Genomic DNA, 288358 nt, shown 5'->3' with positions numbered 1-288358 from the left:
AGCCCATCAGTATTTTAACTTAGACCAAAGCTAGGTGGCATAGTAGATAGTGTGCCAAGCTGCAAGTCAGGAAGACTCATTTTCCTGAGTTCCTGAGAATCGAATTGAAATATCCTCAGACATTTACCAGCTGAAGGACTCTCAGCAAGTCACTTAACTCCATTCATCTCAATTTCTTCATCTATAAAATGAGCTGGAGAAGGAAATGACAAACCACTTCAGTATTTTTGCCAAGGAAACCCTCAGAGTTGGACAATTGAAAAATTGCTAAACAAACAACATATAGAAATTATAAAAGTTTTCACCTCCAAAAGATTTTGAGCTCCTTGAAGGAAAAGACTTCCGTTTTTGTCTTTTATCTCTTAACATCTTGTATAGTTCCTATGATATAGTAGGCGCTTAATAAATGGGTGATGATTGGTTAATTAATGGAACATAATCTCATAAAAACATCAGATCAGATGGGAGCCAGAGCAGAAAGAAGAATGCTAGACATTTGTAGTGTTCTATAGTAGGTAGCCATTTAGTGTACAGGAGTTCAATAAGAATGCTTCTAAATCACTTTTAATAGAGGAGTAAATTGGCACAAACATTCTGAAAGGCAATTTTTAACTATGCTAGGAAAGATGATTTTAAAGGACCTAGAAATAGAACTGCTAAGCATATGGATCCAGGAGATGTGCTTAAAAAAACTTTCCCCCCCATTTAAACATTTCTTTTCTTTTCATTATACTTCTGGATCATTCTCCCTTCCCCCTTCATTCCCACCAAAAAGGTTAATGAGAAAGACAAGTACCCACCAAAATACTTCCACTAATGCTTATTTTGTGATGACAAAGATCTGAGGGAAAAGGAGTTGCGCTTCAGGGAATAGCTGAACAGATTATGAACATGGATGTAATGGAATATTAATGAACTACAAGAAACAATGAATGTGAAGAAGCATGGCAAGATATATGAACTGACAGAGTGAAGTAAGCAGAATATATATATATATATATTACATATATATCCATATATATATGTAATATATATATATATATATATATATATCATACATACAATATATCCAATGACTGCCTACAATGGAAACAAAATACAACAAAAACAACAAAATACAATGTTGTATAATTATAATAGCCAAACCTGACCTCAGAGAAGATATGAGAAAAATATTCCTTTTTCACTTTGGAAAGATAGGGAATTATGAAAACGGGAGCACTATTTCTGCAGCCAGGAAGATCTGAATTCAAATTCAACCTCAGACACTTACTAATTGCGTGACCCCATTTAACCTCTGCCTTATTTGCCTGAATTGTAAAATTGGGATAATAATAGCACCTATTTCCCAAGAATAATGCATGAAACAGTATTTGTAAAGCCCTACATAAAGTCTAGCTATTATCATTATGGGTGTATAACATTACACATAATTTTAGTCAGTTAAATTTTTAGTTTATTTTTTTGAATCATTGTTTTTAAAGTTTTTTGTTGCAGAAAATATCCAGCTGGGCAGGGAATAAGGAGGGATGCATTTAGAAATGAAAGTGATGTAAAAACAAGACATAACAATAAAAATATTTTCATAAAGCAATTTCTCCAAGTTTGATACATTCATCAAGACAACTTCCATATAGTTTACTCTTCATCAACAAAAATCTCTCATGGTTAAAAAAATGTTCTACAATTCATAATATCGGTTGGAGATGGATTGTGTCTTAGAAAAAAAGTAATCCTTTACAGCTTTTGTGGGTGTTAGGCACTGTGCAGTGCTGGCAGAGTATATCCCAAATATATGACAACGATTTTCCTGGCAAGATTGATAATAAATTATCACCTTCCTGCTCTCCAGACAGCATGAGCATCCTTGGCAGAGGGCTCTCTTTCCTCCTCCCAGGCAGTTTCTGCATCACCTAACAGTAATTGTTAAACAAATTATACAAGGTCTTCCCAACTTGGGCATCAGCTTGGCATATGTGGATCCATTGGCAACAGTTACCTTGCATGTCGACTAATTCCCTGAGAGTCAGACTAGTTATAGTCTTGGTATCCCTTCCCTGGCAACAACCCTCACCAGGCAGTAGAGACAAATGTCAAGTAGTCATCACAACAAGTACACTTGTAGAGAACTTCTAGGTTTTCAAAGTGTATTTTACACGACAAATCCCAAGAGCCAGGGAATGGTAATCCAATAGATTCAGTGCAGTTTGATTGAGAACCATTTTTCCCTGGGGATGCTAGCAGAGAAGCAGATACAGTCAGCTTGATGTTCTAATCATTGCATTTTAGGTAAAAGGGAGAAAAATAAGTAAATACTTTCTCAATCCAGTTACTTCCTTCCAAAGGAAATCCCCACACATCACTCCCACCCCCGCCTCCACCTCCAAACTTCTTCCTAGTTATTTTGTCAGAACCAGTAGCTATATGAAAAGCTGCTGGTAGTTATTTTCTGCTCCAGCTAGGCTTATTAGGCAGAAAAGTCTGAAAGACTTTTCCAACTTCCTTGCTGGCAGAAATGTAGGACTATAGCTTTCCTTAATCACAGTCCTCTACACTTGATGTACTTTACGGATGTGCTTACTTTGTTTAGTTTTGCTAAAGTGTTTTTTTTTCTCTTTTTAAATCTCTATTATAAGAAATGGCTTTCTAAAAATTAGGGAGGAGGGGGATATATTGGGAAATGTAGATGATGTTAAAACAAAAGATGTATAAACATATATTTAGTATATAAACAGGCTTCCAACCAAGTCTGGATTGTTTTGTGTGCTGTTACTTGTGTGGAGGGAGATGTAACTCCCAATTGGCAGAGAAAATGCTTAGGCTATGCTACATACCTGCATAGAGAATTTCCTGATTTGGAATTAAGACTTTTTTTTTTTTTGGAAGAGAATTAAATAATTCTCAGAGGCTCTGCAGGAGAAACACCATGGAGAGAAAACCTGTAGACATCAATTTTACTTTGCTGGAGACTGTTAGAATTCACTTTCTTAGAAAAATCAGAATAGTCTGTCTTGCTCTCTCCATCTTTAATTCTGACTATGTCTCTGTCTTTCTCTATCTGTTTGACCTGAGATATTATTTTGCTTTAGGCTGAGGAGCTCAGTCAATCTTGGACACATTTTAGATATTAGAATATCTCTAATTTCTGTTGCCTATTTTTTTGTGTTTATAAACCAGAATAAGACCAGAATTCAATGAGAAGTTCTACATATGGTTCTAGTGATATTAAGTTTACAAAATGACATATAAATATTATTTCATCTGATCTTCACAACAATGCTGGGAGGTAGGTATTATTATCCCCATTTTAAAGATGAGAAAATTGAGGCAGATAAAAGTTAAATATCTGCTTAAGTGTCACATAACTAGTAAATATCTGAAATTAGATTTGAACTCGGGTCTTCCTAACTCCAGATGCTGTACTCACATCCAGTATACTACCTAGGTGCTTCTAATATTCATGTGCTCAGATGTTTATAATAAATGCAGAGTATGAGTAATAATAAAATGAATTGGAGATCTTAATACAAGAAGTCAAATTTGACCTAACAGACATTGTTTGTGAACTTGACTCATGTTTAGTATATGTCAACATAAATATAAGTAAAAAAAGATAGATTAGAGAAGATATGTAAAAGAGAATTTTATTGAGAACATTGTGTAAAAATTTATGAACCAGAGAGGGTGAGCTTGATGGAAAAAATCTAAAACAAAGCTCAAAGGAGAGAATATCAGAAACAATATTGTGGTAGAAGTAAATTATAGATCACCTGGGTCACAGGAAGAAGTGGATGATGAATTGTAGGGATCTGCCTATCATGAAGGAAGTATATAAAAATAATAAGAGAATTTGACTATTCAGAGAGCTACTGGGTGTTTTTGATGAATACTCACATGTTTAGATTTTTTTGTTTGCTTTAGTGATAATTTCATTTTTTGGAACATAGAGAAAATAATTGGAGAAATCATGTTCATTGAAATGGAAATTATGGGGAAACTGGAAAAAAATAACAAGCTAAGAGTTTATGGTTGCTATTAAAGGTAATGCTAGGCAGAAACTTAATGTGTATACTCTTGATTTGAAGGAAGTAAATTTCAAAGAGGCAAGAAAAAAATTGAGAATGATTTAAAGGGGAATGCATAACTGGCATACTTAAACTGAAACATATTACCAACAATGATTTGAATGCAAGAAGTGCATACTTCAGAGGACCTGCAATCCCATCAAAGCACATTCTTTCAAAGGTACAGATTGCAAGCCACACACACCTCATTTGTGTGGTTTTCATACAGGTTCTTCAAAGAAATCTCCAAAGAGGACCAATCCAATATCCCAGGACTTTTCTCTAAACTTTAAAACATCCCTCTGGGTACCAGGGCAACACATGGGCTGTTCATATGTTATCCCTGTTTTTTTTTTTTTATTAAACTCTACTCTTTTTCTGATAATCAATTTATCATTCAAGTTATCATTGGTAATATGTCATAGTGTATTAGTACAGTGAGGTAATGCAGTGGATAGAGTGCCAGGCCTAGAGTCAGGAAGACTCATCTTCCTGATTCTAATTCTGGGCTCAGACACTTACTGAACAAATCACTTAACCCTTTTTGACTCAGTTTCTTCATCTATAAAATGAGCTGGAGAAGAAATGTTAAATCATTCCAGTATCTCTGTTAAGAAAATCCCAAGAGAGTTAGTCACAAAAAGCCAGACATAATTGAAAAATGTGTCTATTTTTTTTGTATCACTGTCACATTTGATTCTTTAGCAATTATGGTGTTCCATCATTTTATTGGGAGTAACATATTGCCATTATCAACTACGAATACCTTAGTTCAAATTAGCAACAATACCACTGAGATTCAGTCCCACTGTTTTTATGGATGGAGTTCAAAGAAAAGATAATATGACACTTTATTAAAAATTATAGACTGGAGTGCATCACTGATGTGATCCTGAGCAGATGGGGGAAACCCTGAAGGTCTGGGAGGTTGCCTGAAAAGAATTTTTAATAGAAAGGGGGATAGAAAAATTCCAAAGACAAATTTACCTACCTTCCAAGTCTTGGCTCCATTTTATAATTAAGTGGTCTTTTTTTTTTAGCTTAATAATTACATCTGATTTGCAAAGATTGTTCAATATGGAATAGAAAATCATTTTATTTCTCTGGGATTGAATTGATTTCTATGGTCCTTTCAAGTCCTAAGTTTATGATACTAAGGTCTCTACTACCTATCTCCTAAACACAAAAGGAAAAAAGGAAATCTAACTATTGGAGACATTCATAATTGGAATGAATTGCCTCAGGAAATAGTGCATTCTGCTTCAATGGGAGCTTAAAATAGTGACTGGATGATTACAAAGTAAAGTTGTAGAGATAATTTCTTGACTATGATGGGACTAGATGGCCTCTGAAACCCCTTTCAACTCTGAAATTTTGTGAATTCTGTGTATCTATTTTTGCAAAATAGCACAAAACCAGTGAGAAGCTAAATACTTTTACCAGAGATTCTTAATCTTGGATCTGTGAACTAAAAAAATTCACTATATTTCAATAAAATTTGTTTTCTTGATAATGCTGTATATTATTTTGTGTATTTAAAAAGCATTCTGAGCTAAGGTTCGAAGGCTTCATCTGACTGCTGAAGGGATCTAAGAGATACACAGAGATTAAGAAACTTTGCTTCAGAGACTCTTTTTCTGGCAAGATATTGAATTTATTTGCCCCCAAATTGTGTGAGGGTGTTGAATATGCATAGTTTTATGAAATGATGCTCAGTAGGGGTACATTTTAAGATTTTTTTCAATTTACTGCTCCATCTTCTATTCTCTCTCTCTAGTTCTCTCATTTTGGTCCTTGATTTCTAGGCACCCTGGAGTCAGACATTCAGCTGATGCTTGATACAGACTCATATTGCTGTCTCTCTTTTTAGGCCAAAGTCTCAAGTGTTGAGCTTATTTTGTTAAGCAGAGACTTCCTGGATAAGGGAGGAAATTTTCAATGTTCTTTCCAAAGGTAGTGTTAGTCAGCACTTTACTATTTCTCTCAAATAATAATAGTCGGATACAGTTCATATCAGATAAACATTTATTTATTCTGAGATCCAACAAAATATGTGCTGATAATTAACAGTTGTGTAATAAGGGCACTCAGGAATTCTTCTGAATAGGGCCTTTATGTCTTAGCAAATCTTGTGCCAACACAGAGTAAAATTGTGCTCCTTAGCTGTTTCTTATGATCCTCACCTTTCCATCCCAACCCATACCTGGAAAGTAATTTTTACTTGTGTTCTAAAAAAATGTGTCTTGGCTAGAAGTTGTGGCTTTAGTCAGACTATAATTTTCTCCATGGCTTCCCAGGGGACACAAAGGAAGCAATTAGTTAAAATTCAGTGTTTCTGTCATCTGAGAGATATCCTGAGAGGGATGACTAACTTCCTTCAGTCTGTTAAAAGGAATTATATATTGTGAGTTCTATTCAGAGCTTCCATTAGTTATCTAACTCTCCACTTAGTCTAGAGCATACGTCACTGTCTGTGACCATTTTGTCCCAATGTGTGTCTCTTTGAGCAATGGGATGCCAATTTTTGTGCACATTGGGAATTTTAAAGTCCTGTCAATTGGCTTGTTGGTAAGGCAGATTATTAGGCTTGGAGTTAGGAAATTTGACCTCCACCTCTTTTCCAACTTCACTGGATGTTACTCCTCTCCTACTGCTTTCTGTTCTCTACACGTATTATCATCTCTGTGCTGTAGTACTAGCCATTCCTATTCCTGAAATGTACTCCCTCCTTATCTCCATTTCCCAGAGTTCTTTTCTGCTGTTAAAATGTAGCTCAAACATTATTTTCTGCATGAAACCTTTCCTCATCTTCCCAACTAGTAGTGCCCTTGTATTTAATTCATTTGTTTACATTCATATTTATCAACTTTCTATTTACATTATAGATATTTACTGATTGTATAAGTATCAGGAAAGTCTATTCACTTCTCAGTTCCTCAGGCAACTTTCTAGGACTTTACAAAATCATAGACTGGTGGCAATCTGCCTCTGTGGAGAAAGGAGAGCTCATCCAGGGAGTTCTTATTACTAATTCTTAATAACAATACTAATAATTAATACTTAATAATAACATTAATAATACTTAATAATTACCCAGTCATGTGTATTGGCAAACCCACCAGATTGGAGAGTTTTATTATAAGTGCTACATCAAAACTGTATAGCATATGTGTGTGTATGTGTCTCATCTTGTCATAAGTATGAAGACTTGCTCCAGAAAGAGGAAGAATTGACACTGAAGTATCAAGAAGTTCCAGGTGGTTGACATAATTAGTACTCTGAAATTCTCCTCTGACTCACAATTTAAATTGTCAGGAAGGGCTTACCTGAGTGATTGCCAAGAGTCAATCTTCATATTTGAAGGCATTCACACAGACAGTACAATTTGCAAAGCAAATTTTACTTTCTGGGGAGTAAGCAGCTTCAGAAAACCTCAGTCCTCACTCTGGTCTCTACCATTCTAGCTGCCACATCCATACTTTAGCCTTAGTTGTATCCATATCCCCATGTGGAAATGGGAATATGTGGTTGTAATGACAGACCTAGATGGGAGTGAGAGGCAGCAAAAGACATTTCACTTTGAGTTAGCTCACCTAATATAATCCTATCAGGTAAGCAATGTGGTCTAATGGAAAGGTTATTGAATTTAGAATGACTGGACCTGTCACAGGTCCTCTGACTCAAGGATCAGAATGTTCTTTGCTATGTCACACTGCCCTTCACAATCCCTCCCTCCCCATCAGGAGTTTACAATTTCTGAGAAGTCAATATATAGACAATGGAAACAACGAAAGAACATAAGACATATCATAAAATAGCATATGAGGAATGCTGAGATATTTATAGACAATAAATAAAAATCTCATAATCAAAATTTCCTACTCATATTGTCCAAACTTTATCTGAAAATAAAACTTTACCTGGAATAACAAATGGTACACATACATACCTAATACATATATACACACAAACACACATATGTATGTATGTATTCCTACATGGAAAGTTAGGTAACATAGTAGATAGACTGCTAAACCTGGAAAGAGGAAGACTCATCTTCCTGAACTTAAATCTGGCCCCAGAAACTTACTAGCTGTAGACAAGTCACTTAATCCTGTTTGCCTCAGATTCTCATTTGTCAAAATGAGCAGAAGGATTCTCCTCTAGCATCATTGCTGAGAAAATCCCAAATGGGGCTAAGAGAGTTGGACGTATCTGAAAAATTAAGTAGCAATTACAAGACCTACCCACACACACATATATAAATATGTTTCTATGTATATTAATGTGCATATATTCACACATACACAGTGTTGTTTAAATGTGCATTGAATTTTGGGGAATCATGGAAAGATATCTCTGGAATATGGATTATCTCTTTCCAAGGAAGACTGAAGTTTTTGCCTTGAGGGAAGCCAGAAAAAGGCTTTCCTATTTCCCTTGACTATGTCAAAGATATATATATCTACCTAGAATTATGTCTACCTTCCTCCTTCAAATAAAAGAGGTAAAAAACAAAAACTGCTTCTCAGGTCACTCTAATGGAAGTTGGTAGCTCTAAGCTTATACCTATTAGTTTGGTCCCTTTCCATCAAATGCTAGTTGTACAAAAGACCATCACAAAAAGTGAACAGCATGTAAGACATTTATCCAAACAAAATAGCTACCACAAATCTACAGATTAGAATATGCCAGAAAATACAAAAGAATGAATGGATTCTTTGTTGGGAGCAAGATGAGATCTCAGCTCAAAATAAGAGTCTCAGATCTTATTCAAAAGGAGAATCTCTGAAATCTTTAGGGACATGACCAATGAAACCTTGAAGAGCCAACTTCCTCTACATGTCTGCACTTCCCAATCTTTCTCTCTTTCCAGCCAATCCCAAAGGATATCTAGAACCACACATGTGTCTGTTGGGAAATAACTTCTCTTTAAAAGCTCTCACACTAACATAGATACACAATAAATACTACCTCAGCATTCTCTCCACTGATTAGGAACCTTCTTTTGCATACATATACATAGTAGCACACAAAATGCTCCAGGCTTGTCAATTTATGTTACAAAAATAATGAGTCCCACTGTTTCAGACTTCTAGTTCACTATTTATAAATTTTAGATAGTACAGACTTGAGCTTTGATAAGTGGAGCTACAGTCTTGAGGATTTAGAGTAAGGATTTAGAGTAATCTTGACCTCCTATCACGTGTGCTGCTATTGCAATTCCAAATGGCAGATGAAACCATGTTTACTTGACTTGTCTCAATCTTCAATGTCTGGCTTATTTCTGTCCAAGAATGTTCTAACCTTGAGGAATTCTATTGTCCTGGGGAAATGGTATGGACATTAAGGTCTTCCTTATGAATTGTGCTTCTCTTTGCCCCAGTAACACATGGGACATAGCAATAAGTCCTGAGGAAGAACAGATTAAATGAGGAAATCAAAACAGAAGGGTCAGAAAAGCTGATGGCCAAAGTTTTTTTTTTTTAAAGGAAAAACAATAAAAATATTGTATATGTCAGGAGTTTAGGAGAATTTCACAAATACACTTCTTGCCATAGTTGCAGATTTTCCTTGAACATCCTGTCACTTACATTATGCCCTCTGAGACAGAAATATTTCTGTTAAGAAGGTTAAAATCTCTGATAATGTTGCAGATATGATCTGTTATTTAGAAAATGAGATAACTTCTATACTAGATGAAAAGTGAGTTACAGTGATAAAAGATAGTCTCCTAAGAATGGCCAAATATCATGAATAAAAAAGGTTCTATGTGGAAGGAAGACCTATGATAGACCTAGGTTTGGAAGCTTTATCTGGAAGTTTTTTTTTAAAGGTCATTATAGTGGCTTACAAAGAACTTGGCATGGTGACTAGAGAAGTGTTCTTCAAGCCAGGAAGATATGAGTTCAAATCCTGCCTCTGATTGATACTGATAGTGAGACCCTGGGTAATACACTTCATTTCTTAAGGTTCTAGATAGCTATCTGAGTCTCTAAATTGTTGAAAAGATAACAGACTTCTATTTGTAGAGGGAATTTACTCTCTGGAGAGTACCCTATACCAGTGAAATCCCAGGTCTTGTCTTTATTTCTAAATAGAGTTTTCTAGCAGAGTTTCTTAAACTTTTCTCATTTGTGACCTTTTTGACCCGAAAAATTTTTATTTCAACCCCAGGAATATAAGTATATAAACTAGGTGTACAAAACAAACATTTACTGATAATTATCATAATTTTGTGACACCCCCCACACACACTTCAGTTATGCAACCCTATATGAGGTCACATCCCACAGTTTAAGAAGTTTTGGTCTAGGGCACTAAGAAATTAAGTGACTTATTTTGGATCACACAGATATTCTTTATAGCAAATCTGACTTTTTCTCCACAACCTCAAAATGGTCTTTCATGCAGTAGTGCTATTAGTGTAACTGTCCTCATCTACCAGAGACTTAACATATACACAGAAATTTGGTCCCCCAGCTCCACAACCAACCTTCTTTTTACTATACTATATTGCCTTTCATCTAGAGAAGTAGCATTGGCCACTGGAAACTAACCTTGGAATTAGAAAATCGGAGTAGAATTCCACCTCTGACATGATCTTTGTTAAACCTGGATTAAGCTCTTAACCTCTCCACCCTCATTTGTAAAACAGGGATAGTAATATTTGCCTTGATACCTGACATAATTACTGGGAAGAAAGTACTTCGCTGACTTGAAACCAAAGAATTGTGTACTTGAAGAACACTCTTTTATCGGGGTCAGTATCATTGCTTGTATATCTTCATTCCATGGCTAAGCTTACTGTTGTCCATGGTTAATTATAGACTGATCTCTTTTCCCTTTCTTTTCAGTCTCTTTGGCTCAGTTCCCCCTCTTCCATATATCCTCAGGATGGGCTGACTGGCCATATTGGCTCAAAGATACCACAACTACTTCTTTCAATGGGATACTCTTTGGAGAAAGGACCAGACTTTCCATTTTGCTATCTTCTGTTAATGATACCTATCCATCACTAATTCAGATCATCCATATCCATCTATGGGAAGTACTAGGGTTTTGGATGTACACGTCTTATGGAATAGGACATTTGCATCCATGCTACTTTGCTTTAGCTGCATTTGGAAAGTCAGAATACAGTTTTATGGATTGTTAGTTATACTTTCAGGGTATTCTGTGCATGGGCATACATCTGTAAAGGAGGCAGAGGAAGCTTAGTGATCATGTGTAATGTTCTCTAAAATTTAAGGTTCTCTGGGAGCAGGTTTCTTGGGGGGCTTCTGGGGTCAGCCTTTCTTTCAGTTCGGTGTAATCACCCCGAACGCAGCCAGGTGTTAAAGTCCAAATCCTTTATTGTCTCCTTCAAATTCTTATCTCCTTCACTTGGGGCTCAGCTAGTTTTCTGGGGGCCTTCTGTAGTCTTGCTTCCGAGAGCTTAAGCTGCTTTCTCGGGCTTGTGAATCTGCTCGACTGAATCCTGGCTTTTGAATCTCCCCAAGTGAATCCTGGTTGAGGCTCAGAGCTTCTAGTAGGCTTCTCTTCTTTGGCCCTGAGAGCTCCTCTTTATATAAGCTCTCTTAAAGGTGTGAATCTTGTGGAATTATAGTAAGTACTAAATACATGTAAATTAGAGAATCATTACCTCATCAATTCCACTGACTTGGCACCTTGTAAGAATCCTAACAATCATGGAAGCTTTAACAAAAGCAGGACTCAAAAAAGTGGAATGAAATCTCTTTTTTGATTGTTGTTAGGGGACTACTAAGGGCCACAGGCATCTCTAGGGTATGAAGACAAAAGGAATTGGAAAAAGGAAAGAAAAGGGAACAGGAGAAGAAAGGAGAGGAAGACAGAAAAAAGGGAGGAAAAGGTGCATAACAATCTTGGCCCAGAGAAAAGATGAAACTTGTTTTCTTTCTTGGTGATTACAGGGGCAGAATGTGATAATTGTCAGGTACAGTTACTGTATCAGTCATTTTTTGCCCATTTTAATTTTTTCAAGGAAAAGATTAAATTTTGACTTTGGGGAAGGGAGTAGATAGGGTTTTTTAATGACTGTGATATAAAAACAAAAGATACCAGAAGAATTTTTGAGAGATTGGCTAGAAGTGCTAAGTTAAAAAAGAAGATTTAGAGGGTAAGTTATAGGAGAGGAGAATCATAACATCTAAAATTAAGGATTTGGTGTTCCTGTTTCTTTTCTCTCACTTAGATGTGCTGTTAGGTTGAGGACCATAATCCTTTCTTGACTATTCTAGCCCACATTTCTTTTTCCTTTCTTAAAGTATAGTAAAGAGTTGAAAAAACCCTACATTTAAGTCTTATCTCTTCCACTGTGTGACTTTGGGCAAATCATTTAATCTTGATAAGCCTCAAATATTTTCATGTGTAACACAGATAATGAAATACTTTCTCTTCATAACTCACAGGATTGGCATAAGAATATTAGGTAATGTATATGTTTTATAATAATAAATTATTACTTCTTCAATGGATCCATGAGGTAATGCATGTGGATATTTCCTCCAATGATGTGCCCATCAATCCATAAATTTTTTTTAATAATAGCTTTTTATTTTTCTAAATACATGCAAAGATTTTTTTAGCATTCACCTTTGCAAAACATTGTGTTCCAAAATTCTCTCCAATCTTCCTTCCTTCTCCCTGTCCTAGACAGCAAGCAATCTAATAGGGGTTAAAGATAGGCAAATTCTTCTAAACACATTTCCATATTCATAATGCTGCACAAGAAAAGGGAAAAAAACATCAGAAAGAAAAAAAATCAAGCAAACAAACAACACAATAAAAAGGTGAAAATACTGTGCTTTGATCCACATTAAATCTCCATAGTTCTCCCTCAAGATGGGGATAGCTCTTTCCATCACAAGTCCATCAGAATTGCTTTGAATCACTTCATTGTTGAAAAGAGCCAAGTCCATCTCATAATCTTGTTATTGCTAGTTACAATGTTCTCTTGATTCTACTCCCTTCGTTAGCATCAACATCATTTTTTATAGAACAATAATATCCCATTACATTAGTATACCATAGCTTATTCAGTCATTCAGTCATTTAGCCAACTCATTTTCCATTCCTTGAACTAAAAAAGGGCTGTTGCAAACATTTTTGTACATGTGAATCCTTTCCCCTTTTTTTATGATCTCTTTTGGATACAGACCCAGGAGAAATATTGCTGGTTCAAAGGGTATGTGTAGTATAATAGCCCTTTGGGCATAGTTCCAAATTGCTCCCCAGAATGGTTGGATCAGTCCACAATTCTACCAATAATGTATGTGTCCCAATTTATCTACATCACCTCAAATATTTACCATTATTTTTTCCTGTCATCTTAGCCATTCTGAGAAGTGTGAAATGGTACCCCAGATCAATCCCTAAATCTACACTGCTGTATCTTTCATGATTGTTCTAATCTCCCATAGATCATCCATCTATGTATATAATGAAAAAAAGAAGTCACATTGAACTTTTTTAAGGATAAGCTTGAAGGAGTAAAATATGACAGGGAAAATATATATGTTTCCTATTATGTGGGTTTTCTTATATTTCAGTAGGATGTAATCCCCTTCAGGTCAGGAACTATTTAATAAATGCTTATTGATTGATTTCATCAGTACCACACTTAGGCTATTTAGAAATTACTTCTTGTAATCATAGATATTTCTTACCAACTATGAATGACTTGCAGCTCTATATAAAGAAGAGTTAATAATATCTATCCAACATTAGCACTTCATAGTTCCTCAGTGTTAAAATCTCATCTCTCCAATTAAAACTATAATCTCCTTGAGGACAGAGACTACATTGCATAAATTTTCAATTAATGATTTCGTAGTAGAGTAGAGATTCTTCAGTAATTTCAATCTATAGTTATCCCAGGTGAATAAATAATTCTCACTATTGCTTTTCCTTTGTAGGGTTGTCTTCACTTAGGCCTGTTAATAAATTGCTTTGGAGAATGTAAAGCTATATTTAAAGATATGAGTCTAAGTACATAGTAAGTGTTAAATGATGCCTTTTTTTTTTTTTTTGAAAAAGGCCATTTAAATCAAACTTGAACTTTTATGCATTGGGGAAAGTTACACCCACAAAAATATTTCATAGCATTTGGTGGTAGTACTGAAAAATGAGAACATTAGAAACTAGAATGAATAATAGGATGGAAATGAAAGTAGATACTCAGCAAACACTGCAAATCATTGTGCTATATTTGTTATGGGAAATACAATGATATATAAGGCACAGTCCTTGCTCTCAAAGAATACTGAGAATTTAATCATTTAGCTTCCAAATGGTCATTTTGTGGAGACAAATGAGCCCAGGAAATAATGCTAGAAAGCCTGGAATAAATCAGACACCTCTCTCTCTCTCTCTCCTCTCTCTCTCTCTCTCTCTCTCTGTACGTGTGTTCCTCTACAAAGATAGAAACAGATAAAGGCAAGAAAACTCAGCTTCATAAGTATGTGAAGTGATACTCTGTGAGGCAGGCAGAGAGAGATTCCACTAATTAATGAAAACTACTGAAAGCAGGAGGAGTTTGTCATCTCCATCATTGGCAGTAATACCTACACTGATGAAGTCATGGATCCTTGAGATATAAAAATTAAGTGTGTGTTCCAGAAGCAAGGAATTCAGCTATTTTTCTTTCCTATTTTCCTCTTTTCTTTTTAGCAGCAATAGGATTTGTCACAAAAGTATTTTATCTTTTGTTAAAAACCTCTCTTTTTAAAAATATTGGTTAATCTACTTGTTTTTTTAATTTAACTGTAGAATGCATACATGTATACAGAAGAAGGGAGAAAAACAGAGAGATACAGAGAAATAGAGACAAACTCAGAGGGACCCAGAGAGTGACAGACAGAGTAAATAGCATGCATATTTTCCCTATCATATTTTACTCCTTCAAGCTTATTCTTAGAAAGGTTCAATATGACTTCCTTCTTTCATTACAGAGATAGGGGTGGGGAGGAAGACCAACATAGTTAATGCTTTGTTGATTCTCCTTTTTACCTATTTCTTGTTTGATCTTTGTGACAAGGGACTCATTGTTTAGGAAAGAGTAAGAATACATTCACAAAAAAAGAAAGTGATGTAAAAACAGAAATCATCAATATCAAGAACACACAATTTTAAGTGATAGATTTTACAAATTTGACTCTCTTGTAAATGATTATGACCTGGAGCTATAAAACACTCAAATGTTCTTATGGATCTGGACTCTGGTTGATTTCAGGAGTTTCTACCCAGGGCCTTTGTTCATGTCCTCCTTTGAATTTACTAGAAGGGTCCACTTTCTGGAACTGCCTTCCCTTGCTCCTAACATTGCAAAGATACTTGTGGAGCACTTTGGTTGTCCACCTGTCATTCTTTTGGCAACCATCTCTCTCTGCTTGATAACCAAGTCAAATGTGTGCTGATTGAGTTACTTTTGAGGCTTTTTTGGTCTTCACTTTATGGCAATAGATTTATAAAAGTAACAATTGCATAGAAAGATATTGTAATCACTGTCTCTATCCATTTCCCAGTTTTCATTGTTAATTGTGAATCTTCAAATCACAGAACCACTAATTTTGAGAGTCAGAAAGGACCTCAAGAGATCATGTTTCTGCGAGGACCAGCTCTTCTGGCGTAAGGGCTGCTGAGCCCTTTTCAGGGTTGCTCATTCGTATCTTTGACATCCACTTGATGATGCACCCATGTCTCATCTATGAGTCCAAGAAGCTATAGCATCTGCATTGTACACTCTGGGAAAACTATCTGAGCAGATGGGCTTAGCCAATTTAAATGTAACTGACAGGTCTCAAACTCATTGGTAATTTGGGAGGGTGTCTATTCCAAGCATGTGAAGATTTCCCCCAGCAGAATGAGAGCATGAGAACTATTTGTTCCAGTGGCCTTGATAGTCACTGAAGCAGGCGCTTTGGAGTGCTTAGAGCTTAGTCAGGTGCCAAAGATTCCATGGTCTTGCACTGCATCCTGGGCTATCACCAGGCATCTTGACTTTTGTTTTGACTTGGATGAGAGAATGAGGCTGATGATTTTGTGCAACTCTTCCTCACTTAAATCCAATTCAAGGACAAATTGTTGCCTATGATGCCATTCATTGATCTCTTTTGAAAATTAACCATCTCTCAGCTTATATTGTTAGGCCATTTCTTTTTTCAGATAAGCCTAAATATGCCTGTTTGGAATTTATCCCCATTGCTCCTGTTTCTTTTCTCTGAGACAGCTGATATGTCCATCTTGAGCCTCTCTTCTCTTGGCTAAAAAAGTTCCTTCATCCAATATTCATAGATCATGGATTCAATTTTTTTCTTATTTTGCTTGTCCTCTTCTCTAGATTAGTACTAATAATTAGTAGTTCCTCTAAATAGTCAATATCCGTCTTAAATTGGAGTTTCCTGACTGCAGAAGACCAAAGATATTGGGGAACTCTAAGAAAAGTATATTTGAAGCAAAGATACTTACAGCAGGATGTTAATTCAGTGTGATTGATGAGACGATGGTTCTCTAGTTCACATATATTTAGTACTTAGTATGGTGATGTGATGGTTCTCTAGTTCACACATACTTAGTGTGCTGTAATGATGTAATCATACTGAGGTATGAAAGGACTGAGAGGACTAGAAATAGACATTCCATCTTTGACTATCCTCCTGGTGGCTTTCTTCCCTCTTGCACTCCTCTAGTAAGATCAAAGCTGGTCCCCAGATCCTCCAGAGAGTTAGTCCTGATGTTCACCTGAATTCAGGTGAACACAATATTATAGGTGAGGTCTGATGAGGTCAGAATACAGTGGGATTATCACCTGATTCCTGATAGCTGCTTCTTACTTGGCGTTTTTGGCACTCACATTGTATTGCTGACTCATATTGAACTTGCAACCCACTAAAATCCAAAGATTCTTTTCAGAACAATTTATTAATCTTCATTTTCTTCTTATGAAATTGATTTTTGTATCCTAGAACAAGCTTTTGAATTCATTCCTATCAGATTTCATATTATATGTGACATTGTTCTTAGGCTGGCCAAGATTCTTTTAATTCCTGACTTAGTCATCCAATGTGGCCATTATTTTCTTCAGATTTTTTTCATTTACATATTTAATGAATGTGTCATCTATGCTTTTATTCAAGCCATTGATTGAAAGAGTAAAAATATCTCGTCCCTCAGGAGAAAAACAAACCAAAACAAGAAATAAAGCGCTATAAATATAGCATCCTATTTGGATGCCATTATGCATAATGAATGACTTTTTTTCTGTTTTAATAAAGTGATAGGGAATGGCATTATAGAGACAGAGCTATTGTGTTTGATAATAAGCATATCTATAAAAATGATATACTAGTCTCCAAGACTATTGATGAAAATAAAACAGCTAATAATCAGAATCCAAGAGAGGCAATAGAAAGAATTGCTGAAGTCCAATTCAGGAGTGGGGCTATATTTATACAGCCACCTTTAGGTGGTTTTCATCTCTTCTAGTCTGGGGAATAATAACTCTTTGCAGGTTAGAACAATTAAAACCTGAATCTAAAGTGAAGAGGGACCATCATGTAAACAGTTTATGATGAGAAGCAAAACTGACAGTCAACTGGGAAAGGAACAAAATTTAGACAAAGGTTAGGTGGCTTACATGGGTTAATAAAATGGGAGAGTGAAACCATGCTGTGGGAGACTAATCAAAGCTTTTTGTCTAAGTAAATGGGAGTGTGAGTGGAATAGTTCAGATCGAGCAATCAGACAGATTCTGGCTTAAATGCTGGAGAGTGTGTCAGAAATCAATTGAGCCAACTCCTTAAAGAAAAAAATATAACTAAAATCCAATTACTCTTAAACTTCCTTCATATATGAAACAAAAACTTTACATAAAGAAAAGGAAAGGGAATATGTCTTTATATAGTATCTGCTATGTGCCAAGAACATTAAGCACATTACAAATATTATCTTACTTTATCAACAAATCTGTGAGCTAGGTGTTAATATGATTCTCATTTTACAGTTGGGGAAACTGAGACAAACAGAGGTTAAGAGACTTGGAAAAGATCATACAACTAGAAAATTTCTGAGGTCATATTTGAATTTAAATCTTCCTGACTTCTCAGGCTTGATACACTGCACCACTTAACTGCATCATTCAGTAAAACCTTTGTGATATTTGATCTGATGGAAACAATTTAGCTTGAATTTTGCCTAGAGGAATAGATAGAGCACTGGACTTTGTACTCCGAAATTCTGAATTCAAATCCTTCCTATATACTCACTAGCTATGTAACCCAGGAAAAGTCAGCTATACTCACAATTCAAGTACCTAAAGTGTAAAATGAAAGGAAATTAGTGAGATGCTCCAATATGGAGACATTGGATGCCCCATGCATCTCTTAAACTTCTTTTTAATTTCCCTTTTAGATCTTTGGGTGTGACAAAGGAATTCCTGTCTATCTATCCCTTGAGTTCATAAAAAGGAATAATGGAAGCTCTCAAGATCATGAAGTATAAACAATGGAAGTGAAGGAGTTAGTATTGGAAATTAGTCTCGCTCTCTCCAAGTTTATTAGCCTAATAGGATTCATAATAGCTGACAGTCTCAGTAGCTCAAGATTTTCTCTTCTTGTGATTTCCTGTTTTAAGATTAGGATCTCTTCAGCAGTTCTTATCTTTGATCATCTTACTCACCAACTACCTACATCTCTGGTCAAAACAGTGATAGCTCTGGCTATGTCTTTTCTCTCCAGGGAACCAAAGGAGTTTAAATTAAAAAACAGGAGAAGCAAGTATACCCTAGCATCCCACTCTTCCCATAGAAGGGTTTCCTATTGTAGTATGTATTCAGGAAAGGACAGATTTTACTGTCATAGATTTGTCTTGGAGAGAAAAAAGAAGGTTTTACTTCTGGCAGAGTATCTTACAAATTCTATTCCATCTCTTTTCCTTCTTGGAAACATCTTGGCTTTGTATTTCCTTTCACTCTGATTATTTCCTATTTGACCACTATTGCTGCTATGCCCAAACCTCCAAAAACTATGTCTTAAAGGAATCTTAGAACTCCTGCTCTGGGGTTCAGAGACAATGATAGATGACATAGAAGGTTGAGGAGCTCGACTTTTATTTTGTTTGTTTTCTCTATAAAGAATGATCTTTGAATTAAAAAGAACAAAGAAAAAATCATTAGGGAATGGCTACCCAGGATAAATAAAGAGGGATTAAATGTGTACTGAGCTACTCTGATAAACTTCCCACGTTCAATGAATTACATCCTGTGGTAATGGAAGACTTGGTTGTTGACCACCATCAATGCTCTTTGAAAGGTTTTGGACAATGGCAAAAATATTTTAGAGCTCAATGTTCTGTTAAAAAAGAAAATAAAACAGAATGGAAATGTATAGATGAATGAATTTGACTTAATTCCTGGCCAAAATTTAGAAAGGAATGTACTGAGGGGATGCTTAGAAAATGTTTAGGAAAGGAAGTTGTAACCACAAAGATGAAGCATAGTTTTATTAAGAAAGGTCATGCTAGATAAATCTCATTTCATTTTTCTAATACAGTTAGTAGTATAGTAGAATACAGAAATGCTATGTAATTAACATAAATTTTAGTAAAATATTGGGTCACATCTTGTGATATTTTTGTGAAAAACATACCAACATATCAGCTAGATTTAAGGCTAGTTTGATTTCCAGTGCCAAAGAATTACCATTAATTGGTTAGTATTTTGTTTTAATTTAATTTATCTATTTTTAATATACATTGCTTTATGAATCATGTTATGAAAGAAAAATCAGAACAAGAGAGGAAAACCATGGAAAGAAAAAACAGAAAAAAGAAGTGAACATAGCATGTGTTGATTTAAATTCAATCTCCATTCTTCTTTTTATGGCTGCTGATGGGAGTTTTCTATCCAAAGCTTCTTGGGATTGCCTTGGAAATTGGTTCGTTTTGACTCAGAAAGAGGTGTCTAGTGGAGTAACCCAGTACTCTATGCTTGGCCCACTGCTATTTAACATTTATTTCACTGATCTAGTTAAAGACTTGCTTGCCAAATTTGTAGATAACATGAATCTAGTAGATAACTAAGACATTTTAGATGACAAAAATCAGAATTCAAAAAAAATCTTGACAATCTAGAACATTGAGCCAGATATATAAGATGAAATTTAATTGGAATAAATGTTAAACTTTTAGTTGGGTTAAAAAAATAAAGTCCATAAGTAAAAAAATGGAAGAAGTATCACAAGATGGGGATTCATTTGTTAAAAACAAAAAGAAAACAAAAAAACAGCAACAACCAATAAGACAAACAAATAAAAAACTCCGAGGGTTTCATTGGACTGCAATCTTAATTAATGTGTATTATGGTAACTGATGTAATCTTAAATTTCATTTGAGACATGTAGAGCCTTCAAGATTATATATGTGGTAGTCCTATCATACTTAGTTAATCAGATCACATATGCAGAGCTATTTCTAGTTCTTGAAGCCATATTTTAGTAAGCATATAGATATGCTTGAGAGTTCATAGAGGAGAATGATCAGCATGTTAAAGGGCATTGCAATCATATCATCTGAGGATTGAGTGAAAGATCTGGGTATTTTTAGTCAAGGGAAGAGGAAACTCAGAGAGTACATTAACTGGAATGAAGGAGAGATGATATTTGTCCTTCATATTAAGAGAGAAAAGCAAGAATAATGAGTTGAATTTCCAAAGAAGCAAATTTGAGCTTGATATAAGGACACATTTTTCAATAATTATAGCACTCCTAAAATGGAGTGGATTGACTCAGGACAAGATGGCTCCCTTTTCACTTTTTTTTTTTTTGTTTTGTTTTTGGTTTTGTTTTCTTTTGTAATAACTTTTTATTGACAGAACCCATGCCAGGTAGTCCTCCTTCACTTTAAGAAAAGATTGATTAATACTTTTCTAAGATGGGATTTTTTATGTGTATGGATTGGATCTGGTGGCTCTTGAGAGCCCTTCCAATTCTGAAACTCTATGATTTTATTTTTAAAAAATGTAGCAGCAGAAATCTAGTTTGTACAAGAGAGGAAACTCTCTGTGAGCAAGCATTTAAGGGCTCACAATGTGCCAGGTACTGTGGTAATCAATGGGAAGACAAAGGGGAAAAAAGTGAAATGATCCTTTCCCTCAAGGAGCTTATGTTCTTTTAAAAGTTCCTTCCTCAAAGGTGTCTTTATTTTAAGTAAAGAGTTTATGTTCTAAAAGGGAAACAGAAGTCATCAAAGAGCTTCCTAGCTGTCTCCACCTCTTGCTATCATTTTTTTTTTTGTCATGAAGCTACAAATTGATAGTCAGAAAGGGAAAAAGCCATCTCTTCTCCCTTCTTTCCCAGTAGGGATGGCCCTTCCTGTTGATGTCTCACTTACTGGCAGCCTTGGCCAGTACCATGTAGTTCAGCTCAGCCCCTCCTGTCTTGCAGGAAATATGTCTAGGAGAGGCTTTGACTAAAATAAGCAATAGCAGTCCTGAGGGCAATGAACTAAATGTAGGAAAAGTACAGGTGCAAAGCAAAGATTCTCCAAGAGGAGAAAGGGAACTTAGAAAATAAAAGGTGAGTGCTTCAATGTTGATACATTTCAGTTTTTCCAGAGACTGTCTCCTAACATTACTACTCAATTCCTTCTTTCAAAACATCTCAAACTATAGTGAGCTGCCGTTGCCTTGCTTCATTTCACAGTATTGCCTCCGAAATTTTCTTCTCTGATCACTGTTGCCCAGGATTTGCATCTTTGGTAACTGGGAGGACAGTTCCTAATGTCCTTAATAATGAAAACATAGGTGGACTAGAGCCCAGAGGCAGATAGATTCAGTTGATCTTGACGTTTCCAAGAAAGACTGTCTCTTTTTGATGAAGTCACTGGTTTCCTTTCACCATTTCCAGGAAAAGAATTAGATATGTAGAGGGAAAAACAACTCCTCTTCCATTTCTTTTGAAAAAGAAAGAAAAAATAGAATATTGTACAAAATAAAAACAAAAATAAAAACAAGAACAGACTTGAAATACAATCCTACCATCTGAAACAGAGCTTCTGGGATTATGGGCCATAACTATCACAGAGAAAATCCAATAGAACTAATTGATTGGCCAACTGACTACTTCCTTACTACTAGAAGTCCCTTTAACCTATAAGGAGGCATTTCCCCTGGTTTTTACTTTTTTTTTAGATTGCCTTTATTTCAGATTTTGCAAAACATGTAATATATACATGTATACAATAAATTTTGAGATACTAACTTATAGTGTTTGCAAATTGCCAATTGTCTATTCTAAAACAGGATAAAACCAGGTCATAAAACCAATTCTTATGAATTGTATTCATTAATTATATGTTTAAGAAACTGGATGTCTCAAAAACACAATGAAAGTAATGTTCCAGATCTGTAGACCCAAAATTTCAGGTAAAAACTTAATCAAAATTATATATATATAATATTTATTTCTAACATTGGATAATATATACATATATATAATCCAATGTTAGAAATAAATATTGTTTTCCTTATTGATGTTCTGGGATTTTCTGGGGACTCAGTTGATGTCTTCTTTTTTTAAGGCAAATTCTCTTGAGCAGCTTTGACTAAATAAAATTAGCATAAAGGATCCCAGGATAGCATCTATTTTCACCCCAGCTTCAGGGCAGAACTATAGCTAAGAAAGGTGATCATCTACTGTTTTCTTAAAGATGTTCAGGAATCTCCTTGAGAACAGGGACTTTTCCTCCCATTTCATTTTATACTCAGCACTTAGCACTAGTATCTGGCATGTAATATGTGCTTAATAAATGGTAGTTGACTGACTGATTTTCCTTATCCAGTGTCTAGTAACTCTCTATGTGAAAAGTACAATTCAATTGTGCTTGATTCTCATTAATCTTCCCAGCTCTTTCCTTTTGGCTTCACAGTGTTACTTTGGAAATTGAGGAAGGGAGCAAATTTATTCTCCTCCTGATTTCTCTGTGCTTATTTGGAGCAAATTTAACCTTTGATTCATGAAAAATCATTAATTATAGTTAGTAATACTTTTTTTTAAATTAAAGCTTTTTATTTTAAAAATAAATACACGGATAATTTTCAACATTAATCTTACAAAATGTTGTGTTACAAATTTTCCCTCTCTTCCCCCTAACTTCTCCCCTAGATGACATGTAATGCAATATATGTTAAACAAGTACAATTCTTCTCTACATATTTCCACAAATATCATGAGCAGTACTTTGTATAGCTAACATGCTGTTATACATCTTTGAAATGGATGCCTCTGGGTTTTTTTTCAGGCAGTCTACAATAAGACTGCTTTCTGTGCTGATTGATACTGATAAATCTCAAACTCCTATATCTGATATTAAATGGCATAAACTAATTCAGTGTTTAGTATATCATGGATCCTTCTTTCATGTAGCTTTCCGGGAATCTCAGAGGCAATTGTAATAGCTAACATTTCTAGAGAGAGGTAGTGAAGCTTAGCATAATGGAAAGGGAGCCGTCTCAGTGTAAGAAATACCTCAGTTCAAGTTCTGCCTTTGATGAATACTCACTCTGGGACACCAGGCAAGCCAGTGACTCTTAGTACTCCAGGCAATTCTCTAAATCTAAATTTTAATTCTATATTTTAGCCATTTTCAATCATAAATGCCCCTTCATAAGCTTATTTTGGGTTTTCTTGGCAAAGATAAAGGAAGATGAGTGTTCCTAACTGCAGACCTAGCAATCTATGTGCTGGGCCACGTAATTCACACATGAGAAATTTTAGGGCTGGAATTAAGTGACTTATTTAAGATTATTTAGCTACTAATTAGCAGATGCAGGATTTGAACCAAATTCGACTCAAAAGCCAGTACTTACTGCTCCTCAAATCAAATAAACAAGTTAAAATTATCTCTATCTATCTATCTATCTATCTATCTATCTATCTATCTATCTATCTAAAAGAATCTCTATCTATTCCCTGAAATCATCTATCTATTGGATTCTAGTCTATCTATTCCCTGGGGCTCTTAGTGAAGAACTCTCTCTACCAGGATAGTTGGTCTGAGATTTATAATGTTAGAGCTGACCTTGAACATGAAGAGATTAGGTGACTTCTGCAGAGTCACGTAATTTTTTATTAGAGACAAAACTTGAACTCAGCTCTTCCTAAATGGAAGACTAGCCCTCTGTCCACCATAAATCTCTACTGTTTGAATTGTTAATAATCTAGTAATCCAGGATGATGCTTGGCATATAGTAGGCACTTAATAAATTCTTCCTGGTTGATTGATTATCGAAATAAGCTCTGAAGTCCTTTCTAGTGATAATTCTGAGGGAAAAAAAATGCTTACAGAGGAAAGTCTTTATTATCTGTTGCTGTATAGTGCTTAGCAATGTTGACTGAATCCAGTACTGCTGATTATGAATAAGGAAAGTTGAACTGAGAACAAAAGAATTGTCTAAAAACAACTTTTAAAATTCAACAAGAAGGTTATCAACTTATAAGGCGGACAATTGCCCTGATTGTCAAGACACTGACATGTTGTCAGTAAAATTACAATGACTTTGGAATCTTGATGACCCTCGAAATCTCGAGGAACAAAGGAATCAGGGAGAGTAAGGTGAAGGTGTTAAAGGGGAGTATAAGAAATACAAAAGAAAGATGACAGGGTGACAAGTTAAACATAATCTAGAGAATAAAAAAGTCAGAAGCCTCCTCCACAGTACACCTACAAATACCTGCCCTTTTGTTAAATGCATAAAAGAGAGTCTCTCCCTTTAACACTTTAGCTTCCTGGGTTGAGGAGAATACAGTGATACTACTGATGACTGAGAGGGATTTTGCCCAGTGCCCCTTAAGCAAAGCTGACCCGAGAGATCATATGTTTACTATTACCCAGTTTTTGACTTGTTCCTTCCAAATCTCAGTGACCCACATCTCCTTCTGTGATTTCATCTTGTATACTCATGAACACAAACTTTCTCCTCAACTCAAGAGGAATTAATTGGTTAAAGATCTAGTCACATCACCATAATTAAGAACAATTGTTAGCTTAAATTGGAAGTTTCCTGCATTTATCCAGATTTTTGAAAGGTAAGGGAAATTATCAACTTTTTGATTTTGGCTTTTATATCTGAGGTCAAATTCAACTTTTTCTCTGATTGTCACTGATCTCTGAGAGCTTTTGATGTCTCTGATTAGGGCCAATATAGAAGACTATACACCCCAAAACATGATCGGATCATAGGCTTTGAACTAGGGGCCTTCTTAGAGATTATCTAGTTCAAACCCATTATCCCACAGATGAAGAAGCTGAGGACAGAGAAGTTGAGTACTTTGCCCAATGTCCTGTATATAGTATGAATCACAGCTGGTATTTGAACCATACTCCCCTGACTCCAAAGCCAGAATTCTTTTTGTTATAACTTAACTGACTTTGAAACTTTGCTGCTTCAAAATTTCATCTAAGGTCGACACAACTGTAATGTCACATGTTGCTAATACCTTCTGCACTCTGATGAACAATTCTAATTCTTATATCCCTTCAAAGAAAGCAAACTATTAAATCCTCATTTAATTTTCTATTCTTCAAACTAACCAGTCCTAGTTCCTTTAATCAGTCCTCCTCATAAGGCATGATATCAAAGCCTTTCACCATTTTGATTGTCTGCCATTGAATTACCTCCAGCTTATCAGTGATTTTTCCAAACTGTGTTGTCCAGAACTAAACACTGTGTCTCCAGATGTGGTGTATAGGGCATAGAGAGATTATCATCTTCTTGTTCTTGGAATTATTCTTGTTGGAATTATTTTTAGTGTAGCCTAAGATTGCTTTTTGGATTGCTATATTTCACTGTTGGAACTCATTGAAATCGATACCCACTAAACCCCCCATTTTTAGATTAAATTAAAAGATTTTGTAGGAATAAATTCTATATAGAATTGGAGATATAAGAAGAGAAGACATTCAAAATGTCAAAAAAATTGACATCAAACAAAATATATTATGGGAAATTTTCCAAAACACATAATACCAAGTTTAAGAGAGAAGATTATTTAAAGATACTACATTTTTACAGGGGATCCACAATAAAAATCAGTAAATTTTATTTAAGTATTATTGATAATTTTTATTTTTGCATCACAGTCATTCCTGGATATAGATTCCCTCAACACCCATGTATATTCCATCTCCAATAATTAATTCTCCCTTTATGACCAAAAAAAAGGTTAATAAAAACAGATAGCATGACCTCAAAAGTCAATGGATAAAAAATTCTGGCCCCATAATCCTCTACCTGTTTCCTGAGAGAAGGGAGGTATATATTTTACAATCTTTCCTCAAAACCATAAATGGTAATTATAATTTGTCAGAGTTCAGCTTCCTTTTATATTTAAAAAAATTACAATGTTGTAAAAAAGAATAATTGTTTTTATGTTCTTTTTACTCAGTATCAATTCATATAAGTCTTTCTAGGTTTTGTTGAATTCCTCTGTTGTAATTTCTTAACTACACAATAGCATTCCATCACTTCACATACCTCAGTTTATTCAACCACTTCCTAGTTACTGGGCAACCATCTGGTTTTGAGTCCTTTGCTACTACAAAGAATGCTGGGTATGAATATTTTGGTATATGTTAGATATTTTTTCTCATAGGCCTCCTTGGAGTGAATAGGGAGATTGCTGGGTCCAAAGGAATGAAGAGCTTAATTCTGGAATAATTCCAAATTACTTTCTATATGAGGTAGAGCAATTCACTGTTCAATCAACTCTATAAGTGATCTCTATTTTCCTGTAGCCCATCCAACACTGACTTTTCCCAATTTTTTGTCATCTTTTGACTCTTTGCTAAGTTGGAGATAAAATCTCAAAATTGTTTAAATTTACATTTCTATTATTATTGTTAGGATCATGTTTCTAGTTTGAGATTCTTTTGAAAACAGCTTGTTCAGGGGCAGCTAGGTGGCGCAGTGGATAGAGCACTAGTCCTGAAGTCAGGAGGACCAGAGTTCAAATCCAGCCTCAGACACTTAACACTTCCTAGCTGTGTGACCCTAGGCAAGTCACTTAACCCCAACTGCCTCAGCAAAAAAAAAAAAAAAAAAGAAAACAGCTTGTTCATTTTTTTATTTATTGTGAAATATTGAGTCAATTTCATATTTTAGTATCTTATATTTATCCATAATATTTGATACCAATTTTTTCTTTCAACAGTTTTTTTAGTTTGTTTGTATTGATGTTTTTATTGCCAAAAAAGGCTTTAATTTTATATAACTGAAATAGTTCATCTTGTATTTTATGATTACCTTTATATTTTCTTTGTTTAAAAGTACGTACTCCTCCTCCTATCTCTGCATATAGATGTAGAAGTATTTTCTATGATTCTCCTATAATTATTTTATGATGTTACCATTTACAATCAGGTTACATAGCCATTAGGAGTTTACTGTGGTATTTGCTATAAATACTAGTCTGAATTTAATTTCTGCCAAGTTGCTTTCAAGTTTTCCCAGAAGTTCTTGTTAAATCAAAACCAACTTAGATTTTAAAAAATACATATCTAGTAAATGGGAATAAGAGCAGTTAATAAAGATTTAATACAAAGTAATGAGGTAGTCCTAGAAGAATAGGGTCAAGTGGCAAAGCTCAAGATGATAAGGAAAGTTAAATATAATTTTTATTTTTAGGGATAGACCATAGAAAGGATAAAATTACCACTCAGATTACATAAGATTAATGATCATTGGCAAAAAAAAGAAGATGAAAGTACTTTAAAAAAAGATTTTTGAACAAAAATGGTCTTAAGGGAACCAAAAAATAAGTAAAGGAATGGCAAGTGAGCACCTAGTTGCCTTAGGTGAGTTCAAATCACTTAGTCTACATGAACTTTATTTGAGGGAATTGAAAGAACTTGCAGATGTGTTCACTGAATCCCATTATGAACAACTGACTGGCAAATCCTGTTGTTTCTATCTCATTTTTGATATATTTACTTTCCTGTCTATATACACAGTTATTGCCTCTACTTTAGATCTTTATTATTTTTTGTTTAGACACCTCTATTGTCTTCTTATTTGGTCCCCTTGACTCTTTTCATCTTAATCATATTCCACAGTTACCAAAGTAGCCAAAATGAAGATCTGAACATGTCGCTTCTTTAATTTAACAAAATTCAATGACTCCCTATTGACTCAAGGATCAAATATAAACTCCTCTGTTTGATAAGGTTCTTCACAAATCTGGCTTCATTTCCAGGAATATAACATCTCCTATTTGGCACTGAACTTTTTTTTTTTAACACTCTGTCCCTTACTTAGAATTCTAGCATGTTTCTATCCTTTACTTTCCAACATGCACATCTTTATTAGACAACTTGCTGCTTCTCTCACAGAACACACCATAGCCCAGTTTTTTTTTTTTTTTAATCTATGCACTGGCTCTCCTGTGCCTGAAATGCTTTCCCTTCTTCCTTACTTCTTCTTGCTTCTCTTATTACCTTAAATACGCAATTCAAATCCCATCTTCTGCAGAGACCCTTCCCGTTCTCTTCATAGCTATTGAAAATATTGAGTTATCTGCATATTGTCTTCATCATTAGAATTTGAACTCTTTGAAGGCAGGGAGAAGTTTTTAACCTTTCTATTTATTTTCAGTGGAACTAGATTATACCCTCTTCCCTTCCCTACCTTAATCCCGTAGTGAATCAATCCAGCTCTATACTATACTCCACTCTCAAAATGCTTGCTTCCTTGTCCTATCATCAAGCATATTTTGATAAGCCCCAGCTCTGATAAAATCCAGGCCCACCATTTTCTTCCTTTATTCCTATATACACACTGCTTACTGGTCCTGAAGGAAATCACAATGCTGTGATAACTAAGTCCACTACAAATTTATATTTAGCTAATCTCAAATGGGTCTTATAATCAGACAAGTTGTTTTTTTCCAAATCAACTCCCTATCATACTCAGTGACTGTTTCAAACTTTTTCTTCTCTCCTCCTCCTTTCTCATGCTCCACCTTTTCTGTTGAGAACCTCAATTTATACTTTACACTCCTTCCCAAAAAGAATGCAGCCATTCACCAAGGGCTTTCTCTTCTCTCTTCTTCATCTCAAATCATTCAGATAGCTTTTCCCACTATCTTCTGTGTTAGCCCTATAAATATAAAGTGGTCTTTCTTTATACTAAAGGTCAACCTATATATACCCTTGATCTCATCCCCTCCCATCTTCTCTAACAGATTGTCTTCTTTTTCATCTTTCTCTCTTTAATTTTCAGTCTTTTCTTATCTACTTTCCTGCTGCTAACACATTCAATTCAAAATTAAAATAATAATAATACCAAGATATTTTTTATTTCTAATATGGTAAATATTAGCATATGAAGAAAAGCTCTTTTTGAGGAAGGTTCTCAATAATTTTGGTTGAGGAGTATGAAGGGGTCCTGAGATCAAAATGTTTTACTGATTAGGAAACTGGGAAACTGGTAATTATTTTCCTTAGATCACAGTGACAGAGTTAGGATTCAAACACAGATCTTTACAGATTAAACTATAGGAATAACTTGTGAAATTCTCTCTTTCTCTGAGGTTTCCTGATTAACAGATGATGAAACAGAGCAAAGATGTAAAGTCATTTGCCCAAGGTTCCACAGGCACTTACTTCTGAGGTCAGGACTAGAAGCCAGGATTTTTACCTCTGAGTCTATAGTTTGCCCCAAGACATGGGGACTATCTCATTTAGAGGCTTTTAAGAAAACAACTTTGTCTACTGAACAACAACGGGTTCTAAATTCCTTTAGTGTTTTAATCTTTCAGTCTCAACACTATTTGTCCTGGCACAAAAACAGGCTTCATAAACAAGGATTTAAAAACAGGATATTCACCAAGAGTCCCGTTTTTTCTCTTAACTGGGCAAATTACAGGCAATCTTACATTTTTATATCAGAGTCTTGGAATTTCCATGGCTTCTGCTCTGTGCCAACAAAAACACACATAGTTGTAAAGCAGGGAATTGTTTGTTTTGTTTTGCATTTGTTTTATTTATTTCATGGACACGGTTATTTGTTGCTGTACTGATAAGGGATCTATGACTTGCAAATGGAAATTTGATTCTATGAGCTCATGAGTAGAGATTTTAAAAATAGTTTTCTTTTAATGTTGTCTTATCCCAGGAACTCATAAAACACAAGTCAGCAAAAGTTTTCCTGGACATTGACTGGGAAAAAGACCAAATAAGGTCTTGGAGTAAATTTATTGAGATTATTTTAATGGGGAAAGTAGTATAGTGTCATGGAAACATTCTGAGGTGGGAGATAGGTACCTGGATGCTAGTTTTACTCTGCACTGGTATCCTTGGTGTGCTACTGGCAAGGTATATAGAAAGGAACAGAGGAACCCATTTCCTCATTTGCTGAATTGGGTTAAGAATTACTCCCTGACTACCTCAAGGATTTGTTGAGCATATCAAATTTAATATTATAGATGAAATGACTTGGGAAAAGGATAAAATCTTATATTAGATAACACTTTGGGTTCTTTTTTAAAATGTGTTTATTGTTGAAAATGTAAATAATATTATATTAAAAGAGTGTTGTGTAATGAAAAGAACATTGGAAATCAGGAGCTATTTGGGATCAAATTCTGTTGTTAATGATAGCTGTATGACCATGGGACAAATCACTTCATTTCCTCATCTGTATGAAACTAGATGGCATAGTAGATAGAGTCCCCTGGACTTGAAGTGAGAAAGACATCTTTGTGAGTTCAAATATGGTTTCAGACACTTATTAACGTATTATCTGAGGCATCAATTAATTGAGTTTGCCTCAGTTCCTCATCTTTAAAATGAGCTGTAGTAGAAAATGGTAAACCACTCTAATATCTTTGCCAAGAAAACTCCAAATGAGGTAACAAAGAGTTGAACATGACTGAAGTAAATGAAACAACAACAATAAATTATTGTAAGAAGCAAATGATATCATCTAAGTATAAAGCATATTATAAGTCCCTCCCACTTTATAATGTTCCAGGCTCTGTGCTAAGACCTTTTAAAATACTTCATTCATTTCTTACAACTATTTTGCAAGGGCTTTCAATTGGGACCTTCAAGATTATCTAGTCCAACCTCCTAATGCTGATGAGAAAACTGAGATCCAGAGAACTTGCATGACTTTCTAAGATCATTCAGGTAGCAAATTGCGCAGCAGAAATTTTTAATTATTTGAGAGCTGAGAAATTTAGTTATTCAAATAATGAGGTAGTGTAATACAGCAGAACTCTCTGTGGAGTTAATAAAACTTAGGTTCAAATCTGTAACTTACTCATAGAAAAGCTTCCTTCCTATTTCCTGATGAATCAAACTTGTGAGAAAGGGAATAGGGTGAATCTCATTCTAGAATCTCCTCCTAGGACACCCTAAAAATAAGAGTTCTATTTCAGCTTTCATCCTAAATTTAATTCTAGCTGAACTGGGGAAGATTTAGAAATGTCTATAAGAATAGAATGCTGGATCTAATCAGAAAAAATCATTTTCCTGAGTTCAAATCTGGCCTCAGACATTTATTAGCAATGTGACCCTGTTTGTCTCAGTTTTGTTGTCTACAAAATGAGTTCATGAAGGAAATAGCAAACCACTCTGTTATCTTCACTAGGAAAACTCCAAATGGAGTCACAAAGCCAGCTATGACTGGAAAACAAATGAACAACAAGTTACTAGAACCTTGTGGTTTTAGAATCTAAAAGCAGGTGGGTATCCCAGAAATCATGTAATTTAGCATATTCTTTTTGGAATAGAATTTCCTCTATAAATATATAACAAATGGTTACCCAGCCATCATTTGACGAATTGTAGTGAAGCCTGCCTATCTCTCAAAGCAACTCACTCCACTCTGAGGTAATTCAAATTATGAGAAAGTTTTCTTCGAAAAAATTATTAAACCTTTCTTCAACTTTTAACTATTTGTTCTTAGTTTATTAGTTAGTTCAAAGAAATGAGGATGTTTATCATGGGGAAAAGTAGATATTCTAGTAACTGGGGAATTAAGATTAGCTTTATGTATGAGATATACTGGATTTGTTCCTTGAAGGAAGCTGGAGATTCCATAAATGAAGAAAAAGTGCAGAAATTTGTGCAAAGGTTTGGAGAGGAGAGATGGAATGTCTCATATGATCAGTATCATTAAGGCGAGTTTATGAAACATAAAATGAGTGAAGGAGAGTGCCTTTTGGGAACCAACAGAATAATTTTTATTCTTTCTTTAAAAAAAAATCTCACATTACAAGTCTTCTAATTCTCAAGTCATTTTTTCTCCATGACAAACATCCTCATGTCTTTGAACTGAGTCTAATACAAGGTCTCCAGTCCCATCACCACCCTGGTCCTCCCTCCTCCTCTGGATTGATTCTAGTTTGTAAATGTACTTTAAGAAGGTCTAAAATTCAATCCAAATGCTCTGGGTATGATCCTACATGGTCAGAATACTTGGAGACTGTTTGCAATGTTCTTTTGACAAAATCTCATATAATATTGGCTGCTTTGGGCCATAACATTATACACCTGTTGCACAAGTTGCAATCCACAAAGTATTTTTCACATTAGCAGACTAGAAGGAGAGATCACTTAAGAGGGAGACAGAGATAACCTTCAGTCACTTAAGTTCTGGATGTTAATTCATGAACTGAATCCCAAATGATAGCATATATGATTAAATTCTAAATTGTGTAACAAGTGTTCTCACACTTAGCAATCCACTTTCTATAATATTTCCATGCCATGATTCAGTAATGTACTTGACATTATATCCCCTCCTCCTCCTTCTCCTCCTCCTCCTCCTCCTCCTCCTCCACTTCCTTCTCCTCCTCCTCCTCCTCCTCCTCCTCCTTCTCCTCCTCCTCTTCCTCCTCTTTCTCTTTTTCTTCCCCCTCCTTTTCTTCCTCCTCCTCCTCCTCTTCCTCCTCCTCCTTTTCTTCCTCCTTCCTCCTCCTCTTCGTCCTCCATTTTCCCAAATACAGGTAAAGATAGTTTTCAATATTTGCCTTTCCAGAACCTTGTGTTCCAAATCTTTCTCCCTCTTTCTTTCCTCTAGACAGCAAGCCATCCAATATCGGTTAAGCATGTGTAATTCTTCTAAACATATTTCCATATTCATCATCTGTGCAAGAAAAATCAGATCCAAAGGGAAAAATAAGATATGAGAAAGAAAAAAAAAACAAGAAAAGCAACAGCAATATCAAAAAAACATGAAAATGCTCTGCTTAGATCCACATTCAGTTCTCTCTCTGGATGCTGATAGCTCTTTCCATCACAAGCATATTGGAACGACACAAGAAAGTATTAAGCTAGACAGCTTGCCTTGGAGTCAAGAGAATTTAGGTCCATTCATATTCTATATCTGACTATTATTAGCTCTGGGACTTTTTTTTTTTTTTGCAAATCACTTGATCTATTATGTCCTCAGTAGTTCTCTAATATAAGTTATAAATTAGTTGCTGATGTCTGTCACTGAAAGAAGTTTTCCTACTGGGAGTTGACTATACCATGAAATCACAGGACTGTAATGATTATACAGCTATCTTCACTGCAGTCTTACTTTATTCCTCAATATGACCTGGAGGCTTCTGTGTAACTATACCTAAAGAGAAGGGCACTGAATTTGGTCTCAGAAGACTTGGATTCAAATCCAGGCTCTTATTACTAATACGACTCTGAGAAAGTCACTTAACATTTCCAGGTCTCAGTTTACTCATCTCTAAAATAAGGGGGTTCAAATAAAGCTCTCATTAGTCCCTTCTCATTCTGAAATCATGACACCATGACACTGGGTCGTATCAAATTAGAATAATTTTGAATATGAGCTCAGCTATAATTGGAGTCTGAGAATTGGTCTAGCAAAGGATACTAAGGTTCACTGACAGATGATTGACCACTAGGGTATTCGTTGTTCTAGCCATGTCTTAAGAAACAGAAGTGTGACAATTTACATCATTAGAGGGTTTGCCCAAATGAAGGAATGCAAAGACTCTCAGAGTACTAAGTTATATTTTTCCTTATTCTGTCAGAAAGACCACAGCTAGATTATGGTGAAACAGACTTTGCCAAATAAATAGCCTTTCCTTCCTGTAGTTTTTATTCCCCAAAGTTTTAAATTCCTACCAATTTCCTGAAATGCATCCATATTTCCTGAAGAGAGGAGAAAGTTACATGCCTGGCTGTCCTGAATTGCAAGGTGAATTGTGTGAAAGTTTGTCATGTATATAATTCTTCTTATGATCTTGGGATTTTCAAAGAAACAATTTTTCATAGAATAATTGAATTTCAGCGCTGTTTGGAGATTTGAGTATGGATCTTTTGGTTTGGTATGAGACCAGACAGAATTGTGCAGGTTTGGGACCATTTCTTTGCAATATCAAACCCATTAAATTTATTTGGAAAAAAAGTCAGAGAAAAGAATTAATTGGATCTTTGCATATCATGGAGACAACTGGTAGAGAGATGATATTCCTTTTTTAAAGAGAGTAGTTGTGCTGCTGTGTTAACAACAAGAGCAATAAGAATAAAACATTTCTGGTGTTATTTAGGGCATAAAGTTTTTTTGTATTATCCTCAAAATCACACTAGAAATGAAGTAGAACAAATATTATTGTCTTCATTTAATAAATAAGGAAGCAAAAGTCAAATGACTTGCCTATGATCAATAAGCAAGTATTGTTGATGAAGTTTAATCTCAGGGTTTGTGACACTGTCTAGTTCTTTCAATGATACTTAAGAAGACTGATATGGGATATACTCCTTCCATCTACCTTTAGTCTATAATGTTATGTTTTCTCAAATCAAAGATTTCATTAGTATGGAGATATCTCTCAATTCATGCAGACCACAACCCCTCCATACTCAAGGTTCCCATCTTTTTTTTAGCCCCCAAACACTTCAACTTTCAGTTGTCCTTCCTACACCCTCTAGCAATATGAAAGGAAATAAATCATTGAATTTTCCATGCAGATACATGTAAAAATAGAATGCAATTAATTTTTCACAAAGAAAATTTGATTTCCTACATGACAAATTTTTTAGTAATGTGAAGGTTTTTTTCCCCAATCAATCAACAAACCTTTATTAAATGCCTACAAAGTATCAGGAACTGTGCTAAGCGCTGAGAATATAAAAAAAAAGTGAAGATAGTCTCTACTCGTGTGGAAATTATAATTGAATGAGTTTTCTTTCCAAGTCACTTTTTTTTTTCACTCATACTTCTACTTTGGCAATATTTCAATAGGATAATAGAGTTGTTTTTTTTTTTTTGTTTTTGTTTTTTTTTTTTTACCAAATATTCTTTAACAAACTTCTTGTATCTTGAGAAGTATATAAGCCCAAGGTTAGTAACCTCTCTGTCTTATTATATAGTTTTATGAGTCACCATGGTCAAACTGGTGATTACCAACAGTGGTTAATTTTCTGTTAATTGTATTTTCTGAATTTAGGTTATCTGATTCTTGGGTTACCATTCAGAACTGGGCCATTCATCATTGGTAAGACTTGACAGATGCTGGGTTTTACTAGCATTGTTTTCCAGAATGTAAGATGCAATGCATCAAAGCAGAACTTTACTAAGGAATGTTTTCTGATGATTTTGAAGAATGCTTTCAAACCTATTTCCCAGTTACTGTATTGTGAGAGATGAACTACGGGATTAAAACCCTCAACATCCTAGAGTGAACCAATCTTTTTAGCTCTATTTATTATTACTCTTCTTTGACCTATCTATATTTCAGTTGAACCAGAACTCAAAATATCCTCAAACTATCTCCACTTTCTATACTTTCTATACTTACATTTCCTATGCCTAAAATGCATTTCTGTCTGTCAAAATCCTTTCTTTCTTTCAATGTGGAATTCAAATGTTTCATCTTCTATAAAGTCTTCTCTGATCCTCCTCTCAATTTCTTTACCAAAAGTATTCTCTCCCTTCTCAAATCTTCCTATCTTATTTTCTCTGGACTTTTTCATGTACATCAGAGTCCCTTGTAATCTTTATACATAGAATTTTATTTTTAAGTAAATGTAAGTTTTCTGAAGGCAAAAGCCATGTCATTTTTTTCATATCCATACTCAGGGCGAAGCACATTTATTAATTAGCAATGCTTATCAAATTATCACTGTTCAGATGGTAAAATTCAATCACATATAACCCTCCCCTTCAGTGTTCATCACTGAAAGACCAAATTCATTTCATTCATTCACTGTAAGTGACTACTTTAGGAAAGGTACTGTTTGGTTACAGTAGAGACATACAGATCAGCAGGATATAGTCTGTGCCCTCAGAGGACTTATGATAGAGTAGACAAAAAGATACTATAAAATAAAATATAAGCCAATAAGTGATGGTTATGAGAGTTCTTAAGAAGGAGAGAATTTTTCTGACTGAAGAGTTCAGGAAAACTTCATTAAGGAAGTTCTCTTTAAGGAGAACTAGATCTTGAAAGAGGAAAAGAGTAGAGATAACAGGGGAATGATATGGACAAAGGTGGAAAAGAAAAACGTATTCTACTTTGAGGAAAGGGTTAGTTTCATTTTTGTCCTTGTGTCATCAGGATCTACACATAAGTGCCAGACATATCAGATGCTTAAATACTTGCTAAATTGAATTGGGATAACATATACTATATAAGCTGTCGTCTATCCATCTATCTGTCTCTCCACCCATCCCTCCATCCATCCATCCAAGCATCCATCTTTTCCTTCCTTCCTTCCTTCCTTCCTTCCTTCCTTTCTTCCTTCCTTCCTTCCTTCCTTCCTTCCTTCCTTCCTTCCTTCCTTCCTTCCTTCCTTCTTTCCTTCCTTCTTTCCTTCCTTCTTTCCTTCCTTTCTTATCTATCTATCTATCTATCTATCTATCTATCCATCCATCTACTTATCTATGATATAGAAGTCAATCACCCTATTGAAAAATTTGGGATTTTTTCTTTAAAAAACAAGAAAAACAAAACAAAAAACTCCTTTCATTACTAGCCTAAGGATATGATTGGCCTGTAGTGGCGAACTGCCACATCTCTTTGCTGATCAGCACATTATAATCTTGGGGTCTGTTATACCCCAATTTAGAACAGTTCCTTAACTTAAAACCTCTGTTTACTACAGGAAGGCAAGCTTGGAATGTGCAGATGCCTGTGATTTAGCCACTAGAGCAGTACAAGGGGTTAATACTGAGGAAGTTGGCTCTGGGTCAGCCTCTTTTTTTTTTTTTTTTTTTTCCTTTTCTTGGCTGTGCTCTGGGTTTCCCCGTTAAGGGATTTCCCTCCGCCTCTGCAGCAAGACCCTTTATAAAGAGCAGATTCTTTCTTCTATTGCTTGCCCAGCTGCATTCACTTTGGGAGCTGCAGACAGTCCCTGGGTTTCTTCAGGTAGCACAGAGAGCCGGCAGTTTGGACTTGCTGTTTCCTTTATCACAACATACAAAATGCGAGGGCAAAAACTCAGGACTTTCCTGGCCACGAACTTCCTTTGGATGGTATTTGTTGCATGTGAGTTTCTCCTTTTTATTTCTTTCTTCTGCATTTATTCATCTGAGCTGCTGGGTTGATTTCAGACTTCTTAGCAATCCTGTCAAAAATGGTGCTTGTTTTTTAAAGATAGAGGAAAACTTTGTCAAACTTAGATTTCAAACTGCTGTTGAATTTAACTGTGCATCAGTGGTCCAGCATAGAGAGATCCTTGAAAATAAACCGATGTAGAATCGAATTTCCTATGTAGAATGAATAGTTTTGGGTTTTGCCGTTAGTACTTCTTTGTTAGTTTCCCAAGTTGCCAATATATCAGAGGCCCAGAGAAAGAGTGGCCAAGTCTAAGCCTTAGTCATTGATCTTTTTTTAAGGAAGATGATTGCAAAATCTTCCTTGACAACATTATTCATTGTTTTTTTTGAACACCTAACTAGTAAGTTCAAATTAATGGGGCAGAATGGTTAATGTATTACATTTTGCTCAGGATTTTAGAAAGGATAAAAAATGAGAGAAATACTAAATCAGAAGTTGGTAATAAATTTTCTTTTCTCTTTTCAGCCGAAGATCTGACAATTGAGGTTGGCCCAAGCTTCAGTATCACCGCTCAGATTGGTGGTTCCACCAAGCTGACCTGCAATGTGACTGGCTGTGAGGCCCCTCTTTTCTCCTGGAGAGCCCAGATAGATAAACCTCTTGGGGGAAAGGTACAAAATCAGGGGACCAAGTCCATCCTGATCATGGATCCTGTTGGTTTTGAAAATGACAATTATTATCTATGCATAGCCTCATGTGGAAACAAGAAAGTGGAAAGAGGAATCCAGGTGAAGGTCTATTGTAAGTTAATTACTCTTTGAAAATGAATTACATTTTTTTCAGTGAAATTAGTTGGGGGAAAATTAATGTATGGCTATTCCAAAGGGAGCCAAATGTGAAATGGGGGAATAAATAGAGTACTTGTATTTTTAATGTTTAACCATGTGTTCCTTTTAAATTATTTTATTAAGCCAAAGAAGAAACTATTGATAGGAAGTTTCTTTGTCTTTCTGCAAAATCCTAATTTTTCAAGACTTGGCCAAGCCAAGTCAACCTTCTAAGTAATTCACATATTTATATATATTTTTTTCTCTAAAGTAGAATGTACACCCTTTTAATTCAGGGAATATTGAGATAGATACTGGAACTATGATTGTATTAATATGAAAGCTCCTTCTACCATTGTAGGTCAATGTCTCTACTCTGAAGCTTTTGACTATGAGATGTAATTTAGAGAGTTATTTGGAAGGTTGGCTTGGCTTGGCCATGGTCACATAATTAATATGTGTCAAAGACAAGACTTAAACCAAGGTTTCTTGCATTCATCTCTTATCAAAATCATTTACCAGATAATTCATTTACGGCAATAGTAGAACTGGACCTTCCCATTTACATTCCTTTAATTCACAATTTCTCCCGCTTCTCTTCCCTGCTTCCATGAATGGGTATAAAACTTAATCTAGAGGTTGTCCATACTCTTCCAGTTTCTGCTATTAATACAAAGGTTTTTCAAGATAATCACTTATATCTGGAAAAGTTCTCTTGCTATCAACTTGCTAATCAACTAACTCACCTTGACTCATTTATCTATTCAGTCCTGAAGCTCGGCCCCCTTTGTCTGTCTGTGGGAAATAAAAACTGGCCAGAAAATGGTGAGATGCTCATAAAGAGCAAAATCAGGGAAAATATCAATGTGGGGAGAGAACAATAAGAGATGAAAAATTAGGCTTTTGGAAAGTTTGTAAGCCTGGGTCAAAGTCAAAACTTAGCATGGGTGCCTCCTGGGAGATGATATACACTGCTTCTCCCTTGCAAATCCCTGAGATTGTTGAAACTGGATAGGCCTTTCATAGTCCAATCCTTAATTTCAGAGATGAGTAAACTAAGATCCGGAGAGGGAAAGGGGGGTTTGATTCAATTAAGTATATTCATATGTCACGTGTAGTTCAAGCGAAAGTGAAAGATTGAGCCCAAATGCAGGACAACTAATTACTATGAAAAACACAGCATTTCAATAGTGCTTCCTTTCGACTCCCCAGTGATGACAAGAACTAGAATGAAAGTGACCGCATGATTTTCCTGACTTAGTTTCTCTACCCTGCATGAGAAGAGATCATGTTTGCATCTTTCTGCTTAGTGAGAAACAGACTACAGCATAGTGGCTAGAAGTCTGTATTTAGAGTTAGCAAGTCATGAATTCAAATCCCATCTCACTGTGTAAACATAGATAAATCACTTGTCCAGGACCTGAGTTTTCCCATTTATAAAATGGGCATATTAATGCCAGTTGCACATGCTTCATAGTATTGCTGTGAGGTTCAAGTAGAAGATTAAATGCATGGTGGTTTTGCAAACTTTAAAGCACTTTATGTCAATTATTGTTATAGTTGTTCATCATTATCATTCCTCTGGGATTTTGCTAGTCTCATGCTCATTGTTGTGATTTAATAGCAGATGTCTCAATGTCCTTATTCAGTGAGTATATCCTTTTATTAGATTTATTATTATTAAATTTATTTTTAATGTATTTATTATTAAAATTTTGTTTCCTAGTTGAATGGAATAAATTCCCTTCTCACACTTACCTCAAAAAGTATCTAGCTCTCTTCAAAGCTCCCATAGGAAGCCTTTCTTGACAATTCTTCACTTTCATGGAATTACCTTGTGCTTATATGTATGTATTTTGTACTATGTATACATGCTGTCCCACTTTATGGAATGAAAACTCCTTGACAGTGGGTCTATTATGCTGTTTTTAATATTCCCCGAAATTGACACAAAGAAGGTGCTTCATAATGAAGCACTGATTAACTTGACTTGTTAATTGATTGAACGATCACTAGACTCTTTGATAGACTCTAAGAAAAATAATTGGAGTATCTATTTAAAATTTCTGAAAAATATAATTATTGGAAAAAAAAACAGGGTCTGGATAAAGATATGTGGGATATGTTTTAACTAATTTTATGCTACAATTCCTTTTCTAGAGTCCTAAAATGATGTACTGGGGTGTACTGGGGGCTTAAAGTTTATGTCAATGAGGCATAAGTTCTAGTCAGGTACCAAAAAATTTCCAGTCCTAGTCTGTCAATAGATTGCATATCTATTGTCTAAGGACCAGCCTAGCTAAGCTTGAAATCATCACGTAATCAATAGATAATGTCTTAAGCTCCTACTGTGTTTTAGGCACGGTGCTAAGCAGTATAGATACAAAAAAGAGACAAAAATCTTTGCCCTCAAGGAGCCTACAATATTATTAGCTATGAGGATGTTTTTATTTTGTTTCATTTTAGGACAGCACTTAATAAAACTATTTACTAAGACATAAAAAGGGAGAGGACTTGCATCAATAGGAGTCATCTTAGTGAAATGATTTGCTATTATGGCGTACATTAAAAATGGACATATTTAAATCATCCTATGTAAAAATCAGAAAAAAAACTCATTCATACTTAGGTTTATTTTGGTATTTGAAGCTTTCCTCAGAGATCCAGAGATTGAGATGAGTGGCCCCCTTATCGTTGGAATACCTGTCACTGTCACCTGCAAGATCCCAAAAGTATATCCCTCAGAACAAATGGAGATAACATTCTTGAAGAATGGCTCTGAACAAACTCCAGATGTGGAATCACATGATGCTATGGAGGATAATAAAGGGAATAATCTGGAGACCAAGAGTTTGAAGATGACCTTTACACCAACCATGGAAGACATGGGAAAATCCCTCACTTGTGAAGCCAAGTTAATTTTTCATGATATGGACTTGGAGTATAAAGAAAAGAGAACTACACAGATACTTCAGGTGAACAGTAAGTACATTCCAAAATAAATTTCAGACATGGCCATAGGTTTTATGGGATCTTCTGTCTCTATATTTAATTGGGGTCTATAAAGTCAAAGACAAGTTTGTTTAGTAATTGAAGTCTTTTTGCCAAATAATTTTTGAAGGGGTGCATTAGTCTGGATGAATTGTTGTAGCAATTCTCAACAGCTCACAATCTGTTCCCCATTATGAAGAAAAAGGAAGAGCTTGAAGGGAATTTTAGGGAAAACAATAGGGAAACCACTTCTCATGTGGAAAATGGTGTAGGAATAATGATGATGATGATGATGATGATGATGATGTCTTTTTCTTTTGGAGTAGACCTAAGATTCTATTAATTTAGGAAACTCCTTAGAATTTCTTTTATCAAAGCAGATTGGCAATGTATAGTCATAGAAAATTGCTTGTGATAACTGAGAAATTAGGTAACCTGTACAGAATCATACAGCTGATATGGGTCATAAGTTGTCCAGGAGTCTTCCTGGAAAAGCTCCGTTTTCATTGTTCCATATGATTTCTTCATAGTTATGTAACTCTTTTAAAAACATTGTTTCAGGACAAAGCAAACGGGATGGGAATAAGTATTTACATAAGCCTACTACATAACAGGCACTGTACAAAGTACTTTTTTACAAATATCATCTTGTGACAAAAATCTTATAATAAAATCAATATATACTGATAATAAATCAAATAAGAAACATTTATTAGGTACCTAATGTGTATCAGGCACTATGCTAAGTGTTGATGATACAAAAAAAAAAAAAGCCAAAAATAGTTCCTACTCTCAGGGACTCCAGAGTATAACACAAACAATTATGCACAAATAAGATAATAAAAATATAAGATAAGATAAAATCTTAAAAGGATGATATTAACATTAGAAGGGGAACCAGGAAAAAATTTCTTGTAGAAATTGAGATTTTAGTTAGGTCAGCTGGGAGCGGGGGTTGCAGAGGGAGAGCATTCCAAGAGTGGGAAACAGCTAAAAAAAATTCTGAAGTCTGGGAGATGGTGTTTTATTCAAGGAACAGCAAGAAGGCTAGTAACATTGGATCAGAATTTACACTTCTGGAAAACTTTAAGGTTTCTAAAGCATTTTCTTTATCACAACTCTTTAGTGTAGAGAACCCAAGTATTATCAACACCATTTCACAAATGAGGAAATTGAAATTTTGAAAATTTGATTTGTTCATAAAGTCAGTGAATATATAGCATATAGTATCAGAACCTAATTTTCCTGACTCTGTGATGGTTAGGTGGTGTAGTGACTCTCCGTCTGGAGTCAGGAAGATTGATCTTCCTGAATTCAAATCTGACTTCACATACTCACTAGCTGTCTGACCGTGGACAAGTCACTTAATCTTTTTTGCCTCAGTTTCCTCATCTGTAAAATGAGCTAGAGAAGGAAGTGGCAAATCACTCTAGCATCTCTCCAAAACAAACAAACAAACAAACAAACAAAATAGGATCATGAAGAATAAGATACATAAGAAATGACACTGAACAACTGAATAACACTTATTTTAGGCTTATTGAATGGGTTAAACCAATCAATATATGTACATAAACACAGTTTATATTTTAAAAAGAACGTTTCTAAAACTCTCAACTCACCACATGTTAGAAAAGGGATTTGCCTTTAATCCCCATTGTATTGACAACGATAGCTAATCTAATGGCTTTACCTTTTCCAGCTGTACCCTACAATGCAACCATCCTCATCACTCCTTCCAATTCTGTGCAAGAAAAAAATTCTGTGACAATGACTTGTTTCAGCGAGGGCCTGCCACCCCCACAGATCTTTTGGAGTAAGAAACAGGATGGAGAGGATTTATTGCCCCTTTCTGAGAATGCTACTCTCACCTTGGTGGATGTGAGGAAGGAAGACTCTGGAACTTATGTGTGTGAAGCGAAGAACCAGTTTGGGACAAGTAGAAAAGAGGTGGAAGTAATTGTAGGTGAGTCAAATGAGTTAATTTCCATTATGCAACTGGCTAATAAAGGTTAAACAATCATAGAACACAAACAAGTTTTTTTTTAATTCTAAGATTTACACCACTGCTAAATGAATACACCCCTTTGTATTTCAGGCTACAAAAGATCAGTTCCCAAAGAGCCCTTGCATGTATTGAGCTAATAAAAAGGCTGTGCCTAAATTGCCTGGTGGAATAACTTAGCTTTCTAATAAAACCTGTCCAATGTCAAAATTGAAGAAGAAGGAAGTTACTGGCTTTTAAGAGCTGTATCAACTTCTTCAGGCAATGAGACTAAAACGGAAGACCCCATGCTAGTAATTTATTACTTATCATAACAGTTGTCTGAAAAAAGTATATCCAGAGATTTAGTCTATATTATTACAACTCTAGGATTAAGAAGAGAAGAAAATGTCAATTGTGGGGAAAAAAATCTTTATGTTAGCTAACAATGAAAAGGGTTTTATATCCAAGTTATTGCAGGAAATTAAACAAATATATAGTATGAGCTATTCTTTAATGGATAAGTGGGCAAAGGCTATGAACAGTTATCAAAAGAAATGTAACTCTTAATAACTATAGAAAAGACTGCTACAAATCACTAATAATAAGAGAGAGAAAAAAACTCAGAAAATTGGCAAAAATGGAAATAGTCAATATTGGGAAGGCTACAGAAAATCAGTGGAATCATAAACTGGTCCCCATTTTGGAAAACAATTTGTAATTATGCTTTAAAAAGGTGACTAAAATGTCAATCCAGAGAGCTCACAGCTAGACATATATCACAACATGGTCAGACAGAAAACTCCCATCAACTGACAAAATATTTATTGTTGTGCTTTGTCTTATTACAAAAAAAGTAAATAAAGTAGATGAAGATTGAAGAATGAGTAAACAAATTGTTGTATATGAATATAATAGAATAATACGGTGCTATAAAAATAATAAATACAAATAAATTCAAGAAAACATGGGAAAACATATAAATTGGTACAGAATGTGGTAAGCAAAGAAAAATATACATAATGATTTCAGCAAAGTAAATGGAAAGAAAAATAAAATAAAAAGCTATTGTGTATATATGTATATATATATGTGTATATATACATATACATATTATAGTTGTGTAATTATAATGACCGCCTTTGACTCTGTGGTAGAGGAGAAAATGAATGTCCTTTTATCACAAAGAGGAGATAGAGGGGCAGTGACCTGTAGACATGGAAGATTGTATATATTATCAGACATAGTCAATGTTTTGTTTGGGTTTTGCTGAACAGTTGTGTTTATATATATGTTTGAAAATTTTTAAACCTTTGTTATAAGGAAAGTCTTGCTTTATATGGCAGTGGTAAAGATATATTTTGAAATTAATATGCTATAAATCCATAATTAATTAACTTTTAAAAGGTCATATAATCACAAGTTTCAACTTGAAAGAGACCTTAGAAGTCATCTAGTCCCTAGCTTCTTAAACTATGGTTCACAACCCCTTGTAGGTTCTTATAATTGAAATGGGGGTCATGAAAGATGATTTATTATCAGTAAATAGTTGATAACTATTTACTGATAATAAATCGTTGATTTGTACATCTATTTCACATACCTACATACCCAAGGTCATGTAAAAATTTCTCCAGTGAAAAGGGGTCATGAGTGAGAAAAGTTAAGAAATCCTGGTCTAGACAAACCCCCTCAATTTTACAGATGAGGCAATTAAGACTAATAATGGTTTTGCCAAAGTCACAGAAGCAGGAAGTGGGAGAACCAGGATTAATATATCATTACTTAACTGAATAATCTAAAAAGGCTCACAAGAAAAGAACAGGATCCATTTTTAAAATATCTACCTTTTTAGATCCACGTGTCTAATATCTAATAATTGGATTTCAAAATTGATTTGTAGTCATTATCTTGAAGACTTTTCCTTTTAAAGGTATAATCTAAAAGTACTTTATTGGAAAACAGAATGGTCTGGTGAAGGGAGTACTGGACTTGATTTCAAGAGACTGGCTCAGTTTCCACTTCTGATATTTATTAGATTTATCTTGGACAAATCATTTATCCACTAAGCCTTAGTTTCCTTATTTTTCAAATGTGAATAATAATATTGATACTACCTATCTTGCAGACTGTATGTGGAAAGCAAGTTACAAACCCTAAGGCACTATGGAAATGTGTTATTAACTTTGTGTATTGAGGTTATGTGAGATAAACTTTTTTTGTAAGATATTAGGATGTCCCGGTTAAGCATTTATAGTGTGCACCCTTACAGAAAAATTTGAATATTGAAATCGCCTTTTCTTTTTACAAGATTGAACCCTGGAAAGTGTAGAGTACTCGAACAGCTTATTTAATGAAGTTCTCCTTCTTCATCTGAAACAGTTTCTCAAACATGATGGGTTTTTGGTATCTTTTGTGGCATCTCATCCAATACCTTCAGAGCAGCAAAATTACTCTCAATTTCTTTACAGGCAACAGAAAGCACTGATTTAGAACTCCTTTCCTCCCAGAACACCTGCTATCTAAAGAAAGCCTGTTTACACATCAGGAATGATGCTAATTGCCAAAGTGCTTCCTTTCTGAAATTTGTTACTGGGCATGATCTGCTATGGGGTTGAGCCTTCAATCCTAGATTTAAATGTAAAGCAGATTCATTTGTCCATAAAGGAGCACTAACAGAGATTGATTGTGACTCAAAAGTTCAGCTTTTGATTTTCTTCCAATGTGATTTTTGTTTTAATTTTAATGTATGTGAAACAAATGCTAGAATTCTTAGGTCTGAGGCTCTCAAAAACATCCTTTATGATGTAAAATAAGTTCTTGTTGTCTTTTCAAATATGGCTAAGCTCATAAATTCTTCTCACAGATCTCATTTCATTTCCATATAGGATCAGGATAGGTTTAGTTGCCCCAGCAACCAGGGACAATGCTTTAATCATGTTGCTTTGCATCAAATCTTGGTCCTGGTGAAGATGACATTTCCCCACCCCCAACCCACTATTAAAAAAACAAAACAAAACAAAAACACAATTCTTGTCTCTGCTCATTGACTAGTTTTCTATCCCCTTAAACACTATTGTCCAAGTGAGGGCACTTGGGTCACATTGGGCTATTTTTAAAAAGTGGATCCTTTCCTTTTTGGAAAGTAAATTTTGTAAAAAACAATTTCTTCTTTTCTGGTGAGAAGTTAAAGGGTATATGATAAAATGAATGAAATGGAGTAGAATGGAAAAGCAAGAGAATCTTATCAAGTCTGATACAGGTTTATATATCTCACTTTCCTTCTCTTCTTTCAGAGATACCTCTTACAATGGAAATCTCTCCAGGACCAAAGATTGCTGCTCAGATTGGAGATTCTCTTGTATTGACCTGCACCACAATGGGTTGTGAGGCCCCCCTTTTCTCCTGGAAAACCTTAATAGATAGCCCCCTATTGGGGCAGGTGCACAGTGAAGGAAACCAATCTACCTTGATCATGAATCCCATTGGCCTTGACAATGAAAATTTTTATGTGTGTACAGCATCATGTGGGGACAAGAAAGTCAAAAAAGCTGTCCAAGTGAAACTTTACTGTAAGTAAGCCAGCTTTGTACATGATCTATTCTTCCACTAAGTCATCTAGCTGACATGCTATAGTGTTTCGAGAAAGTACCAGACTCAGAGTCAGAAAGGCATGAATTCAAACCCTAGGTCTGCTACTTACTGCTTTTATGATCTGGAAAAAGTCCATCAAGGAACATTTATTAAGCACCTACTATGTATAAGAATTTTGCTAAGCACTGGGAATATAAAGAAACACAAAGAACAGTCTCTTCTCTAAAGGATCTCTTTGTCTCAAAGGAGAAGATAATATCCAAACAACTATGTAAAATATAGATATGTATGGGATAAATTGAAAAGCCACATGATTTTTCTAGGCTACAGTTTCTTTTACAAAATGAGGCAGTTGGGCTAAATAATTTCAAAGATCCCTTCCAGCTCTAAATCTATTATTCTGAGTCCCATATAATATTTAATGTTGACTGTGACTCTAGGCAAGTTAATTAGCCTGAGTTTCAGTCTCTTCATCTGCAAAATGGGGATAATGCCTATATTGCTTGCCTCATAGAGTTGTTGAGGAAATCAAATGAAATAATGCCATAATACATTAATATGATTGATGATGATGAGAAAATGAACTTTTTGAGAGGAGACTATTTTGTCTTTTCTTTGTATCTCTTAGAGAAAGAGGGCATAGAGAAAAGAGTATGAAGTCAATAAGATCTGAGTTCAAATCCATCTTCAGATGTTGGTTAATTGTGTAGCCCTGAGCAAGTCACTTAACCACTGTTTGCCTCAGTTTCCTCAAGTAAAAATGGTGATAATAATATCTACCTCTTAGCACTGTTGAGAGAATCTAATGAAATAATATTTATAAAGAGCTTAGCACAGTGTCTTGACAAATCTCAAGGCACTGTGTAAAATATTAGTGATCATTATTTAAAAGGGATGTTCCAAAATTGAGAATTTTTCATTTTCAGTGGGATTGGTTGAAAAAAAATAAATCTGACTCCATAACTATGCAATGAGACAGAAGTGTTTGGAAAAGGAAATAAACAGGGCACATGATTCCTTAATGAGGAAACCATATGTGCCTGATGAAACTTTGTATTCAAGCATGTGGTAAAAATTACTGTTTACTGCCATACTGAGGAATTTTTGCTCCAGGCAATTCAGTTGATTTGTACCCAAAAAGCAAGCAGAAAAACCCTTACATAGTCTCCTGGCTTGTCCTAGGGTTAGACTACAGCTTGGCTCATAGAATGGGTGTCCATAGTCGATAGCCTATACTTTGGCACTCTCCTAGTTCCATCAATAATATTGGTTTGAACAGTTATAGCTTTCAGATCCCTTTCCATTTACTTAGCTTGTTGGCTGACCTTGGGAGAAGCTCCGTCAGACCACACTGCCAATGAATCTTGAATCAGTGCTTATCAACTCAAAAGGACAAGAACTACTACCTCAATAATACCTGTGGCTGTCTGTGAACAGCAGGACCTGGACAAAAGAGGAGGGGTTTGGGCTGAGAAATACAACCAAGATGTAGAGCTAAAAGACAGTTGAAAGTAGACAGATACAGAGCTTTTGGCTTGAGGCAGGGAGTCTTCTGTGTTGCTGCAGACAAGACTGGACTAGCATAGGTGTCCTGTGATGAATTCACTTCAGCAGTGAGATTGAGATCTTCCTTGAAATTCTTTACCTTTCTGATAGACCATCTCATTTCCTTGCTAAAGAATAGTATCAAGTAAACTGTTTAGGAACCCAAACCCAGCCAGCTGCAAAGTGAAATGTAGAATAGGCTTTGTTTCAATACCTTGGCTCAAAACGATGGTGGGAAATAATGGGTACAATTACCTACCTTATGATTTTCTTGACATGACTGTCCTGTCATTTTTCATTGAGCAGGACACAAAAGTACATATTGCAGGGACTTTCCATCAGAACTACTGACCAATCATTTCTTACCTCCTTAAGGCTGTATTCAGGAGGGAAGTGGATTATGTCTGGAAAGAATTTGAACTTCTCAAAAGAGGGTTAAGTTATATTGTATCATCATCGTAGAGCCAAGGATTTGCTGATGTCGGCACATTCCTAACCATAAATGAGAACCAGGAAAAGAAGTCTTTATTTCAGTAAGAAAATAGCTGGAAAGAACTCATTTTAGCTTCATTCTGGTTAGTGCAAAATAGACTGAGTTTTGTTCTGGGACAATGATAATAAGCTCCTCACTTTTGCTTTTATAATTGACTTAATGTAGAATCTATCCAAATATTGTTCCGATATTTTTGTCTTCTTTTTTGGTCTGGATATGATTTTTATCTGCATAGGAAACTGCATCTTTTCAGTATATATCTTGTATGCACTTAGTTTTTAACATGTATATTTCTTCTCTCATTAGAAATGAGATTTTTGAGGGAAGGTACTGTTTTGGCTTTTCTTTGTATCTTTGAGAGGTGATAGATGGTGCAGTGCATAGAGAGCTGAATTATGGAGTCAATGAGACCTGAGTACAAATCATCCTCAGATGTTTGCAAGCTTTGTGGCCTTAAGCAAGTCACTTAACTACTGCTTGTATCAATTTCCTCAATGATAAAATGGGAATAATAATTGTACCTACCTCCTGGGCTTGTTGAGAAGATTGAATGAGATAATATTTTTGAACAGTTCACCATAGTAGTGCTTGATAAATGCTTGTTGACTGTTCACCAACTAAAATCAGTGACAGTTCTTATAAGGGTAAATCGTATAAGGATAGTAACAAATGTCTAAGAACCTATGGGATATTAATGTAGCTTGGGGCTAGGAGAGTTTAGATGATTAACCTTGGATCATACAGTTAGTATGTGTCAGAAATGGAATTGGAACAAAAATCATAGTGATTCTGAGACTCAACTTCCCCCACTTCTCTCTCCCTCTCTCCCCCTTTGTCTTGAGTCTCCTCATCTCTCTCTCTTTAACCAATGAATCACTCAAATTGAAAAATCTAATCTAGTAATAACTTCCTTGTCTGAAAGGTCTACATAAAATTTCATTAAGATGTGTTAATTGGAGTGGAAATACTAATAGAAATATTTTAAGAAGTTGATGAATCCATCTTCACAAACTCTCCCTCTCATGGCTTTTCCTGACTTACTAATCACTGTTCATTGAACAGCTTTTCTGACGTTAATCAGGCTGGTCCTCAAACAGTAGAGACATGGTCTATCCAATAAGATGCAAGATAGGATTTGTCCCTGCCTTCCCTGCTGGACTGTCCAAAAGTCTGTATCATCTGTCACTTTATTATAAGAGCAGAGTAAAATTCTTTTAAAAGAAACAAGGGGTAACAAAATCTAAATAGTGAAACACAATATTTGCTTTAACCAATATTAATAATAGGTGTTTTAAAATATATTAACCAAGGCACTATCCATTCTAAAATAGGGTTTTATCATAATAAGATTATATCCTAAGACTAGATAATTAAGATTCATATTCTTGTATATGTATTTGTAATTATAATATATTGATTATAATTTTATAATTACAATGTATGGTAATGTAATTGTCATGTCAATAGGGAACAAAATCGACATTTAAAGGCTATTCTTGCTTAGAAACATTAGCTTGGTTATTCTCTGAAATTCTCCTATATAAACCAACAAAAATGTCACTCAAACCTGGGTTTATTTTGTTATTTGAAGCTTTCCCCAGAAATCCAGAGATTGAGATGAGTGGCCCTGTTGTCGTTGGAAGCCCTGTTACTGTCACGTGCAAGGTCCCAGAGGTATATCCCTCAGAGCGACTGAAGATGGCATTCTGGAAGGAAGACTCTCATCATCATGTGGAATTGCATAATATTAATGAGAATGTTGAAGAGAATAACCTGGAGACCAAGAGTTTGAAGATAACCTTTACGCCAACCATGGAAGACATGGGAAAATCCCTCACTTGTGAAGCCAAGTTACCTATTGATGAAATGGAGTTTGAGCCCAAAGAAAGGAGAACTATACAGATACTTCAAGTGAACAGTAAGTCCATTTCAGACAGGGCCACAGCCCTACTAAATATTACCTGGTGACATTGGACAGATAATAATATTTGACATGTGGCAAGGGGAGCCAGTGGAGAGGGAGCTGAAGTTAGAATGACCTGATTTTAAGTCTTGCCATTGGAAAAATAATGCTCTAGGAAATTCTCTGAAACCATATATTGTAGAGAAGATGCCAACCAGCATTGGTAGAGGGAATTTCCTCATGTAAACCACCAGATAAGATATCAGAAAACAAGGAAGAGTTACTGACTGGTTTGTACATCAGCTTTCTATTTTTATGACCATGGGCAATTAGGTGAAGCTGTCCAACATATAAATATGGGAAAGAGTAAGTTGTTTGGACTCTCCAGGCTCAAGTTCAAATCCTAATTCTAGTACTTAACACTTTTCTGGTGAGACTGTGCTCCCAGACTCATCCCCAGTTCTACTCAAGCTCCATGCAGCTGTCAGATCTCATATTCCTAGTCCCAAATCCCAAATCCCATGGGAAGTAACCTCATCCTCTCTCAGAATAAGAGGAAGATGCCCTGGCTGATCCTGTGGCATTATATTCTGGTCATCCCTGCTATATTTATAGACTTTTGTTAAGTCATTAACTTCTCCAGATTTCAGCTTCATCATTCATAAATTAAAGGGTTTTCTATGATTCTGAACTTTCACCTATATTTCTCCAACAAGGTCAGCTGTGTAATCCTTTGAACTTTAAATTAGCCCCAAAGAGGGGATTTTGGCAGGTTCGGGCTCATTCCTGGAATTTATGAGGGCCCACTGAATTTAGGAACTGGTGCAAAACAAATATAATGATACATTAAATTCGAGAAATATTTGTTGAAAAATCTAAAATATATTCAGAACTTTGCTAGCTGCTATAAGATACAAAACCTAATTAAGAAAGATGTGGACATTTTCCTCAAAGAAACCAGAATCTAGATGAAGATGAAACAAATCCCACTGTAATAAAAATATCTCAGATTACCAGGTATAACAAATGTCTGCATCATTACTTGCCTTGCCTCTAACTATTTAAACAAACAGTGAAAATTAGTATCTTGGCTGCTACTAATTCTTTTGTGCACTTTATTAAACTTATATTGAATTAACTGCTCTCTCATACTTGCTCGTTGTATTCTCTTTGCAGTTCCTCCCAAAGACACACGTCTTACAGCTTTCCCTTCAGACAGTGTCAAAGAAGGAGACTCAGTTACTATTTCCTGCACATCTGGGGATGTTCCAAAGTCTCAAATCATCCTGAGGAAGAAAACAGAGATGGAAGATAAAGAACTTGAGTCTGACACTTATGTCATACATGCCGCCCAGTTAGAGGATGCTGGAGTGTATGAATGTGAATCTAAAAATGAGGGTGGCTCAGAAGTTAAGAGCCTGACACTTGATGTTAAAGGTTAGTTCTTCAACTGTTGGTTTTTTAAAAAAAACATTTCCAGATTTTTCAAAAAGATGTTTTCTGTTAGAAATGAATGTGTGTAGAAGGAGGGGTTAGAATGGAAGCGCAATTCTGTTTCTTTTTGGTTACTTCATAAGATTTCCCAGAATAATAAAGCACATCTGTTATATCATATGGAGGCTTGCCAGAGAGTTGGAATAAATCATTAGTGAATAGGGGATTGCTATCCATTTATTTTTCCACTCTAAAGACTTGTATTGAATGCATACTTGGTCTCCAAGGGTCTTGCACTGGCCAAGTATTTGACCGGGACTAGTGGAGCTGTCAACTGGAAAAGTAAGAGGAGAGAGTTTTGATCCAAAAGACCTGTCTTCCTTGCTTCCAGAAGACAATACCTTTCTCTGAATACATAGTAACTTTTTCCAGAGTTATTGCTTTCATTATAATTATTGTGATCTATTATGGAGAGAATTCATAAACTATAGAAAGAATATCCCAGACTGTCAACATGTTCCTTCAAAGATCTTGGTCCCATCTTGGTCTGTTGATATTGTTCAACATTATTCTGATGGGAAGGAAAGAGACAACATGTGTCTGAAAAATAAGCAGACTACACAGAAAGAGCACTCATTAACCTTTTCATGTTTGAGCATTGTTTTTCCTGTAAGCTGGGGTTGTGGATTTTTCTTACATAGAATCCTAGATTTAGAACTTAAAGGATTGTTTATTTCAACTCCTTCATTTGACAGATGGGGAAACTGAGGTTCAGAAAGTTTAAATGATTTGTATTTGATCACATAGCAAATAGGATTTGACTATTCTTGACTTTAAGACTAGCCTTGTTTCCTCTGTCTCTGTCAGTTTTCTCTCCTACTGGCATCAAAAAAGAGCAAATGAATTATTAAGTCAATCTCTCTTCAGCATGTGGGGTGATACAAAATCCCATTTCATGAAGCGAATGGTATTTTAAATTTACTTAAAGAGGAATCTCATGTAACTTTCTATAGAGCAGGTCACTCGAAGGAAGAATTAGAAGAAATATAGTTCACTGCATTGTAATCTGCTTTCAGAGCCCTAATTAGGATTTATAATAAACAGTGCTTCTATTTACTCTTGCAGCTTGGCCAAAAATTGCCTTTCCTTTTTGCCTAAAAATCTTACCCTTGTATGAGTCATTATAATTCTCTGAGTTTCCTCATAAGCAACACGGGGATAAAAATGTTTTTTTTCCCCCTTGGAGGGATAACTAATTGGTAGAGTGGATAGAGCTCTGACCTTGAGAGTCAGAAAAATGAGTTCAAATCCAATCCTTGTGACCCTGGGCAAATAATCTTAAACTGTTTTTGCCTTAGTTTTCTCATCTGTAAAATGGGGAGAGTAACCTACCTCTCAGAGCTGTGTCTGGAGTATCAAAGGACATAATATTCATTAAATGCTTTGCAAATCTTAAAGTGATTGGTAAATGCTAGCTTTTATTTTAAAAAAAATGCTATTTTACAGATTAGTTGTGAATAAAGCACACAATTAACTATAAAGCATGGTCTAAATATAATCTCATTTCTTTTTAAAATAATTAAAAAAGTTTTTTTAAAATTACAAACATTTCTAAATTACTCTTTTCCCCCTCAGTTCTCTTGTAAAAAAGGAAAAAAAAATACTCCAAATCAACAGTCAGGAGCAGCCAGGTGGTATAGTGAATAGAGTATTAGGCCTGGAGTCAGGAAGATTCATCTTTCTAATTCAAATATGGCCTCAGACACTTACTAGCTGTATGACCCTGAGCAAGTCACTTAATCCTGTTTACTTCAATTTCTTTATCTGTAAAATGAATTGAGAAGGAAATGGCAAATCACTCTAGTGTCACTGCCAGCAAAATCCTGAGAGAAATGGCTTGGGGAGATAGTTTCCCTTTTTTCTGTTGTCCTCATTTAAAAAACTCATTCTCTGAAGATTAAACTGACTTTCTCTTCTACCCAACTTCAGCCACTCTTACAAGAAATCTAGGGTCTAAGGTGAATTCTACTAAGTGAAGCTTGGGTAAGGATAGGTCCTTTGTCTAGAAGCACAAGGTTGGGTTAGTATGGATATGTGAATAGTCTCTCCATCCAAGAGTGACATGATGTCAGTCTCATCCCTTCATTGGAATAATTTCACTTCTCTTTGTAAAATCCATCTCTCATTAATTGTTAGCCAATCAGAGTTGTTTGCTATCTCATGGAACACCTCTCATCCAAAGGCATGTAAACCTCAAGAAATGGTCACACCTCTTTGACCACTGAGAGGATAATGAGTCTTTTTTGTCAATCATTGACTGGATGTGATTGATAAAATTGATTCTAATTTACTTAAAAACTTGGTCTCTCAAAATTATTTTTATTTTCTATAACCTCAAATAGGATTACAAAGAATCAGACAGGACAGAAATGACTGAGCAACAGCATTATAGTTACTGCATCTGAAAATGCCTGCAACATTTTATACCTGTAATCTCCTACTCTAACCATGTTATGTATACATACATACGTACACATGTATGTATGTACTAGATATATACTACTATGTAAATATATATATATTCTACATTCAAATCCTGACTTTACTACTTATTTGGATATGAACAAGTTATTAAATTCCCCATGGTTTTGGCTTACTGTACTAAAATGACTGGTCAGACAAAATGACTTCTAAGACTGTTTCTACCTCTAAGAAAAATTAATTAAAAATAAATGTCAGTCATGATGAAACTTTGGTAGTAGTAGCTGTCTCTAGTATTTGGAAATTATGATTATCAACCTATTTTTTCTAATGAAACAAAATTAAATTTAGGCTCAGAAAAGAGAGAAAAAAATCTAATATAAACTTGACAATTTCTATGGACTTGTAGCCAACCTTACTTCATGTTTTCTGTCTTCACAGTACCTCCTCGAAACACAACAATATCCATCCATCCATCTAGAACTGTTCTTGAAGGGGAAAATGTCACCATTACATGTAAAACTGTTAGTCATCCTCCTGCAGTGATTGTCCTCAAAAAAATTGATGTGGACAATGAAGTGACTATGTGTTCAAAGAATGGAACATTTACCTTATATCATGTCACTCCTGATGACACAGGGGTGTATATAATCAATGTTTCCAATGAAGTCGGAAATGATTCTGGACAGATTGAGATCTCAGTTATGGGTAGGAGGATATTCCTTGATTCCTTACTATGTTTTCTTTTTTCCTCAATGCCCTGGCCATTTTAACTCCATAGAGTCTCCAGTAAATCGAGACTTACAATTTTTCTTTTGCTTTCTATAGTTAATATTTCTCACTTAAAGACGAGACCTAGTACTTACTACTTTTAGGTTATCTTTCTTTCTTATGTTGTCTTCTTTTCTAATTGCTTTATCCAATTAAAATACTTATTAGGTTTGTCATTCTTAAATGAGGTATTCTTGATTAGCTGAGTAATTCAGGCCCCAAACTTAATTTGGCTTAAAATAGTTGAATTTGGATGATGCAAATAGCTTAGGCAAAGTCATTTGTGTCTCTTATATTGCTTGAATCATGTAAATAACTTGCATGTTTGCCAGCTTAATTTAATTGGCTATATGGTCTATGACAGAGGATTGGACATATTAGAAAATGGATATTCATAAGCTTTCAAACTTTCTTTTGCTTGCCAAATTGATAGACCGTGACATTATACAGTCATTCTGGTGCTAGACGTAATTGCTCATTTAGAATATAGTTATGGGATATGGGTCCGTGTCCTTGAGAGGAAAATGAAAAGAGGATAAAAAAATAATGATTAACTTCCCATGTCTGATGAGTATCATGTTGCTTGTCTTCTCAGTGGGTGGGGAAAAGATTGGAGGGAAGGAGAAAATTTGGAACTAAAAATTACAAAAAGAAAAAGGAATTTTTAAAAAGAGATTTTAAAAAGAATGATATTTGGCAAATTCCAAAAAAGCTTAGTGGAAGAAGAAAGTTCTTACCTTTCATGCTGTCAACATTGGTAACAAATCATAGTGAAAGGTGTGATATCGGTATTTGATCTAGACTAGCAAAAAGACAAATGGAGAATCAAGACAGTTTTACAGTGTGATACAGCATGAGATTTTTGCTTCACTTACTTGAATAATTAACTCAGTTCACTTTGCTGGTGTGGCTACTGGTTAGTATGTATATAGCTTTCCTTTTGATGGTTTACCCCATTTGTGAAGAATTTAATCTTAAAAGAATTTGAATTCACACAAGGAAGATAAATCCTATGTGTTGAGGAGCCCCTTGACTAATTTAAGGATAAAAAGTAAATAGGTTCAAATGGACCATAGATGTCTTTAGATATTTTTATAATATTAGCTTATCTATCATCAGTTGATCTTTAAGATTATATGAGAGACCAAGTGATTAATTACAAAAAGTTGGCTAGAGATAGTGTGTATTTAAAAGCAAATTAATCTGGAATATTAAAAACAGCCAATAACTACAATAATGGATTTGAAGTCAAAGGAGAGGAAGCTGAATTTAAATCACAATATTACCTGGATAATTTTAATAAAGAATTATAAAGTTAGAGTTAGAGAAGATCTTTGAGGCCTTAAGTATTGCTCCCTTATTTTATATATGAGTAAACTGAGGCAGGCAAAGATTAAGTGTCTTATCCAGAATTATAGTATCTAAGACAGAATTTGAAAAGTGTTCTATCCACTCTGCCACTACCTTGAACAAATCATTTTACCATTCTGGGTCTCAGTTTACTCATCAGTAAAATGATAGGGCTGTAATAAGAACTAGTACTTTAATGTTTGCAAAGCACTTTACAAAGACTAACTCCTTTTATCCTTGCAACAATCCTGAGAGACAGGCACTATTAATATTTCCATTTTATAGGTGAGGCAGACAGGGATTAAATTACTTTTCCTGAGTCACAAAGCTAATAAGTATCTGGGGGTAAATTTGAACTCAAATATTCTTTACTGCAGATTTTGTGAACTGTCTTCTGCACCATCTAGATACCTCTGTATCTATTATTATACTGTATTATAGGGTATATTAGTATAATACTTTGTATTATACTAAAAGATCACTCACTTCCTTTCTAGTTTTAATTCTATGACAATAAGATTTCTTCATTGAATAGAATTTTTCATATGGAAAACCCATCTTCAGAGGCAGATCAATCATTCATTGGCAAATTAATTGTTTTAGAGGGGTGCCTAGGTAACACAGAAAGTTTATGTGATTTGCTCAGGACCACAAAATAATTATGAGTTAGAAACTTAACCCTAAATCTAGCCCTCTATATCATTTTCCACACCATATTTATTTGCATCTTGTGCTAGAGTAACTTAAAATAGAAGACAAAATATAAAGTAACATAAAGGCAACATGTAGGTGATGGCAAAAGAAAACCAGTTTACTTCTAAAAGAGACAGTATAAATACTGAAATATTGTATATGTCTCAGAGAGAAGGCATAACTCCAAAACACTGCTTTTATAGAGCTCTGCTGAGCTGTGTGGACTGACTTTCTGCATTTCTGATTATATTTCTCAGTTCATGATGATTGAGTCCTAGTGCTTCAGTAAATATGTGGTCTCAAAAATAAAAACAAATACAGAAGACATACTCTGTGTTCCCATCTCACTCCCTCCATTTGTGTTCTAAGAAGATTCCACCATCAATCCCATCATACAATGGAATCTCCTAAGTTCATGAAAGCATACTTATATTGTCCTTGTCCTAACAGTCACCAATGTTACACAAATAGATGCTGCTAAAACCAAGCAGAAATTTCATTCAGTACTCTGAATCCTTCAGTCTATAATGCTGCATTCATATTAATTGTTTGGTGAATTGTGGAAAGTGTGAGATTCAGGGCAAAATGGTCTAGATCAGAGTTCTTTACTTGGGGTCTATGAAAAGATATTCAGTTTGTCCACAAACTGGGTGAGAAAAAAATTGTGTCTTTATTTTAATCAATACCCTGAAACTTAGCATTTCCTTCAATTATGAATTTTTAAAAAAGAAATTATTCAGAGAAGGGTCCATAACACTCTACTAAAAAAAAAAAGTACTCAAAGGAATCTATGATATACAAAAAGAGGTTAAGAACTTTTCCCTTTATTCCATAGTGGGAAACTATCCATGCTTTTACAGTAAATGGCATCCCTATACTACCATGTCTAAAGTTTTTTTAAAAATTATTATTTTTGATACTATCACTTTTACAACCAATGTAAATTTATTTTCTTTCTTTTTCAGGAATCCCTAAATATTTTTCTCCTCAACTTCTTGCACTATACTGCTTATCTTCCTTGATAATCCCAGCTACTGGAATGGTCATCTATTTTGCGAGAAAAGCCAATCACAAAGGTTCTTACAGCCTGGTAGATGCCCTGAAATCAAAAGTGTAGCTGTCTGTTCAACCATAGACATTATTTATCAGGCAACTCTTGATTACTACTCATCATTCTGTCAGGAAAACAACATGCTGTGACTTCAGAATCTCCCTCCTGCACGTGGTGAACACATGAAGAGAACATCTGTCTTTTCTATTTCTTCTCACAGGCAGGAAGCCAAAGGGAAAATTGATACCTGTGAAGTAGTTTTTCACTGGTCTATTGAAGTATAATTATTGGAGTGGTTCTTTGCTATGTATATAGAGTAGCATTTTCTGTACATATGTAAAATAAATATTCCTGTTCAACTGAAAATTAGAATAACATCACCATCTATCAAAATCTCTTCCTAAGAAGATTATAAATTTGAATATATTTTAAGGAATAATTTATACCAGTGTCTCTTGATAGTTTGACAGATATTCTATTTTTTAGAAATTTTTGATACATTTTATTTTGTATTAGCAAGATGCAATCTTAATAAAATCTCCTGAAAACAATTCATCTTTTGTAAAGATGGCAAGGTTTCAGACATGGTATCATGGATCAAGAGCTGGCACTTAAGTCAAAACTTCTTGACTTGGATATATGCTGATATATCTGACTGATAATGCTGGTTTTGTGACCATGGGCACATTACTTTACCTCTCCATGCCCTGGGGAATTTTCTAAGACTATAAGCTCCACATGAATGACTGGACTGAATTTGTGGAGATATTTGCAGCCCAGATGTTCCTCAAACTGATGAAATCACAAGTCTGGACTCCACTCCTCAAAAAAAGAACCTAATAGTGAGTACATTAAGAGGGTTGTAAGTTTTATTTCAGGTACAAATAACTATCATAAAAGTGGCCAATGGTAGCATTTCTCTTCTGTGGTTTCAAGAGTTGCTAGTAAAAAAAATGTATTTCCAGTCCTTTACAAACTAGAGAGAAAACTGCCACCAAAAGACCAATGATATTAAATGTGCCATAGTTAGTGTTCAATTCACTATGGTGGTGAACTGGCCTATTTACTCTATGCGGTACTGGTGTAATTATGGAAAAAATTTATTGAGTGTGACCTTTCTGTCAAGTTCCGAAGACTTTTTCTGTTATCTTCATTTGGCTTCATTCTGTAAAGTTTCTTTGTACAGTAAAAAGATAAATTCTAAAAGTGGTAAATGTGTTATTCTTTCCTACAAATAATTCATGTAGATGTTATGTCTTTAGAGAATGAGTTTAAAGATAAAATTCATAAGGCAAAAGGAAGTTGGATTCATAAGTTAAGAAGAAAAAATGGCTAAAGATGAATAAGTTTCAGTTATTTTTAAGATATACACAATTTGGTAAAGAAGACCTTCACTAGTGACTGGTCATAAAGAAAAAAGGCTTATGCTCTATATTTTGTTGCAGAAAAATCTTTTGCAGATGTGTGCCTATTCCCTTTTCCAAAGGGTACTCTGATGCATAGAAAGTCCATTTTGTTAAAAATTTGTGTCTAGAAGCGGGCACAGTCTTCTACATGTAGTCTGACCAGGGCAAAATATAATGAGACTGTTTCCTCTTTCTCTTTGGTCACAAAGTTTATCTTAATACAGTTTAAATTATATTTGTCATCTTAGTAGCCACATTATAGTTATCCCTTCCTTCCACATCATGACTTTCCTCATTACAGTTTTAATATATTATGGGTTGGTATGACATTAAATGGGAATTTTGGGGAAGTTTTGTAGAAGCTGCAGATGTCATGTGAAGGCCAGCAGATGACACAGAATCTATGACCAAATACTTAAGCCAAATTTTACAATAAAGTACTGTAAACAGCCCATAAAAGTACTGGGGAAAAAAATCAGACTTCTCTTGTAGGAAGAGAAGCCCAAAAAATTGATGAAGATTTTTCAGGTTGTGGGGGCACTGTGCCCCATGTTACCTCTACAACGTCAAAGAGATAACTGTATATTGCTGACTCACATTGAGCGAGATATCAGTGGAAATAAAAAAGGAAAAGGAGAAGGGTGAGAAAAGAGAGAAAAATGAAGAGAAGGAAGTTGAGAGGAATAATACAACAAGAAGGTTAATGAAGGAGAGAAGTGGGAGAGAGGAAAAAGGAGAGATAACAAGAGGGCAAAGGGAGGGAGAGAAGGGTAATGAGAGAGGGAATGGTAATAAATCTAGACAACAGTGGAACATTAGACATATCTTGAGAAATTAAGTTCTTGAGGCAGATAGAATGATGAACTATAAAAGTACATTATTGTCTATGTTCTAAATCTTAGGAAAGCTTAAATGTCTCAGTGAATGAATTTCAATTGGATCTGAAGCTGAATTTTTCCTCCCCTTTACCTGTTCTCTTATGGGCTTGGGAAAGGTTATATACTATCATTGCCTATGTAGATGACCCCCAATTCTATGGGTCTAGCCCTGTTTTTCCACTGAGCTCCAGTCCTGTATCAGCAACCTACTACTCATGGGACATCACTAATTGGATATCCTGGAGGCATCTCTAGCTCAATATATCCAAACTGAAACATTATCTTTCTCTCTTAATTCTCTTAATCCAGAGAATAGCCTCTGGAGGATTTTATTTCTGATAAGAGTACTACCTTCTTTCTAGTTCTAGTTTGCCCCCTTTGAACCAGCTTCAATTCTCCTTCTCATATAATCATTCCAATTTCTACTTCACATTTTTCAAATATGCTCCTCTTTATGTACTGAAATGGCCACCACTCAGCCATCTTATCAGCTTTTCCTAAACCAAAGCTTCTTAAACTGTGGATCACAACCCCAGATGGGGGTTGCATAACTGAATGTGGGGGTCACAAAAAATTTGGCAAATTTTCTGAATTTCTGAATTGATTTCTGACTGCTCTGCATCCTGCAGTATCAAATATTCCATCAAGTTCTAATTCTTTATGTAAAAATGAACAAGCATATCCATCTCATTAGCATGCAAACTTGCTTTTTGCCTTTACTAAATGATAAAATTGTATGCATAGCAAAGAATTGTTTTAAAATAAATTTCTTTGTGAGTCATTATCAGTAAATATTTGGTTTATATACCTATTACATATGTGTGTGTGTGTGTGTGTGTGTGTGTGTGTGTGTATACACACACATACATACCCCCAGGGGTTGTGTAAAAATTTCTGAAAAGCAGTTGTGAGTAGAAAAAGTTTAACATGGCATGGTCTAAACTGTGGTATAAGCCCCCTAACTGATCTCTGTATTTCCAGTCTCTCCTCTCCCGTATCCATCTTTCACATAGTTGCTAAAGCAAGAATTCTGACCATATCTTCCCCCCACTTGAGAAATTTCAGTAGCTCCTTTTAGCGTCTAGAATCAAATGCAAACACTGGTGTGTCATTCAAAGCCCCTCACACACACCCCAGCATGTCTTTCCAGCCTTATTGTATATTACTATCAACCTGCTTGAAGGTGGTGGTGGGGGAACAAAAGGGGAGAAAAGAATAAAGTAAATAAAGTGTGCAGCAGAGAATAAAAGAACAATTCATAAGGATGAAGAAAAGATGGATACTCATGAATATAATTTCTTCTACTTATATATATGTATGTATTTTCTTGAACTGGTAATTTGTTGTTATATATTTCAATCCTCCCTGATGAATGTTCTCTTTTGTTTTATTTTATTTTGTTCTGTATTCCTTTTGTTTTACTTTTTTCTTATTCTGTTTTTAGATAAAATAAAAAAATAAAATGTAATACTTTTAATAGCTATTAAAAATTTTACTACCTTTCCACATATTCAAGGTTCTATTTAAGCTAGCAAACTTATAATTCCTTGAATTTGGCTCATCATCGTCCAAACTTCATGTCTTATCGTGGGCTATCTCTCATGCTTTGAAGACACATGCTCCTCCCTGTCATCTCTCAGAATCTGTAACTTTTTTTCAAGGAACAATTCACGATTCATCTTCCCTGACAAGTCTTTTCTTATTTTCCTTGATTGTTAGCATTTATTCCATCTCCCCTCTACTTAGAATGATCGTACATATACTTAACTGTTTACTTGTGATATATCTTTCCCCACAGTATAGACACATTTTTAAGGTAGAGATGGGGGAAGGCCTCCAACACTTTGGGTATAACATGTGTGGTAAATTTCCAGCCCTGGAGTGAGTATGAATGTACTCAATCTTCTTTGGAGTACTGAAATATGATGTCCCCTGGGCTTAGCACAATGCTATTCTCATATTAAACACTTAATAAATGTTTGTCATGTTGAATTGGATTAGATTAGACTGGATCATATTAGATTGCCTTTGGGGTTATCCTTTAAATTAAATTCATTGCAGTTCCTGAATTGTATCCAGGATCAAATGAGAAGTAGAGCAAAACAAAACAAAACAAAAGGAATATAGATTTGGGATTTGCTGCTAGACTCAATTGTTACTGAAACTTCTTGTCACAACAATGCACCCCATTGGTCTAACGTTACCTTAGAGGATAGAGAATGAATAAAGATCAGCAATTGTCCAATCCAAGGGCAGCTAGGTGGTACAGTGGATAAAGTACCAGTTTTGAGTTCAAATCCAACCTTAGACACTTGACACTCACTAGCTGTGTGACCCTGGGCAGATCATTTAACCCCAATTACTTCACAAAACATTAAAAAATTAAAATTTATTTAAAATAGTCCAATCTATCTGAAGTGTAGAGTATGTGAGAGAGAATAATGTAATATGAATGGAAAGGGAAGTTGGACTTGGATTGCTGAAGGTCTTAAATTTTTAAGATCAAAAGTTTTTCAAATGCTTTATACCATACCATACATTGCCCTCATTAATCAGTTTAGTCACCCTTTTAAAAGAAGGGATTGGGGGTTGTGTTTTAAGTAGGCATTTAAAAACCACTTTTTTTTTTTTTTTTGCTGAGGCAATTGAGGTTAAATGACTTGCGCAGGGTCCCACATTTAGGACATGTTAAGCATGAGGTCAAATTTGAACTCAGGTCCTCCTGACTTCAGGACTGGTACTCTATCCATTGTGCCACCTAACTGTCCCCTAAAAGCCACTTTTGATGAGTACAAATAAATAATAGCCTTAAAAGGGCTTTTTTTTTTTTTTAAAAAACAGTGTTTAGAACAACAAGAATATAGTTTAAAATTTTTTGGACTATTTTTAGTTGAATAAAGACAATGGACAACAGAGAAAAGGCAGAATTGTTTTACTTCCATCATTTTTGCCCAAGTAAGTAATATAGATTGTGAAGAATAGAATAAAAATCATTATCAAGGAGATAACACCCAATACAAGTAAAGAAATGGTAAGAGACAATGTTTTTGGCACAGCTACCCTGGAAGAGTCCAAATTACCACACCAGCACAAACTACATCCCAATGTTCCAAAAGGACCGACAGCTGTGATTACTGCGTTACTTTCAATGATCTTTGAAAAATTAAAGAGATATTTCCTAGGAGAAAAAAATAAACAAATGTCCCAAGTTTTTTTTTTTTTTTTTTTTTTTTTAAAGAAAAAGAATGGAATCCTTCAATTTAATTAGTGACTTTGACTTTCATTTCTAGCAACATAATACTCATATTATCATGGCAATAGTGTATGGCTGTGAGTGATAGAATAACATCAGCTATAAAGAATTGAAGTTGAGAAACAATCAAAGGGTGAGAAAGAGACATATGTTTGTTGGCTATAACCTACAACACTTTATAAACAAGGAATTACAATGGATTAATAGCTTTAAAATGTTATCAAAGAACTGTACATTTGAAAAAGATGAGTTGATCAGGTGATAAGGGAGAGAGAGACAACAATGTTAAAACTAATTAATTGCACCATCAATCTATCAGATGAATTGGGGAAGAACCCAAACACATTGAGTGGAATATTCATGGCAAACATATGGGAGTCCATGGGCAAGATTTTCACAAGATAGAAAAGAATGGATGGTGTTCTATAAGGCTGGCAAATATATACATTGATAAGATTGTAATTCTTGATTTTTGAGTGTCACATTGTCTCACTTTGACAATGCAGTCAACTATGAACTTCAGATCTTTTAAAGGTGAATTATTTTCTAGCAATGTCTAATGAAAAAGCAAAAACAAAACCCCAAACCCTACATATATCCCTCTTGAATTTCAGTCCAACTTCTAGTCTGTCTAAGAAAATTTTAGGGTTTTGATTGTCATACAAGAATGTTGTCTATCACCTCCTAGCTTATTGTCATTTGGCAATTTAATAAATATGCTGTTTCTGCCTTGAATTTCTTTGTAAAGTGAAACATTAAAGAGTCAAGGAAAGATTTCTGTATATCATGAATATGTTAGGATTTTTTGTGGAGTCTTCAAGGCTAAAAACTAGCCATTGAAATCTGGGATTTAGAGCATTAATTCTATCATGTCTAATACACAGATTACTTTTGATAGTGTTTGGCAATTTACAAGTTACTTTAAGGACATAATCTTATTAAATCCTCACATCCATCCTGGGGACAAGCAATGAAGCATTTATTAACAGCCTACTAGATGCAGGCTGCTGTGCTAAGCAATAAGACTACAAAAACAGAAAAAAAAAAAATCCTTGCCTCAAGAAGCTTCCATGTAATTGTTAATCTAAATAATCTCACTTTACAGATTGAGCAAAATGAAGTCCAAAGAGGTTAAATCATTTACTGAGTGTAATCAGCTGTGATATAAGCTAGTCTCAGACTTAAGTCTTTCTGGATCCATAACCAGTGTTGATGGCCACATGTCTGCTAACACCTTTGCAGAAGGAGACAATAGTCAAAAAGCTAAGTTCCAGACACTGTTCACTAAGGGCACAAAGAGAGACAAAAGCTAATCTCTGTTCTCAAAAAACTCACAGTCTAATGGCAACAGGCAAAGAAATATGTACAGATAAGCTATCATCTACAGGAAAAACTGGAAATAATCACTAGCATGAAAGGGAATCAGGAGTCAATATTAAATAATAAGTTTTCTCAGAAAATTCCATGGCTTCTTCTGATCCTTACTTTAAACTTTTGAACAATATTACATTTTATTTTTCAAACCAGAACCACATCTATCTGGGATTACAATGCCACCAGCTGAAATACATCCTGAAGTGGAAATTTGAACTTCTGTCTATGTAAAATACATTGTGTTATCTTTCACAGGACTTAGAATGCAATCCAAACCATCCTTTTTCTTTTACAAATGAGAATATTGAGACTCAGAGACATTAAGTGACTCACTGAAAGACACACAATTTGTGAGAGACAGGACCCAAGTTTCCCAATTCTTAGTCAAGGCTTTTTTCCCCCTAACCTTCATGCTATTATTATATCACTCTACCACGTTTATCAAAACAAAGGCCTGAGTCTGGCATATTTACCCTTTGTTATTAAAGAGTAAGTAAAACTTAAAAGAGAACAAAATCCATCTCTTCAGTGGTAAGTAGTTTCCTTAAGAGACTTTAGGATCCAGAGAGGAGGTCCATATTTGCAATGCTTCCAAAAAAATAATCTTTGGTTGAATTTAGAGAAATATACCACATTCACTTTAAAAAAGATTTCTTTCAAGCATTTCATTTACCAGATTTAAATAAGATTGTCCAAAAAAGAGAGTAATTTTAAAGACTTCCTTGGGAACAAGGATATATAGCAAATTAAATAGAACTGAATACATTTGGAAAATATATTGAAGGACAATACTAGCAGTGATAGCATTCTATTCTTATCCTTTAATCACTGGAAGAGTTGGGGAGGGGGGAGTGAGAAAAGACAGAACTCTTTTTAGTCTTGAATAGAAAAACAATAAGAATAAGAATAAAGCATTAACTCACAGGAGGTTGAGTCATTTTTATATTAAATAGTGTTGTAGAGAATTCCATTTGACTTTCACCAATTAAAGCTATTGCTTGGGAGTGAGGATGGGGAGAAGGGAAACTTTATGACTTATCACAATTTGAAATTTTAAGGGAAAGGACTAATTTTATTGGTAATATCTCTTGCAAAGGGTTAAAAATGGTTCCATTAAAGCTGCCATATCAAAATGTCAATGAAGTGATAAGACTTTCAACTACTGATATAATAAAAAATGTTGGCAATATAATGAGATATGAAGCTATAACCCAGCTTTGAAATTACCTGAGATTCTAATGAAATGATTGAAAAACGTCAACAAGTCCAGAAGGAGACATTTAAAGTTTTGAGTTGCTCTAGACTTGTCTAGAAAATGTGTGGACATTGTTTCTATTATGATGACCATAATTTCACAATCCTTAAAGGACAAATAAAATGAAGTCAATTTATCAGACCTTAATTTTGAGACAATCTTTCCTACTTTCTCAGACCCTATTTTTCTATGTGCTAATATTATTAACTTTGAACTGATCTACAGTGTTGCATATCTGAATTCCTAAAAGTGGTCTTATTTACCTACTTACTTTCATAGACACTGAATAAATATTTGTTGAATGAAAGCTCACTCTGTGAAAGATGTTTTAATGGGCAATCACAAATGCTCAGTATTCATACTGATCTGGTTCCTAAGACCACAGTTGTGTGTGCTAGATGTCTTGGAAAGACCTTCAGAAGCCCATGTTTCTAGGCAATAGCCTCAAGTTTCTATCTTGGCTTTAATAACCATTTCTAAAGTGAATTCTACTTTTTCTGTCCTAATCTTTCTGATGACTCTAATCTTGCATCATCAATTGCCATCAGACATCCCAAACTGGATGTCCAATAGACATCTTAAACTCAAAATATCCCAAACAAAACTCATCATCTTTCCCCTTAAATGCTAGCCTACCCCCTAACTTCCCTATTGGGAACAGCATCCTCCTAATCCTTCAGACTCTGAACCTGTATGATGTCATCCTTGACTCTTCACTATCTCTCTCTCAACATAGTGAATCTGTTGCCAAAGCCTATGGATTTTACCTAACTCTCTCTCTCTCTCTCTCTCTCTCTCTCTCTCTCTCTCTCTCTCTCTCTCTTTCTCTCTCTCTCTCTTTACCAATATCTCTTGAATATGGTCTCTTCTCTACTGTTCCCATCCTCATCACCTCTCATCTGAACTATATTATAATAGCCTGCTGGATAGGTTTGCCTGCCTCAAGTCTCTCCCCACTCCAATCCATTCTCCATTCAGCCACTAAAGAGATTTTTCCTAACGTACAAATTTGACCATGTCATCCCTGTACCAAACTCCAGTGGCATCTTATTGCCTCCAGGATCAAATACAAAATCCTACGTCTAGTATACAAAGTCCTTCATAAACTAATACTTCCCTCTTATTAGCCTTCTTATACCTTTCTCACTGTCATTAGGAAAGGTAGTTTTCTGGCTATTACTCAAATAAGATACTCTATATCTCAATTATGGATATTTTTCTGATTGTTCCTGATTCCTAAAATGTCTCCCTCCTAATCCTTGTCTCTTGGTTTCCTTGTCTTCCTGTAAATCCCAGTGAAAATCCTATCTTCTACAGGAGACCCTACTTAATTTCCCAATCCTACTTAATTCTAATGCCTTCTCTCTTTTCATTATTTCATTTTTATTCTGTATATAATTTATTTTTACATATTTGTTTGTTTCTTGATTGGAGAGGCAAATGATGAGTATGAGAGGACTGTGATATATATATATTACCAAAGAAGAGTTAATTAAATATATACAAAAGAAATTCAGCTATTTTGAAGGTATACCAAGAACAGTTTTCAAGGTATTTCAAAGAAATAAGAGAACTGAAAACATCAAATATAGTGTTACTACCAGGGAAAAAGGAGAATGAAAAGTATCAATAACTATTATCCTATTGTCCATAATTTTTATGAGAATCATCTACATACATATATATGTGCATATATACATGTGTACATATCTATCTACCTCTCTATCTATCTGAATGTAGGGAAGAGATGGTGTTCCAAAAGAATTAACCATAGCAGAAAGATATGTAAATGTGGATCAGTCTAGAAAAGCTTCCAAAGTATGAAAAAACAAGGCAGTTGGACATAGTTATTATGAGTAGAGTAGGAATGCTGAGAGACATAGCTTTTTCTACCTGGGGGTTAATCACAATCAGAAGTATTTAGTTAGAAAGTTCTCTTTATAAACTTGGACACTTTTCAAAGGACTACTGATAAACTCCATCCTGATTGCATCAGAAACAAAACAATGGACTCCCTAATTAGGTCTGGATTTATTTATTTTTCTTGGGTCTCTCCATTTAACCAACAAAAGCATGAAGATGGTCTTATGAACCATAGTTGGCAGTTTTCAAATCAGATAGTCTGAAAAGAGGGAGGGAAATGCATGGACTCCTATCCATGTTGTAACTATAGATAGCAGGAGGAACCAGACTTGGTAGATGAAGTTATTCTTTATAACTTTGTAAACCATGACTATTTTCATTTTTTTCATTGCTTCTCTCTTAGGCACTTGGTTATTCTTCTACTGCTGATCTGATCATCAGTGTAAGTCATCCCCCTCTGGTTAGTCTGGGAGAGATCTTTGTAGTATGGTTGCTATCCATTTGGCAGGAAGAGGTGACATTGAGAACTTTTGACCTGATTTTTAAATCTCTATTAATCATAGATTTTTGGAAGTCTCTTTCTCATTTATCTCCTCAAATGAATTGTTCATTTTATATCTTATGTCAGACTGTTCTTTGTTTTTGTCCCTGAGCAATGCAGAATTATTTACTCAGGTCAGAATTTACTCACTCACTATTATTCTATTTTTACATGCCAGAGGGAGAACAAGAAGTCAATGGAGATGGCCATAATACCACAGGTTCAAGGGAGTGAGGGTAGTTGCTACAGATTGTGCTAGTGAGCGTATGTCTATTCCCATATCTCTGAAGCTCCCCTGAATTGAGAGCTATAGCTTTCTCAGAGAATGAGAACATGAGTCACTTTATTTCCCATATGAAATTCTTAGAGAATTTGATCTGTTCTTGGCTAGGCAAATCAGATTACATTAAGGTTCATTTGGGATTCCTACATAATATAAATTTACTATGAAGTTTAGTTTCATTTTTTAATCCAGAGTAAATGGTAGAGAAGTCTTAAATTTAATAACCAAATTATTCAGCCTTACAATTATTACAACTTAGTTTGTCTCAAATGATTATGGATTTCAGCTGGTGAGTTATGATTTTTACAAAGTTTGTTATAATTCCAATTTCACAAGAAAGCGGGATGCAAAGGAAAAATAACATTTAAAACCAAAGAAGAGAGAAGTGTTTTTCCTGCAGAATAAAATACATGGGGCCACATTTCTGAAATATTCCCCAAAATGTATTTTGTGATTTTTAAAAATAGAAACTCTGGCTAATTAATTTGCATGTTCTAAATGTAAATGACAAAGTCCTTGGTTCCTCATACTCAAGGTAATAATCCTATTGTCCTCTGGTGTTATCTTCTTACCATTCAGTTGTCTGTGTGATTAAGAGTTTGACCTGAGGTACTGTCTAAGGAAGTCCAGCCCATAATGATGTTTAAAGAGACCTTGGTGTAACAAGTGTCACAACAATGGTCAGTGACCTGTTTTAACTCAGATAACAAAGGATGTAGATACTATTAAATTATTTTGTATGTTTGCTATCCTTTTAATCTGTGAGTCTGAATATTAGGTAACATCTCTCTTTGGCAAAGCCCTGATTTATATGAAGTAGGTGTTGAAAAGACTTGCCCCAAAATATCTCCCCAGTGGTCTACTTTAAATCTCTCCCATATTTACCATTAAGTTGCTTCTTTGTCTTAAGCCAATATAATTCAATAAGTATGAATTAAAAATACTGCTTTGTTACGTATTACACTGGATCCAAATATAGCCTTGTTGGGGTTAAGACTGGGGTTCAAATCCCACCTCTGACATGACAGGGCAAATCATCTAACCCTTCAGTGCCTCCAAACAACACCTTACAACAACAATTATAAAATGGCCATAGATCTACTTTAATAGAGAGCATTTCTTCATAAAGAATTGTAAAAAAGTATTCAAGGTACTGTTCTAGGCACAATAGTGTTATAGAGGTGGGGGGAGTGTTTGTGTGTGTGTGTGTGTGTGTGTGTGTGTGTGTGTGTGTGTAAGAGAGAGAGACAGACAGATAGACAGACAGAAAGAGAGAGAGACAGAGAGAGACAGACAGACAGATAAGAGACAGAGAGAGACAAAGACAGAGAGAGAAATAGTTCCTAATCTTTTGAAGCTTAAATTCTACCAAAAATGTTATCTTCCTGAGGTCCCTTATTTAAAGATACAAATTAATTTATTAGTTATCTTTTGAGTTGGGGCATAAAACATATAAGTTCTGATACGGGCAGGGGAAATGTCTAGAGAGTCAAATACCACCTAAGAAAGAGACCCTCTACCTAATCTTCATTTCTCTCCTTTTCATCAGCCTCATTTTACCATCTTTCTGATAGACCTCTCCATTGGGACATCTTATAGATATCTCAAACTCAACTTGTCCCACACAGAAATTAAGCTCTCTCTCTCCCTAAACCCAGTTGTCTTTCTAAGTTGCCTATTTCTGTCAAGGACACGCCCATCCTTCCATTTGCTCAGATTTTCAGCTATCATTAATTCTTCTCTCTCCATCACCATCAATCTCAAGTCAGTTGTCAAATCTCATGGATCCTATCTTTATAAAATCTCTTGTATCTGTACCCTTCTCTCCATTCACATGGTTACCACCCAGTTCAGGGACTCAAGCCCTATGAATTGCTTCCTACTTGGTCTCTTCGGCTCCAGTCTGTGTGTCTTCTCTCCTATCCATCATCCACAAGGCTGCCAAATGGATATTTCTAAGCACAAATCTGACCATGTCATTACCATGCTCAGAAAGTTTCCATTATTTTTATGGTGTCTTGAATAAAATAGAAAATTTTCTGTTTGACATTTAAAGCCCTTAACAACTTGGTTCCAACCTATCTTTCTAAAATTATTTTTTATGCTACTTTCCACCATAAACTCCATATTCTAGCCAAAAAGACCTGCTTAATGTTCCTCACACATAATATTTTATTTTCTGGGTCTTTTCATCAAGGCCATTGTTTCCTTTCTTGGACTGCTATCTTCACTTCTGCCTTTTGAATGTTTAACTCCTTTTGAAAGTCAGCTTATGTCACCTCCTATTTGAGACCTTTATTACTTGCTCCAATAATTAAAGCTTTCCTCTTCACTTGCTTTGTATTTATTTACCTGTGCACATGGTATAGTTAGACTTCCATCAATTCTCCCTTTTTTGGCCCTGCCTCATTGACAGCACTGCCTACACTGCTTGTTGGATTGAACTGAATCTAGTTGAATTGAATTGGATAAAGTTCCCTCAGAATATTTTTAGACAGCCCTAGTAGAAATATAAAAAGAGAAAAATGAGAACATATTATCTACCTTGTGAACTTGCCCAGGAACATTCCTGATTCTTTGTACTTTATGATACATGAACATGTGTCTGGTTCTCATTTTGGAACTACCATTTTGGATGCCAGTCAGTCAATAAGCATATAATAAGTGCCTGCTGTGAGCCAGACATTGTGCTATAAACATGGGGATATGAATAAAGACAAAAGACAGCTCCCACTATTGAGGAGCTCACAATCCAATGGAAGAGACACCATGCAAAGAACTATGTACAAACTATATTCAGGAAAAATTGGAATTAATAGTGAAGTCACTTTGTAGAAGGTGAGATTTTAGATGGGACTTAAAGAAGCAAGAAAAGACAGAGCCTGAAGGTGAGGAAGGAGGGAATTCCAGACTTGAAGAAAGCCATGGAAAAAGTCCAGGGGGTTAAGTGCCTCAGTGTGTCTATACAGACATAGGTTGGTAACTAGATACTGTTTTGATTGGCTTTTATGTGCTATTTTTACTCCAATGATTAGTATGCATAAATATTTGATATGGGAGATAATAAAACAAACAAACAAAAATTATAATCAGGAGACAAGACGACCTAAAATTTACTCATTACAGGCATATAACACCTCATTTCCCAAACTTTACCCATTTATATCCTTATTTCTAAATCCATCCTAAAAGCTATCTTTTCATCTTTTCATATTCTTCCCTCTACTCACTCAGTTAAATTTAAAAGCCATTTATTAGCTTTCTACTAGAAGACACTGAGGGTACAAAAGATAATTCTTGTCCTTAAACTGCTTATATTCAATTTGAATGTAATATTTACTCATAGAAGCAAGCCAAATAAAATCTGAAGAATGGAAAAAAAAGCATTAAAAGTAGGGGGATCAGAAATATTCCTAGGGGAGTTAACACTTGAGAGCTAAATTTTAGAGAGTGCTAAGGATTCTGAAAAGTGGAGGTGAGGAAAAAGTGTATTTCAGATAAACGATATTGTCTGCATACACACATACAAAAAAAAAATAAGTCGCCCAATAAGTATTTTTAAGCATCTACTATGTGCAAGACATTGATTGCACTAAGCATTAAGAATATAAAGAATATTAAGAATATAAAAAACCCATCCTTGCTTTGGTGGAGCTCACTGTTTAAGGAGGGAGACCATCTGTTACTATATACATATAAGTTAGAAAGTGGTTAAATTAGAAATCATCAAAAGAGGAAAGGGACTAGTTGAAATGGATCAGAAGGAGCTTCTTGTAGAAGGTGAGATTTAAAGTGGAACCTGAAGGAAGCCAGGAGGATTTGGTCTTCTGTGGGATAGTGAAAATGCTCAGAGTTTAATGTGAAGAACAGTAAGGAAGTCAGGGTCACTAGAGTACAGAAAATAGATGGGGTACTATAAGGTAGAAAACAATTAGAAAGTCAGGGGGACTCTGAATGCCAAATGGAGCATTTAAAAATTGATTCTAAATGTAACAGGGAACCACTGAAGTTTATTGAGTAAGATCAGAGGATCACATACACAGAACTGTACTTTGGAAAGTAGTACGTTGACAGATGAGGGGAGATCAGACTGGAGAGGGCAGAGACTGATGGCAAGCAGAAGTGAAGTGATATAGGATGATGGTAGTGTCAGAGGAAGGAAAGGGAGGATGTGAGAGCAATATTACAAAGGTAAAATCAAAATGATGGATATGGGAAGTGAGCAAGACAGAAGCTGAGGATCATACTTAGTGAGCCTGGACAACTGTAAGGGTGGCAGTGCCTCAGTATTAAGAAGGAAATTCAGAAAAAAGGAGATTTTTTTTGGAGGGACTTATGTTTTTGGACATGTTGAATTTAAGATGTCTACAGGACATAGAATTCAAAACAGGTAATTAGAGATGCAAGACTGGAGGTCAGCAGAGAGGTTAGGGCTAGATAAGAAAATTTGAGAATCTTCAGCATAGAGATGATAAGTGGATCTGTAGGAGCTGGAGTTTTACCATGCTTAGATAGTATAGAGGAAGAGAGCAGAGAGCTCAGGACAACTTGTATGGGACACTCAGAGTTGGCAGGTGTTACCTGGATGATAATCCAGCAAGGGAGACTGAGCAGTGAGAATGATAGAAGGAGAACCAGGAGAGAAAAGTGTCATGAAAACTTTAGAGAGAGGAGAGTATCCAGAAGAGGATGATTGATGGCGTCAAAAGCTGCAAAGAGGGCATCCAAGTAGGACAAAGAATGCCCAATTTAAGGAACAGCAAATATGCTAGTTTCTTAGGAAAGTAGAGTGCATGAATGAGAAGTAATGCAAAATAAATCTGGAAAGAAAGGTTGGAGCCAGGATGTAAATAGCTTCAAATATTAAATTGCAGATTTTGCATTTTATGCTAGAGGCAATAGGAAGAAATAGAAATTTTTTATTCCTTTCATGATAAGGTATATATGGAGAGAAGAGAGACTGGGAGCAAGGTATTTCCTGCTTTGTCTCTAGAATACCTTCTCTTACTTAGACAATGACAAATTCTATTTACTAATTTTTTTTTATTTTTTTACATTTTGGAGTAACTTCACTAGGATTTCCTTTCAATAATACCAACAACTAATATTTATATGACTTTTAAGTGTTGTAAAATTATTTACATATATTTATATATTATTTCATTTGATCTTCTTAGCCATGAAATTAGATACTATTGTATTATTATCTATTATTAGCATAATACCTGGCACATAGCAAACATTTTATCAATGTTAGCTATTATTATTATCTGCAATGCTACACAACAGCTTAGAGGTTTGGATGAAATCTTTCTATACATGAACTGGAAACAAAGTAAATAGAATTACAAAGTTTAAGAATCTACGGACATTTAATACATTTATCTGGAAGGACAATGGCCTCAACCGTCCTTTTTAGGTTGAGTTTTACCTTCTTTTATACATCACCAAGATTTGTGCTATATGCAAAAAGATATGGCAAAACCTATCAAGCATGGCAAGTAAATATTCAAGAAGCAAGTGAAAAATATATCATAAGTGAACTGAAAAGTTGGTGATTGAAAAGGGCTATAAATACTCAGGGTTCTTAGAGACTGGAGTATTTGTTTTGAAGAGAATGAGTTGTAAAGAACATACTTAAGCAGTCCTTTGCCACTGGCTAAGCTGTTTCTCTGAACTGCTAGATAAGGCTTTGAATGGAGGGAATGTCAAGTGAAGAACCTGCACAGTATCATTCAGAGCCATCATGGGGGCTGGGGAGAAAGAAGGAGAAATCAAGAGCTGGCAGCAATCTCCTAATAGTAAGATGCAAAGTCAAGTTCAAAAATCAAAAATGACCCTTGTTTCCTCATTTCTTACAGCGTAATAGAACTCCATCATGTTTTCCATTCCCCAAAAAGCTTCTCTCCTTCCCTCTCCTTCCCTTCCCTCTTTCCCTCTCTCTCTCTGTCTCTCTTTTTTCTGTTTCTCTCTGTCTCTGTATGTCTCTCTTTCTCTGTGTGTGTATATGTATATATACATGTATGTAAAAATATACAAACATGTATATGTGGACATAACATGTCATTCAGAGAGGTGATAGTTTTTGAGTATGTTATATACACATAATATTTATATATGAACACATTCTTTTGGGGCCTTTTTTAAGGAAATAATTGGCAGGTTCTTTCTTCACTTTACCCTCTTTTTCTAATAGATCTAGGACGTTTTTGTTTATGATTTATTGCAGTATAGTATCCAGACTTTTTTTTTTTAAATCAAGGTTTTCAGGGAATCCAATAATTCTGAAATCAAGTCTCTTTGATCCATTTTCCAGGTTAGTTAAAGAAAATCATCCATCCAAATTAATATATATCTATATGTATCTGCATATTTACATATGTGTTTATATGCACTTATGCATATATGTGTATATATATGTATCCATCATATATAGATGTATATAATTATTGAAGAAATCATTTTATGTTTACTTTATTTATTTGTTTGTTTGTTTACAAAATCTTTTCCCCCCAAAAGGGTGGGAGATGAGAAAATCTATTCCTGTTAATTTTGATAAATAGGGAGGTAGGGAAGTTCTATCCATATAAAATGTTGCATGTACTTTCAGATGAAATTACTGGATTTATTTAACTATTTTATTTTCTTATAAGAGATTTAGGAAGTAGAAATTAAACACAAAGTTCATAATGTAAAGATACAACCCTGTAATACTTTTTTTCAAAAATTAATGACTTTTAAAGCTCTGATGGGGAACATCACTCAGGAAAATTCATAGTTTCATAGTCTCCAAAATTGTTTAGTCATCATTTACTTGACTTTCCTGTTTCAGATCTTACTGATAATAAAATATAGGCAAGAGAAAGTGTATAAGGAATTGATTGAAAGGGGAGAAACAAGAATGTTTATTTTGGATTACAATATCTTGACTGTTAAATTTATTAAATATATGTGGATCACTTTTAAAATGATACCAGTCAGAAGACAATGGGCAAAAAGGCAGCTCATGTTCAGGCAAACAAGTTGATAGCCTAGGATAGACTTCAAGGTTCCATGTTCACAGACAACAAGAGAAAGAGTTCCTCAGAAAACCCATTGTAGGTATATTGAAAGCCACTAGCAATGACAATGACCAGAGTCAGTATAGTAACACTAGGACTAGAACAGCCCAGGGCTCCAAAGTCTCTTAATACTATCCTGAGAGATCATTATACACTTCGACAACGATATTGTATGAGGATGTATTCTGATGGAAGTGGATTTCTTTGACAAAGAGACCTAACTGAGTTTCAATTGATAAATGATGGCCAGAAGCAGCTACACCCAAAGAAAGAACACTGGGAAACGAATGTGAACTATTTGCATTTTTGTTTTTCTTTCCGAGTTGTTTTTACCTTCTGAATCCAATTCTCCCTGTGCAACAAGAGAACTGTTCGGTTCTGCAAACATATATTGTATCTAGGATATACTGCAACATATCTAACATATATAGGACTGCTTGCCATCTAGGGGAGGGGGTGAAGAGAGGGAGGGGAAAAATCGGAACAGAAATGAGTGCAAGGGATAATACTGTAAAAAAATTACCCTGGCATGGATTCTGTCAATGTAAAGTTATTATTAAATAAAATTAAATTAAAAAAAAAAGAAAAAAAGAAATACTATCCTGAAATGCTTTAGAGACCCTGCAGATCCAGGCTTCTGAACCTCAAAGATCCAGAGGCTTACCCACAGGATGTGAAAGTCAGTGAAGGAGCCCAGAACCAACCAGAGCTCATCACACTGCCCAAAGGCAAAATACTAGGTGGATCTTGGCTCTAGAACAAAGCAACTATTTAGGAACTAAAGCTGGAGAAAAAAAAGTAAGTATTTTCTACCAGTTATTTTCCTCATTTCATGATTTTCCAGAAACTCATTTGTCATTGCCAAAATCCTAAGATTCAATATTAAAGAAATAATTTTTTAGTATACAGAAATTAGGAAGTACAAAGGGGACTATGAACAGGATTATATAAGACCTGGCAGCTTTGTCCAAAAAATGAAAGGAGATTTTGAAATACAATGTTCCAAAACATAAAAGATATAGGTTTACAATTTACAGTGAAGAATAATTTGCCCTCAAAAATTGAATGTAACCCTAAGGAGAGAAATGGATTTTTAACAAAATGAAGGCTTTCAAGCATTTCTAATGAAAAGATCAGAATTGAAGAAAAAGGTACACTTATTTGAATAGTTGGAAGGAGCAATAGGATGATGCAATGCTAGTATTCTAATAAGGGGAAAATAAACCCATTTTGCTGTAATGTCTTCAAAGGGTATTGAGGAAATTAAATAACAAAGATAAATGATGTGGGGATGAATTAGTTCTGTTTTGAGACTTTTGAAAAGGGAAAGGGAAGACAAGATAAAAGGAATAAACTAATGAAGAAAAGGGGAAATAACTTGATATTTTGTGTAATTTGTATGCATGAGAAAAAATATACAAACAGGGAAGACAGAGTAAGAGGAATGGACACCAGATGAATTTCACTTTTATCTGAACCAAAGGAGGGACAAACACATACACACAGTTTAGTGTAAAAATACATCAAACTCAACAGGGAAATAAATATCAATGGCAGGTGGGGAAGCAAATGGTGAAAGGAAAGGAAAGCATTAAGATGGGCATAATAAGAGGGAGGAAATAGTCACAAACAGAGCAAACTTCCTGGTACTGAAGGAGGATTAAAGGAAGAAAAATAAATCTTAAGGGATACCTATTACTTGGGGAATAACTGAAAAAAATGTTTTATAAGAATACAATGAGATGTTATTTGGCTGTAAGAAATGATGAAAGATACCATGTCAAAGGATTTTGGGAAGTATGAACTGATATAAAGTGAAGTAAATAGAACCAGAAAACCTTATATAATGCTAATAATGTAAAGAAAAAACAACCCTGAAAAGCTTTTTGTTGTTATTCAATTATTCTATCATATCCAATCTTGCTCCATTTCTCAGTGTCTCCAAGCTCATGTTCATTTTTTCAATGTCACTGTCTTATTTCCTAGTCATTATCTCATCCTTTTGCCTTCAATCTTTTCCAACATTAGTGTCTTTTCCAATGAATCCTATTTTCTTATTATGTGACCAAATTATTTAAACTTCAACTTTAGTATTTGTCTTTTCAGTTAATAATCTGAATAAAATTCTTTAAACCTTGATTGATTTGGTCTCCTTGATGTCCAAAAGATTTTCAAAAGTTTTCTCTAGCACCATATTTCTTTTAATCCAATTCTCATAGCCATACATAACTACTGGAAAAACCAAAACTTTGACTACACAGATTTTTGTCATCAAGGTGATGTCTTTGATCTTTCAAATGCTTTCCAGATTTCCCATAGGTTTCCTTCCAAGGATCAAAGGTCTTTTAATTTCATGACTATAGTACCATCTTGCAATGATCTTTGAATTCAAGAATATAAAATCTGAAACTACTTCCATTTTTTCTCCTCTATTTGGCAGAAAGTGATGGAACTACTTGACATTATCTTTTTGCTTTGTTTTTAATGTTAAGCTTCAAGCCAGCTTTTATATTCTCCTCTTTCAACCTCATCAAGAGACTTCTTAATTCTTTACTTTCTGCCATCAGAGTGGTATTATCTGCATATTTGAAACTATTGGTATTCCTCCCAAGAACTTTAACTCTGGTTTTAATTCTGGCTTTTGATTCATTTAGCCTATTTCATATAATGTACTCTGTATATAAGTTAAATAAATAAGGTGGAAATATACAACCTTGTTGTACTCTTTTGCCAGTCTTAAACCAATCAGTTGTTCCATTTTCAGTTCTAACTATGGCTTCTTAGCCTGTACACAGATTCTTCATGAAACAAGTAAAATGATCTAATACTCCTTTTTGAGGATTTATCACATTTTGTTGTGATTCACACAGTTAAAAACTTTAGTGAAAGAGAAGTAGATCTGAAGCAGGTTGTGGTCCTTTAAGAATCTGTATTTCCTATTGATCTGTGATTCCTTTGAGATTCCCAGCCCCATGGACCCACACTTAACACCATATACCAAGATAAGATCAAAATGGGTCTATGACCTAGGCATAAAGAACGAGATTATAAATAAACTAGAGGAAGATAGGATAGTTTATCTCTCAGACTTGTGGAGGAGAAAGAAATTTGTGACCAAAGATGAACTAGAGACCATTACTGATCACAAAATAGAAAATTTTGATTACATCAAATTTAAAAGCCTTTGTACAAATAAAACTAATGCAAACAAGATTAGAAGGGAAGCAACAAACTGGGAAAACATCTTCACAGTTAAAGGTTCTGATAAAGGCCTCATTTCCAAAATATATAGAGAACTGACTCTAATTTATAAGAAATCAAGCCATTCTCCAATTGATAAATGGTCAAAGGATATGAACAGACAATTTTCAGAGGATGAAATTGAAACTATTACCACTCATATGAAAGTGTGTTCCAAATCATTATTGATCAGAGAAATGCAAATTAAGACAACTCTGAGATACCACTACACACCTGTCAGATTGGCTAAGATGACAGGAAAAAATAATGATGAATGTTGGAGGGGATGCGGGAAAACGGGGACACTGATGCATTGTTGGTGGAGTTGTGAATGAATCCAACCATTCTGGAGAGCAGTCTGGAATTATGCCCAAAAAGTTATCAAATTGTTTGATAACTTTGATCCAGCAGTGTTTCTATTGGGCTTATACTCCAAAGAAATACTAAAGAAGGGAAAGGGACCTGTATGTGCCAAAATGTTTGTAGCAGCCCTGTTTGTAGTGGCTAGAAACTGGAAAATGAATGGATGCCCATCAATTGGAGAATGGCTGGGTAAATTGTGGTATATAAATGTTATGGAATATTATTGTTCTGTAAGAAATGACCAACAGGATGAATACAGAGAGGACTGGCGAGACTTACATGAACTGATGCTAAGTGAAATGAGCAGAACCAGGAGATCATTATACACTTCGACAACGATATTGTATGAGGACATATTTTGATGGAAGTGGATTTCTTTGACAAAGAGACCTAACTGAGTTTCAATTGATAAATGATGGACAGAAACAGCTACACCCAAAGAAAGAACACTGGGAAACGAATGTGAACTATCTGCATTTTTGTTTTTTTTCCCAGGTTATTTATACCTTCTGAATCCAATTTTCCCTGTGCAACAAGAGAACTGTTCGGTTCTGCAAACATATATTGTATCTAGGATATACTGCAACATATCCAACATATATAGGACTGCTTGCCATCTAGGGGAGGGGGTGGAGGGAGGGAGGGGAAAAATCGGAACAGAAACGAGTGCAAGGGATAATGTTGTAAAAAAAATTACCCTGGCATGGATTCTGTCAATATAAAGTAATTATTAAATAAAAATTAAAAAAAAAGAGAGATTCCCAGCCCCTCCTGGCTGAGGCATACCTCCCCAGACAAGTTATCTTTCCAGGATGCCAGAGCCTTTGATTCAATTACAAATCCTGGTCAAAAAGCATCCCTTTGAATTCCAATAGGAGATCTGGGCTTGTCCCAGCCTCCACTGGGTCTGAGCCAACTTGGGCTGTCCCAACCCCCCACTAAGACACCCAATATAATAAGCTTCCATCAACTAAAGTCTTTGCAGATGGACCTTGGCAGCTTCCTTTGCTGCCAAGACCTTCTGTCCACTGAGAACTGCATTTTCAGTGCAAAACTCCATTTTTCATAGATCTGCCCACTGGAATAATATTCTTTTCCAGTGCCATCCTCTCTTTACCCTCACCTATTTCCCTAACCAGACTTTAGGTCTCTCCAATTCCTATAATAAACCTCTTTTATCAATCTAGGTTTTGGGGTCTGTAAATTCCTTTACAGAGAATCTCTGTGCTGCCAGAAGGGAGTTCCTCAAAACTCCCTACCCTTGTGCTGAATCCCAAGGAGGTGCAGGGGAGCCAAACCTCTCCATTTGATTCCCTGAACCCTGAACCTGCCACTAGACCATATCATTTAAGTCCCTGACCACAAGAAACCCTAATCTCATTTTGGTTCCCTAGATCTAGACCTTATCAGACCTTATCTTTTGCTGGAACTCATTTGCTTTCTACATAATCCAGTGAATGTTGGCAATTTGGTTATTAGTTCCTCTGCCTTTTCAAAAATCAATCTGCTCTTTTGAGCAGCTTTGAGGGTGGAAAGGATGCATTAGTGATGACAAAAAAAAAAAAGAAAGTCAATAAGACAATTTTTAAATGCACAAAAGAGAACAGAAGTTCAACATAAAGCACAGTTCTGCAGGGCGATTTTCAAAATAAAATGTGGAATTTTTTGCTTTTAAAAAAAAAGAAAGTAGAATGAAACCCCTACAAAAATGCACTCCAAAGATTCTGGTCAAATACAATAAATAACGCTAATACCAAATTATCAAAATTTTTTGAAAATGCCCTTTCTTCTCCATTAACAAAAAGCAACAAAGTAGAAAATGACATGCTATCAGACATAATCATTCTTTTAGATGGTTTTGTTCAATTCAATTCTATAACCACTTATTAAGCAAGTATACTATACCAGATACTAACATAGCCCTGAGGATATAAAAACAAAATTAAAAAGTCCTTGCCCTCAGGGAAATTGCATTTTACTACATGTTGTAAGCCAACTCTTTCTTTACTTTTGAAGAAAATTATGCTCATAGTTATGTAAATGATATTTCTCCCAAATTCCATGAGTAATGGCTTCTTAGGTTGTCCTGAGTCAGGGGTAAAAAGTCCAGATCACTAAGTAGTATTTACCTGAGGCATGTTATCACAAAACTAAATAATTCCTATATCTAGCTGCATGATATAGCTTTATATAGCTTGCTTTATTTTCAAATATAACTATCTTTATAGAACAGGAGATAAGTGACCCTAAAAAAGGAACAACCTCAGATCTTCAATTTGTAAAAGATTACATTTTATAGAAAAGACCTGTAGGACATATTCCTTACAAGGTCATGCCTGCATTGCTAATGTTAAACATCCAGGCCATTGATTGTGCACACATTTTCTTATTATTGTCATTTAGTAGAAATATATGCCCTAATTTTCCAAAATGACAGCTTTCCAGGATGAAACTACTTGTGAAAATGGCTTTGATTTCAGAATTCTTTTACAATGCATTTACAGAAAAGATTCAGTGTTCATGTAGAATTTGTCTGTTTTGTTGGTTTTTCAGTTTTAAAACTATTTGCTAATCAATTTGAACTTGTTGGTTAACAAAAGTGTCTTATAGGATGACATCACTTTCTGAATGAGAATTCATCGCTATTCATATTTTGGAGGACATGGAAAACTTAAGGTAGGTCCTTAATGTATAAAAAATATTTTCTTTTAATACTTCTACTGACTCTTGACTCACTATAACATTCTCCACGATGGGTAAAGAAATTAATTAATGAGAGGCAATATGGAACAGGAGTATAAGTGCTGGACTAGGCACTAGGAAGATTTGTGTTCAGACCCTTCCTGGTAGGTTGTCTTGTTGACAGCATAACCATACACAAGTCATTTAGCTTCTTTTAGCCTTAGCTTCTTCACCTGTAAAATTGAGACAATAATGGCTTTAGTATTTTTTCTCAGGGTTATAGTGAGCCTGAAATTAGAAAATGTATGTATGATGAATATTATTCCCAAATGCATCCTGTTTTGTTCTTTTTATCCCCTTATCTTCCTCTTTTGAATCAGTGATGGAAAGTAGAATCTGGAAGCATCTCATTTAGCCCAAAGAATAATCTGTATAAATGTCCAGGAACCATATTTATCATAGAGAATGCTTATGTCAAATAACAACTTTCATGAACTTTCTCATTTGGCAATTTGCCCTCCAAATAGAAGAATGAAGGGGTTTTTTGGCTTCCTCAGTTAATACTGTACTTCTTGTTTTCAGAAATGCTGAATTCATCATGAGGACTGTACAATAAGCATTATTAAACTAATTGCATACTCAGGAGAATTTGCCACCAGACTTATTAATTCATTACAATGATTCTCATCTTGCTTTGCAGAGTGAAAACTTTTGATAAGAAGTATTGGTCAACCTCCCCTGAATTGTCAAGTGGCCCTCTATAAAGGATTCAGATCTCTTTTGTTCTCCATAATTTGTATGAAATTTTCTTTTAAAACTCTCTGAACCTAAAGAAATCCCTCTTTATAATTTCTGTTAGTGTATACATAACCTATGACTCAAAACCACAGGCTTGGACTCATCTGGACTGGGCTTGATATTGAGAGCTTCCCAGTAATCATACTTTAAGATACGGTTTGCTGTGGAGACATCAGAATCTTCCTCATACAGAGATCTTCCACCACTGTCATCCTCCCTTAAAAAAGAAAAGGCTTTCAGTTCCCGTTCAAACACCCAAATGATTAAGATACTGAATATAAGACAGATTTTACATAAAAAAAGGATTTGCATGTCAGTCTATAAAACAACTTAGTTTCCCTTTCTGGTGGGTCTCTCCCTTCCTTAGGAACTTATCAGGTTCATTAGATTTATCCAGAGAGGTGTCTATGTAGGGCTGGAAATCTAAAGTTGTTAGACAATCAAACAATCTTCCCTTTAGTATATTCCATCTCTTAGATAAGGAAGGGAGAAAATCCTGGTAAGGATCACATAATCTGTTCAGACTTCTAGAGAACTGGTTGTCAAGATTTAAACTTAGAATTCACCTGACACCAAGTCTAGAATACTTTCTGATATACTATAAATTTTCTTTTCTTTCTCCTCAAGCTAAAAAGGAGGAGTGATTTATTATATCCAACCTGACTATTTATATATGGAAAAATATTTTTCAGGAAAATGATTTTTCAATTGATTTTAAGAATAAATTGTTAAATTTTCAGTGTGAGTATTTATACTTCAGAAATCCCGATTGTTACAAATCAGAGCTTGATTTATTGTTTTGTTAATTGTCTAGACTCCACAAATAATGCAGATTAAAGTTAAAAGTATGCATACACTTTCCCCTCTGAGAGGCTAGTCATTAAATATTTACCAGCATAGCCCTTCATTGATATAATCCTTGCTTGAGATCAACAAAGTATAATAGAAAATTCAGGGAATGTTGCTATCATCAGAGTAGACACCTGATGATTGTAGGCTGCTGCTGCTGCTGCTGCTATCAATGACAAATGGTTCTTTAAGGTTTGCAAATAGTTTTGTATTTATTATCTTAATGGAACTTCACAACACCCTTCTTTTTATGGACATTGGAGTTTTTCCCAAGTTATCTTTCTAAGCATAAGTCAAAGCTAAAGTTAGAATTTAATAGAATTTTATTTTTTTCTAATCATTCATAAAAATAATTTTCAACATTCATTTTTAATAATATTTCTCCTTCCCTTCATCTTCTTCTCCTTCCCCAAGAAAGCAAGCAATATGATATGTTATACATGTACAATCATATTAAACATTTCCACATTAGTCATGTTGTGAAAGAAGAATCAGAGCAAAAGGGAAAAACTGTGGAAAAAAAAGTAAAAATAGTTTGTTTTTGGTCTGCATTCAGATTCCATAATGCTTTATCTGGATGTGGATAGCATTTTCTGTCAGGAGTCTTTTGGAATTATCTTGAATCATTGTATTGCTGAGACTAGCTAAGTCTAACATAATTGATCTTCACATAATGTTGCTGTTACTGTGTACAATGTTTCTGTGGTTCTGCTCACTTCATTAAGCATCAGTTCATGTAAATTTTCCAGGTTTTTCTGAAATCTGCCTATTTGTCATTTCTTATAATATAGTAGTATTCCATTGCTATCATATACAATGTATTCAGCCATTTCCCATTTGATGAGCATTCCCTCAATTCTCAACTGTTTACTATCACAAAGAGCTACTATAGCTATTTTCTGTAATGTAGTTCCATTTCCCTTTTTAAAAATAATCTCCTTGAGATATAGAGCTAATAGTGGTATTGCTGGATCAAAAGGTATGCACAATTTGAATGCTCTTTGAGCATAGTTCCAAATTGCTTTCCAGAATTGTTAGGTCAGTTCACAACTCCTCCGACAATGCGTTAATGTCCCATTTTCCTTACATCTCCATCATTTATCATTTCCCTTTTCTGTTATATTAGTCAATCTGATATGTGTAAGATGTTATCTTAGAGTTGTTTTAATCTGCATTTCTCTAATGAATGGTGAACATTTTTTCACTGTGGTTACTTTGGAAAATAATATGTATAGTATATAACATATTAGTTTACATTTTGATATGTGGTATGTATGTATAATTACAAAATGAATATAAAATAAATATAAGGAAACTTTATACAACAATGTCATAAGTAGGACTGACTAACCTAAGCAGCAAAGGACTCCTTTAAGAGGTTCTTTGGAATGAGGAGGTAAAGAAGCTCATTTGTGTAGTCCCTTTGGGTCTTTCTCCCATCCTAACTGATGAGGTTCTGAGTAACTAGGCAGTTGTTCTCAGTGAAAGCCTGAAGCACTAATAGGATTATAATACTACCTGAGGTAAGTAGGGGAAAGCACTGAAAAAATTCATCTCAGTCTTGAGTCTTTCGTTCAAGTGGATTTTTGATTATAGTCCCATTTCTAGGTGGAGGTCTCTAGAAACTCTACCTTCATATATCAGAAAGTCAAGATATGATGTCAAACCCCCATATATTTCTCCTATAAACTTCTTTTTAGGGTACTCCTACTTTGCAGCATTGTTATAGTTTTTAGGGTACTAAATCCCTTTTAGGGTTGCCCACCAGTCAATAGTATAATTCTCTTCTCCTGCTAAACCCCTTTTGAGGTTAGTCTGCTAAACTTCTCTATGGATTTAGCCTGCCAGTTAATGAATGGAGTACTCCCACCTCATGACATCTTACCTTTAATGGCTTCTTCCTGGTTAATTGTGAGTTCTACTAGAGAATTTGTCTTTCCTCTTATTAATTGTTAAAAACCCCTTTTCTTGGGGTTTTTCTTGCTAACTCCTGTGTGCTTTTCACATAATAAAATAGCAAAACCTCAGTAATCTATGATAGATGTCTAACTTGATTTCTTCAGGTCAAATGAACTGTAAATGAATCTCTATTATGCTATTTTTATAATATTCTTTTACAATTATGTTCTCTCAAGACTATTTATCATTTCTGGTGCCTAATTTTTTTTTTATCACTTTACTAACTCCTTCACTAGCTCAATCAGCCTGGATCAGGAGCCACAGCTCTATCTCCAAATGATTCCATCCAGATTGATCTCCAGATTCTTTCCCAGGTCTTTCCAAGATTACTAGATTTGGAATCAGAGGACCTCAGCTATTTACTTCTTAGGTGACCTTGGGTAATCTCTCTAGGTCCGAATGCCTTGTCTATAAAATGAGAGGATTGGATAAAATGTTCTCTTATAACCTAACTTTAGCCCTATATTAGGGCTGTCTAAGCTAAAATTGGAACAGCTATTCAGATAGAGAGTGCCAGGCTTGCAGAAAAAGAGAGCATTAGGCTTGCAGTCAGGAAGATCTTAGCTGACAAGTCACTTAACTATTATTTGCCTCGGTTCTTCAGTGATAAAATGGGAACACTCTGGAAGGGATACTCCAGCATCCCCTAGTCCAGACATGATTGAGTGACTGAACAACACCAAAATTAAAGTTGGGGTAAAGATCTATTTTGAATGAGGTATATATAGATGAAGTCCTTGCTAGGGTTAATATAATTGTGAAGGCATTGCAGAATCAATTTAGAAAATAATTAAAGAGTAGAAGATATCAAAGGCATGGGGAGGGAAATCTCAGACTTATTGGTTCTTTAAAAAACAAAACAAAACAAAAAACATGTGACCAAGAAAATAACAAGTACCAATAATAATTATTATTCTTGTCTGTGCAAAATCTTAATGATGGTCACTATATAGGAATTGAGGGCATCATAGAGGAGAACATTTGCAGGGAATAAGTAAGCTTTCATAAGTGATATTCAATAATGGATTATTCTTTATATTTCACAATCAATTGATTGAAAGCTATAGTAAATATAAAATTCCATTTTGTTTCTCGTTTGGTTAATTTGCAAAATTCTAGAGGACGTAGCCTTATAAGCTCTTTCCATCCACATATCTATGTATTAAGGTCATTTAAGATTCCCGGAAAGAGCTAACAGCAGAAAAACCCCTGTTCAATGCCCCTTTGACAATAAACATCAGGCAAGGTCTAAAGCAGGAAAATAGTTGTATACTCACTAAAAGTATTTGTTACTATAATGAAAGAGATCCAGCTCAGAATCTGGACCAAGGAGAGATTCCTTAGAGATGGAGAAATCTTCCAAATTCCTTTGTTTGCATACAATATTGTGCTTGTTGCTACAAGCCCAAGATATTGCAGAGCTTCTTAGAAGAAAGCTACAATAAATCAAAAGAGTTTGGTTTATTTATCCACACAGGAAAGACCAAATATATAAAGAAAGTCTCTTGCCCAGATTTCAATCTGCCTCTGAATGGCTATTTTATATATCTTGTCCAAAAATTTATATATTTTAAACAGACAATGCAGATGGGCAAGGAAAAAAAAGAAAGTTACACAGTAACTTTATTATATATTTAAAAGTAGTAGCTTATTGTACATAACAGACTTGCAGTTTTATATATAATCATCTTGTTTCTATTCTACTATACTTTGAAAATGCTTATTTTATTTAAGTTCAGAATAAAATAAATCAGAAAAAAACAATAACATGCAAAAAAAAGAAAAAGGATAGTATTTTGGATGGCAAATTAATTCTGACCCCAAGTTTCACAGAATGGCAAAGGCCCATTTCTTCAACACACATTTTACCAATGTTTCTTTCAAGACTTAAAATACAATGAATCTAAAGAATTAAAGATATGTATCAGTCAGAGAGCAATGGATGGCAAATGATAAGCAAAGACTGCAATAGAGAACCAACAAGGATCTCCAAAGAAGAACAAGAGTAAAGTACGTCAACAAATATTTTATATACAGGACGAAAAGAGAGCTAGTGATGTGGCAAGAGCAAGGTATTATTGATGAAAAGTCAGAGTGTTCTACTGAGTGGACACCCTGTGGCAAACCATTGGGAAGACATGAACAACAGAGTAACATGGGGTAGATGGGCATGGATGGATTGTGACTGGCATCTTTGCTGAGAACTCCAAAACCGATGATACTAAAGATCTATTTTGAGTACTTAAGCATCAGGAGAAGCTTGATCTAAATGATCTTTGAGGTCAAAATTCTATGATGCTATTAATGTTATTTGTCCATACTTCTACCTCTGGTGAAATGGAGTTCTCAAAGCCTGAAAGTTCAGGTAATTAATCCATTTCATAAAAAACATATTCTTACACTTCCAAGTAAAAGAAATTCCTAAGGTGGTTAAAAATAGTCTAGGAGGATAAAAGCCAACAGCAAGGAAATTAAAGGCAAATTTCAGAGTCTCAGGAACTGTTGGCCCAAATCCTACAAGCCCTCTTGTCTTCTTTTCTCCAGGTTATAAAGATCCAATGAAGATTTTTGGACAGAGGAGTAACAGCTGGATGGCACAGCAAGACTAGTAGTTAAGAATATTTGAGTTCAAATCCAGCCTCAGACTTGCTAACTGTGTGCCTCTGGGCTAGTCACTTAACCCCAATTTGCCTCAGTTTCCTCAAATGTAAAATGGGGATAGAAATTATATCTATCTCCCAGGATTGTTATAAACATCAAATAAGACAATGTTTGCAAAGCATTCAGAATAGTGCCTGGCACATAATGAGTGCTAATAATGCAACTCCTCCTCCTCCTCTTATTCTTACTATTATTATTTGCTTTATGTATATGCAAGATTATTCTGGCAACAATGTGATAAAACCAGATGAAAAGACCTAAGGAAGTCATTGCAGTTATCCAAAAAGATAGTAATGAGATACAGACAAGGGTGAGAGAACACAAAAGGAAAAAGAAGGTAAAGGATTTTTGGAAATTAGATCAGCATATTCCTAATCAGAGACTATTGCATTATGGTATAGTCATGAAGTTCTTTGCATATAAATCAGATCTTTCTTGGAAAATTTTCTATTAACTCTCAGTACTATCCTTATAGAACTATATCTCCAAAGTCTCAGGTCCTTAGAGCTGCCTGTGGGCCCCTTGCTTGCCTCCTAGTTATTTATCTGCTGAAGCAGATATCGAAGACGGAGGGAAGCAGTTAAACTCAGACAAGTCAGCATAAGAGCATGAGAAAAACAAGCATGCAGAAACTGTGCATACTGCTGGGTGACCTTGGGTCTCAACAACCATATGTCCTATTGCAAAATTTATGAGACTTCACAAGTCTGAGGTTAAATTTTTTCCTGCTTCTGCTGTCACTCTGACTATCTAGCTTTGTTTACCCTTTATCCTCCTTTCCCATAATCTCTTTTCCATTTTTCTTTCTTTTTTTATCCTCTTTCCTTCACACTCCCACCTTAATTTCTAGCTAGCACTCTTTATTTTCCATTTTTCTTTCCATTCAGCTTCTACTACTCCATCCTATTCTTTAAATTCACAGAAATATAAAATTCTAGTGTCCCAGAAGCCAACTTGCTCAACTCATACTGGAGAAAGAATCTCTATTACAAAATGATATGTACATACAATACAATACAATATAAATGGCTATTTACTCTCTCCTTCAAGTTCTGGGGCTGGGGTGAGTTGAGATGGAATTTGTTACCCACTGAGGAAGCACATTAGACTTTTAGATAAATGTAATTGTTAGGAAATTTCCCCTTATATCAAGCCTAAATTTTGAAACATTTATTCATTGCTCTTAGTTCTGCCTTTCTGGGGTCTAAACAAAACAAATCTAATGTTCTTTCACATGTAAGCCTTTGGAATACCTGAAAACAGTTCTGATGTGTCCCTTGAGTTGTTTCTTTCCCAAGATACATTTTCTTTTCTCTTATTTTAAATGTCTAGTTTTTTATTTTGAATTTTATAAACTACTGTAAAACATAAGCTGCCTTGGTTGTGCTGGTAAGTTGGGAAATCAGAGCAGCTTCTTGGCACCAAACAAAAATTCAGTTGTTGGCTTGGACATTCAGTCCTACGCCCCCACAAACAGAACTGAAATTTCCTTTATTTCACCAGTTCAAGGATATGCAATTTATAGAGCCCCATGAAAACCTTGTGTTGAAAAATGAATCTGGAAACCCAACAAAAATGGCCATTCCAATCTGATTATTGGAACTATAGCTCTGTTTCCATTGCCTGGAAATTGTAATGAATACTTATTGAAAAGACACTGTGTTTATGTGCATAAATCAGTTAGAACCTTTGGATAGAATGCAATGGTCAAGTCACTCAAGTGTATCATCCAAATTAAAAAAAAATAAGAGTACTTTAGGGGAAGACTTCATTGTTTGACAGATTTGATTAATCTCTTCTTCAAAACTGCCAAATGGGGTTATACTCTTAAATACAAACAAATTTATGCTTCTAGACACAGCTGACTTTTCACATATGTCCTGTTTTCCTTTATTTCATTAGTTTGAATTCTCTTTCTTAGATTGCTTCAAATGTTTCTATTTCTATTAAACTGTGCTATTTCATATATAAGACGTTCAAACATTGTTGCACCTTGTATCAGTCCTTCTTAGAGATATTTTGCAGGCAGAAATCATCCTTGGCTCTTATTTTCCTTATATTTAGAATTGTGACAGATTAAAAATGGGGGGAAAGAATGAAACTATCCATATTGGACTGTCATTTTCCTGTCCTATGTCAGCTAAGAAGTAGTGCTTAGAGGAGAACTAGGGAAACAACATATGTTTATTTGCTGAAATACTTTACACAGGAGCCATCTGCTTTCTTTAGAGCTCAGTAAATCTAGGGATTGAAAAACCATAGCCTCTTGGAACCAAAATTGAGCTAAGATAATATCTAGTCCAACTCTTTAGTTTTATAGAGTTAGAAACTAATAGGAAGGTAACTTGTCCAAAGTCCCAAAGGCAGTGAGTGGCAGAGAAGAGACTTAGAATCAGGATCTCTTAACTACCAGTACACCTTTTCATTACATCACACTAAATGTGAAACAGGTTTTTAACAAAGATAAGTCTAATAATCCAGAATAGTACAGAAAAAACTCATTTGAATTTTCAATGGGAAATAGGAATCCATCTCCTCTCTATGTAAAACACTTAAAAGCACAAAATCAAAAAACCCTAACTCATTTCTTCAACCCATAGATTAAGAGCAAGGAAGGACCTCAGAAGCCATTTAGTTCAAACTTCATTTTACACATGTAGAAACTGAGACCCAAGTCACACAGGTGGTAAGTAGTGAGGAACAGAATCAAAACATGGGTAGGAATTTGATGAACTTCTTGACTTAAAATTAAGGATCCTTTCCATTTTGCCTTTTTGAAATTTCCTTCATTTTGTAGAAGGGTGTGCAAGTGTGTGTGTGTGTGTGTGTGTGTGTGTGTGTGTGTGTGTGTGTGTGTGAAGGGGTATGGAATGTCAAATTTTAAAAAGCTGATATAACAAAAAAAGAATTGAACTGAGTAAATCATCTAACAAATCATAGAATATAAGGTCCATGAGACCAGAAATTGTTATGTTTTTTGTCTTTCTATCCCCAACAAATAACACAGGACCTGGCACATTTGTTGTTAAGTTGTTTTTCAGTCATGTATGACTCTGTGATTCCATTTAGGGTTTTCTTGGCAGAGATACTGGAGTTCCATCTCCAGCTCATTTTGCAGATAAGGAAACTGAGGCAAATAGGGTGAAGTGAAGTGCTCAGCTAATAAGTATCTGAGATCAGATTTGAGCTCATGAAGCTGAGTCTTCCTAACTCCAGACTCAGGACTTCATCCACTGTACCACCCAGCTGCCTAGCACATAGTGGGCACTTAATAAATATTTATTTATAGAATCTCAGATTTGAAAGGAAGCTTTGAGGAGCTTAACAGAACTGGAATTTCCTTTAAAATGATCCATCAAAATAGTTAATTAATCTCTACTTGAATACCTCTAGTGTTAGGGAATTTCCACCACATCCTAAAATCCCCCCTCCACTTTTTTTGGAGAGCTTCAATAGTTTTCCTTATTTGTCCCACACACACTTTTAAATTTACAACTGTTACTTCTAGCTTTGTCTTATAACCCATGTAGAATAAAGGATCTTCTAAGTGACCATTCTTTACAGTGCCTCAGGACAGCTATCTTATCTCTGAAGTCTTTTCTTCTCCAGGGTAATATCTCCTGTTCCCTTATATGGCAAATTTCCAATCCTCTCTTCATTCTGGTCACCTTCCTCTGGAAGTCTTCTGTGTTGTCAATGTCCTTTCTAAAATGCGGGGCCAAGAACTGACCAGAACCCCTAATTAAATTTGGCCTACCAAGGAAATGAGTTTAAGGATGAAGGATAAAAAATGTAAAATAAACGATAATTACTGTTTGGCCTATGATAATACTCTGTTTCCAAATATTCTGGCCACATATACAGCGAATGTAATCCAGTTATCTAATTTATAAGTTTAATTAGCTTAGTCAAGGCAAACTGTTGACTCTGAGAGGCAGCAACAGAATGAGTCATTCCATATGCTAGATGTCACTGTACTATGTAGTTCATAATAAGACTTTTAAATCTTCTTTAAAAAATATTCCTCAAACTTCTCTCCTAGCTCTTCTCTCCTAACTTTCTTTCTGTCCCTAGAAAGACAAAGAAAGAGTGGATGATAATTGATAAATAACAATAATAGGAGAAACTGATGAGAGAAGTTAAGAGTTAGGGCTAAGAAAGTTATAGTATGAGTAAGGAAGGTATATTGCAACAGATATTGAGAAGATGAATTCCAAGTACTATGGCTAGTAGGTTTTGGAGATGTCTTTCTGACTCAAAGCCATTCTTCCATTTCACGCTGCTCCTGTTGCCACTACCCCCTTATTCATGTTGGTGGTAGGAACTTAACCCTATTTTGGCAACAGCTGGGAATGATGCTGATACTACCTTTAAAATGTAAACAAGACCATTTTAACATAGATTCTTCCAATTGTAGTCTAAACTTGAAAATGACTGGGTGAGAGAACTCACCTCAAGCAGCAGTTCTTCCAAGAGGCCTTTCTCCATCCCTATCACCTTTTTGTTCCAGTCTATCTGTCAAATTATGAATATGTCATCTTCACTGTAAGAATTTATATTCCTTGAGGGCAGGGAGGTAAAAAACAAAAATTCTCCTTTGTATCCTCATCACTTAGTACAATTCGCACAGTAAGTGCCAATAAGTACTTATTTGTTTGGTCAGTCAATTGGAGAAGAAGCATATGTGTTTATTTTCTAAGTACATGGGGAAGGAAAGCTGAGCTTTGCTATTTTTTTAATTATGCAGATTGCTCTTCTGCTATCAGTGCTCTATAATTATTAATTGTATTAATTAATAAAGGCTAGGAATAAAGATGGATCTTGTGATTTCATTGAGGTGGAGAATTTCTAGGTGAGGAAACTCCCAATATAGGCCAGCAATTTCTTTTTAATTTTGTCTTAACCAGTTGCCTAGAGCAAGTGATTTATCTACAGTTACTTTGTTAATGTGTGTCAAAGCCAAGCTCAGTAAAGGAGTATTTATTGAAAGCTTACAATGTGCCAAGAATTGAATGAACTAAGTGCTAGACATACCCCCAAAAGGGCAAAAACTGGTTTTAAGTTTAAGAAGCTCATTCTAAGGTAGGTAAGATTTGAACCCAAATATTCCTGGTTCTAAGACCATTTCTTTCTCTTTCCATTATACCACACAACCTTTAATAATAATAATTATCACTAATTATTAATAAGACTTTGAGGTCTTCTTACAGGTATTTTGAAACATATTGAATAAATGAGGAAATCAAAGCTCAGATACTTGGCCATATCATTGGTCTTACTTTCCTAAATTGATCTGAATTAGAATTACAACAACCAAGGAACATCCTCATCAGACTTAGGGTGACAAGAAGACAAAGAACAGAGGCAGCTCCCAGAGCTGAAATTCCTAAGCCCTTAGTGGGAGAGATACTCCTTAAATTGTTCAAGGAGGTTATGATAGAGAGCCTAGAATAGCCATGGCGCTTACCTTACTATTTATGACAAAGTCAAACTGGAGGGCTGCCAACATTGCAAGCAATGTACTTTGTTTCAAAGTCTGTATTTACTAAAGGTGCTAAGCAGAGGCACTAAAAATTGTGAGTGGGTCCCAAGACTTCTATCCATTAGAATAAAATTATTTTATTTTGGACTTTTAACTCTCTAGGATGTCAAATGATGGTGATGATGATAATTAATAATAATAATAATAATAATAATTTATGCTGCAGGACAAGTTTTCATTTGAGTAATTAAATCCATTTAACAAACATTTCCAAAGCACCAGCAGCAGGTTGTTATGTTAGATACTAGGAGAAACAATATTTGGACAAGTATCCTTGCTGTTATCAAAGAGCTAACAATCTAGCAGAATACATTGTACATATAGAAAGAACTCAACCTAATTAGGTGGTACGATGAATACAGCACCAGATCTAGTCAGATAGACCTGAGTTTAAATATGATCCCAGATACTTACTAGTTGTGTGACTCTGGGAAAGTCATTTAACCCTATTTGCCTCAGTTTATTCATCTATAAAATAATCTACAGAAGAAAATGGCAAATCACTCCAATATCTTTGCCAAAAAATCCTCAAATGGTGTCACAAAGAGTTGTATGTGACTGAAAAGACTGGGCAACAATATAAATGTGTCAATTGTTTTAACTATATAGAACTTAAATTCAAAAACATTTCAATTGGTTTGAACAGTAGAATGAATCAACAATCTACTCTGTGCAAAGCATTATGCTAAGTCTGGTTTTCCAGATGTATGAATAAATAGTCTCTGTCCTCAAGAAGTAGGTATTCTTTTGGACTGAAGCTAGTTACCAAGTTGAAATTTACTGTGGAGAAATATAAAGTCTTGCCCTTGGGTTCAAACTACCAACTGCATAGAATACAGGATAGAAGAGAATTGTACAATAGAAAATTATACTTATGAAAAATATCCAGGAGTTATAATGAATTATAAACTAAATATGAGTTAACAGCATGATTAACTATTGATCAGAGTATAGTCACAGAAGTTGAATATTCACAGTGAGGAAGGCCATGTCTAGGTAGGAGCACAGGTTCCATGGACAGATCACTTTTGCAAAATTGTGTCCATTCTTGACTGACACATTTCAGAAGAGATACTGATAAATAAAAACATGTTGACAGGAAAGTAACCAAGTTGGTGATGGTGAAGGTACTCAAAACCATTTCCTATCAACATTATTTGGTAAAATTAGGAATGCTTTGATTGAAGAAGAAAAGAACTAGTTATAGAAATGGTATGGGAGGGGAAAGGGAATAAGATAGTAGTCATTTTGTCATAATAGATAATTAAATAAAGAATTTAATAAACACTTTGAAAATTCCAGGTGTGTGGACACTCAAATGGAAATCTGTGAGTAGAAGTTGAGGAACAATCCTGAAAGGATGTTTATTTGTGAATTCTGGCTTCTTTGTATAATTCTGAAAGTTGGCAAAATATTGGTTATGGAATCAGAGCTAAATAAGCAAAAGGAACTAGTGCATGTGTTGCTGGTTAAGTTTTTTTAAAATGCCATAGATATTAAATGCTTTTGTGGTCAATCCAACTATTACTGGGTTCTTGATGTTTTCCTTAAGTATTATCATTAGATTTTGAAAGCTACTATAGGCATATCTCAGAGATATTGCAGGTTTGATTCCAGACTACTACAATAAAGCAAATGACAAAGCAAGTCACAAAAAGGTTTTTTGTTTCCCAATGCATGTAAAAGTTATGTTTATTCCATATTGTAATCTATTAAGTATACAATAGTATTATGTCTAAAAAAGCAATGTACAGATCTTAATTTAAAAAATACTTTATTGCTTAAAAAAATTCTAACCATCACCTGAAAAAAAAAACAGTTCCAGGTATGATAAGCACTTCAAAAAGCTCATATTCCAAAGAGAGAAGACAGCACATTAAAGGGTACTAGAAAGTGGAATGAAGAAGGAACATATTCAGGATGGTTTGGAGATGACTAGGAAATGAAATAAAAGCTTAGACCTAGCAAAATGAGTTGAAGTTCACCTATAAGAGGCCAGAATGGTTCCAGAAGTAAAATTTCAGTTTTTGGTGGTGATAAAGGTTAAGTGGAAGCAGTATCAGAGAGTTTACTTGTTTTGATTAATTCCAGAGGACAGAATTAGGGCTAATATGTGAAAATTGTCAGATCATATTTCTGCCCAGAATAAGGACTATCTCAAAACTTAGAGCTGTTCAAAAGCAGAACAGGTTTTTTATTGAGAGGTGAGGGGAGAGATTACAGAAAATGATCAGAATGTCAAGCTAAGACTGGACAAATACTGCCTGGAATTTTATTTTAAAGTTTTCATGATTTGGATGGGACTTGTACTAGATAATATTTCTACCTCCAGATCTATGATTTTACATTAAGCTCTTCATATCACTTCAAACCCAAGAAGGAGGACTATTGATACTAGCAATGAGCTAACATTATCAGCTATAGAAGCAGCTACACTCATTTACATGTATATATATGTGTGTATATATATATATATATGGTTGACCTTGAAAACATGTATTCTTGCAACTGTATAGATGAGTATACAAAACATTTTTGACCAAAATGTTTGAATCTGTAATTCTTAACTAAATACAGTCTGAAATCTCTAAGTATTACTGGATTCTACTCTAGACTTATTGCTAAGATGTGAGATGTTCATTTGCAGGGTGAGACAAAAGTTATATTGCACAATGAATTTAAAGACTTTCATTCCTATTGCAGTTATTGATTGTGTGGTAATTTATTTAGGAAATGTCCATATAATTTCATATTTTCAATATTAATTTGCATGTAATAGCTCCCAACTCTAATATTATAGACCTATATAGAATTTGAGGGTCTTTCACAAACTCTCTTTAGTTCATGACCTCAACCTAGGAAAATGAGAATAGGGTTTGTTCTCTTCTCCCTAAAAAAGCCCTCCACTTTCTTGAAAGCACAAAGGGTAACAATACATTAAAAGTAGCATGAGTTTATTTAACCTTACTCTTTGTAACAAATATAACTTCTACACAAACAAATCTGAGGTAAATACGATACTGAATAATTAGTAAAAGTGATTATATATGTCATTCAATGAGTCCAATAAATTTGAGCTGAATAAGAAATTTAAAATTGAAAGTAAAGTGTAATATTTGAACACATCAGAATTAATTTCTTTCCTTTTGTCCATGTGAAGTGAACACTTGAAAGTTTTACTTCCCCAAACAAATAGAAACAGAAAAATCAAATTGAAGAACACTAGTTCCTTGGAATATAAAACACTTTTTAAGTTTGGCCACATGTGTGATTCTGATTCTCTAAGGAGTTCACATGTTTTTTCACACATTTTATATTTGTAATGTAAACTGACTTTTGAAAGACTTTGAATGGAGGAAGAGAAAAATGAGACATATTTGAGATGAACAGAAAAATACTTGGTTAGCAAAACTATCCCATTGCTCTGGGAACAATGCACATTACAGAGGATTGACATTTTTTCTCTAGGAAACAAGTTTGACAGAGACAAGCATGGAAATGAAATATCGTCTGCTGTGCTTTCTCGAGGTGTGATTCATAAAGACAAATCTCTCTGCTTATTCTAAATATTTCGATTGTCACCAACACCCACTTGTCAGGAGTTTCCATAGCATTTCATATTCCTAAGTATTAAATATGTGAATAATGACTTTCTTCTAAGTGGAGCCCCACAATACTCCCAACCAAGAGCAATAAAATAAATAGAAAGCATGACAGTCTCAGTGATACAAGCAAATGTGTCAAGTCCTAAGAGGAACTCAGTGTAGGGAGACTGACTAATGTTGTGTCTCTATAACAGCCTTCCCACAAGCTGTTAAAACTGATGGAGGGGGTGGTCTTTATGCTTTCATGAACATAAAGTCAACATAGATTTAAATCTAAAAAGACCCTTTGACTTTATCTAATCTGATCCCTTTATTATACAAATAAGGAAACAGACCCAGAGAAATGAGATTTGCCCAGTCATATACTAAGTAATAAACTACAACTTTAACTAAAGTCTTGTGACTCTAACCTCCAAGTTTTGCCATTTATTATACCATGCTATATTCAGGACAAACTCCCTTTTCTAGAGTACAGCAAAGATCCCACCTCTTGCCTAAGTTCTTGCATGATGCCCTTTCCCTCTCCCATTGTTATATTGTTATTCTCTCTGTCTCTGTTTCTCTATCTTTGTTACTCTCTGTCTCTCTGTTTTTTTCCTCTCTCTCTGTCTCTATCTCTCTGCGTATATCTCTCTCTGTCTCTGTCTCTCTGTCTTTGTCCCTCCCTCTTCCTACTTCTCCTCCTCCTCCTCCTCCTCCTCCTCCTCCACTTCTACTGTAAACTGTCTGTATGACTCTAAGCAAGTAATTTAACTTCTCAGTTCTTTAGGCAACTCTCTAAGACTCCAAGTTACCTTAACGCCATATGTAGAAGGCGGTTCCTTATCCAACATTTCTTTATCAATGAAATCATGGGTCTGATCATTGACTTCACTTTTCTTTGTATCCACAGCACTTAGCACAGTGACTGACTGTGATAGTGAGTGATTAATAAATGTTTATTGATTCACTGAGTGGGTGATTAATAATAGTGAGTGATTAATAAATGTTTATTGACTCACTGATTTTATATACAGAAATATTATTTAGAAAGACAGTTTATTTACTTTCCATATTATCTGGTCCCCAGGAACTCTTGAAGGACAAAAATTTATTTGTGCACAATCTATTTTGCTAGTGCCAGTGAAATGATCTTTGCTTAAAATAAACTCTTCTCCATAGCCCTTCATTGTATACAAAGATTCCATCACGTGCAATGTTGACCAGCAAGTATCATCTGTATGTTGTGTGTGCATTTTTTAGGGTAAATATCACAAAGTTCAAGGCTTGGGAAGTTTAAATGGAAACAAGAACACAAATATAAAGAGACAGCAAGGGGAGATAAAGTGAAAAGAAAAGAAACAGAAGGAAGGAAGTGGTGCTGGAGGAAGCAATTATCCTTTTGGTTCTATTTTTATCATTTATCCAAATCAGGAGTCTTTCTTAGTACTAATGGAATAGGAATAAAAAAGTAGACACAGTAAATATGTGTTAAATCATGTTAAAATACAACTTATAGAAAAAAATTATTCCAAAGCCTATATTAGTAAACGTGTCAAAGATATATTAACTAGCAATGTGAGCTTTGAGACTAGAAAAAATTATTCCAAAGCCTATATTAGTAAATGTGTCAAAGATATATTAACTAGCAATGTGAGCTTTGAGGCTAGAGGCAAGAACTTCAGAGGTTTGAGAGCTGGAAATCTGTGGAGGTTCTTGGTTTTTACCTAGCCTCTGAGATTTACCCAAGTTCAAGTTGGGAGGCATTCTCATATGTATTAACTCATAACTCCTACCTTAGCAGCCTAAGGAATAATATTAATAGAAATAGTCATGGCCACAACAGTCTAAGAGATTTTTTCAAAAAGGGGAGGACTCCGTGTACAAACATGAATTAGAAACAGCATAAGTGATTTATTTCTACTTTTAAAAAAAGGACAATCATAGCACACATTGCATCCTGATTAGAATGGAGTTCAGTAAGTTAACTTATTATTCCATTGGTGTTGTCTAATCAGACAAGCTTGATCTTTCTAGTGAAGTTCTATCTCTTTGAGGTTGACACTTTTCTGGCCAAAAGCTCTATCCTGCTAGTACTGATGTCCCTGAAGTCTTGCCCTCTGGTAGAACACCTTGTTCTGGTATTCTCCAGCATTCTAGTACCTACTAATGTCTATAAGGTTAATTTCTAAAGGAGAAGAAACATAAAAAGGGGAAACAAAGCAACTAGGACCTCCTGGCTAGACTCAACTCTTGTTATCTGGTCATGTACCACCATTATAAGTTGGGGAAGAGATGGGCCATTCTTGTCTTGATTGTAATCTCCTTGATTCAGATGCTGAATACTTTTTGTATATTAATTAATAAAAAAAATCAATTAACAAATTAATTAGTAGAGTTGGTGATTTTAAAAAATTAATTTAACCCTAGTGCTTAGTATAGTGCCTGGCACATAGTAGACACAATAAACATCCAAATATTTGTTGGGTTGGATTGGACAATGGAATTTGGTGCTAAGAAGGTTCTTTACAGATCTTCAGTGGCTATGGCTAATGAAGAAGTGGGAAAGTTCATGGACAGAGTCTCCATAAGGATTATTTCCATGAGTAAAGTTGAGAAGTCTGAAGGTGGGTGTAAGTAAGAAGTACTCCTGGGCATTGTTGTTCTAAGTCAGCACAACCAGGTCTAAAAGGAGGCAGTACTAGTTGTAGTTGTTGTGGCTATGGTGGGTGGTAGTGACTTGACCTGCCATACTCAAGCTGCCTCTCATCTCTTCTTGGGGCATCTGACTACTTTCATCTGATTGGCTTGGCTGCTGCTGGCTGGACTGATGTCATTAGTGACAGCACTGAACCTCCCTAGGACTACTCCCAGCTGTTAGATATTAGTACAAATATCTTAATCTTCACTCTATAGATAAAGAACTGAGGCACAGAGCTCTTCAAGATTTTTCCCAAGTTGACATAATTATTGATGAACAGAGAATGATATTATCTGGTTGCAAGGCCAGAATTCTTTCAATTACACTGTTTCTTAAAATAGAATCTCAATATTGGTATCTTTAGTTATCTCATTAACCAAAAATATTTGCTTTGCATAGAAATATTAGGGGTTTGGATGAATAATGTATTTCATATTTTGCTATCAGTATTCATCTTATTAGTGTTTCATAATATAACATTCTGGAAGTTAGACAGAAAAATTGAGCTCTCCTGGGTAGAAAAATACAGGATAATAATAGTACGTAGATTGGTATAACACATCATATCTTGAGACATCAAAATGCTTTCACATGCATTACTTATTTTTTTACCTTTATCTGTGAAATAACCTTAGTGTGCACTCTATTTTTAGAGAAAGCCCAGGACAACGACAGGTTACATAGGACACACCTTTCAAAACATCAGTCAATGAATCAATTACTCATAAAATATTTATTAAACACTTCCTATGCCAGGCACAGTGCCTAAGTCTAGATGATACCAGTATAAAGAATGAAACACTGTCTACATGCAATGAGGTTACATTCTTTTGGAGTCATAAAACATAGTTCTTCTTTCTTTACCTGTCTACACTGTAAGTCATATTGATTCTCTCCATCTGAACAGGAATGAAAGAAGGAAAGAAGGAAGGAAGGAAGGAAAGAAAGAAAGAAAAAGGAAGGAAGAAAAGAAAGAAAGAAGGAAGGAAGGAAGAAACTAAAGAACAAAGAAAAGAAGGATGGAAATGAGGAAGGAAAAAAGGAAGAAGGAAAGAAGCTAGAAGGGAAGAAAATAAGGAAAGAAGAGAGAAGAAAGGAAGATGGATAGAAATGAAGAGGGAAGGAGAATAGAAATGAGGAAGGAAAGAGGAAGGAAGAAAGGACGGAAATAAGGAAATGAGTGAGAGCTATTATATAAAATTAGAAAAGATATGGTTTCTGTCTTTATGGTATTCTATATAGCAATGTGGCCTTGGTCTAATTAACTATGTGAACCTTGAACAGATTGTCCACCTTTAGTTTCTTAATGGATAGAATAAAAGAGCTAGGCCATAAGGTCACTAAGATTCCTTCTACCTTTAACATTCTATGATTTTGATCTTTTGGATAACAAAGCCATGTCTGTACTGCTAGGATGAGATAGCAGTACAGACATGGCTTTGTCATCCATGTACCTCCCTCAGTACCTCCCTCAGTGCCTGGGGCCTGCTCAAAACGAAACAATTTATCACTTCTGTGGGATGCTCACTGGGGAAATATCTCTCTGAATAAGATGGTACCCCTCCTCTCCTTTTCTCATTGATGAATTCCTCTGGAACCTCCATTTTTTGGAAGGGCTCAGACTGGCCAGCTTTCATTACCTTCCCAATCCTGTCCTGACCTTGTAGACTTCAGAACCTCTCCTAAGTACCTTTATTCCCTTCCCTTACTTTTCAGCTCATTCTATGTATTTTCTTCATTCATTAGAATATAAGCTTATATATGTATCTTTAACACTTAGCGCAGTGCCTGATGCATTTTTTCTTGACAAAGAAATTGGAGTGGTTTGCCATTTTCTTCTCGTTACTTTACAAGTGGAGTAACTGAGGCAAACGTGGTTTGTTGATTTTCCAAGGCTCTCACAGCCAGTAAGTGTCTGAGGCTAAATTTGAACTCGGTAAAATGATGAATCTTCCTGACGTCAGCTGGCACTCTTAAGCACTATACTGCCACCTAGTTGTTATATAGGACCTCCTTTAGGGCTACTTTAATCAGTCCAACTAGCATTTGTCTTTGTGTACACAGCACATAGTAGGTGCTATATAAATATTACTTGAATTTAATTTAATTTAAAGCTCAGAATAAGAGTATTTTGTAAGACCCATGGCTATGTTTTTTTTTCTTTTTAAGATTCAGTGAACAAGATGTGGATGGAATTCAGATACCATTAACAAGTAAAGGAGGGTGAAAAAAAACACCAATTATCCATTTTTTAAAGTTCATTAAATTTTTAGAGAATGAGAATGTGAGGTGGATCTTCTATATTTTCCTTTCACCAATTGCAATATACAAATTACATGAATTTTTAGAACAATGGAAGAAAAAATTTAGATTGAATTAATAAATTTGAATTGAAAATATATCAATCAATAGAACATCTGATATGAAATGTCACATACAGGGTACCCAGATATTTATTATTTGGGTATAAGGCAGCCTTGTCAAGTTAATAAGCATCGTTAAGTGCTTACTGTATGTCAGATACTGGGCTAAGCCCAGAAAGGCAAAAAAACAATGGAGCTCTTCATAGAGTACAGACTACTGGACAAGAGAAAGCACATATATGTATATACATATATATGTACAAATAAGAACAGACTGTATAAATTAGAGATAATATCAGAAGAAGGTATTAAGATTCTAGATGGATGAAAAAGGCTTTGTGAAGAGGGTGAGACATAAACTGAGACTTGAAGGAAGCCAGGAGGCAGAGATCAAGAGAGCATTCCCAGCCTGTGGATCAGCCAGTGAAAATGCCCTAAGATGAGAGATGGAATGTCATGTAAGACAACAGCCAGAAGACCAGCACCCCTAGATTTCAGAGTATATGGAGGTTAAGGATATATGGGGAAAAGGAAGAACATAAGGTGCAAGAACACAGGAAAGGTAGAAGGATTTCATGAATAATATGGAATCTAGCCAGATAACCTCTTTTTCCTTTCCCGGGCAAGGTTGAGTGAACATTCTAAACAAAGGGTTGATTTGGCAGAGTCTAAATATAGTATTAGCATGTACCTATGCACTTCCCATCTGTGCTGACAGTCATATTAAACTCTTATATTCCCTAGTGCCACATACCTCCCTAGGAAATCTGTGCTCATCAGAGGCTTGTCAGAGACATCATTCCTTCGATAAGACATACAACTGAAATGTCTTCCTATCAACTTATTATTCTGAGACATCACCATTGCACACGGCGTGACAGTAGAGAACACAGGTCTTCCAAAGCTTTATCAGAAAAACATTGGGAAATGAAAATTTCTTTTAAAATTATTAAGACTGTGATGAAAAGAATTGGCTTTTGGATTCTATTTCCTGATGGAAAATAATTAAAATATTCTTTCCTTCATTGCTGAGGTGTGAATTATGACTTGCAAATGGGGAAGGAATAACAGTACAATTAGTGAAAAGACTGAGTATCAGAAGAGACTACCAGCTACCATATGGGCAAGCTGACTTTCTTGTCAAATACTTAATAAGGTGAATGTTATAAAGTCAAACATCTGGAGCTTAGCACAGTGTCTTGCATATAGTGGGTATTAACAAAAGTTTATTGAATTTGATTGATTGATTGATTGATGTTCGGGCCCCTTCTTAAGAATAGGAAGCCAGTTCCCTGTGATAATTTTAACTTGGGGGTTCTCAACAGCCATAGAGCAATGTAGCAATGCTGCATGGGTAGAGATAAGGAAAAAAAGTACTGAAAATACTCTGTTACTTCATAATTAGGATAGAGAAAACGTGGAAGAATAAAAAGAGCTTTGGACTGGATGTAGGATGTGTCATTATTTACCACCTATGTTATCTTGGGTAAATCACTTATAACCTCTACAGGTTGGACTACTGATTCATTTCCATGGGACTTTGTCTACTTTGCTGTGGACACCTGTTCACCCTGGGTGCTCATTTCACCCTCACACTGGAAGTATTCTTTTCCTCTGAGGTCTTGTCATTTAATTGGCTGGTTTTTCCCAGAGCCTTTATTTTAAAGAAGATTCCCAGACCAGTCATGTCTTCATTTTCCCCCCATATTCCTGATTATACATATTTTCTCAACTATGTCCCCACTCAGGGTATCTTCATCTCTTTCCCCTTTCCCTCATTATTTTTCAGCTTCAGTTTCATTTTATTTATTGTCTTTCCAATTAGATTATAAGTTTGTTGAGGAAGGGACTATCTTTTTGCTTATATTTATATTCCCAGATTTTGCACCTGCTTGGTACATACAGGCATTTATTGACCTGATTTGACTTGAATCTCAGACTTTGAATTATTGACCTGATTTGACTTGAATCTCAGACTTTGAATTCATAAAAAAGGGTCTGTCAGTCAGTCAACAAGCAGTTACTAAGCACTTGCTATGAGCCAAGCACTGTACTAAATGCTAGTAATACAAATAACAAGCAAAAAGAAAAAAAATCTCTGCTTCTCAAAGAACTTACATTTAAATGGGAGAAGATGACATATAGGTGGGAGTGGGGGAAGGTAGCCAGTGTAGGATCATAATGGAAACATCGAGACTACAGCTTGTTGAGAAAGGAAAAGATGGTAGGCTTGGGCACTCTCCATAAACTGAGGTTCAGAGAGCAGCCATTCAATCAGAGAGAGGGACCAGAGGGTACTTATGGAGGAGACTTCCAAGGTGGGAATTCCAAGACTGAAGAAAACTTCCAAACTAAAATGATTTTTAGGATAATAATACTCTGCCCATCTCATAGAGGTACTGCAAAGATCACATTAAATAACAGTATCTGACATTTACAATGTGCTTTAAAGTCTGTAGAATATTTTACATACATGATTTCATTTGGACCCCATAATATCCCTAGCTGTGAATTGGCCACTGTAGTTGTAACTATTCCTATTTTTATTTTAGGAAACTCAGAATTAAGAGGATTAGATGTTTTGCCCAAGGATACATAGTAAGTAAGAGAGCTGGGATCTGAAGTGCCTGACTCCTAAGCTAAAACTCTTTTCATTGTATTTCTACTCTTCCTTTTGCAGGGAGGGAGAGACCCAGATCACACAGCTAAGAGTCAGAGGTCACAGATCCTCCTGACTCCAGGGCTGATGCTCTATCCTATCCACTTGACCACCTAACTTCCTCTTCCAATTCCCCTTAAAGTTAAGTGTATTTGATGAACTAAAGAACACTACACAACCAGAGAGTAGCTTTGGCAAAAACAGACATCCCCTAAATCTCCTTTGCTTTCCTTAGAAGATAAATTACAGTTTCCTCATTCTCATTAATATCTTGTTCTAACCAAACTGAGTTAACTTTATGGAAGATATTAATTACTGGTGGAATCATTTCTGAATTTTGACAAAGAGTTCTTCTTTGGTGAGCAAAACTACACTAAATTTTGAGTGGTACACTCTGACATACTGAAACTTAATTTCTTGTGTGGGTGAGTAAAGTAAACTACTGTACTACCTGACTGTTAAAATTTAAATCATCATTTCTTAAGAGAAGCCCGGGGTAAAAGTTCAATATGTATGATATTGTGGATAGAGGGAGAGGTTTGGAGTGAGAAAGACTAAAAGTCAATCCTGCCTCTGACATATAAGTCACGTAGCCCAAGCCTAAAATTTTAAGTACCTTTCAGTGCTTAACCAACTTTCTAAGATTATGAGTTACAGAAAAGTTGCTGATTTTTTTATTGCTGAAAGAATTTTTTCCAACTCAATAACTCTCCATCCACACTACTGAAATTACAAGTCTCTGTGTGTGTGTAAGTTCAGCAGAAGAAAAGGTTTCTGAAATAGCAGCTGTAATGTTCCCTGCAGACCTAAACTTCATCTATCTGAAATTGCTTCAGTGAATCCAGTCTGGAGGCAGAAACAAAGTCTTAACCTTAAAACATGATATAAATGTGAATTATTATTCTAATGGTAGTATGGTACAGTGCAGCAGTTAGAGTGCTGGGCTTGGAATCAAGGAAGACCTAAGTCCAAATGCAGCCTCAGTTACTTCCTAGCTATGTGATGGTGGGCAAGTGTAGGATTAACCTAGGTTCAAAGGATTTCACATTCAACAGGTACAGATTTAAAAAAGATGAAATACAGAAGTTTATTACTGCTCAGAATTGTGAATTTAAACATGATATAAGGAAAGAAAAACACAAAGTCACATTCATTTTTCTTACCTAATCTTTTAAAATAGGATTTTGCTTATCATCATTAGGTGTATTTTTTTTTTTTTTTTTTTGCAAAGCAGTTAGGGTTAAGTGACTTGCTCAGAGACACACAGCTAGGAAATATTAAAAGTGTCTGAGACTGGATTTGAATCTCGGTCCTCCTGATTCCACTCTATCCACTGTGCCCTCTATCTCTCCCCAGTCTACAGGTTTTTAAGTGAGAGAGGGGAAGGAATATAAGTATTTAAATATATGTTAAGCACTTCTTACAAATATTAACAAGTTTCATTTTCATAATAACTCTGGAAAGTAGGTGCTATTATTATTCTTATTTTACAGTTGAGAAAACTGAGGTAAACAGACACTGTATGATTTGCCCAGGGTCATTGAGCTGTTAAGTATCTAAAACTGAATTTGAACTCAGGCCTATCTCTCTATCAACTGTACTATCTACCTTCCTTTAAAAGAAAAAGGAATTTTTCTATAAATCAACTCCAAAAAGTCATAGCAGATAAATTAAAAGAATGCTTCTTGTATCCTAATATATTTGAAATTTGATGCAGATGCTTTTTCTAGATTTTTATAGGCATTTTCTTGAACAAGAAATAGTATCTAGGATCACAATTCAGGCCACTTCTGAGGATTTGGTCCGATTTAACACAAAAGCATTTCTTCAAAGGTTAATTTAGGATAAATGTTTAGAGCTAAGGTCCAGAACTTATAGGCAAGATTAATTGAAAAACTTTTTGATGGGTAATCAAGCTGGGGGTCTAGAAATCTGTATGTCCAATGTCTCACTGGGTTTTTCAGAGAACTTGCAAGAGCTGTATTTATTTGATCAATGTCCACATCCCCAATACCTGCTTTTAGTCAAGTTGTGCCTGCAGAAGGCAGAGTTGAGAACCTCTGAAAGCTCCAGAATGGTAGCTGAATCAGTACAAGATTTGAAGAAAGCAGGGAGAGTCAAGGACTTCTTTTTTCCAAAGTCTCCATCTCCTCCTCCTCCAGTATAACTTTATAAATAAATCTGAAGCCTAATATTCAATAAACCCCACCTACAGGACTTGGTATTTGAAAAAAATTATTAGGAAAATGGTAAAGCAGTCTGGAAGAAATTTAGGTTTAGATCAACTCACTATATGCCAAGTTAAACTCCAGATTTATGATTTAGATATAAAATGTCACTTCAAAAAATTAGAGGATCAAGGAAGAAACTGCCTTTCACATCTATGGATAAGGAAAGAAGTAAGAATCAAATAAGTAATGGAAAAGATTAAAAATGAAGATAAAATGTAAAATTTATCTTCTGAAAATAAAATGAACAATTTTGATTATATAAAATTGTTTTTTAATTTTTATATAAATAAAACTAATGTAATTAAAAGGAAACCTATCAGTAGGATGATTTCAGAAAGGCTTGGAGAGACTTACATGAATGAAGGGAGTAGAACCAAGAGAACCTTGCACACAGCAACAGCAAGATTATGCAATGATCAATTATGAATAGACATGGTTCTTTTCAGCAATGAGATGATTCAGGCCAGTTCCCATGGTCTTGTGATGAAGAGAACCATCTGCACCCAGAGAGAGGACTGTGGGAAATGAGAATGGATCACAACATAGTGTTTTCCCTTTTTTTTGCTGTTGTTTGCTTGCATTTTGTTTTGTTTCTCATTTTTTTCCCTTTTTGATCTGATTTTCTTTGTGCAACATGATAATTGTGGAAATTTGTATAGAAGAATTGCAAATGTTTAATATATATTGGTTCACTTGCTATCTAGGGAAGGGGATGGTGGGAAAAGGAGAGAGAAAAACAATTTGGAACAGAAGATTTTGCAAGGGTGAATATTGAAAACCATCTATGCGTGTGTTTTGAAAATAAAAACATTTATATGAAAAGAAAGCAGTTAATTATGAAATTTTTAAAAAAGTTATTATCTTGTCTTGTCTGAGAGATGGCCTCCCTGCCTATCCCAAGGTGGGCAGGGCACATGGATTTGGCTGACAGTAAAGCTAGTTCTTATTTAGAGAATTTGTGCCAAGGGAAAAAAAGAGGAGTTAAAAGTTGAGGTAGGGTTAGCAGAAGCCACTGATTAGGATAAACAAAATTTTTTAGATTAGACTGTTTGAGCAAAAAAAACTAAAATAGAGAGAAAGTAATTTGGGGAAAAACCTAAGAGGAATAGTCTGGCTGAGGTCAGCTTGCGGTGATGGTTTGAGTGTGAAGGAAAAGTATTCAAAATGAATTCAGAATGTTGAGACTAATAGCCAGACTGAAATAAGATATAAGATCAGGATATAAAGGAATTTGAGCAGAGAGGATTCTGGGAATCCTAGGCATAGGAAAATAGATTGAAAGCTAGAAGAGAGTCTAGAAGTTGTCTAAATCACCTTGGTAGAAACATTGAGGTGTTACAATGGATGAATAGCATAATAGGTCTGGACCTAAGAAGATTTAAGTTTAAATCTGAACTCAGAAACTTAACTAGTATGGGACATGGGAAATCACTTAACTTCTATATGCCTCAGTTTCTTCAATTGTAAAGTGAGAAGACAGGGTTCCTGTGAGGATCAAATGAGATGATGTTTGCCAAGTGCTTGGCACAGTGCCTGGCACATAGCAGATGTTTATTAAATTCTTGTTTCTTTCTTCTTTATTTTTAGATATTTTTATTTTACAGATGAGAAAATTGAGACCAAGTAAAATAACTTGACCCATAATATCCAAGTAGTGGGAGGAGAGATGAGTTTTAATCCAGATTCTCATAGTCAAAAGACAACTGTTAGTTTAAGTAGTATAATTACCATTTTACGAATAAGGAAACAGGTTTAGAGAGCTTAAGTAACTTGTGTAGAGTTACAAAGCTAGCAAACATTAGAACAGTGACTTGAAATTGAATTCTTGATCCTCATTACCATACCTAATTGCTTATCTATCACCTAATCCCATGGGCATTGGTCACTTTGATGAGAATTAAAGGGAAATGGAATATTTGTTTCATTATTTAACTGGAATATCCTGTCCAAGTGCAGAATGAATGATGTGAACTGGGAAGCAAGAGCTCATTATAAGGCAAGTATGTGACATATTCAAACTGTCAAGCCAATGTCCTTCTGAAATACTTGCTTCCCTTTCCTGTCTTCCTGATGAGCAATAGCTGAATTCTTGACACTTGTTTTATTTTTCTGCAGGAAGAACTGCCATGTATGAAATAGATTAATTACCAAGTATGATAAAATGGTCAGATGAATTGTGAAAAACCATTTGCTAATTATGAAATACATAAAGCAGAGTTCCATCAATACAGAGAGGGATTGCTATTCTTGAAAACAAATTTCACACAGATCACTTCATGTAAAGTTTATTTCCAAGCGGGGAAGAAATTCTAAAATTTTCAAGTTAACATTATGTGTCATATTTGCCAAATTAGTTAGTTGGAGAAATTGTGAAAATATCTGAACCAGCATGTTTAGGACCAATGACTTTTCCCTCAGACATTATATTCACTCAAAACACATGAATCTAATAATGAATATGAAAGACAGAGACAGACAGATGCAAACTACATATTGACTAACTATGCAACATAGTTTATATAGTGTATATATAATGTAACCATGTACATATATATATGTATACATATAAAGTAAAAAATATATGATGTATATATAAACATATGTGTATATATGTATACACATACATACATGTATATTATATATAGTATAATGTAACCAGTACATATAATGTAACCATGGAATTGATAATTATAAAATGCCATAATCAATGAAACAAAATTGCTGGTAGCTCAAAGGGTAAATGCAGGGAAGAGCTTATTACTTGTGATGATTTAAATATCACCTAAGAAAGGTGTAATCTTTCTTTTTCTTAATTGTGTTCCTAGTGCCTAGTACAATATCTGGCACAGAATAGGAGCTACATAAATGTTTTTTGAAGTGAATTAAAGAAGGTATCTGGAAAGTAAAGTAAGCAGTAACACACAGACAGTCCAAGTGCCACCCTAGTGCCGAAAAAAGGCTAAAGCCCTAGAAGAAAAACTCCATAAAGGTGGGAATTTCCTTTCTGGAAATTTTATGGCAACACATAGACCAGAAATAAACAAGATGAGACAGTAGAGTTAAGTTGTGATCTATGTTCCTGGAAAGAAAGAACACTCATGAGATTACAGATCCATTAAGTGATGAAGGACTGGAGCATAGCCCTGTGCATTGGTCAAAAAATCCTCATGTATGAGTGTTTTTGTACATTTTCAGCTTGAAACTAAGACCAATGATGATTGGACGCCTCAACAAATTCTAGCATGTGGTCTCTTTGGTTGACATTACTATAGAACATGAAAGCAGCCTTAATAAGAGGCTCTAGAAAGATAGTCTGAGATCTGTAAAGTCCTGTCTCTTATTTATATAGCCTGTGTAAGCCTAACCAGGAAAATGTCATTGCCCCAGCTTGCTCTCCAAAACTATAAGGTGCACAGAACATACAGATCTTCATTAGTAGAGTGAGTTTCTTCCTGCAAGAATTTTCTATACCCTTTTATAAATATGTTTACCTATGTTGGATTTAACACATATTTTTTACCATGTTTAACATATATTGAATTACTTGCCCTCTAGGGGAGGAGGTGGGGAAAGAGAGGGAGAATTGGAACACAAGGTTTTTCAAGGGTTAATGTTGAAAAATTATCCTTGCATATATTTTGAAAATAAAAAGCTTTAATAAAAAAAAAGAATTTGTTATACCAGTGTAATCATAAGGACAAACTCCATACCTCTAACAAAATGTCTCCCAAACTCTTTACCCTTCTTCACCCAGAAATTCTTTCCAGTGAAGAACAAGAATAAGTCAGCACTTAGTTCAAGTTTAGTAACATAGCAGTGAATTGTCAATTGTCAATTTATACCTTTATTTCATTTTTTATGTTACCCAGTATTGAGTAGCTACCATTATGCACCACAAAGTAATTTATGTTTTCTTGTCTTCTTTGGCTCCTACAATGCTTGAAAAAATTTAAACCTGCCTGCTGATTTTTGTCCAGTAAATTTTCTCTATACCACCAGAAAAGATGTTTTTAGGGAAAGGAAGCACAGATTAGAATCATTTACCAACCAATGATTTAATCTCAAATCTCTCAATTTGTGATACATTTATTAAATTCTGAGTTGAAAAAAGTACTATATTTTTGCATTAATACAAAATTCAAATTAATAAATTTGTAAAATATGCAATGAATAATAATACTTGTTTTTATAAAAATCTGTCCATGCCAAGGCAAAATCATGAATACAATTACAAAACACTTTCCACATAAATAAAGTCACATCTAATCAACTAGAAAATATGTGAAGTGCTCATGAGTAGGCCAAGCAAATATAATAAAAATGACAATACTAACTAAATTAATCTACCTATTCAGTGCCATACCAAGCAAACTTCTAAGAAATTATTTCACAGAGCTAGAAAAAATAATAACAAAGTTCATCTGGAAGAACAAAAGGTCAAGATTTTCAAGGGAATTAATGAAAAAAGTGCCAATGAAGGTGGCCCAGCTGTGCCAGACTGAAAACTATATTGCAAAGCAGTGGTCATCAAAACCATTTCATACAGCTAAGAAATAGAGTAGCTGATCAGTGGAATAGATAGGTTCACAGGACAAAATAGTCAATAACTATAGCAATCTAGTATTTGACAAACCCAAAGACCCCAGCTTTTGGGATAAGAACTCACTATTTGACAAAACTAATGGGAAAAATGGAAACTAGTAAGGCAGAAACTAGGCATTGACCCACACCTAACAATCTATACCAAGATGAGGTTGAAATGGGTTCATGATTTAGACATAAAAAGTGATATTATAAGCAAATTAGAAGAACAAAGGATAGCTTACCTCTCAGATCTGGAGAGAAGGAAGGAATTTGTGGCCAAAGAAGAACTGGAGTTCATTATTGAACACAAAATAGATAATTTTGATTATAACAAGTTAAAAAGTTTTTGTGCAAACAAAACCAAAGCAAACAAGAATAGAAGGGAAGAAACAAAATGGGAAATCATTTTTGTAATGGGCTGAGGCTTGAGTTGATGCACTGAGGTCCCAAGCACATGAGGCTAAATAGTAATTGGACCATACTCTATTAATATATAAGCTTGGAGAAAGAATGGCCCCCACCCACTCTTTGAGCAAGTCCTGATGTGTTGTATAGGAAATGATGATTTTGGTGGGTGGAGGTAGGGGAGTGGAAAAAGAAGGGGAAGGAGAGACTGCTTGCTTTGCCATTGCAATGTCTTTTCAGCTCAGGTCTCTCTCTGCTAGCTGGCTTCCTGTCGCAGCTGCCCATATTGCTATAGCAATCCTTTTTGCTCATATTGCTATCGCAATCTTTTTTCACCTCTTCACTTCAATAAAGATTGAAGATTTCTCCCTTAACCTGAATTCCTGACTCAGGCTGATTTTAAATACGCGGTCATTACAATTTTTACATTCAAAGGTTCTGATTATATGATGATCAATTCTGATGGACATGGTTCTTTTCAACATGAGATGATTCAGACCAGTTCCAATGATCTTGTGATGAAGAGAGCCATCTACATTCAGAGAGAGGACTTGGGGAACTGAGTATGGATCACAACATAGCATTTTCACTCATTTTGTTGTTGCTTGCTTGCATTTTGTTTTCTTTCTCATTTTTTCTTTTTGATTTGATTTTTCTTGTGCAGCAAAATAATTATATAAATATGTATGCATAAATTGCATTTAACATATGTTTTCACCATGTTTAATATATATTGGATTACTTGCCTTCTAGGGGAGGGGATGGGGGAAGGAGGGGGAAAATTGGAACACAAGGTTTTGCAAGGGTTAATGTTGAAAAATTATACTTGCATTTGTTTTTAAAATAAAAAGCTTTAATAAAAAATAAATTAATTAAAAATAAAAAACCAGGTCCAATTATCAAACTAAGGAGGAACTCCCAAGTTATAATGGTAGCACTTCAAGTAATGATGTAAAAATACATGATTTGAAGAATAAGATCTTCCTTAAGTCAAGTCATTGAGGGGGAAAGAGATTTTCTGGGTCCCTTTCTGCTTCTGAGGACTTTTCTGCTCCTAGCAAGGACCATATGAATGGTATAGAGATTAAGCTTTCTGATTCTATTCTGTTCTATTTTATTCTTTCCTATCTTCTCCCAAGCTAGTCTAATCTATTGCCAATGAAAATTGTTCATCCTTCAGTAAATTCTATTTTTATAATCAATATCACCATCATGAATAGTGCTAGGTCACTGAATTGGAGTCAGAAAGTATTAGATTCAAATCCTTTTTCAGATACTTATTAGATATCTGAACAGTTAATACTGACTTATTAGCTGGGTAAGTCACTTAACTCTTTTTGTCCTTTAATTCCTTTAGCTGTAAAATGAGGAGGTTAGATTTAATGGCCAAAAAAGGTTTTTTTGTTCTCTAAATTGCACAGTGCCTGCACATAGTAGGTGTTTAATAAATTTGTATTGATTATGAAGACCTGAGTTCAAATTCAAATGTGACTCAAGAAAAGCCATTTAACTCTGGTTGCCTCAATTTCCTCATCTGTAAAATGACTTGGAGAAGAAAATAACAAACTACTCCAATATCTCTGCCAAGAAAACCTCAAATGGGATCGGGAAGAGTTAGACACAATTAAAAACAACTAAATTTTTTATTTTTTCAACAGTTTTAAAAAATACATGTAAAGATAGTTTTCAGCATTTTTCTCCAGTCTCTGATAATATTTTAGTTTTTTCAAATAAAGATAGTTTTCAACATTAATTTTTGTAAGACTTCATGTTTGAAATTTTCTTCTCTCTCCTCCTTCCCAAGACCACAAAAATTGATATAAGTTAAATAGGTGCTGTTCTTTTAAACCAATTTCCATATTTGTCATGTTGTACAATAAAAAATTAGACCAAAAGGAAAAAAAAATAACAAACAAAAAAGGTGAAAATACCATACTTTGATTAACATCCAGTCTCCATATTTCTCTCTCTGAAAATGATTAGCATTTTCCATCCCGATTCTCTTGGAATTGTCTTGAATCATGGTATTGCTGAGAAGAACCAAGTCCATCACAGTTGATCATTACATAATCTTATTGTTACTATGTACAATATTTTCTTTGTTCTACTCAATTTACTTAGTATCAGTTCATGTAAGTCTCTCCAGGCTTTTCTGAAATCATCCTGCTGATCATTTCTTATTGAAAAATAATAGTCCATAACATTCATATATCATAACTTATTCATCTATATTCCAATTGATGGACATCCACTCAATTTCCAGTTCCTTGCCATTACAAAAAGAATTGCTATAAACATTTTTGCACATTATGGGTCCCTTTCCCTTTTTTAGTATTTCTTTGGGATATAGACACAGTAGTGAGACTGTTGCATCAAAGTTTTATAGTTTTATATATGCACAGTTTTATAGCCCTTTGGACATAGTTCCAAATTGCTTTCCAGAATAGTTAGATCACTTCACAACTATAATAATGTTCTAAACAACTAATATTTAAAATATTGTCTTTGATCATAATCAACATCACTATTAATACCAAAAGTATCAATCAACAGTAAACTCAAATCATAAAGTTAGCTATGGTGAGCTAATTTGCAATTCTATTGAACAGTATTGACTCAGGACAGTGACCAGCCTATTTAAGCCATAAAATAGTTAATTTGCATATTCCGATGATGTCCCCTAGTTTACTTATAAAAACTTGACCAGTTATCAAATGAGCTATCAAGAGACCCCAAATCACAACACCCTTGAGCAATGATATAAAAACCAAGAGTCAGAATTTGAGATTATCCCTAAATCATAGTCATTAAGAGATAAGGCTTTTTCTTTTCTTTTTTCCCCTGGCTCCTTTTATACTTCATCATTCAATAATAGATTGCTAATTCCATGAGTATTGGATTGAAGATTTCCCACTATTTTAATTCTCTGAAAACTATTCACATTTAATAAGTGACTTTTGAATTGAATTGGTGTGAATTAAGAATTTGTGAATGCTAAGATTTCCTAAAGTGGAAATAGACAAAACCTCAGGCAATGGGCATACCAAATTAGTCTGAAACCAGGCTTGGTCTATGATCATTTCCCCTCCCAAGATGCTCAAGTAATATATCTGGTTTTGCTAACATTCTGGTTCCCTCTGACTGCTCACAGAGAGGTATAAAGGGGAACTGATTCCAAATTCCCTATAGAACACAGAGTTGAGATATGATTCCCAAGTCTGAATCTAAATAAGCAATTGCCAAAGAAACAACACTGGACAAACAAGATAGAAGCTACCCAATTCTTTAAGCACAAAGGTCCCTGGCTTATATGATCCACAGTTGTTCCTCTTGAGAACTCTATTGTGCCCTATAAAAATAACTGGTTCCTCAATGATGAAATAAGCAGTGCTCTTGGTCAAATAACCATTTTCAAGCCTCATATATGATTGTGTTTTATGGACTACTTATTTGAAACAGAAGGAAGTTACCCCTTAATCAAGACTCTTTTGAACTGGGCATTTTTTTGCAGCTTCTTCTCCCCTTATTGCAGCTATGTCCTGGTGCTTTTATTTGGCTCATTACTTGCCAGCTGACATTGCCCTATGCTATTGCAGGAGGAATATATATTTCTCTAGTATGCCTCAATACATCCTCACAGGCTGGGAACATAGCTACACTAAACTCTCTTATTTTAGAGTATGCAGCTCTGAGCTAGTGACTGAGAATGTCCCTTTTGAGATGACATAGAACAATTCTAATTCTTATTCCACCAAGATACAAATATTGGAGTTAAAGGATCTGTCTTAGAATCTCACTTTTGCTATTTGTTTCCTATTTTATCTTGAGTAAACTGCATAATCTTCTGAGTCTAGTTTTCCTGTCTGAAAAATCAATTAGAAAATCCTCCTCTAGAACAGACTGATTTTAGAAAAGTCTGGAAAGATTTCCATGAATTGGTGCTGAGTGAAGTGAGGAGAACCTCGAGAACATTGTATACATTAACAACAAGATTATGTGATGATCCACTGTGATGGACTCATCTCTATTCAATAAGCAGGTGATTCAGGGTAATTCCAATAGCCTTGGGATAGAAAGTGCTATCCACATCCAGAGAGAGGGCTATGAAGACTGAATGTGAATCAAAGCATAATATTTTCACCTTTTTTGCTGTAGTTTGTTTGCTTATTTTTTCTCATTTTCCCCCTTTTGATCTGATTTTTCTGGCATAGCATGACAATTATGGAAATATATTTAAAAGAATTACTGTGTCTAACCTATAATGAATTGTTTGCTGTCTTGAGGAGGAGGGAGGAAGGGAGAGAGGAAGAAAAATTTGGAACACAAGATTTTGCAAAGATGCCTGTTGAAAGCTATCTTTGCGTGTATTTGGAAAATAAAATAACTATTTAAAAAAAAAGAAAATCCCCATCTAGAAGATCAGCTAATTTCTAAAAATCCCTTTCATCTCTAATTTCAATATGAAATTCTTGAAGCTAGCAATCATGTCTCAAGTCAGTTTCAAGACCTTCCTCCAGCAGCAAACTCAGAGAATTATTTATTTAGAGGTGAGAGAAAACAAAAAAATGAAATATCTTCTCCTGAGTTCTTAAACTGAGATTCATGAACATAAAAATTTTTTTGAGGGCTGTATTTCAATATTAATGATCTCCTTTGTAATCTTCTTTATTTTATATTATGTATTTTAAAAATTAGCTTGAGACACAGTCTATGGGTTCATCAGAGAAGTTAAGAACCACTATTCTAATCTAACCCCCACCATTTTGCAGATGAGGAAATTTTTAGATCAGAGAAGTTAAGAAATTTGCCCATGATCACACAGCTTGTAAATGCCAAAGGATATTTTAAACTCTACTCTTCCTGACTCCAAGTTTAGTACTTCAGCTGCTGCTCAGTGGATTTAAGGAGAAATGCCAGCCATGATAATGTCAATCTATATGTAGCCCTTTACAAGGAAATTAGGGAAATAGTCCATTTCTAGAACCCTATATGACCTAAAGTAAAAACATATTATTCATAACTTTTATTTGGATGGGCTTTGTTTTTAAAAGTAGTTTACTAGACTTCCAAGAAAATATTTTAATGATTTAGAAAAAATAACAACAAAATTCATATGGAACAATAAAAACTCGAGAATCTCAAGGGAATTAATGAAAAAAAAATCAAATGAAGGTGGTCTAGCTGTACCTGATCTAAAATTATATTATAAAGCAGCAGTCACCAAAACCATCTGGTATTGGCTTAGAAATAGATTAGTTGATCAGTGGAAAAGGTTAGGTTCACAAGACAGAATAGTCAACTATAGCAATCTAGTGTTTGACAAACCCAAAGATTCTAAATTTTGGGATAAGATTTCATTATTTGATAAAAACTGCTGGGATAACTGGAAATTAGTATGGCAGAAATTAGGCAAGGACCCACACTTAACACCACATACCAAGATAAAATCAAAATGGGTCCATGACCTAGGCATAAAGAACGAGATTATAAATAAATTAGAGGAACATAGGATAGTTTATCTCTCAGACTTGTGGAGGAGAAAGAAATTTGTGACCAAAGATGAACTAGAGACCATTACCAATCACAAAATAGAAAATTTTGATTATATCAAATTAAAAAGCCTTTGTACAAACAGAACGAATGCAAACAAGATTAGTAGGGAAGTAACTAACTGGGAAAACATCTTTACAATTAAAGGTTCTGATAAAGGCCTCATTTCCAAAATATATAGAGAACTGACTCAAATTTATAAAAAATCAAGCCATTCTCCAATTGATAAATGGTCAAAGGATATGAACAGACAATTTTCAGATGAAGAAATTGAAACTATTACCACTCACATGAAAGAGTGTTCCAAATCACTATTGATCAGAGAAATGCAAATTAAGACAACTCTGAGATATCACTACACCCCTGTCAGATTGGCTAAGATGACAGGAAAAAACAATGATGAATGTTGGAGGGGATGCGGGAAAACGGGGACATTGATGCATTGTTGGTGGAGTTGTGAACGAATCCAGCCATTCTGGAGAGCGATCTGGAATTATGCCCAAAAAGTTATCAAACTGTGCATACCCTTTGATCCAACAGTGTTTCTATTGGGCTTATACCCCAAAGAGATACTAAAAAAGGGAAGGGGACCTGTATGTGCCAAAATGTTTGTAGCAGCCCTGTTTGTAGTGGCTAGAAACTGGAAAATGAATGGATGCCCATCAATTGGAGAATGGCTGGGTAAATTGTGGTATATGAATGTTATGGAATATTATTGCTCTGTAAGGAATGACCAGCAGGATGAATACAGAGAGGCTTGGAGAGACCTACATGGACTGATGCTAAGTGAGATGAGCAGAACCAGGAGATCATTATACACTTCGACAACGATATTGTATGAGGATGTATTCTGATGGAAGTGGATTTCTCTGACAAAGAGATTTAACTGAGTTTCATTGGAGAAATGATGGACAGAAACAGCTACACCCAAAGAAGGAATACTGGGAAATAAATGTGAACTATTTGCATTTTTGATTTTCTTCCCGAGTTATTTTTACCTTCTGAATCCAATTCTCCCTGTGCAACAAGAGAACTGTTTGGTTCTGCAAATATGTATTGTATCTAGGATATACTGCAACATGTTTAGCATATATAGGACTGCTTGCCATCCTGGGGGGGGGGAGGAGGGAGGGAGGGGAAAAAACGAAACATAAGTGATTGCAAGGGATAATGTCGTGTAGAAATTATCCTGGCATGGATTCTGTCAATGCGAAGTTATTATTAAATAAAATAAAATTTATTATAAAAAAAAAAAAAAAGTAGTTTACTTATAGTACAACATTTCATTTGATTCCTGGAACATTGTGATGGGGGTCTTATTACTATAACTCCATTTGAATTTTGATCTTCCTGACTTCCTCTGTCTACCCTTAGGCCCTAACAATGTGTTACCTTTCAAAAGCTAGTTTTGAAGTCAGTTCTTTGGAACCTAGAATTGCATTTTCCCATAGAAAGGTTTTGTGACTGAATAAAAGCAAACTGAAAATTCATTTTTTATTTATCCTGAAGCATAGCATTCGAGAGGAATAAGCTTTAATTAAAAGGGTTGGAGAAGTGATAGAGCCACCTGTGGAGAATCTGAAAGGGATTTTTGACACTTTTCTAGGGCTTTCTATAATCGGATAATCCTGGATCTTTATTAAACCTAATTTCCCTTCAACACATAGAACTTTTCCTTCATAAAGTCATATATCTATTCTTATTCGTATTTATCAGTTATAATTAGGTTCTTAGGTAGGGGGAAACAGCCCTCACAAATAAAGCAAATATACTCTTACTAGAAGCGAGCAAATTATTTTCAGCCCAAAAATTAATTAAGTGATACCATTTATCAGGCACTTTGCCAAGCACTGAGGATACAAAGACAAAAGTGAAACAGTCCCTGACTTCAAAGACATTACACCCTACTGTCCATCCACCAGTGAAATGATTAGAAACAAAAATAGTGAGGAAGAAAAAGGAAATAATTGTTGGAAATAGTAACAGGAGAATAAAAGATTTTTTTTAAGTTGAGGTCTTTCCTAGGTCTCAGCTTGCTTGAGACAATGCCCATTCAGTGATTTAGGCTAATTAAGAAATGATGCAAAAATGCCCTCTTTTACTTAGTTTAAAAAAATCAACTTGTAAAGGGAAGACCTTTAGGATTTTTGGCCAAAACAGAAACAATTACTATGTACACTCACTGTGAGTCATTAGAACCCAATGACCAAGTGAGTCTTGGTTTGGGATTTATTGCTGGCCAATCCATGGGAACCAGAATGATTTGAGTTTAAGTATAGTCCTTTAAAAAGAAACCTAGCCTGGAAGCCCTAAGATATCTTGTAAGATTTTGGCAAACAAAATTTATATTCATTTGGGCAGAGTAAGAGTATGATTCTTTATATAGACAGAGGGAGAGAAGAGAGAAGAGGGAGGAAAGAAATAAGGAAGGGATATACTTTGTTTTAAAAAATATGGATATATGGGGATGAATGTGCAAAGATTTTTTATAGATGAGTTCGTGATCAAAAATATTTGGAGGCCATCATGCTAGAAAATGCTTTTTAGTGTGAATGCCTGTGGATATCCCTCAGCCTTTTGTCTCCAGTGATTTACTCTTTCTCTTCTCTTTCCATTATCACCATTTTGTAACAAGATTATATTCTTCCCTGGCCATCAAGTGAAGCATCTGCCTTGATCATGGCAACTCAAAACCATTATTTACCAAGATGACAGGCATTACTATATACCTGAAAGGATCTAGATTTGCCTCAGAGGATCAATTTTCAAATTATAGTTCTTTCTGTGTGACTTTATTGAGGTCATATACTTCTGAGAACTTCAATTTTTACTCCTACTTTTTAATGAGGGAGTTGGTTTATTGACATAACATCCCTTCTAATTTTTACTCCATGCCTCAATAGGAAAGGAAGAGGAATTAAAGTCTACTTTGGTAGTAGAAGAACCTACAATAATGAAATACTATGTAATCCTTGAATTATTTTAAGGACCAGCTAGTAGTCATTCCTTTGTTCCAGAATCATTACCTTACAAAGTCATCATCCAGTCACGAGTCATCAAGAACCCTTTAAATGCAAGGATTCTGTATTTTTAAAATAATAATAATAGATTCTTATTTTCTGAAATACAAGCAAAGATAATTTTCAACATCCATCTTTGCAAAACCTTTTGTTCCAAATTTTTCTTCCTCCCTCCTCACTTCCTTCCTCCCTTAGACAGTAAGTAATCCAATATAGATTACACTTGTATAATTCTTCTAAATATATTTGCACATATATTGCTGCAGAAGAAAAAATAAGATCAAAAGGGGGGGAATGAGAAAGAAAAAAATAAGCAAACAAACAACAACAAAGGTAAAAATATTATGATGTGATCTACATTAAGTCTTTATAGTTCTCTCTCTGGATGCATATGGCTCTTTCCATCACAAGTCTGTTGGAATTAGACCTCAGTCTTTTAATGTAGATTACTTTAATCCATTATCTTTGCCTAAACTAAGATCCCAACATTGACAAAATGTAAATTTTAGAGTTGCATAGGAAGAAAAAAAAACTGATCTCTGTTGTTACTAGCTATATGTGACCTTGAACTAATTTCTTTCGGGCTCTAGGCTTCAGTTTCCTCATGAATAAAATCAGAAGCCTAATTGATATAATAGGTGCCTTTGGGCCTTAGAACCAGTGATTCTAGAAGTCTTTTGAGTGGAGTAAAGAGAGCATTAATGATAATTTACAATCAAGACAGAATGGGATGAGCAGAACTAGATCATTATACACTTCAACAACAATACTATATGAGGATATATTCTGATGGAAGTGGATATCTTTGACAATGAGAAGATCCAATTCAGTTCCAATTGATCAATGATGGATAAATCAGCTACACCCAAAGAAAGAACACTGGGAATGAATGTGGACTACTTGCATTTTTGTTTTTCTCCCCAGGTTATTTTTACCTTCTGAATCTGATTTTTCTTGTGCAGATATACTTTAACATGTTTAACATGTATGAGACTGCCTGCCATCAAAGGGAGGGGGTGGAGAGAGGGAAGGGAAAAGTTGGAACAGAAATGAGCGCAAGAAACAATGTTGCAAAAATTACCCATGCATATGTTCTATCAATTAAAAAAACTATAATTAAAAATTATCAACTTAAAAAAATTGTATGAACAATAATTTCATCCAATAAAATGACAAACAAAGGGACACTCATCTCTTCCAATTATTCTACAAAGGTGATGATTTAGAATGCTCACTGTAAAGCTTTATATGAAAAGTAAATCATATCAGCCTCAGTTATTGTATTTTAATGACTCAGTCTTCTGACTGATTTTTCCCACTCTCACTGGGATAGTAAGCTATTGTGATAAGCAAACAATAAAGAGATTCTTTTGGTCTTATTGTGAGAACATTAGGAGGTAAGAATAAGTCCAGCCTTTTATTTTTCAAGATTGGTTTTCAACTTTGTACTAATTACCCACATTACAAAGGGAAGAGGAATCTATGAACAAAGGTAGAAACTATGCCAGACAACATCAGACCAGCCATAAGGAAGGGAACTTCTGCATTGTACAGAAAGAAATACTAATGCTGTGGTATGACTTCAAACAAATTATTTTTTTAAGATGTAAGAGTCACAAAGGAGAGAAGAATAAAGATTTTAATTAGCAATGGAAGAAGTTTAAGAATATCTGTTCTCAGGGAATAATAATTATAGCTTAGAATTATATAGTGCTTTGTGGTTATAAAATCCTTTAAATATTATCTTATTTAACCAAGTGAGGCAAGTAGTAAAAGGATTATTGTCATCTTTGCTTTACAGATGAGGACTTGAGTCTCAGAAAAGTGAAGCATCCATAATCATAGAATAAGTTTCAGAATTAAGATCTAAATCCAAGTTTCTGGAGTCCAGATTTAAAACTTTTTCCAGTATACTATGTCTATGTCTTATATCTATGTCGTAGTAATAGTAGCAGTAGTAGCAGTTGTTGTAATAGTAGTAGTAGTACTTAGCAATTATGAATAGTTTAAGGGTTGCAAAGAACTTGATGGATGTTATCTATGTATGTTATCTCACTTCATCCTCCCAATAATCTTTCAAGGTAGATACTATTTTCATTTCACAACTGAGAAAAATTAAGTGATTTGTCCGGGGTTACACATATAGTAAGTGTCCAAAGAAGGATTTGAACTCAGATTCTCCTGAATCAAAGTCCAGTATACTTTCCACTCTACCACTAAGCTATCTATATCTCTCTTTCCATCAGTAGTTGTATTATCTATAATTTATGGCTATATATATAAAGAGAGAGTATCATATATGTAACATTAGTTTTCATTGTTCTCATGTATTTATGTTTGAGCAAATATATACATATATATGATATTGAGAGAAATTATCTCTCTTTTGTATTTATTTTTAAGCAAAGTAAATTTTATATTGGCTATGTACCAAAAATGTGTATCTTGTTCTGCATATTAGTCCATCATTTATTTATATTTTTTGGTTGAAAAGGAAATAGCATTTTTCATCAATGATGCATTGGAATTATTGTTTGATTATTATGTCGATCAGAGTTCTTAAGTATTTTTTAAAAAAACAATGTTTTTATATTAATGTTACAAATTGATCTTATAGTTGCTTTTATTTTAATTTGCCATTACTATATTCTATTATATAAAATTAAGAAAGAGATAATATCAGAGAAGACTTGTATGAATTGGCAAACGTGGGAAACCAAGTCTGAGAAATGTTAAATAACATTCTGGTAAATGAAACAAATAAGATTTGAATTCATTTATTCTGACTCCAATCACTGCCTACTGATATTCACTTCTTATATCCTACATGTTCCCTAATCATTACCACCATTAGGTCTTCTATAGTTTTGCTTATGCCATTTTTTTTTTACTTTTTCTTGTTTCTAACTGTCTTTGGGTGATTATTCTTTCAAGTTCAGGTTCAAATATCACCTCCCAGATGAAGTTAATCCTCTTCTCTTTTTTCCCCCTCGATAATGTTTTGTTTTTCCAAATACATGTAAAGATAATTTTCAACATTCATTTTTGTAAAACTTTGTGCTCCAGATTTTTTCCCTTCTCTCCCTCATCTTCTCCCTCTTCAAGATAGCAAGCAATCTGATAAATGTTAAGTATGTGATATTCTGTCTCTTGTATTTAATAACTAATTGTTAAAACTAAGACAAAGGTTTTTATCCTTCTCTACTTCCTCATTCAGAAATCAACCAGTGTAGAGAAATTTTTTTCAGAGACTTACCTAGATCAAGATATAATCAAAATGCAGTAAAAGAAATTCCAAGGTTAGGTTACTGGATTCCTGCTCATTGTGTTTACTTAGATAAATCTAAGAAAATATGGAAATTGATAAGTCTCTTTAACCAAGACTTGTATGATTTCAAGACCTTCATTGTAATATAGCCTAGCTGCTTTTGTAATATTCATTCTCTCATTAATTGTTAACCAATTAGAATTGATTGCTACTCTTAGGAATACTCACTTTTCTAAGGGCATATAAACTGTGAGCCGATCTTTGTGAGGTATCTTTGGTATTCAAGAGTGCCACTGACTTCTTATTAATAAATATGCTAGCCTTATTAATAAAATGATTAAATTTCCTAGAAATTATATCTCTTGAACTTTTCAAACATAATAATATATGTAATCAAGGTCTTAAGTCAGATCAGTAAATAAAAATTACATGGTTAGCAACATTTCTCTTACTTTTTTCTTTCCAATTAGTTCATTAGAGAGCTTGTCTTTTTTTTTTCTTTTTTTTAAGAAGATAAGGAAATTTATTTTTTCCTTCTAAACATATTTCTACATTCATCATGCTTTACAAGAGGAATCAAATCAAAAGGGGAAAAATGAGAAACAAAAAAAAAGTAAGCAAACAACAACAAAGGTGAAGATGCCATGTTGTGATCCACAGTCAGTCCTCATAGTTCTCTTTCTGGAACCATATGGTTCTCTCCATCACAAGTCCATTGGAATTGACCTGAATTATCTCATTATTGAAAAAAGCCAAGTTCATCACAATTGCTCATCACATAATTTTGTTGTTGCCGTGTACAATGTTCTCTTGGTTTTATTCACTTCACTTAGCATCAGTTCATGTAATCTTTCTAAAGTCAACCTGCTGATTATTTCCTATAGAACGATAATATTCCATAACATTCATATACTCCAACTTATTCAGCCATTCTCCAACTGATGGACATCCACTCAGCTTCCAGTTCTTTGCCACTACAAAAAAGGCTGTTGCAAACATTTTTGCACATATGGGTCCTTTTCCCTTTTTTATTTGGGAATAAAGATATTAGACTTTGTAAAGATATTGTTAGATCAAAGGATATGCATAGTTTTATATAGCCCTTTGGACATGAGAACTAGTGTTTCAAATATTGTCTTCCTTGTGTTGTTCTGGGCTCTGACTGGTAGCCAGATACTCAGATCCCCAAATATGGAAAATTTGGCTTGTTGGTATCTGAGAATGGTCACAAATTATCTTTTAAATTTTTGCTTTGAGGAGCTTTTAATTAGTGAAAATATCAGATAAAATAGCTTGTAATATATGCCCCCAGTTAGATAAAGATTTTCTAGCAATATATCAAAGTCTAAGAGTTCTAGTGGTCTAGTATACTATTGTGCTTCTGTGTCATTAAAACTACCAGAGCTGTCATCCTACCACACACAAACTTCAAACAAAGGGACACAATAGAATTGAATTGACTACAGATTAAGAGTAAGACTGTGTCAGTAAAAATATGATATTTTTTAGTAGAATAAATGAGCGAGCTTAGAATCTGTTATTATGCCTACCCAAAAGAAGACAAGCTAGGGATGAGGTAGAGGACAAAAGATTACCAGTTTCTTCACATGCCCCCAAAATATATTTGCTTTGACTGGGCACTAGCCCCACAAATGAGTAGCCCCAATATATTTTTTAATTAAAGCTTTTTATTTTCAAAACATATGCATAGATAATTTTCAGCATTCATTTTCAAAACCTTGTTCCAAATTTTTTCCCTTCTTTCCTTGCAATCTCCTTCCCAGACAGCAAGTAATCCAATATATGTTAAATATCTGCAATTTTCTACACATATTTCTACGATTATCATACTGCACAAGAAAAATCAGATACAAAAGAGAAAAAATGAGAAAAAACAAAATACAAGCAAACATCAACAAAAGAGTGAAAATACTTTTGTGATCCACACTCATTTCCCACAGTCCTCACTGTGAGTGCAGATAGCTCTACCCACCACGAGACCATTGGAACCAGCCGGAATCATCTCATGTCCATCAGAATTGATCATTGTATAATCTTGCTGTTGCTATGCACAATGATCTCCTTGTTCTGCTTCATTTAGCATCAGTTCATATAAGTCTCTTCAGGCCTTTTTGAAATCCTCTTGTTGATCATTTCTTATAGAACAACAATATCCCATTACATTCATATACCATAACTTATTCAGCCATTCCCTAATGGATGGGCAACCCCTCAATTTCCAGCTCCTTGCTACCACATAAAGGGCTATTACAAACATTTTTGCTCACGTGGATACTTTTCCCTTTTTTAATATCTCTTTGGGATATACACTTAATAGAGACGCTGCTAAATCAAAGAGTATGCACAGTTTGATAACTCCTTGGATGTAGTTCCAATTGCTCTCCAGAATGGTTGAATCAATTTACAACTTCACCAACCCATGTATTAGAGTCCCAGTTTTCCCATATTCCTTCCAACATTCATCATTATCTTTTCCTATCATCTTAGTCAATCTAAAAGGTATGTAATAGTACCTCAGAGTTGTCTTAATTTTCATTTCTCTGATCAATAGTGAGTTAGAACACCTTTTCATATGACTAGAAATGTTTTCAATTTCTTCATCTGAAAATAGTCTGTTTATACCCTTTGACCATTTATCAATTGGAGAATGGCTTGAATTTTTATAAATTTGAGTCAGTTCTCTCTATATTTTAGAAATGAGGCCTTTATTAGAACCACTTGAATGTAAAAATTTTCCCAGTTTATTCTTCCCTTATTGTCTGCATTGGTTTTGTTTGTATATTCCAGTAATGTATTCTAGTTCATTTTTGGCCACAAATTCCTTCCTTCTCTATAGATTTGAGAGGTAAACTATCCTTTGTTCTGCTAATTTGCTTGTAATATCACTATGTCTAAATCATAAACCTATTTAGACCTTCTCTTGGTATGCGGTATTAGGTGTGGGTCAATGCCTAGTTTCTGCCATACTAATTTCCAATTTTCCCAGCAATTTTTGTCAAATAGTGAGTTCTTTTTCCCAAAGCTGGGGTCTTTGGGTTTGTCAAACACTAGGTTACAACAGTCATTGACTACTGTGTCTTGTGAATCTAAACTCTTCCACTGATCAAATTACTTTTTTGGTCAGGACCAAATGGTTTTGATGACCACTTTATAATATAATTTTAGGAATGGTACATCTAGGCCATCTTAATTTGCATTTTTTCATTAATTCCCTTGAAATTCTTGACCTTTTGTTCTTCCAGATAAACTTTGTTATTATTTTTTCTAGCTCTGTAAAACAATTTCTTGGAAGTTTGATTGGTATGGCACTGAATAAGTAAGTTAATTTAGATAGTGATGTGATTTTTATTGTATTAGCTCAGCCTACCCATGAGTACTTGATATTTTTCCAATTGATTAGATTTGACTTTATTTGTGTGGAAAGTGTTTTGTAATTGTGTTTATATAGTTCCTGACTTTACCTTGGCAGGTAAACTTTCAAATACTTTATATTATCTATGGTTATTTTATATGGAATTTTTCTTTGTATCTCTTGCTGCTGGACTTTGTTGGTAATATGTAAAAATACTGATGATTTATGTGGATTTATTTTGTATCCTGCAACTTTGCTAAAGTTGTTGATTGTTTCTAATAGTTTTTTAGTTGATTCTCTGGGATTCTCTAAGTATACCATCATATCATCTGCAAAGAGTGATAATTTGGTTTCCTCATTTCCTATTCTAATTCCTTTAATCTCTTTTTCTTCTCTTATTGCCAAAGCTAACATTTCTAATACAATATTGAATAGTAATGGTGATAGTGGGCAACTTGTTTTACCCTTGATCTTATTGGGAATGGTTTTAGTTTTAATCTCCATTACATATGATGATGATTTTAAAAAGCTGCTACAGATCATTTTAAGGAAAAATTAACTTATTCCTATGCTCGCCAGTATTTTTAATAGGAATGGATGTTGGATTTTGTCAAATGCTTTTTCTGCATCTATTGAGATAATCATATGATTTTTGTTAGTTTGTTTATTAATATAGTCAATTGTGCTAATAGTTTTCCTAATATTGAATCAGCCCTGAATTTCTGGTATAAATCCTACTTGGTCATAGTGTATTATTCTGGGGATAATTTGATGTAATCTCTTTGCTAATATTTTATTTGCAATTTTTGCATCAATATTCATTAGAGAAATTGGTCTATAATTTCCTTTCTCTGTTTTGATCCTATCTGATTTAGCTATCAGTACCATATCTGTGTCATAAAAGGAATTGATAGGATTCCTTTCCCTATTTTTCAAAATAGTTTGCATAGTATTGGAATTAATTGTTCTTTAAATGTTTGGTAGAATTCACATCTAAATCCTTCTGGCCCAGGAGATTGTTTCTTAGGGAGCTGATTAATACTTTTTTCAATTTCTTTTTATAAAATGAAACTATTTAAGTAATTTATTTCTTCTTCTGTTAATCTGGTCAATGTATAATTTTATAAGTATTCATCCATTTCATTTACATTATCAGATTTATTGACATGTGTTAGGCAAAATAGCTCCTAATTATTGTTCTAATTTCCTTTTCATTAGTGGAAAGTTGTCTCTTTTCATTTTTGATACTAACAATTTGATTTTCTTCTTTCCTTTTTCAATCAAATTAACTAAACATTTATTTATTTTGTTTTTTTTTAAAAAAACCCAACTCTTAGTTTTGTTTATTAATTCAATAGTTTTCTTATTTTCAATGTAGCCATAATTAAAAAAAACAAACAAAACCAAACATATTTTGCCTTTCAGGTGAGGGAGAGGGAGATTATAGCTCAGCTGCATAGTCACTGCTGTTGCCATTCCTTTTGACTGCTTTTTGTTCATTCCATTGAAGCTGGGGACACTAGGGTAAGGAACCATCTCCTGTCTTTCTCTTTTAAGTTTTTATTCTCCATTTTTATAAGCTCTTTAAGTCCTACTCTCCCCCAATACATTTGACATTTCCTTTCCTCTGAAGATGGGCTAAAATTCTAAATTCCGGAAGATTATGCAAGACCAGGCTATCCCTTGAAGTGATTAAGTATATATATCTATTTACATGTGGTATGGAAGTCTTTATGCAATACTAGGGAGGCAAGAAAAGAGGAAGTGACAATATGTAAATAATTAGATATAAGATAAATACTGAGTAAATAAAAAGTAATTTTAGAAGGAAAGGTATTGGTAGCTGGGTATGATAAGAATAGAGAGATGGAGAGGTTCTGAAGAAAAGAGGGCAGTTGAGCTGTTTTGAAGGAAGCCAGGATTTTAAGATATGGAGGTGAGGAGAAAAAATTAATTAAAGAAAATGATGGGAGGCCTTTCTTGATTCCCAAGATACCTGTTCTCCCTTAATTCTAAAATTACTTTGTATTCACTTATTTGTATAAATTTTGTTTTCTCCCAGTACAAGCTTCTTGAAGAAAGTCCTAACGTATAGCAAAGCTTGGCTCATAGTAAAACTTTGATAAAAGTTTGTTAAATTGAATCAGCTTAAGGTTCTTTATTGTATTTTTTATAATGAACTTGGTAGAGTGTGTGTGTTTTATAATCACTTAGCCACTTAGTTTTGTCATTATAAGAATAATGGATCTAACATAAACAGATGCTAGGACTTGAGTAGAAACAAGTCCATTTATATACTCCATTTTACCTATTTTGGGGGAGCCTCATAGGGGTCACTAAAAAATTTGTAACTTAATTGTAAATGAGCCAATCAGTCCATGAGTTCTTGGCCTTGCAATGCCTTCCTAAATTGTATGGTCTTGATTGTCATTGTGCCATAATAAAAAGACTTGAAGGTCCCTTAGGGGAGAGACCTTTTTGTTTTTCCATCCTCTAGTGAAGTGCCTGTCACATAGCAGTTTAATTTATAATTTTTGTAATTGAATTGAATCAGAGGTTCTGATATCAGTGGTTTTGTGACCTGGATAAATAATAATTCTTGGAGTCTCAATTTACTCATCTTTAAAATTAAGAATGATAATATTTTCACTGCCTACCTCATAAGGTTGGTAGAGGAATGTGTTTTACAAAATTAAAATTCTATAGAAATGTGACATTATTTTCCTCATCAATATGACCTTTTTCTTCTTCAGATTCATTCTACTTATTTCCTCATAATTTTCTATTCAAACATATTTTCCTTGCTTAAAGATTATCATTTCCCCCTCATATTTTTAATATTTTTGCTTTCCTCAATATTTTGTTTAATATTTACTTCTAATTAGTTTTTCCCTCTTACATGTCCTCAAGTCATGAGCCTGTTCCTTCTTAAGGCCTTTGCTGTCCTCCCAACCATTAGGGTTGTATGTTTCTTCTGGTTTCTACTTTGCTATCTTCACTATTTATCTTTAATCATATTTCTCTATCTATATTTATGCATGTCCTATTACTTTACCAATGGATAATAAGACTTTTAAGGACAGGGACTACTTAATTTTTGTCTTTACATTTCTATTGCTTATCAGACAACCTTAAGGATGGTATATCCTTAATAAACATTTGTTGAATTGAGTCCACTTTCCTGTGGGGAAAGCAATTTGGATTAATTTTGAATTAAGCAGTTTGCTTTTCCAAGAACCTAAGATTTATAGGTTCTCCTTGGCATATATACACATTCTTGGTGCATCCTTCTTTTGTATTTAGTTGAGTGAAACAAAAGCATTCCATAGAACATAAATAGAGTTATCCTTAATGTTTCTGTTCAACCTCATGAAGCTTTGGGGCCATCTTCTGACTATGTATGAGTCACCACTGAGGGGCTGACAGTGTGTGAAGAGCATCCTAATTGTTTGCTGAGCCAGAACTGCTAATGACTTAGTGAATATAGAAAAGGGTTTTTAACCTTCTTCTCCATTATATTTTCATTGCCTGGTGAAAATTGTGCAAAATTACCTTTGACATGCATTTTGGGAGTCAAGTAAGGTAGGAGACAGCTGATGCCATTTGTCCAATCTGTCTTCCATCTGGCTACAAGCATATGGCAGCTAAAGTATATATTTTTCCAGGCTTGTGTTTGAGTTGTCTTTTTTGTACAGTATTTCCTTTCTGGAGTAGTTGACTAAGCAGCAACCTCAAGATGGATGTGTCCAGAAGGCAATTGTGGTAATAAAATAAAAAATTCAGAAATGCAGGGATAGCATTGCTCACTGGAACAACAGTGATGTCTGCCAAAGCAGTTGGTTGCGGCAGTAACAGGAGAAGGAACAGTTAATTGTGCAAGTGATTGCACAATTGCTTCAGGTTTGAGGTGGGCTAGTTATGAAGAGATGAGGTGAAATCTCTCAGATGAAGGTGAAAAACATCAAGCCCACAAACTGACTTGTGTTCCAATGAAGTCTTATTATCACTCTCCTCATTATACCAAAAATTATGTCAATTCAAATCTATCCAGTTAAAACATTTTTTGGTTCTTTATTGTTTATAAGCAAATAAGTTTAAGAATAAATGACTGTCTGATATATGACTCTTCTTGTACATTGACTAATGCTTTACTTCCCTCTACTTTAGAGAACTTCTAAAGTTAAGCCATAAGTAAAATCATTTTCAGGTGCATTGGGGAACTTAACAGAGTACAGGTAGGTACCCCCAGAGCTAAATCCAGTTCAAACTCCAGGTCTGGGTACAGAATAGGAGGGGCAATTGTCCTAGTCCCTGTGGACCTAGCTGAGTAATTCATCAATGCTAATTGATGCTAATTTTTATTTGTAATTTTTCTAGTTCTTTTGTAGAGGCATGTGAAATTAATTGATTCACACCTTATTCATTTTGTCAATGAAAATATTTAGAGACATAAAATTTCCCTTAACTACTGCTTTAGTTGCATCTCTAAAATTTTAATATGATATCTTTGGTAAATGTTATTTTATTTTCATGCTTTTGTTGTTCAGTTATGTCCAACTATGTGAGAAAAGTCCATGGGGTTTTCTTGGCAAAGATAATAATTTTTGAAATGTCCTTTCCCTCTCCATTGTGTCTCCATTTTACAGATGAGGAAATCAGGGGTTAAATGACTTGCCCAGGATCACATATCTAGTAAGTGTCTGAAGTGGATTTGAACTCAGATCTTCCTAACCCTAAACCTGTTACTCTATCCATCCACTGCACTACCTATCTGCTATTTTGATTATATTATTTATTATTTCTAACTAACATCTATTCTATGATTTACTTATTCCTAAGGATTAAATTATATATAAATCTAATCTCTTAAAGGATTTTTGTAATAGTCCTACTATATGAATTTGTTTATGAAGTTTAAAAGTTCTACCTTCATTTAAATATGTCCGTTTCTTTCTATTCCCAATTACTAAATATCAGAGATCTGTGATATCCATTTTTTTTCTCCTAAAATTCTATCCAGATTCTTAACTTACTGCTTGTTTATATTTTCATTAGATTTGTCTAGTTTGAAAAGAGGTACATCAAGATCCATAACTATAAGCATTTTGCTAGGTGACACAATGGATAGAGTGCTGGCCCTGGAGTCAAGAAAACACCTTCCTGACTTCAAATTAAATCTGATCTTAGACACTTACTAGCTGTGTGACTTTGAGGGAGAAACTTAATTCTGTTTGCCTCAGTTTCTTCATTTGTAAAATGAGCTGGAAAAGGAAATGGCAAACCACTCTAGTACCTATGCTAAGAAAACCCCAAACAGGGTCATGAAATGTTGGATATGGCTGAAATGACTGAACAACAACAAAGTCGGTTTCTTTCAAGGTCCTAAGTGTTAGGGCTCTCTGGTTGTTGGGTTGTCTTTTGCAAAAGTCTGATACGACTAATGGTCCATGTAGGATCTCTTGGTGCTGGTTCCGTTTCCTCCTGTGGCTTTAACACAAGAACTTAACACAGTTCAAATTAGCAACAGGCTTGTTAGTGGGTTTTATTTTCCAGTCTGATTTACTTCTCTAGATTTCTCTATCATGCCTCAGGAATCTTCATTTTTGAAGATCACTTCAGCACTGGAGCTCATCCTTCATCTGTACCCTCTGTCCCTGGAATCCTTGTGACCCCTCTGCTCTTCCTTTCTCTCCTCCCAAAACTCTACATAAAGAAGCTGCTCAGACCAGTCATCTCTTCATTTTCCCTCTAATTGCATTAGATTCAATTTTTTCGATTGCAAAAGCAAGGAGGTAGCAGGGGAGGGAAGGTACCCAGCCTTGTACCTTCCCGCCCCTGCTACCTTAGTTTTTCAATTTACTTTTGTGTGTTGTTTTCCCTCCTTAGAATGTCATCTCTCTGAAGGCAGGTCATCTTTTGCCTTTCTTTGTGTTGCTAGTGCTTGAGAGAGTAAGCTTTCAATAAATATCTATTGACAGACTTATTGACTAGTGGACTGCCTAATGCACAGGCTGCCTGGATGCTGTGCTAGGGGGCTGGCTCCAGGACCCTTGGAAGGCTTCAGGCAATTCCTGGTTCTTGCTAGCTGTAACTAAGTAACGATGGGCTACGGGACAGATTAGTCCTTCTATGGATCAAGAATGAAATCCTGTGGATTTTAAGCCCCTACTCATGACTTCCTTTTTCTCTGCCTTGTTTCCCCTGAGAATACTTACACTTTTCTGGAATTCTCTTATATTGTCCTGCACTAGATAAAGAAGCTTACAGCCATTTCTTCTCAATTTTCTTTGTTATTCTTCCTTTTGGTGAATTTTTAGGACTTTGTTAGAGTATTTGTGGGGAAATGTGGCTTCTCTAGGACTGATTGTATTATCTTAAACAGAAGTCTCCTATTTCCTTCTTTTCACCTAGAGATGGTTTCCCTTTTAGTAAAAGGTTTACTTATCCCTTTGAACAGGAAAGAAATATATCTTCCCATCAGTTATGTGGGTTTGTATTTATATTAGATAGGCAGTCTTTCATAGAAGAAAGTCTAAGAACTTCCCATATCCTCTTGGCACACCCAATCAGATTTTAAACAGGAAAAAGTAATAACTTTCTCTTTTGAAGATCTTGCTCCAGTAAAATGGTTATACTTTCAGTTACTAAATCTAAGTCCTGAGAATATTTGATTCAATGAATCATGGGAATTTCCCGGGGAAATTCAAACCTTTTCACAGAATGTTATAGGGGAGAGACTCTACAAGCCATTGTCTAAGTTCCTTGGGGTTTTTTAAATTATGTTTTTAAATGTTTTTTTTAATTGGAAAATCTTAAGATTTTCCTGAAAGATAAAGGTAAGTTGCTTAAGGCTTGCCCTAAGCCAGTGGTGAGAGGAATGAGCAGAATCTTAGTTGTTTCATGCCTTAGATCTGTGCCTTTCCACTAAACTGAAAGTGCTATCCCTACATGCTATAAGAATGTTTGTTAGCCATTTTTCATGTACCTTTTTTAAAAAATTGGAATGGAGGAGGGAAGGCAGAAATGACTGATTCTTCCTCAGTTATTATATTACTAAAGTGAAGAGTTTCTGGAGAAGTAAGAAAATGTACCATATGCTACAATGCCAAGCGTACTTGCTGTAGAGTCAGAGAATATGCATTCAGATTCCAGTTATTTTTTTTTTAATTTTAAATTTTAACTTATGGAATAAAACAAACATTTCTGATACTTAATCATGTTTGTAATTTCAAGCTACTTACACTTCATGAGCCTTGCTTTCTTCATCTATAAAATGAGGGAATTGGATCCAATGGCCTCTCAGTTCTCTTCTAGGTCTAGGATTCCTTCTTTATAGAACAAGGATTGGGGAGAACTACGGGCATGGGATATTACTTATATTGTCAGATTCAGTTGATCCATCAGTTAGTTTTGCTCAACTGCTTTTCTTTGTTTCTTTCTTTTCTTTTCTTTTTTTTTGGGGGGGGAGGAAGGGAAGAGAATGAACAAATATATAGTGCCTACTAAGTGCAAGAATTGTGCTAAGTGCTTTGTTTAAATATTATTTCATCTGACCCTCAAAATAACTCTGCAAAATAGGTGTTAATAATTTATAATAACATAATTAAGGAAACTGAGGAAGGTAGAGGTGAAATGACCTCCCTATGGATGCTTAATGAGTAAATATCTGAGGTTGGATTTGCACTCATCTTTCTGAATTCAAGTCCAGAGTTCTGTACACTACAGCACCAGCTACCTCTGTCTTTTTTCAGATTTTGTTAAAAGAGATGGATCCCACACATCTCTCAGATTGACTAAGATGAAAAGGAAAAAATAATGATAAATGTTGGAAGGGATGTGGGAAAACTGGGACACTAATACATTGTTAGTGGAATAATGAACTAATCCAACCATTCTGGAGAGCAATTGCAACTGTGCATAGCCTTTGATCTAGCAGTGTCTCTACTGAGCCTATATCCCAAAGAGATCATAAAAAAGGGAAAAGTACTCCCATGAGCAAAAACGTTTGTAATAGCCCTTTATGTGGTGGCAGGGAACTGAAAACTTAGCGATTGTCCATTGGTTGGGGAATGGCTGAATAAGTTATTGCATATGAATGTAATGGAATATTATTGTTCTATAAGAAATGATCAGCAGGATTTGAGAGAGGATTGGAGAGACTTACATGAACTGAAGCTAAATGAAGTGAGTAGAACCAAAAGAACATTGTACATAGCAACAAGATTATGTGACAATCAACTCTGATGGACATGGCTCTTTTCAGCAATGAGGTGATTCAGGCCAATTCCAACAGACTTGTGATGGAGAGCATCTGCATCTAGAAAGAGGAGTATAAGGACTGAATGTAAATCACAACACAGTATTTTTCACCTTTTTGCTGTTGCTTGCTTGCCTTTTTTCTCATTTTTTTCTTTTTGATCTTATATTTTTATATTTGCAGCATGATAAATGTGGAAATATGTTTAGAAAAATTGTACATATTTAAGATATATTGGATTATTTGCTGTTTAGGGGAAGGGAGAGGCAAGAAGGGAGGGAAAAAATTTGGAACACAAGGTTTTGCAAGGATGAATGTTGAAAATTATCTTTGCATGTATTTTGAAAATAAAAAAGCTATTATTTAATTTTTTTAAAAAGAGATGGCTCCCTGAGTAGGTTTATTTTTTGGAAATAAAGGGGCATTAAAAAGTTATTAATATATAGCATTCATATATGTATATATATGTGTGTGTATATAGCTAGGTGGTGCAGTGGATAGAAATATGTCCAGAGTCAGGAAGACTCATCTTCCTGAATACAAATCAAATCAGATACTTACTAGCAGTTGACCCTGGGCAGGTCATTTAACTCTGTTTGACTCAGTTTTATCATTTGTAAAATGAATTAGAGAAGAGAATGACAAAACTCTCCAGTATCTTTGCCAAGAAAATCCCAAATGGGGTCACAAAGAGTCAAACTAAACAACAACAATAACAACAAAATATATGTGTATATCTTTGGACCTATATCTATGTAATTTTTGTGAAGGTTTTCATTTCCATGAACTTCATGTGGTGGAAATATCTGCAACTTCTATTGAGTGATAGCAATCTAAGAAAAATATTCTCTCAAGTTACTAGAATATGGGTGTTGTTAATTCTTCCTATATTATAAGAATAGGTTGCTTTATTTAAAAAGAACAACAAACATTTTTAGTACCAGCAATTCATGCTGAAGCTTTTGATTTTTAGGCATAATGTTGCCACATTATTATTCCTAACTATATTTCATTTTTGGTTTGTTTTTCTTGTCCCAAGAAATCACACTCCATCAAATTAACATTGTTCCTAAGAAATCAGACTCCATCAAATTATGTCAAAGTAATTATCATGGGGGAGGGCAGATCACAAAGGGGCTTAGGAAGACAAGGTAAGTCATTGGGGCTAATGGAGGGATTTTAGGTAGTTTCCTGGTGTTGGCAGGTATGAGGAAGGATAGTGTTTATGGATTTTGAATAATGGTTTAAATTGCAAAATGCTCAATTTTGGTGCTTTAGGAATGACTCAAGCTAGGTAGATTTTTAGAAATGAGAATTTGAAGTTAAGAAGACCTGAATTCAAATCCAACCTCAGACATTTGCTGGTTGTGTAGCCCTGGGCAAGTACCTTAACCCCATTTGCCTTAGTATCCTTCTCTGTAAAATAGCAACCACTCCAGTATCCTTGCCAAGAAAATCCCAAAATAGGTCACAAAAAAATCTAATGAATGAATAATAGTGATCAGATTGGAAAAAGGATTTGTTTATCCAGTGCAGGGGTTGATGAGTTGCTCATACTTATATGCCCCCTCTCTACCTCATTTGCAACCAGTTGTGTTGGTTGATTTTGATACCAGCATTATCTTCATCCTATCCCTGTATCAGGTATCTTCTGGAACTCCTTTCCTTCATAAGCTGTTCTTTGTGACTTCTTTTTATGTTGTATCTTTTCCCACTAGATTGTAAGTTCCTTGAAGACAAAAACTAACTTTCTTCTCTGTATCCTTGGTGCTTAGTATAATGCCCAGAACATAATAGTTTTTAATAAATATTTTTCATGCTATCATCACCTTTCATCTTATTAATGTTCTTTATTTGTTACCTGTGAGATCATACAAAATCCTCTTTGGCTTTTAAAGTCTTTCATAATTTGGCTTTTTTTTTAACCTTTCCAGACTTTTTTATACCTTACTACCTTTACATATTCTTCAGTTCTGTGACACTTGACCTCTTGCAACACCTTCCCCACGCTCACCCCCCCAGAATTCTCTCCTTTCTCTTCTCTACCAGCTCACTTCCACAGCTTCGTCAAATCTCCTTTATTTTTCAAGGAGTCTTTCCCAATCCTCTTTAATTTTAATATTTTCACTCTGAAAAATGTATATTGTATATATCTTTTTATTCACCATAGCAACTGTATTTTTATTTGTTTATTGGAATTATGGACTCAATGAATGTTTTTTGGCTAGTTCCTCCATTAAAGTGTTACTCAAATATTTCACCGAGTTATGAAAGTAATCCTAGGTTCTCAATGCCAGCAAAAACATGAAAGGAAGATCATTTTGAGATTAAAAAAAAGCCCTCCAGTTGGGCCCAGTGACAAACTGTCTTCGGAAAATCAGATCTGCTAAATTCTAAGACACTCATTTCCAAAATGTTGACGACCAGCTAGGGAAAGTTGTTGGGTTTTCTGTTTGTTTGTGCATAATTTTCATGTTGATTCTGCCATTTTTTTTTGTGAGCTCCATTAGAGCAGGGATTGTTGTGGGGGGTTTTTGTTTGTTTGTTTTTTACTTTGTTTCTCCAAGGTTTACTTAGCATGTTGCCTGACTCATAGTAGGAGTTTAATAAATGTTGACTTGAGTGTAATGTAGTTTTTATTGGTTAGAGAGCTGATTTACAGCCAGTAAGAGATAGATTCATGTTCTGTCTCTCATACAAAGTGGCTTTATGTCCTTTCTGGCCCAATCATTTAATCTCTGAGTGTTCCTGATAAATCTCTAAGACTAGGAATTGAAGAACAGGTGCTGCCCTGAAACAGTGAAGGGAATTTTGTCATCCAGGAGTTCTCTATACGAATGAAATTCTAGTTTCATTATATAGAAATTTCTGGCAACTGTCCACATGTTTTCTACTACCTCTCTATTTTTATAAAAATTGCCATTTTTCTTTCTTAGTTTTGACAAGAAATTTGCAAATGACATGTAGCTATTAACTAGCATTGTCTCCCTCATTAGACTGTGAGTGCTATATGTCCAAGGACTGTCTTGCTTTGCTATTTTTATCACAGGTCCTTAGAGCAATGCTTGGCATAGAATAAGTACTTAATAAGGTGATATAGTGGCTGGAGTGCTGGGCTCTGGAGTCATGAAGACTCATTTTTATGAGTTCAAAAGCTTCCTGACACATTTATAGCTGTATGACTCTGTGCAATTTCCTTAACCTTGTTTGCCTCAGTTTCCTCAACTGTAAAATGAATTGGAATTGGAAATGGCAAATCCCTCCAGTGTCTTTGCTAAAAAAAAACAAATTGGAATCATGAAGAGTCAGACATAACTTAACAACAAAAGTACTTAGTAAATGCTCATTCATTCATTTATATACTTTGCCAGAAGCTCTGTCTCAGAATGTTACCAGGACACAAGATATTTCTCTCTGAAGAAGTGAATCCTGAAGACATCTGAATGGAATACACAGTTTTAACTTGCTGGGAGAATTTGAGCAGGGGTTCTATGGTAGTACTTTGTGAGCACAATGGTTCATTAACCAAACAAAGTAAAAGGATCCTTGGGGATGCTGTGTGGGAACACTTATTTGTCAACAATGTGTTTTACTTTCTGTTTAGTGAGTGGAAATTCCCTGGAAAATTTTCAAAGAATGAAGAATGTCTTGAAGAGGAAGACAAAACTAAAATCAAGGAATAGAATATATGGGAAAAAGTTACTTCAGTGAGGGGGAATTAGAAAAACACTGCTTTCATGAGACTAGCATGACTATGAAAAGCCAAGGAATAGATAGAGAGGGAGAGAGGGAGATCATTCTCCAGAATCAAAGATCCTTGGTATAAAATACTACTTTTTATTATAATTGTTGTTGTTCTGTAACCATCAATCAATCAACATTTATTAACTGCTTATTATATGCTATATAAGCACTGTACTAAGAATTGGAGATACAAAAAAAAGTCAATCCTTGCCCTTAAATAGTTTAAACTCTCATGATGGAAACAACAGACAAAAGATAATACAAAGCAAATTAAGAGGAGGAAGGCATTAAAATTAAGTGACTCAGAGGTAATATAACTGTTTAGTGTCATGCAAACACTGGGAGGACTGCAAAAGTCAGTCCCTGCCTTTAAGGAGTTTATAATCTCATGATGGAGACAACAGATGAACAGTAATACAAAGCAAGTTATGTGGATGAATAGGAAGCAATTAAGAGAGGGAAGGCATTAAATTAAGTGACTCAGGGGATAATATAATTGTTTAGAGTCATGCAAACATTGGGAGGACTGCAGAAGAATATATGACCTAAACTCTCCAGGAGATTATAAACCCTCATGGCTTCTTCTTCATCAACTCCTCCCCTTTAAATCCCTGATTTATTTCAGTGCTCAGCTCATGTGCTTCTTCTTATGAGAAGGGGACAGCTAGGTGACAGTGGATAGAGTGCAGGGTTTCAAGTGAGGAAGACTTGTCTTAAAATGTGGCCTCCAACACTTACAATCTGGGTGACTCCAGGCAAGTCACTTAACTCTGTTTACCTCAGTTCCCTCATCTGTAAAATGAGCTGGAGAAGGAAATAAGCCCAAACTGAAATAAATGAACAACAACAGAGTTAAAGTCTTCCTTTTCTCCCCAAATAAATGCTATTATTATGTCCATTTTATGAATGAAACTGAGGCATAGAGAGTTTAAGTGATTTAGTTCTCATCATATAGGTAACAAGTTTCTGGGACAGAATTCAAACTCAGTCTTCTTGATTCCAAGTCCAGCACTCTGTGCACTATACATCTGGCAGCCCAGATCTATATTTATCTGTGTATATGTGTGAGTGTTTGAATTCCCCAGTAGAATATAAGTTTATTGAAAGCAGAGCTGCTTTTTTGTTTTGATTTTGTCCTGGTATCCTCAGCTTTCTTCCACAGTGCCTTGTATAGTTTAATAAATAGTCATTCACTTGGACTGAATTGTATTCAAATGGACAGGATTGAATAGGATTTAATTATAAAAACAATTTAACACACATCTATTTAGCCATAACCTCTAGCAGGTTCTGCCAACTTAGTGAGGTTTTGAATACTGATGTACTGACTGGCTATTGTCTGAGTGCTATAACTAACTACAGGGATGCTTATTAACAGAGAGTAGGAAATCACAATGAATGCTTCTACCACAGCAACTCACAAAGATAATCTACAGAGACATGGAAAGAATGTGATCCCTATTGGCAGAGACAGCCTGATAGAGTTTTGGAGCCAGATGATCCAAGTTCAAGGTCAATTCTTGACAGAATTTAAATTTTCCTCATCTTAAAATGAGGAGCTTGGATTATATAATACCTTTGAAGACACTTTCAGCTCTGGATCTTTGATTTTATGATAGTAAGGTGAAGAGAATATACATGAATGAAATATATATACTTTTGAATAAATGAAATAGTATTTCACTTACTAGTCAGAGAGTTCAACCATCATGGATAAACACTAGTGATCATTACTTTTTTTTTTTAATAATAACTTTGTATTGACAGAATCCATGCCAGGGTAATTTTTTACAACATTATCCCTTGCACCCGCTTATGTTTCGATTTTTTTTCCCCTCCCTCCCTCCACCCCCCCCAAGACGGCAAGCAGTCCTGTATATGTTAGATATGTTGCAGTATATCCTAGATACAATACATATTTGCAGAACCGAATAGTTCTCCTGTTGCACAGGGAGAATTGGATTCAGAAGGTAAAAATAACTCGGGAAGAAAATCAAAAATGCAAATAGTTCACATTCGTTTCCCAGTGTTCCTTCTTTGGGTGTAGCTGTTTCTGTCCATCATTTATCCATTGAAACTCAGTTAGGTCTCTTTGTCATAGAAATCATCTTCCATCAGAATATATCCTCATACGGTATCGTTGTCGAAGTGTATAATGATCTCCTGGTTCTGCTCATCTCACTTAGCATCAGTCCATGTAGGTCTCTCCAAGCCTTTCTGTATTCATCCTGCTGGTCATTTCTTACAGAGCAATAATATTCCATAACATTCATATACCACAATTTACTCAGCCATTCTCCAATTGATGAGCATCCATTCATTTTCCAGCTTCTAGCCACTACAAACAGGGCTGCCACAAACATTTTGGCACATACAGGTCCCTTTCCCTTTTTTAGTATCTCTTTGGGGTATAAGCCCAATAGAAACACTGCTGGATCAAAGGGTATGCACATTTTGATAACTTTTTGGGCATAATTCAAGATTGCTCTCCAGAATGGTTGGGTTCGTTCACAACTCCACCAACAATGCATCTGTGTCCCTGTTTTCCCGCATTCCCTCCAACATTCATAGTGATCATTACTTATTGGATACTCTGGTTCCCTTGATTAAAGGACACAGAGATCCATCTACAAAAAAGTATAATCAATGGTTAAAAGCTTTGGAAGGTAACTAGGTGGTAAAATGGATAGAGTGCAGAACCTGGAGTAAGAAGTCCTGAATTTGAATTTAGCCTTAAATACTTAGTAAGCCATGTAGCTCTGGGGAAGTCTTAACAAGTCTTCCTCAGTTTCCTCATCTGTAAAATAATAGCACCTATCCCAAAGATTGTTCTTTGCAAATAGCTTTGCAAAACTCAAATCATTATGAAAGTGCTGGCTATTATATGTACATATATATAACAACTATATTATATGAATATGTAACAATAAAACATAATTAGATATTCAAGATGAATAATACATAAAAATAGCCACTTGGAAAATAATGAAGATTTTGTATTAAAAACTGACAATAAACAATAGATAAGAGAATGGAATAATGTTAGTTAGCATTCATGTATCTGCTTTACATTTTGCCAAATGTTTAACAAATATATCATTTGTTCTTCAGAGAAATCCTTTGAAGCAAGTGCTATTATTATCCCCATTTTATAGATGAGGTAATGCTATCATCAGAGGTTAAGGGACTACATTCTATAATTCCCAAATGTTTGAAGTAAGATGCAAGACCAGATCTTCCTGACTCCAAGTTCTATACTCTCTCCATTCTGCTGTTTGATTATTTCTAGAGCTTTCTGTTTGTCTGCTTTGTGTACTAATATATTAAGGGAATTTAGTCATATATTTGCTAATCCATTTAAAATTAGTTTTGAGGAATAACAAAGAACTGGGGGATAAAGGAGATGACAAGAAGCAATTATATTATTTTTTCCAAAAGGGAAAACATATCTCGACTTCTTGCTAATTACAATCCTTTGATAAATGGCACTGGTTTTGGGAAAACATCATTGATGAAACAAATATAAACAGCTACAGGACAATAAAAGCATGAACAACACCTGAGGAGTCATCCTCTTTGAGAATCAGTCAAGCTAGATGAATGATACCACATTGTTAATTATAACGTTCTATACTGAAGTACAAAAGAATGCTGAGGAGGCTGACATCTGAACTGGCAGTGAGCACAGTGTCTCTCAAAAGTTTACTTGCAAATTTAGTTTAAACTTAAAGGTAAATGCCACAATACTATTAATAATGACTATGACAGTATCTAGTTTGCGGTGAGGGACAGGGAGAGAAGATAGTAAGATTTTATTTATCCAGTATCCTTGGATGATGGTTCTGCGTACCATATTTAACACAGGATGTTGGAATAAGTAAGGAGACCATGAGAGCAACAAACCATAAATCCTAGTGTTTGAGCCCTGGTGAAAGAATTGTGGTTGCTTAACCTGAATAACGGAGGCCTTTGCATTTGAAGGGCTATTTTTATTGACTAGATAATAAACTTATTCTGCTTGGTCCCAGAAAGCTGAGCTAGCAATAATGGGTTAAAATTGTATAGACTCATTGCAAGGAAAAACATACTAACAATTCCTCCTGAAGTGGAATGTGCTTCCTTGGAAGGTAATGAATTCCTCAACACTGATAGAAGTGACTTGAAGTAAAAGCTGGGTAAGTGCTTGTTAGGAATTTTGTAGTGATACTGTTTGGATTGAATGGCCTTAAATCCTGCCTTGAACACTTACTACATGACCCTGGACAAGTCAGCCTCAGTTTTATAATCTAAAAAATAGAGATAACAATAGTATGAGGTTTGGTGGAAGGATCAATGAGATGATGGATATAAAGTGTTTTCCAAATCTTAAAGCACTATATAATAGTTAGTTATAATCATTTGTATCTTCAGTGGATTTTCATGCAGCTAAATAAAGCTTCATGATTTGCATATGTTATTGTTTAATCATTTCTATCATACCCAAGTCTTTGTGACCCCATTTGGGGTTTTCTTGGCCAAGATGTTAGAGTAGTTTGTTGTTTCCTTCTCTTACTTTCTACAATTGAGGAAACTAAGGCAAACAGAATGAAATGACTTACTCAGGGTCAGACAGCTAGTATCTGAGGCCAGATTTGAACTCAGGAAGAGGAAGAATCTTCCTGATTCTAAGCCTGGTGCTTATCCACTGCACTATCTAGCTATCCACACCTTGCGTATAGTAGATGCTTAATATTTTTTCTTCTCCATTATAAAAAGAATGATTGTGGCTTGCCTATGAGTGAAGTGCATAGCCTATCCTGATTCAAGACCTTTCCAAACTCCATTTAATGTAGGAAGTTTTGGGGATCAGACTTTCCAGATCTTGCTTCTCTCCAGTTAACTCTTTAGCAATTACCCTTCTAAGAAGATCCACTTCAATTGGATTCAACTTACAAAGAAATTAGAACCAAACAATTCAAAGACAGAAAACAAAGTCCAGTTGCTTTCAATTAATTCTAAAAATGCCTTCAAATTTGGCATTTGTAAAGAGATCTGTGACCAGTTAGCTCGGCTGTTTAGAATATAGAGTCAATGTTTATATGCTCCCCAGTTAAATCAAATTCTCTTGAAGACAACAGCTCTTTTTCATTTTTGTCCTTCTATCCAAACCTCTGAGCACAGAGCTCAGTAGTAATTTCCTAATACTTTCAGGAATTCCTACTTTGGAAATTCCCTACACAGAATGCATATCAGTAATGAATGCAACATAGATCAATGCCCATGTCATACAGCTATGGTTATTTTGGGGGAGAGTGTGTGGAAAGGGATCAGAGGGAAGACTTGAGCCCAAGTTTCTCTAATTTTAACATGGAAACTGCATGCAGTGGAAAATGTTGAATTTGCAGTACTGGGATTTGAGTTCTACAAATCTGTGTGTCATTGATTTAATCACAATTTTTCTGAACCCTAGTTTTCTCACCTATAAAATGAGATGAGTCTAATTGGAGGATCCTTAAGTTTCCTTCCAGGTTTAGATCCATGATCCTCCATCCACTATCCCACATGGCCTCTTGTCTTGTACACAGTAAATACCTAATCAATGTTGAATTGAAATGGAAGAAGCTAAGTTGATCAGCCATTTCTGGTTCTCATAGATTTTGCTTAACTACTTCCCTTGTACCTGCATATGATAGATTACTAGTGATGCAGGGTGCAAGGATGGCTACCTCCATGCTAATGATATAAAGGACATTAAATCACACATTAGGCATGTGATATTTGTTCCCTAATAATATAAATGTAATGGAAGTTAGGTTGTTCAGTGGACAGAGTGCTGGGCCTGGAGTTAGGAAAATCTGAGTTCAAATTTGACCTCAGAAACTTACTAGCTGTGTGACATGCGCAAATCACTTAACTCTGCTTGCCTCAGTTTCCTCACTTATAAAAGGAACTGGAGAAGCAAATAGCAAAACATTTCAGTATCTTTGCCAAAAAAATCCCAAATGAAGCTATAGAGTTGGATATGAATAAAACAATTGAACAACAACAACAAAATTTAGTAAAGGGGAAATTAATTTCATTAATGTCAAGTTGGGGGATAGAGAATAAATCTGGGAGATACCATTTAAAGTTGAATTTTCTATTAGAAATAGAAAAGAATGGGACTATTTACAAATGCATGTGAAAAATATTAGAGTCCGGTGGGTCTTCTTTGTAGAGTTTCCAATTCGCATTCTTTTTCTTCTATTTTATTTGCTAGCCAGAACCAGAAAACTGTGCTATAATTTCTTTGGCTGCCATAATTTGGGAAAGGACCAATTTTAAAGAGATTGTATGAATCCTGCATTTGGGTTTAGCTGCTGTGTTTCTGTCATGAACATGTATATATGAAGCAGCTAAGTATTAAATTCTTTTTGTTTAATTAACACATTTACTATATGGCAAGGTTCAATTGTTCGAGTGGGAAGTCATTGGAAGGTGAAAATTTGATTTTATAAAGCATTAATAAAACATATATAAAAGTGTATGAGGTAAGGAAGAAAAGAAGGAAGGAAGGAAGGAAGGAAATTAAGAAAGAAGGAAGAAAGGAAGGAAGGAAGAAGAAAAAAAAGAAAAGTTTGGAAAGTTTGTGGTAAGATAAATCCTGAGAAGGTTTTGTGATGTCATCAGTTTAGGAGTTCAACTAGTCTGTAACTTAGGATATAAGAACTTGAGAGTAGCCTGAGGCATATGGAAATTATATAACTTTTCCAAGGTCATATAACTAGTAAATGTCCTAAGATAGATTTGAATCCAGGCATTTCTAACTTCAGGCACAGCAGTGCATGCACCACATGGACTGTGTTTGCATTCAGAAGACAAACAGATCTTCTCATACTTTCATCCAGTTTTACTCAGGAGGACTTCTGTGGCCCATCTCTATCTGACACAAAAATATGCTGATATTCATGTTACAATGTTAACTCCCTCTCGTTTTTATTTTACCCTTCATAGTTTTACCAGGACCAATGGCTATTTTTCAATTCAATAAGAGGAAATATGACTTAACCAGTACGTCTGATCCAAAGCAAAATGTACTTTGTGAGCTTTCAATCACTGGAAGAGGAAAATCTGGGAGGAACCTTAGAGCCCAACCTGTTCACTTTATAGATGAGAACAATGAAATAATGTGTGTAGGTCATATGGGTAGAGAGTATGGGAATTGAAATTTTAACCCAAGTCTTCTCTTTCCAGTCAAATTCTCTTCTCAGTATCCTCCCTTTCCTTCCTCATCTCTGTCTGTCTGTCTGTGTGTATCTCTGTGTTGCTGTCTCTTTGTCTCTCTCTCTCTCTCTCTCTCTCTCTCTCTCTCTCTCTCTCTCTCTCTCTCTCACACACACACACACACACACACACACACCCCTACTTCTTTCAATTTATCATCTTAAATGTATTCTTGATCACTTGTTACTTTATCTACTTAGCATCATTTTAGTCAGTGAGTATTGAACCCTGTATGAAGTCCATGTCCTCAAGAGAGGCAGTATTGTGCAATGAACAAAGCAATAGAGCTAGAGTTGGGAAGTTTGGGTTTGAATCCCCACTTTGCTCCTTATGGCTATGTGACTTTGGACAAGAAAGGCTTTTTTTCTAAGGCTTAATTTCTAATCTGTAAAATGGTCATAATTTCATTCTCTTCCTCAATCTCTGATCTGAACTAAGCACTAAATTTGGATCTTAGCACTGACATTTTACCTCGATAACATTGGGCAAGTCTTCTGCCTTCTCTGGGACTCAGTTTCCTCACCTGTTAAAAGGGAGGCAAAGATTTGTTCTCAAATAATGCTGAGGGTTCTTCCAGCTTTAGCTCTAAGATCCCATAAATTGTTGTTGTTTAGTTAATTAGTTGTGTCTGACTCTTCTTGTCCCATTTGGGGTTTTCTTTATAAAGATACCAGAATGATTTGCCATTTCCTTTTCTAATTCATTTTCAGATGAGGAAACTGAGGCAAACAGTTAAGTGACTTGCCCAGGCTAAATGTCTAAGTCTGGATTTGAACTTGTCTTCCTGACTCCAACTCCACAGTGTCCCATCCTACAAACTACAAAGCATTGTAGATGAATTATTAGTGTATGAATTTTTATGCCCTCTCCACATGTCTTACCAGCCTGAAATAATGGCCTTAATTTCATTCAATGGGAAATATGGTCATGAGTCGTGGTAACACATCTCTGACTCATATGCAAGCCTCAGGAAATTGAAATCATATATTTGTCTCCATTTTAGTTCACCTGGTCATATAGAAAAACAAAGTCTTTGTTTAAAGCAATGAAGATAATTGCAATTACAGTTACAAACATTAAAGGAGTGTGTGAAGCCTAAGTAAGATAAGAAGCAAATTAAAAACTGATAAAGAATGATATAAAGTTGTGTAAATTGTGTCAATTCTAAAAGACTCCTTTTGAGGTTTTCTTAGCAAAGATATTTAAAGTGGCTTGCCATTTCCTTCTCATTTTATAGATGAGGAAACTGAGGCTGTGTGACTTGCCTGGGCTGTGACTTGCCCAGAGTCACACAATAGCTAGTAAGTATCTGAGGAAAGATTTAAACTTATAAATTAGATGAGTCTTTATGACTTCAGACCTGGCATCCTATCCACTGAGTCACCTAGCTTCCCTCATAAGCAACAGCTTCCTAACAATGAAAGCTAGCTAATTGATAGAATGTAGCAAAGAGTTCCCCTTCATTGGGCTTTTTAAGTGAAGGCTGAATGGATTCTTTCTGTGCAGATAGTAGAAAAGATAGCTAGAAATCTTAACTAGAAAGAACTTTAAAAAATAGCTAATCCAATATCTTCATTTTGCAGATGAGTGCTCTATAGTCTAGAAAAGTTGAGTGATTGACCATTAGCACTGCTAATAATAGATGTCAAATGATGACTGTAGATTTCACTGACTTTGCACAGTACTTCCAGTTTCCTTTTGAGGTACAAGATAGACTAGATGGCTACTAAACTCTCTTCCAGTCAAAGATGACTGTAGATTTCACTGACTTTGCACAGTACTTCCAATTTCCTTTTGAGGTACAAGATAGACTAAACTCTCTTCCAGAATCCTTCAAGTACGTAACATCATGATTCTAACATCTAATACAAGGAGAAGAATTTCCCCAGACTTGTATACACAAATGCTACTTGTATTAGACCTACCTCAAAATTTAGGAACAGAGAATTTAGACCAAATGTGAAAAGGAGCTTCCTACATTTGAGTATTTACTCAAGGATTTCAATTGTGTTATTACTGTGGATGAAAATATTAGACATATGCTTTAAGAAAAATATTGTGGCATGGAGACTTATTTGCCAATATTTCATACATGAGCGCATGATACTGGTCAAATCGGAAAATGTTTCTCTCTAAAACTCCAACAAAAATGGCAGAAGAAGTAAATCAAATAAGCAAAAGTTTGAGGGGAAAATGTATGTGTTCCTGAAGGCATTACTAAAGGTAAATAGGCAGTTACCTGGGATACAATATGCAGGGCAATGTAACAAGGATACTTTTTGAATGTTATTTTTTTAAATTAAATGCACATATTTCTAATGCCAGGAAACAGTTCCTCTTAGCATATAAGTATTTCATTTGCTACTTGTTGTTTTGTGGGTTATAGGAAAGTCTACATTAGGTATCAATAGCAGTGTAGTACAAAGATAAAAGTTCTGAAGCTGTAGATAGGTAGACTTGAATTCAAATCCTATTCTGTTTCCATAAATATGTCACCTAACCTTTCTGAGACTCAATTTGTTTCTTTGTAAAATGGGAATAATCATACTTGTTATATATACCTCACAGAATTATGAGAATTTAAATAGATAATAAATTAAATTGGTATATCAATTGCCTTCTAATTTAAAATGTTGTAAGAGATAATGAACTAAATCAGTGTATCAATGTCTTCTATTTTACAGTGTTTTACATATGTAGTTTTCCAGTTAAGAAAGATGGCTTCATTTTCAAATCTTATCAGTGTTTCATCTTGATTTTGATTCTCCATATTGTGAGCTAGGTTCTAGCAAGTTGTTTAGGTATGTTTTTCTCCTACACATATGATGAGTGCTTAGGTATGTAAAATATATGTGGATATATGTATATTTATACTGTGTGTTTTGTTTTCAAATCTTTGGGTTAGCAAAAGAAAAAAAAACTGCAGATGATCTAGAACACAAAGATAAGTAATCCAGGTGATCTAAAATGCAAAGATAGGTAATTCTGGTTATTTAGAATGGATGATCTAGAATGCAAAGCCATGTATCATGGGTGTAATCTGGGTGATCTAGAATGCAAAAACATGTAATCTAGGTGTGACCCAAATGTGATCTGGGTGATCTAGAACTAAAAGATATGTAATCTGGGTGTAATCCAGGAGATGAAGCATGCAAAGACATTTAATCTGAGTGATTTATAATGCAAGGAGTAATTTGGGTGTGATCCTGGTGATCTAGAATGCAAAGCCATGTAATACGTGGGGGTTTGTGTGTGTAACCTAGAAGGCAAAAACTTGTAATCTGGGAATAACGCTGGTGATCTAGAATGCTAAGACATGGATTGTCTTTCAAGGCGCAATCCCTTTTTGGATTGCGCAAGCATTACTTTTGTATAAGGCTCTCCTCATGGATAGAGAGAATTAATATTCCATGATTGTGGGAGTGGGTGAACTTGGGAGAAAGTCTGACTTTTGACTTTGAGAAAGGAAACACATAATTTCCAATCTCTCTTCAGAGAGAGGTCCCTGGAGGAAGAGAAAGATGACATGTAGAAAAATCACACAGTAAGCTTTTTCTCAGAGTTTTTGTCTCTTTCCAAGAACCTCTCCTTGAAGAGATCTTGGTACCATAGGTACTATGTGTGTTGTCCCTTGAAAATGGAAGCCAATATAAGAAATGATGAGCAAGTGAATTTCAGGAAAAATTGGAAAGATTTATATGAACTGATGCAGAATGAAGGGAACAGATTCAGGAGAACATTGTACATAATAATAGCAACACTGTGCAATGATCAATTATGATAGACTTAGCTTTTCTCAGAAACACCAAGATCTAAGACAATTCTAAAAGACTCATGATGAAAACTGCTACCTACATCCAAAGAAAGACCTGGTGGAGTCTAAATGCAGATTGAAGAATGCTTTTTTCACTTTTTTTTTTGTAGTTTCTTTTTCCTGTTGTTCTGTTTTTTCTTTCATAACAATATTATTATGGAATTATGTTTTACATGACTGCACACATATAACATATCAAATTGCTTATTTTCTTAGGTAGGATGAAGGAAAAGAAAGGGGATAAAATTTTGGATCTTAAAATATTTTAAAAATGAATGCTAAAAATTATCTTTACATGCAATTGGAAAAAATTAAATAACATTAAAATACTGCATAGTATTTTTAAGAATGTGAAATTTAAGATTTATTTTACACATCAAAAAAAAAAGTAGAATCAGAATGCCAGGATCCCTTTTCTCCCAAGTTCTCTCCAGCTCACATAGGCATAGAGCAGCAAGTAGTTATTCTTTCCAGTAATTAGGAAAATCATGCAAATACCAGGATTATGTCCCAGGTTTTTATATCTAATTTTAAAGAATTTATTAGTAGGGGGGCTAAAATAACATCCTGTGTATTGCTTTTTAGGAAAAAAATTTTTGAAGCACTTAAAAATTTTTTTTCTTTGTATTTGCATTGCATGCAGGCATATGCTGGAGCCAAGTTCTTTGTCAAATTTTCAGTGTGAGCATTTAAACCCTAGGAATCATATAAATTAGTATCTGATTTGTGTTTTGTGGGTACCTTTTAAATACCTCAGAGAGGGGATATTCAGCAAAGGTTGGGCTACTTGACTAATAATGTTTCTTTCACCTCTGAGTTAAAAATTCTAAGATGACCAATATCATGTTGGAGAACTTTTCTTTTCAAAACAGTGTTCAATTTACAGCTCTCTCTCTAGAACAATGATACAAACTGGTGTGGAAATGAATTCATTACTTAAAACACAGTGGTTCCAAATAATAATCCATCAACAAGCTTTCCTCAATGGTCTACCATATGCCTGGCATTCTACTAGGGGCTGGGAACAAAAAGACAAAAAATGACACAATCCTTGACCTCAAGGAGCTTATATCAACCTTGTTCCAGAAAATATACCACCCCCTTCAACACATATTGCTGATGTCTTGGATGTCATTAGCAATTAAAAACATCCCCCAGAGCTATAATGAGGACTGGTGGCTCCTACCCTGTCCCTATGAAACTCCTGTGGGAACACCTCACTGAGAGTTAGCAGTTAATTAGAACCATGTCTTTTTTATGTCACTGTCAGATGTTATTGTCATATAAATTATGATAATAACAATGTATTATAACTTATGTAATGTAATTTACATAGGCTAAATCCCATTTTAACTTGGCAACTTTTGAAGGATGGCTAATTTTTCTATAGCACCACTTAAGAAGCTATCCTTAATCAAAGACATTGGCAGGAGGCTTTTAGCTTTGCTATTTTAAGACTGTTTTCCTTCTATGGAGCTGATTGGCAGGCTCAAACCTGGGATTGGGGGAGTAGCTTGGAAAAAAGGGAGTTGTCAGTTTTTTAGGTTCCACTGACATCTGGTGGTAAGGTAGGGCCATTCTTTTGATTCAGTTTAAGGCTTGAGTGAGGAAGGGAAAAAAGCTTTAATTTTTATAGAATCATAGATTTAGAAGCAGAAGGGATCTTGAAAGACATTATATACCCCCCTCATTTTATAGATGAAGATACTGGCCACTTAAAAAACATGTTATATACACTGTCTTTGTTGCAATAAAATCAAATATCAGTTCATTATAGTACATTAGAATCATCTTGAAAAACTGGGACCAACAAATCTATGCAGTTCAGTCTAGTTTTTTTATTCAGTTCAGTTTAACCCAGTCAGTGGCCACCTCTAATCCATAATACTTCTCCCATCCATCCATCTATCCATCCATCCATCCACCCCCTCATACAATTACCACTCTAGTTCAGGCCCTAATCAACCTTCAACTAGATGATATTGTAGTAGTCTCCTAAATGAGTTACCTATTTCCTATCTCTCCTCTCTCCAATCTTTATCTAGCTGCCAAATTAATATGACCAAAGCACAGGTCTGAGTTATCAGCCAATGCAGCTTTGAATATAGCATTGCCCAAAAGAAAGCACACAATTTCCTTGGCTTGACATCCAAAGCTTTTTTCAATCAGACACCAGATTATTTTTTTCAGGCATACTTTAAAGAAAGGAAATTTCCTCGTCAAGAAGCTCTCTTTTACTAATGAAATCATGGATCGAATCCCTGTCTCCTCACACACCAGACAACACTTAAATATTTGTTGTCTTGACTTAACTTGCATTTACTGTAAATGACGTTCTATCCCATTTTTCCATATTTCTTCTTTCCAAGCTTAGAATATTTTCCCTTCTCGCCTATATGTCAGAGAATTCCTGGCTCCTTTAAAGTCTCAGATCAAGTGCTACTTCCTACAAGAAGGCTACTCTCATCATAGGATAGGTAGTTTGTACAGTAGAAGGAATACTTGGAGCCAAAAAGACCCAAGTTCAAATCCTGACGCAAGTATTTGCTAGTTATGTGATACTAGACAATTCACAACTTCTGTTTGTTTATTTGCTAAAATGGGCCTTATCATTCAGGATTATTAGAAGGATTAAAGGAGAGAATTTTTTTTAAAAAATTTGAAAAACTTGAAGCACTATATTAATTTTGGCTATTATCATTACTATTAACTTCATAATTACTTTCCTTTCCTTTGTATATCTATTCCCAGTAGAATGTTAGCTTCTTGAACACAGGAACTTTATGTTTTCATCTTTGAATTCCCAGTACCTAGCACTGTACCGTGTATATAGCATGCCCTTAATAAATGCTTATTGAATTTAGTTGAATTTTAATCCTTTGTTCAAAATTGTTCTAGATTTTCCTTGGCTCCTGCAATTGTCAAGTGGAAAGCATACAGAATGATGGTAATTTCATGAAATAAAAATAAGCCTTTACATGATAATTCTCTTTCAGGAGACTTTTTTTTTTTTTATTAATTGCATCCTTATTACCATCCATAATCATGATCAATGAACTGGTACTTCATATAGTGGGAAGTAATATGATGCTATGGGAAGAACACTGAGTTTGGAATCAGAAAACTTGGGTTTGCTCTGTTGCCTGATACTCTGGTGACTATGAGCAGCTTACTCAATTTAGCTAGACCTCAGTTCCTTCAGCTATAAAATAAAAGGATCAAACTGGATCAGAAGTGTCAACATGGAAGTCTACAACACTACAATAGCCTGAACTAGATGAATTTGTAAATGGAAAATATTTAACAAAAATAAGTAAAAAATACAACAGAACATAGCTAATATGAATATGTGGTTTTCTAAGTCAGTAACTTAGAAATGTATAGATTTGTGGCTCTCGTTTCTATTTGAATTTGATACCACTGGACCAGAGTATTTTTGAGATCCCTTCCAGAACTCAATCTGTGACATAAAGATTTCACAAGGAAGGAGGAATTTTTGTATTTATTTACAAAGTCCTAGATCACAACATAGTGGAATATTTTTTCAAAACATATTGCTAGGGAGAATTGCGCCGCAATCAACTAAATTTAATTTGAAGAACTCCTAACAGAAGGGGACCAGAGAAGTACATGGCTATTTTCTCTATATAAATACACTTAAATATGTGTAGAGGCATACATCTTCTAACATGAAAGCATCCTGTGTCCCCTATAATTGGTGGATGTAGCTTCCTTAGGTTGCTAGTTGGAACAGGCTACATCTTTAAAACAAGTAAGACTGGTAAGGTTGCTCTCTTTCTTACTCGCTCTTGCTGTGTCCCCCAACAGCTTAAAGGCCATGAAGTGAACCTATAAAAGGAAAAGTACTTCCTATCCCTATTCTCCCTCTCTTTTACTTTGATATTGAGAAATGGGCCTGTAGGGTATTAGTTTCTGTTCTATTGTTTGTCCTCAATTTTAAACTGATGTTCTAACTCATAATAACCTTGGAGCCAGTATTTCAATGATGTATCCAATCAGCCTAATTGAGAAACCTAGAGAATTTAGGGTGTTTGGGACTTGGCCTGAGAAGGTTTTTGGAGTTATAAGTGGAACTGTACTCTATAGCAACCGAACTTTGTTTCTGAATCTAATCCTCCCTCTTTCCTTAGAGATTGAATTGGTACTGGGGAGAGAGATTAAGCCCCATATGTTGGAAAGAAATTTTGTATATTTGTGATCATATCTTTTGAAATAAATATTTCTTTGTAAAAAGTTAATTTAGTGTTAGTTGTTAAATAGAACTAGAGTACGTAAGACCATTCCCTACAATTGAAGAAATATCAGGGGAGAGGGCTAGAATAGCAGCAAGCTATTTAATTGCTGTCAGCAATTAAATCCAGTTTTTGGAATAACAATCATAAAAAGGAAAAGAATCAGAAAGAAAGAAATAGAGGAATATAAAGAGAAAAGACTAAAACTGTTAAAGTCCTTAGAAGGAAGAAAACTAAATTAAAATTTTTGAGAATTAGCAGATAAATCAACAGGGAACATTAAAAAAGAAGGGAAGATGATACCAAAAATATAAACAAATCCAAACATCTCTGAATAAATATTGCAGAAGAAGGGAAATTAAATCAATACCTGATGAATCAAAGGATATTATGGATTCCCAAGAAAGCATGAAATCACAGCAGAATGTTCCTGAATGATTCAAGAGAAAAATAAAAATCACAAAAGCAGAATTTATGCCTTACACAGCAGAAATAATTGGCAGAATAGAAAAGGGTGACTATGTGGTGGCTTTAACCTCTTCAAAGAAATTAAATCAAGAATAACTGATTAGGAATAAAAATATCCAAAAAGACATTCTCAAAGAGTAGAAGCAAATGGTAATAAAAGACTACATAATTTCTATATAGGCAAAACAAGTCAATCTCAAAGAGAGTACATGTGTAGACAATTTAATGGTTATCAATTTCCCAGAAGACAAGTCAAAAAAAATAATAAATCTGAACACCATAATGTAAAAAAGAATAAGAAACCTCTTCAGAATTTCTGAATCTGTAAACAGAGTGCCAATTGAAAAAATCCAAAAATGTCCTTGAGAACAAAATAATAAAAAATTTTTAAAACTCTATGCTGCAAACATAGTAAAAACATAAAAAAGAAACAGATGTTAAATGTAACAATTTTATTACAAATTCTAATTTGTGAGCAGGATACAGATCCTCAAGTATAAAGAAAAGGGAATTAGTAATACAGGGCAATTCTGCATTCACCAGAAACCATAAGAGAGAATGGAATAATGCAATTTAAAAAGCAAAGATCTTAATATGCCACTCAAGATGATATTCCTTATAAATGTTTATACTTGACTCTAATCATCAACAAAAAAAGGTGAATGTTCAATAAAATGAAGCCACTTAAAGTATTCCTACAAAAAAGAAAAAAAATGTGAGTTGATTATTTAGTTTACAAACTTATAGTTACCAAGTAAAATACAAATAATTATAATATAATTACAATACAAATACAAATACAAGTAAATTACTTCAGAAAAAAGAGAGAAAAGCTGGAAAGAGAAAAACACCTATAGCGTTAAAAAAAAAAAAAAAAAAAAAAACCAGTAACAACAGCAAAGTAACAACAGAAGAACCATTAAGAAATTTCTTTATAAAAATACACAAAGAGACAAGGATGAAAGCAGAATTTAAATAGAAATGATGGAGGAACAAGTCTGAACTAAACCTCAGAATACTCTGCCTACAGATAAATCAATTTTTTTTTTTTTTGTGGAATTAAACTTCAGAATGGGAGGTCATATGAAAAAGGAGAGAGGAAAAAGAACATAGGAAAATGTCCCATGTAAAGTGAGATATATTGAGTAATGGAAGACAGAAATCTGGCAATGAGTACAATTTGCAGGTATTGATAATACAGAACACTAGCTCTGAGACAGAATTGTATACAAATGCAGGGAATCAAAGCTTGGGAACCCAGCCAGCAAAACAGCAAGAGGTAGGTAGGAATATAATAGGAGAGTCAACTGACAGAAAAGCTTCAGGTGTCCCGGTTGAAAATACTCTTTCAAGAGAAAGGCTGAAACTCACTGGAATTCTGCTTCTAGCCTTCAAGAGCAGTCTATAGCTAGAAAAAGGTAAAACCTCTAAGAACTTCTGGTTTCTCTCCACTGCCATCTTCTGTTTGATAGAGAAACAGAAGGTAAAAGAAAGGATTTACAGTTTGCTTGCAGAAACAAATTAGATAAACCAAGATCTAGTGGAATAAAGACTTAGCTGAGCTTGTCTACATTGGCTACCAAAGAGCCTGCCAAAAGAGCTCTTATTGAAGGGAACTGTTTATTATAATTACTTAGTTTATTATAATTATCAGGCTAACATTTCCTAGGCATGTTTTTATGGGTGATTGGGAATTAAACAGAGCTTGTCACTTCTTCATCCATCAGACAATAGAAGATAATGTTTTCTTAGCACATGTTGTTCTTTCTCTTACACTCCAATGATAGATTTCTGTCTGTGGCCACTCTCTCCTCAGATATTAACCTCACAGAGGTTAATGGGTTAACTGGGATGTTTTGATTGTTCTTGTTTTTTCCTTATCACTGAGCAAATATTTTATGTTTAAGAGTTAATGATGCCATGTCCTGGGATGACCAGCTATAAACGACTTTGCTATTCTCAGCAGTACAATGATCCACAACTACCCTGAAGGCCTTATTCTATCCAGACCCAGAGAAGAAACTGATTGTGTCTAAATAGAGACTGAAGCATACACACCCTCTCTTTTTTTTAAATTTATTTTTCTTTTTTTTTCCATTTCAAAATTTTATTATATCAAAAATACATACAACCAAACCTAAAACACAAACCAACCCAAAGATACAAGAAGATAATAATCGTTCTTGTCTAACCCAGAAAAAAAATTCAAAAACATTTACAAAAAAGCAAAAGAAATAGAAATGCCAGCTTCAAAAATATTTATTTAAAAAATAAGGCATTGACTCTACAAAACAAACAAACAAACAAACAAAAACCCAGATAATACAAGTAAAAAGGTTTAGGGATGAGAAAGGAAGGTCAAAAGGAAGTGATTGACCTGTCCTGTACCTTGTCTGCTTGCTCTTATCAAAACCTGGGCCTTGATTAATTAGTCATATGAGGCAGGGGGGGGGGGGGTAGAGCTGGGACTCTAACCCAGGTTAGGGATTAAAAGGCAGAAGGGAGGAGAAATGGAGTTATCCCGGAATTCCCTGTCTCTAAAGTGAATTGAGGTACCTGAAGGGAAATGAGGAGAAAAAAAGATTCCCTGGCTCCAGGTCTATGTGGGGATAAATAGTAAGAAACAAAGTCTGGTGAGCAAGGAAGGAATGAACAAATCTCAGAAAGCTTTGGAGGATCCAAATTTCACGGACCCACCATCTCTAACCCTAGAGATATTGTTGTAGAGGTTAAATTAGCTTTATTACAAAAAGGATCAAAGTCATTACTATGACACAAATGGAAAACCATCTACCAGTGGTTCAGTTTATCTGTCCCAAGAGGGACTTAATTTCCATTGCCTGTCAGTTGGAGGCACTCCTTTCTTTCCAAGAGAAGGAGACGAAAAGAGATAAGAGTCATCAGATAGGCTTTTCTAGCTCTCTCTAAGCTGACTTCCATCCTCCCTCATAAAAGTCCTCAGTAGCTCTACATTAGTGGTAAGTCTTATCTTTGGAAATAAGTCCTGAAGAAAGGGAGAGGAAGTAGTTTGGATCTGATTTACAGGAGAAGAAGGGAGTCCTAGAGGATTCCTTGGAGAGAAAGTGGGAGCTAGAGGGTAGGAGGAGATAAGATGGAATTGGCCCTCCCTTTAGGATCTTTCGGAGCTCTACTCTACAGACTGAGTATCTGAGATTGTAGAATGAGATCCCCAGTGAGAAGTGGGTAGCTCCAGTAGGGAGGAAAAGTTGTCCTAAGGGATAAAAATGGGAAAATTTCTAGAGTGGAAGATGACTAAAGAAGCTGGCCCAGCCCTAATTGGAGTCCTGGTTAGTCATCCCCTCCCTAGGGAGACCCTTCCAGGGAAGAGAGAGTGTAATTCCGCAAAAATGGCAGTTAGAGTTGGAGGGGGGAATGTGAGGGGTCTCAGGGTCAGAGAAGGGTAAATACTAGTGATAACTACCAAACATTTTCTTCCTGCTAAGAGCAGCCCAAAGGTGAGAGATGCTGCTTATCCCTGTGGGTAGGAACAGCCACCTGTGGCTTCAGAAAGCTTTGGCACTAAAATGGGGGCTTATAATCTCAGTCTTTCCAAGTCTGTTCCACAGTCTGGGGAGTGTTTGAATGCCGTGGGTGTGTAAGGTGAGGGAGAGGGAGGGGAAGGAGAGACAGTGCTCATCCTTTGGTGGTCCTTAACTGGATATAGAATTTGGCAAGGAGCTACAAGCTCCACAAGCTGTGTGGGAAAACACCTGTCTCCTTGTCCTGAGATGTCCACAACATCCTGCAGAGGCTCATAGCCTCTGGCCATCAACCCCCTTCCTTTGGAGACCTCTGGTTTCTGTCTGAAATGATTTCTCTGTCCCTTTGGCTAAGAAAGGGAAGAGAGAGGGCAGAACCCGCCTTGACATCACTCCAGGGGTTTCCCTAAGGAGAATATCCCTGGGTAGCCCTGGCTCCTGAAGGTCTGGGGTTTGTGCAGGAGGTGGCTGGGACTGCACTTCTTTCCCTGGATCAGCAGCTCCAGTGAATAGTGTTCTTGCCTAGACTCTAGTGGCTGGAGGCTGTTTCTTTGGGTATAAATGATCGTGTCCTTTCCCCATTTCCCTCCCCTACCTCTCTGACTCCCCGAGAGAAGTTCTGGGGTGAGGCGAAGAAGGTGGAGTAAAGCGGGGATGGAAGGGAATCAAAGATCAGAGAAGTTCAGAGAAGAGCTGCTCAGAGTCGGGGAGGGATCCGGGAACTCCAGCCCATCGGGGTCACTGCTTTTGTAGATGGACTCCCTCTGCTCTTTCATGTCATTGGCTCTCCTCCATCTGGGGATACACGACCACCCACAACTTCTGGCTCACCAAGGTCAAGGATGCTACGAAGTCTCTGGAACACCAGGATTTGTGTTGCCAGTACACACCAGGAAAGTAAACAGGGACGCCTGTCATCATGATAGCCAGGCCAAGGCTACAAACCACAGGCTGAAGGCCCAGAATGGGAGGTAAATGACAGGGAGCAGCGAGCTTATCTTGATAGGATGGATGATATCAGGTTGCTTCCAGCGTAGGACAATTTGTCTGGCTACTAGGACACCATAGAATAAGTAATTGAAGAAGCCAACATATTTGATGAGTGTGTATCAGTAAGGAATCAGTAGGACAGAGCAGGCCCAGCATCTGGGCCAGAATCAGACTCACTCAGGCCAGTAGAGCTCTTTTTAGCATTGTTTCGGTGCCGGACTTTTTCTGCCATTGTTTTTGGAAAAGAAAAAAAAAAAAAATCACTGAAATTCTCTACCCCTCTGCCTACTTATCTATAAGTCTGTATTTCTTCCTAAGCCTTTCAAATAAAAAATGTCCTTTTCCTAAATTAATGATTTCTTCTTGGCTTTTAAAAAAAGACACATGCAGATAAAAAGAAAATCTCAAATCTGTATTAATATAATTAAGATACTTTCCTGACGCTCAAGGTTGCCACCAAAGAAAGTGGTTTAAAAAAGAAAAATACACCTGTGTAGAAAAATAGACCTATAGCAGCTACTCCCTGGAGAATTCAAAGTGAAGGGATGCAGATCTCCTGAACTAGAGCTGAGCTCTGCTCAGTTTAGGCAGCTATTTCATTTAAATGCACCAAAACAAACAAACAAACAAACAAAACAGTTTGGATTTCCCTTCAGCTCTCTGAGACAAAAATGTAGAAGACTTTTAGCTCAGCTTGGTTCTTTAATTTCTTTTGCAGTGAAGGAAAAAGTATTTTTTTCCCTCATTGACTGAGTCTTGGGGGAAAAAAAAAGACAATCCTCAGATATAATATTCTTCTCTAAAATATAATATTCTCTTTAAAATGTAATGTTTTCAGTAGCCCCAATGCTTTATAAACTATTTGAAAAGATAGGGAATGAAGGAGTCCTACCAAATTCCTTTTATAACACAGACATGGTACTGATACCTAAACCAGGTAGATTGAAAACAGAGAAAGAAAATTATAGACCAATTTCCCTAATGAATATTGATGCTAAAATCTTAAATAAAATATTAGCAAAAAGACTACAGAAAATCATTCCCAGAATAATACACCACGATCAAGTAGGATTTATACCAGGAATGCAGGGCTGGTTCAATATTAGGAAAACTATCAGTATAATTGGCCATATTAACAACCAAATTAACAAAAACCATACAATCATCTCAATAGATGAAGAAAAAGCATTTGATAAAATCCAACATCCATTCCTACTAAAAACTCTTGAGAGTATAGGAATAAATGGACTTTTCCTTAAAATAATCAGTAGCATCTATTTAAAACCAGCAATAAGTATCATATGTAACGGGGACAAACTGCAATCATTCCCAATAAGATCAGGAGTGAAACGAGGTTGCCCACTATCACTGTTACTATTTAATATTGTATTAGAAATGCTAGCTTTGGCAATAACAGTTGAGAAAGAGATTAAAGGAATAAGAATAAGCAAAGAGGAAACCAAATTATCACTCTTTGCTGATGATATGATGGTATACTTAGAGAACCCCAGAGACGTTACTAAAAAGTTATTTAGAAACAATCCACACCTTTAGCAAAGTTGCAGGATACAAAATAAACCCACATAAGTCATCAGCATTCTTACATATCACTAACAAAACCCAACAGTTAGAGTTACAAAGAGAAATTCCATTTAAAGTAACTACTGATTATATAAAATATTTAGGACTCTATCTGCCAAGGGAAAATGAGAAACTTTATGAGCAAAATACAAAACACTTTCCACACAAATTAAGTCTGATCTAACCAACTGGAAAAATATTAAATGCTCTTGGATTGGGCGAGCAAATATAATAAAGATGACAATACTACCTAACCTAATCTATTTATTTAGCGCTATGCCAATCAGACTCCCAAAAAACTATTTTGATGACCTAGAAAAATAACAACAAAATTTATATGAAAAAACAAAAGATCAAGAATTTCAAGGGAATTAATGAAAAAAAAAAATCAAATGAAGGTGGCCTAGCTGCACCAGATCTAAAATTATATTATAAAGCAGCGGTTACAAAAACCATCTGGTATTGGCTAAGAAATAGATTAGTTGATCAATGGAATAGGTTAGGTTCAAAGGACTAAACAGTCAATAACTTTAATAATCTAGTGTTTGACAAACCCAAAGACCCCAGTTTTTGGGATAAGAACGCATTATTTGACAAAAATTGCTGGGAAAATTGGAAATTAGTAGGGCAGAAACTAGGCATTGACTCACACTTAACACCATGAACATCATGGGTTCATGATCTAAGCATAAAGAATGAAGTTATAAATAAATTGGAAAAGCATAGGATAGTTTACCTCTCAGACCTGTGGAAGAGGAAGGAATTTATGACCAAAGAAGAACTAGAGATTATTGACCACAAAATAGAAAATTTTGATTATATCAAATTGAAAAGTTTTTGTACAAACAAAACTAATGCAGACAAGATTAGAAGGGAAACAGTACATTGGGAAAACATTTTTACAGTCAAAGATTCTGATAAAGGCCTCATTTCCAAAATATATAGAGAATTGACTCTAATTTATAAGAAATCAAGCCATTCTCCAATTGATAAATGGTCAAAGGATATTAAGACAATTCTCAGATGAAGAAATTAAAACTATTTATAGTCATATGAAAATATGCTCCAAATCATTATTAATCAGAGAAATGCAAATTAAGATAACTCTGAGACTACGCATCTGTCAGATTGGCTAGAATGGCAGGGAAAGATAATGTGGAATGTTGGAGGGGATGTGGGAAAACAGGGACACTGACACATTGTTGATGGAATTGTGAACACATCCAGCCATTCTGGAGAGCAATTTGGAACTATGCTTAAAAAGTTATCAAACTGTGCATATCCTTTGATCCAGCAGTGTTACTACTGGGCTTATATCCCAAAGAGATACTAAAGAAAGGAAAGGGACCTATATGTGCCAAAATGTTTATGGCAGCCCTGTTTGTAGTGGCTAGAAGCTGGAAAATGAATGGAAGCCCATCAATTGGGGAATGGTTGAGTAAATTGTGGTATATGAATGTGATGGAATATTATTGTTCTGTAAGGAATGACCAGCAGGATGAATACAGAGAGGACTGGCGAGACTTATATGAACTGATGCTAAGTGAAATGAGCAGAACCAGGAGATCATTATATACCTCAACAACGATACTGTTTGAGGATGTATTCTGATGGAAGTGGATTTCTTCGACAAAGAGAGCTAATTCAACTTCAAGTGATCAAAGATGGACAGAAGCAGCTACACCCAAAGAAAGAACACTGGGAAATGAATATAAACTGCTTGCATTTTTGTTTTTCTTCCCGGGTTATTTTTACCTTCTGAATCCAATTCTCCCTGTGCAACAAGAGAATTGTTAGGTTCTGCAAACATATATTGTATCTAGGAGATACTGTAACCTATTTAACATATATAGGACTGCTTGCCATCTGGGGGAGGGGGTGGAGGGAGGGAGGGGAAAAAGCGGAACAGAAGTGAGTGCAAGGGACAATGCTGTAAAATATTACCCTGGCATGGATTCTGTCAATAAAAAGTTATTTAAAAAAAAAAGTAATGTTCTCTTGTTGGTGTTTTCTTGGGGTCTTTGGAGGCAGTCTTCCTTTCAGTTCAGTAATCACCCCAAATGCAGCCAGGGGTTAAAGTCCAAATTCTTTATTGTCTCCTTCAAAGTCTTGTCTCCTTCACTTGGGGCTCAGTTAGTTTTTCTGGAGGCCTTCTGGATCTTGGTTTCAGTGAAGAAGTGAAGGACAGCCTGCCTTTTCTGGCTTCTGAATCTCCCCAATTGAATCCTGGCTGAGGCTCCAAGAGCTTCTAGTGCGCTTGTCCTTTCTGGCCCTGGGAGCTTCTTGCTTATATGCTGTACACCAATCATTATATCACCAGGAAACCATTATTTGTTGTAGGATTAAATTAATGCTAAACTAGATTAAATCAATTCCACTTAGTATCTTGTTTCAAGTTCTGGCCTATAACATCTCCTTGTAAGATTAAATTGCTCATACTGAACCATGCTAAATTAAATAACTATTGTCTCTATCAATTCTACTGACTTAGCACCTTGTTTCAAATTTTGGCCCATAACATTCAGGTACTTTTTTCTTTCAGAAAAACAGCAGACACAGCCAGTTTGCTCTAGATTTTGTACCACAGGGTGTGGATTTTCCTTTCCCCTCCCCTTTCCTTCTCCAGCTTTCAGATTTCCCCCAGTGTTCACATTTATTCTTATAGGCTAGTCTCTTGTCTCCCTGTCCTTAGTCTTTTCTCCTTCTTTTATCTTTTATAGCTGCTGTGTAGAATATAATGGAAATGGGTATGTGAGTAGCTCTGTCACCACAAGCCTGAGCAAAATAGGGAGGGCTATAGACAAGGAAGGAAGAAAGGAAGGAAGGAAGGAAGAAAGAAAGGAAGGAAGAAAGGAAGGAAGAAAGGAAAGGCGGGAGGAAGAAAGGAAAGATGGGAGGAAAGGAGGAAGGAAGAAAAGAAGAAAGGAGGGAAAGAGGGAAGGAAAGAGCTTCTTCATGTGTGTAACTTTATTTTTCTTGAGGTTTTTTTATTTTTAGGGTGGGGGAGATGTTTCCTTTCATGTTTCATGTTTCATGATGGAAATGTTTTACATAACTTCACATGTGGTTTCTTAATAGGGTCTAGGAATGGGGATAAATGCAGAGAATCTAGAACTCAAAAGTTTTAAAAACAAATGTAAAAAAATTGTTTTAAATGTAACAGGAAATATTAAATACAATTTTTAAAAGAGTTAATAATGCCTTCATTATTATTGACTAATTTTCTATTGTTAGAAATCATAGCAGTATAGATTCAGGAGCTACAGTGGTAAGTAGAAAGAACATATTTCCTATTCGAATGGGCTTATTTCCAGTACCCTGAGAGAATCTGAGTTATAATTGCATCGTAGTGATTCTTTCTTGGGAATACAGCTTTGTCAATATGACAAGTTGGCCCAGAGAGAGGGGGTACATATCTCATATAAAGAATTGTAATGTGGGTTATATAGGTGGGAGATAAGTTGTGGCAAAGGATCATGCTTTCTCACTGGACACTGGGACTCATGATAAAATCTAAAGCCAGTCTACCTTACTCATTGTTGTTTTTGTTTTTAAAAGAGGTGACAAGAAACCAGGAAAATCACTTTCACTGATATTTTAACCCAATTACATAAGTTGGGCTAAACTTAATAACTTATAAACACATTTTTCATTTTTACACTTTAAGAATGTTATAAAAGCACTATTTACTTGAAGCTAGTACAGTGTTAGGAAGTATTCTGAGTAAGGGAGGAAATAGCAGTCTTTAGAAAATGTTACAACAGGCTGGAGCAGTAGCACAAACCACCTGCTTCTCTGGAGGCTGAGGCTTCAACAGGACTAAGGCTATTTATATGTCCAAATTAAGTCCAGAATTAATATAGTAAGTTCCTAGTTGTGGGAGGGCAGGGGAGGGGGGGGGGGGGAACCAGGCTGTGTAAGTGGGAGGTGAATTGGCCCAGGCCAGAAAATAGGGCAGGTCAAAGCTGCTATGCAGAATATAATGGAAATGGGCATGTAAGTAGCCCTGGTACTATAAATTTGGACAAAATAGGGAGGGCTAGATGAAGAAAGGAAGGAAGGAAGGAGGGAAGGAAGGAGGGTAGGAGGGAGGAAGAAAGAAAGAAAGGAAGGAGGGAGGGAGGAAAATGGAAGGAAAGAAGAAAGGAGGGAGGGAAAGAAGGAAAGAGAGAAGGAAGGGAAAGAGGTAAGGAGGGAGAGAGAGAAGGAAGGAGGAAGGAAGGAAGGAAGGAGGGAAAGAGGGAGAGAGGAAAGGAAGTATGGAGGGAGAAAAAGAGAGGAGGAAGGGAAGGGGGGAGAGAGGGAGGAAAGAAGAGAGGGATGGAAGGAAGGAGGGTGGAAGGGAAGGAGAGAGGGAGGGAGAAAGAAAGAAAAAGACAAGAGAAAGATAAATATTTTACTAGTACCCAGGTACAGGTGGATGTACTCAGAGTGCCAACAACCATACATCTCCTATTATCCTCAGGGATAAAAATTAGGTGATCTAGAGGGAAAAAGTACAGATGCTTTTTTCCCCCCCTGCATTTGCTAAGTATATTAAAGCATCATTTTAAAAATCATGACTTCATCATGCTACACAGGGAAGATAAAATCTTTATTTATTTATTTGCCAATAGAACTCCATCCTTCCCACCTCCTTTTTCAGCCTCCAACACTACCATCCCCAAAGGTAAATCACACTTTGTTTTGGCAAATAAATTATTAATTTCACATTTTAAAAATAAGGTTCAGAATCCTATTAGAAATCACACGTGAGAAGCCACAAAAAGACAGAGCACACAGTTGCAGAGATCAGTGTGGCTGGGCCATCAGCCATGAGTATTTTAATATTATTTATCATACGGAGCAATCAAAAAAAATCCATTTATGTCACGCCAGCAAAACAGAAAGTCTTGGACAAAGGTTGTCAATGAACAAGAGTAAAGTACAAGACACCTATGTGGAAGACATTATAATACAGAGAATGAACCAAAAGGGAGCAATCTTGATAATACAAAAGTGAGTTGTTGCAAACTCACTGTACTTATATCCTCTGGATTTATGATTTAGTCCTAATTCTTCTGTGACTATGTTAATTAGATTTTTCTTCAGAAGGAAGACTCTTTTGTTGCCTATAAACAGAAATAAAAATGCTAGGAATATACCAAACAGTCTCAGAATTCAAATCCAATGGACTTTGTGCAACAGATGCAATAGATGAGAACTCATGAGATAATTGATGTGCAGTGAGATAGGGTTTTTTTTTTTAACTTGTTCATTAGAATTCTATAAGGGTACCTCCACCAGACCCTGATAATAATAATAATAATAACTCACATTTACAGAACACTTCAAATTTTACAAAGTGCTTGACATATATTATCTCATCAAATCCCTGTTTTAACATTCTTCTAAAACAGAACTGGTTTGTACGCATTTCTTAAATGACAATGCAAACCTGATGCAAAGTATACAATGAATGAGTGTACATTCTTAAGGTCAGCTTAAATGACAAAACATCCTGAATCTCGATATGCCTTTCGACTTTCAGCTGCATATAAATCATATGCATAGAAGCTGCATTTTCTGTGATCCATGCAATAGATATTCAGAAAAATGAAGTTAGCAACCAGTCATTCTTTAGCTACTAGACAAACACCAAAGTCATGAGAGACCCAGTGGTGAAAATGAAAGCAGGGATGACTGCAGTCATATCCTGGCCTGCAGTATAAGCCCAGACAGAGTGGCTGGGCTGGCCCCCAGTGGACTCAGCAGCTGCCTTCAGTTTCCTTCCCTTTGTATGAAATGTGAGGTTGATATTATGCTTTCCTCCATGCTTTTATCATTCCCAGCCATAGGACTGGACTTCCTTTTCATGAATCCGACTGGCATTTGAGGCTTGAGATGGAGACAAGCGGCTTTAAATTGAGAAAACTGAGAGAAATGGGTTTCAGACATTGGAACCACCTGCTATAGTCCTTAAGGCAAATGCCACGAATCAGAAAAGAAGGAAAACAGTCTCAAAATGTAAACAGTAATGTCACAAACCAAGGACGTTATGCACCTGGATAAAAATCCCTTAACACGAGCCACATCCCTACTTCTGAAGCAAAGAGGGATTTCCTAACCTAGACCTCCTATGTCACAGTAGCAACCATCGCTGGACTTCAGAGGGGATAACAGTCTGTAATGTAGCTATAAAAACTTAACACTGACAAGCTACTCAAATTCCCAAGCAGTTCGAGGATGGTTATTTATTTATTTACTTATTTTACATTTTGCTTTTGTGGTTGGCATAGTATGGGAAACCAAACTGGGAAATCATGATGTTGGAGTATTTTAAGGGCATACTGTCATAGATCTTCACCAGCTTATTTATACAATAAGACCTCTGCAAGAAGTGATCTGCCCGGTGCCACATTCCAGAATAGCCACTGCTGGTCTCTTTTTCTAAATTACCCATTTCCACAGGCTTGACAAATACCCCCGAAGTTTTCCCGATCTGTTTGGCGACCATAAAATTCATGGCAATGTCATCACAATTTTGGGTCTCATCTATCAGCGCGTGGACAGTAGCTGGCTGTTTCTGGAAGTGTTCGAGGTATTTGCGGTTGAAGAATGATGCTCCGATCAGCACCATGGAGTACTGGTCTCCGTTTCCAAATCCTGGTATTTGCAGCTCAAACCCACCATAACTATAAACTCCTGAAGCAGTGGGAACGTGCTTTCTAGGGACAAATCCTACAATCTGATCAGGAAATTGCTGCAAGGAGAAGGGGAAAGGTAACACAGTTAGAGCAGCAGCAATTTAAAACAAACACGCTGAAAAGTCTGTGAGATTTGCCAGAGGGAATTAAGTTGGCATGTCACCTTTGTTCTATTCCTGACATCATTTGTTCTCACTTCCTGTCTAACTCTGGACAAGTCACTTTATTTCTATTTGCTAGGATCACTCTGCAGGTCAAATTGTACTGCAGCACAAAGATCTTGTATAAGAATGCCTCTGCAGATGACCCACTTAATGCAAACATTATCTACGTGCTACCACAAAATCCTGGTTTAAGAGAAAACTGCAGTCATTCCCTTGGAGTTTCCTTAAGAAAAAGAAAAGAAATAAACTGACCCTGTGCCTTTAAAATGAAGTTGTAGATACTTGCTTTCTCTACTTAGGATATAACATTTATATAATGATATAATGATATAATATAAGGATATAATGAAGTTTGATGATGTAACTTTTAAAATGCTTTGAGAGTAAAAGAAATAAATATAAATTTATCAAAACTTTGGTATGATTTTATTGTTTTGCTGCAGTTTTGGTCTCTATATTCTTGGCATTTAGAAATCAATCAAAAAAGTTATTAAGGGTGTACTATGTATCAGAAATTTAGAAATCAATCAATCAAAAAACAGTTATTAAGGGTCTGCTATGTCCCAGAAATTTAGAAATCAATCAAAAAACAGTTATTAAGGGTCTACTATGTACCAGAAATTTAGAAATCAATCAATCAAAAAACAGTTATTAAGGGTCTACTATGTACCAGAAATTTGGAAATCAATCAAAAACAGTTATTAAGGGTCTACTGTATACCAAAAATTATGGTAGGCAATGGAGGATATAAAAACAAAAATGAAATCATTCCTGCCCTCAGGGTGTTTATATTCATTGCAGGTGACTACTTATACATTAAAGATATATATGGAATGGGCACAAGGTGATTTTGTGGATATGACACTAACAACTGGGGTGGGGAATAGTGATCAAAGACCTGATGTAGAAGGTAGCATTTGAATTGAGACTTGAAGATATTAAGTACTCTAAGAGGTGAGGAGGGAGTATATTTCTGGCATGAGGAATATCTAGTGCAAAGGTGTGGAGATAGAAAAAGGAGTGCTATGTATGGGGAAACATAAAAAGAAGTTATACTGGACTAGAAAATATGTGAAGAGAAAAGGTGGACATACTCTTTGACCCAGTGACACTGGGCTCCTGGCTGCTCCATGAAGAAGTCTCTCGCCTTTGGGCCTTTTCTCTGACTGTCCTTCCCCCTCCTCTCTGACTACTGCTGCTCTGGTCAGTAGCTCAACTAAAATTCTAAGTTCTACCAGAAGTTCTGTGTTTTCCCTCTTAATTATTTCCTATTTATCTTATATAATATCTTCCTGTGTGTGTGTATGTGTGTCTGTATATAGTTTTTTCTTTTTTTTTTTTTCACATTCTCTCCCCCAGTAGATTGTAAGCTCCTTGAGGGCAAGGCCTATCTTATCTCCTTTTGAATCCCCAGTGCAGTGCCAGGCACTGCACTCAAATGTTTATTGAAGGAAGGAAGGACTTTAAATGCTTCCTTTTGGACTTTTCTTGTTTTAATATGTTTTTTTTTGTCTAAATATGGGGGTATTCAAAATCTTTATGGAAACCAGAGAGCTGGTAAAGCATTCTAGAACAGGGCTTCTTAAACTTTTTCCACTTATGACCCCCTTTTGCCTAGAAATAGGTATACAGATCAAACATTTACTGATAATAAATCAAAATATTGTGATTCTCACATTCAGTTACATGACCCCGATATGAGGTAGTAACTCATAATTTAAGAAGCTTTATTATAGAACATAAAGATAAACATGACAATTGACATTAAGAAGTAATGTGTTAGAGGGCAAAGAATCCAGGACTTTACCATGAAGAGAGAGAAAGTTTAGAATCCTAATGAGAATGCTTGCTGTGAGACTGTGGATAACTCATATATAACTTCCTTGAGCCTCACTTTTCTCATTTGGAAAATAGGGATAATATTTGCATTTGTTACTTCATAGATTTGTTATGGGAAACAGCTTTTAAATCTGATTCTGATCTATCTATTTACTACTATAACAAATCAAATGTGAGATAGTAAGGAGAGGAGGGTTTACAAACATCAGAAAAGAGAAAAAACAAACACTTGTTAAAGGGCTATGGCGATCTAGGAAGGAATCTTGAAGACTAGATTCTATAATTCCAGGGGATACAAAAAGAGAAAATTTGAAGGGGGAGGATGGGAATGGCAACATCTTTTCCTGAGGATTTGGGGGCAATTTGAATTGAGATACTATTTGATTACCTGAGTTGCCCTAGTCCATGCGCTATTAAGAACTGCAGAACTTGTACTTTATCTTGCTCGTTGGCACTGTGGGCTCACCAGAATGGTGCCCTTTGTTTCAAACAGCAGTGTCTTACCAGGACTTTTGCTTTTGTGTGCTCTGTAAATACAAGCCCTGAAATATTGCTGATGTGGCACCAAGACCTAGCTGTTGATCCAATATAAGCTTTCAGTCCAACCTTCTCTGGACCCTTTCATTAGATGAGATGTCAAAATTGAAGCTGTGAAAAAATGCTGATCATTGCAGAGAACTGCAGCCTCCTACCATGAATATTTGATGAGGTGAAAATGTCTGAAGCAGTGAATTGAAAAGAGTTACTACAGTCAAAGCTATTATGTTTCTTTATTAGAAAACCCAGTGTTTAAATGCCTCGTGCTGCGTCTGAGGGGACTGGGGGTTTAAGGTCAATTTCTATTTCAGATGAATGGTGAATACTAGAAAGACTCAAGTAAAAGTGAGCTATTGTGAAAGCATATTCAATGAGAGATTTTACAGGAGAGCCATCCTCATATGTAACATATATAGATATGTGTATGTATACATACATATAGATTTATACACACATATGCACACACACATAACATTCAAGTTGTTACAACTGGGAAAAAAGAAGCTGACCCCATACTATGGAATATAAAAATTATAATGACAGCACCTGAGATTCTATATAATGCTCTGAAATTTAAAATATTATCTCATTTAAATCTCACAGGAACTTTGTGAGGAAAGTACTTATGGGTTTATGATTAGCCCCATTTTATAGATAAATATACTGAAAGCAAATATTACAAAGAGGCCTTGAATTCAGATCTTTTTGATTTCAAGTCTAGCATACTAACTATCCACTAAGCCACAATGCTTAGCAATCACAGCAGATTTGCCAGTGCTTCTATACTGGAGCATAAACTGTATGGCTATAGGGTCTGTACCTTGTCTTCAGGATTTTATCCCAATAAGTATTTGACGAATATTGTTCAATAGGGAAGTAAAAAGTGAAAGATATAGCAAAAGCTTTTTGTTAGGATTTACTTTTAAGAAAGGGGATTTTATGAGATTCCCCCTTGAAATTTAGCTGAAGTTCTTGGGCAATGGTGACAACTAACACCTCTAGGAAAAGTTCTTCATAATCCTTTGATATCTACTCTCATCAAGCAGTCACCGATATATAAGAGGATATATACTAGTATTTGAGGCTAGATTTGAACTCATATCTTTAAGACTCCAGGCCCGGAGTTTACTTCTCTCTCTGATTCTATCTTATATAGTGGATAGTATTTGATACCACTGATTTAAACTGGCAGATCCCCTAATATACTTTTTTTTTGAGGCAATCACGGTTAAGTGACTTCCCCAGTATCACACAACTAGGATTTGAACTCAGGACCTCTCTAGGACCAATGCTCTATCCACTATACCACCAGTGCTCTATCTAGCTGCTTATCACATAAGAAGCCTTAATTTCCTCATCTATAAATAAATCCACTGGGAATTAATGACTTTCTGCATAAACTGTCTTATTCTCTCATTTCACAAATGTAAGTTTTGTCTTCTCAACAAGAAGCTAAGTGACTGGAAAAGTAAGATCTGAGTTTGACACTTTGGTCTCTTACTTAGTCTGTGCTAAAAATTTTGTGGGTTGATTGATTTCATGCCAGCAGATTCTCTTTGCTTTATGACAGAGATCAAATCTCATTACAACAAACAGCACTGTTTCCAGAATCACTGTATAAGAACAATAAAATTCCATAGACACACACAAGAATCCATTTATTTTGGATGCAACAAAAATCCATGATAGTTAAAAGCTCAGACTATTTTCTTTGAATTTATTGCAATGGAATCTCCCTAAAATGTATAGAAAAATTATTTGTAAAATCCTTTACATTTATAAAGAATTTTTAAAGTTTATAAAGTAGTTTCCTCATGATAATAATTCTTGTTCACTGATTGACTAATGGAGACAATCCAGTTATTATTATTTTTTATAAATGAGGAAACAAAGGTGAGAGAAATTGTCAAAAAAAAATTAAAGAAAAAAGACCTTGGGGAGGGACGAGGAAAGAGCTTTTATTGTTCTTCATTCACTTGTTTTCCAACCTAGATTCCAACTCTAGCTCCAGAAGGCAGCTAGGTACAGTAGACAGAGTTCTGAATTTGGGGATCAAAGGACTTGGTCCCAAAGCTTATGACTTTGACCAAATCATCCATCCTCTCTGAACAGGAGTGTTCTCACTTGTAAAATGAGAGGACTGGGCTACCTGACTTCAAAGGACTTTTCTGACCTTAAATTTTGATGACTTTTAAATTACTCAACTCTACCACTTCCTCATAATCTTCCCAAAGTACTTTCTAGTTCTTCCTTCCTAGAACACAATAATATGGTTATAAATCAAAACAGGTCTGAGATCCAGTTTGATCTAACTACTGTTCAATCTCATTTGAAATCAGACAAGGTGTTCCATTTATCGAACAACTTTTCCCATGGTTTGAACAATCCAATCATAGTCTACTTTTGATCACATGAAACTTTACAAGATACCTTTAAAAAAAAAAGAACCAACATTACCTGCCAAACTGAGAATGCAAAAACAAGGTCATGGGCGCTAATTAGCATGTCATCATCCACCATTAAAACAGCTGAAAAGAAAAGACATGAAACTATTTGAATTCAACAGCTTGAAAATGAAACTCAGCAATTAGTAAAAAGGCAAAGGCATGAGGATTTACTTCTCTATAGCAATCATTTAATTGAAAAAAATTGGCAATAATGACAGGGCCCAATTAGCACATGTTTTCTTCAGAAGAGTTGCCAGTAGGAAAAAAAAGTTGCTAATTGAGCCATAATTGATTTTTGTAATGGTTGAAGGACAAAAGTGATCATTTAGTAAGATAAGGAAATGACAAATAATAAGCACAAATAATTTTAAGAAAACTTCTTTCTCATGAAATGTCCTTAAAACAGAAAGTGCTATCTGGTAAGATTGACATTAGTGACAAAACTAAACACAATAAAAGAGGATCCATAATAATATACTTGTAAATTATATTTCCCTGCCATAATATCGCTTTCTGTGATAGTATTATATAGTTCTTTCCCTAACTCAGAAAAGTTTCTAGACAACAGAGAGGTGAATTCTTATTCTTTATAAAGCACTCCCTGATGAGTCAATTCACCACCTTTAATGACAACTCAGACAGGTGAGAAGGCTGAAACTCCAAGCATTTTTCTATTAGCAGCAGGGATCCCACTGAGAAGACAGATGCTCCTTACCTTTGGTTTCCAGTTCTGGGAAGGTCTGGAGTCTATTTCTCATTCTGTTCACAGTCTGTATTTTGAAAATCACCGGGATAGGATGAGGCCCCAGGGCATTCCATAAGTCCTCTGGCACCTTCTCCCCAATGTTGTTCCAGACGACAATCACTTTGTGTAGATGAGGCACCGCCTGGTAATGATTTAACAGCCTCAGCAACAGATCTGTTCTGTTGTACGTCTGCATGATGAGGGTAAAGGAATCCAGGGCAGACTGGCTCTGGGGTTTTGCTTCTCTGCGGGAAGTGGGCATTTTATCGTCTTTTATGTTAGGAAGCAAGGTAGTCAAAGCACCTGCCACCAGTAGTAACACAAGGATGATGATGGAAGAGAACCGGAGTAATCGGATTCCCATCACCCTCCCGGGAAGCTTGCAGATGTGGCAACACCTGTAATGGAAAGTGAAATGAAAAGAAGGAAAGATATCCATCTTAGTAATTGCTAGATTTTTTTCTATTTCTTGTAGCCAAGGGTCTATTCATTTGATTCCAACTAAAAAAACAAAAACAAAAATAAACAAACCAATTCCTGAAATTGCAGAAAAAGTTGGTGATGATTTTTCCCCCATCTTCTTGAAGCATTCAGATTGGTTGCTTGCTCAGCTCAAACTCCCTAAGCAGTTATTAATTCTTCCCTTCACTGAGTCTGAAATTGAATTAGTCTAGATAAACTTGCAATTTATTATAGGCAGAAGATGCTGGGCAGAGTAGAAAGGAAAAAATTGGGCAATACTTTGCTGTAGGAACTACTGTTAGTTTGCCTCAATTCATTGTTGAAAATATTCTCAGCACTCTGCACATGTGATACAATCTCATTTACTTATCAAAGATTTTGTTCATCTTGTTTTGTTAAAGTCATTTTAATTTTTAGTCCCTTTATCTGCTCATCCCGACTAGGTGATGATTTCCTCTAAATTTTTGTTAAAATCAAAACCTTTCTATGCACATTCCACTTCATACCATGGTATATATAAGACTAGTTTAAGGTCACAGTATTTGTGATATTTTTGCCATAGCATATTTTATATTACTTCTATTACTTTGTTTTGACTTGTCTGTGTAGATGTTGAATTTTCCCTGCTCCTAAAATGTTGATTTCTTGAAAACAAAGTCTATTTCATTTTTGTTTTATTATTACTGGCATTAAGCACAAGATCTTGCTATGTAGTAGGTACTTTGTCAATATATTTTAAATTGAATTTCTACCAGCTTCCCCAAGTTCTCCATTCATTCCTCCATCTTGTGTGTAATTGACACCAAGTGCAACAGTATAAACATAATTAGAAAAGTGTACATTGGGATAAAGTTGATAGACACAATTCCAATACTTCAATAAAAGAGCTATAGGTACTCCCTTAAATAGTGCAGATCATCACAGTGCCTTCTAATCCTCTGTGATTTTAATCCACAATTCCCCATTGATCTTCTATAACTGGTTCATTCAGTATGCTAGAGTTGTTCTCCTTTGTATTTGGACATTATACAGATGCAGTTGCAACACTTGGGCAGTCTGTTTTTTTATTCCTCCTTTTATCTATCGACTCTTTTCCAATCATAAATCTTTTCCAATAAAACTTTCCTTCCCCAATCTCTTTGATACCTTCAACAAAACTTCTGGTGTTCAAGTTACTGTAGAAATATGCTACCCTTCTGTGCTCTCCTCTCTGTCTCTCTGTCTCTTCCTCTCTCTCCAGGCTCACTGCTCTTTGGGGATCACCTGCAATTCTTATTCTCAGGAGTTTGTAATGCTCTATGATTCAAAACCCAAAAGCATCAATACAAGAATACTGATGTTGAAAATTGTGGTTTTGTATCACAGAGCACTTTGTTGAAAGCTTTGTATAGTTTCTTAAATGTGATCCATCCTAGTGTTTTTCCTCTTTGATTATAGGTACTGTCCATCTACAATGTATGCCCATGTGAAGGGGAGTATAATCAAGTTAACAAGGTAATTTTGAGGTCAAAATGTAAAAGCCTTAATCACCAACTAGACAAACAAACAAACAAACAAAAATTTGTATTTGATCTAGATATAAAAGGGAGCCACTGGATGAGGATGGGAGTGCTATGGCTCTAGACTTGTGCTTTTGGAAAAATCCCTTTGAGAGCTAGGCAGACAGAGTACTTCCTCTCCACTGTGGTAAAATCTCAAGGTGAATTTCTCCCTTGAGCTGTTCTGCTCTTTTTCTGGTCATCCCTTGTGGTCTCTCAGGTCCTCTGTCTACATCCCATGGGGGTGGGGAGTGGGATTATCCTACTATCTAAGATTCCTCCCTCTTCTCAACAAGGCTGTTCTCCCCCTAATTAGTTTTTAAAAGTAAACTAGAAGGCATCTCTTATGCTCACTGCAGTGGGCACATTTCATGGTGTTTGATCCAGGTGCCAGAACTGCTAATTATAGGTCGGATTATAACCGAGTCTCTTTAATCTTCACATTATTTTGGGCATATGGAAAAAAACTCACACTTCAACCTGTTTTTATTTAAGCATTTTTAGGTATATTTTATTAACCAAAACAATAACTTTCTCTGAATAACATAACCTCTTAAGTTGGGATTTGTGAATCTTTTTTTTTTTTAAATTTTTACTTAAAAAAAAAACACTAAAAAAAAAAATAAATAAAATAATTTTTTTTAACTGTTTCAACATAATTCTGATAGGCTTCGCTAGATCGCCAAAGGAATTTATCACTACCAAACAAAAGCTTGAGAACCTTTAGCTTAATATTTTAATAAGAAACAAAAGAAGGATCTTTGTGAACTAAAAAATCAAAATTTCAGAGTAGGGAGGGACCACATTGACCAGCTGGTCAATTTAGCATGGAATTTAGAGGACTTGGTTTAAATCCTACCTCTGACACCTATTTCTTATGAGCCACTCCATCTCCCTGGACCTCAGTTTCCTCATTTGTGAAATGGGGGTAGTAGAGTTGGAACAGATAGCCTGTGAGCTCCCTCACTTCTCTTGATCTATAGTCTGTGATCCTAAGGATATATGCAATTATAGGCCATCCAGCCTATGTATTCTTGAAGAAACTCACTAGTTCCCACAGGCAGACCATTCCATCACTGGATAACTCTAATTAAAAAGTTGTTTCTTACACCAAATTTAAACTGGTTTCCTTGTAAACCACCCCGTCCCACCTCCAACCCCCCCCCCCCCCACTGTTTCTAGGAATATCCTATGGATGGAACCAATCTATTTCTTCTTTTACATGACAAGTTATTTGAAGAGATACTACACCAACTATTTGAAGGTTGAAGACAGTTATCATTGTTTACTGTATTCCAGCTTCTCAGTTTTCTCTTCTCCAATCTTAATATTCCCATTTCCTTCAAACAATTTTTATATGAAAGAGAGTGAGAGAGTGAAAGTGAGAGATCCAAAAAGGGTGGGGGATGGAGAGAAGGAGAGAAGAAGGGAGAGAAAGAAAGATATGGAGATTGGAAGGAAGGGAGGGAGGGAGGGAGAGGGAAAGAAGAAAGGGGGGGAGAAAGGAAAGAAGGGGGACAGAGGGAGAGAGAGAGGGAGAAATTGGGAGGAAGGGGGAAGGAGAGAGAGAGAGACACAGAGAAAGAGAGACAGAGAGAAAGAAAGAAAGAGAGAGAGAGAGAGAGAAAAGAGAAAAGAAATTGTTGGGTAAGAAGGTATGCAATTTAGTTAAGTGAAACAAAGAAAAACTGCTTTCCCCTTAATTATGGTTCTTATAAAAAAAGAGAATTAACATTAGTCAAGATGCTGCTTTCTTTTTTCTTTTCAAAATTCAAGTATTATACAGGCAATATGCCTGCAAATTAATCTTTCCAAAGTTAAAGGTTACCTTTTCTGACCTTCTAAGCTTTTTTCAGTTGAATCAAGATTTTTTTTTTTCCATTCCAACCCCTTTTCAATCGGGATCACAAATAATATACTAATTAAATGCTTCATGGAATAACCTTGCCTGAATAATGATTAGTTTTCAAGGGCAGCTCAGCTGAGACGTTAGAATAAAACATTCATCTTTCACACAACTTCTTCTACCTCAGCCCTTCAATTTGTGTCTTTTATGAAAACAATATATATTGTTAACATTCTTAATCAAGAGAAAAACTGCTGCCAGGATTGAGGACCTTGAAAAATTCCTAGTAATGTGGAATCAAAAGCAAGTCCTGTATAAAAAAAATTTTTTTTAGCTCTGGGGAAAAAAAAAGTATGGGGCTATGCTTTCCCAGGAGAGAATCATTTCTGACAATTCCTCCACAAAACATCCTGATTAGGATCTTTATGTCTGTCCTTGGCAACAGAGGAGGAAATAATGTACTGTACACCTTTATGGAGAAACTATCCTTCTTTGAAACAGAAATTGATGCGTTATCCCTTGGCAATTCTGGTAAGAAAAATAATAAAAGTTACTTGATATTGCAATTTCAATATCACAATAGTCTACTGCACACATTAAAAAAATAAACGAGCAAACAAACAAAAAAACCAAAATCCTGTTCCACATACACTTTCCAACAGTGCTGTCTTCACTCTTCTTAGGAATAATCTTTTCTATCCCATCAAAGAAGTTTCCAGATTTGGATAACTATAAATTACCTATTAATATATATCAAAAAGGGATATATTTAAAACAAGACTTTCTAACAAGGGAATCATGCACTTTTAAAAAAATGATTTGATAATTGTATTTAGATATAAATATAATATAAATAATAATTGTATTTAAATATAATTGATTTTCTTTGTAATCCTACTGTCTAATTCTAGTGTTATCTCTATGAAATTGCTTCATCTATTCTGCATTTTATTTTCCCTGTATATGCTATTTCCTCCCAATAGAATGTAAATTCCTTGAAGGTAGGGACTTATTTCTGATTTTATATCTTAAGTCCAGCACAATAATTGTTACATAATAAGTGTTTAACAAATGCCAGTTGAATTGAATAGACTATCACAACATGGCTTCTTACCAAGTTCAGATTTCCCAATTGCACTGTGCTCAATAAAGTCCTCGCTGTGTATAGCTTTTCTATAATTAGCCCTTGGATCTGCAGACTAAAAAGTTTTCTAATTTTTGCTAGTACCATATTATTGAATGAATACTTTGATAGATCCATAATCATTGCAGGGTGGGCATTCCTTCCATCTGTAGAACTCACATCTCCTCCATATCTCATTCTGTATGGTTATTATTCATTTCTTTCCACAAAGAATCTATCCATGGTGCTAGAGATAGCCTCATTGGTAATTTTAGCATTTTGTGAACACTAGTTCAAACCTCAGGCTATCCACTTCTTCTCCCTCACTATTGCTTCATGACTGGCCTGCCTCCCTTTCGTGTCCTTGATATCTTTTAGGCCATTTTTCAGCTACAAATCATCATTGGTAAAATCTGGCAGCTCATTTATAAGAACTATATACATCTCCACTGGATTCTGAGATGGTACTGTTTCATGATTCATACCTACACAGAAACAGTAGGAGATTCTTTCTATTAAGAAGATGGGCTTTGGCAGGAATGAGCAGTCTGGGATTAGTGAAAACTTGGTGCACTTTCCAAAATGCATTTCAGCCTGATATTTTCCTCCTATAAAATCCAAATTATTGTCCATTTGTAGTATCTATGAAATATATGTGTGTTTATATTACATACATAAATAAAATAACTCTAGAAGGCCAAATTAACATTATCTGGTCATTGAATTTAATTTTTTTTATCTGTATGAGTAGAAATGACTATATATTTCATATTAATTTTTTCTACTTCGTATTTTTTAAAATATAAATTATTCACATACAAATAGGATATGATTGTGATTTCATTGATTTGGAGAATTTCCACATTAAGAAACACACTCTATCAAAACAGAATTGGAATCTTCTGTACAATTTACAATTTTAGAGAGTTGTCTATAGCACTATGAGGTAAATTATTTGTCCAAGGTCATAGAGTTAATGTGGATCAGAGTTAGAATAAAAAACCAATTCTCACCTGCCTCTAAGGTTAGTTCTCCAACCAGCATACCACTGGCATTGATATAACTCTTCAATACTTGTGAAACTATTCACATTGGTGTCTCATTTGATCCTTACAACAACCCTGTGAGTTAAATATTATAACAATTGCCATTTTAGAAATGAAGAAATTGAGGGTGACAGAAGTTAAGGGTCACACAGTCTATAAATGTCTGGGGCAGGATTCAAATTCACCTTGTGTCTGTTAAATCAATTTTTTTTGTGTCACGGAGCCCTTTGGCAGGAATAGGAATAGGAAAACTACAGACTTTATGCAAATGTTTTTAAATGCATAAAAAATAATATATATTATATAATATGGCTCTAGTAAATGCAGAGGATCAGAAGAGGTTTCCTATAAGTAGTGGTAGCTGAGAAGTGAGAGAAGGTGGAGATTCTATGTAAGGGTGCAAGGAAGAAGTATATTCCAGGGACAGGAGACAGCCAATACAAAGATTTGGAGATAGGAGATGTAGTAAACAAGCCAGTGAGGCTGGAATATGCATGAAATAATGGATTCCTAAACATAAGTAATGTGTAACAATGCTGGAGAGGTAGGCTAGAGCCAGATTATGAAGCCATCAAAGTCAAATAAAAAAGGGTATATTTTATTTTAGAGGGAAGAAAGAACCATTTGGAATTTCTTGAGTGGGAAACCAACAGAGCCAGACTTGTGCAAAATATATATATATATATTGATTTGGTAACTTTGAGGAGGATGGATTGGAGAGGGGAGAGATAAAAGACAATTCAGGAAGCAATTACTATAGTCCAGACAAGATGTGATGAGGATCTGTAATAAGGTGATGTCTGTGTAAATACAGAAAAAGGAATGGGTACAAGATATATAGTAGAGGAAGAATCTATAGAACTTGGAACTAATTGTATGTGAGGGGCATGGGAGAATAAAGGATTGATGAGACATCACATTTTGTGAATGTGGGTGACCGGAAAACTGGCAGTGTTCTCAATGTAAATAAGGAAATTAGAATGAGTAAAGGGCATTAGGTGCCATCTTCTGTTTTGGACACGTCAAATTTGAGATGGCTAGCAAACATAGTTGGAGAAGTCTATTTGACAATATGTAAACAGAAAAAAAGCCTGAGACAGACCCCTATCCAGTTACAGGATGTGGAACAAGGAACTAAATCAGCAAAAGAGAATGATGAAAAATAATCAGATAGGAAGCAGGTAAAACTAGAGCACTGTCACAAATATCTAGAGAGGAAAGAATATACAGGAGGAGGGGGTGGCCAATAACATCATGTGCTGCAGAGAAGTCAAAAACAAAGACCAAAAAAAGTATTTGATTGTTGGTGACCTTGAAGAAAGCATTTTCAGTTGAGTAACTGTACAGTCATTAGACACTGGGACACTGCAGCTTACAGTGCTCTGCACAACCTGAGCAGTGGAGATCTCGCAATGTCACGGTAGCCTTTTCAACTTTGAAGAAAGAAAAATCCATCTGAGCTTTGATTTGGAAGTACCATACCTGACCTGACCTGACCTACCTCTTATCTGGTCAGTGTTGACTGGGAATAAGTTTGGGAAAGAACCAAAATATGGTACATAATGTGGCGGTCTCTTGCTAGACATTGCCTTCTTCCCCCCCATCCATCAATCTTTATCTTCTTAATCTTCACTCACAGTTGATCTTCCCATTTGCCCTTTACTTATCAGTATTCTCTCCTATCCAGAAGATATTTAATAACATAATGATGAAAAGCATAGTAAAATAGTTAACACTTAGGAAAAACACTTTCCTTAAAACAGGGGCACGTTTGGGATGTTGGACACATCACAATGGGAATTCTTTTCTAAATATAAGTTCTATTAGAGTCATATCCTGCTTAATTCACATTAAACAAATATAAATTTAAATAAAGATAGATAACTGTATTACAACATAACTTTTACTTTGAAATCTTAGGTATTTTATTTTTTGCAGATTAAAAACATTATTTTGAGAGAGAGTCAAAAGGCTTCCCCAAACTTCCAAAGAGGTACATGATACAAAGAAGTTTAAGAACTTCAGGATAAGATGGTTAATGAGATCTTTTTCAACTTTCATTTCAGTATTTCTGTGAGACCAATCATTTGAAAAACAAAAACAAATTCAGCTCTTCATGAATTAAAAAAAAATTATGTTGTCACTGCATTGGATATATGATCTCGGGGGAACAAGCACATGTATTCTTTTGAGTTTATTTTTGTATCCTGCTTACCCAGCACCTTGTCCATTCTAATGCTTAATAAGTATTATTTGATAATTATGATGATTCATGGTATTCAGATAACTTTTGGAAGCCAAGATTATCTAGCTGCATTAAAGCAATGAGAATATTACTCATGACTACAAAAGTATACTTTATATCTCTTCTTTAATAATTCACTATTCCTTACTATGTGGCTTGGATAGATTTCACAGATATGATAAAAAGAAAAATATTAACTGATAATGTCATTGAAGTCCTTAAGCAATGAAAAGCCCACGTTCAGAGTTTTTTGAATAGCTGTGGATTGAAGTTATATGCAGAGAGGCCTGGTATTAGGGATCATTTAGTACTCCCTAAAATGCAGACAAGAGGAAGAAAGATTGGAAATAGTATATATTCTTCCACTTTTGTAAATCATCTCAACCTACAAACCTTTTAATGGGATACATACAACTTTGTATCTCCAAAAAACTAATATCCACTCTAACTGCATTATCAATGTTAAGCTCTACCAGAAGATTAAAATGTGCCACAGGAATAATAATAACAATGATGATAACGATAATGATAGCATTCTTATAAAGGTTTAAAAAGCACTTTACAAAATTATTTCATTTGATCCTCACAATTATCCTAGGAAGTAGGTGAGATTATCATCTCTGTTTTATAAATGAGATAACTGAGGCAGATGGAAGTTGACTGGCCCAGGATCATACAGCTAGTACAGATCTGAACTTAGGCTGCAGTTACAGCACTTTATCCACAAAGGTACCTTAATGCCTAATATTTTAGATGTAAGTAGGACAGAAAGAAAAAGATAGCAAATAAACCAGAACACAGTGTGTTCAGCCTCTAACAGATGAGAAAGAAAAGGCAAAGGGAATTCAATGTCATATAAAGAAAAGTAATCATTTTAATGTTGATGTCTATAGGTGGTGACAGAATGATTACTATTCTGCTATTTCGCCAAGGGATTTGTATCATACTGTCCAGATACAGTTGTCTCTTCTGTCTTCTCCAGTGGATGAATGGATGTACAAAAATACACTGATAACACTTAGAAGTTTGCAAAGCACTGTCCTCAAAATGACCCTTCCAGGTAGGCAGTACAAAAACGACACTTTCATAAAGGGTGATTCTTAAATGTTCAGAAAAGAGAACCCCCAACTACGATGAAGCCCACTTATTCCAATGTCGAATATAGAAATTTGGTTTTAGAACCTGAGCTTTCTTGCTAGGAGGCTGAAATGTAAGCCTGGCAAAAAAGAGAATTAGAGGAGAGCCAGAAAGCTAGTGCAACTAGAGAACATTGTCTCAGAACAGAATTTCAGAGCCTTACCTAATTCTCTCCCACCCCAGCACTGCGTCATCTGTAGACTTGCTAAGTGTGCCATCATGTATGCTATTATCCAAGTCACAGATTGAAAAGTTCAGTAGCAGAAACCCCTGGGGCCCTCCACTGAAACTTTCCTCCCAAACAGAATCATTTTGATTCCTCTTTAGATGTGGCCAATTCTGAAGCCATATCATTTCACAATTAACTAACCCAAGGGTCCTCAAACTTTTTAAACAAGGGGCCAGTTCGCTGTCCCTCAGACTGTTGGAGGGCCGGACTATAGTCAAAACAAAAACTTTGTTTTATGGGCCTTTAAATAAAGAAACTTCATAGCCCTGGGTGAGGGGGATAAATGTCCTCAGCTGCCACATCTGGCCCGTGGGCCGTAGTTTGAGGACCCCTGAAACCCATCTCTCTAACTTTTTCATAAGAGCAGCATGAGAAATCTGGCTTCACTACAATCTGATTTTATTATACGTGTAGTATTTTTCAATCTGTCAATCTTATAATTTTGTAAAAAAAAAAAAAAAAAAACCCATGTAGCAAAAAAAAAATTCATTTTTAATTCCAAGGATATTGGATCTGCAATCAGGATACTTGGATTTGAATTCTGATTCTGCACACAGAAGCTATGTTGGGCAAATTATTTAACTTCTCTGCACCCCAGTTTCCCCATCTGAGATAAATAATGGGAAACAATAATAAAGCATGCACTACCTCATCCCAGGCTTGTTATGAGCAAAGTGATCTGTGGATGCTGAAGCTTTGCATCTATCAGTTGTGACCATTATTTCCTTTACAATAGGAATAGAGAATGCACTGAAATAAGGGATTCTTTATTCAGAAGGTAACAAATCCCCAACAAACCAGCATGCCAAGAGAAGACCAAGACAAACATAAAACCAACTTTATTGCAAAGAGAGGCTCAACTTGAGACCAAACAGTACCCAAAGTGTTTTCTCTAGAGAAAAAAGCTAGTCCATTGTTCCATTACTTGCTTGGGAAGAATTATATATATTTTTTGTAGTTGTTAAGTCATTTCATTGTGTCCAACTCTTTGTGACTCCTTTAGGTTTTTGTTTTTTGTTTTTTTGGGGAAAGATACTGAAGGGGTTTGCCATTCCTTCTCCAGCTCATTTTTCAGATGGGGAAACTGAGGCAAACAGGTTTAAATGATTTTCCCAGGACTCTCACAATTAGTAAGCATGTGAAGCCAGATTTGAGCCCAGCTGAATTCCTGACTCCAGGCCTGGCACTCTTTGCACTGTATCACCTAACTGCCCTATTTAATGAATAATCAAATACCTGGATTTGAGTTGTGATTCTGCCACACAGAAGCTGTTTTAGGCAAATTATTTAACTTCTCTGCACCTGCTGATAGAGGCCACGACTCTCATAATCATATATCAAAGTATAATTTAGCTCAAACTCTTCCAGTAGGCTCTCATCCCTCTTTACCAATCTAAGTTGTGAGCATGCATTTGAATTATTCAGAACCAGGTATTTAAAAAGAAAAAAAAAAAAAAACAACCACTCTCTGATTTCATTGATATTGAGAATTGCTGGTAAAGAAATGCCCTCTACCTATGCAGACTGACATCTGCCTGGAGTACATAAAGAAAGACACATAGCCTGTATTTATTAGAGGCAGGATTCAAACACAGCATTCCTGACTTCAAAACTGGCTCTTTAGCCACAAGATATGCTGGCTCTTATGTTTTCCATAGATATTGTTAATAATAAATAAATAACAAAGTAAGAAAGGCAGAGATAGGGCAATAGTAGACTGAAAACAAGCAAATAACGAAAACCTAGGATGACGGGACCTTTGAGGTTTCTGTCCATGGCACAGGTGATCTCGGGAGCTTAGTTGTGTAAGTTTGTTCCTTTACTGATGTGACTCACCTGTTAAGATGGTTGAAATGATTGGTCCACCTGGATACAGAGTGATTAGTAGTTATACAGATTATAGCCTTTGTGACAGTGACAGACTAATTGGGAATTTTACAACCTTTTCCAAGCTGTGTTGGTTCCAAGGACCCTCTTTCACCTCTGCTTTTGAAAAGAGAATAACTAACTGCTAAAAATTCAAAACAGCAAGGTAAAGTGAGAAGAACCAATTTAGAGTCCAACGACTAGGCTGGAATCTTACATCTATTACTTATAACCTATGTCCCGCAGACAAGTCATATAGTCCCAGTAAGTGACCTAATCTCAAAAATGAAAGCACTGAACTATATGACTTCTAAGGTACTTTCCTAATTAAATATGTTAGCATTCTCTCTCTCTCTCTCTCTCTCTCTCTCTCTCTCTCTCTCTCTCTCTCTTTCTCTTTCTCTCTCTCTCTCTTTGTTGTTGTTATATGTAACTTTTGCTTTTGGAGTTGTTAGAATCTTGAAAAAATACCTTTCCCTGCCTTTACCCTCCCAATACAAAAGAATAGAACCCAATATTAACACAAACTTTCAAATCAAGAAATGGTAGGGGAGGCAGAAAGAGAGATAAACAAACAACAACAATAACAACAAAAAAAACTTGACCATAAAAATTTGTTATGTTGGTAGGGAAGACCAAGACACAAATTCAGAAGATAATAAGGAAGTCAAAACTACTACAAGCAAAGACTCAAATAAATATGTAATTTGGACACAACTCCAACAGGAATTCCTGGAAGAGCTACAAAAAATAATTTTCAAAATCAAATACAAATGGTAGAAGAAAAATTAGTCAAAGAAATGAAACGAAGAAAATTTTTTAAAGAAAAACTAATAGTTTAGTAATAGGACACTAAAAAAATAGTGTCAAAAATAACTCCTTAAAAAATAGAATTAACCAAATTGAAAAGATCCAAAAAATCACTGAAGAAAATGACTTCTCAAAAAGTAGAACAGAGAAAATGGAAGCTAATGATTCTATGAGATATCAAGAAACAATAAAACAAAGTCAAAAGAATGAAAAAGAGAAGAAAATATGAAGTATTTCATTGAAAAAACAATCAAGCTTTAAAATAGATTAAGGAGAGATAATTGAAGAATAAAAGAATAACCTGAAAGCTATGATCAAGAAAAGAGTCTAGACATATTTTAAGAATTTTTCTAATAAAATTGACTAGGTATCCTCAAACCAGAGGATATAAAATAAAACAAAAACAGAAAACAAAATAGAAATTGAGAAAATTTACTAATCACCACCTGAAAGAGATCCCCCTCAGAGCTCCCATGTCAAAGGGAAAAGAAATCAAGAAGCCTGAAAGAAACTTCTCAAATACCATGTAATTAGTCAGGAACATACAAGATTTAGCTGCTACCACATTAAAGGAGTGTGGGGCTTGAAATATGAGATTTTGGAAGTCAAAAGAACTGGGATTACAACCAAGAATAATCTACCCAGCAAATCAGTATAATCTGGCAAAGGAAAAATTAGATTATTTAATGAAATAGAAGACTTCAAGCATTCCTGATGAAAAGACCAAATTTGAATAGAAAATTTGACCTTGAAATAAAAGAAACAAGAAGGGAAAGATGAAAGAGAAATTATAAGCGATTCAATTAGGTTAAATTGCTTATATTTCTATATGGGAAGATGAGACCTGTATCTTCTCAGAATTTTACCATTATTAAGGCAGCAAAAAGTATTCTACATAAATTGACTCATTATGGCAATAAGTCAATTATGTTGGGATAATGTTTAAAAAAAAAAAAAGATGAATAGGTGAGAGAAGTGCCCTTAGGAAAAGAGAGAGAAAGAATGGGAAAAATTATACCCTCTAAAAGAGGCACAAAAGGAAGTTTTTACAGTGTTATGACAGGGCAGGGTAGAGGGGGGAGAGTGGAAGGAGGTGCAATGCTTAAACCTCACCTACATTTCAACTGTTTTAAAAAGGGAAAATATACATACTTAATTGATAATAAAAATATGCTACCCAGCAGGAAAATTGCAGAAGGAGATAACATAGTGATATATTTAGAGAACTCTAAATCAAGTTAAAAATTAGTTGAAACAATCAACAATTTGAGCAGAGTTGCAGGATATAATATAGATTCACACAAATCATCAGTATTTCTTTTACTACTAACAAAACCGAGTAGGACAAGATTGGAAGAGAAATTCCATTTAAAATAACAGCAGATAATATAAAAAACTTGGAAGTCTATCTGCTAAGACCAAACCTAAGGATAATCTACATTTCACACAAATAAAGACATTTAAACAAAAAGAAATATTAATTGTCTGTGGGTAGGCCAGTCAATGTTAATAAAAATGACAATTCTACCCGTTAATTTATTCAGTGCTATCCCAACCAAACTACCAAAGAATTATTTTATAGAACTAGAAAAAAATGATAAAATTCATCTGGAAGAACAAAAGATCAAGAATATCATAGGAATCAATGGGGAAAAAAAGTAAAGGAAGGCACCCTAGCAGTTCCAGATTTTAAAGTAATCATCAATACAATCTAGGATAGGTCAAGAAATAGAATGGTGGATCAATGAATTAGATTAGGTACATAATACACAGTTACATGACCAGTAATTTAATGTTTGTTAAACCCAGAGATTCAAGTTTTTTGAATATAAACTCACCATCTGACAAATATTGGAAGGCAGTTTGGCAGAAACTAGACACAGACCAACATCTCATATTGTATACCCCAATAAAGTCAAAATGGATACATGATTTAGATCAAGTGTAAATGATTTAGTTATTCTGATCAAGACAATGACTTAAGACAATTCAAAAGGACCCATGATGAAAAATGCTATCTATCTCCAGAGAGAGAACTCTGAAGGTAATAAAACATATTTTTTTTCCTCTTTGATTGTTTCATTTTGTTTGTTTCTTTTATAACAGCTACATTTTGCATGATTTCATATGTATAGATATCAGATGGCTTACATTCTCAAAGGGGGGAGGACAGATAATTGTTAAAAATATTTATACATCTAATAGTGAAATATTTAATAAAATAAATAAAAATCCATTGTAGAGTAGAGATAATAATACTTGTCTGTTTAGCAGCTCTGACTCTATATCAATCAACAAGTTTTTTATTCCATTTCTACTATATGCCATGTGTTGCCAATATAAAGGCAAAAGTCCTTGAGGAAGTTATAATTGAGTCCAGGGCAGACAAATATGTCCTTATATAGGAATACACAAAATAAATACAACATCATTTGGAAGAAATGTACCAGCAGATGCAGGGGGTATCTGGAAAGACTTCAGGCAGAAATCTGGGATTGAGTTGAACCTTGATGGAAATATTAAGAGTTTCTGAGAGAGAGGTGAGGAGGGAGCACATTCCAGGGATGGGGGACAACCAATGCAAAAGCATAAAGAGACAGTAAAGGGAGTGCTGCTTATGAAAAAAATCAAGAAGGCAAGTTTGCTTGGCCTGTAGTGCTTATATACTACAAGCAAATTGGAAAGGTAGGTTGGGGTTCGATTGTGACAGACTTTAAATGCCAAACAGAGATCCTAGGAAACAGAGAATCATTGGGGCTTATTTATAGGGGAGTGAAATGGACAGTCTTGAGTTTTCCACACATGAAAGCAATACTAACAATAATAATAACAATTTACATAGCTAAGTGATGCAATGGATAAAGCGCTGAGTTTAGAATCAGAAAGAGTCAACTTTATGAATTCAAATATGGCCTCAGACACTTACAAGCTGTATGATCCTGGGCAAGTCACTTAACCCTGTTTGCCTCAGTTTCCTTATCTGTAAAATGAGTTGGAGAATGAAATAGCAAACCACTCCAGTATCTTTGTCAAGAAAAAAGGGGACATGAGTGAACAACAAAAATATGACCTTAGTTCAATTGCTTAACTTCTTCAATCAGTTTCTTCATCAGTAAAAAGGGTATGATAATAACTATATTATTTCAAATTATTCTAGCAAATTATTATACTGATATATAGGTAGACATAGAGAGACAGGTAGACAGATGAACAGATAGAAGATAATTAGACAGATAGGCACACAGACAGATAAAGCAGTACTTTGATCTGTCTGATGCATATCACCCACTATATCTTCCATGAACCTGTCACTGATTCTCTGAACAATATCTTTCTCCAGTGAGACAAGGCACCATCACCACTTTGTCCATAATCTCCCTTCAGATTCCAAAGGAAACAGTTCTGGACCCTGAATCCCCAGGAATAGGAATAACAATCACACAATCTATTCACACAGCCATCAAAGTAATTGCCTAAATTCTATGTTTGATGATGTCATTCCCCTACTTAACCAACTCTAATAACTCCCTCCTGATTCTAGGATCAAGTATTATTTTATCTGAATTCATCTTTTAAATTTTTTTTCTTTTTATACATTTTATAAAGCATACAATAATTAGCATAGCAGTACATTATAAAAATTTACAAATAACTCATATTGAGGAACATGCAAAAAAACCACTTTTTTACTGTAAGAAATATGTCATAATAAAAAGAAAACATTTAGTGATCGCAGCTCTAGGGCATCGAAAAAAGACCCTGGCTTCATGGAGTGTACACTGGATTCAGTGTGAATTCCAATTTGATTATTGCTGCCTATTAGTCTTAAAGAAAGTTATTTAATTTCTTGGGCCTGGAGTTTCCTCTTTGTAAAAAAAAAAGAGAGATGAAGTAGATGACCTTTGAATGTCCTCTTTCAGCTTCTCTAGATATATGATAATTAGATCAAATGAAGTGGCATAAATTCCAGTTATATTCTTTTGTAGTAATACCATTATAGTATATTGAGGTCTTATTCCATGGGAGCCAATGTCATGGATTCTCTGGTTCACTCTTCCGTACATCTAGTAATAGTTTCTCTCCCATCCCTCAACCTATTCCCTACCCTTGAATGATCTGAGCACACTTTTGGTACCAAATTGACAGAGGGTACCAAAACTGATAGTTGCAGCCCTAAAAATGGTGTGTGAAGGAGAAAAGTATGAACTAAAGCTGCAATGGAAAGTTAGGGGCAGAGCATGGAAGATCTTTAAATAAATGCTTTTTGATAGCAGACAATGGGAGAAAGAGCAGAAAGTAGTACTGAAGATATCTGAGCAGGGGAATGACATTCATTCATTTATTTAATTTTTCCTGAGCAATTTAAAATATTTATTAGGCAAGGCACTGTTTTGGATATTTGTGGACATCAAATTCAGAGGTATCGTAGAAAGATTATTTTTTTGGCAGTGTGTAAAATTCATTGGAAAAGGCTGAGGTAGGCTGAAGAAGCAGAATTGAAGCAGAAGGACTAATTAAGAGATTATTGTTCAAGAGAGAGATAATGAGAGCCTAACCTTAATTCACAGATGGAGGAGCTGAGGCCCGGTGTGAATAAGTGATTTCCCCAGAGTCATACAAGCAGTGAAATGCCAGATTCACAATTTATGACTCCTAAGCTTGTGTGTGGGCTACTACTATCAACTGTAGCCTTCTCACAACTTTAATGCTTTGTTTTAAATTGATTGAGATGTGATTTTATACTATATGTATACACTTACTTTGTTTTATTGTATAAGAATGATTGTACCTGAAAGGATCTTAAGGTACTTTCAGTACAAATCCATGATTTTGAATAGACATTTTTTCCAAGGAAAAACAAAATATTTTTATATAGAAGAATTCAACAGAAGTAACTTCTCAAATAAAAGTCCTGGGACTTACCTCATCATGGCAAGTATTTTTGACTTCTCCCTTCTGTCTTCTATGTTGGAGAGTTAACAGCTTGTCCTGGAACTCTTAAGGGAATGAAAATATTTTTGTTGATCTTTAGGTCAGTCAGCAAGAAAAATGAAATGTTTAGACTTTTCCCCATATGCTAAGTGTTTATTTTTAGGAACTGACTGTGCATTAGAATTTTCTATTTTGTTTCTAAGGCTTACATTTAACAATGAAGTGAGCTCATAATGATAAAGGTAATAACCTTTAAATAATAATTTCTAGTGAAGCTTAAGCTTATAAGATAGGTAGTGCCAATACTATGATTCCCAATTTTTGGAACTAGAAGCAGATAGAAGCTCAGAGATAATAACTTCTCCAGAGTCAAATAACTCACAGGAAGTTTGGCTAGATGGCCAAATATAGAACTATAAAATCCTGTTTCTGACATATGTAGGCTGTGTTAGCTTGGGCAAAGCACTTAATCTCTCTAAGTCTCAGTTTCCTCAACTGTAAAATGTGGATAATACTATCATCTACTTCCCAAGAGTTGTTGTAAGGAGATAACATACATAAAGTTATTTTCATATTTTAAAAATTCTATATACATATTGGCTATTTTTATTATTATCACTCTTTATGAAAAGATTAAAAAAAATCTTTTGGGAAATGCAGAAAAGGAAAAATTATTTTATGATTAGAATTCTTTGAAATATTGACACATGGGGCTAGAATTGGAGTCAGAAGAACTGGATTTAAATCTTAGCTCTTTTACTTATTAGATGTGTGACTCTGGGCAACTCAGTTAATCTCTCTCAACTTCAGTTTTATCATCAGTAAAATACAGGGATTGAACTAGATTACCTTTAAGGTTTCTTCAAATATTTATGATTTCTATGTGATATGAAGCTAAAGCACATTGGCCATTCAGAATACCCTTTGAAATTTACCATTTTGTTATCTATATGTGCATTAAAATCACTATCCACTAATCTTAGACTTTAGCAAACAGGATTCTGGACCTAATAGATTCCATAGCTACTGTTTTGTTGATGTGATTTTAGAGAGTTTAACATTATTGTAAAAGACTATGGGTAGACCAGATACTGTTAACCAAAGGAACTAATGTGTAGGTAAAATTTCTCCACCACTGGAAACCATGTTTTATTCAGAACAATAGGAATATTTATACCATTTGCCATTATCAATTATCTATTAACATTTTTTCTCTTTCTCAAAACATCCCAATAATCTCTTCCCCACCCTTCTCCCATCAGCTGTCAAGATCTGGTGATTCCACTTTGTACACCTACTCTATTTTATCAACTTTGCAGACTTTCATTAACTTCCACCTTAGATACTTTCAACAATTTTAACCAACTAAAAGCTTTGACTTTTTTTTTTCTTTCAAAGCTTATAAAATTGTTAAGGCCACACAGTTAAATGAGAAGCTGTTCCACATTATTCCTCTCTGTGCTGAAAACTTCTCCCCCTTATAGCTATAAGCCATAAAACTATGCCTCACTTAAGCTAGAAATTACTGTGTTTTGAGTTAATTCTTCAATGAATCTTAGCACATTACATATAACACATAGTAAGCTTTCAACAAATGTTGGATTAATGATAAAACGGTTTCAACTAACAGCTATGTAGTAGCTTAATCTGCATCTTGTTACCCATCAAAGGATTATTAGTCTACTAAAATGAAGCAGATATAAAACAGCAGGATTTTAAAACAATCATCTAAAGCAGGCTTGCAGACAAATGTTAATGTTGAGTAGTATCTGATGGTAGGAAACAATGTTTATACTTCCCGTGGGGCAAACATCTTTTATTTTCAAGAAGATGACACTGGCTGCCTCTGCTAGTGCCCCTCAGCTAGAAGACTTGCCCGGGTGGGTCTGTGCAGCCATTCTCTCCCTGACATTATTTCTCCCTCTCTCCCCAGCAGCCTTAGCCTAGGGCAATTAATCAAAAGGAGTTTGGCAAATCTATTCCTTAAAATTTTCTGACAGAAATCTACATATAGAAATCTAGATCTTAACACAATGAATGGCATATAGTAAGTGTTTAATAAATACTTGTTGATCTATTTATCAACAATCTGAATGGTACTTGTTAAAATAAATAAATCAATATTGTTTCGGTAATTTATCAGACACATTTTTAAAGAACTTTAAAGTATAAAAATAGTTAAGTATTCTGACTCATATAAACAACTGATTCCAAAAATTCAAATTCATATACTTGAAAACACAGGTTCTGTATCAATGACATCAGCAATAAAGCCAATAGGTCTTCTTTTACTGTAAAATACACATGGACAATATCCTCTAAGATAAGGATCACTAAAGTGGAAATAAGGAAGGCCCAGAGGGGTCCCCCCCCCAAATTCAACTGGTACTTCTTTTGGTAGCTTTTGGTATGACTTGTAAATAAAATATCATTCTGACTAGAGACTGCTTTTGTTTCCTTTGAATAAATATGTATACATACATATAACTGTTACTTAAGTTAAGAAAAAAGTAAATATGTATTTCCCAATCACAGAATTCTTCCTCTGCATTTCCTCCAAGACAGAAAGATGCATTGCTTTGGGATCCAAGAAGACTCATGAAAATGATATGGCAGAAATTAAGCTTTAATACCTTCAGCTTGTTTCAAATCTGGAATTCAGGTTTGTCCTTAAGCCTACCCTCAGTTTAGGGTTAGTGTGTTCTGGGCAATATAGCTAAAATATGGAGAATTTTATACTCAAAATCTGATTGGACAAACATGAAACTGAAATGCACCTGACCTTGGTAGGATCATGAAAAAAAAGAGGAAAATCAGTTGTTAAAATGTTGTGATTTCAACACATTTTCTAAAACGAGCTCACAACATACTGCCATGAAACAGGTTCAGAGACCAGCTTATTCAGAATATTTGTCTATCACTTGTACAATGTAGTTTCCACCTAGGACTATTTTTCTTGAGCACTGCAGCAGAGTAGAATTCAGTCTCCTATCATTTTATAAAGCTATCTCAACAATCCAAATTTAGATATTTAAAACATTTTTACTCTTTTAAATAATAATGATAATAAGTAAGTAAAAGAAGGTAGAGGAAAGTACTATTTTTGGTACTTTGTCCCAGGAATCTCATTTTCTCTTCAATGCAGTTACCTTTGATAAAGGCATTTGAATTCCTTAACATTAACTACAAAAAATTATTTTTTCCTTTGATTCCAGAACATGCTACTTTTTTTCTCCCTCTCCCCTTATGAATTTCCTAAACAAGAGAAAATATACATGCACATTGCATTTCGACGGGAGGGTATTGTGTTGTTTTCTTACCTAAAGAGTGCAGAGGATTGCAGTGTGGGTTAACTGCTCTATTTTCCTGATGAAAAGCGGTTATTAGATAAGGGAATGAGGCTCCTGCTTCTGCCTTGATCGAATCTGCTCATTTTGGCAAGATTAAACAGCGCGCAGAAATAATGTCTTCTAGCCTAGATTGATATGGCAGGGGGAGGTGTAGCGGCGGGAAAGCGCCTCCCCGCAACGTGAGATATTCCTAAAGGAAACAGTAACAGAACTGCAATCTCTTCCCTTTCCTCGGAATACCACTTCCTGTTAGGCGAGCCAGAAGTACCCAAGAAGCTCTGTTTTGTAGTTTTTAGGTCACCTCAAAAGCTTATCCTTTCCTTAAGCTTTGATCAAGTTGACTCTCACCCAGGAAACAACTTTTAACCATTCACGGGGTTTATCTCATGACCTAGCTGTGTATTCCACATCCCCCCCTCCCCTTCCCCCAGCTGAGGCTACAATAATTGCTGCTGCTTCTTCTTTTTTTTAATTATTATAGCTTTTTATTTACAAGATATATGTATAGGTACTTTTTCAGCTTTGATAGTTGCAAATCCTTCTGTTCCAGTTCTTTTCCTCCTTCCCCCCACTCCTTCTCCTAGATGGCAGGTTGACCCATACAAGTTAAATATGTTAAAGTTAAATACACTATATGTATACATGTCCAAACAGTTATTTTGCTATACAAAAAGAATCGGACTTTGAAATAGTGTACAATTAGCCTGTGAAGGAAATCAAATATGCAGGCAGACAAAAATAGAGGGATTGGGAATTCTATGTAGTGGTTCATTCATCTCCCAAAGTTCTTTTCCTGGATGGAGCTGGTTTAGTTCATTACTGCTCTATTGGAATTGATTTGGTTCATCTCATTGTTGAAGATGGCCACGTCCATCAGAATTGATCATCATATAGTATTGTTGTTGAAGTATATAATGATCTTCTGGTTCTGCTCATTTCACTCAGCATCAGTTCATGTAAGTCTCTCCAAGCCTTTCTGAAATCATCCTGCTGGTCATTTCTTATAGAACAATAACATTCCATAATATTCATATAGCACAATTTATTCAGCCATTCTCCAATTGATGGGCATCTACTCAGTTTCCACTACAAAGTGGCCTAACTACAAAGAGGGCTGACACAAACATTCTTGCACATACAGGTCCCTTTCCCTTCTTTAAAATATCTTTGGGATATAAGCCCAGTAGAAACACTGCTGGGTCAAAGGGTATGCACAGTTTGATAGCTTTTTGAGCATAATTCCAAATTGCTCTCCAGAATGGCTGGATGTATTCACAATTCCACCAACAATGTATCAGTGTCCTAGTTTTTCCACATACCCTCCAACATTCTGCATTATCTTTCCCTGTCATTTTAGCCAATCTGATAGGTGTGTAGGGATATCTCAGAGTTGTCTTAATTTGCATTTCTCTGATTAATAATGACTTGGAGAATCTTTTCATACGGCTAGAAATAGTTTCAATTTCTTCATCTGAGTTGTCTGTTCATATCTTTTGACCATTTATCAATTGGAGAATGGCTTGATTTTTTATAAATTAGAGTCAATTCTCTATATATTTTGGAAAGGAGGCCTTTATCAGAACCTTTGACTGAAAAAATGTTTTCCCAGTTTATTGCTTCCCTTCTAATCTTGTCTGCATTAGTTTTGTTTGTATAAAAACTTTTCAATTTGATGTAATCAAATTTTTCTGTTTTGTGATCTCTAGTTCTTTGGTTATAAATTCCTTCCTCTCCCACAGGTCTGAGAGGGAAACTATCCTATGTTCCTCTGATTTATTTATAATCTCATTCTTTATGCCTAGGTCATAAACCCATTTTGACCTTGTCTTGATGTACGATGTTAAGTGTGGGTCAATGCCTAGTTTCTGCCATACTAATTTCCAATTTCCCAGCAATTTTTGTCAAACAGTGAGTTCTTATCCCCAAAGATGGAACAATGATTGCTTCTAACCAGTATTAAATACTCCCTGGAATGTTTCAATTAATTGAAGGAGACAATGGTGAACACAGAATTGGGCCACAGTAACGATCTCCAGCTATTTATTTAGCTTTTGTAACCCACATTCATGTCTGATTTTACAGAGATGATGTCTCCCAAATGCATAAATCTGCAAGATAATTCCCTCAAAAATTTTTTTTCTCAATACTGATGGCAGAATTACGCAAATGATGATTATTTATCTTTGGTGTCATCGTTTTAAGAGACTGAGCTTCACTTAAATTAAAAATAATGGCAAGGTAGCATGAATATATGTGCATACACACACATATGCATTGATCAGTTCACTCAATAAGCATTTATTAAGTGTCCTCTGCTTACTAAGCACTCTACAAGTGTGGAAGAGACATAAATACAAAAAAAAAAGGAAAACAAAAAACCCAATCCAAGTTCTCCTTCCCTAAAGGACTATATATCATATGGGGAAAGACAACGATTTCCTGTTTAAACTACAAGATAATTTGAGGAGAGAATATTAGTAACTATGGAGGATCAAGACAACTTTCCCTTAGGAGATAACCCCTAATCTTACCTTTGACTAGGTAAAGAAAATCTTTCCTGGCTGGTGTTGGGAAACAGGTAGGTGAGTTTGGATGGAACAGAGAGTGCATAGAAAGAGTGAAGAACTTTCCTTTTTTTGGAGCAGAAGCTGCCCCAAGTTTCTATTGAGGGGTGGTAGTGCAGAATGGAGGAGGAGGGAAAGGGGGGAAAAGAGAGAGAAGGGCAATTTGCTGTTGACCAAATTCTAAATGTTAAAATAGTCCATTCAGTGAACTGAACTAAAAATATTAAATCATCTCAGTGAAGTTACCTGATGGGGGTGTGGCAGATATTTAGCTGGAGACTTTTTTTTTTTTTAATTACAGGTAGCCTAATAAAACTATGACATGCATAACTGATTATTTTGCTACGTGAAAGGGTTGGTGCAAGACTGTCTGAATGCCTATTATATTTAAATAGATAAAAGAAAAGGGGAAGGGAATGGAGCAAGAAAACGAGGTGCAAGAAAATCCAGAAATTCACCAGTCTAATAATAAAGGTCACCCAGCCATTGGAGAGCTGGTCTTCCCATGGCTGTTATTATCTTTAAGAAACAAATCTCAGGCTTGCAAAGGGCAATAATGGATATCTGGTTGAAGGGAAAGTCTCTTAATCCAGAATGCATGGCATTTCATCTAGTGAAGATGACTTGAAGGTGATCAGGAATAAAAACTTTTAGTAAATATTTTTAGGAGAGGGGGGTAGGGGAGAAAATTTTGGTCTAATGGAATAAAAAAAGAATTCTACACTTGAATTTGAGTTCGACTGGTCCCTGACAATGTAATTATTATTGTTGTTTTTACATGCGGGATCTTTGGACTTGCCCCCTAATACTCTTTTGGCCTCACTTTCTTCATTGTAAAAATCCATGTGCAACATATTTCCTCCATTAGAATATAAGTATCTAGAGGGGAGGGATCGTTTCCCTTTTACTTGTTGATTGATGAAATATTTGGAATTGATTGCCTTTGAGGTACCTTCAAAATGATCTTGTTGGTGAGGCACTATAGACTTTCATTTCAAATAAGATAATGTGTAAAATGTTTTAAAAGGGACTAGATAAATATTAGCTATTACCATTTTCTCATCTGTAAAACGCATGAGTTGTACTAGGTGGTTTCCTAGAAAGTCAAATAAAACTATATAGGAAAAGTTTTGTAAACCTTGAAGTGCTATTTAAATGTTAGCTATCAGCATGATCCATAAAGAGCTCCAATTCTAAATCCTGTCAATTCAGTGAACTCCATTTGTATTTGTAGGGCGGGAAGGGGCAACATATTTAATTCCAAGAAGCCAGCTTTAACTAATCTATAATGTACCCTCTACCACCTCTACTCCAAGGCAGTTTGCAACTGCATGATCTTCTTTGGGGCCCCAGGGACTCAATGGATAGTGTGCCAGGCGCGAAGTCGGAAAGTCCTGAGTTCCAATGCAGCCTCTGACCCTAGCTATGTAGCCCTGGGCAATTTTCCCTCTGAATAATGAAAAAAAAAATGATAGTATCTACTTCCCAGGGTTTTGGATAGGATAAAATGATATAATATTTGTAAAGCGCTTGGCAAAACCTTAAAGCGCTACATAAATGCTAGCTATCATTATCATTATTATTTAATCTTCTTGGAGCCTATAAGAATGTATCAGAATGTATCTCCAGCCGGGTCTCTTAGTGCCAGAGCCGTGTCCCCTGCATGCACATATCCCGCTCGAGCGGAGACCTTTGCTTTCTACATTCAGATAGCCGCGCTCTAGCTGGGCCCAAGCCTAGCCCCGCCGCTTACGCCGGCCGAAAGCTTCGCCTCTCCTCCCGGCTCAGGCCCCGCCCCCTACGGCGCAGGGCCGGGGCAGCTCCGGCTCCTCCACCCCCACCCCCTTCTCTTTTCTGTCCCAGGGCGCAGACGCGCGGCGGGCCGGGCCGGAAGTCGCCGTGTCCCGGTGTGTGTGAGTGTGAGAGGGGATCGCGGAGAGGTCCCAGCTGGTGTGGTCAAAGTGGTCGCCGCAGCTTTCGCCGCTGCCTCAGCCGGGGAGGAAGGGAGCGGGGAGCGGGCCCGCCGCCCGGGGAGAAGATGCTGCCCCTCTCCATCAAAGACGATGAATACAAACCCCCCAAGTTCAACCTGGTCCGCAAGATCTCGGGCTGGTTCAGGTGAGGGGGGAGAAGGGAAAGCGGCGGGAGGAGAAAAGGGGTCCGGCTCTCCATCCTCATCGGGCTCGGGTCGGTCTCCCTGGGCTGCACGGGGGCCCTCCTCGAGCGCCAGCTTCCAGTGCCAGCCCCTCTGAGCCGATGTCTGCTCTGTGTCTGTGCCTCCTCCAGGTCCATCCTCTCGGACAAGACCTCCCGGAACCTGTTTCTGTTCCTGTGCCTGAACCTCTCCTTCGCCTTCGTGGAGCTGCTCTACGGCATCTGGAGCAACTGGTAACCGGCCTCGGCAGGGTTGGGCTGGGCTGGGCTGGGAGGGCGGCCGGGGCGGGGCGAGCGCCCACTGTGCCACGTCGCGCCTCGTCTCCGGCCGCCGCCGCCGCGCTCCTTCCCTGCCTGCTTCCCCGTCCCCCCGGCAGGCTCACCGGGTTACGGCCGCTACCTCTGTCACCGAGCGGGGCCCGCCCCCTCCTCTCCAATCGGAGGGACAGTGTCGTCCCTTCCGCCCAGGGCTCTGCCCACTCTCCTCCCTGGGATTGGAAGGGGCCTTTCCCACCCATCCTTGCCAGTTTTCCGAGGGTGGCGGCAGTGGGGGGAGGTTAGGTTGGAGGGGAGGAAGGAAGAGCAATGACTCCTTCCTTAGACTGGACCCCATGCATTTAGAACTCAGTAAGGGATACTACTGAGCTTACGCCTCTGCCTGCTTTTAGGAATGAAAATGTGGAAGGGAGCGTAAAAAGGATGTCTGACAAGTCGTCGTCTTTTTCTCTTGCTTTTTGTATATGTTTTGTTTAGCCAAGCCGGGAAGGGTTGACATGATTGTTCTTCCAGGTGATCAGGGATTAGTTGTGAATTATTTTTCTTCTAAGTCTTCAGAATCAGGCTTGCATTTTTAGTTTGTTTAGCTCAGTTGAGGTTGTGCTTCTGTGTGTGTCTATTTTGGACCCTTGGAAGAAGTCGTGTCTTCACTGGAAGATGCCGATATACAGGGTCTTTCTCCTTCGGGACAAAAGGGTTGAATGACTTCAAGTTCTTTTGAATTGTCAAGACCTAAAACAGACTAGGTGACTGTCAATTGATCTTTATGTTTCATTTTCTCTTCATTAAATACATCTTGGCTGCTGTTACTGAAGCTGTTGTTGATCTCTTTTGAGATTGAGAAATTACTGGTGCTAGCTAATATGAAATGTACTGTTCTTCAGGAAAAAATCAGGACTGACAAGGATCTCTTTCAGTACCTGAAATTATCATTTGAAAGGTCAAAATGTTAACATACTATGTTTTCTATAAGTACTTTTTTGTTTGGACTTATCATTCTACATGCCTTATATTAAAATCATTATGCTTTAGTAATCCTTCATTACAAATGCATTAAGACTTTTTCTTTTTAATATGTCATACCAACATATGCTGTCAGACAACTTTTACAATCTTGTATATACATGTTGGCTATATTGCAAAAGTTTTTAATGTAGCTTTCATAATTATATCATTTCACAAATTTGAATTGAAATGATTTTAAGAGAATGCCTGAGTTGAGCTTGTTATTCAGTTGTGTCCTACTCTTCACAATCCCATTTAAAGTTTTCTTTGCAAAGACACCAGAATGGTTTTCAGTTTTCTTCTTTACTTCATTTTACCAATGAGGAACTGAAGCAAAGTGGGTAAAGTGAGTTGTGCAGTGAGTGCAGTCTACTTTCTCACATAGCTAGAAAGGCTGAATTTAAACTCAGGGAAGTGATTCTTCTTGATTCCAAGCCCAGCCCTCTATCCATTTTGCCATCTAACTGCTTCACTAATTCTGCTGATAGCCTCCAGTCACCTAGGTTTAAATCTTGGAGTCATCCTCAACTTTTCTTTCTTTCTCAACACCCATATCCAATTAGTTGACATGTCTTAGTGATTCTACTCCCTCACTTCTCATATCCATTCTCTTTTCCCCCATAATCTCTACCTTAATTCATATCCTCATTACCCTTTATATGGACTATGAAAATATTTTCCTATTTGAGCTGTTTGTAGTCTACCTCTTTCTAATCCATCCCCTCATTTAACTTTCAAATCAGTATCACTAAAATAGACTCAGAAAATTGCAATGGGCCAGAGCTAGATGGTACAGTGAATAGAGCACCAATCCTGACTTGAGTTCAAATACAGACTCAGACACTTAATACAACACTCCCTAGTTTCGTGATCCAGGGCAAGCCCCATTTGCCTTGCCCTTTCCCCCTTCAAAAAATGAAAGAAAATTATAATAACTCCATATCGTTTTTAGGATAAAATACAAAATCTTCAGCATGTGTTTAAAGTCCTCCACAATCTGGCACTTTCCATTCTCAGTTCATAGAGAACTCTTCCATTACTACATTCCAGTCAAACTGGTCTGCTCAATGTTCCTGGACTGACTGCCCATGTTCCATCCTACCACGTTTGCTTGATTCCTCATGGCTTAAATGCTTTCTCTCTACATCTTATTTCAAAGCACAGCTCAACGGACACTTCTTACTGAAGGATTTCCTGATTTGCTCAGTCTCTAGCAGACTTTTAACACTCTCTCACTATGCTGAAATTACTTTGTATTACTTTGTATATACTTCCTATACAGGTTTATATATTCTTTGCTTTCTCCCTTCTACTCCTCTTCTCTCCCCACCAAGATCTTTGAAAGCAGATACTATTTTGTTGTCTTTCTATCTCTTGTACATGCTAGACTCATAACAGGTTTATTGAATTGACATTCTTATAGAACCTTGGATGTTTTTCTTGATTGTATTGTATTGTTATATGATTTCCTGCTGCAGTATGGTATAGTGGAAAGAACACTAGATTAGCAAAGGACTAGCGCTTGAATTCTACCTTTACTGTTCTTACTTATATTATCCTGAGCAAATCAAAGTCACTTAATCTCTCTATTTCTCAGTTTCCTAATCTGAAAGTTATGGCTAATAATATTTTTGTAGGATGGATAAGATCTGATGTCAGAGGCCAGAAAACTTTGAAGTCCTAGCTACTTCATTGAGATGTAGTGTGGAAAGAAATTTCAAACTTTAAAGTGCTATGTAGAAATGGACTGTTATTACTGTTAGAGAAACACAAAACTCTACATGGCAACAGCTTTTGTGGAGGGGGAAAATATTGAATTTAGAGCAGAAACAAGACTTGGTTGTTAAAGGGCTTGAAGTTCATGCTTTTGGAGGATTTGTTGAAAAAACTGGTACTGTTTAGCCTGGGGAATAGAATGGTCAAGGAGGAAATGATTGCTGCATTTAAACTTTTGAAGAGTTGCCCCATATTAGAAGGATTAAATTTTGTTCAGTTTGACTTCAGAGAATAGAATTAAAAATATTGGGTGGAAGGTTCAAAGAGGACAGTTTAGGCTTGATGTAAATAACAATTTTGCAATAATTACAGTCATGTAATAAGATCAGGAAGTGATGTGTCCCCCTTCTTCCGTGTCTCACTCTCATTAGAAGCCTTCCAGCAAAGGCAGAGTGATAACTTATTAGGTGTATTGTTGGAGGGATATGATTTTAAGATATGAGTTAAGCTAGATTGCTACTGAGGTCAAGCAGTGAACCACTAAATAAACATTGGCCAACTTTCTGCTATGTGCAGGCACACTACTAAGCACTGGAGATATAAAATGAGGCAATTGCTAAGACCCTATCCTTGAGATCACAATCTAATGAGAGAAACAACCAACAAGTAAATGAATACAAATAAGCTCTCTGTAGCCTAAATAGAATAAGAATCAGAGAAGGAAACCATTAGAATTAAGAGGGCTTTGGAAAGGCTTCCTTTAGAATATGGGATTTTAGTTGGCACTTAAAGGGTGCCAGTGAGGTCAGTAAGCAGAGAGGAGGAAGGAGAGCATTCTAGGTATGAGGGACAGCCAATTTTTTGTGGAACAGCCAGGAGGTCAATGTTATTGTGATCAACCCTGAAATTCTGTAATTTTAATTTGAGTTCTGACACCGATGATATTTCTTTGGAAAAGGCTTATTTTCTTTGTCTATAAATTGGGGTTTTTAATCCTTGCCTCATATAGTTTATCAGGTTCTGAGTATTTCATTGAAATAATAAATGAAACAAATAAACAGACAAAAAGTTTATTAAGTACTTGCAGTGTGCCAGATACTGTGATAAGCACTGAGGATAAAAATAGAAAAAATAAAGCCTTTATCCTCAAGGAAGTCATATTCTGATGGGGAAGACAACACATGGGTGTTAGGGGTGACTAGGGAGGGATATTTTAGCTAGGAACTCACATCGTTGTAGATGAAGCTATAGAACATTGGAATGATATGGCTTTTTCTGAAGCTGGCAGGGTTCCCAAGACTAGTGGTAGAAATTGGGGAGGTGATTGGGAATGCTCTGACATTGCATGAAGATGTCCAGAGAAGCAACATGGTAGCCCTGGACTGATCTGTTTTAAAGAGCTCATCCAGATCAGGAAGGGAGCTCAGGAGTCTGGGTAGAGGAAAGAAGGCACAACATAAAAATAGATACAAAGCTTTGTAATCACATGGACTTAATTAATTTATTTTTGTAATGAAGGGCCTATGGAAACAGTGTCAAGTTGTTTTGATGGCAACATGTTTACATCTTCCTCTGATGGCTGTCCATAGTCAGGCTATAAGAGGGGAAAAACCAACTTAATGGTGTGATGTTTTAGAATAGATAAGGAGAAGAGATAGGAGGAGATCAGAACCTGAACTTTTTACAATTTGTTTTTTATAGTATGATCAAACAGTGATAACTCTTTGTCTGCCTTTCAAACATTCCAACTTCTCCTGTTGGAAAAACCCACCTAACTAATAATCTACTTCTATCCATATATACACAGAGTATAGAAAGTGTGAGAATAATATGCTTATAATCACTTTTTCCTTTTCCATTTTTTGGGCTCAAAGGAATTTTTGTTAATTCAGTAAAGAAATTTGGGTATCAGCTTAGTTTCACTGCTATGTAATAGTTATATATTCATTGGAGGAAATAATAATACTTTCAGTGAAACACAATTTATTTCAATTTAAGTATATTAAGACTCAGTTTCCATGCTATTTCAAACTGTAATTACTTCTTGCTGGACAATTGCAATAACTTTAATTAGTCTCTCTGCCTTAAATTTATTCCTATTCCACTTCATTTTTACCATTCAGCTACCCAGATGATTTTTCCTAAAGTATAGTTTTGAAAGACTATGTCATCTTCCACATTCATTAAATTCCAGTAGTAGCCTGTTATTTCCAGGATCAAACATAAAGTCCTTTTTTTTTTTTGGCATTTACAGCTCTTCCTATTCTGGCTCTTCCTACTTTTTTTGTCTTAAACATAACTCCTCTCCATTCATGCTTTAGTTATATTGGTCTAATGACTATTTCTTAAAACATGACACTCCATCTATCATTAGATTTCTTCTATGCGCAGAATGCTCTTTTTCTTTATCCCTACCTTATTTCCTGGGTTTCTTGAAAGATTCATTTCAAAATCCAGCTTCTTCAAAGTCCTGAGCTGCTTAGCTGTGAGTGCCTTTTCCTCTGAGATTGCGTAACATCCATATATTCTATATATATTTTGTATGTACCTGGTTATTTACATGTTGCTTTTTCTAATACAAAGTTAATTCCTGGTGGCAAAGGATTATTTTTATCTTTCTTTGTTTCCCCAGTACTTAGCATAGTACTTGTCACATAGTGAGTGCTTTAATAACTTGAATGTCTGAACAAGGGACATGACTCCCTTAGATAAGACTTAATACAATTGGGAATTAGTTGTGGATGGCCTTAAATATTAGACTAAAAATGTTGAATTTTTTCCTGTGTGTGCAGCAAGGGTAGAGTTACTGATGTTTTTGAATAAGGGAGTGACACAGCCATACTTCTGATATAAGGAATATTATTTTGGAGTTCTGTGGAGTATAAATTAGCTGGGGAAAATGACTCTAGAAATAGGGAAATCGCTTAGGAGATTATTACAGTAGTCTGGGTGAGAAGTGATGAGAACTTGAATTAGCATGATGTGAATAGAGAGAAGGAAATCAATAGGCATGGAGGCATATTAGACAAGAATTGACAGTTTAGTAGATATAGAGAATAAGGGAAAAGGAAGAATTAAAAATGATTCTCAGATTATATCCTTGGGTAACTAATTTAGAAACAAATAATAATATTCTATTCACTTAATTACCTATAAAGCTTAAATGCTCTAAAAACCTTTCTGTGTAGTTTTCCTGTATGCTGAGTTCAGATTTTGAAAATCCTGTCTGTACAAATTTCTGATTTCCTTCCTGAAACTTTCCATAATTAAATGTTTGTAGAGTCTTTTGTCTTTACAGATGCTTTAATGTACTTCATAAAATATTATTAGTTTCAAAATAAAAAATCAAAAAAGTAAAGCTATTTCTAGTTTGTAATATTTAAAATAAATTTGCTCTATTTCTTTGTCATGATTTGTTGAAATCCAATTTAGTTTAGAAAGTAAATAACATTAAATATTCCCTATTTTGCATGACGACTTGTAACATTGTTTCCTTTTAAAAATATTTAATAAATAAAATATTTTAAAAATATTTTAAATTCATTTTATTTTCAATTCCTAATATTCTCCCTTCCACTTGCCCCTTCCTCATCCATTGAGAAGTCAAGAAAAACAAAATCCGCAACAAATATATGTGTGTGTGTGTGTGTGTGTGTTGGATAAATAATTTCTGAAGAAATTATTTGAGCTAAACTATTTGTTAGCAAAATAGTCATAATAAATAAGTTAAGGGACTTCCCCATCAGTCCAAAAATCTTGAATATAGAAAGAGTTTTTATATATTAAAAGCAATCAAATTAGACAAATTAATTAAAAGAAAACAAACAAGAACAGAATTAGATAATTTGATTTCTAATTGATGAAACATTCCTTGCTTATTACAGTATTGATAAATTACAATTCCTTGCATTAGAAAAAGATAGGTTTTATTTCCTATAGATATCTCTATATTTAATCTAATGAACATGAACACAAACAATGATTGACCAAAAGAGAGCCAGTTTTTAGTTAAGATATAGTGTTTGCTTAATATTTGTAATTGGGAAAGAACTTCTTAAATCAGTTTTCAGAACTGATGAGGTTTCTAGTCAGCATAATTTAGGTCCTTAGTTAAGGATCTTTAAAAGTTCCAGATAGAGGTAATCCAGCTGCCCAGTCACACAGGGGTAGGTTCAAACAATGCAATAAAAATTTCTCACAATTCTCATAATTGAATATAGTTTTCTCACAAGACAGAAATTGGACTAGACCCTTAACTGAATAAAAAGATAGCTGAGCTAGCTCCAAAATTAAGTCACAAGATAGAGTCAATGTGGTTTATCCAATTCCCACAGTTTCTTCAATTCTTTGCTTTGATTCATGAGAAAGGAACCAATTTACTCCCCACATGGGTTGCTTACTTATAAGTCAAATGTGTAATATTTTTCATATAATCATAATCAGAATTATGTAAATAACATTGCAGATCAAACATTATAGAAGGTCTACATTACCAAAGCAACCAAGAAAACTTGGCAAACAAAACATCATGGAACAAAAGGCCCAAGTAATACAATAATGATCATTAATATTAAGTAATGTTAAGTCTCCTCATATCCTAGTAATCCATTCCTAAAGTCCATTTAATCATCACATTTTGTATTGAATTCTAGATGTTCCTTTAATTGTATAATCCTTAAGTATCTTCTCTTGCACATTCTGGGATAGACTTCATTTTCAGGGTACCTTTAAAGGGGACTCAGGAGATTCCTAGGTAATTCTACTAAAAATCTACTGCTAGCTAGACTTAATGCAGTTTATTGCAGTCTCTTAAATTTCGTTTTCCAGTAACTAGTTCATGTGAAAACCAACTCCAGTCTTATGGAGCTAATCCGATAAGCAATCAAGTTATAAGAACATCAAATTGGGAACCCATTATTCATCTGAGACTTTTAGAGAATTTCAATTTTTTTTTTATGGTGCCAATTTTAAATAGATTTTATTCTCCAGGACAAGAATTGCATTTCCACTTGCTTATTACAGTATTGATAAATTACAATGTAGTTTACTTCTCTCCTTCTGCACAAATTCAAGTATTCAGAATGCCCAGATTTCCACAATAGCTTAAATGTTACTTTTAAACTGCTACTGCCTTGGCTACAATTTGAGCCCTTTGATTTTTGGAAGGCTGGGTAGCTCTTGGGAAAGCTCTTTCTTTTGCTGTGTTTAGTCAACCTCTTTAGATGGTGGGTCCAGAAGAAGTACCTCCAGATAGGGCTGCTCCATTCCCTGGGAACCCATGAGACATGCCTCCTGACATGTCCCCTCTGATACAGCTTAGTAATGATGGGATTGCAGACCCCATTCTTTCTGCTGATGCTCAAAGAGAATTTCAGTTTTTATATACCACTTACTGTTTTTCTATTTTTATCTGAATCTTGTGCTAGATATGAAAATCATTGGGAAAAAATACTGTAAAATACATTCTTTTCTTTTTACAATTATCAGATACTTTAAAAGATCATTTTGCTTACAATTATCAATATAATTTTGTATGTAAGATTTTTAATCCAATTTTGAGAAATTATTCCCATAACATACTCAAAGCCTGAAGTTCCCTACTAAACATATTTAGAAGTCAATTATATGCATATATAGGTCTTAGAAAAAGCAGTCTAATTCTACTGCTTTCTCAGAATTTACCACTTCATTTAATTAGAAAGCTTTTACATTATATCTTTGTCTTATTACTTTATCTAGTTATTCCTTTAGGAGGACACCATCCCTATATTACAATCTGTACATAAATATAGATTAAAATTGTAAGATTTTTTCATATTGTATCCTATTATAGTAACTCAGAGGCAGTTCTACTGCTTCTGAATTCAAGACCTGTCCCCTCAAGGACATGGACTGACTTGACAAAAAGCATAATAGGGGAAAAATATCCTTAGCTATGTTTGATTCCAAGCATGAGTGATATCTAATATTCAATCATGTAGTCACAGGACATCAAAAGTGAGGCCCAGGATTAATCAGGTGTGGAAACTTCCTCTTCAGAAAGGAATTAGCACAATGAGGAAACTGAGTTGAGACTCTGGCCTTGGGCCATATCAGTCATCCCTTCAATTTTTCCCACTACAAATATCCACTTGTAGCAGTTCTCAGACTGTGACACATGCCATTTTCAGCTATTGGCTTCATGACAATTCAGACAACCATTCCTGTAATCAAAACTATAAAAAAATAGAAAATTATAGTCCCAAGAGGTTTATTTTCTTCCCTACCTCAAATAGCACAATTTCGTTAACCATTGGTTAGAATCAGGATATTATTAATTTTCTCATATTTCCCAAACAAATTTCATTTATCCTTTACTTATAAATTAATACCATATTCTGGGATTTTAGACATAAATCATATACCTAATGATTGACATATTAATGTATTAGAGCTATATCTTTAAGCTACTCTATATATTTTTATAAGATTAATAAGTGATAACTTCATTTTACATCAGTTCATACAAGTTTTTTGAGCTTTTTCTGAAACATCCCCTTCATTATTTCTTACAACACAATGTATTTTATCAAATTCATGTGCTACAATGTATTCAGGTTTATCCCAATTGATGGGTAAATACCTCAGTTTCCAAATCTTTCACACACAAAAAGAGCTGATATAAGGATTTAAAAAATATGGGTTCCTTTCCTTTTTCTTGGATCTTTTTTAGTATATAGATCTAGTAGCAATATTTCTGAGTCAAATAATATACACAATTTAATTATTTTGGGGAAGCATATTTCCAAATTGCTTTCCAGAATTACTGAACCAGTTCATAATTTCACCCACAATATATTAATGTTTCTGTTTTCCCCACATCTCTTCTAGCATTTGTCATTTTCCTTTTTTTTTTGCTATCTTTGCCAGTCTTATAGATGTGATATTTTAATGTACATGTTTCTAATTATTAGTAATTTAAAGCATTAATGTTGCTATTAATGGCTTGAATTTCTTCCTTTGAAATTCTGAAACTTACTACAAAGATTTCTTTGAATTTCCTTCTTCTCTTTTAAATTTAACCATATTGATTTTATGCAAAAACATTTTAATTTTATGTAATCAAATTTGTCCATTTTAGACTTCTGAACTTCTTGTTTGGTTCTGAATTCTTCCCCCCGTCCATGTATCTAACAGATAATTTCTTCCTTGCTCCTTTAATTATCTTATTCCTTCTTTTATGTCTAAATCATGTGCCCATCTGAGCTTGCCTTTTTATATATTATGAGCTGTTATATATCTAGTTTCTGCCAGACTACTTTCCATTTTTTTCAAGTTTTTGAAGAATATTTTATGATTCTGTTCATATGGTTCCTGTATGTATCTTGTCAAGTAAACCCCAAGTATTTTATATAGTCTGTAATTATTTTACATGGAATTTCTCTTTCTCTTTATGCTGGATTTTGTTGGTAATATTCAGAAATGCTATGTAATTTATATGAGTTTATTTTATGACCTGTAACTTTGCTGAAGTTGTTTCATTTATTTTTTAAATTGACTAGATTTTTCTAAGTAAGCACATATCTGCAAAAAGTGCTCATTTTATATGTTCTTAACTTACACTCATTCTTTCAATTTTTTTTATTGTCTTATTGCTATAGCTAGCATTTCTAGCACAATGTTGTATTGTAATAGTAATAATGGATATAACATTGTGTTTCAGAAGGAAATTTATCTAATATTCACATTATGACCATACTAATAAAGGTTAAATGATGATATTGTATCAGTTATATATTAACTTTAGTCTTCTTCAAGAGAAGGGGTTTTAAATAAGATTTTTTAGAAGAAAGGAGGAGAGGATAAATCACAAGTTTTCTCAGCCTTGGGGAATAATCCCCAAACCATGATTTCATACTGATATATTGTGAAATAGTTATGCATCATAAGGTAGAAGAATTCAATACCATTTTATTTCAGAGGAATGTGACCTTCCTTCCTTTTATCCCTTCTCCCTTTCCTTCTTTCCTTTTTTCTTCCTTTCTTTCCTTCTCCTTTCCTTCTTCCCACCATTCTTCATTTCCTCTTTTCCTTTCTTCCTAATTCTTAACACCCATCACAGTCATTCTCTACCCTCCTTTGCACTTCTCTCATCAATAGTAATTTAGAGCATCTTTCATATGACTAAAAATGGTTTCAATTTCTTCATCTGAAAATTGTCTGTTCATATCCTTTGATCATTTGTCAATGGGAGAATGGCTTATATTCTTATACCTTTGAATCAGTTCCCTATATATTTTAGAAATGAGGCCTTTATCAGAAACCTTGAATGTAAAATTTTTCCTCCAGTTTGCTGCTTCCTTTCTAATCTTAGCTGCATTGGTTTTGTTTGTACAAAGGCTTTTTAATTTAATGCAATCAAAATTAGCTAGTTCTTTGGCCATAAATTCCTTCTTTCTCCACAGTTCTGAGATGTAGACTCTGCCTTGTTCTACTAATTTGCTTATACTATCACCTTTTGTGTTTAAATCATATCTAATTTAAAATCTAAATAACCCCATTTTGATCCAGGTAATTTTCAGTATTTTTAGGTTCATAGTGCCTTTCATATTCTTTGATATTCTTTCATATTCTTAGAACTTTGGACCTGTTTCTAGGATTACAAAGCTGATGAAGAGGTACCTTACAGGTTGTAGGAATTCTAGCTCTTTGCAACAAAAAAACATGGATACTTTTTAATACTGGGATTTTTTAGACACATTCCCCTGAGTCACAAGTTGGCAAATATTTGACCTGTCCTGGCACATCAGAATGGTCACTGTTATTTCAGGTATTTTTGGAGTCTTTTAAAAGTGCTCCAACACCTTCTTATGGCAGAATGAGGAGGATTCTTGTGGAAAATTGATAACCAACTCTTAAGTTGAGTAAAGAATGAGGGAAGAAATGCTAAAAATTTGATCAGGAGAAAGAGTGAATTCACTTGTCTCAGATGGCATTTGATGAAATGGTATATTGGTGGCTACTGATTTGAGTATTAATAAAAATCAATTCAGTGCTATTTACTTAAGTTCCATATGTTGATTTATGTAAATCAGAATACTTTCAGATCTCTGATGCCCAGATCCTATCTCTCCTTTGTTGCATATTTTTTTGAAGTTACTGATAATATAATTTTATCCAAGCCAAAAAAAATTTAGTATCTGGGATATAGAAATAGCTTGTTAGAGAACTGGCTGTTATTGAGAGTAATCACTGACTTATTCAGGGAATTATCATCTAGCCTCTGCTTAAAGACCTGCTTGAAGAGATAGCTTATTACTTTGTGAGGCAGCCCAAAACCATTTTTGTTTATCTCTAATTGTGAAGAAATTTTCCTTTATGGATAAAGTAATTTTATAAGTAAAATGTAAAAGATGGGAAGAATTTCAAAAGGTTGCTTCAGCAGGGCAAATACATAGTATAATTTAAAAAAAAAAAAAGAATAATCGTACATGAAATTGCAAATCTATTGTGTACAACTTGCTATTCCTTTTAAATATAAAGTTATCACGTAAATTTCTTTTCTTTTTTTCTCCCTTCCCCCTCCCTATTCTAAAGATGGCTACTATTAGGCATAAATAGGTAAATCTATAAAATTATTCAATTCTTACTTCCGTTTTTCACTTCTTTCTCTGAATGGCAATATTGCCATTTGTCCTTTATTTTTAATTTGTTTATTTATAATAGTCAAAAGCAGTTATTCACTCAAAGTTCTTAAAACAATATCACTATTACTGTTCTTTTGGTTTTATTTTGTTTTTCATTATCTTGTATAAGTCTTTCCATTCTTTTCTTTTTTTTTTCTGTACATTTTCAAATTTATTCACAGAATGGTTCTTCTACCAAGTCAAATCAGCAACAGTTCCTTAGTATACTGATAACCTCTTCAAAATTTATCCTCTTCCTTTTCTTTAATTTTTTTTTTATTTTGAAAAAAATTTCTTTACAACATAATTCCTTGCACTCACTTCTGTTCCGACTTTTTCCCTCCCTTCCTCCATCCCCTCCCCCAGATGGCAAGTAGTCCTAAACATGTTAAATATTTCCATGCTTTTTTAAGATCATTGAGCTCATTTCTTTTACCATAGTAATATTACATCATAATCTTATACTACAACTTGTTCAGCTATTCCCCAATTGATGGGCATTCCTGCAATTTCCAATTCCTTGCCACCACAAAGGACTCTGTTAAAAATGTTCCCTTTATATTTAAAATTATAATTATTAATTGTGAATTTTCCTCCATCTTATTTATTTATTTTATTTGTTTTGCTGTGGCATTTGGGATTAAGTAAGTGATTTGCCTAGGGTCACACAGTTAGGTAGTGTTAAGTGTCTGAGGTCAGATTTAGATCCTCCTGACTTCAGGGCTGGTGCTGTATCCACTCTGCCACCTAGCTACCTTCCCCTCCCTCCATCTTATTTTTACTATTTTCCTTCTAAACCTGTCCTATGCCATTCCTGTTATCGCATCATTTCCCCCATTTTCTTGAAAATAATTTTAGATATGGAAGGTGTTTATGTGGGGTATAAATAGTAGTGAATTGTTTATAGATTTAGAGTAATACTCTAATTTCTCAATTATGTAATCATTTTATATCTTTTAAACCTAAAAAAAAATAAAATTTTGGGTTTTGAGTCATTATGGATATCCTATATAGTCTTTATTGAAAGATCTTCATATTTCACTCATTTTTAGTGGAATAAAATACATTTTCAAAATGAATTATGAGGTGTTTTAGTGCTTTAACTTTATCATGTGCTGTTATGATGGCTGTCCTCTTCTGTGAAATAGCCAGATTCTCAGTGAGAATTAGTTCCAGAATTCAAATAGGTAAATTTGTATGTTATTCTAAAAACTCCAGAGAATTTAATAAATTACTATTGTAGAACACTAGTTATTTACCCTAGTGGCCTGAAAATTAATGTACCTTCAGAGTGCTAAGTTGTCTTCCCCTGAGTATAAATCTCTTTCTGTGACAATTTAATTGAATTAGAATACAGTCAACATTAATTTATTATAATTATCTAGTTTATTGATTGTTTAAGCCTTTTTTCTTTTTCTGTCTTTTGTTCACCATATCATTGTTAGGCATTTTCACCAAAGGAATGAAAGTAGGAGAAGAAAAATAATTGACTTAAGTAGGATTTCTCTGAATTATTATTGTTAATGCACGGAATATTATTGTTGTTCAGTCATTTTCAGTTGTGTTCTTTTCTTTGTGATTACATTTGGATTTTCTTGGCAAAGATACTGAAGTAGTTTGCCATTTCCTTCTCTAACTCATTTTAGATGAAGAATTGAGGCAAACAGGGTAAAATGTGACCCAGGGTCACACAGAAGTAAGCCTCTGAAAATGAATTTGAATTCATCCTACCTAGGAGCTTCGAGAGGAATGTTACACATTACTCTTTTCTTTCACAGAATACATACCAGATGATAACAATAGCACCACTTCCCAGAGTTGTTGTGAGGATCAAATGACATAATACTTGTTTAGCAGTTGACATAATTATGATAAATGCTTTTTCCCATTCTCTTTCTCCATATTGGAATAGGGAGGAGAATGTTGAAGTAGTCTAAGGAAAAGATAATGTAGGCCTGATCTAAGGTGTGGCTGGCTATGTGAAATTCTTTATAGAAAGAAGGGATTAAAATGTAAGAGATGTTGTAAAGATAAAATGGCAACATTTGACCTCTGATTAGATTTGTAGGAAAAGGAAGGGTGGAAAGCTTTAAGATAATGCCTCAATTATAAACCTGATGTCAGACCAGAAAAATGTCCCTTGATAGAAACTGAGAAATTTTGGTCGGATGGATTGGGGAGAAAATGAGTTGGAGATGGATTCTGGGAGTTTAATATATTTAATAGACTGCTGATGATATGGGTTTGGAACTTAGAGGGATCTATGCAAAAACATGGTAATTAAGCCCCTAGAAGCTAAGGAGATAAATGAGAAAGTATATATAGAGAAAAAAACTTGTAACAAAGCTCTGAGGTTCCCCTACAGTTAGGAGAAGTGAACATTGAAAGAGTGACTTTAATGACCTTAGTTCAAGTTCAGTGTTAGGATGAAAGAGACACACAAGTCACTGTAGAGTTCATGTAGGAGTTTTATTTTTTGTAACCTGACAACATTATGCAACAAGTACAAAATGGCATTTAGGGAAGCTCTCTGAAGGGAGCCCCTTTCATTTCCATCTGGAAATGCATCTGATCAGTAAGTCATCAGATATGGCACAGTGAAATGGCACAAAGTATACAGCACTGGGCCTGGAATCTGGAAGATGTTCAAATCCAATCTTAGACATTTAGTAGTTGTGTAGCTCTAAGCAAGGCATTTTAATCTCCTTTTGTCTTACTTTTCTCAATTATAAAATGGGGATAATGACAGCACCTACTATGTGGGATTATAATGAAAATCAAAGAAATAATATTTATAAAAGACACATTGCCAGTGTCTGACACAAACTAGGGACTGTATTAATACTTATTTCCTCCCTCCCTTCCACCATATCAGTCATACATAAATCAGATAGAGGAAAAAACAGAGAGAATCTCCAGAAGGAGAACTAGTCAGCAATATCAGATGCTGCAGAAGGGTCAAGGTGTGAACTGAGCCATCAGGTATACTTTTAAGTAAGTTGATTTTGGAAAAGGAGTGGATCCCTGATTATAAAACAGAGGACCCAATACTCTGGCCTATTCCATGTTTCTGGGTACTTATGCTAAAAGAAATATTTCTGTGACCAATATTGTAACCTTAGCACAATATAAGCACTGCAAAATAAAAATGAAAATGGTCTCAATTCAATTTAATCAGCAAGCGTTTCATAAGAATTTACCATGTAAGGCAGCTAGGTGGCACAGTGGATAGCGCATCATCCCTGAAGTCAGGAGGACCTGAGTTCAAATGTGGTCTCAGACACCCAACATTTTCTAGCTGTGTGACCCTGGGCGAGTCACTTAACCCCAATTGCCTCACCAAAAAAAAAGAAAGAAAAATAATCTACTACGTAACTAGTCCAAATGCCTATCAAACTATACATGCCCTTTGATCCAGCAGTATTTCTACTGGGCTTATATCCCAAAGAAATCTTAAAGAAGAAAAAGGGTCCTGTATGTGCAAGAATGTTTGTGGCAGGTCTCTTTGTAGTGGCCAGAAACTGGAAACTGAGTGGATGCCCTTCAATTGGAGAATGGCTGAATAAATTGTGGTATATGAATATTATGGAATATTATTATTTGGTAAGAAGTGACCAGCAGGATGATTTCAGAAAGGCCTGGAGAAACTTACATGAACTGATGCTGAGTGAAATGAGCAAGACCAGGAGATCATTATACATGGCAACAAGAAGATTATATGATAATCGATTGTGATGGACATCGCTCTTTTCAACAATAAGGTGATACAGGACAATTATAATAGACTTTTGATGGAGAGAGCCATCTGTATCCAGAAAGAGGACTGTGGGCACTGAGTGTAGATCACCACATAGTATTTTCACCTTTTTTATTGTAGTTTGCTTACTTTTTTTCCTTTCTCATTTTTTCCCTTTTTTGTAGAGGGCCTGAACTCTGGAATAATATACTTGGAACAGGGATACTTACAAGGTGTTAACTCAGTCGAATTGATGAGATAATGGTTCTGTAGTACTTAGTATGGTGATGTAATAGTTCTCTAGTTCACACATATTCAGTATGCTGTAGTGATGTAATTGTAATAGGGTATTTAAGGGCTGAGAGGACTGGAAATGAGACATTCCATTTTTGACTATCCTTTTGGTGGCTCTCCTGCCTCCTGCACTCCTCCACTAAGATCAAAACTGGGTCAGACTGTGACAGACACAGATTGTGAAGGAGACAAAGACTCTAGACTCTATTCCTGACCATTCTTGTGGTGCTATCCTGCTGAGACCAAGGCCCATCCAGAGGACCTCCAGAAAGCTAGCCTGAACATTACACTTTTTGTTGTGATTTTTCTTGTGGAGCATGATAAACGTTTAATATATATTGGATTATGTGCTGTCTAGGGGAGGGAAGGGTGCTGTATATGGAGGAGAAGAGAGAGAAAAACGTGGAACACAAGGTTTTGCAAAGATGAATGTTGAAAACTATCTTTGCATATATTTTGAAAATAAAAGGCTATTATTAAAAAAAAGAAAAAATAAAATTAGGGCTAGGTAATAGGTATAAAAATGTAATGGGGGAAAAATTGATCTTGTCCCTTAAGGAGCTTAAATTCTAATGGAAGATACAACAACAAGTTTAACAATTTTAAGCTATTAGTTATTTAAGTTTAAAGCTTAAAACTATAGTAAGGTTCATGGAATGCTCTTATGCATTAAATATAAAGAAAATAAATGGAAGAAGTACATAGAATTATAACTACAAGATACTTTAAAAGGAAAAGCATTAGCACTTGGGGGTATCAGGAAAGACTTCATATGCAAAGTAACAAATGAAATATGTCTTGTAGGAGGAGAAGGATTTTTTTGAATTGGATATCAGGAGCCAGCACAGTGCAAGTACTGAGGACTGAGAGAAGGGAATATGAGTGTTGAGTATGAAAAACACAGAGAAGGCCAATTTTATCACTGAGTATAGGAAGGGAAATAATGCACAATGAAATTGGAAAGATAGATTGAGGCCAAGTTATGAAGAGCTCTACTAAACAGGAGTTTATTAGTTTATTGTAGAGACAATAGGAGAGTGACATGGTCTTATCCGTACTTAAAGAAGATCATTTCAGCAGCCTTGTGAAGGAATAACTGGATTGAGGAGAGACTTGAGATAGAGAGAAAAATTAGGAGGCTCTTGACAGTAACCTAGTTAATAAATGAAAGCCTGAACTAAAGTGGTGGCTGTTTTGATTAGCAATAAAGATCTGATATGGAAGATGTTGTAGCAACTGATTGAATATGTGAGGTGAGGGAGAGTGAAGAGTCTATATTAACACTGAGGTTATGAACTGGAGAGACTAGGGAAAAGTAATGCCTTTGACAAATAATGGGAAGTTTGGAAGACTGATTTTGGGAGGAAAAGAAGAAGAATGTTTTAGTCATGTGAGGTTAAGATGTCCCTACAACTTCAATTTGAAACGTTTATTTTGCAGGATCAAAGCTTGGGAGAGACTAGGGCTAGGTAGATAGATCTGGAAATTATCAGCAAAGAGCTATTAGTTAAACCCGTAAGGACTGTTGAGTTTCCTGAGAGAATGAGTGGGGGGGGAGGAGGGGAAAGGAAAGAGGAGGAGGAGGAGGAGGAGGAGGAGGAGGAGGAGGAGGAGGAGGAGGAGGAGGAGAGAGAGAGAGAGAGAGAGAGAGAGAGAAGAGAGAGAGAAAGAGAGAGAGAGAGAGAGAGGAGAGAGAGAGAAGAGAGAGAGAGAGAGAGAGAGAGCGCGCAAAGGTGTCTAGCACACAGACTAGAGTTACACCTGTTGTTAGGAGTGAAGTGTGTAATGTAACACAAAAAAAAAGAGATGAGGACTAGTTACTGGGAGGAGGACCAGGAGAGAGCAGTGTCTCAAAAAACCAAACCAAAACAGATAAGAGAATCCAGGAGGAGTGAATGATCAGGAGTGTCATAATGCAGCACTTATATTGAGAAAGCTGAAACTTGAGAAAAGACCATCATGTTTTGTAATTAAGAAAGAACAATTTCACTTGAATGATGAGATCAAAAGCTGAATAGCAAAGGGTTGAGGAGTGAGAGGAAGAGGAGGCAGCAAATACAGTTTACTTTTTTTTTATGAATTTGACGGAGAAGGGGAGGAGGGATACTGGATAATAGCTGGGAGCAAATAGGATCTAGTGGAGGATTTTTTTAGGTTTAAGAGAGACTTGGCAGTTTTGAAGGCAGAAAAGAAGAATCCAGTGCATAGGGGGAAAAAGGAGTAGAAGAGGAATTGATAGTGCATTTTGCTGGGGAGGTTAAGAGGGAATGAGATTATGTACGCAGGCAGAAATGTTGGTTTAGGCAAGGAGAAGGGTCATCTCATTGGGGGAAGAAAGAACAAATGTCAAGGAATTTTGAAATGAAGGGAAGGAAAGAAAAAAACAATTTACATTGAATGGCCTCAGTTTTTTAAAACAAAGGGGCAAGGTACTCAGCTGGGAGAGAAAAGAGGAAAAGGAGGCATGTGAGATTTCATGAAAAAAGAGATGTGGAAAAGTTATAGAGAGAGAGAGAATGAGTTAGCAAGGAGTAAAATAAAGTGCTACCCTACTGCAGTGAGGGTCCAATTGAAGTTGGATAACATGAACTAATAATGTACCCAAACCCAAGTGTGAGACTTCTTCCTTCAGTCCCCTATTCCTCTCCATTCCATTTAGAAATATGTGAGTAGGAATGGATGAGTCAGATGATGGTCTATTCCAGAGCTGAGGTAAGAGATGAGTTCTAGCAAGAGGAGAAACAAGGGATTCAAGAATGTAGAGAATGGTTTGGAGCTGAATTGGCTCACTAGACTCAAGATTTAAAAGGTGAGAAGTGAAGTCATAGCAGAAATGTTAGCCTGACAAAGGACAAAAAGATGGAGATCCTTATAAGGAGGGGAGAATGTGTTTAGGAGTGGTAGAGCATAGGGGAACTTGGATTAATAGTGAAGGGAACTCCAAAACTCTAAAATTACTTGGACAGATTCTCCTTGAATCCTGGCCTCTGTAAAAGATCTTGAGACAGGTACCACCCTCATTGGTAACACTCAATACTGATTAAGCTTCCCATTGAATTAAAGAGACTCATTCAATTCTGTTCAAATTCAGCTCAAGCTGTACCCAGCCTCATCAAGAGTAACCTCCAGCTTGTATCCAAGGCTTATAAAAAGAGCCAGTCTTAAACCTTTTCTTTGCAGAGGAGCTAATATGCCATGCCAAGGAAACTCTCTTTCTTCTGGCATAGCAAACTCTGCCTGCTGGGATATTCTCTTTCAGTGTCACCTATTTCCTTAACAAGGCTTTATATCTCTCAGTAGGGACCTTACTTTATATCTTTCTGGCGGGACTTTGCCACTAAAGAATTCAATCTTTCTATTCATGCATAGCAAAGGCTGACTTCCTAATGCCAATAATAAACTTCTTTTTATCAGTCTAGCTTTTTGGGTTTGTAAATTCCTTTATGAAGGATCTTTGTGCCTCCAGAAGGGGGATTCCTAAAACTCCCTACCCATGGGCTGAATCCCAAGGGGATTTAGGGGAACCAAACCTCTTCATTTGGTTCCCTGAAACCAGAACCTGCCACTACCTCATAATCTAACTCCCTGACCACCAGGAACCCTAATCTCATTTGGTTTCCTGAATCTAATCTCATCATTTGGTTCCCTGACCAAAGGGATAGATAGATCTCATCAATAGGAAGTTCTAATCCTATAGAGGAATGTCAGCAAGGAGGACACTTGTAGATGATACTCAGATCCTCATATATAACTGAGAGAAAGGGGATAAGTTGTGGATAAGGAGAATGAGGATCAAGAGGAGAGAGAATTTGAGGGATTATCAATGCGAGTGAAGTGCTGAGCTCCTTGATTTACCATGTATTTATCATATATTTGTTACATGCTCAGCCACTGAAGAGCCAAGAATTTGGATTCATTGAAATTGAGGGAAAACCATGTCTATAGTCTATAGTTAAGTATATATAAAATACATAGTTATCTTCTTTTATTTTTTTTTAATTAAAGCTTTTTATTCACAAAGCATATGCATGGGTAATTTTTCCAACATTAAGCCCTGTCTAACCTACTGCCGCAAATTTTCCCTTTCTTCCCCCCATCCTCTCCTCCGCCTCGCGGACAGTCCAATACATGTCAAATATTCTGAAATACATGCCAGATCCAGTACTTGTATACATATTCACACAGCCATCCAGTTGTGCAAGAAAAATCAGATCAAGAAGGAAGAAAAAGAAAAACAGAGAAAAAAGAAACACAATGCAAGCAAATAACAGAGAGAGTGAGAATGCTATGCTGTAATTCCACCCTCTGTTCCCATGGTTCTCTCTTTAGGTATAGGTGGTTCTCATTATCACTAAACAAGTGGAACTAGTCCGAATCATCTCAATGCTGAAGAGAACCATGTCTATCAGAATTGATCATCATATAATCTTGTTGTTGTTGTGTATATTGATCTCCTGGTTCTGCTCATTTCACTTTGCATCAGTTCATGTAAGTCTCTCCAGACCTCTCTGAAATCATTCTGCTGGTTGTTTCTTACAGAACAATAGTATTCCATAACATTCATATACCATAATTTATTAAGCCATTCTCCCAATTGATGGGCATCCATTCAGTTTCCAGTTTCTTGCTATTACGAAAAGGGCTACCACAAACATTTTTGCACATGTGGGTCTCTTTCCCTCTTTTAAGATCTCTTTGGGATATAGTCCCAATAGAAATACTGCAGGATCAAAGTGTATGCACTGTTTGATAACTTTTTGAGCATTGTTCCAAACTGCTCTCCAGAATGGTTGGATCCGTTCACAACTCCACCAATAATGTGTCAGTGTCCCAGTTTTTCCACATCCCCTCCAACATTCATCGTTATCTTTTCCTATCATCTTAGTCAATCTGACGGTGTGTAGTGATATCTCAGAGTTGTCTTGATTTGCATTTCTGATGAATAGTGGTTTGGAGCACCTTTTCATTTGGCTACAAATAGTTTCAATTTTTTCATCTGAAAATTATTTGTTCATATCCTTTGACCATTTATCAATTGGAGAATGGCTTGAACTATTACAAATTTGATTCAATTCCCTATATATTTTAGACATGAGACCTTTATCAGATCCTTTGGATGTAAAAATGTTTTCCCAGTTTATTGCTGCCCTTCTAATCTTGTATGCATTAATTTTGTTTACAAAAACTTTTTAACTTAATATAATCAAAATTATCTATTTTTGATCAATAATGATCTCTAGTTCTTCTTTGGTCACAAATTCCTTTCTCCTCCACAAATCTGAGAGGTAAAGAAAGTATCCTATGTTGTTCTAATTTATTTATAGTATCATTCTCTATGTCTAGATCATGAACCCATTTCAACCTTATCTTGGTATACTGGTATGTAGATGTGAGTCTATGCCTACTTTCTGCCATACTAGTTTCGAATTTTCCTAGCATTTTTGTCAAATAATGAATTCTTATCCCAAAAGATGGCACTTTTTGGTTTGTCAAATATTAGATTGTGATAGTCATTGGCTATTTTATTCTGTGAGCCTAACCTAGTCCACTGATCAACTAATCTATTTCTTAGCCAGTACCAAATAGTTTTGATGACTGCTGCTTTATAATATAGTTTTAGATCTGGTACAGCTAAGCCATCTTCATTTGCTTTTATCTTCATTAATTCCTTTGAAATTCTTGACTTTTTGTTCTTCCAGATGAATTTTGTTATTATTTTTTCTAGTTCAGTAAAATAGTTTCTTGGGAGTATAGATTAGTTTAGGGAGTATTGTCATTTTATTATATTTGCTTGACCTATCCATGAGCATTTGATATTTTTCCAATTGGTTAGATCTGACTTTATTTATGTGGAAAGTGTTTTGTAGTTTTGGTTATATAATTCTGTCTTTCCCTTGGCAGATAAATTCCCAAGTATTTTGTATTATCAAGTTATTTTAAATGGGATTTCTCTTTGTATATCTTGTTGTTGGATTTTGTTAGTTATGTATAAGAATGCTGATGATTTATGTGGATTTATTTTGTATCCTGTAACTTTGCTAAAGTTGTAGATTATTTCTAATAGCTTTTTAGTTGATTCTCTGGGGTTCTCTAAGTATACCACCATATAAGCTGCAAAGAGTGATAATTTGGTTTCCTCATTACCTACTCTAATTTCTTTAATCACTTTCTCAACTCTTATTGCCAAAGCTAGCATTTCTAATACAGTGTTAAATAGCAATGGTGATAGTGGGCAACTTATTTCACTCCTAATCTTATTTGGAATGGTTCTGGTTTATCCTCATTACATATGATGCTTGCTTATGGTTTTAAATAGATGCTACTGACTGTTTTAAGGAAAAGTCCATTTATTCCTATACTCTCTGGTGTTTTTAATAGGAATGGGTGTTGGATTTTATCAAATGCTTTTTCTGCATCTATTGAGATAATCATATGATTTTTGTTAATTTGGTTATTGATGTAGTCAATTATGTTAATAGTTTTCCTAATATTGAACCAGCCCTGCATTCCTGGTATAAATCCTACTTGGTCATGATATATTATCCTGAGGATGATTATATTCTCTTTGCTAATATTTTATTCAAGATTTTTGTATCAATATTCATTAGGGAGATTGGTCTATAATTTTCTTTCTCTGTTTTCTTACTACCTGGTTTAGTTATCAGTACCATGTCTGTATCATAAAAGGAGTTTGGTAGGAGTCCTTCATTCCCTATTTTTTCAAATAGTTTATATGGTATTAGAGTTAATTGTTCTTTAAATGTTTGGTAGAATGCACATGTAAATCCATCTGGTCCTGGGGATTTTTTTTTAGGGAGTTGATTAATAGCTTGTTTTATTTCTTTTTCTAAAATGGAACTATTTAAGTAATTGATTTCCCCTTCTGTTAATCTGGGCAATCTATATTTTTGTAGATATTCCTCCATTTCACATAGGTTGTTAAATTTATTGGCATAAAGTTGGGCGAAGTAACTCCTGATAATTGCTCTATTTTCTTCTTCATTGGTGGATAGTTCTCCCTTTTCATTTTTGAGACGAACAATTTGATTTTCCTCTTTACTTTTTCGTATCATATTAACTTAAAGTTTATCTGTTTTGTTGGTTTTTTCATAAAAACAATTCTTAGTTTTATTTATTAATCCAATAGTTTTTAAGTTTCAATTTTATTGATCTCTCCTTTTATTTTTAGAATTTCAAGTTTGGTACTTGATTGGGGGTTTTTAATTTGTTCTTTTTCTAGCTTTTTTAGTTGCAAGCTCAATTTATTGATCTTTTCTTTCTCTATTTTATGCAAGTAAGCCTCTAGAGATATAAAATTTCCCCTTATTACGGCTTTAGCTGTATCCCACAAATTTTGATATGTTGTCTCATTATTGTCATTCTCTTGGATGAAATTATTGATTGTGTCTATGATTTGCTGTTTCACCCATTCATTCTTTAGGATGAGATTATTTAGTTTCCAATTTCTTTTTTGGTCCATTTTCCCCTGGCCCTTTATTGAATGTAATTTTTATTGCATTGTGATCTGAAAAAAATGCATTTACTATTTCTGCCTTTCTGCATTTGATTTTGAGGTCTTTATGTCCTAATATATAGTCAATTTTTGTATAGGTTCCATGAACTGCCGAGAAGAAAGTGTACTACTTTTTGTCTCCATTCAATTTTCTCCAAAGAGCTATCATATCTAGTTTATCTAGTATTCTATTTACCTCTTTAACTTCTTTCTTATTTATGTTATGGTTTGATTTATTTAGTTCTGAGAGAGCAAGATTGAGATCTCCCACTATTATAGTTTTACTGTCTATTTCTTTTTGCAAGATGCTACACCACTTGGTGCATATATGTTTAATAGTGATATTGCTTCATTACCTATGGTACCCTTTAGCAAGATATAATTTCCTTCCTTATAGCAAGATATAATTTCCTTCCTTATCTCTTTTAATCAGATCAGTTTTTGCTTTTGTTTGATCTGACATGAGGATGGCTACCCCTGCTTTTTTTTACTTCATCTGAAGCATGATAGATTCTACTCCAGCCTTTTACCTTTACTCTGTATGTATCAATTTACTTTAAATGTGTTTCTTGTAAACAACATATTGTAGGATTCTGGCTTTTGATCCAGGCTGCTATCTGCCTCCACTTTATGGGAGAGTTTACCCCATTCATATTTACAGTTAAAACTACTAATTCTGTATTTTCTGCCCTCTTATTATCCTTAAATTATACTTTTCTCTTTCCTTTTCCCCTTTCCCTCCTCCTCAGTATTTTACTTATGAGCACTACTTGTCACAAACAGTCCTTCCCCTTTAGACACCCTACCCCTTTCTTATACCTTTCCCCTACTTTTTCCTCTTTTCCCTTCTATTTAGGCTAACTCTTCCTTTTCCCCTTTCTCCTCCCACTTTTCTATAAGATGAGAGATGTTTCTTGGTGAAACCAAATATATCTAATATTCTTTCCTTGAGCCAAATCTGATGAGAGTAAGATTCACACAATATCTTCTTTCCCTCAATTATAATATGTTTTCTTTGCCTCTTCCTGACATGTAATTTTTCTCATTTTACCTCCACTTTCCCCTTTTTTTCTGTTACAATCTCCTTTCCATCTCTAGTTTCTTTTTTATATAACACTAAAATCAGATTTTACATGCATTCTCATTGTATACTCATAACAGAAATACAGTTCTCAAGAGTTTTTTTTTTTTTTTCCTTTTTACTTTTTTGTGCTTCTCTTGAGTTTTATATTTGGAGGTCAAATTTTTTGTTTAGCTGTGGTCTTTTCATCAAAAATACATGGAATTCACCAGTTTCATCAAATGTCCATCTTCTTCCCTGAAAGAAAATACTCAGTTTAGCAGTGTAATTTATTCTTGGCTGTATTCCGAGATCCTTCACCTTTCAGAACATCAGATTCCAGGCCCTTCAATCCTTTAAAGTGGAAGCTGCTAGATTCTGAGCAATCCTTACTGTGGCTCCTCAGTATTTGAATTGTTTCTGGCTGCTTGTAATATTTTTTCCTGGTCCAATAGTTCTCAAATTTAGCCACTATATTCCTTGAGGTTTTAATTTTGGGGCCTTTTTCAGATGAATTCTTTCAGTGGTTATTTTACCTTCTGTTTCTGTGATATCTGGGCAGTTCTCTTTGATTTCCTGAAAGATAATGTCTAGGCTCTTTTTTTTCACCATGTATTTCAGGGAGTCCAATAATCCTTAGATTGTCTCTCCTAGATCTCTTTTCCAGGTCAGTTGTTTTCCCCATTAGGTATTTTACATTTTTTTATATTTTTTCAGTTTTTTGGTTGACTGATTCTTGTTGCCTTATTGAGTCATTTATTTCCATTTGTTCAATTTTGAATTTTAGTGTATTATTTTCTTCATTTACTTTTTTTTACTTCTTTTTTGTATTTGTCCAATTGAATTTTTGAATGAGTTGTTTTGTTCTATGGAATTTTTTTCCACTTCACAAATTTTGTTTGTTAAGAAGTTACTTTCTTTTTCTGTTTCACAAATTCTGTTTTTCTTGGAATTGCTTTCTTTTTCCAGTTTATCAAATCTGTCTTTTAATGAGTTATATGCTTTTTCCATCACTAAGTTTATTTTGTATTGCCTTTTCCAGACTCTCTTGCAAAGCTTTCATTTCCTTGCTCCATTTTTCTTCTAGCTCTCTTTTAAGATCCTTTCTAATTTCTTCTAGGAGAGCCTTGTATGATGAGGACCAGTTATTTCACCCCTTGGAGCTGCCTTTAGTCTCCTCAGCATTTGAAATCTGTTCTTCTCTCACCATAAAAGCTGTCAATTGTTAGATTTCTCTTTACTTTTTTACTCATTTTTTAAAAAATTGAGTTAAGCTGTGCCCTTAGGATGGGAGAGGTTTTTCAAGCAACTGCAGCTGTGCTGGGTCAATGCTGATTCATTCCTGGTACTGCCTCTGCCACATGGAGTTGTCAGCAATGCCCCGGGGCTCTGTGCTGTCTGCCCTGGTATTGTAGTCAGAGTCTGCTCAGCTTCCTTGAGACTGCACTCCTCCCAGATTCTGAACTTTCTGAGCTGGCATTTGTGGTCAGCTGTCCAGGCCTTGCTGTTTATCTCCTGCTTCCAATTAAACAGATCTTCTCTGGTCCGCTTCCTCCCATAAACTCTGTCTTGCAGAGGTCGCACTGCCACACTGAGACTGCTCTGCCCCAGGGCTCTGATCTGTCTGAGCTGGCATTTGTGGTCACCTGTTTGTGCTTCACTGCCTCTCTCCCATTTCTCATTGAAACAGATCTTTTCTATGAAGGTCATAGATGGAATGTCATGTAGAGTTATAAGGGGGACAATTTGGATAAAACATAGTCTGTGAGAAATAACAAAGTTTATTAGGTCAGTCCAGAAAAAAGGTTAGAGCACTTTATGAACTATTTTAAAGATTAGGAAGAGGAGTTTGTCTTTTATCCTGGAATCAACAAGAAGTATCTCCAGCAGGACAGTGGCAGAGTCATTATGCTTTGGGAATGATGAAAGATAATCTGGCATCTCTGTGGAAGATGGATTGAAGGGTTGTGAGATCAGAGGTAGGGAGAAATGTGGTCCAGCTGATAGGTAATGAGGGCTCTGATTTAGGGTAGTAGCTTCATAAACCAAGCCAGTGGAAAGGTACTAAAGAGATATAAGTACAATTGGCAGGACTTTATTAACTTACTGGATGTAAAAGATATGAAGAAAAGGAAGAGTGGAGCATGCCTTAGACCCCAGTTCCCAGTTTCTTAAAGTATGCTTCATGACCCCATGTGGGGTTTCATAATCTCATAATTGGATGTGGGGATTGCAAAGTTATGATTTATAATCAGTACATGTTTGATTTTTATACCTATTTTATATACCTTTGTATCTGGGGATCACGTAAAAAGGGTTGTGAGTGGAAAAAGCTTAGAGGTTGTGATTCTAGGTGACTAGAAAAGTAATAGTACCTTTAATAGAAATAGGGAGTTATAAATATGAGTGGATTTTTTTGGGGGGGCAAGGGGAAATGAGTCCTACTTTAGTCATGTTGAGTGTCAAATAACTAATAGGTGAATTATGCAAAATTGGAGCTCAAAAGGAAAATGAAGATTAGGTCTGTAGATTTGGGAGTTATCTATGTAGAACTGAACTCATGAAAATTTAAGATGTCATTAAGGGATACAGAGAGAAAGAAGGCCTAGGACATATCTCTAAGTTATATCCACACATAAGAAATGTCCAATTCAGCAAAGAAAACTGAAGAAATGAGAGCAGATTAGTTAAATGAAGAACTAGGAACAAAATTGTCAGTAGAATCCAGAGAGTAGAGAGCTGAGGTGTCAGACATATGGCATGTGGCCCACGGTATTTGCAAGTAGGCCCAACTACATTAAAATATAATTGGAAAATAAGTAAAAAGATAGGATATTTTAAAACTCAGGCTTATGGCCATAGGAATCTCTGCATATGGTTGTAGTGGCCCCTGTTTCTATTTGTGTTTGATATCATTAATATATAGTGTCTAGGAAGAGAATATTCAGATCAGAAGCCATACAGAGGTCTAGAAAGATGAAGACTGAGAAAAATCTTTTAGATTTAGCATTTAGGAGGGCATTGGTTACCTGGAGAGAGAGAGTTTTGATGTCTGAAACCAGATTGTAAGAGGTAAGCCAAAGTAACATTAAACTATTAGTTTAGATATTTCTTTACAACCTATGTTTGAAAGCATTATATAGTTATTTTTAATACTCTTCATATGTGAAATTATGTCCTTTATATTTCTTTGTTGGTTTTTTAAAAACAGAAGTTCCTCATGGATTGACATTTTTCATTACTTGGTTATGATTATGACTTAATGTGTGTTTGTTTTTTTCTCCCAGTTTAGGCTTGATTTCCGATTCTTTTCACATGTTCTTCGATAGCACTGCTATATTGGCTGGACTGGCAGCTTCTGTAATTTCAAAATGGAGAGATAATGATGCTTTTTCCTATGGGTAAGGGACATTTATTTCACAAAATCTTAATCGACAATGTGAAAATATAATCATGTCAAGAACATTAACCTTGCATTTAAATTGGTTTTAAAAAAAAGCTACAAATCAACAAACTTTTTTTTTTTTAATGTAAAGAAGTTATTTATGACAATGTTGAAATAGTTAGAGTCTTAGATTTGTAGTCAGGATTTAAATATTATCTCAGATATTAATGTATTGCTGGATCTTAGTAAAATGTGCATTAAATATTTGTACAAACTACCTCACAGGTTGATTGTCAATTGAGTAACTTTACAAAATTTAAAATACATGAATATAAGTGAATTTTTTTTTTTTTGTTAGTAGCATGATAAGGGACTGTGGGGTGGTCTGAGTATTGGGCCTGGAATCAGGAGGACCTGAATTCAAGTCTGGCCGCAGATACTTAATAGCTGTGTGATTCTGGGCCAGTCAGTTAACCCAGTTTACCTCAGTTCTTCATCTGTAAAATAAGCAAGAGAAGGAAATGACAAACCATTCCAGTATCTTTACCAAAGAAACCCCAAATGGCTATGCAACTGAAACAACTCAAAAAATCCCCCAAAAAACAACAATGTTGATAATATATTGAGAGTCATTGTAGTATAGAGTAGATGGAGACTTATGTCTCTTATTTGTATGTTCTTGTAATTTTGTGGCCATGATTATATTATATGCAGGATATTGTAACTTTTTTTTTTTTTTAAGATAAACCTGACTTTTTTGCTTTGTACAGGGTATTGAGCTAAGCGATCTAGTCTCCATTCTGAACTCTATTTGAGACAAATAGTAACTTATATACTTATAAGTTATATAATATATATAATACATTAATATATAATACATAATAATATTATATATATAATATATAATATAATACAGTTTACCAAATACTTTTTAATTGTCCTGGGATTTGTTCTTTGTAATTCATTCATTTATTCTACTTTTTTTTTTTTTTTTTTTTTTTTTTTTTTTTACACATTATTGTGGATAATGGAGTTACTGAGTAGTTTCTACCAGCCTTTTGGCATATGTCATGATAACTATAGTTCAAGTCTCTCCTTATATCAATTTTGTGAAGATAAAGGATGAAATAAAAAGTAAATGGTTTTTCCTATTGTGACCAGCACATATGTTAAAGCCCTCTTTGCTCAGAATCTGAGGAACTATAAAACTTAAATAAACAGAATATTTTATATGCTACCATGATGTAATTGATATAATAATTTTGAGCCTCGGGCACTGAAAGATCATAAAATGCTTTCTGAATTATTAATTATTAAATTTTGTTCATTACAATTTTAATGCTATGCATTTATCCTATTGAAAAATCAGCATTCTGTATATTGTATGTTTGTTAATTGTTAAACAGAATATAGATTTAACCAAGAGACTCAGTCTCCAGTTATCCTGAATAAAAGGAGTTTGATATCTTTAATTATAATAGTTTGAAAAATAAGCTATTAAGTTTTTACCATTTTCATTTGTAAACTAAATTGTCAGGTCATCATGTGTCCTGATACATATATATTTTCTGTTTAAAACATCTTTTGTTTGTAGAGTCATAATTGATTTTCCTTTGAATTCATGGTCAATGCATGATATTTTTACTGGTTGTTTTGGGCAGGATTAGTCAGTAGGTAAAGTTATAATTGTTGATGTAGCTGACATTTTATATTTGAAATGGGTTCATATGTCATGTTCACTTATGCAGGTGTTGTCTAAATGTAATAATGGTGGCAGTTGTATTTGGGGTGGGTGAAGTTAAGTTGGTGTAAAGAAAGTGATCATAATACCTGGAAAAGATAATGGGTTAAGTTGAATCAGTGGTAAACAGGTAAACATTACCTGATGATTTGTCACTGGATAGGTTGAGTCTTTTACCAACCCCATCTTTATTTCTCTTCTCTTTCAAGAAAATGAATAATAGGGAGAATTGTCTGATATAGCTTTCAAGGACTACTCACAGTAACTAATGTAATTGTAATTGGCCATAGGAACATTTTTAGATTTTAGTACCTGTGATAACTGAGATGGATGCCTTACCCCATCTTCAGGCATTAAACCTTTGAATAAATTCCAATGTGTTTGGGGATAGGAAGATTGGATAGAATAACAGGTCAGAAAGGAAGGAAAACAGCAGGGAGCAAATTCATTATTTGTTTATTTAATAGTCATCTTTTTGGCACCATTATCTTTAAACTTATAAAAGTGGATAAAAAAGTTTGTATGACAGGCAACAGAGTAATAGACTCTTAAGAGTTGGGGGGGGGGTATCTTAGGAATCACCTAGACTAATATCTATCTAAATAAGAATTTTTTTTTAAACAATATTCCTGGCAGGTAGTCTTCCAGCTTTTCTTAAAGGCCATTGTTGAGGATTCTGAAAGCAGTCCATTTCAGCATTGGCTAGCTCTACGTTTTTCTTTATATCATGTTTAAATTTGCCTCTTTGAAGATTCCATAACACTTTGCTCCTGGTTCTATGCTCTGGGCACAGACAAGACAAATCTAATCCTTCTTTTGAATAATAGCCTGTCAGTTGTATGGGAGACAGTTACTGTTCTCTCTTAATAGGGCTTTTAACATACTCAGTTCTTTTAACTATGTCTCACCATCCTTATTATCTTATTCTGGATACTCTGGAGTATCTGATCAATGCCTTTCCTAAAAGTTGGTATTCAGAACTGAATCCAGTACTCCTGAGGTGGTTTGACCAGAGCAGGATATAGAGATGCTCCCATCATTTTTCTGACTTTCTTAATAGAGCCAAAGAGCTTGGTGGCTTGAGGCATCTATTTTACATTATTAACACCTATTGACTTTCAGTTCACTGAAGTCCTCAACTTTTACTGCTATCCTGCCATTTAGACTCCTCTATTACATCTTTAGGAAGTTGATTTTTTTTAACCCAAATTTTAAGACTTTAAATTTATTCCTAATAAATTTTAGATGGACTTAACACTCAGTTTATCAAGATCTTTTTGGATCTTGTATCTATTGTCTAACACATTAGCTATCCCTCCCAGATTTGTGTGATACACAAAACAAGAAACTTAATTGTCAATCATTCAGGGTACATTTGGGGTCTATTTGTACCCTTTATACACATAAATGTGTTTTTTATATTACTGGAAAGCTTGAAAATCAATAAGGATCTTCTGAAAGAAAAGCCATTAATAAATTTATGAATTATACTTGTGATCTCTTATAAGTAAGAGTTTTATTAAATCTAGTAAATTCTTTTTACAAAGAAGCCAAAATGAATTTTAGCTTAGATTCCTTTATATTGTATTGTTATTTTATTTTCCTCTAAGTGATTATATTTCAAACATAAAACATTTAAGTAATAATACTAAATATGGTTGTCTTATATGGCTGTAGACATGAACTCTTTTTCTTTGTGTAGATCTAAAGGACAGGTTGGAACACATCTCATATTAGGACAGGATCAAGTAAAATCAAGTGATCTAAATGTAAAATATGCTCTAGTTGTAAGGTCTTGCCTTTTATTTTAGTAATCAAAAAGTTCTATAAGCCAGTGATTTTTATGCCTCCTAATATAGTTTAGTAACTTGACTGATTAAGTTGTAAGTGTGTGAAAGTTAAGTTAAAATTGTGTCTAATGATTTTAGTCAAGCAGAATAAACATAAAAGGAAAAATAAGATCTTTTTCCTCCCCGTCATACTTTACTCTGATAAGCATTTGAAAGTTTCAGGAATCCAGGAAGAAATCACTAGTATTTAATAAATAAAGTTCCAATTTAAAGCTAGAATTGGCTTTAAAAAATGGAGATTTTGAAAAATCTTTGTTAGATTCTCTGGCAATGGTGATGGAAATAAATGTCAGATTGCTTCTGTAATAATTCTTCAAGTTGAATCAGTTCCTTTTCTCTAGTTCAAAGCTGCAGTTTCTGTAACTTAACATGTACAAAGGCAGAAATTGTAAGCATTCTTGTCCTTTTTTACCCACCTTTGTCCATCTGATCTATTGTCTGGCTATGAATTTTTCTCTTTTAGTGATCGTGAGGCAATTTTAGATTTATGTCTATCTAAGGGTTTTCCAAGTTGATTTTCTTTAATGAGTACTTTATAATTGTTCCTTAATAATTTGTTTGTTATACTGTTTAATTGTTAATTATAATTTTTCTTTAATCAGAATTAACAACACTCCCGTGCCCCACTCCCTCCCATTCCTCCATTTATATCACTTGTATTTATAGATTCCTGGAACATTTTTGGAAGTATGCAACTATGCAGTATAGCTTAAAATCTTTGAAAAAAAATGTGAATTTTTATATGCCTTTGCAGTTAATAATTCAATTGTTTGGTCATTCCCCAGGTATGTTAGAGCGGAAGTTCTGGCTGGTTTTGTAAATGGCCTATTTTTGATCTTCACTGCCTTTTTTATTTTCTCTGAAGGTGTTGAGGTACAGTATAATAGAATCAGTAAATCTTTTTTTCTTTTTCCTGAAGTGTGAATTTTCATTTCTAGGCATATTATATTAGAGCTATTTTTCATTCTTTCAGTAATGCAACTAGCACTTAATGAAGGATTCTCACTGACACTGGTGTATTAAATACAATAGAAGGTCTGTTAGCAGGAGAAGAAATACACTAACTCTGCATTTGAGGAGTTTATAACTACCTTCTCTAATGAGATAGGCCATTATTTGAAACAATTTGGAAGCAAAAACAAAATAAAATGCATGAATATGCAATATGAACTTTTGTACAAAATGTTGATAAAATGCAGTTAATGAATCCAATAGGGTGAGTTAATCAGAACATATTTCATATACAAAGAAGATCAATCATGACCTGGATTGAAAAGGACTTAATAGATATGAAGATGAATAACTTGTCAGGAAAAAAAGAGCAATTGTTGAGCTTGTTGTAGGAGTCCTAGAAATAATCATTTTATGGAAATAATTATTATTATTATTATCATCACCACCATTATTAATTATAACATTGAAGTTCATAACCAGATTGCTCTGGGTAAAGACTCTTCAAGAAACTCTTGAAGAGTTTGAATCTTGAATCTACATACTTAAAGAAGAATCTAGGAAAGTGCCTACTCAAATAAGGTCATGGGTCCTTATATTATTTAACTAGCATAGTTGCTATATATTATGGTTTGTGATCTTAACATTTTGTGATGCGATGTGCAAAGTGCACAGAATTTGGAATGAGAGGACTAGGGCTGGAATCCAGCCCTTTTTAACATTTATTTCCTATACCACTTACTTATCTGTTTCTTATCTTGAGCAAGTCATTTAACCTCTCTGGGCCTCAGTTTCCTTATCTGTAAAATAAAGAGATTGGACTAGACCACCTCCAAGGTCCCATCCACCTTTAAATATATGATTATCTGATTATATTACCTTATGTCCTATGATGGCTTACAACCTAATCCAATTCACCAAGCACTTTTAAGTGCCTGTTATATACAAGACAGTTATATTATTGGAATTTGGCTTTTTCTTTTGAAAATAAGAGCCACTAAATGCTGTTATTTTAAACTTAATGATTTTTTTTTTGCTTTGTATTTTAATTTTTTGACATTTTATTTAATCAGATTTTGATTTTAATGTTGTCTCTTATGTGTTATGTGTTTTCTAGAGAGCATTAGCACCTCCAGATGTTCACCACGAGAGACTACTACTTGTTTCTGTGCTTGGGTTTGTTGTAAACCTAATAGGAATATTTGCTTTCCAACATGGAGGTCATGGACATTCACATGGCTCTGGTATGATGGTTAGAGCCTTTTTTCCTTTTTCCTTCATTTCTAGGCTGTTTGTGAAAGATGAATAATTTTGATAACTTATGTAATGGTTTTTATACAAAGCTAAATATTGGTAAAGAATAAATATTGAACATAGAGTCATAGGACCTCAGAGGTCAGCTAGTCCAACCCATATCTAAATAATATCCTTGCTACATATTCCTCTTTTTGTCTTCAGTAATGGGGAGCTCAACTATCTTAGAGGACACCCTAGTCCACAAGTGGTTTATTACTTGTTAGAAGGTTTTTCCTTCCTTCTATTAAAGTGTAATTTATTCAACTAAAATGTTGCATTTTTTGGCCATGTTAAGTTAATGGCTTTTTTTTTTTTTTTTTTTTTTTTTTACTGAAACTTACATTTATTCTACTCTTGTGTCAGAAGAGTATAGTAGTTAGGATTACAATTGAGTACTTTAGCTTTTTAAGTAGGGCTGCTGTTGAAGGCCTGCCTACACTCTCACCTGTTCCTATTCAGTGGAAAACTGATACACCAGTGTGGGTAGAACAGTGGCCCTTAACAATAAAATTCAGCCTCAGTAGATATTGTGCAAGAGCAACTTGACCGACACTTACAACCTTCTCTAAGTCCTTGGAATTCCCCCATTATTTGTTGTAAGATTAAAAAGATTAAATCAATCATGCTGAATTTTGAGAGCTATTAATCACCATGCTAAACTAGATAAGCATTGTCTCATCAATTCTACTGATTTAATACCTTGTAAGAATCCTTGTTTTAGAGTTCTGGCCCATAACAGAAGAATTTGGAGTAGTTTTATTATAAAAGATTAGCTGAAATTTATGATTGAATAGAATATATTATTCAGACTCTAACTTGATAGTACAGTGAAACAACTAAAACAAAACAGTCAACATATAGGATTGAGATCTGTCTGAGAGGTATTTTTTAACAAAGTTATTTCAATTTGGTACTAAAAAAAGGGGGAATTAACCAGTGTTAATTTTGTGAAATTTTGAGGTTAGATTAGTTCAATTTTAAGTTCCTAGCTCTAAATCCTATTCTCCTAGCCCATTAATTTAGGTTTTTTCCTAAAATTGAATTGTTTATTCAAGCCACTTAAACTTTCTGAGCCTTGGTTTCCTCATTGTTAAAATCGGGGTGATAAAACGCGTAGTATCTCATCACGGAGTTGCTGTGAGGCTCGAGTAAGATAATACCTGTAAACTTTAAAGTGCTATAAAAATGACAGTTATTAATCACTGAGGTGGTTAGTGAAAAGGATTCCTCTCATCCAACTCTTATGAGAAACATAATTAAAGATGTTATCCCCATTTTACAGATGGAGAAGCTGAGGCTCAGAGACTGACTTGCCCAAAGCCACACAGCTACTAAATAGCACAGCCAGAATTTTAATCCGGGTTTCCCTAACTCCAAGTCCAATTCTTTATCCACTAGTTCCCTGCACTCTAAGCCCCTCACTTTTTTGTGGGATTTGGGGGAGGAAGAGTCATTTTGACAAGCTATGCATATGCAGTGAGCTCACTCTCTGAGGGACCAAGGCAGGTATATATAGTATCTAAGCAGAAGTGCTCTGCCTGTCTTATTTTGAAGCAGCAGCAATAGTATCTGAGTCTAGGCTCTTCCCTTCTTGTGTGTGTGCTAAGAGGGAAGCTGGATTTTGGTTTTTAATTCAGTTATAACTGGAAAAACTATGATGGTAAGCTGCCCATGGAACCTAAGAAGTCATTAAACTTCTTATTTCAGGGAGGAAAAGCCATATTTCTTTTCAATTTGGTAAAGCAGCATTCAGACTTATTTAGTTTCTTCCCCTAAAGGTCTTCTGTGAGGCTTCATAATGTGGAGGTGCTCTGGATTCTAGATGGCAAAAGAAGTGAAGAAAATCTCTGAGGGCAGGCCTGGTGTCCAGCTGGGTTCAGAGAGAGGCTCACTGTAAAGAATTTTGAGTTATAGGAACTCGAGAACCACAAAGATAGAAAGGGTCTTAGAGGCCATCTAGTTTAGACTAAGTGAAAAAGGCTTCCTTCTGTAACATACCTAACAAATAATCATCTAGCCTTGGCTTACAACGCTGCAATGGTGTGACAACTCTTTATGTGCTTAAAGATAGCTGTTAATTTAGTCGGTCAGATTACCTGACTCTTTATGCAGTTTGACTAGGGCAGAATAAAGCTGGACTGTCAGTATGGAGATTGACATATGACACTGACACAATATTTTTCTGACTGTTGAAACATAAATCACATTTGATTTCTCTGCGCGTATCCCACTCTTGACTCACATCAATCTTTCAGTTCAATAAAACCCTTGTATCCTTTTCAGACATACTGCTCTTCAAGTAGATTTCTTCTATTTTGTATATTAGAAATGGCCCTTTTGAGCCCAGATACAAAATTTTTCAATATCCTTATTGAATTTTGACCCAATGATGTGGGCTTCCAAGTGTTTTTTGAATACTGATTATGTCGTAAAAAAGTTAAATAAACAATACTGATCCCAGGGACCCTCCACTGGAGGTTTCCCTCTAAATTGACATCAAGCCACTGCTAACTACTCTTTGGGTCTTGCTGTTCAATTAATTTTAAATTTATTTAATTTTTATTTCCTTCCTTGTCCTCATCTCTTCCTTCCCTTACCCCCCAGTAGTTTGAGAGCTTTAACAACTGCTTTGCTAAAATCTAGGTATAGAGTAGCATCTGTTTGACTTATCAGTTTTCTATCTCTGATTAGAAAGGATATGTATTGTCCAGAATGCCCTGTTCTTAAGAAGCTGTACCTTTTCTTAGTGATCATTGCTTCCAGATAGAAATGTTCATTTACCATTCTTTTAGTCATAAATGCCAGAATTTAGTTAGAAATCAAATTTATCCACAGCTATGTTTTCATTATTGGGAAAAATAGATATTTTATATGTGCCAGAAACTGTGCACATATATACACTGGAGATACAAATAATAAAAAAGATAAATCCAGCCCTCAAGGAGCTTAGTTTAATAAGTGAAGACAGTACACAAAAGAAAGCTAAAAAGGGGTGGGGAAACTTCTTTAGGTACATAGGTTTTGAATAGAAATCAAGTTGAACAATGGATGATAAATGCTGTTAGCTAGAAATATCTAATTTGGGAAGAGTTTATTGTTTAATACTCCAGTGAGAATGGAGGGGCCACTTGGAGTTCCTAAAGAAGTGATTCAAAGCTCAATCAAGTTTCATGATAATGAGATTTCAGATGATGAGTTTTTAATGGAATCGGCTGCACTCACAGAGGGAGTACCTATACTAACAAAATTGCAGGTCCTCAGATTATTATTCACTTATTGTAAATTAGGCATTTTCAGAAATATGTTATCCACTGTATTACTCAACAGTGGTTAAATGCATTTCTAAATCTCCTTTATACTAAAATTTCAATTTACTTATATATAGCAGGATTTTGTACCACTATGTACTTTCCAAGTTACAAATTTATTTTAGCTCTGACCACTCCCAAATATTTCTCATTCTCAGCATAAATTCATGATTGATAATAGAAGCATAAATGAAAAACAAAAAGACTTCATTCTAGTTTGAATTTTACTATGTCATACAGTATGACTTTGGATAACTATTCTGACTCTTGCTATCTACAAAATGAAGAGATTGTACTTGCTTATCTTTAAAGTACCCCTTGACCATAACTTTAATTTTAATTTTTTTTTTTTTTGGAAAAGTCTAGAAGTTATCATTTGTAACTGCTAAAAACAATGCATAAAATAAGCAAAATTAAAACAAGTGATGTGCTATATATTGAAAATATTTTTCCTAATTTAAGTTCTTCTTAGTATGATCAAGTCATGTCTCTTTTTCTTTGAACACAGTTGTCCTGATAGTTGTCTTTAAGGAACAATTGGACTTTGCTTTTCTTTGTTTTATTTTTATTCCCAATGATCTTTGGTATAGTAAAGCAGTGTACACAATGCACAATTATACCTCACCTATGAATAGAAACTTCAAAGGGAAGAATCAATAAAGACAAGTACATGTGCACCCACAGATGTATATGTAAATTTGTATATGCATAAAGGTACATATGCATTTGTAGATAAGATTAAGTGTGCCTACATTTATTCTTACCTATTAAGATTACTATAACATATTAAGATATAATATTTCATCTTATTTCATGAGGTGCTGAATTAGTTTTATTTGAATTTTGTTAGCTTATATCAAGGGTAAACATTCAATTTTTTTAATATGCTCTATGTTTAGAATTTTTTAATATCTAATACAAATATTACTAAATATATTTGTCATTATTATAATTCATATATATTTACAAATATATTCTATAAAGTAGTGCTTTAATTAATGAAACTTCTGAAAATAAAGCTTTTACCAATGGTAAACTCTATGTATTTAATGTTCTGGAAATGAAACTACTGAAGTTCTATACTGATAATCCTCTACTTTTGAAAATGAGAGAGGAAAATGCATTGTCTCATTTCCTTTTTGAGAAGGAAGGAGCTTTTGATCATTATAATTATGTAGTGTTCATTTTTGTTTTATTTTTCTCATTTACATTATCGTAGCCATTGTATATGTTGTTTTTCTGTTTCCACTTATTTCACTTTGTTTCAGTCCATGAGTTATTCCATGTTTTTATGCGTTCTTCATATTGATAATTTCTTATGTTGTAATTTTATTACATTTCATTTATGCACCACAATTTGGTTTAATCATTCCCTAGTCTGGAGGCTCCAACTTCTTGGTTCCATTTTTTTGCTAGCACAAGAAGTCTTTCTGTGAGCATTTTGATGTATGTGAGATCTTTGTCTTATCATGGGAAAAGTTGCTAAAATATATTTTTTTCCCTAGGACTGTTAAGAGTAGTATGGGGCCCTTTATCACAGCAAGATCTCTGGAATATAAAGTACTTGTAGTACTAACGTAGATCAGCTAATTTTGACTCATTCTTTGCCAAAACCTTAGTGAATTAAATGCTGAACTTGGAGTCAGAAAGCTTCTTGCCTCTGGCATTCACTAGCTCTCTTGACTTCAGCAAAGTGACTTTATCTCCCTTCTCTGTGCCTGTTTCCTCATTTGTAAAATAAGAAGGTGGGTCTTTTGGCCTTTAACATCCCTCACTCCTTTAAATTTATCACCCCCAAGATTTACATATATTTTATCTTTTCTGGAACATTTGCTGTTACTTTATTTTTTAAAAATATTATTTAAGAAAAACATAATTTTCCCTTTATTAGTAATGATTTGAAATGCATCCACATCACTTATATTATTTTTATTCATGGCAATGAAATCTTAGGGCTGTATTATTGGAATGCCTCAGTGGTATTAATGTGTGGAATTTATATTTTAACCTATTTTTAATCATTCTTTGCTCTAAACTACGTTATTATTATTTTTTTCTTGTAGGGCATGGACATAGTCATTCTCTCTTTAATGGTGCACTTGATCATGGACATGGACATGGCGATCATGGCCATGGTCATGGAGACCATGGTCATAGTCATGAATTAAAACATGATACACATAGTCATGATCATGGACACGGACACTTTGATTGTCATGGTGAGTACCATATGAGCACATTCAGACATAGACTCTTAAGTACAAGTAAAAGACAAGGATCAATTGTCTCTTCCAAATGGGCTGTCAGCTTTGTTCCCTAAGAGTCTCTCACTTGGCCTTTACAAAGGTAAAAAAGTAGCATAAAACACAGGATTTGGTCTGATTTCTCAAGTTGCAGGTAGTGATAAAATAGTGCGATTTAAATAAATGTGATAATGATAGTTAAGTTTTTAGTAAAATCATGTGATGCATTTTTGTTTTTTCAATTGCCAGTATTTGACACAGACTTTTAAAAATGCAATAGTGATTTAAAATTTTTAGAAACATACATTTACTTTAATATTTTGTAGTAGATTTTTTTTTTATGAACTACAACTAAATGCAACAGCTCACTTTGGAAGGCAATTTATTTGGGGATATAATGTAGTTTGGCTTGATCTCTAAGGTTTGTGTGTTGATTATGAAATGAAAACAATTTGTTTATTGTATTTTAGAAAGCATGCTTTTTGTAAGTATTAAAATATTTTTAAATTAAAAATTTGTTAGTTGCCATTAAGTTTTCATTTTTGGTAGTATATTAATCCAAAACGTTTTTCCAAGATAAATATAGTAATTTCATTTGTTTTGGGGGATGCTTGAAACCTTAATAATTACATTTATCAATTTTAAAAGAGAATCATAAATAAGAGTCAGAACTATACTTGTATACATTTCATATTGATTTCAACCTTTCCTATCATAATTTAGCAATTGCTGAAAAACACATGAAAGGTAGTTTTAACTTTTCAGTTTTTTTGTTTTTGTTTTTTTAGGGGGAAGGAATCTTCATTTCTGGTGCTTAAAAAATTAGTACATTAAAAATGATGCATGTTGCAATAATGGGAATTTGTTTTTAGTTTAAAATATGTTAAAATTATTATTTCATACTACAAAAGATAAGTAATTTAATCAATTCATTGTCTTTCCCACCCATGCAATTGGAAGCACCTTCATGATTTAGTAGGTAATTTCATGAGTTGTTTTGACCAAAAATACTGATGTGGTATCCATCTGAGGATCGAGCCTTTCTGAATTTAACTAGATTACTTAGGTAAGAGTTACAGAATTTGTTGCTGAGATTTTACTTCCTTAAAACACTCTAGCTTGGCTGCATGAGTTTGTGACTTGTTGATGTGGCCTTTGAGCTTTGAAGGTTATTTCCATGCCATAGTGGTCCTGGATGTCCCAGAGTAGAATGTTAATTAAGTGAGGGGATTTAAAAAAAAAAATTTTTTTTAATGAACTAAGGAACTGAGTGGTTTCTATATCTAACAATCAGATGTGACTTTTTGTTAGTGTATAATTAGCAATCTCTTCTCTTAACATTAAAAATGAATTTTCAACTGATGTTATTTTAATCTTCTGGGTTTTGTTACACAGGATGATCCAAAAATCTTAATGCCTTTTAAAGCTTGACATTTTTGTGATATTTTTGTGACAGCTGGATATACAACATGTTTTTCAAAAACAAACACTTCCCTCCCACCCCCACCCCAACCCCCAAAATAAATCCCTTGCTATTTGCAGTAACTTGCTTTTTACCTTATAGTTCCTTTGGTAACATTGTATGGAGCATGCCATTTATTTATTTGTATATTTATTTTGATCAAGCAGCATTTTAGGCAACTCCAACATTGTTAAAAGATCTTAAGATTCACATTTGGACAGAGATTGTTCAGGGAATGCACTGTTGTTCTTAATTGTCTTTGTTGAATTTTAGAGTTTAGTGTCCTTGTTTAGCACTGGTTCAAGTTCGTTACTATTTCAAAGGAAAGTGTTATTATATAACTGTCCTTTTTAATTTAGGTTTTAAAATTTAAATAAAAAAAGATTGTTCAGTAAAGAACAAATCTCTCAGTTTTTTTTTTTCTTCTACTGTGGAAGAGATAGAAATTTATATTCTTTGTAAAATTTACAGATTATGATTTAAAAAAAAAAAAGTCAGGTTGTTTTATGGGGGAAAAATGTAGCCTCTGTAACAGCTTCCTACCCTTCCTTGGACCAGTACTTGAGGAACTGGGAATATTTTGAGGAGAGCACTTTGAACAAATGAAAGTTCATATATTAAAACAGGCTAATTCTTTTGAGCAGGGCAAAAGTAAGATCTTGACTTCAAAGACTATTTGACATACTATTACTTGAGGGCATCCATTACAAAGACAACTCACAAAGGCCTATCTTATATAATTTGGAAGAGTTGTGTGCTGCATTAGGGGAAGTCATGTCCACAGTGATGAAAACACAGATTTTAACGTATTGAGTAACATTCAGATTATGATGAAGTGGCAGGCAGGAGTTATGCATGCTTTGTGGATCATCTCTGCAAGCTTTATATCTAAGCCTCAGTTCCTTGTCTGTAAACATGAGACAACTTGTACTGCCTACTTCATATAGTGACTGAGAAATAGAGTGTAAAAGGCTATATAAATATGAGCTGTCATTTTAACTGATCAAGAGCTAGTTTTAATGGTATCCTCATTTGCAAGATCTATCATATAGATCATGTCTGTTGTCTTTTCCAGACTGATGAAGAAAAAAAAAATCTTAAGCTGGTAGCTCTTCTTTATAGAAAACTGCAATTTTGGTTTGATGCCATGTTCATAACTGCCACTTCAACAATGGCATCAAGACATATCAGATAACTGCCATTTGGAAAACCTCAGGCCAGCAATTATGAATCTCAAGCAAGCTTCTTCATAAATTGTACAAGTATAGAGACTTGTAGCTCTAATTCTAAATTCAGCTTAGCGATGGTATTGATAATAATTGGCAATTGTGGTTCTGATTTGATTTGAAATTAATTTGACCACCATTTCAAAACACTATTCCTTCTGTATATTTTTCTGCATGTTTTTAGGTAGCCATTCACCAAATTTCTTTGAAAGTTCTAATAAAAAATAATGGTAGTTTAACATATATTGGATTACTTGCCATCTGGGAGAGGAAGCGGGGATTAGAAGACAAGGTTATGCAAGGGTTAATGTTGAACTATCCATGCATATGTTTTGAAAAATAAAAAGCTTTAATAAAGAAAAAAAAAGTGAAAAAAATAATGGTGGTTCTCTCCCTTGCTTGATTAATGAATTTTTACAACAGTGTTATTTTGCTAAATGTCTGAAAAATTTTGAAAAAAATCTATTCTGCATCCTTCATACAAATTGACATTGCCTTTGTATTTATCTCTAGACTAATCAAGATTATTATTTTTAGTAATGGAAATATTAAAATTAATTTGCAAATCTACAAAATGATGTTAAATTTTATAGATGTATCAGAATGAAAATTAGTTAGTTTCATTTCGGAATCAGTTTAAATGGGGAAAAAAAATATTCCATGTTAACTTGACAAAAATTCTTTACAGATGGTTCCTCAATTAAAGGAACAACAGGACCCAGCAGACAGATCTTACAAGGTAGGAGAAATTTGTACTTGTTTTTCAGTTTTTCTCTTAATTTTTTATATAGTAATATAATCTGTTGTTAATCTTTCATGGAAAACTAACAACATTATTTGTATTGACAAAATTCTAAACTTTTTAAAAAGTAGTTGTAAAATGAGGAGGTTGGGTTCCCTTTTAGTTTTAAGGTTCTATACATTCTATGTATTATGCTTCTAATTATGTAGCTTTATTGAATAATTTAGCAAATATGCTTTTGATAGTCACTGCCGTCATTTCAGTTCAATATTCAAAAACACCATTTCTTCAAATATTTTAAACAATATGGTCATTTGATTAATATCTACAGTTATGATAATTGCTGAGAAATATAGCTGAGTGGTAATGTAATGTCTAGAAGTAGCTGTATAGCTTACTCTGTTCATTATTGGATTTTGAGTTAGAAAGACCTGAATTCAAATTCTGCCTCTCTCATGTGTTAGTTGTGTGACCTCTGACAAGTTACTTAAGCTTTCTCACACTCTTCTTTCTTATCTATGATATAGTAATAATAGTAGCACCTACCTCCCAGGATTATTAGGAAAACCAAATGAGATAATATGTGTAAAGCATTTGACAAATTTGAAAGTGTTCTCTTTATATATACTATTAATATTGAAATAATTTTTATTTACAATTTTAGGGTGTACCTAATTTTTACAAAATGAAATAAAAGTATTATTCATAGATTACCTGTCCTTCAAAATAATAAGTACAAAATTGTATGCACTTTAATGTGAGGCCTTTTCAGAAATACATTATAAAACTTTTATTGATCATAATAAGTTATGGTTCAAGAAACTATGCTAACTTTCCGTTTGGGAGCATGTACTAATATGTAATATCTGTTCTCCATCATTATTCATCTTTAATCATGGTTCCATACTTCTATACTTTTTTTACCTTACTTAATCAATTCCTTCTGACACCAAATCAGCCTCATTTTTATTATACTTTTCCTTCTCATTCTCTCCACAAAATTCTAGAATTAACCCTCACATTAAACTTCTCTCTTGCATCTGGCAATTTATAGTTGCAGTTTATTTTTAGGAAACTTAATAAGTTTTTTATCCGGTGCACCGTTACAGAGGTATGTAGAATTAGTATAAAAGAACTTTTGCTGAAATATCTTGTAATGAATGATGCATATTTGTTACACAAAGTCAAATTTACTTTATATTTGCTAATAATTTATTTTACCTTGGTAACTCACTTTTTGATTAGGGTGGTGGTGGATTTCAAACAAATTTTACTATTATTATTATTCTAAATTTAATACCGCAATTGACCTGTATTTTCCAGGTATGCACTAATTGGCAGGTAGTCTGAGATGGCTCAGAAGTATAGAACCTGAATTACAGGGATAACCTGTAACTTGATTTGGGTAATCTACAAAGATCACAGTTTACATATTTATTACAAAAACTTAATTTCATTTTAAAAAAATATATAGAGCATTTTCAATATGCTTATTGATTTTCTAGGTTTTAAGGTAAAATTTCAACAAGTGAAGTTTGAAATACTGTATACAGATTGAATATGATTGATTTCCCCCGTGTTTTTTCCCTTTCTTAAATGGAATTTAGAAACTTACAAAAGGTTGTATAATTCTGACATGTTAAAATATATATATATATGTGTGTGTGTGTGTGTATATATATATATATATATCATTCAAGGGAATGACTTATATGGTTTATTCAGAAGTTTTCCAATTAAAGATTCCGGGTCTCCTCCCTCTCCCCCCCCAATAATGCCTACTAGACTAGTTTCAATTTTCAAAATATCCACTAAACATATATAGTGGTCTAAGAATACAAATCATTGTGGTTTGGGAACCTCTAAACCACTGTGGTATGTTTTCTGTGGTTCTCTTCTATGTCATTCAAAAGATCTGATTTTAATCCGATATAGCTATCCTAACCATATTTGGTTGACATCTTTAATTCTTTACTGTCTGAACTAAGTATGTTAAAGAAACTCTAAAATATTTTCTTTAAAAACATTTTGGATCTTGCATAGTCTTTATTATGCAACATTTTTCTCTTTAACTCCTTTGAAGTAGTCATATAGAAATCCATTTTTAATAGGCATATCTTTATGGAAACCCAAATCAAGGATTTCTATTTATTGATTGTATCATGTATTGTTTGGAATAAATTCTACTTGAGCAGAAAAAAAATTTATATATTTCTATAGAATTTCTATATTTAGGTTTGTCTAGTGTTTTGTCATTTTATTCAGGCAATTAAATCTTTATTTCAGTAATTAAAATTCATTGTAATTCTTCTATAGTTTTTGTCTGTTGAACAGTAAAAACAAAACAAAACAACGCCCCGCCCCCAAGTATTCATAAAATGGACAAATAACATTATTTTGTAGTAGTTTTTAACCAGTGAGGTGATTTGAAAAATTATTGAAAATATAAATCATCTATAAGGTCCAGATGAAGTTGGCATTATATTTTCCATAATGGTAGATGGCATTATATTTACCATATTTTTTTTACCAATAATGTAATGAGCTTATGTATGTCACATGCAAAGAGTTAGAGTATCTTTTGATGATTATATTTTGCAGTGAAATAAAATCTGGTTTATCTTTAACCTGTTCATTGCTTTCATTGTTTGCCAGAATATCATATTCAAAAAAAAAGTGAAAAAAAGTTGTTGTATTATTTTAAATTTAAGTTAAAAATATCATGATGGAACTGTGGCAGAACTATATTTTAAACTTAGTTCTTAGATTTGCTAAAAGTTTTTTGGTCATTTCATTTATTCATTGGCAAATAGAAGGCTTAAATTTTAAAGTTTTTTAAAATAACTCAAACATGGCTGCATCTTATAAATATGAAACTTAAACCCATATTATTGAGCTTAAGCTGAATTGATAACTTTAAGTGTAAGAAACTCTAATATAATTTCTATAGGACCCCCATTTCAAGATAAGGAAAATTATATGGCAGAAGTAGTTGTCATTAAGGTTTATATGTTAATTTACCAGCAGAGGGCTCTGTGTACCCATTTTTGGGGGGGCATTATACTTAACATTGACTTTTAAAGCATATTCGATTTTCTTTTTTGGGATGGACTTACAGCATAATGAATTTTTATAAAGGAATTATATTACATTTTAAACACATACAGAAATTTGTAGAAGGTTTTTTTAAAAATAAGTATTGAAAATTAGATTATTATGTAAGCTTATCAAAATAACTTTGACTTACAGATATCAAAATTTCCGACTGATTTAGTCAAGTAAAAACAATCTTTTTTTTTTTTAGCAATGAATTACTTATTTTATTTTAAAATAATTTATTTATCTAGTAATGATTTTTTATTTACCATTTTGAAATATTTTAATGTGATTTTTGTTTAGTTTTTTTTTCAGACAGAATAAATAAAAGCCTCCCCAAGAATACTCTGAAAGACACTAAGAGAAACAGATAGATATTATGTAGCCACTTGAGTGTTTTGTAGCTTTCTTTAGAAGACTTGATTTTGATAAAAATCCATTAGTTTTGTTACTTTTTTAATTTTCAAAATATTAATTTGATTCTAATTATGCTTTCTTGTAGGTGTATTTTTACACATTCTAGCAGACACATTAGGAAGTGTTGGTGTAATTGCATCTGCCATCATGATGCAAAACTTTGGTCTGATGATAGCAGATCCCATTTGTTCAATCCTTATTGCCATACTTATAGTTGTAAGGTAAGTGTTTGTCCTATGTTCTCAAAAGGAAATGTGTGTGTGTGGAGGGGGAGGAGGGGAGAGGAGAAAGACTTCCAACAGAGCATTTCAATCTTAGCCCTAATATGTGAGCTACTGAGTTTGTTTTCTTTTAGTCTTTAACCATTTTCTCCATCAATTCTTTTTATTTTTTTATTTGTCTGTTTTGTTCTAGTCTGTTTTAGCCACTTATTTCTTGTTGGAAGGAGGGATATTGTTTAATTTCTTCTGTTAACTTAAATTTGTGGTTGTCATTTTATTTAATTCATCAAGAGATTAGCAGGGCATTACAAATGGGAGGTATGTAGGTTTATGTGATAACAGGAAACTAATAGAATGTCTAAAATACGTAAAAGTCCATCCTCAAATTTAAGGCAGAAGTTTTGTGTGTGTGTGTGTGTGTGTGTGTGTGTGTGTGTGCAACAACCTCTTTGGCAGTCTGGTGAAACCTAGGAATCCCTTCTTAACATACAATTTTCTTATAATATATAAACTAAATTATGTAATATTACAAAAGAAATCAAAAGTTAGTGAAAATAGGACTTAATTTTTTTCCCCAGTCAAGTTCATGGGCCCCCAGAGTTGAATTCCAGATTAAAAACCTCAATCACTATTAAATATTGAAGGGGGGTAACTAGTTGTTATAGTAGATAGAGCACTAGTCCTGAAGTCAGGAGGATCTGAGTTCAAATTTGGACTCAGACACTTAACACTTTCTAGCTGTGTGACCCTGGGCAAGTCACTTAATCCTGATTGCCTTAGCAAAAAAAAAAAAAAAAAAAATGTGTATATATGTATATGTATGTATGTGTATACATACATATACACACACACACACACACACACACACATATATATATATATATATATGGTACTCTGTCATTAAAGATGATTCTTAAAACTACTGACTGCACTATAGTTTAATTATTTTTAAGCTTAGCATATCATTAGATATACTTGATTCATGGTATTAAGTACATTTGACTCATAGTTTTTTCTTTTGAATAATTTGTTGCCATGTACCCTTTTTTTTTGGATTATCATATTTTTACATGTTATACATTTCCCTATTTTTTGCCTTTTTGTCTCATATAAATGTTATTCTCATTCATGATATTGTCATCGAAATATTTTTTCTTCATAACAAGAGCTGAAATTGCTTTTTAAGAAGTATAAATTACAGGGCATCTGAGTGGTGCAGTGGATAGAGTGCCAGCCTTGGAATCGGGAGGACTGGAGTTTAAATCTGGCTTTGAGTACTTACTAGCTTTGTAACCCTGGCAAGTCATTTTTTTAAAAAGTCTACATTTTTTAGAAAGATAGTATTAAATAGGCAGAATATAAGAGCTGAATGTAAGTATATAATAATGAATTTTAAATAGCAGGTACTTTCTTATATTGAAGTGATCTGGGAAGAGAAAAAATAATATTATTTATTATAACACTGACTACTTAAAAAATTTGAATGAGAATATACCTTTTCTATTTTTACTTCATATTCTAAATAATTTAAATTTAATGGAGGAAAAATATATTAGCTTTGAAATTGAAGAGTGGAATAAATGTAATAAGTTTTCCATTTTTCATAAATTTAAATATATGTATATATGCATGCATACAATATAAATTTTTATAATTTGGATAGATGACACTTTTTAGATGTGTAGAGGTTGTTGTTATGAAGTGTATAGAGTCATGTGATTACTTCCATCTTAATTCTCTATTTACTGAAATTGCTGAAATACATATGGCAATGAGAAATTCCAATTTTGATTTCCTTCATTTCTGAGTAAGAACCTTCATCTCCTAATCTTTTTCTCTGATGAAAAAAACAAAACCGCTTTGAATTTTTTATAGAATCAAATTTAGTTTAGATTTGATTAAATCTGTTTAAGCCCAGATACAAATAACTATGTCATGTCAGAAAGGCTTGCTTTTAATAACAATCCTATTGCAAAAGAAGTTGAAGTTCATTTTCCATAAATTGTATTTTCTTTATTGGTTATTAATATGTATTCCATGATGTTCTTTTGAAAAACTTTTAATCCAATTAACATCTATTAAGCATCTACTATGTGCAGGGCATTGTTGTAGGTGCTGAGGATTCAGTGACAAAGAACAATAGTTCCTGTCCTCAAGGCCTTATATTCTACCAGAGATGGAGAATAGAACATGTTAATAGATAAATTAAGTAAAGGCAGAATGTGTTGTGGGCACATGATGAATCTAGTCCAGATTGTTGGAGAGCTGTTTGAGAAATGTTGAGAGAACATTTTCATTTGTGGCATCAGGGATGACCTTCCTGGGTTGGTGGCACTTGAACTGAATCCTGAAAAAAAGAAGATTCTGAAAAGTAGAATGTAAAAGAAAGGATATAAGACTGCTGGACTCCTGCTAGAAGTGGAAGATGGCATACCAATTTTAGAGAATATAGCTAGTAAACTACTTTGACAGAAACATATAGAATACTCAAAAGGGGTTAATATTAAATTGTTGGAAACATTTAAATTGATTTAATATTTTTAGTTAATGTAAGACATTTCTTAAGTGCCTGCTGTGTATCACGCAACTATGTGAGACTTTAGGAAGATAAAGATAAAAATCTAAAATGATTTTTTCAAGATCTTAGATTTTGTTGAGAAAAAACAATATAATGTGTATAAAGAAATTGAATACAAGGTGTAGGTAATGTAAATCTAAAATATATCCTGGGAGAAAGAAATGACTTTGTATAGGAGATGGCAACTGAATTAATGCTTTAAGGATGCTGCTTTAAACTATGCTCAAAAAGTTATCAAACTGTGCATATCCTTTGATCCAGCAGTGTTCCTACTGGGCTTATACCCCAAAGAGATACTAAAGAAGGGAAAGGGACCTGTATGTGCCAAAATGTTTGTGGCAGCCCTGTTTGTAGTGGCTAGAAGCTGAAAAATGAATGGATGCCCATCAATTGGACAATAGTTGAGTAAATTGTGGTATATGAAAGTTATAGAATATTATTGTTCTGTAAGAAATGACCAGCAGGATGAATACAGAGAGGACTGGCGAGACTTACATGAACTGATGTTAAGTGAAATGAGCAGAACCAGGAGATCATTATATACCGCAACAACGATACTGTTTGAGGATGTATTCTGATGGAAGTGGATCTCTTCGATAAAGAGAGCTAATTCAGTTTCAATTGATCAAGGATGGACAGAAGCAGCTACACCCAGAGAAAGAACACTGGGAAATGAATATAAACTGCTTGCATTTTTGTTTTTCTTCCCGGGTTATTTATATCTTCTGAATCCAATTCTCCCTGTGCAACAAGAGAACTGTTAGGTTCTGCACACATATATTGTATCTAGGATATACTGTAACCTATTTAACATGTAAAGGACTGCTTGCCATCTGGGGGAGAGGGTGGAGGGAGAGAAGGGAAAAATTGGAAAAGAAGTGAGTGCAAGGGATAATGCTGTAAAAAATTATCCTGGCATGGATTCTGTCAATAAAAAGTTATTAATTAAAAAAAAAAAAGGATGCTGCTTTAGAAATATCACTTGGCAGCTTTATGGAGAATGGACTGGAAACAGGTAGACAATTAGAAGCAGTTGTGATTTTCCAGGTGAGAGATGATAAGTGCTGGAACTAGGATGGTACCTGGGTTATCTATCTGGCTGTTTCTTTACTAGTTTACTTTATTTTTTTCATTTGTTAGCGTTGTTTTAATATTTAATTACTAACAATATTTAGCTTATTCTGGTTATCATTAAAGAAACTGATTACATAAAACCTTATAGAAATATAATCTATGTAGATTTTTTTTATTTTTTAATTTAAATTTTTATTTTTCCCCAATTATATGTGAAGATAGTTTCCAACATTCATCTTAATATGGTGTTGAACCCCAAATTTTTCTCCCCCTTTCCCTCTCTCCTCCAAAGAGAAGGAGATATTGGTTATATATGTACAATCATGTTAAACATATTTCCACATAGTCATTTTGTGGGGGGAAAATGGAAAACCATGAGAAAGAAAAAAACAAAATAAAACAAAAATGAAAATAGTATGCCTCTATCTGCATTTAGACTCCATAGTTCTTTCTCTGGATGTGGATATCATTTTCCATCAGTAGTCTTTTTGAAATTGTCTTATAATCATTGTATTGCTGAGAATAGCTCAGTTTATCATAGTTGATCATTGCACTGTATTGCTGTTACTGTATACAATGTTCTGCTGGTTTTGCTCATTTCACTCAGCATCAGTTCACGTAAGTTCAGGTTTTTCTGAAATCCAGTCGCTCATCTGTCTTCCATTACATTCATATACCATAACTTCTTTGGTCATTCTCCAGTTGATTAGCATCCCTTCAGTTTCTAATTCTATACTACCATAAAAAGAACTGCTATAAATATTTTTGTACATGTGGATCTTTTCTCCTTTTTTAATGATCTCTTTGGATTACGGACCTAGCACTGGTATTACTAGATCAACAAATATGCAATTTTATAGATCTTTGGGCATAGGAAATGTATTTTGTTGCTAACAATCATTCCACTTATTTATATGTAAGTGAACACTTGCATTTTTTAAAATTTGTCTTTGATTCTTTCTTTATCTCGTTTAACTTCTAATTAACTGGAACTTGATATCTCTGATAATCCAAACTTGTAAGGATATCCTTTTTTTTCCTATTCCCTTAAACTCTTAAGATCAGGAAGCACAATTTCTGTTGATCCTTGTTCCATATTTCTACTTCATTCCCTTTGCTGCTGTCATTCACCAACATTTCTTGTAAGTTATCCTATATGATTATGTGACTCTCAGGTAACTCTTATTACCTGCCATCTCTAGGACATTCTTTTACTTTCTCATTAAGATGCAGCTTAATCTTCTTTCTATCCCATCTCCTGCAGTATGTTGTGAAGGACTTAGACTTCGAATTAAACTGTATCAATCAGTTAACTACCAATGATCCCATCACTTGAAATTATTTAATTTCCAAGGTCTTAAATTCTGAAATTGCCCTCTTTGATCATAATCTGCTAGTCTTGTACCTGCCCTATACCCTCACTTCCCCTAAACCTGCTTTCTGGTTTCATGCTTCCTCCTTATTTCACCAAGCCATCCTAATGTTATTCTGGCTTCTCTTCCCTCTTCACTCAGGCTTGTTTTAATAGTCAACTCTTTCAATAATGCCAAGACCTTGTCACAAAGCCTCTTTTATCATCTATTTTCTGTATTACTATTAGAGTAATTTTTCTTATGCATAGGTCTTATATATAATATATTTACATGCATATATGTAAAATGTTATATTGTATTATGTTATGTCATATTATATCATTCTTCTGCTCCCCAAACTTTAGTACTATCCATTGTGTAATCCCTCAAAAAAGTATCATATCCTTGGCCCAGAATTCAAAGTCTTTTATGATTTCCCTATACCTTGTATTTCTAGCTTTGCCTTACCGTATTCCCCTTCATATATTCCACATTATAGCCATGCTGGATTATATGCAGTACTCCAACCTCATTCTCCTGTCTCCCATCTTGCTTTGCTTATACTACTTCCAGTACATGGATTGAACTCCCATTCCATTCCTTCTCTCTGTCTTATTGAAAACTTATCTTTACCAAGTTACCAAGAAAACTCAAGTGCTACTACCTCTCTGTGAAACTTCCCAGATCCAGTAGCTAGGATGGATTTTTCTTAATTCGCATTGATTATGACATTTGGTTTGGCCATCCTCCCAGAATAAACTTGTAATTTTCTAAGGGGCTAATTTATGAAGGAAAAGATTATTTGTAGACTGACTTTGGGGTATTGGCCTCTCCCTTTGCTGCAAGTAAAGACCGAACGAACACTTATTGGTCAAGTTGTAGAAAAAGTTATCATATGTCCTATTCTCGTTGTTTTCTGAAGTTCTTTCTAACTCTGTGATTTTGTAATTCAGATTACAGCTATTTATCTACATGTTTTATATAAGCTAATAAATTGCAATTTATAATGAATTGTGTCTTTTAGGATGAGAATGCCAAACCTACCATGCAGGTAGTGGACACTTAATAAATGCTACATTGGTTTTGTCAGTATTTTCAGAGATGTTGAAAACCTGCTTTTCCTGTCAAGATAGATGTTAGTGTTTGGGGCTTTAGTTTTATTCTTTTTTTTTTTTTTTAGGTAATTGATGTGCCCAAAGTGTTAATTCAGAATTTGTTCTGCCAGATGGGAAAGCTATTAAAGCTTATTGTAATTTTACTGTTCTTTTCCTTATAGAGCTGATACTTTTAAAATAGACTTATGTATTGTTTTTGATGCATGCTAATAACAGGGACACCTATGTGATGGAAAATAAGAGATTAGATGCAGTATGCGGAAATGAGACTTGTTACTGATGTGGTATTTCTGAAACATTTGAGGGAATTAAAAAAAATCAGTTTAGAGCAGATTGCCATCTTGCAACATGTGTAGGGTTTTGTCAAACATCGTTATGAGTATCTTAAAGGAAAATTCTTACAACTAATAGAAAATCATTTTACTTTTTTTTAAAGGAAAGAAATATATTCATAACATTTTGTCAGTAAGGATTTTAAGTGGCTTTTTTGTTTCTGGATTTTTTGTTGGGGAGGAAGCCTCTAACTTTAGAGAGATATAAAGATGCTGATTCCAGAAGTGGTTGGTTATTGACTACTTTAAAGATGAAAAAGGAGTAAAGTGAATATGAATAATATGAATAATACAAAAAGTTATAATAACCTTAGTTTTTCATTTATGTTTAAAAGTGAATGTAGTTAATTGAGCATTTGGGACTAGATAATTCATGGTCTGAATAATCCAAGTATATAACTTAACATTTTTTATCAATCTAAATATAATATAAGTATTTTTTTCTATCAAATAACATATATCCAAACTGTTAAAGTTTTGAAGTTAGGAAGTATAGTATAGTGACTTTTCAGAATGGTTTTGGGTGTTGCCTAACGTAATTTCCTTTGTGGTTTACATTCAAAATATATTGTCATCTATGGATATCTTAATTCATTGGAGGGAAATAGGGGCAACATCCTTCCCAGTAATTCAATATGTTAATGGATTTTGGCATCAAAATTGTTTGTTGTCCTTTTTTCTTCTTTTGCTCTTCTTTGTAACCCTTTATTCTTAGCTCATTGCTTGACACATAATAGTCATTTCTTTATTTACTTATTCCTTGATGTAAGACATGTTATATATAAAATTGAGCATCATGGGAAACTAATTTCTACTATACTTCCTTCTAGTTTTCCCCAAAGTCTTCCTTAAATAGTGAAGTAACTGGAGTTTTGGGGTTTATCAAATAATGAGATACTATGTTTGTTTGCTTTGGTATATTGTATACTTATCTAATGTATTCCAATGGTTGACATCTCCATTTTTAAAAACTAGTACCAATTTTTTTTTATGGTGACTACTTTGTGATATAGTTTGAGATCTGGTAATGTCCAGCCTTATTTCTTTCCACTATTTTTCATGATTTTCCCAGAAAAAGTTGAAGTTTTATTCTTTCAGATGAATTTTATTATTATTTTTCTATTTACATAAATCAGTCTTTTGTTAGTTTGATTGGTATGGCATTAAATAAGTATATTTAGGTAGTATTGTCATTTTTGTATTAACTCAGCTGATATTGACACTCTGGGGGCAGGAGAAGAAGCCCTGCAATTTCCCCATCCCAGTAATGGATTTGAGGTCATCCAATTACCCTCAACCTGGTTTAGTCCTTCTGCCAAAATGGTTTACTGGGATGTGGTTCTGCATTCATTGCAGTTTCTTGGACTCAGAGATAAGAAGTGGGTGGTAGATTTTGACACCAAAAGTAGAAATCAATCCTAAAAAAGATTTGGCAGTCCTTACACTTGAGGTACTACTCATCCCTTGAACATTGAGTTCACCCCAGAGGTTCATTTATTCTTCACTCTACTAATGTTTTGTGTTGTTTTGACAGAAATGTGTGGTGTATTTTGTCAAAAGCTTTTTCTGCATCTTTTGATTGTAATGTGGTTTTAGAGTGTTCTTTTTTTTAAATTAATATTTAATTATATTTTAATAGTTTTCTTAATGATTAATGCGTAGTGTATTTTCAGCTATAAATTAAAACAGTGTTTAGTAGTTTTCACCAATAACTTTGATAAGAACATAGATGACAAAAGATAAAATTTTCAGGGAAGGATACCTAATGCAAAAATCTCAAATTTGGCAAAATATATAGGGTTTTTAGTGAACTATAATATTATTATGAATGAAGTTTATAATATTACTCTCTCCAAAAAGCTGATGAAATTTTATGTAAAATTTAGAAGCTACAATGCAATATTCTAATATTTTAGAAAAATACAGTTCTCTAAGAGAAAAGAGAAAAACAAGTTCTCCGACGACATGGTTGTCATTGTACAGAGAACTATCTTACCAAATTAGATTTTTTAAAAATACAAAAAATGAATTCAGTCAAAAGGATGAATATAAAACATGTCACATTCTCATAAGAATAGTGATAAAAATTTATGACCTAAGACTATAAAGAAAAGCTAAGGAGAAGAACGATTTCTATACTTATGATGGAAGAAAGAGAAGGATCAAAGAAGAAATAGAACTGCTGATCGGGGTAGATTGTATGATAATTAACATCAGAAAGGAGACAGTGTTGCTTAATTTTAATTTTGCTTTTGTTTTCTTTTGCAACGAGACTGACTTTTGTCCAGGAAAGAATATCGATATTATTACCAGTGATATATAAAAGATAATAGGAAATGGGAAAAATTCTATAGGAGTAAAGAAGGGCAAAAGAGAAGTTAATAGAGTTTATAAACCTTATGCCAATGATTTTGATTTCCAGCAAAATTTTAAAACACATTAAAAAGATGATTGATGAACATATGGAAAAGAAACTAGGGATCACACAGAACTAGCATGGTTTCATCAAGAACCTGTCAGGACAAATTAATTTTGTTTCCTTTAAAAATATATATATATACATATATATACACATATATATGTGTGTGTATATATATATATATATATATATAGTGACTAAACTGATAGATTAGAGGAATGTTGTTATTATAGTTTGCCTAGATTTTAGCAAAACATTTAATGAAGTATCTCTTGTTGTTATGTAAAAGATGGAGATGTGTGGGTTAGGCTATATATATTTAGATAGTCTAGTCCTTATAATATCATCCTAGAAGTAAATTTGTTATGATGTGTCCTGGGGATCTCTATTTGTGTTTCTATTATTAGTCATTTAGATCAATGATAGATGACACCCTCATTAAATCTGCAGATAACACTGAGTTAGGATGGATAGGTAATGTACTGGATGAGAGAGTCATGATCCAAAAAAATCTTGACAAACTATAGCACTGGGTTGAATCTAATCAGAAATAATTTAGTAGAAATAAATGTAAAATCTTATAGTTGGTTTAAAGAAACCAGTTTTCATAAAAACAAGATGAAGAAGCCATATTTTGAGACCAATTCATGTGAAAAGAAAACAACATGAATTTAGTGGATTCCAAGTTCAGTGTGTGAAAGGGCAGCCAAAAGGCTAATTTGAATTTTAGGCTTATAAAAGATAGTAGTCATAATATAGTCTTAGCCACAGTCAGACAGTTCCAGAATGTTCAGTTCAGTTCTAAGTAAGGGCAAAGATAATCTGGAGTTGAATGATTGGTAACCAAAATAGTGAAATACCTTTTGATCCTTGTTATAGGAGGGTTCTTTGAAGGAACTAAGAACAGTTAGCCTAGAGCAGACCTGGGTGAGGGAAATGTATTCTTCAGGTATTTCAAAGGCTGTCGTGGGAAAGTGAGATTATATGTGTTCTGTTTGGCACCAAAGAACAGAACCTTATAAAAATGGTTAGAAGTTGCAAAGAAGCACATTTGAGATTTGATGTCAGAGAGTTTTTTCCAATTGAAGCTATCTCAGAGCAGAATGAATAACATGGTGAGGTGGTGAACTCATTCTCGCTGAAGTTCTTCCAGCAGTGATTAGATGACCAGTTATTAGGTATGTTGTAATGAGTATTCTTTTTCCAGAATGGGTTCCATTAGATGTCTACTGAGGTCCCTTCCAACAATGAAATTCTTTGAAAGTCCTAGTGCCTAGGAGTAAGGCAAATAGGAATCTAACTTTTCTCCAGGCTAGTAACTATTCACCTTGATAAGTTAGAGAATGACCAGTATAGGATAACTGTTGTGAAGGACCTTGAGATTATATTAGGAGGATCAGTTGAAGGAACTAGGGTTTTTTAACTTGATGAAGAGGAGGCATGGGGGAGATGAGATTATTATCTTCAATATTGGGAGTGCTGACCAATAGGAGAGGGAATAGATTTATTCTTTGACTCCAAATAACAGAGCATTAGGTTTATAGAAGAACTTCTGGTAGTTAGATTTTCAAAAATGGAATGGATTGCCTTGTGAGATAATGAATGACCTTTCTCTACCCTTGCCCCTCCACGAGAATCTTCAAACAATATAGCTAGATATCCACTTAGTAAAGTATATTTTAGAAGGAATTCATTTTCACGTATTGGTTATACTAGATGAGTTCGGGGTCCCTTTCAACTCTGAAATTCTCAAATTCTAATAAAATTTTCACTAAATACACACACACACACACACACACACACACACACACACACACACACACATATATATATATATATATATATTTACTAGGAGTATATCCAGTGTCTGCTTAGCCTGCCCTAACTCCTCATTTGATCTTGGACTTCTTTCAGACATCTCAGTCTGGAGAGCCATAGCCATCTTAAACTCAATATGTTCAAAACAGAATTCATTCTCTTTCCTCCTGCCTTCTCTAATGCTGTAAAAGGCAGTAGTGCTGTCCCAGGCCCTCAAGCTCAACTTCATTTCCTATCTGTTGCCAGCTTCTTTTTTTTTTTTTTTTAATTTTTATTTAATAATTACTTTATATTGACAGAATCCATGCCAGGGTAATTTTTTTTACAACATTATCCCTTGCACTCATTTCTGTTCTGATTTTTCCCCTCCCTCCCTCCACCCCCTCCCCTAGATGGCAAGCAGTCCTATATATGTTGGATATGTTGCAGTATATCCTAGATACAATATATGTTTGCAGAACCGAACAGTTCTCTTGTTGCACAGGGAGAATTGGATTCAGAAGGTATAAATAACCCGGGAAGAAAAATAAAAATGCAGATAGTTCACATTCGTTTCCCAGTGTTCTTTCTTTGGGTGTAGCTGCTTCTGTCTGTCATATCAATTGAAACTCAGGTTTCTTTGTCAAAGAAATCCACTTCCATCAGAATACATCCTCATACAATATCGTTGTCGAAGTGTATAATGATCTCCTAGTTCTGCTCATTTCACTTAGCATCAGTTCATGTAAGTCTCGCCAGTCCTCTCTGTATTCATCCTGCTGGTCATTCCTTACAGAACAGTAATATTCCATAACATTCATATACCACAATTTACCCAGCCATTCTCCAATTGATGGGCATCCACTCATTTTCCAGTTTCTAGCCACTACAAATAGGGCTGCTACAAACATTTTTGTTGCCAGCTTCTGTTGATTTCACCTTTATAATATGTCTCGAATACTTCCCTTTTTTTGCTCTCCTACTGGCCCCACTTGGGAGCTGGCCTCGTCCCTTCATGCATCAACAACTGCAGTAGCTGCTGGTAGATTTTCTTCCCTTAAGCCTCTAGCTCTCTTTTGACTCCTGGATTAAATACAGAATTTTCTGGCATTCAAATCCCTTCATAGCCTGCTCCGCTTCTACCTTCCAGTCTTCCTATATCTTACTCCCAGCTACATACTTCTCAGTACAAAGACATTGACTTCCTGACTATTCCATTTACAAGATCCTCTTATCTCTCAGCTGTCTCAGCATTTTCCTGTCTGTCCTTCATGCCTGAAATTCTCTCCTCTACTCCATTTATTGGCTTTTTTAGATTCCTTTAATTCTCACTAAAACTCCATTTTCTATAAGATGTCTTCCCCAAACCCTCCTAATTCCCATGCCTTCTTTCTTTTAATTTTTTTTTCCTATTTATCCTGTAGATATCTTGTTAGTACATGGATATTTGTTGTCTTGCCAATCACATTGTGCTCTCCTTGAGCTCAGTGCTTAGCACATAGGTACTTAACAAATGTTTATTAACTGATAGACAAACCCTAGGATATCTGAGGTTTTTATTTTAAGCCCTTTTTTAAGCTTTCTTTTTAAAATTATTACATGAAGAAAAAAGTTCTGTAATTAAATATCTTTTGGGAGAAAAATTTCCTAAAATATGATTTAAATTGAGAAATTATTTTTGAAATTAAAATAATCCAAACTCAAATGTCAACTAATAAATCACAAAATTATGTAGTGACATGGTTCAAAGCCAGGAAATTGTCAAAAAACATGTGGGCAATGTAAACAAAAGCCTATTGTGAATAAATAACTTCAGTGACATTCTAGTATATCATGATGCAAAAGTTTTGTTCTTTTAAAATCATATAGGCATTCTGTCACAGAATTTGCCTTAAAGCATAGATAATGAGTATTTCCAATTCCATTCACCTTTAGCAGGAGGCTGGCTAACGCCAGGACAACTGTTACTGTTGAATCTTTGCCTAGTCCCTTGGTTCCTTTTGAGACTGCCTTCTGAGACTCCCACATCATCTCTGCCTCTGGAAGTTTCTCCCAACATTGCCATAAAAACTTCCTAGTCTTTTTTTCAATCTTTCTAGAATTAGAATGGCATTAATCTAGAATGGGCCTTGGGAGTTAAGAAAGGCATAAGGCTACCATGAGTACTAAGTTCAAGGCTATTGGAATAGAACTATTGTAATAGCCAGCTTAAAGCCAATAAACAGATGAGAAGAAGCACTGTTAAAAAGCAGTGCAATATTATCAGTAGGATTTCCATCAAAAGGATAAGAAACATTATTCCAAATTTTAAATTATCTTGTCAAATATGTACCTATCAAGAATCCTTTTTGCAAAGTATTGATCAAGTTTAGTGAGAAGAAATGTTTTACATTATAGATTAATTGTCTTGTTTTGGGCTGCCTTGGGAGTCTTAAGAACAATTAATATTGTTTCAATGGGAAAATGTATTCTAAGTTCACAATTTACACTTCAACTTTTGGAATAAAATTTATTAATAAAGAAATTCAGGGCTGGCATTTATTGTAATGTTTCATTCTGAAGTTCCCTACTTAATGGGGTAAAAAATGGTATATAGACACATGTATGTGAAAATTTAATTTAACAAATATTAAGTACCTAACAGCATCTTTTCTTATGCTTGGAGATATAGACAAAAACAATACAGTCTCTGCTGTCAGGAAACTTAGAGTCTTAGGGAAGATATGTATACAAATAAATGAAAATTAATTTGAGTGAGCACTATTATCCGGGGGATCAGGGAAGATTTCATGGAGTTAGCTGAATCTGAAGAAAGATAAGGATTTTGTAAAGTAGAACTGGGAGAGTACATTTTAAGTTGGGTGAATAATGACTTTGAAGAATAATCCAGTTTAACTTGAGCATTGCATGGATTAAATAATGTGGAATATAATGAGAATTAGATTGTGAAAGACCTTCATAACAGTTTTTTATATTTTAGGAGTTTGCATTTTATAATATAAACAATGCAATGACTAAAAGTTTGGGGATCCTGAGAATAAAGTGGCCTGCGTTCTATGTCTTAGGCTTATTTTGATAACAATATGAAGAATGGGCTAGAGAGGGGAAATATTGCTTTCATGGGGACTAGTCAAGAGGTTTTTTTTAATGGTCAGAAGTAATAATGAAAAGCTTTTGTGAGTGGAGAAATAATAGATGTGAAATGTTGGTGATATAAAATGGATAAAACTTGGCAACTAATTATAGATAGTAATGAGAATGATAGCCTTCTCTTAAAGCCATCCATAAACTGGGATCTAGAACTAGTGCTAATTTTTTTATCTGAAATTGCCACCTTTTAGCTCTAAGTGGTAATTTTTGTAAGCAAGTTTTTCTCCAGGTACTTTTGGCCAGTTCTCTATTTTAAATATTAATTTTTAATATAGGGAAGTTTTGGACTAGATTCAGAAAGGATATTCCTCAATAAACTGAGAAGAATATTCTCTAACATTTTTATTAAACTGCATTTATTATCATGAAAAATATAGCCTATCTAAAGCCAACAAACAGATGAAAAGGAATACTGTTAGAAAGCAGTGCTATAATATCATTAGGATTTCCAACAAAAGGATAAGAAACATTACTCCAAATTTAAGTTAATTACACCCATTTGACACCCCACACTAATCAGCTTTTAGGTCAAAATAATTTTTAGGTTTTGCTTAGTTAATTTTTATTTATTTATATTTTTGTTGTTGATTACATTTTCAAATAATAGCTGCTAGAAGAACATTATGCATGTTTTATAGTTGACTTTTATTGACAATACAAACCACAAACCAAACTAAAGGAAGATAGAAACATCCTTCCAAACTATCGGAACTATTTTTTCCCAGTAATATATTGTAACTGTCAATTCATTTTGTTGATGGGTTTAAGTTCGCCTCCTGTGTTTTGGTTTGCTTTAGTAATGAAAAATTAATTACCTATATTTACTTTTTAAAATTGGCTATTCTAAAGATAGTACTTTAGTTTCAAGTTTGAAGAAAAAGGCATATTAATGGCATGAATAGCTTTATACTATTAATACTAATTAGTACTAAGAATATTAAGTACATCAGAGGGTTTAATCACAAACAGTATTTTCATTTTTTTCCATATTTCTTATTTATTAACCAGCTTTTGAGATGACATGTACATTTAGAACACTTGTTTAGCTGCTGATTAGGGTTTACATTTGATCCTTTTTGAATATAAAAAATGAGGACTGATAATATAGTTGGAATAGTCCATTCTGCTTCAAAAGATAAGCAATGTGCATGTTGAAGTGACACCCAGAAAAGCATTCAGGAAAGAAGTAGGTCAGATGTAAGCAATAGGAACATAATTAATTGAGAGCCATTTAAATTGTGAAACTCCCTTATTGAAGAGACCTTTTTTCCCCCTTATGTTCTTTAATTTATAGAATGGTAGAAGGAACTTTGGGCTTGGAATCAGAAGAAACTTAATTTTGACTTTTAGCTCTTTTGTGTACTACAGGTATAACATAGAGTAAATAACTTAAGTTTTTCTAAGCCTTAGTTTCCTATCTGTGAAAGGGAGATATTACTTGTACCACCTGCCTTATAAACAGTTGTGAAGAAAGCTCCTTGTAAGTCATAAAATGTTATAAAATGTTATTCATGTGGTGGTGAAAAACAAAACAAAACAAAAAGATCAGATTTTTAAAAAATATTGATGTGGAATGTCAGGAAGTTTATTTAACTTATTTGCAGGAAGTATTAGCCATCTAGCAGAGATACTCTGTAGACTTATTAATATATGGTTAGCACTTCATATTATTTTTGTTATAGAATTACATGAAGTTAATAATTTTGTTTTTAGCAATTGAAATATAACTAGCAATTTCTTTTCTTTTCTTTTCTTTTCTTTTTTTTTTTTGCTGAGGCAGTGGGGTTAAGTGACTTGCCCAGGGTCACACAGGTCAGTATTAAGTATCTGAGGTCAAATTTGAACTCGGGTCCTTCTGACTTCAAGGGCTGGTACTCTGTCCACTGCACCACCTAACTGTTCCCCTAGCAATTTTTTTTTTTATTGTATTTTCCTCTATTTGGATAACTCATTTGATTTCAAAATATATAAATCTATGTTTTAGCTGGTAGCTGGATTGCTAAATGAATTTCTGAACAAAAAGAAACTTAGTAATCATGTAGTTCAACTTTCTGTCTCATCCAGGAATCTTATATGCAATATCCCTAAAAGGTGGTCATTCACTCCTGCTGAAATAGAAGGAATATTTCCTCTTCTCAGGGGAATCCATTCCATTTTGTGGATACTCTAATTTTTTTAATGTTCTTCATTATGTTGAAACAAAGCCCTTAAGTCCCACATGCTTGTTGGAAATCTTTCTAACAACATACATGTTCTTTAAACTGTGATGCACTTTTGATTAACTATTCCAGAAAATAAAATGTTTCTGCATTAGCAGCCAATTGTGTGAATACCACATCCTATGAACTGTAAATTTTGAGCTTATATTAAATCATTAAATGAGATTGTTTATGCAGAAACATTTAAAGGAGCTTATTTTAGATTTTTAAAAATTCCCCACAGTTCAATCATAGTGAATTTTGCTTTTATTAAGGTAGATTTTTGTGTATCACTAAAATATAGTGAAATTACCATTAGAGCTTAATCATTCAGACCCATCTACTCATGCTTACCCAGACATGAATTTAGAAGTTTGTCATAGTAGTTCTGGAACTGTAAGGTGGCATGAAATCTTGTCAGTATTGGGGCTAATTTCACTAGTTTTCTTATCCAAAGTTATTTGAAGTTTTATTAATGTCATTATTCCTCAGTGTTTCTAAATTCATTTTGGCTAAAGCATATCTTTTCTTTATCAAGATTATGTACATTTAGCTTAATTTGAAGCAAGTTATATATGGTTGGCAAAGATATTTGGAAGTACGAAGAAAAAACCCCACAGTAGTAGTTTTTCTCTCGATAAGCTTCTCTCTCAGCCCCACTTCATCTCATACTTGAATGTGGCAGCTGGGAAAATATAGTCCTGTTATATATATATGCTAATTAATAAAGATTACATATTTAACCTGAGCATAAAATTTTTTAAAAAGTTACATGGTACCTCCTCTTTTCTGAATGCTTTTTCTTGTCTCATAGTTCTCAGATCTGGAGAAGTAAATCTTGCCATTTCTGTTCATTCATTCATGACAAACACTGATTAAAATACCTCTTAGTATGCTACTAAAAGTTGTAGATTTTGTTTTGTTTTTTTGGAGAGGAGAGAAGTTGATCTGGACCTGTGATTTCATTGGTCTAAAAAAAATTCCTGCGAGGAAACTTTCTCTATCAAGCAAATCCACAACTGCTTTATATCTTATAGTAGTAAAAGAGTTTCCTGGCTCATTGAGTAGATAAGTGACTATTCCATAGCCATACATTCATTTATGTGTCTGAAGTATATCTTGAATCTTGGACTTCTCAATCCACTCTTCTATGATAGAAGGCAGCCTGAGGACACAATGGATGGAGAACACTGGGCTTGAAGTCAAGAAGACTCCTCTTCCTGAGTTGAAATCCAGCCTCAGGCACTTACTAACTGGTCACCCTGGGCAAGTCACTTAATCCTGATTGTCTTAATTTCCTTATCTGTAAAATGATCTGGAGAAGGAAATGGCAAAGCAATCCAGTGTCTTTGCCAAGAAAATGCCAAATGTGGTCACAAAAAGTTGTATGACTGAAAAATAATGGGATTAATATGGCTCCCTCTCCACATTTCTAGAGTGTTTTAAAATCTCTAAAGTTAATTAAGCAATTCTCAGCAGTGCTGAAGTAGGTAGTATAAATATTTTTAACTTTATTTTACATTTGAAGAGACTGAGGCACAGAGAAAATGAGTAATTTCCCCAACATCACAATTAATCTCTAAATTCTTACGTCTAGCAGAATTTTTGTCCATTATACCATGATTTTCCCAACAGGAAGCCATCTCAAATGTTTTAATCATATAATCTAAAATATCTAAATTTTGTTTGCTTTTAGGCTATATTTTGGGGATTCTTTTTTTCTTCTTTCCAGTACCTTTATTACTTTAGCAATTCGAGAAAATCTCAGCACAGAGTACACAGGATTAGGTTAGTTACAGATATACTTTTTGTGTGGCACAGTTCATATTTATTCACTCCTAGATTGACCAAATCAACCTTGAGCAATCTTGGTTTAATCCTTATCTTGTTTATTGGCTCTCAGTTCTTCTTTATCAAGTCTTTCTTTTTCCAGTTCTAGTCTCTTTCACTTTTCTCCACCTCTAATTTTCAGATCCTCCTTCCATGTTCCCTAGCTTTGAAACTCTTTACTTCCTTTAGTTTTACCTTGTTTGTCCAAGATAGCTAATCTATCTTCATATCTATTTTTTTCCAAACTTCTCCATACCTCCCCTCCTTTTTTTTATTTCCTGCCTCTGACCCAGTTTACCTGCATAATCTTGGAGATCATATAATCATATTTCTTAGCCTCATTGATTTCTTATTACAAACATAATCATACTTTATGTTTTGGTGAGAGGACTAGATGAGAGTCCTGGATTATCCTTTTTAGTCCCCCTGGTGATTTGTACTTTTGTTCTCCTTCATTCATATGAATGATAGAAATTTGACTCTGTAAGCTAGAGTATTAAACCATAGGACTGGGTATATTATTGCATAACTAACTCAGTCACCTATGCTTGAAAGAAGAATAACATCTTTTGGGGGTTTAAATTTGATTTGTTTGGTTGAAGTTGAAACTTTGAAATACTCCAAGACTCTTCTGAGAATGGAATATTCTTATCATCTGGCTTTCCTTTCCATCAGGGTTTGGATTGTTGAATTGAACCATTTGTTAATTTATTAGTGTGGTGTCTTTTTGGTCCAGAATAAATATATCTGGATACTTATCTGTGGTTGAAATGATATCTTGCAGTGACAAACTTACTAAAATCATTAAATAAATTGAAATTGGCTGAAAATAAATTTGAATAAATTCCTAGCAGCCAGCATTTCTTCTCACTTCTACTTTTTTTTAGCAAGTTGATGAAAACTGGATATTAGGAATTCAAATAGTGACTTTTCTAATAGAAAAGCCCATCCTTACCTCAAAAAACCCCACAAAAACCCAACTAGGAAAACTCTCATTTTTAAATTGTATTTCAAATCACTTAATTTCTTAAAACTAAGCCAGAAACCCTGAAGGTCTTCTCTTAGATTGATAGCATTTTTTTTTTTTTGGTCTAAATAAAAAAATTAATTCTCTGTCTCATTTCCTACCCAGTCTTAATCACTAATTGAGTGTTATCTCAGTCAAAATGAGACTTGTAAAGATCTTAGCTAAAAAGGCCACTGCATCTAGGACCATTTCTAGTCATCTTGATATACATCTGACCACTGGAATCTGTTGGCTCTAAAGTAGAGAGTGAAACTGGTGACTTTGCACAGCCCTCCCTCACTTAAATCTAATTCACTTGAATAACATGGCATCACTCCTTGATGTAATGGTTTTCTAAAACAAAGGACAAACAACCTTTATTTATAAAATATATAATAGCACCTCCTTTGTATAGTTTATAGGAGAATCAAGTAAGATATCTACATATTTATATAGATCTCTTTCTATATCCATATATGTGTGTGTGTGTGTATGTATATATATATATATATATATATATATATATATACACACACACACACACATATATGGATATATATTTTTTTTTCTGTAGACCAATATAGTTCTTTATTAGCCAAATGCTACCTGTTATTATTAGTATAGCACTGTGAATGGTTTGTATCCAAGTTTATCTCTCTATGTATATGTACATATAGATAATAATTGATGAATATATTGAGAAAAAATTAATAAATGAACATATTGAAATGGATTGAAGATCCTCTTCAATAAATAAATGGCTTAAATAAGAGATTTATCTAAAGGGATCAGATGATGATGTCATTAGCTTTTGAAAAATGAACTCATTCTGTTTTACTGGAAATTTATTCACCTTATGAAATTTCTCTTTTTTATCAGCTAAAAAACCTTCTATTTTTACTTTTAAAACTGGGTAGCCAGAGAAGAGAACTTCTAATAGTCTCCAAATGTTTACTGTTTAGAATTGGATTGTAAACCTTAGCGAACATCAGGAATTTGCAGAGCTTGGCAGTTTTCATAGATCCTTTCATTATGGCTAAATGAACCCATGAAAATTCTGTTTTATGATCCTCGTATTATCTTCATTGGGAAACTGTGTCTTCAGGCTGGTGACTTAATTTCAAAAAGCAAAACCCCAAAATTTTTATACATTAAAAATCTTTTTTAAATGACCATATACTGAGGGTATATATAGATACTGTTTCTATTGTTCACTGGGAGTAGTAAATATGGACTGCTTTATTCTAGGAAATTTTACAAGTTGAAATTTAAAATAATTTCACAAGAATGATTTAGGTAAATTTATTGAAGATAAAACCATGATCTATTTGATAATGGGATAAAATTGCTGTCATGCAGGGCAATGGCACTCATTGCTTCTCTCTTGTTTATAGCTTAACCCATCAGAATTGTAAAGTTTACTTAAGAGTGTGCAGAGAAGGAAGAGAGTAGGGTCTATGATAGAGCTTTGGAGACATCCACAGAATATGATGTGTGATAAGTCAGCAAAGGTGAATGAGAAGCAACTGTCAGACAAAGAACCAAGACAAAGTTATGCCATGAAAAATCAGAGAAGAAACACTTCTGGGGTAAAGGTTGGACAACTGCCAGATGTAGCAAATATATTGAGAAGGATGAGGACTGAGAAAAAAAGAATATTAGATATAGCTAATAAGATCATTTTTTTAAGTTTTGAGAGAGCTGTTGAGGAATAATAATTGCATATCTATTGTCAAACTTTACTTTTTATTTGGGAAGGCTGTATTATCTCATTCATCTCATCTAAATTCAGAGGAAATCAATAGAAATAGTTTTGAAAAGGTCACTATTTTGCTCTTTCTGTTCTACTTTTAATATTCTGTGGACACTATACCATTAAATAAAATGGCTACTTTTAGTACTTGAATATAGTTCTTGAGTTGCTCATCTTATATGGCCTTTAAAAGCAGCTTTAAAATAACTTTAGTGGGATGCTGATAGGATGATAGGGATATGTTTTATTAATTTTATTTTCCAACATCATCACCCTTATCATTTCATTATATTTCTGGAAAATATGCTTATTTCTGATTCCAGCCCTTTGCTCAAATTAGTTTTACTGAACGGAAATGCACTTGTTTCTTTCTCATTATTCTTATCAAATCATAAGAACCAGTTTTAATCCAAGAATAAGACCTTTTTTTTTTTTTTTTTTGGACTGACCTAGTCACATTAAAATATCTATTTTCTGAATTCTTATGGTTTCTATCTAGGTCACTCTTTGCCTTGGGATAGTGGAATGTATCCTCATTAGTTGGGTACTGGGGTCTGAGCAGGAATAAGACAGTGGGCAGAAAGATTTTGCAACTTTTTTCCTCCTTCTTGCCTTAGACTCTACTTCCAGGTTTAAACTATAGCAGCTTAAAAGCATTAGAGTTGAGTTTGGCACTTATTATCCTTTCACCCATTTTGACTCTGTTGCATTATTTACTTAATAGTTTTATGTAAAAATGACTTGTTTTCTAAGCTAGTCTTTTAAAAAATATTTTAGTGTATAGGATGTCTCTTCTTTATTTAGCTTTATACTATATTACTGTGTACATGAGTACTTATTAAATGTTGAGGATCAGCTGCCTTGGTTTTCCTCTGCCAGTTTGATATCTTAATTGAAAATCTGCTTCATTACAGATGCTAAGTCATAGTTCTTAAAAACAAATTTGATCCTAATGTATTGTTAATTTTTCATAAATTTGAAGATTATATATTTTTTACATTCTTAAAGTGATATTGATATAGATTTATTGTCTAGTTGTTTAGAATGTACCATAGAAATTAATTTCCTGATTACTTGATGAAGTTTGAAGTGATGAATATTAGGCATTTCTTATACTAAAAAATGTATTTATGTATGTATAGTTATTTTTATTATTGGAAATATAATGTGTTTTGACAATTTTTTTTACCTAATTTGTCATCATTCTTGCTTTAGTGTTATTCCTCTGTTAAGAGAATCTGTTGGAATATTGATGCAGCGAACACCTCCATCACTGGAAACTGCTCTGCCTCAATGCTATCAGAGGGTAAGTTGTAAAACTTCCAGACCTCTGAATTTTGTGAAGATCCAAACTCCTGAGGTTTTTAGCATGTTTGTTTTTTAAGTATGAATTTTTTGGTCAGCATGTGCTTGGATATAGTGGTTTTTAAAATTCCAGGATTGAATCATGACTTACGGTCATTAACTCAGAATAAGTTAAAAATTTTTAGAAAAGCAATTGCTAGATAAAATGCTGTGAAATGTGCTTTAGCTGGGATTTTGAACATTTTTCTTATTTTGTTAGAATAATGGAATGTTTTTAAAAAATCTTAAAGTTGAGTTCTATATAATAGAAAGATATAATACAAACATCTCAAGAGTATAATTTTCTTGAAGGAAGAGATTGTCTTTATCACCACTCCCTGATTGTCTTATCTAATTAGGTGCCTAATAAACATTTGCTTTTTTGAATTGTTGATGAATTATGGATGTTGTCTTCAAACTTAGCTAAAGATTCTTTTCAAACTTTTGTTCTTTAGCTTCTATCCAGCCTGCACAGGGAGATGGCACAATGGATAGAGTGCTTAGCCTGCATTTAGGAAGACTTAGCTTTCTGAGTTCAAATCTGGTCTCAGGGATTTACTTCCTCTGTGACCCTGGACAAGTCATTTAACCCTGTTTCTCCTGGTTTCCTCATCTCTAAAAAGAACTAGAGAAGAAAATGACAAACCACTCCAATATCTTTGCTAAGAAAACCCCAGATGGGCTTCCCTCAAATTAGATATGACTAAAAAGACTGAACAACAGTTCTCCAATCGAAATGTGGAATCTTAAAAAATGGTGACAATAATTCTAACAAGAATTGTTTCTTATTTCATGAATAGCAAGAATTCATTAGGATTCCCTTTTCCTCAGAAGCAAAGTCAAACTTTATTTTGTTTGTAACACTTTTCATGACCACAGTATTAGAGTTTAGAGTGCATTTGTATTTTAGATTATCATGTTTGTACTTTAGATGTCATTTCCTTTAATCTCTTCATTGTACATATGAAGAAACCGAGGCTGAGAAAAGCTGTGACTTGTGCAGGTTTACACAGTTACTAAATAGCAGAGTTGAGCTTTGAATTCAAATCCTTAGACCCAAATACTGTACTTCACTGTGAAGTACAGTACGGACTCATTGTACGGTCTGAACCAACTGAGCCTTACAAAACCTGGAAAATTAATTATCAGAAAGCCAGTATACTGATATTTTAAGCAGGGTTTGAAGAAGAAAATTAATATTTCATACTCAAATCTAAAAAAGTTAGAAAATTTGTGGATCATATAAAATTGGAAAAAAGCTACTAAAGAACTGGAATTGAGATATACAAAAAATCTCAACAGGTTGAAATTGTGTGCTGAATGAAGCTAAGAAGATGAAATTTAATTGGGATAAATGGAAGGTCTTAAATTTGGCTTCATAAAATTAGCTATATCAACAGAGAACTAAGGATGAGTTGATAGAAAATGTGTCTATGTGGGAAAAAAAATCAGGAGCTTCAGCAAATTGCAATCTCAGTATGAGTCAAGCAATGTGATATTGCTCTTAAAAAAAAGTAATTGTGATTTTAGGTTACATTGATTAGATCTGTTTAGAACTAGGAGAAATTTAAGAAATTCCTCAGTTTATAGCTGAATAGGCCTAAACCTGTTAAATAATTTATAACATGCTCATATAACTGGTAAATAATAGCAGTAGATTTTTCATCTAGATGTTTTAATTCCAAGTTTACTGCTTTATTATTTTACACTGTTGTATTATTCTACTGTAATTTTTTGTTTGTTTGTTTGTTTTTAAACATCAATCACAGTATTATTGATATACGTTGACATGGTTGTCCATTCCAAATCTAAGCTCCAGGAGTCAGTTCTGTTCCTGTTACATTTATTGTACTTATCAGTGCCATAGTTCATCTTCTTGTTAGGCTTACCTGGTCCCTGCCAGGTCTCTGCTAATTTCTTCTTTTTGACATTCTGTGAATTCTGCTAAATCTCTGTTTAAATTATTAATCAGATCTATATTTATAATGTCTGGGAAAAATATGTTCAAAATAATAAAGCTTTATAAATAATCATTTATAAATAATAAAGCTAAAGGTAGCAAAATTATTATTTCTAAATACCATTGAGGCCCATGTAGTTTTCCTCATAAAGCATTAAAGAATGTTTTTCATATTTTGTCCAGAGAAATATAGGTGTTCTTAACAATGGATAAATTTTAGTTTATATGATAATATACTTGTGAAAATACAGAATAACTTCATATCACCTATGTGATACATACTCTATTTACAATAAATTTTAGAATATTGTAGAGGGCAGGGCCTAGTTTTTCTGATAAAGCATATAATAATAATTGTGTCTGCATTTTATATTCTAGGTTCTGCAGTTACAAGGAGTTTACCATTTACAAGAACAGCATTTTTGGACTCTTTGTACTGATGTTTATGTTGGGACCTTGAAATTAGTAGTAGCACCTGATGCTGATTCAAGGTGGATTTTAAGCCAAACTCACAACATTTTTACTCAGGTATGGCTATTCTTTACCTTACTATTGATAGGATTTTGAAATTATTTTTATTTATTACATATATGAATTGAACATATGTAATTTTCCGACAGATGCTGATTGTGGGGGATTCTTTGTTGTTTATACATTATACAAAGTTTTATTTGATTCTTCAATTTGTAAAACTTAAGGAAATCATATTGTGAAAATACATCCTCCAAACATAATTTTAATTTTGTTACTATACATATTATAAAAACATTTTTTGACAGGAAAACAATAGACCACTTTTGAAATGGACATATGTGATAAAATGGATAAGAGCATAGCATATTGAGTAGAGTGCTGAATTTGGATTGGTTTCAGATCTTCTTTCTGATACTTGATAGATTTATGGCATTAAGCCAATTTTTTAAAGTTCTCTCTCTCCAGTTTATTAATATGTTAAATTTTAGTAGCTTCATAAATTTGTCATCTTTTACTTTTCAACTTGCTTACCTGCTACTTTGGTAACTAATATGTTACCAAATCTTATGGATTCTTCCTTTGCAACTACCTCCAATTTCTCCCCATTTCATTCCATCTTCCATTTACCTACCAAAGTCATCTTTGGTACAAATGATGTACCAAAGTACAAATCTGACTATGCCACTTTCTCTTTCCCATTGCTTCAAAAGCAAATATACCATACTCTATGTGACTTTTAAAATCCTTCACAATCTGTCCCCTTCCACTTTTGCATACATACAAACAGAGAAATAAATACACATGGAGCTTAATCCACAGGACAAAGGAGAGAACTCTGACAAGGTAAAATCCGTATTGATACTGGAGAATTGTATTCATATATGTACTTCTTCAGTGCCCTTTCTCTACCAATTCCATGCATCTTTGATAGAGACACAAAGTGAACATGTGGCTTTATGGAACCCTTTTACCCACACACCAGAACTGCTGCTAGTGTACCACACCTTCTCCCTAGTCATAGTCCTATAATAACCAGCAGGAAATAACTGACTGATTGTGTGAAGAAAGGGTGAGGTTAAAAATATTCTGTCCTTCATTTAAGGACCTGACTCTAGCTACAGAACTCTTGTGGAAGCACTCTCTTTGCTTTCTCCCAAACATGAAAAATATTCAGCCACTGATTCAGTATAAACCAAAAAATGAAAAGAGAGCCAAAGGAACCACTGATAATAAGAATCACTACATGGAATTGTACTAGGCTTGAAGAAAAGGAAATTGAAACCCATCTGGGGCCAGCCTGTGTTCCCAGAAACTACTTTAGATAGGGACCGAGACTGGTGAATTCTTTTATCTCCCAACACTCTAAGAGGCAGAAAACAACTAGCAAAATGACATTAACAATGAAGGATAATGCATCAAAGATTACAATAGGAAAAAAAAAAGCCCACAGCACCAGCAGATAAATCAGTAGAAATGATTGTAAAAATCAGAAGGAAGGATGATGAGTACTAAATCCTCAAAGAGATTACAAAACTCTTTTAAAATGTTATAAGATTTTAAGGAAAGTGAATCAATTCATGAAGAAATAAAGAATCCAGTGGACTTGAAGAGTACTTGGAACAACAAGAAACAAAAGAGTGGTTCAAAAAAGAAGTGCAATTCATAAGAGAAGCAATTGGTAATCAATATAGTTCACAGGATAGAGCTCTACCTGTAGAACTTAAAAAAACAAAACAGAATAGGGAAAAAAAGATTGAATCCACAATGGAAAGTCTTTCTAAAGAAGTGAAAGAGATTACAGATTCAGAAGACAAAAAAAAAAAAAAAAAAAGAAAAGAAAAGAAAATACAAATATGAAGGAAAATTTGAAAAAGAGATAAAAAAGGAACTCTCTACAAACTAAAGCAGTTACCTTGGAACACAAGGTGCACAAATACAACTTAAAGATCATAGGCCTCAGAATAACATAACATCTCAAAATACTCTGTACTCTATACAATAGAAATTTGCCCTAGACTTCTGAATTCAGAAAAACAAATACTAATAAGATAATCCACAAATTTCTTCCAGGAAATAAAACAAAAGCAAAAAAAACAAACCTTTTCCAACTTTATGGTGACTAAGTATAAGTATTTCAATGACAACAAATTCTGTGTCCAGAAGAAAAACTTTCAAATATAAAGGAAAGAAAATTAAAGTTATACATTATTATTCTCCATTGAGGAGAGTCCACTCATAGAAGAGGATGGAAAGCAAGGGTGTTCAAGCTTCAACTCAGAAAAATATACCTTATAATCTAGAGACTGGGCAATGCTCTCAAGCTTTTCCAGTCACCAGTGGAGTGAAAAAAGACTGTGTGTCTTTGATGAAGACGAACATGGAATCAAAGTCAGCTACTGCACCAGTGATAAGTTCTTCAACTTGAAAAAGCTACAAGCCAAAACTAGAGTGGAAGGAGTATTGGTGCATGACTTTTTGTTTGCAGATGATTATGTGCTCAACACAGCCTTTGAAGCTGAGATGCAACAAAATATGGATCAGTTTTCTGTTGCTGGTGCTGAATTTGGCCTTACAGTTAATATAGGAAACACAGGTCCTCAATTAGCCAGCACCATACCATCCATATATGGTATCATCAGTTACAGTAAATGCTGAAGTTTTGAATGACTTACCTCGGCAGTGTACTTTCCAGGGATGCCTACATTTATAATGAGATTGACATACGCATTGTCTGAGTTAGCTTAGTGTTAGGGAGGCTCTGAAAGAAAGTGTGGGAGAAGAGATGTATTATTAGACTGACTACAAAACTGAAGAGCTACAGCGCTATTGTGCCTGTGAAACTTGGACAGTATACCAGTGCAACGGCAGGAAATGGAATTGCTTCCATTTGAATTGTCTTAGGAAGATTCTGAAGATCACCTGGCTGGATAAGGGACCAGACACTGAGGTCCTTTCTCAAATTAAACTGCCAACCATTTCAACTCTACTGCAGAGAGCCACAACTCCATTGAGTTGGCCCTATTGTTCAAATGCCAAGTGTATACTTGCCAAAAGAATTATTTTATGGAGAATTCATACAGGGCAAGTGAACTTAAGATGGTCAGGAAAAGCAATACAAGGACATTCTCAAGGCATCTCTTAAGAATTTTAGAACAGATTATATGACATGGGAGGAGACACTGCCACAGGACCACCCAGCAATGGCTTACCCTCATCAAAGAAGGTACTTTGCTCTAAGGGCTAAGCAGCATTGAATTAGCCCAAAAGAAAGGTGAAATGGACCAAATTAGAGAAGCTATTTCAAGTATTCATAGGTACTATTTGTGTCTGACCTATGGCAGAACATTCCAATCTCAAGCTCATGTTGATCTGTTCAGCCACAATTGGCCATACTGTAACTGGACTCCAACACAGTATGTCATTTTGATTCTCTTTATGTACAAAGGACAACCACCAATCAGTTAACAAGAATTAACAAAAGATAGGCATTTGTGGTGATTCTATCCTAGAATAGGGTGTAATGCCGGAGAAACTGAGGCAGGATAGAGATTAGAGAGTTTTTAATATTATATTAATTGCAGAGCATAACTGACTGGACAGGACTCTCGTCTCAAAGTATCTAGCGATGAGTGGGAGAATCCCAAATCCTTATATACCTTTTACAAACAAAGAAGGGGAACGAAGTGGGAAATGTCTTCACAGACCCATTTGGTTCTGTCAGGATGGGGGGAGGCTATAATTTCTTACTAAAAGCCAGAGTCCTGATATCTGAATAAACAGAAGTAAAGATGTCAATGAGGTATCTGGGATAGTCTTATCTTTTGGAATATTTTAGAGGGGTAGTGTCATAAATTCTTGAGGACAGAAGGAGTTAGAAGTCTGATCTCCCCCTCTCCTTGAGTCTCACATTGATAATTTGTAACCTTTGAGCAAATGGTCCTCAGTCTTAATGGACCAGAAGGGGGTTTTTACAACTAAGGGGATTGAGGCAGAATAGTTAAGGAAAATGAGATAGAACAATTCAGGGAAACTCAGTTAGGACAATAAGGGAAACTAATGCAGGGAAACTGAGGTAGAACAGTTCAAAGAGACTGCGGTATAACAAGGGAAGTAAATACATAATGAAAAAATAATGAATAAGCCATGAACCTATTTTCAGAAGTTATTTTTTAAAGGAAGGGAGATCAATCTGTGGAGGAAAAAAATAAAGAACATAATAAAGTTTTACTTGAGGAAAAGATACATGTGTATAAAAACATAAGTGAAACAAATTTGGAGAAGTAAATGTAGATGAGAAATGAGAATTGTTGGAAATACTTATGGTTTGCACAGCAGAAATAATTGGCAAAATAGAAAAAAACTTGAATCTATTAGGGAAAGTCTCAACAGAGCAAGAAAAGTGAAGACAATTGATTAAGAATACAAATATTCAAAAGTGAAAGACAGTCTGGAAGAAGAGAAACAAAAGACAAAACAATGCAAGAAATAATACAAGCAACTGCCTAGAACTTCTGAACACAGAAAGCAAAATTCCAAGTGAAATAAACAATCCATGATTTATCTTTGAAAAAAATCTAATATTTCAAATTCAAGACATGTAAGTGATTAAATTGAACAGTTTGAAGAGGGAAAAAGAATAAATTCTGAAAGTAGCTGGGAGAAAGGCTTTCAAATACAAAGGAAAAGAAATTTGAATAACCTGAGGCCAAAAAATGTGGGAAGGGAAGGAATAATGTCTTCCTAAGAGTAGTGATCAAAGCATTTTTAGGAAAAAAATATAAACCTGAAGAAATTATTTATATATTGTAGGAGTCATGAAAGAATGCAATAACCCAAGATAGAATATTACCACAGCACTAATAATGATAGCAGAGACACTCATTTCTAAATATATACAGGGAGAGAGGGATAAAGGTGGAAGTATATAGAGATATAAAATCAATAAGCATTCCCCAAAAAATAAGTAATCAAATGGTACTAAGAGATACTTCTCAAAAGAAAAAGTGCAACTACATGGATAATTCTCTAAATCACTAGGAAAAAGAGAGATGTAAGTCAAAACAAATGCAAGGTTTCATCCCATTTCCTGCAAATTGGCAAAGAAGACAAAAATAGCATATAGTCAAAGTCAGAGGGATTGTGGAATGATAGGCACATTACTGGGCTTTTATATACTATTTATATACTATCAAGTTCATATACTAAAATGTTCATAGAAGCACTTTTTGTGACAAAAAATTGGAAACAAGTACAATCCATCAACTGGAGAATGGCTGAAAAAAATGATGGTGATGAATAGAGAGAGATACATGGCACAATCTACATGAACTGATGCAGAGTGAAGTAAGGAGAGCCAAGAAGACAGCATACTTAATGACTATAGCAATGTAATGACAATGTAAACAGAATTTGTAAATTTGTAAATATTGTAAATGACAAAAGTTAAAAGTGAAATAATAAAATTATAATAATGTATCATTCATGACTTAAATGAAGAAACACGAGAGGACACCAAATATTTTTGGACTTTTTAGTTTACCATTCTGTTATATTCATTTTTTTTTTCATTTTTTCTTTTGTCTCTATAAGCACTATTTGTTCTAGCATTCTTAGTTCTCTGAGAAGAAGAGGCCTACTGAAAAAAGCTATAATGATTAAAAAACAGACATCAATAAAAATTTATTGAAAAAACAAACATGGAGGAGAACAGAAACCTATTAATTTTAAGTGTGAAAGAATATAAACAGTCCAATAAAAGGACAGGGTGGTAGAATGAATAAAAAAACAAAACCGTAGAATCTGTTTTTTTATGAGGAACATCTCTAAAAAAGCAAAGACACACAATAAATCAAAAAGAGACCAAAACAGAACTCACTCAGTATCCCATGAGTTAAAAAAGCAACAGTTGCAATCTCTCTGCAAGACAAAAATCAAAATTTGCTTTATCATTAAATAAGGAATTTACATTATATTCAAAAGACAGTATCATATTAATAATAAACATGCACTAAATGACATAAATTCATAAAAGTGAAACTAACTCAAGTGGCACTTCTTGAACCATGAAAATATTCATTTCTCCAGAGAAAGAGTAACAAAGAGTATTACTCAGACGCCAGTAGATTAGATGGTTACCACAATTTTCTGATGGAGACAATAAATTCTGTACATTAAAGCTCTTGATTGTAAAACACCTGAAATCAATTTAGAAAATATAGCCCATTTCTAGGTAGTTGTGATGGCTGTGATTATTTTGAATGGGGCATCTCTTACTATCTCCTGAGGAGCTTTGTAATAGATAGAAATGCTGAGGATTTATAGGGCTTTGTTTTATATCTTGCTACTTTGCTAAATTGTTTCAACTGGCTTTTTAATTGAATCTCTAGATTTTTCAAGTATATCATCATATTATATACAAAAGGAAATAGTTTTATTTATTCATTACTCATTCAAATTTCTTCAATTTCTTTTTCTTCTATTATTGTTACTGCTAGTATTTGTAATACACTATTGAATAATATTGTAATAAAGGCCATCCTTCTTTCATTCCTAATCTCACTGGGAAGGTTTTTAACTTACTTCTTTAATAGTATTTGCTAATGTTTTTAGGTATATGCTACTTGTCATTTTAAGGAAATATCATTTTGTGCTTATGCTTTCCAGTGTTTTTAACAGGCATCTTGTTGGGCAACTAGATTTGACTTAAATAAACTACAGAAGGGCAGGAGTAGAAGCAAAACAAAACAGTGTCAAAATCCCTACCTTCTGTGCTTGAGATAATTCTTAAAGAGCTTTGTTTTATTAGACAGAAGTAAGACAGGATTGCATTCCAGGCTTGTGGAAGTTGCAAAAGTTTGAATATAGTCATGAAAGTTGTGTAACTTCTCCCTTCTCTTATTGAGAAGCTGGTGATTAGGAATGAGGAAGTCAGGTGATGGGAGAATTCTGGAGCTGAGACACATAATTGGATAAATAGTGATAGAAAAGGAGGTGGAATAAAGGACCAAATTATGGCATTTAAGGAATCTTAGTTAGTTGGGTTCATCTACATAGATAGTAAAGTCCCTTAGTTTAAGAGCCACTTAAAGAGGGGAGAATGATGATGAGCCAAGTGCTGAATTCCTTGACAAAGTTCTCTAATTGTGATTGAGTGGGTATCAAAGGTTGCTTTTGAACTGTGCAACTGGAGATTCAGGAAGTGACGTTGTAACTGCTTTAGGGCCACAGTATCTGATTGTGTGAGAAAAATATAGTCTGTGCTAGAGAAGACATCTGAGATGTAGTATCCTCAGAGGGGGCTGAAGTAGAAGCCAACATGGGTAGGTTTGAGGAGGATAAATGAAAGAACAAGAGGACAGATTTGCAACGTTTCCTTCTAGAAGTGTGTTGATTGATTGGCATAATTTAGGGAAAGAAAGAAGAGAATCTACAGGGGTTATAAGGGGCAGCAGATGAATAGTGATGCTCACAATCCCCAAGAGCTATTGACAATAGAAGTGGCCAGTTAGCCTGGGTTTGATAGTCTCCTGAGATGGTTGGTGGAAAAGGGTGATAGGATGGGAGAGGGGGGAATGCTCTCCCCAGACAGATGTACTGTTTGATGATCCTCTCTCATTTGACATCCATTTTCTCTTTTTATGTCTTTGCTTTGGCTGTTCTTTTGTACTTCCTTTTTACCTCTGCCCTGTTCAAGATCCTCTCTTCTTTTAAATGAAGTTCAAGTACCATCTTCTAAGTTATACATTTTTCCTCCTTTTCAAAATACTGTGCTTTGAATTAACTACTTTGATTCTTTGTGTATACTTCCTGTATATTATTCACTTTATTTATTTATAATTATGCTTCATGTATATGTTTATACATATTTATTTATGTTGACATATACTTGTTATCTCTCTCACTGGAATGTGAGTTCTTTACAGTATGAATTATTTCATTGTGCTTGTGTCCTCAGCACCTAGCAGAGTTGATTTATTGCTTGGACTCTACATATGGGTTCAATCCCAACTTGACCTTACATTGAAGTTGTTCTTATTTATCTTCAGGGTTGTCTGGTAGAGAGAGGCAGGGAAATGTGATGGACAGTGGTCCTTATTTATATTTAAAGAACTCAAAACCTCTATTAAATATAGTAAGCCTAGAAGGATATTTTTTGAAATAAGCAAAAAAAAAAGTACCTGCTCAATCAGTCAGTAAGCATTTATGTGCCAGGCACTGTGCTAAGTATTGGTGTTATTAAGAAAGGCAAAAGACTGTTTCTTCCCTTAAGGAGCTCACAATCTAATATGGGAAAAAACAAGCAAATGGATATGTACTAACAAGTTGTGTACAAAATAAATAGGAAATATTTAACAGAGGAAATGCACTAGAAATAAAAGAAAACTGGAAAAATATAATGAAGATAGGTTATAAAGGGCATCCAGACAGTTATGATGTCAGGTAGTGAAGGGGGTAAGAGAGTCAAGAAGACTTAGATTTAAATCCAGCCTCAGGCAATTACTAGCTGTGTAAGTGGGCAAGTCATTTATCCTGGGTTTGTCTCAGTTTTCTCAATTGTAAAATGGGTATAATGGTATCAACTTCCCTGGGCTGTTGAGAAGATCAAATGAGATATTTGTAAAGTGCACAGTGCCCAACATATAATAAGTACCATATGGATGTTAGTTTTATGATTGAGGTTATTAGGTAGCCTACAATTTACCCATGAACAGTTACTGGGGACAAGGGAAACTCAGTGGTGACATGCATAGAATACCCAATATTTGTCCTTTGTTGGTACTTATATGTAGGTATTGGCAACTTTTATAAGTAATATAAGTTGCTGTTCCTCTTAGAAGAGAAGGTCAAGCAAAGAGGTTCAAGCTAGATTAATAAATATAAGGATTAACTGCAAAAACATAATTGACTCCATGGGAATCAGATTATTTATGGGATCCTAGAGATGAAAGAGAACTCAGAGGTCTCTAAGCCAAGCCTGTAGGTGAATGGAAGGGAATGTATGCTATATTTAACAAATCTTACCTGTTCTATAGATTTTACTTGTGTAGAAATGGATTTTACTTACTATATTGTGAATCATATATTTCTGTTCATTTCTATTTTCTATTGATTTTCTCTTTTACAACTTCTCAGGCTGGAGTAAGACAACTTTATGTACAGATTGACTTTGCTGCCATGTAGTGAATCATCAGAAATTGTGCTCTTTGGACCAAAGTTTTCTGGTACTGTACAATCTAAAGCATTGTGTCCTCATCTTTTATAAAATGGAGCCATCACCACTACAACTTCCAAGGTGAAGAAGACCAAGTAGATGCATCTTTTATGATCTAGTAGAGGAGTTCTCTTCTAAGGAGCCAAAATTAAAAAGATCTATCCTGGACTTTTGGTCTTGTTTTTTGTGCCCTCTTTTTCCAAACCAATTTTTTTTTTAAGGGTTTCTTTTTATTTCTTTTCTACTATCATATCTTTATTTCAGTAGAAATTCAGATTGTGGGCCTGTGATCATTGGTAATGTTTTCTCTGAAGCTACTGAAACCACAGCTCATTCCCCACAAACCAGTGTTATTAGAAAAGAAAAAAAAAGTTTAAAAAAGGAAATCTGTTTTGTATGTAATGTCATATTGTTGACATTCTTCAATATAATCATACGTTTGTAAAATTGTTTGTACTTTGCAAACTTAATGAACCAAACCATATTGGGTTTTCAAAGTGCCTTTGCTTCAGAAAATATATTTGCCAGCACAGAAATGTAACGTCAGGGGGTTTTATTTTTTTTATGAGCATACTGTAACTTGTACAAAATAAGACTTGCTACTGATGTATACTGAATTTATTTTTGTGTACTTCAAGCATAGTTTTAAATGTATAAAAATTCCCTTTTATTGTTTTATCTTGTCAAAATAAAAAGGTATTACTTTTTTTAAAAAAAAAATTCATTATCACATAAATTACTCTTTTGGGTTGTTTTCAAAGATTTACAAATACATCCGTTGTGCAAAATGGCTGTTATGGTTTGATTAAACGTGTTAATCTATAAATCATTTTAGTAAAAACCATTCTTTATATGGGAAGCAATTCTAAAGGCTCCCTTGCCATTTTTATGGAGTTTATAAATAAATGAAAGGAAAGGATACTTGCTGGCTCCTGGGGGGGGAGAGGGGGGGGAGGGGGCAGGGGAAGAAGAGATGGTGATTTGTGCTTTTTCTTTTCATTTTTCAAATGCTGATTTTTTAAGCTTTTTTTTTCCCAGTGCAAAGCTTTGCATATGTGAAATTGCTTTCAGTAACTCCCTGAAGTTTAAATATAATGAATTTAGATGAACTATTTCCAGTTTCCTAAATGGAAAGTGAGAAGATCCTGAGACTAAATGAACCATGGGAGGTGAGTTTAGCACTGGACCTAACACAGGTATCTTAACCACAGATGAAGATAAGTAACTCTTATGGACAAGCATTGATACTCTGAAAGGAATACTGAAATGGATAACTCTTTTTCTACTTATAAATTAAATTTTCATTTCATGTTAAAAATGGAAATAACTAAGAAAAAACTTAAAGGAAGAAAATGAATATTTGAGAATATTAGTGAATAGCAAGTTCTTAATTTTCCATTGGGAATGAAAAAATGTTCATTTTCTACTATGGTATAATTTAATTATCTGATTTCTTTATCTCTAACCTACTACAGTCTTAAAAACTGAGCATTTATGGTGCATTCAAATATGTCAGTGGTTTCTACATAAGGAAAAGAAAACAAGTAATAGATTATCATTAGGAAAATTATCCACCTTGTCTATGCATACATATATGTGGACTAAATTATGGATTTATTGCTGCTGATAAGTAGGAAGTACATGTACTTTTGTTGTAAATTTATTTGTAGTTTCAGAGCTGTAAGATTTGTTAGAGAGATTTGCTGAACCTAAGAATCAATGCAGTTGTAATCAATTTAATTGAAATTATAAAGGGGTGAGAAAAACACATATTCCCATAATTCTGCTTTTTCTTGACAAGTAAAATTAGTCTTTTCTAATGTCCCAACCATTATTAAGCCTGTGAAATTCTTTTGTACTTTATGCTTATCACAAAAATATATTCATATTATAGAAAAATAATAGAATCAGTATGACTTACAACAAATGAATATAGAAGAATATAAAACATTTCTAATGTGGAGAATGAAATTTTCACTAAGTGGGTATGTGCATGATTGTTGTATGGGTTTTGAAGAAGTGCTAGGTGCTCATTCTTATGGTCATTATGTATATATTATCTGCTATTGAGCAGAAAGAAGGATTTTTACAGACACTAATCTGAGCCACTCTACTTTTTAAGGAAGAAAAATCTTTTTTTTAATTAAATTGTCTTCACAGTGTACCCTAAGAAGTTGCATGGATATTATACATTTTCCATTTTATGACAACTTAGAGATATTGGATTAATGAATAAAATTAATATCATTGCTTCTACCTTACAAGTAGGAGCCTGAATCACAAGGCTGCATTTAGTTAAAATGAATGTATATTATATTTAAAGTATAGTAGTAACCACCGTCTTATTCTTTCCATGAATGACTGATTTAACAGCCTTCTTGGTAAAAGTGTATTACTTCAGATTATTTTGCCAAGAAATAATTAATTTGTTGTTAATTTTCTCTTTGAGAGAAAAGGTTAGTAATCATTGTTGGACTATAGAACTTTTGTAGTTTTACAAAAACATTTTTTTTTTTTTTTGTAAAACTGAGACTTAGCTAACATTTAACAAAATAAAACATTCACTGAAAAAAATTTTGTATTGCTAAGGAAACATTTACCTTGCAATGAAACTTCCCTAAACAAATTTATGTGTACTTTTTTTCATATATAACTTCATGCTTTTGCTAACTACCAAATGCAGATTCTTGTCTAGTCTGTCTGTTAGCTAGAAGTAGACAAGCCCTCATATTTTCTTGGATAGAACAGACTGCAGCATTCTAGGAGATATAATGGGTAAGTGAGATTATATAGGAAGAATATTGGGCATTATTGTCATGTTAAGCTGATATCATGTTAAGTCTCATTTGGCACTGTGCTTTCCTTTGTCTCCTTAGAGTTCTTCATATTCTTCTTACACAAGCTTAGCTAAGTATCAAGAGTGTTTTTAATTGTAGAATCATAGAAAATCATTATATTTTTAAGCAAATAGGATAAGAAGTAGCAGTGCTGAGAAAACTAAACGCAAAATATTTTATTCAGCTAATTACAGAGCTGAAAGATATCATAGCAGTCATTTGACATGTGAGAACAGAGGGCAAAGAGGTAAAGATACTTCCCTAAGATTTTACAACTATTAGTAGCAGATTTTTAGCCTTTGATAGACAGTCTGATAGTCTTTTCATTACATTATGCTGCCTCCCCAGCATATCATTATTTCCAGACATTCTAATCATTTTATAAATTTGCTCAAAGTATACCTAATCAGTGATATAGCAAAAACACTTTAATGAAATTTGATTCCGTATCAAGTTAAGGTTCATTTTTTGATTTCTTAATTGCTATTTTTTAAAGTAGTGTTATCTATTATTACATTAATTCTTAATACTCTAATGTAAAAAAAAAATAGCCTCTTTTTTTAACCTCAGCATTTAAAATATATGCAAAAGATGTTGAAACTTTTACATAAAATATTTTTCCTTGATAAATATGTTTTTTTCTGCAAAGTTAAATTAAGATTTTTACTTGTTCCTCTTTATTAAATTTTAGAGCTTTAGAAAACAGAAAGGTAACTCAAGGATGATTTTATTTTAGTTATAGTTACGTAGATTTACAATTATAAGGAATTTTATATTCATCATTTAATTCACTCTATATCTGTGAAGAAACTGGGACCTGGAGAGATTAAAGACCTACCATAGTCAGTTGGCTAATAAGCACCAAAGCCACAATATTTTTCATTGAAGAAATAGATTTATCTTTATTTGTTCCCAGTTGTGCAGTTTGGAACATTCATAACATCATAAAATCACTGAATCAATTATAGATGGCTTTTTTTTTTTTTTTTTTAGCAAGAAGGCTCTACAATCTCTTTTAACAACTTTTAGTATTTTTTTTTCCAATTCTTTTTTTTTTTTTTTCTGGCTTCAAGATTTTGAAAATTGATCCCTGAGTGCCTTCAAAATCATATGCGTTTATTTGTCAGCTCTAGTTGCTCTTTACTGACTTACTTTAAGTGCCATTTCCACTTGTATTATAACAACACATCAGACACTAAATGTGGTTGTTGTGATGCTGTAAATAGAAGCATTGACAAATCTGTTGCCCATCAGTGTGTTATCCTCTTAGTTTTACATGTAAGTGCTCTTGGGATGATTCAATTACTTCATTTCTCCCTACTTTGTGAGGCAGTTCACCTCATAATTGTCTACCAATCATCATTTTCCATGTTTTGCAAAATGAATTAACTGGCCTGATTTTTACCATTGAAACAACATTAAAAAACAAACTATACAAGTTATTGGATAACATTTTTGTACAAAGAAATGATATTCAATGCTTAGTTTAGACAGAATGTCTTTAATCATATTTTTGTGAGGCCATTAAAAATTTTTACTAATTGCAAAGAAATTTGATTCCAGGAACTGTGAAATGTATTAGCATTTTATGAATTTATTATGCCCAAATTTTTAATGTTGGGGACAAATTCCATCTGCATGATCCTGTCATTAGTGATGTTTAACATTCTTAGACCATCTTGTCCTCAGTATCTAGTATTAATAAGATCCACTGCATTGCTGACTAGAAATAGATGACTTTAAATAGTAAATGCTGTCTTTTGCTATAACAGATAGATTAATTTAATTTCATGGAAACTCTCACAAGGTAGACAAGCTAATGGGAACTTTTAGAAAGGATAAATGGAGCCCTATCACAATCCCTTATTTGCCAAATTCTTTAATTTATTGAAGATTCTTTTTCCTTTCCTAATTAGCTATTCAATTTTATAGAGATGTTGAAATAGGATTTTATGTAAACAGTTTTATTTTTAACTGTTAAGAATCAAATCTTTTGTGTAAAGTGATGAGCTATACAAAGAATTAAGCAATTGAGTTTTTGAGAAAAATAACATCCATTTCAAAACTTTATAAGTGCAGAAATTTTTTTTTATTTGTTAATTATAATAGTGTTTGAAAGCATTATACCGTAAGTTCCTTGAGGAAAGGGAATTATGTCTTACATTTTTGAGTCCTCTGCCAACACCTAACAAAGTGTTTGTACAAAAGAACCTAATAATATTCAATGTTAAATAAATGGGTATTATAAGTATATTGAGCAGGGTAGCCCTAAAGTCAGGAGAAAGTAATAAGCATGGTACAATAATTCTTTCAGCATTCCTATTGTATTTTATACAAAATAAAGGACTGTCATTTAAATTGGAATTAAAAAAGACATTGCTGAAGTAGGTTTTTATTTTTAATAAATGAAGTAGAAGCAGGAGAAATACATTATTTGCATCATATATTGTCACATAGAAAATTCATATAACGGGCTACAAAACCTAAGATGTCTTGAGTTTAGATATTTTTTACACAACATTCTAAAGTCTAACTTGTCTCCATTTTGTGTTGAGCACTCCCATGTTTGTATAAGTTTTGATGATATAGATATTTAGCATAATGTTAGAAAGATAATAGGGCTTTTTGATTGTAGTATATCAAGCTGGAAATCAATATGGATACCAAATTCTTTTGGAGTAAGGAGGCTCTACACACTTATAAACAATTTTTACATAATAAATCATTTTTATATTTTTTACTTTAATTCTCTTTCTTCTACCTCTAAATACCTTAGGTTGCAGTAGCCATCCTGCCTTAAAGCTCTCTGCTCCAACATACTGCCACTTCTATAAATTTCTAGTCTTTTCCAATGACAGGAAAACTTGCTTACTGAAATTTAATTATATGTAGTGTGTTTTTCGGACTGGTTGGAGACTCTGTCCTAGATATGTTAGATTACAAGTAGGTTTTAAGTTTTCATAAATCATATCTGCATTTACTTCAATTGCAGTAAACCTCAGTAACTTGGTTACTACATAGGGGTGTGCATGTGTGTGTGTGTGTGTGTGTGCGTGCGTGCGTGCGTGTGTGTGTGTGTGTGTGTGTGTGAAAATTAGTGTGGATTTTATGAACAGCTACAGAGTAGGCTATTTTGCATCTGAAGCACTGTGAATAAATGTGTGTGTGTGTGTGTGTGTGTGTGCACGCGCGCACACGCGCACTTGTAAAAATTAGTGTGGATTTTATGAAGTTACAGAGTAGGATATTTTGCATCTGAAGTACTGTGAATAAAAAGTTGCCAAAACCATTCCAAGCAGTAGACACTAAACTGAGCTGCAGAGTACATAACCTTCCTGTTTCCTCTTATTAAGGTTTGAGTTTTTGGTGAAGTCTGGGGCATTCAACCAAGTCTTTAAGTACCAACCCATATTGCATATGGAATAAAATTTTAAAGATTTTGTTGTAATTTGGTTTTTAAATGCTGAAATAAGAAATTCTAATATGCTCAAGTGCAATAGAATAAATCCATAAAGGTATATTCCACCCTTTCTACTTGAAGACAGTAATATGTAAAGCATAACATCAAATGTATTTTTAAAAAGGACTATGAAAGATATTGTATGAAAATGTTCTTTCAATAAAACTTTGGTTTAAAAATCTGTATCCGAATTGTTTTTTTTAGTACTCAGTACTTAACTGAATTCTGAGCTGCAGCAACAAATGGAATTGGAGATGAGGGGAAGAAATCTCAAAATGATCCTTATTTTCTCAAAATATAAAAGAGTGTATGTGTGTGTGTGTGTGTGTGTGTGTGTGTATTTATATATTTATACACACCTATATATGATTATATACATGTATGTATTTTTATATATTGTAAAAGAAGGGAACAATTATTGTGATTGATGAGAGCAAGATTATTAGAGCTTGAGGTTTGCCTTGAATTACTGTCTGTTTCTCAGACATCAGAGATCACTGATGTATAACTCAACAAGCATTGTCAAGTTAGATTTGTTCTGTTGGAAAGAATAGAAGAAGCTCCAAGTTTGAGTAGTTCTCTTTTTCAACCATGGGTTTGATAGTGAGTACAAGTATAAAAAAGAAAAAATGATCAGGATTATATGATTACATGCTTGATTTGAATTCTTCAGGATGGGTAAGTGGCAAATGAAAACTGATTCATTTTTTCAACTTAGGTTAATTGCTTTGTAACTTCAAGTGATGAAAGCAGTTTCTCTTTCCCTTCCTTAGGAAAAAATATGGCAAATTAAGTCTTTAGAAATGCACACCTGGGTGGAGTTTTAAACACTGACCTAATCAGAATTAATAGTTTATTTTCGGAATGCTCTGGTTTCGTGGTATTCAGTTCTTTCTCTTGGTATGCCTGGAACCCAGGTCCCTTTTTTCCACTTAACCATTAGAAACTCACTTGTTAAGCATTTATTAGTGTTTACTTTTTTTTTCTCTAAATAGAAGCAAATGCCTCCCATGGAGAATTCATTCCTGCTTCTTGGCAAGGGTGGGAAGGTAACAGAAGAATATGGTGCTGGTTATGTGTATGTAGTTTGTGGGATTAAGAGTGTGGTGGTGTTCCTGTGATCTGGAAAAATTCTATAAAATGTTTTGATCCTCCCTCTACACCAGAGAAGATTGAATTTTTTCCTTTTCTTTCTTCTTCTTCTTTTTTTTAATAGCTTTTTATTTA

At 34.6% G+C, this 288358-nt stretch overlaps 3 protein-coding genes across 4 annotated transcripts; 2 read left to right on the top strand and 1 right to left on the bottom strand.

The window, feature by feature from the left end:
• The first annotated feature begins 36974 nt into the window (after positions 1–36974).
• VCAM1 (vascular cell adhesion molecule 1) lies at positions 36975–59929 on the top strand. Of its 2 annotated transcripts, XM_051993235.1 has the most exons (9): positions 36975–37594; positions 38132–38407; positions 41083–41415; positions 43127–43390; positions 46705–46980; positions 50632–50958; positions 52120–52380; positions 55300–55566; positions 58638–59929. In XM_051993235.1, exons 1-9 carry the CDS (start codon positions 37531–37533, stop codon positions 58787–58789), a joined length of 2220 nt encoding a protein of 739 aa, XP_051849195.1. In that variant the 5' UTR covers positions 36975–37530; the 3' UTR covers positions 58790–59929. The 2 variants fall into 2 exon arrangements, with proteins under 2 accessions (XP_051849195.1, XP_051849197.1); XM_051993237.1 differs by lacking the exon at positions 55300–55566.
• A 107180-nt stretch (positions 59930–167109) lies between these two features.
• On the bottom strand, positions 167110–195530 carry EXTL2 (exostosin like glycosyltransferase 2). The gene is made up of 5 exons (XM_051993234.1): positions 195291–195530; positions 191962–192035; positions 174707–175134; positions 174002–174072; positions 167110–169060 (listed from the first exon to the last, which is right to left on the bottom strand). The coding sequence occupies exons 2-5, from the start codon at positions 191967–191969 to the stop codon at positions 168569–168571; spliced, it is 999 nt and encodes a 332-aa protein (XP_051849194.1). The 5' UTR covers positions 191970–192035; positions 195291–195530; the 3' UTR covers positions 167110–168568.
• Positions 195531–195827: 297 nt separating this feature from the next.
• On the top strand, positions 195828–281660 carry SLC30A7 (solute carrier family 30 member 7). Its single transcript, XM_051993233.1, has 11 exons — positions 195828–200002; positions 200171–200272; positions 228591–228704; positions 233065–233152; positions 234348–234474; positions 239898–240053; positions 243454–243504; positions 247106–247241; positions 269061–269151; positions 271528–271677; positions 280756–281660. Exons 1-11 carry the CDS (start codon positions 199548–199550, stop codon positions 280801–280803), a joined length of 1518 nt encoding a protein of 505 aa, XP_051849193.1. The 5' UTR covers positions 195828–199547; the 3' UTR covers positions 280804–281660.
• The last annotated feature ends 6698 nt before the right edge of the window (positions 281661–288358 follow it).

Source organism: Antechinus flavipes, chromosome 4, assembly GCF_016432865.1.
Source record: "Antechinus flavipes isolate AdamAnt ecotype Samford, QLD, Australia chromosome 4, AdamAnt_v2, whole genome shotgun sequence".
NCBI classification, from domain to species: domain Eukaryota; kingdom Metazoa; phylum Chordata; class Mammalia; order Dasyuromorphia; family Dasyuridae; genus Antechinus; species Antechinus flavipes.
The sequence above is the reverse complement of the archived record's forward strand: the minus strand, read 5'-3'. Positions and strand labels throughout refer to the sequence as shown.

Coding starts and splice junctions, on each gene's coding strand:
- EXTL2 (XM_051993234.1), bottom strand. Junction 174,073..174,706: donor CCCAGAACTGGAAACCAAAG/GTAAGGAGCATC, acceptor TTTTCTTTTCAG/CTGTTTTAATGGTGGATGAT. Junction 169,061..174,001: donor TTGCATTCTCAGTTTGGCAG/GTAATGTTGGTT, acceptor TTCTCCTTGCAG/CAATTTCCTGATCAGATTGT.
- VCAM1 (XM_051993235.1), top strand. CDS start 37,531: ATGCGAGGGCAAAAACTCAGGACTTTCCTGGCCACGAACTTCCTTTGG. Junction 37,595..38,131: donor TTGGATGGTATTTGTTGCAT/GTGAGTTTCTCC, acceptor TTCTCTTTTCAG/CCGAAGATCTGACAATTGAG. Junction 46,981..50,631: donor TGTCCAAGTGAAACTTTACT/GTAAGTAAGCCA, acceptor TGTTATTTGAAG/CTTTCCCCAGAAATCCAGAG.
- SLC30A7 (XM_051993233.1), top strand. CDS start 199,548: ATGCACATATCCCGCTCGAGCGGAGACCTTTGCTTTCTACATTCAGAT. Junction 240,054..243,453: donor CGGACACTTTGATTGTCATG/GTGAGTACCATA, acceptor AATTCTTTACAG/ATGGTTCCTCAATTAAAGGA. Junction 271,678..280,755: donor CTCACAACATTTTTACTCAG/GTATGGCTATTC, acceptor ACAACTTCTCAG/GCTGGAGTAAGACAACTTTA.